At 40.5% G+C, this 238,185-nt stretch overlaps 3 protein-coding genes across 5 annotated transcripts; all 3 read left to right on the top strand.

Moving 5' to 3' along the window:
• The first annotated feature begins 53,987 nt into the window (after positions 1-53,987).
• LOC140735079 (carboxylesterase notum2-like) lies at positions 53,988-89,061 on the top strand. The gene is made up of 12 exons (XM_073059878.1): positions 53,988-54,039; positions 55,011-55,346; positions 55,535-55,587; positions 57,001-57,096; positions 57,664-57,724; positions 64,260-64,318; positions 64,403-64,505; positions 67,921-68,109; positions 69,996-70,093; positions 70,177-70,324; positions 76,767-76,814; positions 87,439-89,061. Exons 2-12 carry the CDS (start codon positions 55,024-55,026, stop codon positions 87,740-87,742), a joined length of 1,482 nt encoding a protein of 493 aa, XP_072915979.1. The 5' UTR covers positions 53,988-54,039; positions 55,011-55,023; the 3' UTR covers positions 87,743-89,061.
• A 13,091-nt stretch (positions 89,062-102,152) lies between these two features.
• On the top strand, positions 102,153-104,077 carry itpripl2 (ITPRIP like 2). The gene has a single exon (XM_073060541.1). The coding sequence runs from the start codon at positions 102,291-102,293 to the stop codon at positions 103,746-103,748; it is 1,458 nt and encodes a 485-aa protein (XP_072916642.1). The 5' UTR covers positions 102,153-102,290; the 3' UTR covers positions 103,749-104,077.
• A 7,735-nt stretch (positions 104,078-111,812) lies between these two features.
• syt17 (synaptotagmin XVII) lies at positions 111,813-227,632 on the top strand. Of its 3 annotated transcripts, XM_073060539.1 has the most exons (11): positions 111,813-112,039; positions 115,750-115,894; positions 130,110-130,198; positions 172,052-172,122; positions 172,834-172,851; positions 173,235-173,383; positions 177,832-177,977; positions 182,790-183,409; positions 188,889-189,009; positions 189,193-189,348; positions 226,170-227,632. In XM_073060539.1, exons 4-11 carry the CDS (start codon positions 172,108-172,110, stop codon positions 226,364-226,366), a joined length of 1,422 nt encoding a protein of 473 aa, XP_072916640.1. In that variant the 5' UTR covers positions 111,813-112,039; positions 115,750-115,894; positions 130,110-130,198; positions 172,052-172,107; the 3' UTR covers positions 226,367-227,632. The 3 variants fall into 3 exon arrangements, with proteins under 3 accessions (XP_072916640.1, XP_072916641.1, XP_072916639.1); XM_073060540.1 differs by lacking the exons at positions 111,813-112,039; positions 115,750-115,894; positions 130,110-130,198 and adding an exon at positions 170,878-170,895; XM_073060538.1 differs by lacking the exons at positions 111,813-112,039; positions 115,750-115,894; positions 130,110-130,198 and adding an exon at positions 171,401-171,809.
• Positions 227,633-238,185: the final 10,553 nt, after the last annotated feature.

Below are 238,185 nucleotides of genomic sequence, written 5' to 3'. Positions count from 1 at the left end.
GTAGAGGGCTAGGATCTTGGCTCAAAGTATTGACTTTTTATTCACTTCCATGGATGCTGCCTGATTTGCTGAGTTCCTAGTATTTTGTGTCTATTGCTCGACATTTTCAGCATCTGCAAAATCTCTTGTGTTTAAGAGAGAAATCTTATTCTCTTTACTAAATGTGAAACGTGTGTCTATAGTGTGATACATAGCTGTTAGTGCGATGCTATTACAGCTCGGGGCATTGGATTTCAGAGTTCATTTCCAACGCCGTCTATAAGGACTTTGTGTGTTCCAAGCCATGAACAAGTGGGTTTTCTCCAGGTGCTTTGGTTTCCTCCCACAGTCCGAAGACGTACCAGTTAGTAGGTTAATTAGTCATTGTAAATTGTCATTTGATTAGGCTGGGTTAAATGGGTGGGTTTCTGGGCTGGAAGGAACTGTTTCGTGCTGTATTTTCAAATTAAAAAATAACTTTTTAATTACAGGAAACTAAGGTGGCTGCTGTTTTTAAAACCTTGTTCTAACAGTGCTGCCAGTAATAAAATATATAAAACAGAGCTCACAAGTGAAGTCGCCAACTGTAATAATCACTGATAAACTCTTTAGCTTAAGGCAAAGACAATTTATCCAGAGCAAAGCTTTACTTTTTCATTGTCTGTAAAATATCCTGACAGAGAAGTTACAAGCACTAGTTCACCACTTTGGTGTACTGAATATCCTGGATGTAAGTAATTAAATGTCCTGCTTTGGAACGATGATTGTACACAGAACGTTAATCTGAGGGATCCAAACTAATATCTGGTTCAGTCAACGTTTTGGGCCGAGACCCTTCGTCAGGACTGAAGAAGGAGGGGGCAGGGGCCCTATAAGGAAGGTGGGGGGAGGGTGGAAGGTGACAGGTAAAAAAACCAATCAGAGGAAAGATCAAGGGGTGGGGGAGGGGAAGCAGGGAGAGGATAGGTAGGAGAGGTGAAGAAGGAATGTAAGGGGAATGCACTATGGATAGTAGAAGAAAGCAGAATCATGAGAGAGGTTGACTGCTCATTTCAACGGATGCTGCCCGACCTGCTGAGTTCATCCAGCTTGTTTGTACGTGTTGATCTGACCACAGCATCTGCACTGTACTTTCTGTTTAATATCTGGTGCCTTTTGCCTTACAGCAGTTGTTTTAATATTCTTTACTTTAAGGTGTTAAATAGACAAAGGATGGATTGCAAAATCTTGGGATATCGAATAAATGGAATTAACTTTGTTAGCCTTGAAAGAGTCACTGTAGATAAAGATTAGGTGTTAATTTGTATTATTGTCAGTACCTAAATGCCACAGGGGCCTGTCAAGGAATGGCAAACCCCTTGGACCCTTTTATAGAATATGCAATTATATTAAAACCTTATTCTTCGAACAAATAAATCTGAGTACATTTTTAAACCGTTCAATCTGCAATTACAAAAGCAACTTAATTTGAATGAGAATTCTATCTTTGCACAATTGATACAACTTCAAATCTGATAAAAGATCCCCCTAGCCTGCATTGCACGACAAGATGTCAAAAGTATTGTTACGTGTAAAGTCTCGGAACTCGTGAAAGGCTTTGTACAAATGAAAGCCTCGCTTCTTTCCCATTATGTCTACGTTCACGCGTGGTCTTTTTTTTTACAAGAATGGTTTGTGTCCTTTCTGAAATAATTACATATCTGTGGCTTTTTGATGAAGTCCCTTTGCATTCTCAATTGTGTTAAATGTAGCTGAGGACCTAAAACATCTGGAAATTTCAGTGCCACTTTAAACAAATGGCAGATGTAATATGTGAGAGAAACAGATAAAAGTGCAAAAATATTTGCTTCTTTCCACTTTTTGCATCTTCTTCAAGTAAACATCTGCTGGATTATCACTGAAACAACATCTGTTAGTAGTTTGGCAGAAGCAGAAGGTTGTTCGGGACACTGAAGGATTAAGTGTTCCCGTAATACTGTGACACATGGAGTTTAAAATGGGATAGCGTGAGGTCATTCACGTCTGACATTCACTTCTGAAGTAAGAAAGACACTTCAATTTTTTTTTCCAAACAGTGGGAAGGTAGTAATTCTGAAAGAGCAGATAAAGTTGGAAGCTTGAAACCAATTAAGAAAATATGTACAAAAGTGGAAAAGATTAAAAGGTGAAAGAGGGTTTTAGTTTTCATCTCAAGGGTACTGGACTGAGGGAGATGGAGGTTATGCTACAATTGTACATATGAAACTGGAGTTAGATACTCTCAAGAGTGCAGTGTTCCTGCATGTATTTAACTTGAAAATCTGTTGTGCTAATTCAGCATAACATTATTGGCTAATAAGGTTAAAATATCAGGAAAGAATGCTTAAGTTTTATTTGCTGAATATTGAAGGTGAGGGGGTTGTTTATGTTGAATCGATTATTTAGACAGAAGCCTATTCAGGATGTGCAGAATAAGAGCGGATAATCATAAAATGAGAGAAAGGACATCAGACAGCAGTCATTCACATGAAGATTTTCTGCAGACTTTGGCTGTCTCGCTTGCTTCTGTCTCTCCAGCTTATCCCAGGTAATCTCGATGATATTGAGATCAGGGCTCTGTGGAGGCCATTTCATCTATTGCAGAACTCCTTGCTCTATTTGCTGAAGATCGTTCTTTATGACCTTGGTCACGTGTTTGGCATCATTATCCTGCTGGAGAATGAAGCTGGGACCAATTGCGTGACGGATGCGAATCTGCCTGTACTTCTTAGCTCTGAGGATTCTATTAATTCTGACCAGATCACCAACTCCATTTGCAGAAACCTGCAGGGAATCTCTGCTGTGCTTCACTTTTGGCTGCAGACACTCATCCATGTAGCACTCTCCAGCTCTTATATGGATAAACTGCCTCCTGTTTGAGCCAAAATTCAAAGTTTTGACTTGCCAGTCCAGACTACTTTCTGTCATTGTTCAGCACCCTAGGCCTTGCATTTTTATGTATAGATGAGTCTCTTGGCTTTGTTTCCACTTTGAAGGAATTGCTTTTTGGCAGCAAATCTTCCATGAAGACCACTTTTGACAAGACTTCTCTGGACTGTACTTGGTGTTCAGTGGTTTCTGTGAGTTGACAGCTGATGGCAGTGCTGTACCTCTTCCAGTTTAGAAGGGATAACAGTTTGATGTATCTCTTGTCTATTGCACTCAGCTTCCATGGCTGATCACTGCGTTTTTGGTCCTCAACCTGGCCTGTTTCTTTGTGCTTCTTCAGAAGAGCTTGGAAAGCACATGTTGACATTCCTGTCCACAGTGAGCTTTCTGTTCGATGATGCAGGATGGCCACCTTGTGTCTTATTGCCATACTCACTCTTGCCATGGTGTAAGAATTAATGATTTGAAGGTTAACTGTTACATCTGCTACACCCTCACCTTCTAATTGGGTTGTCCTTCACCCAGTGTGATTCCTTCTACCCCCCTTTTCTGGTTCAGTTAATCAGGTTAGTTCACTCAATATGCCTTTGACAATTAGCATCCTGTTGTTATATTTGTTTAACTGTGCACTGGGCTATATACCTACAAATGAATCAAGCTTAATATGGTTCTTTAAATGAAATACAAAAATTATCTGTCAAATTTGGAAAATGAATGTTTGGACAACTAAAATTGCTCTTTTCTACTGACACACTAATGCAAAAGACAATAAAAACATCTAAAACAATATTTTTGTAGAAAATCTAAGGTGCTTAAGGCTTTTGCACAGTGTATAAAATCTGATTTTTTTTTTACATTTTTATATCTTTCACAAGAAAGCTTGAATCATGAATTGAGGCTTCTTGTTGGTTTACTGTACCAATGTTGCCTCCGTCATTTTAACAACAGAATGAAATAAGAAAGACAGACAGAAATTTGGCATCTTTTATTTTCACAAGAGACAGCTGCATAATTCTATGACCAATTGATCCTCGTTATGCACTTCACTGTCACCACTCTTGTCCTTCTTTTGAGGCAATCAAGGAGGATTTGCAAGAAAGGAGATTTTTTTACATGATTTCACTGGATGTAGACGTTGTGGGCAAGGGAAGCCTTTATTCTGAACATTGTTTGCTTTGAAGAAGTTGACAATGTAGCTTTAAATTCCTTGGCATTATCATATCACAAGATTTGTCTTGGGACCAGCACTTGGTTGTCATCACAAAGAAGGCATGGCAGCACCTCTGCTTACTTTGTATAGATTTGGCATGTTACCAAAAACTTTGATACAGTTCTACAGATGCACAGTGGAGAGGATCTTAACTGGTTGCATCTCGGCCTGGTATGGAAATATCAATGATCAGGAACGATAAAAGCTACAGAAAGATGTGTACTTAGCCTACTACTCTACTCTCTCTATGCTCATAACTGTGTGGCTGGGGAAAGCTCAAATGGCATCTATAAATTTGCTAATGATGCAACATTGTTAGCAGAATCTCAGATGGTGAAGAGGGGCATACAGGAATGAGGTAGACCAGCTAGTTGAGTGGTATCACACCAACAGCCTTAGAGCTGATTCTGAACTTCAGAAAGGGTAAGATGAGGGACCACAAACCAACCCTCAGAGGGATCAGAAGTGGAGAGAGTGAGGAATTTCAAGTTCCGGGGTGTCGACACCTTTGAGGATATAATCTGGTTGCAACATTTGATGCAGCTACATAGAAGGCAAAACAGCAGTTATATTTTATTAGGAGCTTGAGGACATTTGGTTTGTCAAATAAAACACTTAAAAACTTCTACTGATCTACTGATTGCATTACCATCTGGTATGGGCGGGGGTGCTATTGCACAAGATCGAAGTAATTCTGCGGAAAGTTGTAAAATCAGTCATCTCTATCATTGGTACTAGCCTCCATAATATCCAAGACATCTTCAGAGCAGTGTCTCAGAAAGGCAGTGTCCATCATTAAGGATCCCCACCACCAAGGACATGACATCAGGGAGGAAGCACAGGAGCCTGAAGGTACACACCCAATGATTCAGGCACAAGTTCTTCCCCTCTGCTATCCAGTTTCTAAATGTACATTGAACCCATAAACACTACATCACTACTTCTTTTTATTTCCGTTTATGCACTAATTATTTTAATTTAACTATTTTTTATATATACACATACTTATAGTAATTCAGGTTATTCCTATATCATGTATTACATTGTACTGCTACTACAAAATTAATAAATTTCATGACAAATATGGGTGATATTAAACCTAATTCTGATTCCGATTCATTTCACATTCCCTCTTAATTAGGCTTTCTAGCAGGAAATGAAATATACTTCCTAATCATTACTTCGTGCCCATAGTTTTCTATGTACATAAGACCATAAAACATTCAGTAGGAGCTGAATTAGGCCATTCAGCCCATCAAGTCTGCTCGGCCTTTCTATCATGGCTGATTTATTATCCCACTCAACCCCATTCTCCTGCCTTCTCCCTATAATCTTTGGCATCCTTACTAATCAAGAACCTATCAAACTCTTCTTTAAATATACCCTTTAATTTGGCCTCCATAGCTGTCTGTGGCAATGAATTCCAGAGAGTTAATACCTTCTGGCTCAAGAAATTTCTCCTCATCTGCATTCTAAATGGACATCTCTCTATTCTACGGCTGTGCCTTCTGGTCTTAGACTCCCCCACTATAGGAAACATCTTCTCCACATCCACTCTATCTAGGTGTTTCAATATTCACTAGGTTTCAATGAGATCCATTCTTCTGAACTCCAGAACCATTAAACTCCCCTCATACTTCAGTCCTTTCATTCCTGTGAACCTCCGCTGGACCATCTCCCATGGCAGCACTTTTTTTTAAGATAAGGGGCCTAAAACAGCTCACAGTACTCCGTGTGGTCTGACCAGTGATTTATAAAGCCTCAACATTACATCCTTGCTTTTATATTCAGTCTTCTCAAAATGAATGCTAACATTGCATTTGCATTCCTTACTTCTGACCCAACCTGCAAGTTAACCTTTAGGGAATCCTGCACGAGGACTCCCAAGTCCCTTTTGCACCTCTGATTTTTGTATTTTCTCTCCATTTAGAAAATAATCTATACCTTTATTCCTTCTACCAAAGTGCATGATCATGCACTTCCCTATATTATATTCCACCTGCTACCGTACTATCAGAGAAACGGGTAATGAGCTGCCCAGTTTCTAGTACGAGAGTAAATAATCTGACAAAACATGCTTACACTACATTTTCATTAAATTGTTCAACTGGAAATCTGTTTACATATTTTTTGCCGATGCATTTTATAGATTAAATCATAACTGATTTACCAAAGGAAAACAAAAAATATACAGTTTATTGTTTTTAGAAAAGTAATTAGAGCTGCAGGTCCAACATGACAATTTTACACATTTCCCTGTTGATAGAGAATTCTTAAAGCATTGACGTTACCTGTAAAAAAAAAGCTGAAATCAAAATATCTTGGAATTTAGATTACTGTACATGAGTTTATTATGAATGAGGTTAATGGAAATATGCATTTAGTTATTTGTTTTTTCAAGTTCAAAATGAAAGTGTGTGTAAATAATGCTTACATCTTCATTTACATTGCACTGATCTAATTTAAAATTCATTTGCCTTCAATGTTGTATCTATCTGTATTTCAGTATTTTATGGTGTTTACCCTAATCTAATCACTTGTTATTATTTAGTGGTGCTGGCTGATTTAAAAGACTCAAAATATTCTTCTTCCAAGTATAAAATCCTTTGGATTCCAAAGAATTTTAAAATGACCAGTTCAAATAGCCCTGTGCCATTAATCTTCTAATGGCTGCCAAGATGCTTGATTCATTTAGACAGTTTGCGCTGGCTCATTTTCAAGAGGCAAATAACACACCTGTGTCTTCTAGATCTGAGACAACACTAATAATTCTAACATTTTTAGCTAAAAGAATAGGTCATGACACATTCAGTTGGTTTTCTACACTAAATTCCAATTTTATGTTAGTTGTCAACAAATAATTTTATTTTGTCTTTTACCATTCCAAGAATTGATGGTCTGTTTCTAAAGCCTTTTTGTCAGGTAAGTTATTGATTCTGATAATAAAAGTTCAATGTTTTTAAAGTTATGAAGTGCATTGAATTTAATGTTTGTTGTTTAAATGTCACTCACGGTATGAGCTGTTTGAAGTTATAGTCTCATAATAAATCACATTATCTTGCATAACATTTTACTAATTTGGTTATAAAACATACAATTTTCAATGCAAAAATATTATATTCTGGTGATTTAATCAAAGCTGATCAACACACCCTCTCTCACATGGATATTTTGTCAAGAATTTCCAGTTACAAAATGAGGTATTCATACCATAAACTATTTTGCTCAATAAAAAACTTGAGTAAAATGAAAGTCAATGAAACTAATCTTCAATGGGGAATAGTGTAAAAGGAGCATTGAATCAGCAACAGAATCCAAAGTTTTACTGTTTTTATAGAAACAAACATCAGAAGAGATGTATAATGAGTAAATGAATCAATCATGTCCATTTTTACCACAATCACTCAAAGACAGTCATCCAGAAGTTCTAAACTGAAGTGCTGAGTATATATGTCAACTTAAAGCCTACAGATGCCCACAACTATCTTGATATTACATTCTCCAAACTTACATCATGGAACTAGGCTTCATTCCATTCTCCCAGTTCCTCGCTTTTCATCTCAATTGCTCCTATGATGAGACGATTGTGCAGGTTCCTCTGAAATGTCGTCTTCCTAAACCCTGCATTCCCTTCTTCCATTGTGGATAGAACATTTGACCCCACCTCATCTATTTACTGTACCTCTGCTCCCACCAGGTCTAGGCAAAAGAATTGTTTCTACAGCACTCTCCTTCCCCATTCAATAGATGATCCTTTGCAAACACTCATTTCTATTAAGATTCCACCATCAGACACAAATCTCTTTCCCCACATAGAAACACGGAAAACCTAGAGCACAAGACAGGCCCTTCGGCCCACAATGCTTTGATGAACATGCCCTTACCTTAGAAATTACCTAGGGTTACCCATAGCCCTCTATTTTTCTGAGCTCCATGTACCTGTCCAGGAGTCTCTTCAAAGACCCTATCATTTCCACCTCCACCACTGTCACCAGCAGACCATTCCACACATTCACCACTCTCTACATAAAAAACTTACCCCTGACATCTCCTCTGTACCTACTTCAAAGCACCTTAAAACTGTGCCCTCTTGTGCTAGCCATTTCAGCCCTGGAAAAAGCATCTGACTATCCACACGATCAATGACTCTCATCATCTTATACACCTCTATTAGGTCACCTCTCACCCTCTGTCGCTCCAAGGAGAAAAGGCCAAGTCCGCCCAACTTATTCTCATAAGACATGCTCCCCAAACCAGGCAACAGCCTTGTAAATCTCCTCTGCACCTTTTCTATGGTTTCCACATCCTTCCTGTAGTGAGGCAACCAGAACTGAGCACAGTACTCCAAGTGGGGTCTGACCAGGGTCCTATATAACTGCAACATTACCTCTTGGTTCTTAAACTCAATCCCATGATTGATGAAGGCCAATGCACTGTATGTCTTCTTAACCACAGAGTCAACCTGCGCAGCAGCTTTGAGTGTCCTATGGACTCGGATCCCAAGATCCCTCTGATCCTCCACACTGCCATGAGTCTTACCATTAATACTATATTCTGCCATCACATTTGACCTACCAAAATGAACCACCTCACACTTATCTGTGTTGAACTCCATCTGCCACTTCTCAGCCCAGTTTTGCATCCTATCAATGTCCCGCTGTAACCTCTGACAGCCCTCCACACTATCCACAACATCCCAACCTTTGTGTCATCAACAAATTTACTAATACATCCCTCCACTTCCTTATCCAAGTCATTTATAAAAATAACAAAGAGTACAGGTCCCAGAACAGATCCCTGAGGCACACCACTGGTCACCGACCTCCATGCAGAATATGACCCATCTACAACCACTCTTTGCCTTCTGTGGACAAGCCAGTTCTGGTTCCACAAAGCAATAAGCCTTTCATGGGGTAGCTTATCAAATGTCTTGCTCAAATCCATATACACTAATACACTATTCCTAATCATATTATGCCTCTCTAAATGTTCATAAATCCTGCCTCTCAGGATCTTCATCAACTTACCAACCACTGAAGTAAGACTCACTGGTCTATAATTTCCTGGGCTATCTCTACACCCTTTCTTGAATAAAGGAACAACATCTGCAACCCTCTAATCCTCTGGATCCTCTCCCATCTCCATTGATGATGCAAAGATCATCACCAGAGGCTCAGCAATCTCCTCCCTCACTTCCCACAGTAACCAGGGGTACATCTCATCCAGTCCTGGTGACTGATTCAACTTGATACTTTCCAAAAGCTCCAGCACATTCTCTTTTAATATCTACATGCTCAAACCTTTCAGTCCACTGTAAGGCATCCCTACAATCACCAAGATCCTTTTCCATAGTGAATACTGAATCAAAGTACTCATTAAGTACCTCTGTCATCTCCTCCAGTTCCATACACACTTTTCCACTGTCACACTTGATTGGTCCTATTCTCTCACATTTTATCCTCTTGATCTTCACATTCTTGTAGAATGCCTTGATGTTTTCCTTAATCCTGTCCACCAAGGCCTTCTCATGGCACCTTCTGGCTCTCCAAATTTCATTGCTAAGCTCCTTCCTGCTAGCCTTATAATCTTCTATATCATTACCTAGTGTCATAAGGGTACAGGAGGCTGGACCCAAGTGCAGGACACAGGCTCTGAAGTACTAGGGACAGGACAGGAACAACTAAACAATAGACAAGATGTGGTGACCATGGTGTGCATGAGGGACATGACATTCAAGGTGATTCTGGGGTTCCAGGAGAGTCTTAGAGTTCAGGCAAGGTCTAGAAGTTCACTGAGCAGGCCGCATAACTCCTGGGCAGGGTCCAGACCTCCCAGGCAGGAACACAGGGCCTGGGCAGGTCACAGGACACCTGGGTATGTAGCAGGGGCACAACCCATCAACAAGAGATAGGTAGGGGCAGAGACCTCTGGGCAGCTACATAACTCCTGGGCAGGGTCCAGACCTCCCAGGCAGGATCACAGGGGCCTGAGCAGATCACAGGACACCTGGGTAGGTAGCAGGGCACAACCCATCAGCAACAAGGGATGGAAAGGGGCAGAGTCCCCTACCAGGCAACACCAGTCCAGCCAGGCTTGCCCAACAGAGGCAAGGGATAGGAAGGGAACTAGGTCCAGGATGACTGCCAGACTTACTCAAAGAACTCATCTTTAACAAGGAAAACTCCAAACCACACCCACACCACTCAGTCCCAGAGCCCCCTATATACACCACCAGCCAATGGGCATCAAGTGCGCCTCCTTGAGCCCCAACAAACCACGATGATCCACAGGTGTGACTAATTGGGCTCAAGGGCAAAAGGAGGGACGACTACAAGACCCGGAGTCCAGAGTCCGTGGACCGGATCAAGACCCGGAATGCGGGCTACAGACCGGACCATAACACCTAGTTTTTTGAACCTTTCGTAAGCTCTTCTTTTTTCCTTGACAAGATTTCCAACAGCCTTTGTATACCATGATTCCTGTACCCTACCATCCTTCTTTCCCTGTCTCATTAGAACGTACCTATGCAGAACCTCACATAAATATCCCCTGAACATTTGACACAATTCTTCCGAACGTTTCCTTGAGAACATCTGTTTACAATTTATGCTTTCAAGTTCCTGCCTGATAGCCTCATATTTCCCCTTATTCCAATTAAACGCTTTTCTAACTTGTCCGTTCCTATCCCTCTCCAATGGTATGGTAAAGGAGGTAGACTTGTGATCACTATCTCCAAAATGCTCTCCCACTGAGAGAGCTGACACCTGACCAGGTTCATTTCCCAATACCAGGTCAAGTACAGCCTCTCCTCTTGTAGGCTTATCTACATATTGTGTCAAGAGACATTCCTGAACACACCTAACAAACTTCACCCCATCTAAACCCCTCTCTTTAGGGAGATGCCAATCGATATTTGGGGAAATTAAAATCTCCCACCACGACAACCCTGTATCTGTCTCCCTATCTGTTCCTCGATGTCCTTGTTACTATTGGGTGGTCTATAAAAAAACACTCAGAAGAGTTATTGACACCTTCCTCTTCCTAACTTCCACCCAGAGAGACTCCGTAGACAATCCTTCCATAAATTCCTCCTTTTTTGCAGCTGTGACACTATCTCTGATCAACAGTGCCATGCCCCCCCCCCCCCATCTTTTGCCTCCCTCTCTGTCCTTTCTAAAACATCTAAAGCCTGGCACTTTAAGTAACCATTCCTGCCCCTGAGCCATCTGAGTCTCTGTAATGGCCACAACATCATAGCTCCAAGTGCTGATCCACGCTCTAAGCTCATCCGCTTTGTTCATAATACTCCTTGCATTAAAATAGACACATTGCAAATCATCGGTCTAAGCGCATCCCTTCTCTATCATCTGCCTATCCTCCCTCACACACTGTCTCCAAGCTTTCTCTATTTGTGAGCCAACCACCCCTTCCTTCGTCATTTCAGTTCAGTTCCAACTTCTTTAAGTATTTCAAAGAGAGTACTTTCTTCATGGCTTGTTTGTCCACTCTTCTGTCCCTACGGAACACTTCCCATCCTATAGCACTTTTCCATATGACACCTTTTCCCTTCCCACCATCAAGGGACATAAATAGTATTTTGTATAAAATAATACTTTGCAGAGCATCTGTGCTTAGATCACAGGAAAGATACTGAGCTTCTGGTCATCTACCTCGTTAATTCCCCATACCGCTGTCTCTCTGATCTCTCTCTATGTTTCTGCGTTACTGCAATGAGGCACAACAGAAGAATGAAAAACAACTCTTCATCTTCCTACTGGTCATGTTGCAAACTTCCAGTCTCAATATCAAATTCTCCGATTTCAGATTTAGTTGTCTTCTTGTTTCTATCAGAACTGGGTCTATTTCTGCTAGTTATCCCCCTGTAATTTTGACTCAGATTTTCTCTTTCTACCAGTGTGACCTACTGGTCATGCCCATCGACTTACTATTGAAACCCCCTGGTTTCTTTGGCTGCGTAAGTCTAGGGAAGACAACCTCTGGCCCCACCCAACTCGTGAGATTGAGGCACTCTCCCGCCCCAAACCCCTGTCTGTGTGGATGCTGTGTAATTCGCTATCTTGTTTTGAATTAGTGCCACAAAATAGCAGACAGTACACCGCATATGATTATAAGATTATCTTAATAATTCTTAATTTGACTAAAGGATTAGTAAAGAAAAGAACAAAGAAAAGGGCCCAGTTTAATGAAGCAGTCTAATGTGCATAAGTTGGAGCTCACGGTTTCTCCATAGTCACCAATGCTCAATCGATCTCACCCTGGCTTCACCAAATCACAGTCCTGCTCCAGGTCGAATCCTACGACCTCTTCTCTCCTGCATCTTCCCTCTTCATCTCCTCTCGAACAAAAGCCCCAAGCCCAGCCTTAGTGTCCCTGACCGGAAAAACCTCCCCTTAATTCGACCATCCTGATTCGAGGGCACACAAATAACCCAAACAAGCTGCTCTCACAGAACTGCCAAAATGAAATACATACAGCATAACAGTAAAAATATGAACCAGGGAATTACACTATCAACAACATGTAAGATATATAACGAAGCCGAACCTGATTCTAATGCCACCTTCATTCATTTGGTCTTTTTATTTGATATTCCATTTTTTTCTCCCCATCCTCTTCTCACTTTTTCTGCTATCCTAAACTTGTTTTCTCTCTTTCCCAGTTCTGATGCAGGGTTTCAGACTTAAACATGACCTGTTTCCCTTTCCACAGATGTTGCTTGACCTGCTGAGTGTTTGCAGCATTTTCTGGTTTTATTTCAGACTTCGAGCGTTCACAGTTTCTTTTTTTTTTACTTTCATCTTTATTGTTCACTGGCTTATGTAGTTGTCATATCAACTAGCCATGGATGAATTGCTGGAAAGGTGTACTTTATAGTAGTAGGATTCATGGCGTAACAGTTGCAAAGTAAACAACCTACTCACGTTCAACACGCCAAAAGTTCCACCTATCTCAAACACTGCTGGAATATTGAGAAGAATAGGATAGAATTCCTCCCTGTGCCTTGCTGTTTCTTTAGCATTTTGGCAACCCAGCACAGATGGAAAGCATGCATGGAGCTGGCTGGATTTGAACCTGGGAACACTCGCCTCGAAGTTCTGCGCTGATGCCACTACACCATCACCCGGCAGCATATTGAAACCAATAATAAGAATTCCACCATTATAGGTAAATATGCAAAAAAAAACCATGATTTTTACTAAATAGAAATTAAGTAATTACTTAGCAAAATGCCAAGAAAATTCTCAAAAATTCAGATGACTTATCTGAAGTTTATATACTAAATAGTTCACAGCCTGCTAAATTATATGTCACAGATGGCTCTTCTGTTGCTCCAAGTGGCTCAGTCTCATATATTTGATGTGTAGAAAATAAAATACTGTATATTATTTACTTACAAGGTTGGTGACATGGTTAATTTGAAACTTTATCTTCTTTCCTTGATTTATTGTGTGGAATATATCTTTGCTTGTCAATGTTTATTAATGTCAGACATTACTGAAAAGAAATTTGCGATAATTGGTGATAAGACCACGAGAGATAAGAGCAGAATTAGGCCACTCATCCCATTGAATCTGCTCTGCCATTCGATCATGGTTGATTTATTGATTTTCATGGTTGATTTATTAATAAAGGACTGTTTTAAATATACCCAATGATTTGGTCTCCACAGCCATCTGTGGCAATGAATTCCTAGACTCTCCAGTATTGAAAGCATTCTCTTCATGTCCACTCCATCCAGGCCTTTCAATTTCCAGATTAATCATCCTCGATGAATCTGGGAAAGTCTGCAACAATGTATGTGAAATAATAAATTTGCAAAATAAATTTGGCCTACTGGGAAATTTATGCATAGGATTAGATTAAGTGAATTTATATGACTCATTCATAAGATCCCACTATTTTTCACATTGTATTAGAATGTCAAGCTGCATTATACATCCTGTTATCTATTCTATTCACTTATCACCCCTGTCCTTGATAACCCACATTGCTCTTAATTAATTAATACTTTAGTTTTAAACTTCTCCTCCTCATTTTTATATCCATCCTGTCCTATTTTTACAATCCCACAACCCTCCCCCAGTGCCCACCTAGATCTACATCCCTCTAAAATATTAATTTTGTGTCTGTCCTCTTTAACATGCTTTCCATGATTTCAATTGCTTAACCAGTGGCATGTAAATCCCTTCTGAAATCACCTTGCTTCTGTACCCCTTTCCTTAAAACCATCTTTGATGAAGCTTTTAATTATCTACACCAATATTTTGTCATGTAATTTGATGTAAAATTTTGTTAGATAAACCATATGGTGCTATTTGTAATTTTGCTAAATGAATCTAAGCTCTTTCTTTCAGTGTGTAATAACTCCATTGGTTTACTGTTAATCATCAATATAATTCAGAGACAACAGCATTTGCTGATTATGATCCTACATGAAATTATGGTAGCACATCAGCACATTAGATTCAGTTACATCATCTCATTGGAGAGATAGGTAGATACTTTATTGATCCCAGAGGAAATTATAGTGTCACAGTATCATTACAAGTTTTAATCTCCCTATTGAGATTGCTTCATAATTACAATTTGTTATTAATTGAACAATTATTCTTTTAAGCTTCGTGGCTATTCCTGTTTTTTAAAAGTGCAAGCAGAAAACTTTTTCTTTCCCTAAATTCAAAGATTTGTTTGGAGATGCATAATTTCTATTTTCAATGAACTGTCTATTTTTCATAGATTATTTGAAAATGTAAGTACAGGAAAGATTTTTATGCCAAACTTAACAGTTGTTCCAGTTACAGAACAAAAGTCTTGGTGAAATTTGAAGAAGTATACTGCAAGACTTTTCATAAAGTTTTCAGAGTTATAAAGAATCTGTGTTCTTACTTCAGTAATGAACTAGTAAGTTTGAGAGCAATGTGTCATGAAGACATAGCGATCATTTTCTGCATTAACACTTTTCAAAAGAAGCAACATGATACCACCAATTGATCTTTACACACTTTATATAAAAACGATCTGCTTTTTCCATTTGTGTTCTATTTTGTTTGCCAGACCAATGTGGTTAAAAAAAAATGATATTAATGAACGGGATTTTCCTAGGAGAGGTCAGCAATTTTACATAGAATTGTTTGTACTTCCTTCCACAATACTCATCAAGTTTAGGATTTCAGACCATGTGTGCATGAGCATGAAAATTAGAAGTTTTCTGACAACTTTTTTGACAAAGCAAGGAATTCGGGTCTATATTCACATCACTGGAAAGCAGCTGCAGTGATGGAGCAAGACAAGTATCAGATGACTTACGTTTTTTTAATATTTATCAATACTTTTTAAGTATTGTTAATTTTCATTTCATGCTTTTAATAATCAAATTATATTTTTAAATGTTGCAATTTAAGTTGTTTTTAAATTATTTTGCAGCTTCAAAGATATTTAGAAATTAATTTTAATGACAGACTTTATAACAGGCTGAACTGAGGCTGTGACATAACCAGAGGTTGACACTTTTCAGCCTTCCTTGTATGTACATTTTGGCTGCATCACCTGAAGGACATCCACCCAAAAGCTCGGGTGCAGAGCAATGGCACCTCAGTGCATTTTAGGAGAACTTTGTGAAGGTAGTTGCCACAGGAAAATTTGTACATGTTAAAGTCCTGTGCCAAGTTTGTCTCTGAGAAGGGAACCATAGAACGCCTAACCCACAGTTTGATCAAAGTCGGAAAGAGAGAAGGGGAGGGGCTCTGGGAAAGAATTTCAAGGGTTAAGGTTAAGGCAGTGGAAAATAAACAGCAGCAGTCTTACTTTTCCATATATTTTCAGTAGATTCTTGCAGTGGATTAGCTTTATTTGTCACATGTACATCGAAACATACAATGAAATGCATCAACCTCATCAATGACCAATTCAGCACGAAGATGTGCTGGAGGCTGTGTGCAAGTGTTGCCATTCTTTCGGTGCCAACATAGTATGCCCACAATTTACTAATCCTAATTCTAATCTCTGGAATATGGGAGGAAAGTGGAGCACGCGGGGGAAATCTACACAGTCCGGGAGAGAATGTACAACCTCCTATCAAACAGCAGGAACTGAATCCGGTCTGCTAGCACTTTAATAGCATTGTGCTAACTGTTATGCCACCTTGCTTCCCCATTTGGGATCAGAGAACCATAATGGCTCAGCATTCTCAGGAGAAGTTCTGGGATCTGTGTGACAAAAGAGTGGAATTGCATATCTTCTCATCAAATTAAGCTACTAAAATAGTAATGACCCATGCTGACTGAATCTGAACCAGGAAAAGTAATGTTTAATTTAATATTAAATCCAGTGCAGAAATTGGAATAATGAGATTGAAAGAAGAGCAAGATTAAGAGGTACAGTAAAGTTAGAATAAGTTAAAACTTTGATCTGAAGAAATAATATTCTGTTGTTATAAAGATTAATTTTCACTATCAGTGAGATAGCTTAGCATTTAGGAAGATAGCCCACTGTTGAAAGATTATTTCTATTGAATTAAATCATCCCTAACTGTATTTAGTGTATATGTTAGTTTTAAGTCCTTCAGTTTCATTCTGTTCCTTGCCTTTCAATGCTGAGTCTCTGAGTGAGATGTTATTATTACTACAATCACAGGAGGAGCTGGACACTTCAGACAGCAGCTTCCTGATTTCCAGGTTCATCTGCAGATGTGCAAATGCAGAATTACCAGCAAATTTACACACTGATAATCCTGAACTCTGAGAGCCTCACAATTACTTGTACTGTAAAATCCAGGGCATTGCTTTTTTAGAAGCCTTAGATTGATTGTTGATTTGTTCTGATGACTGCCATAGCTTTAGTCCTCTTGGGAGAAGGTCAAGCATGTGAAGTTTCCAATGATAAGTTACTGCAGAGCATTTCCAGGAATTTGTCATGTTGTAATGGAAGTTGAAATCAGGCACTCTGACATTGCTTTCTAGTTATCGCCTTTAGAGAACTCGTGTCACTGGTTTTATAATTTACAAATGCCTTGCAGTCTTAAGGGATGAAAACTTCCCCTGATATATATGTTGGTTTCCTTTTACCTAAGAGTGAGATAAAGCAGTGGGCCGTGAATGCTCATCAACTAACTGGCCTATGACTCTTACATTCCGATAGTTATTAATAAAATTACTTTGACGATAGGCTAGGAAGAGTTAGTATGGAATTATCTTGTTTATGAACAGCAACATCTCTGTGATACAATAATAATAATAGTAAATACTTTATTGATCCCAAGTGGGAATATAGAGTGAGGAGCACACTCCTAGGCAGTTAATAATAATTTGATGGCTCCCTTTAATATTCTTCTAAATTCTAATATCAAAGTTATATCAAATTTCCTACTTTTGTTTTGCATATAAAATAACAAGAAAAATAATACAACACAAATATCAGGATAATTTAATTTGATGAGTAAATATACTTAAAAGAAATGAATAAAGTGATGCAATTGTATGTCATTTATTTTACAATGTTATGTTTTAATAAAAGATTAATGGATTATTTGCTGCCTGGTGTTAAATTGTGTCTTGCTCGGATAAAGAAAAGAGCAAGCTTCTAAGCATATAATTATTAGGAAGCGCCACAAGTTAGCTCCTGTTTATCAAAGTTTAGCTGTCCATAAGCTTGACACTAAAGCTATAATTCAGAACTTCCTTTTATCTTTCCACACCTGCAAGGAGCTGAAAATATGCTGCATAACTCATCAATTTGACAATGCCAATTATTTAATTTTGCATTAGTTTAATATTATGATATCTTGACAGTTTCATTACATTTTATTAATCAATGGCATTTCAGAAAATATTAAAATACTAGAACTACATTATCATTTTGTAAAAATAGGTAGTCCACATCTGTTTATGTTCATATCTGTGCTTTATGACTACTGCAGGTCTATGGTGTGTGTAATTAGTCTGAGAGATAACCAAATTAGATAAGCACAAAAATAGGAAGTGAAGATGCTGTGAAGTTGTCATTGAACATCATATGATTTTTGACTGCAAATATATCCTGTCAGGAGAATTGTCAGCTGCTAACTGATTGATGTCTTCTTAATATCTGATACGGAGCTCAAGGCCAACATTGTGGAAATTTTTACCACCTGTTTTAACAACTGTGGAGCAGAAGTAGGCAGAAACCACGCAAGCTTGTTTGAAGACTCTTCAGGCATTCTTCATACTCTTACACTGAGCCAGCTCGGTCTGTCGGGATGTTTGTAGTTCTCCTCAAACATTGTCTCTGACGCATCATACGTTTCAGTTGCAGTCCCATTCATTACAAACAAATTTATGACAGGGTGACAGATTTCAGGTGGTACAACTAAAAGACAGCACAGACTACAAATAAATAATTCCCAGAGTTGACCTCTATTTTGAAGGGAGTCAGGGAAAAAAAATTAAATAAGAACACAAAGCAGCACTATTCATTACACAAGAGACAGCCTGAAGATGCTGGAAATCCAAAGCAAGACATACAAAATGCTGAAGGAACTCCGCAGATCAGGCAGTATCTATGGAAATGAACAAGCAGTTGACATTTCGGGCTGAGATGAACTCAGTCCTGATGAAGGGTCTTGGGCCAAAACATCACCTGTTCATTCATTTCCAAAGATGCTGCCTGACCTGCTGAGTTCCTATTCGTTACACATTCCCTGCAATTAAGGAAAGTTCCTTTAACTGAGCACACAGACCTTTATCCTCTGAGAGAGTTTTCTGTCATCATCCTGGTAGCGGACTTCAGACTAACGTCAGGCAGGCGCTGAAGGAGGTGAGCAATGTAAGCAGCAAGCACAAGTCAATGCACCCTGATGCCTATCACTGTGGGAGTTTTCAACCAGGCCAACTTGAAGAAGTCCCTAAACAACGACCAACTGAGGACCCAGAGGAGCCACCACACTTGACCATTGTTATACCACCATCAATCAAGAACACTCACTGTGCCATCCCGCACCCACACTTTGGGAAGTCCAGTCGCCTGGTTGTAATCCTTTCCCAGCTTGAAGACTGCAGCACCTTTGGTGAGTACCAAGAAGTTATGGTCAAGAGAGGCAGAGGAGCATTTACAGGAGGGCTTGAAATCGGCGGACTGCACAGCATTCAACAATTCATCTCTGAGTCTGAGTAAACACGCCACAGTTGTCACCAACTTCATCACGAGCTGTGTGGAGGAGTGTATGCCTTTGAGAACATATCAGAAATATCCAAACCAAAAGCCATGATTGAACTAGTCCACTGAGGGGCTAAGTGTACGGCATTCAAGTCTGGTGATCCAGAACTATACAAGAAGACCAGGTATGACCCATGGAAGGCTATTTTAAGGTGAAAAAAACAATTCCAATTGAGGTTAGAGATGGAATCAGATATATATCAGCTTTGGCAGGGTTTGCAAAAGGGTGACAATCATATCCGTGCCCAAGGGGAGCAGGGTGAGTTACCTAACTGACTATCACCCATTTGCACTTTCATCCACTGTGATGAAGTGCTTTGAAAGGCTGGTCATGGCCAGACTCAACCCCTGCTTAAGCAAGGACCTGGACTCGATTCAATTTCCCTATTGCTTCAATATGTCTACAGCAAGTACAATTTCACTGGCTTTCCACTTGGTCTAGGATCACCTGGATAATTGCAATACCTATGTCAGGCTGTTGTTTATTAATTGCAGCTCAGCGTTCAACACAAACATACTCTCCGTCCTAATCAACAAGCTGCAAAACCTGGGCCTCTGTACCTTGATCTGCAACTGAATCCTTGACTTCCTCACCGGGAGACCACAGTCTGTACGGATCGGAAAAAACATCTCCTCTCGCTGACAATCAACCCTGGTGCACCACAAGGATGTGTGCTTAGCCCACTGCTCTACTCTCTCTACACCCACAATTGTGTGGCTAGGCACAGCTCAAACGCCATCTATAAATTTGCTGATGACACAACTGTTGTTGGCAGAATTTCAGATGGTGACAAGGAGGCGTGCAGGAGTGAGATAGATCTGCTGGTTGAGTGGTGTCATAGCAACAACCTTGCGCTCAACGTCAGTAAGACCAGGGAATTGATTGTAAATCTCTGGAAGAGAAAGTCAAGGGAACACACACACTACCTGACTGATGGATCAGAAATGGAAAGGGTGAGCAGTTTCAAGTTCCTGGGCATCATCATCTCTGAGCATCTATTCTGAGCCCAACATATTGATGAAATTACTAAGGAGACATAACAGTGGCTTTATTACATTAGGAGTTTGAGAAGAATTGGTATGTTAGCAAAGTTCCTCACTAATTCCTATGGGTGTACATCAAAAAGGCAGCATTTATCATTAAGGACCTCCAACACCCAGGACATGCCCTCTTCTCATTGTTGCCATCGAGGAGGAGGTACAGGAGCCTGAAGCCATGCTCTCAACTTTTCAGGAACAGCTTCTTCCCTTCTGCCATCAGATTTCTGAATGGATAATAAACCCACGAACACTACTTCAGTATTTTTCCTGTCTTTTTGTACTACTTGTTTAATTTATTTTATATATCCTTCTTATTGCACTTTATAGTTTTTATTATTATGTATTTCAAAGTACTGAAGCCATGATGCAGGGTTCCCTGAGGTGGGGCACTCATGCCCCTGTGGATACCTCCCTTGCAACTTTCTATTATATGTGTCTTTGCACAAGGAGCTGCATCCTGCACACAGACACCTGTGCACGTCCTTCTGCCCTTTAGGTGGATTCTGCTATCAGTCCTTTCATTATCGCACAGACTCAATTCTTACCAATGCTTTCCATGAGTTAAACGAGCTCTGATCAATTGAGGTGTGACTCCTTTACAGTTACCTTCTGGAAGAAATGAGAGTTACCAATATGATAAATTAGACCCTTAGCACCCCAATGTTATTGAAACATGAGGGAGTCCATGAACGCTGCTTTGGGACTGGCACGAACAAAGGTTATGATTTCATAAAAAGATTTCTGGAACAACATTGTGGGATTTCTAATACCATCTTAACACTAGAAAAATCATGCAGATAAAGCTATTGCATGTTCCTACTGATCTTAGATTAAGTGGCATGCCTCAGTCAGAGAGGCTTGATTGAGCTTGTCTTTAGTCATACATGGTCAAGTAACAAAGCCTGCTGCTATCTATTCATAACTGATCTTACTGCCTGCTCAAAGTTACAACATCTTAAACTTTACATGTTATAAACATGCTCTTTCTTTCTCCTCTGCTGCTGTATTGTGAGATAATTTGTATATATTTATTATTTATTTATTATAGCTGAACAGCGATATTTATTATTATGGCTGAATCCAAATTAATCCATCTACCTACTCACTGAGTTAACTTAGTGAAATAATGTGTTATTAATCCCCTAATAATCATAACCATTGTGGAAGAAATTTCCTTCAAACTTATTCTGCTCCACCAGTGTAACCACAGTGAAATTTTTGCTGTAGCCTTATTTGTGGTTTGGTTATTTTTTCCCTTGAAGTTGGGGTTGAAGAGCTGGAGAATCCTTCAAGAGGTTAACCTCTAGATCTGGAGTAGAGGCACTGATATTTTTATTAAACCACAACTGCATGAAATAAAATGCACCCCAAGGTTCATAAAATGCACTTTGAGAAGAAAGTAAAAGGCTTTTTCTAACTGTTTTATATTATGTATTTTTAGCAATATCAATGCTATAAATACAGCAATAAAAATTGCTATAAACCTGTCTTCTCTCAATCACTCAATTAAATCATCTTGATACACTGTCTCAGAATAACAAAGCTTGTTCTGATTTGAGAACCTTGTTATAAGATTGCAAAGAACTTTAGGAATGTGTATAGAGAAAATTCTTAACAATATACAATAGTTAGGTATGAGTGCACTCCTTTTCTTGATGGGAATAATTAAATTCTGTATTGAGAAATTTTTGGAAGAATCTATGTATAACTTTAATTAATCAGAAGTCTACCTAGTGAAAGTATGTTGAAAGTTGTATGTGCTAAAACCTAAAAACAAATCAAGATATTTGTGTCAATTCAAAGGAAATACTGCAGAAATTTGTGATTGCAGTGAGGTGTTCTCTAAGCATAGAGACAATTTCCCTGCAGTTAAATTCACATCTATTTAACTCGTCCGCTATACTTGAACAGAGCAGCATAATAAGCAATTTAGCAGCTTTAAAAATTGTGGTTCTAGAAACTAAAGTGACACATGAGCCTAAGAAATATTCTTTTAGTAGAAGTGTGGGTTAAACTGAATAGAAATATTTTGAATTGAATGAGTTAGTGCTGATTGAATTATTTTGAATATAACTTAAACATATGTTACACTAAGTGAAGAAAATACAAGTCATTAGCTTTAGTGGACATCAGCAATAAAGAATTTCATGATAAAATTGGAAACGTATTTCTGGGTTTCTACAGTTTAACTATATAATTCTATTAATGCTGAAACAATTACTTACTGTAAATGCTGACATCTTTACTGATGTATCTAAAAATATTGTATCTCTGTGCAATTAAAATTTAGAAGTGTAATTCATCAATTAAGGGGGGATTCAGCTAAGAGGAATTATGCTGTTGCATTTTACTCGTTGAAGTGCCTTCTCTCATTGATTATGATGCAAAACAAGAGATGTCTCTGCAATCCTGCGGGGAGGTTAGCAACACTGCATTGTCAACACAAGTATTCTTTCAGATTGAACAAATAGCCTTGCATAAAATATTGGAAAACTTGTTTTGTTTCATTTTGTACTTAATACAATTTATTACATTTTGTAGTAGTTGTGCGATCACTCAAATTGAGTATCATGTTCTCCAAAGGGGTTGTCTGTTGGTAGGTCTACAGGTGGATGTAAAGACTGATCTGGGATCCATATATTCTGATGCAGTGTGGGCAAGAGTAACCACCCTTCTCCTCCTTCACTTGCCCTTCATAACTTAAAACCATGGATCCTGGGATTGTCCCAAAGAAGAAGTATTCTCAAGGCAAGATGGCGCAACTGTGCCTGACAAAGGAAGTCAAAGCCAACATAAAAGCAAAAGAGAGGGCATATAATAGAGCAGAAATTAACAGGATGTTAGAGGATTGGGAAGCTTTGAAAAACCAGCAGAAGGCAACTAATAAAACCGTAAGGGGGAAAAGATGAAATAGAAAGGTAAGCTAGCTAACAATATCAAAGAAGTTATTAAAAGCTTTTTCAGATATATAAAGAGTTAAAGAAGTAATAGTAGATATTGGACCACTGGAAAATGATGTGGGAGAGATGGTAATGGGAGACAAGGACAAACTGAATAAGTATCTTGCATCAGTCTTCACATGGAAGACACTAGCTGTATGAAGTTTGAGAGTGTCAGGGAGCAGAAGTGAGTGCAGCTGCTATTACTAGGGAGAAGGTGCTTAGGAAATTGAAAGGTTCGAAGGTAGATAAGTCACCTGGACCAAGTGGCATACGCCTGGAAGTCTGAAGAGATTGTGGAGGCATTACTAAAGATCTTTCAAGAATCACTAGATTTGGGAATGGTTCTGAAGGATTGGAAAATTCCAAATGTCACTCCACTCTTCAAGAAGGAAGGAAGGCAGAAGAAAGGAAATTATTAGCCAGTTAGCCTGACCTCAGTGGTTCGGAAGATGTTGGAGGTGATTGTTGAAAATGTGGTTTCGAGGTACTTGGAGGCACAATGACAAATAGGTCAAAGTAGGCAAAGTCCTTAATGGAAGATCTCGCCCGACAAATCTGTTGGAATTCTTTGAAGAAATAACAAGCAGGATAGACAAAGGAGAATCAGTGGATGTTGGGAACTTGGATTTTCAGAAGATCTTTGACAAGGTGCCGCACATGAGGCTACTTCACAAGATAGAGCCCATCGCGCTACAGGAAAGATACTGGTGTGGATAGATCAGTGTCTGATTGGCTGCTGGTGGAATAAAGGGAGCCTTTCTGACTGGCTGCCAGTGACTAACGGTGTTCCACAGGGGTCTGCGTCAGGAATGCTTCTTTTTATGTTTTATGTCAATGATTTGAATGATGGAATTGATGGGTTTATGGGCACATTTGTGGATGATGCGAAGATAGGTGGAGGGGCAGGTAGTGTTGAAAAAGCAGAGAGGCTGCAGAAGTCTTGGACAGATGAGGAGAATGAGCAAAGAACTGGCAAATAAAATGAAGTGTATGGTTATGCACCTTGACAGAAGGAATAAAAGCCTACATTATTTTCTAAATGGGGAGAAAATTCAAAAATCCAATGTGCAAAGGGACTTGGGAGTCTTTGTGCAGGATTCCCTAAAGGTTAATTTGCAGGTTGAGTCTGTAGTGAGGAAGGCAAATGAAATGTTAGCTTTATTTCAAGAGGACTAGAATATAAAAGCAAGGATGTAATGCTGAGGACTTATAAGGCACTAGCGAGGCTGCACTTGACATTTTGTGAGCAGCATATTTCAGCAAGGATGTGCTGACATTGGAGAGGGTTCAGAGGAGGTTCACAAGAATAATTCCAGGACTGAAAGGCTTATTGAGAAGTGGTTGTTGGCTTTGGGCCTTAACACACTAGACTTTAGAAGAATGAGAGGGGATCTCATTGAAATCTATCAAATGTTGAAAGGCCTACATGGAGTTGATGTGGAGATGGTGCTTCCTATAGTGGGGGAGTCCAGGACCAAAGGGACAGCCTCAGAATAGAGGGACATCAATTTAGAATGGAGATGAGGGGGAATTTCTTTAGTCAGAAGTTGGTGAATCAGTGGAATTCATTCATTACCACAGGTGGCTGTAGAGGCCAGGTCATCAGCTGTATTTAAGGTGGAGGTACTTAGGTTCTTAATTAGTTAGGGTGTGAAAAATAATGGGGAGAAGGCAGGAGAATACAGTTGAGAGGGTAAAGGATCAGCCATGATAAAATGGTGGAGCAGGCTTAATGGACTGAATGGCCTAATTCTACTCCTATGTCTTATGGCCTTATGGTCCAAACTTCACAGTCCTGCCCCCTTTGCCACTTGCTGATTGCCATAAAACTTAATCAGGGATGTTAGGGCGGATTCCCTGAATGGGGAATGGCTGTGCATGACTTTGTTTTATGTGGGAATGCTGATGCACGAGCAGCCTCCATGTAGTCCTTGATGGGTTGGGTTCAGGGACAAGTTGAATGGCATGCAAGAAGATTGGGGACCCTTCAGTGCTGTGGTCTTCCTCTGCCTTCATTGCATTTGTGACGTGTCATCATCTTCCCCCAGCTCCACCGTTGAGGTCTTGGTTGGATCATTGTTTGTCTGGAATCTGCCCCTTGATCTTATCACCATGAGTGACCGTACCAGGAGCAAAATGCCAGATGGCTATACTGCAGATGGAATTACTCTTGGGATCACTGAAACTCAGAAGCCTCTCCACCATGATCGGGTGACAATCCTCAGAGAAGAGGACTGGTGTTTAACATTTTGTACCACACTGCCATTGTTACATATTGTGCAGAGCAGAAACCACAATGGATTAGTGTGCTTAAACATTTTTATTGAGTCTTGTTAGTAACGGTGCACGCTGGTCAACTTACAGTGCGGGAGCGATGAACTGGGCCCGCTGAGACAAAAGTCATGTGCCTTCAAAAGCCTGTGCCTGAAAAAGAGAGTCCTCTGTGCGTAGGAGGCCAAGTTGATGCATCACATATTCAAATGGCTATAGGCATGCTCACCACATTCTCACAATTGATCGGATATGTTACCTTTCTCTTCCCTATAGATGGGAACCACAGAGGAAGGGAATAAATGAGGTTAACTGAGAGAAACAATGAAGAGTTTACCTACTTGGTAGCGGTAAACTCACTGTTGCGTGCTTGTGGACTGTCACTGGGTGGGGGGGGGGTGGATTTGCTTTTCTCTTTCTCTCTGTTCCTTTCTGGTTAGTTGGTGTTGAGGGCAGTGGACTGAGAATCTCTTCTTCTCTTGATGAAGCATCCATTAGTTCATCTGGGAGGATGCTGGCTTCATCAGCAGAGGACTCTTCTGTAGCTTCCCTGGCGTCAGTTCGCTAGTGTATAAAATCCAAAAGTTGCCTCACAATTTGTGCGTCTACCAGCTCAAGTTCCGCTACTTGACCATGACAATTCCAGATGACAGCTGGGAGCCAGTTTTCTTCCTGCAAGACGTACATGTAGACTTTGTGTCTGACGCCAAACATTTGCAGTCTGGTGTGCATATCGTAGTTTTGTTTCATGGCTACTTGCTTGGCACAAATTCACTCCTGGACGGCTGGCTGTATCATACCTGCTCTCTGCAGTCAGTGAAGTTCTTCCACTACCTTTGTGCCCACCGCATATAGCACTGGGCACTTATTGTAAAACTTTGGCTGGCAGTTTTCCTTAAACTTGAACTTAGCCACCGGATCACGGTTTCAGCTTGGAAAACCCTCTGGTGTTTTTCCAATGGGGAATTCAATGCCCAGTGCCCACCCCCAATACAGTTGATGCAGGACAGCACCAATGGCACCATTTTAATCTAATTTCTGCCCTATAAATTAGATCATTGACCTCCCCTGGCCACATGCATGGGTAAGTGAAGTAAGTCCCCAGTGAACCACTTCTGCTATAAAGACACCACAAAATTTACGCCATCTCCAGTGTAGCTGTGGAATGCTAACTTTGCCATTCATAATTTTGGAATTTGGCGTAAAGCCAATTCGCTAACCAAGGCAATGGGTGACCCCGTATCCAGCTCAGGTTTCATGGACTGGTTGTCCACTGTGAGTGTAACCAGATCAGAAAGCTGGTTTCAGTGGCTCGTGTCATGGGTCTGAAAAATAGTGCCCACTTTTTCACTCCTGCTGACCCCTTATGTGGAGCTGGGGATTGAGTTCTGCTGTTTTCTCCTAGCACTTTGCTTATGGAAGCCCACCTCCTTGAGGCTTCCTAGCTTCTGAGGGAACTGGCAGACTGTCTTTTGATGCTTTTGTTTGGGCATTTGGCATGACTTTCCCCACAATGGTGGCATCTCTGTGAAGGCTGCAGATGGCGGGTCGGTATCCGCGGCAAACATCGATGTTTTCAGGAGAGGGCTTAACTTGTTTAAGACGTCTCCTGACTGCTTCCCAGTGATGAACTGTGGAGCATGCTTTGTCCCAGGACAAACCATGCTTTTTGGACAGGAGGTTCTCCAGTGTCCTCCCATGTTGGACTCCACCAGTCAATGTTAGAACAAGCAATACTTCATTGAATTTCAAGAGGGCGCAATCTGCACTGTATAGGAGAGCGGTCCAGTTCTGTCCTTAACCTTTCCAAGTATCCACTTTTGATCTTCTCTGTGGTCCCTCACCAGGACTGCTTGTCCAGGAGTGAAACATCGAACCTCCTTGTTTGAGGAGCCCGCAATTTGTCTCTGCATATCCTGGGATTGGGTTTGAGGAGATCCAAGCATGAGCACAAGGGATGACCCAAGAACAGCATAGCTGCCGAGTTGTTGGTTATGGAGTGTGCTGCATTGCGATGTGTAGGGAGAAAATTGGCGAGCTTCTGATTCAGTGTAATGTGTTCTACTGATATTGTTCATTGTGTGTTCTTTAAACTCTGGACAAACCTTTCTGCCAAGACATTTGTAGCTGGGTGCATATGTAATTGGACTTATTCCATCTATTTTCATGAATGACTAAAACAGTTCCACAGCAAACTGTGGTACATTGTCACTGACTAAGTGTTCTGGAACACAAGGCCTTGAGAAGAGGCTTCTCAACACATCAACACTGTGCAAGGCTATTGAGAACACTTCTTGCCACTTTGTGGCTGTATCCGCTACTGCCAAGAAATTTGTGCCTATGAATGGTGTGGCAAAATCCACATGAATCCTCTGCCAGGTCAATGGAGGCCATTCCCAGGGATGGAGAGGCACTGCTCTTGGCAACTTCTGGATGTGTTGGCATCCGGAAAAGTGCATGACAAGCTGTTCGATCTGCTGATCTATCCCAGGCCACCAGACAAAACTTCAAGCCAATGCTTTCATTTCAACCATGCCTAGATGACTGGCATGTACTGTAACTCATCCAACACTTTAGCTCTCAGCTTGGATGGTACAATAACTCTTAATCCCCACATAAGGGAACCCCTGTCAAGGGCAAATTCATCCCAGCACTGGCAAAAATAGGGGAACTGAAATTTCTCCTGCGCATTCCAGCCATTTTGGGTTGCCATGTAGACCTGAGACAGTATGGGGTCTTTTCTGGTTTCCCTTTGGATCATCTCTGCTGTAATAGGGAGACTTTCTATTAGAGGGAACACTTCAAGAGGAGTGTCGTCCTTTGTAATTTTATCAGGTATTTTCTTTTGCAAGGGTAAACGGGACAACCCATCAGCATTTCCTCTTGAATTTGATCTTGTAATTGTGTCCTCCAAGCACCAGAGCCCATCTCTGCATTCATGTTACTGCTGTTAGTGGAACACCCCTCTGTGGACTGAAAATGGAGACCAGTGGTTGATGATCAGTAATGAGGGTAAACTCTCTCCCATACAAGTATTGGTTGAAACGTTTTACACTCCAAGCCAGATTCAAGGGCTCTCTGTCAAACTCTATGGGGCTATGGGGTGCCCACTTTCATTACTCATAACGTGAAATGACTGCATATTTACGATATAGTGAGGAAAGAGAGGCAAGCTTCACTGGAAGATAAGAATTCTAATGTGTGAATACAGTGTCTGACATCACCATTTCCTTTACCTTTTGGAAAGTCATCTCACACTGCTCTGTCCATATAACAATTACAGCATGGAAACAGGCCATCTTGGCCATTCTAGTCTGTGCTGAACGCTTACTCCCACCTATTCCGACCTACCTGCACTCAGCCCATAACCCTCCATTCCTTTCCTGTCCATATACCATTGCCATTTCTTCCCAATTTGTAGTAATGAGTCCAAGAGGCAGAGCACAGTAGCTAGGTTTGGCAGGAAGCTTTCATAATAATTGACATATCCTAAAAAAGGACTGCAACTATGACATGTCATTTGGGCTTGGGTTTGAATTTTCTCAGCAATATTGTGTAAAGCTTGTGCATTAATGGTGTGACCACAGTAAGTGATGCTTGGTTTAAGGAACTCATACTTTTTGTGTCATGCTCTGAGCTCACAGTCTTCTAATCTCTTTAACACTGTCTTGAGATTTTGGTGATGTTCTTTGTCATCCTCACTAATGACAATGATGCCATCCAGGTAACACTGAGTGCCTGGGCAGCCTTGCAGCACCCGGTCCATATCTTATTTCCAGAGTGCAGGTGTTGATGATACATGAAAATAAGCCTATTATAATGATAAAGCCCTTTGTAAATGTTTATGTGAAAAGCACTTCTGACTCTTCTTCCATCACCGTCTGTAGGTAGACCTCATCTAAGTCCACTTTGCTGAAGTGTTTCCCTCTAGAAAAGTTTGCAAAGATATAATCTATCCTAGGAAGATATTATTGATCAGCTTACAGTACTGGGTTCATGGTGACCTTAAACTCACCATAGTTCCTCACAGACCCAAACTTCTTGGCTACTGGGGGCATTGGTGTCACCCATGGGTTCCACTCAACCTTGGAAAAAATTCGTTCAGCCTCTATGTGATCTAACTCACTGGCTACTTAATCACAGATGGTATAAGGGATCAGATCGGCTTTGTAAAACTGGGGTATGGCATTTTCATTGAACACTATTTTAAACTTGGTATACTTGAGTTTTCCAATGCTATCCTTAAAAAACCTGTGGCATCGTCCAGTATCTTTCACTTTCAGTTGACTCTATTACAGTGGATGTGTCAAGCAAACGGGGATAGATCTCCAATCAATGTTGTAGCTGTAAAAAACTACAACTGCACAATACTGGCCCACCCGTTTTTTACCACATACAAGCCCGATGTGGCTTGTTGGTTGTTGTATTTCACTGTTAAAAATATCATTCCCACAGGATCTAACTTTTCTCCAGTTTAGTTCAGTATCGTTGAAATGCACTTCAAACTCATTTTGTGGAAAGACAAACAGCTGAGCCAGTGTCCAATTCCATTTTAATTAATTTGTCTTTAATTTCTGGTGTGAGCCGCATTGTTAGTTTTCACTTTGTAAATCTCAAGGCTACTCAGTCCCGTATCACGCTCATCATGATCAGATTTTTCATCAACAGCATGCAAATTGGTGCTCTTTTTAAAACTGAAACTTGACTTTTGATCTTTATTCCTTCCCTGGGCAGTCCATTTTTTTTTCTCTGCCCGCTATGCTCTTTGTACATGTCCTAGTTTGCTGCATTTTCTGCAAATTTCACCTTTAAACCTGCATTCATCTGGTGTATATGAGCCCCTGGCACAACAGTAACAGAATTTGTTTTGCCAGTCAATTTCTGTGTAGACCTTGTAAGTTTGTTTGCATTCACTCACTGACTGCAACTTAATTGCGTCTCTGGCTGCAATTTCCATTGATACAGCAATTTCAACTGTTTTTTAAAATGTAAGCTGTGCTTCAGTTCAAAGCCATTTTTGAATGCTTTCTTGTGAAATTCCACAAAGAAAACAATTTCTCAGTGCATGGTTAAGCCCATTACTGAACTGACAAAGCGCAGACCATTTTTTTCAATTTTGCCGCATAAGCTGGAATGGATTCCCATCCTTTTGATTCCACTTAAGAAACCTAAAGCATCCTGCAATCAACAATGTTTTCAATTCAAAATGTTCCTCCATTGGTTGGAGCAGTTAAACTTCTCAGCAAACTACGTTTTCCTCTCCTTTGCACCCAGCAACACTGACTATTTAATTTGCTTCAAAATACTGCTCAACTTGTTCAGTATACATCTGTTATCTGTTATGCAATCGATCATGTCGATTTTTCCATTGTAGCTTGCCGTTTCTGCTTTTATTAAATTTATTATTGTTATTATCACCCAGTATTCACTGTTTATGAACTGGTGGCCGTACTTGTTGCTTGTTAATTTTGTCTGTTTCTGCCTTCTTTTTAACTTGAACAGTTCTCTCTTCTGAAAAATCAACATGCTGTGCTTCAACAGGCAGGTAGTCATCTCTGGTTCATTTTAATACATCCCTGTCACCACTGTTATGCTGTTACATTTTGCAGCTCCAGAAACTAATTGAAAGAGAAACACAGGAGCTGAGGTGATTGTCTACTTAGTTTTTTCCCTTGTTTTTAGTGAGTCGCTCATATATGATGTGGTGGCATAATGACGTATGCCATTCATGTACTTCTTACCAAACTCATAATCGATTATGTAAACAAATAAAGAATGATTAATCAAACAATATATTTACAATTTTATTCAAATATTACTGCAATATTAAAAACATGACAAATATCTTTGTTCTTGCATTCCTGCATGGCGAGGGTCAGTCTTGTGATGAAATCATTTATGTTCTTACTGGGGGTCTGCCGTAGCTGTGAGAAGCTGAAGCATGCCATAAAGACATTGTCCTGTGTCCCCCACATGTTGTCCAAAACTTTAAATGTGTCTGTCAGTTCAGATTTGTTCTGTATTTGCAAAGCATGGAAGTGTAGGTTTTTGCAAATAAAATGGTGAAGGTGTTTTATGTTTCAGAAAAGCCTTAGCAACTCATTTACTGAACACCAAAAAACTGAACACAAAGCCAGCTAAAACACATAATTATGTCATCACATCAGAAGAGCCTCTTAAAGTAAAACTCCAACTCAATAACAGTGGTTGTGAATTATGCACACTTCCACCAAGTAAGTTACCCTACAAAAATATTGTATTTCCATCCAAGTTTCCCCAAGTGCATGCAGAGCAGCATGAGTTTCATTGCTTCCTCCAGTTTTGCCACTGGTCTTAAAAGTTTTAGGAGTTCAATGTAGCCCAGGAAGTTTTTCAGCCATTGCAGTCGGGTTCCAGAGGTCGGTTTTGCCATAGCTGTGGCCCAAAATGGACTGGGAGCTTGGAGCAGACCAGCCATTCTTCTTTTGATCCTCATTGCCAAAATGTTACGTATTGAACAGAGCAAGGACCATAACGGAGTAGCATGACAAAAGATTTTTACTGAGTCATGTTAGTAACGGTACACACTGGGCAACTTCTGATGTGGGAGCTATGAATTGTGCCCACCAAGACAACAGATATGTGCCCTCAAAACCCCATGCCCCTAAAAAGAGAGTCCTCTGTGCATATGAAGCCCAATCAATTCACCGCTCTATCAAACAGCCACACGTGCACTCACCACATTCTCACAACTGATGACGTGATATGGTATAGCCATGGCAGAGACTAACAGGAGTATTTTTGAGTTAGCATTACTCAACGTCGGAAATAAAGACGGTAGATGCTCTGAGGAGTCAATGGGATCTGATCTATTGTAGCCCTGGGCTTTAGATGGAAAACAGTGGAGAGCTGTAGGTGTGAAGGACACCTCCAATAGACAATTTATTTGTGTAAGTTAGAGTGGGGAGAAGGAATCAACCAAGAGGGTCTTCTGTTACACTTTAAAGCTGAATGTCTCCCAATTCACCATATTGCTTACTTTAAACTTGCATCCTTTAATAATCACTGGAGGGACATCCTAGTAATATTGTATGGGTGGTAGATACAAAGAGGAACTCTTGGGTGTTGGAAGGCTGTGATCCTACTTTTTCAATACTTTTGCAGCTCTTGCCTTAAGGTTTCTTGAGGTTGTTATAGGGGAGGTGGTGATGGGGATAAGCTCCCACTACCTATTAAATACTCACAATGGCGTGCACCTCAAATTGCCCTTTGACAACTAAATCCAGCTCCCGGCATTCACTTGTGACTTAGCTACTAAGACCGGCAGAATTGTTTCTGTTGATAGGAAAAGGGGCATAGGTGGGTTACTGGTGCATTAAAACCAGTTGCTTTGGGCAGATGGAGCTTGTCAACTGTAGTTGGCAGTTCATCTAGGAGAAGGGAAGCTCTGATCTCAAACCTCCGCTGCCTTGTGGCTATACCCACTCATGGGTAAGGATTCAGGAATAAATCCCGATGGAAAAATCCGGTGTGGGAGTCCCTAAGGCAGTCCTAAATTGAGTTCAATGATGACTGCCAACTCCTGTGTCACTGCTGGTACCAAACTGCATCGGTCTCTGTCGGTCCTTTGGATTCATCAGATGCATAGAGAAGAGGAGCTTGCTAAATGGGCAACAACTTGATCTTTGTATTGTACTGCCTCAGCTTGGGGCATTCACAGTATGTACAAGACACACAATAGAAACAATGAAAGACCACCCCCAACAGGATGGACAAACAATCAATGTGCAAAAGATAGCAGGCTGTGCAAATACAAAAAGAAAAAGACAAATAATACTACTACTAATAAATAAATAAGCAATAAATATCAAGAACATGAAATTAAGAGACCTTCAATGTGAGTCCATGGGCCAGTGAAGGGGCAAATGAAGTTGAGTGAAGTTATCCTTTCTGGATTAAGAGCCCAATGGCTGAGGAGTAATAGCTGTTCCTGAACCTGGTGGTGTGGGTCCTGAGGCTCCTATGCTTTCTTCCTGATGGCAGCAGAGAGAAGAAAGCATGACCTGGATGTCGGGGGTTCTTGATGGTAGATGTTGCTTTCCTGCAACAATGCTGTGTGGCAATGTGCTCAATGGTGGGGCGAGCTTTACCCATGATGGACTGCGTTGTATCCACTACTTTTTGTAGGCTTTGCATTCAAGGGCATTGGTGTCTCCATATCAGGCTGTGATGCAATCAATCAGTATAACTCCACCACACGTCTGTAGAAGTTTGTTAAAGTTTTTGATGACATGAAGATTATTTGCAAACTTCTAAGGAAGTAGAGGTGCTACCATGCTTTCTTTGTAATGGCACTTGCATGCTGGACCCGGGACTGATCCTTGGAAATGATAAGACCAAGGAACTTAAAGTTGCTGACCTTCTTCTCCTCTGATCCCCCAATGGGAACAGTCTCATTGACCTCTGGTTTCATCCTCCTGAAGTCAATAATCATCTCCTTGGTCTTGCTGACATTAAGTGAGAGCAATTGTTATTGTGGCACCACTCAGCTAGATTTTCAATCTTCCACCTATACACTAATTCATCACCATTTTTGATTCTACCAACGACAGTGGTGTCATCAGCCAAATTTAAATATGACATTGGAACTTCTTACCCTCACAATCATAAGTATTAAGAAAGTAGAGCAGGGGGCTGAGCACACAGCCTTGTGGTCCAATGTGCTGACGGAGATTGTGGAGGAGATGTTGTTGCAAATTCAGATTGAGTGGAGTCTGCAGGTGAGGAAATCGAGGATCCAGTTGCACAAGAACGTATTGAAGCCAAGTCTCAATACCTCCTTATTACACCCCATGCCAGAGTATTGTCTAAATGTTGATGTTTCATGGCATAGCTGGTTCATTATTGAGGAATTGTGAACGGAGCTGAAGATTGTGAAATCATCAATGAGCATCCTCACTTACACCCTTGTGAAGGAGAACTCCTGCAACAAGATCCTGAAACTAAGATAACTAATCCCAGTTCACAGCCCCATTTCTTTTCATCTACAGTACAAATCATCTATTGCCGAAGTCATAGTTCAAAGATGGTAGCCATATCTGCTCACTGGACACTGCAATACAACATCTGGCAGTTTGTTGTTGAACAGCAAAAATCCTCCTCCAAGTCTTACAGATTCAGGGGTTTCGTTCAAGTGGTGAGTGAATCAGTTATAGAAATTTAAATAATTTGCACAGTTTCCTTGCTCTTTTTACCATACCCTTTAATCACTTCACTATTCAAGTATTTATTCTAAATGAGTGTTTGTTTTATCCCAACTAGGTGTTGGAAATATCAAAGGAATCAAAGCCATAATGTATGCATGTCACAAATGAAATTCAAATTTTCCACAGGAAACTGCTTAAGACCTGCCAAAAATATTCAAAACTTCAGTGTTCAATTTAAGAATTCTTACCTTCTCCATTAATAAGTCTCTACACGTCCACTCCACCACCATTGCCAACTTCTTTCCCTTGTTTGGTTCTGCTTCAGGTGAAACTCTCATCTGCATCTTTGTTTCCTTCCCATTTTCATCTCTAGCCTTCTGCATGCTTCATACTCTTATTGACCCATTCTTTCAAATGGAATACCCCTATCTTCAGCTTTATTTTTGATGTCACATAACCTTCGTAATTTTCCCTAATTCTGTATCCCTGTCTGCATGTTATTTCTTTGATACTATTTGCTTTACTAATGGAGAAGTCACCGGGACCAGACGGGATGTACCCCAGACTACTGTGGGAAGCGAGGGAGGAGATTGCTGAGCCTCTGGCGATGATCTTTGCGTCGTCAATGGGGACGGGAGAGGTTCAGGAGGATTGGAAGGTTGCAGATGTTGTTCCCTTATTCAAGAAAGGGAGTAGGGATAGCCCAGGAAATTATATGCCAGTGAGTCTTACTTCAGTGGTTGGTAAGTTGATGGAGAAGATCCTGAGAGGCAGGATTTATGAACATTTGGAGAGGCATAATATGATTAGTAATAGTCAGCATGGCTTTGTTATAAGGTCGTGCCTTATGAGCCTGATTGAATTTTTTGAGGATGTGACTAAGTACATTGATGAAGGTAGAGCAGTACATGTATGTGTATATGGATTTCAGTAAGGCATTTGATAAGGTATCCCATGCAAGGCTTATTGAGAAAGTAAGCAGGCGTGGGATCCAAGGGGGCATTGCTTTGTGGATCCAGAACTGGGTTGCCCACAGAAGGCAAAGAGTGGTTGTAGACCGGTCATATTCTGCATGGAGGCTGGTGACCAGTGGTGAGTCTCAGGGATCTGTTCTGGGACCCCTATTCTTCATGACTTTTATAAATGACCTGAATGAGGAAGTGGAGGGATGGGTTAGTAAATTTGCTGATGACACAAAGGTTTGGGGTGTTGTGGACAGTGTGGAGGGCTGTCAGAGGTTACAATGGGACATTGATAGGATGCAAAACTGGGCTGACAAGTGGCAGATAGAGTTCAACCCAGATAAGTGTGAGGTGCTTCATTTTGGTAGATCAAATATGATGGCAAGTTATGGTATTAATGGTAAGTGTGGAGTGGAGTGCGGAGGATCAGAAGGTCCGAGTCAATAGGACACTCAAAGCCGCTACGCAGGTTGACTCTGTGGTTAAGAAGGCATATAGTGCATCGGCCTTTATCAATCGTGGGATTGAGTTTGAGAGCCGAGAGGTAATGTTGCAGCTATATAGGACACTGATCAGACCCACTTGGAGTAGTGTGCTCAATTCTGGTCACCTCACTATAGGAAGGATGTGGAGACCATAGAAGCAGAGGAGATTTACAAGGATGTTGCCTGGATTGGGGAGCATGCCTTATGAGAATAGGTTGAGTGAACTCGGCCTTTTCCCCTTGGAACGACGGAGAATGAGTGGTGAGTTGATAGAGGTGTACAAGATAATGAGAGGCATTTATCGTGTGGATAGTCAGAGGCTTTTCCCCAGAGCTGAAATGGTTAGCATGAGAGGGCATAGTTTTAAGGTGCTTGGAAGTAGGTACAGAGGAGAGTAGTGAGTGCGTGGAATGGGCTGCTGGCGATGGCGATGGAGGTGGAAACGATAGGGCCTCTTAGACTCCTGGATGGCTACATGGAGCTTAGAAGAATAGAGGGCTATGGGTAAAGCCTTGGTAGTTCTAAGGTAGGGGCATGTTCAGCACAGCTTTATGGGCCGAAGGGCCTGTATTGTGCTGTAGGTTTTCTATGTTTTTAATGTCTTCCTTTCATGGCACAATCAGCGGCAGAAACCTTATCATCCAGTACCCCCCTAAACCTCTCTGCTCCTCACTCTGTCTTTAGAAGCCTCCATCATAGGAACCTCTATTCTACGTAGACCATCAAAATGTAACTGCTCTATTGTAACAATGGTGAATTATCCAATAATCTACCTCAAAATGTACATAGAAATAGTGAACTAAACTCTACACTGAAATAAATGTTACCTTGAGTTAAAGATAAAATAAAGCATTTATTGCATCCTATTGTTTCAGAGACCGTATTCACATTTTGAAGTAGATTCATACTTAATGATTTCTTGATTTCAGTGTCAGTATTTCTTAGTCTTCTTTTATTGCTTTACTTCAGCCGCAAATCCGGTGAATGATTGGCAACATCTACATATGAAAAGTATCAAAAATGATTTACAATTCATTCATTTCTTAGGTATTTAAATCTTTGAAGCACGTTGCAAGGAGATGTTGGTAGAAGATGGGTGAGATGTTTGTGTGAAATCCGAATTCATAGCTAAGAGAAATGAAAACCTAATTTATTGCAATGCCAAAGTTAAAATATTTTGAGGGATCATAGCTCCACAATGATATATGCTTACCTGACTTCTTTTCTGGTTAGGTGGTTGGTTAGTTGCTTATTGAAACTTGTAAGCATCAAGTTGGAATTTGGCAGCACTTCAGAGATAATTCCAGAGATGCAGATCAAATACACTGTGGCTGTGTCAAATATGTCGTTCACACTAAACAATGTAGCAACCTGATTTATCTCCATATTTGGGTCATAAAAACCAGATTATTTGTTTCTATTGCTATAATACATACCTATTTTGAAATAAATTTTGTTATCATTGCAAACATTCAAGCTTACTTTGTGAAAGTAAATATATTGCATGTTTAATGAAATTGTTCCTTGTTACTTGCATTTAGTTCCATTACCTAAACAACTCGTTAAAACAACAGCATGACCCACACATGAGGCTGCATCGCAAGATAAAATCTTGTGGTGTTACAGGAAATATACTGGCATGGATAGTGGAATGGCTGACAAGCAGGGAATAAAGTGGGAATAAAGGGGCTGTTTCTGGTTGGCTGCCAGTGACTGGTGGTGTTCCTCAGTGGTCAATATTGGGACCGCTACTTTTCACATTGTTTGTCAATGATTTAGATAAATGAATTGATGGCTTTGAGGCAAAGTTTGCGGATGATACAAAGGTGGAGGGGTAGGTAGTGCTGAGGAAACAATGTGATTACAGCAGGACTTAGACCAATTGGAAGAATGGGCAAAAAAGTGGCAGATGGAATACGGTGTCGGGACATGTATGATAATGCATTTTAGTGAAAGGAACAATAGTGCAGACTATTATCTAAATGGGGAGAAGGTTCAAACATCAGAGGTGCAGACTTAGGAGACTCTGTGGAATGTTCTAACACGGACTGCGGTGGAGTCCAAATCCGTGGGTATATTTAAGGCAGAAATTGATCTTTCCTGATCGGTCAGTGCATCAAAGGATATGGGGTTTAGTGGGATCCAGAATCAGCCACGATGGAATGGCGGATCAGAATCGATGGGCTGAATGGCCTAATTCTGCTCCTATGTCTTACAGTCTTGTGGTCTTATGTTTGGCTTGTCAGTCCCAAATACAGTATTTTGTTTGTTAGTCCCAATTGTTTCCTTGTTCTGTAGGTCACACCACTGTTCTAAGTCCCTAAATCAGTTCAAACCAATGAGTCACCAAAACAATGCACTACCTAGGTGACACTTGAGATATAGTATAAAAGGATTGCTAATTTGGGTCTTCCATATTTTGCGAAGGGAGGTTAATGAAGGTTTGGGATGTCAGTTTACACTCATTCTGGGAGCTGCACTTTAGTATAAGTGTTTTGCAAGTGTGATGTAAAGAAATACGGCAGGCATCATGAGTTTAGATGCACACAAGTGGCAGATTGTGAGGACATACTTTGCAGTTTTATGTTTTTACTGTTTTACCTGTATCGGTCGTTTAAGTTTTGATTTGTGTGAGATTTGGTGTGGAGATTTTTCAGGGAGAGGTTTTACCCAGATGCATCTGTCAGGATGACACCTATTGAGGTCAGGCTATGCCAGGTCAAGATCCCTGATGATCCAAGCCAGCCTTTGACCTTGATTACGTCCATTCATAGGCCTTTCACCCCTGGGGAGAAACAGCATTTTTGTCAGAGTTGCCCTCACTTAAAGTCATGTGTGGGAACTCGGAATTCTGGAGCAAGCGTGAGGAAATGGTTGAAATTCACCTGATGCACACTAATGAAATACACATGTTGGAAAAAGCGACGTGCCTCATGAATAGGTGGGTCAGTATGGCCCAGGGGGTACAGGATGTACATGGGCAACTACCGGGAATGCCAGCAATGAAGAAAGATAACACTCTTTTAAAGGGGAAGTGGGACAGCGTCTGGGGGGTGGGAAGGAGGAGATTAAAGTGACTGGCGAATGATAATGGCAGTGATTCAAAAAGCTGATGCGATGATTATGCAGAACATAAAAATTGAGTGTATGAGGAGTATTTAGGGTTGGATAATCCAAGGAGTGATGCCCCAGTCTTCCTGGGAATGATAAAGGAAGGGCTGAGCTCAGCCCTCCAGGAAATTTTAGATTTAGTGATAGCAATGGGGTTGACCTTCTCTGAGATGGGCCAATGAGATAGATCAAGGAAAGTGCAAGAGTAATTGTAAAGTGGCTATAGTGGATGCAGCTGCTGTGACATCTCAGAGGGTTTGTTTTGTATGCCAGCAACCAGGGCACCTAGCAAAGGACTGTCAGACCAGTGATAAAACAGTAAAGGAGTTGATATGCTACAGCTGTGGCTTATCAGGATATGGTTGGAGGCAGTGTCCGAAAAAAGAGGAAAGAAAAGACTCCCAAATCCCTTTGCACCTCCGATGTTTGAATTCACTTTCTTTTTCAATCTTTTTACTGAATTTTTTGAAAATAGATACAAACAGTCATAATTGTACAAAGGAAGTGAGATTACATTGTTGGCAGTTAATATATGAGTAAAAACTATAGGTAACAGCATATAATAGAACCTCCCAAACCTTAAATATAAACAGGATACCAGAGAAAAAATAAAAAGATGGTAAAAAAAAGACCCCAAATTGAAAAAAAACAGAAACAAAATATACTAAACTAAACACAAGTAAACCTAAACTAAAAAAAAGCAAGCTGGGCTATTCTATTACACAAAAAAAAAACTATCAGTGTCATCAACTCCGCTCCTCTACTCAAATTAATGAGTAATATAAAGGAATCGGAAAAGGTCAAATTACATTCAGTGAAAGTATTGAATAAAAGTCCTCCAAATTTCTTCAAATTTAACCAAGGAATCAAAGGTACCACTTCTAAATTTTTCTAAATTTAAACAGGATATGGTTTGAGAAAACCATTGAGACGTTGTTGGAGGATTTATCTCTTTCCAATTCAATAAAATAGATCTTCTAGCGATTAAAGTAGCAAATGCAATCATCCGCTGAGCTGAAGAGGGCAGATCAATCATTGGTAAACCAAAAATTGCAGTAGCAGGGTGAGGTTGTACATCAATATGCAAAACTGTAGAGAATGTATCAAAAATATCTTTCCAAAGTTTTTCCAAAAGAGGGCAAGACCAAAACATATGAGTCAGAGAGGCTACCTCAGATTGACATCTATCACAAATCGGATTTATATGTGAGTAAAAATGAGCTAATTTATCTTTAGAAATATGAGTCCTATGTACCACTTTAAATTGAATTAACGTATGTCTAGCACACATAGAAGAAAAAATAACTAATTGAAAAATCCTAGGCTAAGTAAAAAATACTTGCAGAAATCCAAAAAACCGGTGGCCTGACACTGCCGAATTCAAGATTTTATTATTGGGCAATTAATATTTGATATTTAATATTTTGGAGACAAGATGTGGATATTAATGTCAGTCCACAATGGGTTAATCTTGAATATAATTCTGTACAAGGATTTTCACTGACTTCCATTTTAGGAACTTTGCTTCCCTTGGTTTTTTCTAAATTAAATAAACAAATGGTTAATCCAATAATTAAACATGAATTTTGGATATGGTTTTAGTTTTGTAAATTTTTTGGCTTGAATAAATTTATTTTATCAAGTCCTACTATACCTAATTTTTTCTTTCAACCCTCTCTCATGGATCAAGCCTTTTTGATTTGGAAAACAAAGGATATAATAATATGTTTTCGTGATTTATTTTTGGATAATTGTTTTATGTCTTTTGAACAATTATCTAATAAATATAATTTGCCCGTATCCCATTTTTTGGATACTTACAGATTAGAGATTTTTTAAATATGATGTTACTTACTTTTCCAATTTCATATCCAACTGATATCATGGAAGAAATTGTAGGTTTATACCCCTATCAAAAGGGTTCAATTGAAATCATCTATGATATGATTATGAATATACAGCCAGATATATCTGATAAAATTAAAAATGAATGGGAGAATGAACTTCAAATTTCTTTATCTTTAGAGAAATGGGAAAATTTTTTACAATTAGTTAATTTTTCTTCGATGTTTGAATTCTCTGCTCATTTAGATTAAAGTCTGCACTATTATTGCTTTTACCAAAATGCATTTCCCAACACTGTATTCCATCTGCCACTTTTTTACCCATTCTTCCTCCTGCAATCGTATTGCTTCCTCAGCACTACCTACCTACCCCTCCACCTACCTTCGTATCATCATAAGACGTGGGTTGATGTACTACCATGAATCCTGAAGTGATTGTGAAGAAGATGAAACCGTATGCTAGACCTCAGTCCCTGCGGATTATTGATGGGCCGAGCAATGTGACTCCTTTGTGGGATAAATACGGGTTGTGGTGAGTCTGGGACTTCCAGGGATAGAATGACTCAATACGTGAAAGACATTTGTAACCACTTAAAGTGTTCAAGGACCGAGCAAAACAACAGCAGTGACCAAGATGTGGTGAGGGTGCTGCCTGAAAGGGGCAGGGTTTGCTCCCAGATTGATAGGACCACAGTCGGTATTTTTAACAAGTGATACTTGTGTCTGTGAGATTCGGCGAGGCAGCCAGTGGACTCAGGTTAAACCGTATCACTCAACTTCTTCTTGCTCCCACAGACAGAGCGGGAGATCAAGTGTACCCAGTAACCATGTAACTACAGAGAACACCAGCTGGCCACACCGGACCTGACCACAGCCAATAGAAGCAGACCTCCAGCAAACACGAAGGCAGGACACAGCGAGAGCGCGACAGAAACCCGTGAATAGCGTGTTTCAGCGTAGTGGTAATGGTACTCTGTGATGAAGGCTGATTGCTGAATAATTGATTAATTGAATAGCATAGAACAGAAAGGATATTGGAAAATAGATGGGGAGGGATCTAAGTTAAAGCAGAGACATCACGCTCCACAACTTCGATGGCATGGCAGACTGAGATAGATTGCACACAGCAGCTAAAGGCAGTCACCCCCAGTCTGAATGGGGAGTGAATACAAACGAGCTGGGCCCTTTCAGGGGCTGGGCTAGCGGTCAACTGGACAGTTTAGAAGGGGGCACCAGTGGGGAGAGGTCCTTGCTGTTATTCAAATAGAGACCACCCACCCCAACACCTTCCTGGTGTCGTGGTTTCTCGTGCCCCACAAATGACCAGGAGACGCAGAAGATTCTTCAAGAAAGGTTAAACTTTAATTTGCAAATCAAAGCTGAGACAGTCATTGAGCTAGTCGCCGATTGCCCACCGATCCTTGTACATAGCATTTTTTATAGCAATCTCCTGGTTTAGTTGCATTAGCATATCCAATCGGTCTACAGTTGCGTATCACAAGTACATCCACCACTATTGTTTCTACCCATTGACTTAAACATGTTCTAATCTACATCTCTTAGCTACCTCGTATTAACACACCATTATAATCTACATCTCTTAGCTAGCCTCTCATTAACACACCATTATCTTCTACATTCTTAAGATTTCATTCTCCTACTAAATTGGATACATGCATAGCAAATAGCAAGCTCAAAGCTGACTACATAGTTTTGGTTACACAGCAAACAATGCAACTTTTATACTCCAATACTGTACTTCAAATAGAGGAACTATGAGCTTGATATATTTACCTTACCAGTGCCCCTGGAAAGGACAAGTTTAGCTACCAGAGAATGAAGCGGTGAAGACAAGGAAAGTGATTAAGCTGCAATTGGTCAGCGGGGCAAGAGCCAACAGGCATATGAATGAAGCTGCATCTCTAAAGACTGTTGTTCAAATTCCTGGAGCAAACTCTCTGCTTAGCACTTTGTCAGTAGTGATTAGAGATGGTACAGTAGACATAGATGCATTTCTGCTGTCCTGTTTGAGTAGATCCTCCTTAAGGTTGCCTTTTCCTGGTCCAAATTTATTTTGTCCAGAGGGTCAAGAGAAGGGCTAGTTTAGGGCGTTTTAGGGGTTAGTACACAAAGTGAATATTGACTTCAGTGACCAGCCTTCAGATCTGAATGTGCTTTGAAGATTAAATCTAAAATGCAACTCTGAACAATGGGTAGACAATGCTGATTTGACTCTGTTATTTGTTGGACGTCTGTTGTGTGGGTGTAAAAGGGGTGTGTATTTCAAAGGAAGCATTGTAAAGATAGATTCGTTTGAATTTGTCTTTGATCTGTTGCACATAAAATGATGTGTAGGGCTGGGCAAGCAGTCCTTTTTCAAGAAAGGCCTGCTGTTTTGTGTTTCGTCGAATAAAGAGGCTGCTTCATAACTATCAGTCATTTCATTCATGCAACAACAATCAGGACCCTCTCAATGGTGCTCCTGTAAAATTTGCTCTATCCACTTCAAAATCGTTTGTGTATATTACAAAGAGCATGGGTCGCAGCACCAGTCCTCTGGAACGGCATAGTAGTGTAGCCTTTTACCCGGTTCAATTCCGCTGCTGTGGTGTAAGAAGTCTGTAGGTTCTCCCCACCACTGCACAGGTTTCCTCCTTGTGCTCCGGTTTCCTTCCACATTACAAACACGTCCAGGTTAGTAGGTGAGTTGGTCACATGAGTGTAACTGAGCTACACAGGCTCATTAGGCTGGAAGGGCCCCTTACTGTGCTGTATCTCTAAAATAACAACATCTGGTCACAGACATCCAATCACAAACAGAACCCTCTACTGTTGCCCTCTGTCTCCTATTCCAAGCTAGTTTTGGATCCAATTTACCAAACTGTCCCGAAGCCCTTGGGTCCTAACCCTTTTGGCCAGTGTCACATATGGAATCTTGTCAAAGACCTTTGTCTTGCAACGGTGATCAAACCATTGAATTTCTTCACTAGTGCTGTCGACTTGAGGCTTCAGGTAATCCACTTTCTCTCAGACATCCAACTGACTCCCGCGGGCTACAGCTATTACGTATGTGCCATTTTCTGACTGCATGCCTGATTCACTTAACGAAGTTCAGTGAAAATAATTTATTCCCCAGCACTAGGCCTGTAGTAATTTTCACGGTCTCCATCCATTCGACAGCCCTGGATGCCCCCACCCTCTGACACACATCGCTCTTTGCCAATTGCAAACTCCTCTTATATTCCACACCCTCTGTTTGGTCTGCTCTTCCTCCTCAATAATGGTTAAACTCCTTTTGGGTCATCTTTGGAGCCATGTAAAAACAGAGATCAATGATCTTAAAAGTAGAATTTCAAAGGATTCAAAGTACATTCATTATCAAATCATGCAAACTTGAGATTCATCTGCGTACAAGCAGCCACAAAGCAAGAAACCTGGAAGAACCCAATTTAAAAAGAGACCAACACCCAATGCACAGAGAGAGAAAAAAATATACAAATCATGCCAACAACAAAAGAAAACAACAGTGCTGCGAACCAAATTGAGTCCACAGGCCCAGAGCCCCAATCAGCTAGAGAAGGCCTGTGGCCTCAGTCTCAGTTCATCACACAGTGGGGCAAACTGCTGTGAAACTCGCAGACACGAAGAGCAGGGCAGCCAAAGCAGTCTCACAGTCTCAGCGCTGCAGAGAGAGGCAGAGAGAAGAGAGAGCAGAGAAAGAGCAGGCGGAATCGGCCAGACCCTCACCTCATATTACGTTTGTAGTATCTTTACTAATACAGTTTCTTAAATACAAGGAAGTAATAAAAATGAGACTGTATTAATATTTTTCATGGTTTTACTGTTACTACAAGGTTTGTTACTAAGAATAAACAATGTAGATTGCAGTTCTTGGAATGAGATCTTTAAAGCTGATTGAGCAAAGTGTTAAATATGGATTTTAACGATAGGGCACAGAGAGGTAACTGTCAGAATGAGTCTTAAAGCAATCTGTTTGCTGTGGCTGTAGAACGTGGAATCTGTCATGTACACAGACTGATGGATGGTTGCTCACTGTTAGATTAAAAGTGTGACTCCTCATCCTTTAGTAACTGATAGAGAATTAAAGCCTTCTATTATTAATTGCAATTTCCGAAAGACCTTAAATGTATTAACATGATTTCTGTTTAATTGCTGATTCTATCAATGAAAATCTGTAATGCACGTCACCCAAACCCCATTTTCTGAGTGCTTAAAGAGATGCATGAGTGTGTATGCATATTGATTGAGTGAATTATGCTGACTGCCATAGTTGAGAGGGCAGTAACACAAAGTGAATGATGTGTAGAGCAGGCAGGTCATGATTTTCATGTTGATGTGATGCCAGCACCAGCATTTTGTAGCTAAAAACCTCTGCCAGCTGGACATATGCTCAAGCAGCAGAAATGATTGCTCCCCACCAAGCCTCCAACCTCATCCGCACAAGAAAGTGGTGATACGCTACACACAGATCAATTCCTGAATTCTGCCAACTGTTGCTATAAGTTGTGAAGTGCATTCAACACTTATTCAAAAACATTGAAGTATTGATGCACCATCAATAACTCTCGGAGACGTGAGGCGAGATATAGGCTTTTATTGGCTGGAAGAAAGAACAAGCAGCAAATGACCACCACACTACATCCTGGAGACTGACGCCGGGGCTGTGCCTCCAATCGCCTTTATACCGGGGTCTGTGGGAGGAGCCACGGGAGCAGTCAGCGGGGGGGGGGGGGGGCGTGTCCAGACAGGTATATGTAGTTCACCACAAGTATACAGACTTCAGAACTTCTGCATAAACCAATTGCTCTAGACAGCTGCTTTTGCGACTACAGACAGACAGACATACTTTATTGATCCTGAGGGAAATTGGGTTTCATTACAGCCTCACCAACCAAAAATAGTGTAGAAATAAAAACAAATAACCCAAGTTAGAAAAGTAAGAAAACTAGTCGGAGCGGCTGTAACAGGCTGCATGCATGGCCAGTGCACGCGCACTATGGCCTACAGTGGGTAAATAAGCACTTCTATAGCAGTTCAGGAATCAACAAGTTACTGGGTTGCTGAGGCAATTTCCCCAGGGAGTAAAACATAGCTCAGTACAGACCCTTTAGCCCACAATGTTGTACTAATCTTTCAGTTTACACTCCAAGATCAATCTATTGCTTCCTTCCCACAGGGTCGTTCATTTTTCTTTATCCCTGTGCCTCTCTTAATGAGTTTCTTAAATGCGCTCACTGTCTCAAAGTATTTTTTAGTGTTATGTCTTTCTGTGATTTCACACCATGGAGTTGAAGGGGATAGCGTGATAGTACTGGGTTTGCTGATCACAAAGTTTTAAACTCGAACGTGGACCTTAAACCCTTTTGGATATAAGTAGCCACGAGTACTCAATAAAGGGAGATTATACTGTAGCTACTCAATCTTCAAAGACTAGTTTACTTCCTTGTTATCCTCCACAGCGAGCTTAGCTGCCAATACCCATTATTTGAGAGGTCGGGCCCCCCCCCCTCCTACCAAGTAGAAGACACTTCCAACTAACAAAGTACTTTAAAAACACACAGTTCATTTATTTTCAGTGATACACATTTAAATCCAATCAACATACTTAAAGCGCATTAAAATCTCACAGAGGATTTCTAACTTAAGCATTTCCAAATTACAAACCATTTCTAATGCACAAAGCACAAAGGATTTCCAAAACACAGCTGCAGTTACTATTAATTAAAAAGATACACCACTGAAGCAGACAAACAAACCGTCCGCTGTAGAACCCGAAACCAGAGGAATGGATTCTAGTTCATCTCGTGTTTCTTTCATGTGTCTTGATGTTCTTTTACCCTATTCCTAATAAACCTGAACTGCTCTCTATAGTTCTGCTCTTTCTCTGCCATTTGGATGACTTCACATGTAAATAATATTCCTTAAGATACCCTTTTAATATAAAAAGTCCAGACGCATCAGAGAGACATAGTTCCACAATGAATGCTGTGAAGCTAACTTCTTTGAGTACGTAAAACTCCCACTATAGACACGTCAGTTTTTGATGCGCTGAATGACATTCGCCATCTGGTCTGCAAGCTTCCTTGAACTAAGCAACTTAATTAACTTGTCTGTTTTGAAACAATCAAGTTAAAGAGCCCATTGTCTTATATTGCACTCTTGAGCAGCAGTGAACCAGGTGTCGTGAGCTAGCATCTGCTTCTTACAGACAGAGCATCTTCTACACACAGCACTACTTTGTAAAGCTATTCTAAAGACAGTGTTTTTTTTAACTTCCAGCTGATTACTGCACTCTATTTACATTTTAAGAACTGAAGACGGATTCCCATTTACAGCCAGAAGTTAAACAACTTCTGAATTTCCAACTCAAAGAAGTTGGAAGTTTACCCTTAAAGTTTGTTTGTGATCTTTACAAGTGGCAGCTGCTGTGTTTAGAAAGTGAGTTTGGCAAACATGAAAGAGCTAGGAAGTGAATATCCATCACAATAATGAGCAAATCAGTACTATTCCTTGCAGCTCATTCATCAAGAACCTGTTATCCTCTAGACCATATATGTCAAACTCAAGCCCGCGGGCCAAATCCAGCCCGCGGTGGAATTATCTTTGGCCCGCGAGATAATATCTAATTACTATTAAAGCTGGCCCCAGTAATCGAAGCGCCTATGGCGTATGATATGGCTAATGCTGAGTTTATTCAGGTACCAGGTTTTCAGGGTTTTTAGTGTTTATTCGGCAGTCTTCTTCATAAGAAATGGAATTTGTAAAGTGAAACACTTTGTAGTTATAGCAGAGACTGAGACACATGAGAGCAGGCTGAAAAAACGGAGGCAACGAAAGCTGCGTTTGCATGCGTCCGACTGATCCGGCCCGCATGAAGCTGCATTTTGCTCAATCCGGCCCGTGACCTAAAATGAGTTTGACACCCCTGCTCTAGACACTACATTCTTTTACAATACAACGTAACTAGATAAATATGCACAAACAGACATGTAGCTTGAGGAGGGAGGAGAGGCCGGGGCACATAGGAATACGTCATAGGCCCCTAGGTTTTTCAAGGATAATTCTCTAACATAAACCACAGTGGAAGCAATATATGAGACATTTACACTTCAACACAGATTGCTAACCTGCCACTTGATGCAGCCATGCAGAACAGGACAAGGCTGCATGGCTCCTGCCATGAAGCTTTCAAGCTCTTGGCTTCTTCCAGGGTGGGGGTACAGCTTGCTCTTTGCCATACACTCTTATGTAGGGAAACTGATCATCTTTCACTGTCTCCCACAGGTGGTTGGTTGTTTTCCATTGAATATATGTCTAACATTTGTAGGTACTGTATCCCTGGTTATTTCTGTCTATAAGCCACTTATATAAAGTTCAAATGATACATGAACAATGGGCAGTTAATTCTCCCCCACTTGCTCATATTGTCACATTCTTTAATGTGTAAATATCCAACTAATCTTGAAAGAAGATTTTCGTTTCCTCACTAAAAAGTTAACATCAAACCATACCGCAGGTACAAATTGATAACAAAATTAAATTAATCTATATGTTTCTTTACCTCTACAAAACATCTTATGATAAGGCAATTGAGCTGAAAGCACTGGTGACACTGATGATTGCTAAGGCTGATATACCAATGAAATACCTCTTCTTGTTCAAGTCTTTTATTTTTATACTGTCTTATTATCAACTTATACGATGTGTCTGGTCATTGGATGCAGGAATGAAAATTCATTCTCTTTGAATTGAATGTTTTGTCATTAATCCAAAGCTTTTATATAATCAGAATGTAATTAAAGGGAGACTAGTTTTCCTTTATTATTTGCATTATTACAAAGCCAATGATATTTTCCCGTGTTTTTTGAGGGTGGGAGTCCCCTTATCCCAAGTATTTCCCCCACAGCAGACTATCAATAGTCAGCAGTGTTCATAATGATACCTTTACTCTTTTGCTACTCTGTCCAGATGTACTGGGCTGTACACCAACAGCTGTGAAAGACAATGGATAACTCACATAAATAAAGTGCCTAAGTTCGCTGCTGAAAACAAGTCATCCCAACTCATCTAGTGCTGAAATCTTTGATTATTCCTTCACTTCTTCCATACTTGATAATACCAACTCACCAATATCCAGCAAACACGAGGAAATCTGCAGATGCTGGAAATTCAAGCAACACACACAAAATGTTGGTGGAACACAGCAGGCCAGGCAGCATCTATAGGGAGAAGCACTGTCGACGTTTCAGGCTGAGACCCTTTGTCAGGACTAACTGAAAGGAAAGATAGTAAGAGATTTGAAAGTAGGAGGGGGAGGGGAAAATGCGAAATGATAGGAAAAGACCAGAGGGGGTGGGGTGAAACTGAGAGCCGGAAAGGTGATTGGCAAAAGGGATACAGAGCTGGAGAAGGGAAAGATCATGGGACAGGAGGCCTAGGGAGAAAGAAAGGGGGAGGGAAGCACCAGAGGGAGATGGAGAACAGGCAGAGTGATGGGCAGAAAGAGAGGAAAAAAAGGAGGGGGGAAAAACTAAATATATCAGGGATGGGGTAAGAAGGGGAGGAGGGGCATGAATTTTACTATGCATATTAACAATTTTATTTAAATACTGTACAAATTGTTGGTATTGTTGGCAAGGGAGTGGAATGTAGAAGAACAGAAGGATGGTGGCACAACTCCTGAGGAGTCAGGGCCTGACATAATATCAGGAATAAAGGATATGCTAGCACAAAAGAACAAATATCTATGACTTCCTTTTGCCATAATTCTTGGTAAAATAATAAAGCTTATTATTTATGAGTTATCTCATAGAAATTTGAATACTTCCTAGTATGTAGCTTCCAGGGAGTAGAGAAGCACTAATACGAAGAGGTATAGTTTCATGTTCATGTTTCAGTGTAGTGAAGTAAGAAGGCATTTTCTTATAAAGGATCATAAAGAAAATATCAGGTGCACTGCTATGTAGAAGCAGCAATGCTGATCATAATGACATCTTATAAAGGAGATAAACTGCGCCTCTCCATATGAACGTGTTAGATCCTCGAGCACTGAACTGTCTAAAACAATATTGCTGATGTATGCCTTCCTGTGGTTAAGCTGGATGGTACTGTTTAAAAACTACTGTCAGTGGGTGATGTAATATCTTAATACTCGGCTAATGTTCCTCTTTACATTACTTTCTTCCCTTTCTTATTGCAGAATAAATAACCTAAATGTTTTCAAACCATCCAATCATACGTCAGGGTATATTTCATTTCAATCCACATTCTAGGTGTAAAGGGTAAATTTATTTGTGTAAAGTATCTTACGATTTAAGATGCTTGAAAGTTCAGTATTCTTGAGGCAACTGCATTTGAGGTCTGAGAATGTCCACTTTGAGCAGAAACTGTGCTCAAATTTGCCCTATTCCAAGAATTATTGTTTCCACACAAGCTCTGCAACTTCCTGAAGAAAAATCTTCCGCAAACTAGTACAATTGTTTTAGAGCATAAATATAAAAGACATCTATTTTTTACTGTAAAGCACAATCTCATCAGTACAGATGAAAATGGATTTAACAGAGAAAATAAATATTTATAATCAGGTCATCTAGTTTACCATGAAGGAAAGCTGATTTTAGATAACAGAAAATGACTGTAATGTGTTGGGGAGTATTCTGGAGTTAAGTGAATATAGAAGATATTAATTCAAACAAGAACCAGGCTTCAGTTCTTAATGAAAATGTAAATAAATTCAGGAAACTAGCAATTAGCTTTCGGCTTTTTTTGTAAATTGCAAGCAGTAAATTGAAGTTAAAAGCATAGGCTGTGCCACAGACGAAGAGATTGCATATGCAAGAGCCAAAAGCTAAAACAATGAGATTGTGTTAATTGGTTTACATCAGACCAGGCAACACAGACTAAGCTATTTGAACCATAGTGTTTGAGTTCAAACTGGCAGACCAGACAGATGTTGTCACTTAGCATACCAAACATGGCCACAGGTACAGGCAATCGATAGTTTTTACGTACTCGGAGGCAGCCTTGACAACATTAAGTTTTGGGTGTCTGGGATTTCTGCCCCCAGCAGCTTTTAGACTATTTTGTGTGAATTACTTTGTGACAAAGGTGTTTGAGCATTCAGAGGTGTCTGTCACTGTGGAAATGTAATTCAGATGAAGCTTTGTCAACCCCAAGTATTGAAAGAAACAATGTCATTGTAACTATTGAAATTTATTGTATCAGCTGTTACTGTTATCTTTGATTTCTATAAAAATGAGATGTACCTTTGGGTTTGTGAACCTCTACCTTGAGTGTCTCTAGAATGATGCCCCGCTTGATGTAATGAATAAAGACTTGTATATCACCAGTTTCAATGTCTCTCCAGTGACTTAGTTCACAGACAAAACATAACGTAACAATAATGCAGGACTTTTTATTATATACAGTGCTGTGGAATACTCAGTATCCTCATAAATTATTTTTTAAAATAAAATGTTCATAAGGAGCCATTTAATATCTCGGTGCCAAATAAAAGTAACTTGACTTTAAGATGCTCTTTGAACAAGTACAAATATGTATGTAATCAAGAAACTTTTTATGGTGAGAAGACACACTGGCATGCCTGATTTCTACGTGCAGTGTTTTTAAAACCAGTAGAAATTATAATGAAATCGTGATCTACAGCTGAATGTACACAGTCTTCCAGTCTGGCTTTGGAGATTTCATGCTGGTTGTGCTGAAAGACAAGGACTTTAAAATATTATAAATGAAACCAAATGCCCAACTGTTTCCCCCTATTTGCTCTAAGAACATCGTCCGAAATGTTTGGGATTGATTTTCAACTTCTGCTTAGACACAAAAATGGTAATGAAGACTTGCTGCCCAAATTTGAATTAGTCAGCAGTGTTTCATCACCAGTCCCTTCAATGGTAAATGTTTTGGTGGCTTCTGCAATTGCTGGCTGGCTTGCAAAGTTTAAATATGTTCCATACCACCAGTCTCTATGCCTTAAAACCAAAATTTTAATAGCAAAATTGCAACACAGCTTTGAAACAATCTAAAGCTGAATACACTAAATACAAGGTTATGCTTAAGCAATGCCAATATTAGGCATACAGTATAAATATCTATCTTTAACATAAACACAAGAAATTCAGTGGATGCTGGAAATCCAAAGCAACACCCACAACATGTTGAAGGAACTCAGCAGGCCAGGCGCATCCATGGAAATGAATAAACAGTCAACATTTTGGGCCTGACCTGATTAGCATTTTGTGTTTCTTTAAAATATAATAGATGACGCCAAACCATATGGTACTGAAAATGGGAAGTAAGAAGGTCACAAGAAAGCCTTCATGGTCTCTAGAAATGTATTTTATTAGCACACAATATTTTAATCAACACTTTATTCATAAAATATATGGTTTCACAATCTGAGACCTTGTTTTGCCTTCAGTCACTATCAAACTTCTATGTGTTCACAATTTTAACTTGTTAACATAGCATCAATTTTTCATTCTCAAACAAGAGTGAGTTTTAGAGATTAGTACACAGGGCTTGGTCCACATCCTCCAGTGGAGTTCCCCCACAGAGCCTTCACAGCGGCTATACCAAGCTTCAGTACACCCTTTAGCACATATTCCTGCACTGCCCACAGCACTAATTAGTACAGATAATCCAATTAAAGTTTCACTAAAACTTACAACTATGAATTAACATCTCCTCCCTTGGTGTTTGAAGCTTCTGATTGTGTTGGTGATATTTTCCAGTGATTCATCAAATGATCCATTTAAGGTAAATTATTAAACACAGGTTAAACAAAGATAACCTGATTCAAGAATGAAACTGAAAGAAAATAACATGTTATTTTGCAATTGGATGTATAAGAACAGATCAGATCATAACCTGTGGATTAACTATGCTATGATAATGATAAACTTTTGATGTCCAGATTTATTACACTTGTGGATAAGCAATCCACTAGAGTGGACTACATTAGCATCTGTTCATTGAGAACAAATATGTGCATATGTTCAGTGACATAGTAGCTAATGTTGCCTCATCTAATCAGTTATTGCATCAGCCTCAATTTTTTAAGTATTAATATAGCATTACAGTTCCTAACTCTCAGAAATCTAGTTCAAACATCTTGCTGTTTGAAGGATACACACAATGGATGATGGAATTGCAACTTCCTATTAAATTTTCTGAGTGAACTATTCACAGCTGTCCACAGTTACCAGGGAACTCAACGTACAAAGCTCAGGGGCACGGTACAAAGGATACTCAATAATGATTCAAAATCTGAAGGGTTGATTTTACACATCTTTATCAACAAATAAGTTTTCAAGCTTTTGATTATGACATTTGTTGCAAGGCTCTCTCCTACTATTGACCCTGGGATCTCTGTAACTTTAAACATATGCAAATTTCAAGGTCTTTAGTGACTATTTAACACCAATGAGAAATTGTTCTATATCTTGGCATCACAAAACAGTCTGTCAACTTTGAATGATTGCTTGAAAGAAATGGGAGTCTGGTATGCAGTTACCACCCATAATCACCTAAAAGACTCTGCTTTCTTTCAATGACAGGCCCCGTCAATCTTTGATGTAACAAGGGACTGTTTCTAATGATGGATCTTAGCATGAGCTCAATTAGTATGGTTGATGAATGCGGATGTCCAGCATTTCATTGATGAGTGTTTAGTAGTTAGAGCACAGCACTCGTGATCCCCTTTAATGATCAAGACGTCACCCTCCAGCTATCTGAAAGATACGCAGGGCAGGTTCAAATAGCCAGTCTTTTCTTTCAAAGTGTTCAATTGGAACTTGGTGATGACTATTTACTTAGGCCTCTCTGGACAGACAAACTACAACTGAATCCAAAGGTAAAGTCATGAAGTCTGTTAAGCCTATACATAGTATATCCAAACAATCGCAGGTCCTTATTACTGTTCTACAACTTTTATGTAAAGTTCTTTATTTATTGTTAATCAATATTATATGACTATGCCTAGTTACATAGAGTATATTCTCATTGCAAATATTTTGACATGCATTTTTCATTCGATTCAGAAAATGAATACATTGAAATCTTCTAGCTTGAAATGAGTTGTATTCTTTTCAAAGAATTTTTATGAATTACTGTGAACAATTATATTTTATATTTAGTTTATGTCATGTGTATGTGATTAAATGAAGATTGTTTTAAATAGTTGCCTTAATAAGTATTGAACATTTATAAAAGTAATGCAATCAAAGAGAAGCAGCTGGCTGAAGAAATTTACAAAGTAGATTTATAGAGAAAAATATATAGGAACTTTAATGTTACAAAATAGTTCTACTATAGTGTTTCTTTTTGTTAATTAGTTTTTGTTGATTTTGATTCCTTACAAGAATGCATTTTAGCCAAAACAGCAGTACCTGTAGAAAAGTGAAGACATGAAGTTTATAACTATTGATACTGTTTGGTGCCAGTTCAAAGCCAAGATTTACATTTTTCCCAGTAGTGTGTCAGTAATGTGTTATCTCCCCAGTCCAATCAATGCCATCTTCACTCCTTGGCACCTTCTCAAAGCAAAGTTATTTATGATAGAGGAATTCAATTCATGTGCCAACAATATAAGATCAAAATTCACACCCAAGATCCAAGTAGATCTAATATTTCATTGCAGTAGGCTGGCTTCAAGACCTACTGAATCTTTACAGAGCACTGACAGTGTTGAAATCAAAACGCTTCTGGATCTAGCCTATGATCACCACTGAAACTTCCTCCAATACAGAGGTTTGCATCATTTGAAACTTCTATTCTCAAATAGTCACTGTAGATTGTTTAACAATTTGTATTCATTTTTTGCAGATCCTATTTTGTCATGAAGCTCTTCAGCATTATTTTCTGCACCTTGTTAGGAGCAGCCATGCCCCAAAACAAGCCAACTTCAGAGGTAGCATCTCAGAATCCTAGTTCAAATAGGACAACTGAACCCTCCAGTGTGGAATCAGCTCGACTGATCATTCATGAAGAACCAAATCATGGTAATCTCACTGCTTCAGGTGACAATGACAATCTGGTGTCCCATGTCAGGACTTTGGCTCAAACCCTGTATCAATGTTCAAAAGCAACTGGGACGGATGAGATGAAACTCAACTTCTTGAGAAGTGCCACGGTGACATGCAATGATGGGACTCCAGCCGGGTATAAAACACCTTTTTAAATTTATTAAACAGTAAAAAAAACACAGAGGTTAACTTTTTGTGTCCTCTCAAAGATTAAAAAGATTTTATGAGCTTTCATATAGAATACAATCAAGTGAACATGTGACGCACCAGTTGTTAAGTACCTTTTATTGATTTTTGTTTCCTTTTTGGCTTGTTAATTTGCAGATATTACCTTAGGGAGTCAAAAGGAAGCAGGCGATGGTTAATATTTCTAGAAGGTAAGTGAAATATAGTAAAAAAAAATGGAGAGACATTTCAAATGCAAATTGTTTTATAACACATTAGACTGAAATATTTTGATTATTGAAGATGTTTAAAAACCAACCTCATTAAACAGAAAAAATGTTTCATTTTCTGTCCATAGATGATGTCTACATTGGAATTCATGACTTTTTTATACATTTAATTACTGCAGAAGTATTTGAATGAATAACTAAGATAACTTCAATATGAGTAGAATTATAATTTCTGATTAGCAAATTGCTTGCGATGGTCCTGTGCATATTATTAAAGCCTGAAAATGAGTAGGAATGAAGCACATTAAGTTTTTATGTAATGTTTACAAGTCAGTTGTTTAATGTCATCTTCTATGTGACTGTTATGGTGGAGTCTGAGGTAGTTAGTTCTGATTTGATCACAACTTTGTTACGACCCCTTCAGCTGACTAATTTCAGAGTAGACTTGCAAGGGACATCAACACAGATGATTTTGAAACAGAAAAAAGAAAAAGACTATTGTGTTCCCTCAGTAATTGCAGCTACTATTATAAGTGTCATGGGAAAGTTCCTGGAATAATGTCAGGCAGGACAGTTCATGACAAGATGACAGGTTTCAGCCGTTGCTCAGTGGGTTAGTGCCTCGCCTCTGGGTCAGGAGGTCATGTGGTTCCATCCCACTTCAGTGTCAAGAGCACATAATCTATTCTGACACTTCAATGTTTCTTTGAAACTACATTGTCAGAGGTGCCATCTTTTGGATGAGTTGTTAAAGCAAGGTCTTGTGTTTAGCTTTCGGTTGATAAAAAAGATCTCCTGAGACAATCGAGAGAAGAGTAGGAGAGCACTGACTGGTGTCGTGCCCAATATTTATTCCTCAACCATGATAATTAAAAGAAGATTAAATGGCCATTATTCCCATGCATCTGGACTGTCACATTCCAAGTTTACAACAATGATCTCACATTAATTCCAAAGCATTAAGGGAATTTATGTGTTTTTGTTTCCCTGCACACAGAGCAAAATTATTACAGAGCAAATCAAAAAAAATGTTGAGTTAAATCTGAAGTTAAATAAATGATTGTATCAGTTTTGCCTTCTAGTATTCCTTAAGAATTAAAAGTAGTATTCATGTTGAAGTTAGTGATAGAAAATGTTTGCTATCAGAAAGATAGTTGTACTTTAATCTGGTTTTATATAATTTTAATCATAGAATAAAATAAGTGCTGAAACAATTCAGTCATTAAATAAGTAATAGAAAAATGTATTAAGTTAGTACTTTTAATAATTGTTAATAATAAAATTGAAACTCTAATTCAATTTAATTTCATGAACTGACAATTGTATTATTATGATGCTTCAGTAGAATAAAAAACCAAGTGTCATTAATCTTATTTTTTTTCTGAATGAATGAAGGTGGGTGGTGTTGTTATAACAAAGAAAGCTGTGATGCAAGATACAGATCGATTCCACGGCTTATGAGTTCCTCTGACTGGCCACTCATTCAGAGAGGTAATTATAACACAAGAGATTCTGCAGTTGCTGGAAATCGAAAGTAACACACACAAAATGCTGGAGGAACTCACAGGTCAGGCAGCATCAGGGTTGATGAAGGTTCTCAGTCCGAAACGCCGACTGTTTATCCCTCTCCATAAATGCTGCCAGACCTGCTGAGCTCCTCCAGCATTTCAGGTAGTAATGATAATGTATTGGGTCAGAGCTGGTAGACAGCAAGTGAGTGTTTTCCATTATTTCTAATAAAACTGAAAATACCTGGAAATACTCAGCAATGTCAGGCAGTATCTGTGGGAGTGAAGTAGAGCAAATATTCCCAGTTCAGTGACTGGAGCCTCCTTCTGAAACTTCCCGTACAATTTCTGCATGGTCTTTAATGAGAATAACTTATTTAAACTGACGACTTTTGTCTCATTTTCTCACTAGCAGTTGCTTCATCCAAAGCAATGGAACTCTCTTATATGTAGTTTACTTTTGCAGTTAATAAAGAATCATTACAGTCAAAAATGGAAATAATAATTCTGAAAAACTTTTCTCACCTGCATCGTTTATTTGACGTTTCAGGCTCTGGAATTCTATCGTCGGAACCTGAAGAAAATCCCCAATGGTGGAATGCAAACATTGTGTAAGTTCCACTCTAATATCGATGCTTCAAGAAAATAGTTCACATCAAGATGCACGAGGCAGAATATGTAGTAATCACTAAGATATATTTCACCAATTGCACGAAGAAAAAGGGGCATTTTTTTCTATTTAATATCTTTATGAGAAAATTTCCTTGTCCTTCCTGTGTTTAATCATGCTATCATTCATTTTAACATTCCCCACCTCCTTCTATCTCTGCCACTCTCCCGGCATGCAGAATTCCCATATTGAAAGTGAATGGACAATGCATTTCTGTATTACTTAAGCTAACAGTTGGGAGTTCACATCAACTAGACTCTGACCTGCTCTCCCTGATTCTCACCATTCACTGTGTGGAGACTCAAGGAGCTTTGGCTCAGTTAAGCTGGAATTAGCAGCACAACATTAAGGCACATTTCCACCTGCCGCCTGCCCCCTCCTTCAACACAACGCTATTGGGAATAGAGGCAGAACAGCACCATGAGTGTCTCTCTCTCCCCTCCCCCTCTCCCCCTGTCTTGCCTATTCCTAGAAACCAGGAATACAGGAGAGATCCAGTACATCTGGCAGGAAAAATTCTGACACAGGGGACTGCACAAAGAGAATGGGGATTAAAAAGAACAGCAATAAAACATAATTAGTGTGTTACATAAACTGAATGAGGGATGCATGTATCTGAACAATCTTGCTGCAAGTGTAGTAACCTTTGTTCTTACATTGAGCAAAGTGCCACATATTAATAATAACAGTAGATTAATTTACCTTAATTATATATTGAACTCAAAATTGAGAGGTATACATTAGGAAAATCAAAATATTAACCCTGGAAAACAGAATACAAATAGAAGTAATTACAAGCATGAATAAAAACATTGCTCAGAATAAATAAATCTATCAATTTGCAGATTTTTAGACAACAGTATTTTCTTTAGAGGATCAGTTAAATTATTCTTTTATAAACAAGAGATTCTGCAGATGCAGGGGAATACAAAGTGCTGGAGGAATTCATCAGGTCAGGCAGCATCTATGGAGAGGAATAAACAGTTGACATTTCAGGCCAAGACCTTTCATCAGGACTGGAAAGGAAAGGGGAACAAGCCAGAATAAGAAGGATGGGGGGAGGGGAAGTACAAGCTGGAAGATGATAGGTGAAGCCAGGTGAGGGGGATGTTGGGTGGGTGGTGAAGGAGGGGATGAAGTAAGAAGCTGGAAGGTGATAGGTGGAAGAAGCTAAGGGATGAATAAGAAGGAATCTGATAGGAGAGTATCGTGAATCATAAGAGAAAGGAAAAGTGGAAGGGCACCACAGGGAGGTCATTGGCAGGTGAGGGGAGGGGAAGGGAAGGGGTAAGAGTGGAACTAGAATGAGGAATGTGGGAAAAAAAAGAGAAGAGGGAGGAAGAAATCAATGGTCATGACATCAGTTTGGAGGCTACCCAGAGAGAATATGAGGTGTTGCTCCTCATCATGGAAGTAGAGGCCATGGACTGGCACATCAAAATGAATGAAAAATTTGTTGTTTAAAGAGACTGCATTCACTATCAACACATAACATCTAAATCATAGTACAAGAAGTACAAATGTTTCACCAGATAACGCTAATGGTTATAAATCTTCTTGCTGTGCATACATTCAAGCGCAAATTGTGTTTGCAAATTATGTTTCCAGATTCCTTTTACTTTCTTGTTAAAACATAAGTCACTAAATAATCATTCGTATTCTCTCTATTTTTCATTAGAACATCAATGAAAAGTGACTATCAGAATTTTATTTGATTAAGTAAGCTGAAAATAGGGGAAAAGGGCAATGGTGGGAATGATGCTGGAAAATCAGATTGGGAATGGGAAGGCAAATCGAAGTGGGTAGCCACTGAGAGATCTTGCCTTTCATAGTGGACAGAGCGAAGGAGCTCAAAAAGCGGTCCCTCGATTTGTGTCAAAAAGACTGCACTGGGAGAACTAGATGTCAGATCTCTTGATGGTTACTCATTTCAATTGGGCTTCCCATTCACATTCCAACATGTCTGTCCATGGCTTCCTCTACTGCCACAAAGAGCCCACACTCAGGTTGGAAGAGCAATGCCTCATAATCCGTCTGGGTAGCTTCCAAACTTCTGGTGTGATCATCAGGTTCTCGAACTTGTGTTAATTCCTCACCCCTCCCCTTTCTCTCTTTCTCTATTCCCCATTCTGGTTCCCCTTTTTTTACATTCTCTTCTCCCCACCTGCCCATCACCTCTCTCCAGTTCCGCTCCTCCTTCCCTTTCTTCAACAGTCTGCTGTCTTCTTCATCTTCACCCCTTTACGTCTTCCATCTATCTCCTCTGAGCTTCTTACTTCATCTCCCCTCACCCACCCACCCACAATCCACCTCACCTGGTTTCGCCTATCACCTGCCAGCTTGTACTCTGTCCCCTCCCTCCACCTTCTTATTCTGGACTTTTCTCCCTTTCTTTCCAGTTCTGCTTAAGGGTCACGATGTGAAACGTTGACTAGATAGATAGATAGATACTTTATTCATCCCCATGGGGAAGTTCAACTTTTTTTCCAATGTCCCATACACTTATTGTAGCAAAACTAATTACATACAATACTTAACTCAGTAAAAAAAAATATGATATGCATCTAAATCAATATCTCAAAAAGCATTAATAATAGCTTTTAAAAAGTTCTTAAGTCCTGGCGGTTGAATTGTAAAGCCTAATGGCATTGGGGAGTATTGACCTCTTCATCCTGTCTGAGGAGCATTGCATCGATAGTAACCTGTTGCTGAAACTGCTTCTCTGTCTCTGGATGGTGCTATGTAGAGGATGTTCAGAGTTTTCCATAATTGACCGTAGCCTACTCAGCGCCCTTCGCTCAGCTACCGATGTTAAACTCTCCAGTACTTTGCCCAGGACAGAGCCCGCCTTCCTTACCAGCTTATTAAGACGTGAGGCGTCCCTCTTCTTAATGCTTCCTCCCCAACACGCCACCACAAAGAAGAGGGCGCTCTCCACAACTGACCTATAGAACATCTTCAGCATCTCACTACAGACATTGAATGACGCCAACCTTCTAAGGAAGTACAGTCGACTCTGTGCCTTCCTGCACAAGGCATCTGTGTTGGCAGTCCAGTCTAGCTTCTCGTCTAACTGTACTCCCAGATACTTGTAGGTCTTAACCTGCTCCACACATTCTCCATTAATGATCACTGGCTCCATATGAGGCCTAGATCTCCTAAAGTCCACCACCATCTCCTTGGTCTTGGTGATATTGAGACGCAGGTAGTTTGAGTCGCACCATATCACAAGGTCCTGTATCAGTTTCCTATACTCCTCCTCCTGTCCATTCCTGACACACCCCACTATGGTCGTGTCATCAGCGAACTTCTGCACATGGCAGGACTCCGAGTTATATTTATTCATCTCTATAGATGCTGCATGATTTGCCAAATTACTGTATCATATGTACTCTGCTTAAAATAATTACCTATTATTCATCCATCCTATATTGGATAGTTCTGTTTGTTTTATAAGGCAAATTCATTAAATAACCTCTTACAGCTTCCATATTTAGTTGCCTATTTGCAAATGCAAATGTAGTCATGTATTTTACATCATTAAATACTTATATCAAAACTTCTGAAGAGGACATTTTTGAACCAAATGCATATTGAAAAGCCAGAGCATTATGAATGAGATAACTTTGAAGAATATATTCAAAATTAGCTCAAGTAATAGTTAGATGTTTTGATGCACTTTCTTTTTGTAATGGGGGAGGGCTAATGTGTGAGGAGTGTTTGATGGCTCCAGCCCTGTAATCACCGGAGTTTAGAAGAATGAGGGAGGATCTCATAGCAACCTATCGACTATTGAAAGACTGAGAGAGAATGGACATAGAGAGGATGTTTTCTACAGTGGGGGAGTCTAGGACCAGAGGGAAAATAACCACAGAATACAAGGATGTCCCTTTAGAACTGAGATGAGGAAGAATTTCTTTAGCCAGAGGGTGGTGAATCTGTGGAATTCATTCTCACAGTTGGGCTGTGGAGCCAAGTCATTGACTACACTTAAAGTGGAGGATGATAGATTCTTAATTAGTAAGGGTGTCAAATGTTACTGGGAGAAGGCAGGAGAATGGGGTTGAGAAGGATAATAAATCAGCCATGATGGAATGACGGAGCAGACGCGATAGGCCGAATGGCCTAAATCTGCTCCTACATTTTATGGTCTTATGGTCTTAATCATTTGATACTAAGAAGGAAATAAAAGTCAATATATATAAGAACTTAAAATTAAAATTCTGTTAATCATAAGATTTTCATATGCAGAGAGGAGCTCAATTTCTGTCTGTCCAACTTTTGTCTGAGATTCAAATGCAAATTGAATAATGATTGATAGGTATTTTTGTGACTGAGCTGTTACTGCTGGTACTCAGTCCTTTGTCGTTGTATGTGTATGTGGTTTACACTTAAATATAAAGGGTACAATAATGTTGATATAAATATTCGATGTATGATTGAGGAAGAAAGTCGGGCAGAAAAATGGTAAATAGAACTTAATCCTGAGAAGAGTGAAGTACCGGTAATATATTTAGGGAGAACAACAAAGGAAGAGAACATACAATAAATGGAAGAAATGGGCAGATACTGGGTGGTGCAGACAGTCTGTAAGTGTCTAGACAGATCATTAAAAACAGTGTAGATCCATAAGGTTGTTAAAAAGGCATGCAGTTACTTATCCTCTGTTAGTTGAGGTTAGAATGTATGACCAGAGAAGATTAACTGGAACTGTATAAAACAGTTTATTCCTTGGTATTAATGTATATAATTTGAATAATGCATATCATATTCCAGGAAAGGAAAGACCGCAGAGTACAGAACAAGCTGCAAAGTTTTGTTTGGAATAGAGGGGACTTAAATGAGTTGTATAAAATTGTAATGAATTCAGAGTAAATAGGAAGCAAATATTTATCTTAGCAAGACAGTAAAAACCAGAGCACACAGACTTAAAGTGGTTACTGGAAGGATTAAAGAGCACATGTTTATTGAGTCTGGATCTTCCTGAAACCTTCATTACATTTAAACATTATTTGAATGCATAGTTGGAGAGCTGTGGGCCCACAGACCAAAAATTGGAAGGTGTGGTTAGATTGGGATATGTAAAACTGAAGAGCGCCATTCGTGGTGTTAATTTTTTTAATTCTACGATTCTAATGGTTTTCCTTATCATGAATGTATCCACTGCCCCTCAAATGTGGAATATGAAATTAGCCACCAGAAGAAGAGGTTGTGACAGATACAGTAAAGACTTTTAAAATACAGTTGAGCAGATACATGGATTGGAACAGTTGAGAAGGTATATGGATTAGGTTACAGACCATATGCTGGTAAATGGGACATCTTGGTCTATATGAAGCACTTGGGTCGAAGGTCCTGTTTCCTTGTTCTATAACTTTACATCTGGTCTTGAGCTCCTCCTATTTCTCCTCCACTTGCACCCCCCCCACCCCCCCCCCCGGACAACTCAACTAAAGGCACACCACACACTGTGTGTATACTGATAATCTCCAGTTCTACCAACCAATTTTGTTTGTCCCACCCACATTATCAGGCAATTCCAATGAAGTTCTAACATTCTTCTCTTGTCCTATCCAAAAATAAACATGAAGCCATTCAAAATGCCACAAGTGTCTTAAATTATACTGAGTTTCATTTTCATTCACTGTCTTAGTGTTTGATGACCTACAGGAGCTCTTGATTAAGAAATTGTTCTACCTTAAGGTTCTGCTTCTTTTCAACTCTCTTCAAGTACTCTCTCCTCCCTGTACCTATAACATTCTCCTTAATAAACTTGGGTGCACTCAGGCAATGTTGTATTCATTTCTACCTGAACTTCATCTCATCAACATGTGATGATGCTTCAGTTGCCAAGGCTCTAAGCTCTATAATTCCCTCACTAAACCCCTCTTCCTTCACTCTCTTCGTCCTTTAAGATTCTCCTCAAAATTTACCTCTATGCTAATTGATTTTATTTTTCTGTCCTTGGTTTTAGTGTCAGATTATGTTTGGTGACACCCTCTAGTGCTTTGTGATTATTTAGCTGCTATATAAATGCAATTTATTGCAAATCTGATTTGTTTGCCTTCTGTGAAATTTGAGATAGGTCCTAACATTAGTTGTTAATAGACGTTCAGGAGCCCTATAGATGATTCCCTATTGGTGTTCAAAGTTCAAAAGAAATTTATTATCAAAGTACATATGTGTCACCATATACAACTCTGAGATTCATTTTCTTGCAGGCATACTCAATAAATCCGTAATAGAATAATAAACATAATAGAATCAGTAAAGGACTGCACCAGCTTAGGCATTCAACCAGTCAGCAAAAGACAACAAACTCTGCAAATACAAAAAAGAAAGAAATAATAATAAATAAATAAGCAATAAATATCAAGAACATCTTGTGTGTGTACACATTTTGTATTTGTCATGGAAAGTATGATTCTAAATTACATTTACTAAATTGTTCACTTATTTATATGTTTTAAAAATAGCTTTGTGCCTTACTGTTCAAGCGATGTGTGGAGTGGTACTGCACCAAAATCCCGCCAAGGTAAATCTCTATGCCCATCTGCTACACATTGTAAAGGAAGACAAATGCAATTAATGTGCATTAATTTGAGCATTTTCCTTCCAGCTGACTATGCATTTATGGGTGCGTTGATCCTCAGGGAGGTGATTAAAGACTTGGTCCCCAAGGGCATTAAGTTGGCAAAGATAGTCATGCTTGCTGGAACAAGGCAAGTAGAATAAATTTATCTTTTTATAAGCCATTTTTAAAAATGTGAATTAAAGGAGATTAATTCATCTTCCTTCCTGCAGGTGGCGTTGTTTATTTAGCTTCAACCGAATCAGAATCAGGTTTATCACTGGCAAATGTGGTGAAATTTGCTGTTTTGCGGCAGCAGTACAGAATATGTAGTATAGATTATAATAAGGATTAAATTGAAAATAAATAAGCAGTGCAAGAAGAGATCAAAAAATAGTGAGGTAGTGTTCATGAGTTCATTATCCATTCAGAAATCTAACGGTGGGGGAAGGAAGAAGCTGTCCTAAAGCAATGAGTGTGTGTCTTCAGGCTCCTGACCTCTTGTCTGATGATAGTAATGAGAAGATGACATGTCCTGTGTGGTGAAGGTCCTTAATGGTGGACACCACCTTTTTAGAGGAATTTCCTTTTGAAGATGTCCTCAGTTGTGGGGAGGCTAGTGCCCACTACAGCTTTTTCTGATGCTATATACCAGATGGTGGTGCCAACAGCTGGAATTCTCTCCAGAAATTTTTCAACAAGTTGATTTTCACCACTCCTCTTGAATCACATGAAGTGGAAGCTGCAATTAATGTGTTAAAGAGTTTTATTTATATATTTTAATTTATTTATACTTGTTGCCAGTCCTGGGTTCTCAGTGTCCCAAACATCTGCTCAACCTCGACTGGCAAGAGGCAAAGTTTGTCCATGTGGTTTAAGGGGTTCATTTTGCATTTGCAATTCTGATTGGGGGCGTACTCCAGCCAATATGTTGTTTCATAAAGTGAGGAGAAAGGAAAATATTATTGGAAGGAGACATCATCTCACAGGCTGCAGATACTCTGCTGTGGCCAACACAATGGAGCATGCTGGGGCCAGCAGCAGCTCTCTAAGACAGATCTTGCCTTTTAATGCAATCAAAAACCAGGAGAGTTTGAAATTTCATATCTAAATCTAGCACTTTTTAGCTTATTGATCAAATCTTCTAATTTCATTAAAGCTAGACATTCAGTATACATTTACTCTAATTTTCCTTTTTAGTTCTGATATAATCTTTAACATTGTTCTAAAATCATTGACTCAAAACCTATGGGTAGGAAATGAGTGTGTTTCTCTGTGGCTAGGAGACTCGTAATCCCAGGGAGATGGAATATCTGCCAAATATATTTGATTTGCATTTTTTTCACTCTGTATCCCAGTTATCATTCAGCCAGATGGGAGACCAGCCATTTGCTGGGTTGAAAGACCGCACTACAAGGTAACAGCCAGGAACAGCTGAAGAAGGAATTGTAATGAGGTGGTAGGGAGTGAAAGGAATATAGTGGGGGGGGGGGGGGAGTGTTGATTGATTATGGCCATGAGACACAAGAGAGCAGGATTGATTGATTACAAAAGTAGAAAGATCTTGGGCAGTATGTGAATATACCCAAAAGAATGTTCAACTGAGGAATTGAGAAAGAACACTGTGGAGGGGTCTAACCCAAAGGATTTAATAGGTCCTAGTTCACTGTACTAATTGAGTTTTGGATCCAGGGAAGAACAGACCTGCCAATCCAAACATCCCAAACACATCGTGGTCAAATCTTTAGCAGATACACTTATGGTGACCTCAGTGTAGAATTTTAACATATTTAGCAACTTAAACCCACCTGACTGTTTATGTCTACTGTGGGATATTGAAAAGGTCTATTGGTGTCCTTATTATGAATCTAAAAATGTTTTGAAAGATCTTTGTAAGAAGAGTCCATTTTACATCTTTGCGATAATCAGTGATGGCCCCATTAGTAAGCATAATCAATTTGGAATCTTTTCATTGTGGTGCATCAAATATAAAAAAGCAGTGTTTCATTATAATGGCCAAGTGATGTTAAGCAATATATATATATGTGTATGCTAAGAGATTATACTGCAACAGTTTTCTAATATTTACAATACTCTGCTATATTTCTCTTTCTGAGCCATTTAGAAAAAGCCACATCTCCTGAGAAACCTCTGTCAATGCTGCTTTATAATGGTTCAGTGCAAATGAGCCATGCAAGAGTGACAAGGTTCTGATTTCCCTTCCCACCCTGAAAGCAGTCTTTATCTTTGCTACACCCCAGGTCAGTACTGTTGAATCAGAAGCACACCATGTAGAAATTCAAATCAGTCTGTGTCCCACCACTTTGCAGTCCAGTGGTTGGAATTCTAATGTGTCGCCACGTCCTCAGATAACTGAGATAAAAGGATTTTGTTTCCAGCATGCTGTGCTACCTAATCCCTTGCATACCTCGTTTCAGTCTAGTTACAAAGTTCCACGCAGTGATCTGAAAAATGTTGCAAGGAATATATAATGAAAAATACATCACATTCATAGGCACGTTAATTGTTAGACTATTGCACATTTCAGATATTCTCAATGCAACTCTGCAGTCACTAAATTGTGCAATCCAGGGATTTGTGCCTCGCCACATACTTAATTTTATACAGAATTACAATAATTTAACCCTTTTGGGGCCTGGACCTTGGGGAAATAAATTAACTTTGGCTGAGTATAAAGCAGACCGTAGAAAATCAATTGTCTGTTATAAGGATAATGGAAAGTCAAGTCAAGTTTATTGTCATTTAATTATATATCATCACATGAGACAACATTTCTCTGAATCAGGGTGTAAAGCACATAAAACACATCTAACACACAATAACTTAGGAAAGTAAGGATAAAATCTACAGATGAATTGTACATAAATAAAGTGCATAAATTAAATATTGTCAGGTACAGAAGAAATTAGCCTAGGCTGACTAACTCATTCCAAGCACAACTGAAGTTAAATTCATGTTCTCTGTTCTGCATGTTCTTTGTATGTTCCCCTTTAACGACTCTTCAAATTGTTTTGATTACTATCTTAGTAAGGTTTATTGAATCGAAAAGTGCCCAAGCTGTTTTAATTTGTAATAAAATACAAGCTTATTGTATTGTGAAATATTTGGAAGAAGTGTTGTTGTTTTATGTCTATTTTAAATTTCCTTCTTGAAAACTGAGGAAAATACTAATAATCCAACTCTTCAGATCCATTTTTGAATTGGTTAATTAATTTTATTTTATCCATATTACCTACTATTTCAGACAACCTCTGAGTAAAACAAAATATATTTTTAATGCCATTCAAACTTCAAGCTTTAGTTCTCTACTGCCAATATGAGGCCACTCTCAGGTAGGAGGGGAGCATAATGTCCAATTTTTTCACAGGATGAAGTTACTAACTGAGGGGCTGTTGAGCAGTTTTAACAGAAAGAATACTCGCATAAATAAAGTTCTCGACCTGACAACTAAGAATAATGTTAGTAGGGATGAACCCATTAGAAGAGATATAAAATGCTCTTTAAGATCTGCCTGCTATAAACTACGGTATGTCATCTCATTACAGTGCTGGTGGAACAGGAGTGTTGCTGAACATTGAGCGGATTGCTAATCTTCTAGCCCAACTGGGTGCTGATGTTCAGGTCCGGGGCTTGGTAGACTCTGGTTGGTTCCTGGACAATAAACAACCACAACAGAACGAATGCACGGATGTAACCTCCTGTAGTCCAAACTACGTAATTAAAAAGGGACTCAGGTAAACCAACAAAACGCAACAATATTAATTGCCTTTCAGGATTCATTGTTGTTATTAGTTGATTCTGGCACTGGGATAAAGAGATTAATTGTTAGTCATATTGCTAAAGTGAGTTTTTTAAATGTTATAATAAAGCATACACAAATAATAATAATATTTCCTGGAAGTTCACAAATAATCAAATGTGATCCACGAAATGCATTCTGGCACAAAAAAGGAGAACTATGAGTTCAAGTCCAGTTCTGTGCGTTAAGGGAAGACAGTTGAAGATCAAGGTGCCACCAAAATTCCATCTCATATATGAGGCATATTTATATGCCTGGAGGAAGGCATATCCCTTGCAAAGATCTATGCTCCTTGTTGGCTGCTCCTATTCATTCCTGTCCCACTGCCACAGACCAGCCCAATGAGAATCAAAGAAACTCAGAAGGGAAGAAATAGCAAAAAGTAAAAGAAAGGGTGCAAGCGAAAGAGAACGAGAGAAGTGAGCAGATAATTAAGTATATGAAAAAAATCTGCCCCAGCAGAAAGAGAAAACAGTGTTTGGATGTTGATATATCCAATTACAAGTGTTCATAGACATCCCAAAATGAGATGTTATTCACACAAATTCAATAGGATGGCTCCATTTTAAAGTTTTAGAGGCCAGGAAATTAGTTTATGCCCATGCTCAAGGTTGAAATATGGAATGGTCCTATCTATCATAGAGGCATGTAGCAGAGACTGTCTCTTATCCTCTCCAGTTATAAAGAAGGATCTCTTGAGATTTCTTACCAAAATTGACTTGGGAGTTTATGCAGTAGGATATGGTGCTTAAGGAGATTTGTCCCTTTAAGCAAATTGGCACTGCAAATAGACTGATAAGCTTTAATTTGCTTACTTATCTTATGGGCTGTGAGGAACTGGAGTACTTCCTCAAGTTCAATGTTAAATACAGAATGCTCTTAGATATTGCCCGCACACCTTCAAATATTCTTGAAACTCACTTTATGACATTGGTTTATGACTTTATGACTTGAGCAATCTTGGTGACTGGGGAATGGCTTCTGGAACTATGAGTAATGCTTGTTGGTATTGAACACATGGGCCCAACAGAACAACTACCAGGTTCTGATATTTGCCCCCTTTAGTGCCACACACAGATCAAACACTGATTCCAGTGCAAGCCAAAGTTTAAGCCAGGCTGCTGATTTGAATTTTCCCAGAGTACAAGAATGGTTCAAATGATGCAATAAAGGCAGCTTGGTGGTGAGTTCAGTGACATTGCTTGCAATGGATTTTCATGAAAACAATAAGCCTACATATACAGTAATATTCGAGCAGCCCACATCACTATTGCATACTATCTATGGGAAATACACGATGCATGTATTAAGGCAAGATTGGATCTAACTTCTGTTTTATACCCACAGTGGTACCTTCAAGCTAAAGCTGTGTTTATGTTGAAAGACTGCACACCAATCCTTGATCTTTATGGTATAGATGCTCCCTCCCCTAGGGAGCAGATTTTTCCCCCCTAAGGTTGTTGAATTTGTTTGGATACTTATACTGCAACCTATTGAAATGGGCCCGCACCACACTTTTGCCATTATTATAGTGAGGGAGAACTAGAAACTCTATGGGCAATATCACACAATTATTTTTATGCTTTACTGGTCCTGAGATTTCAACTTCAGAAATGTTGAAGGATTCTAATTTAATGTCAAAAATTTATAAGCCAAATTTATAAGCTAAATTATGGCTGTTTGTGATGAGGAAAGTATTATTTTAATGAGGTTAAAATTTGTTAAATTTAAATTTAAACAAAAAACATAGCATACAATGTAGCATCAATCTGAAGTATCTTAAGTGAATTTACAAAGAACTAATAAGAGATTTCTTTGCAGATTGTGGAATAGTGTTATTCCTGAAAGATGCAGACAACAATTCAGACGAGAAGAATGGCAGTGTTTCTTTGGCCACAGGATATATTCATCCTTAAGATGTAAATAGAACTTTGAACAGAATATATTTATGGATTCCCATATGGTTAAAGGTGCCACTATAACTTGTGGAGTTCCTTTCCAGCCCCCGTGTTTGTGGTACAATGGCTGTTTGACGAGGAGCAGCTAAAAATGGAGAACATTCAACTGGGCAGTCAGTCCCTTACAGAAAATCAGTGGAACTACATCCAGAACCTAGGCAGAGACCTCAGAAATTCTCTGCGAAGTGTATCGTAAGTGAATTAAGATTTCAAAACGCTGCCTCGGAAATCACGGAAATAAATGGTGCAGATAACGTCTTAATCTCTTTCACTTAAGCGATTCAAGTTTCTTTTCATGAGCTGCTACTTAAACTTCTACTCCCCTCTACAGTACAATGTTTATATCCTAAATGGGAATTGTGCTCAGTGGAGAGCTTTAAGGTCTTCTTGATAGGGACTATAAGTGTATAGACATCAAGTGGACATCAATTCCCTGGCCCTGATTGTTTCATTTTCGCCATGGATGTCCAGACCCTATACACTGCTACTCCCCCCCCCCCACCCCACCCCATCAGGAAGGCCTTTAAGCTCCATTTTTTCTCTCAACAACAAACTCGACTAGTTACTCTCAATCATCACCCTTCTCCATCTAGCAAAACTGGTCCTCCCCTTCAACAATTTCTCTTTCAGCTCCTACAACTTTCTCCAGACTCAAGGTGTAGCCATGAGCACCCACATGGGCCACAGCTATGCTGCCTTTTCATTGGCTACGTGAGACAGTCCATGTTCCAAGCCTTCCCTGGTAACAATCCCCAAATCTTTCTGTGCTGCATTGATGATTGCATTGTTGCTTTTTCATGCGCCCATGCTGAGCTTGTCAATTTCGTCAACTTTCCCTCCAACTTCACCCCTGCCCTTAAATTTATTTGGTCCATTTCTGACACCTCTTCCCCCTTTCACAATCTCTCTGTCTCCATCTCTGGAGACAAATGGTCTACCAATATCTTTTATGAATTTACTGATTCCCATGGTTATCTTGACTACCTCTTCCCACCCTGCCTCCTGTAAAAATGCTATTCCTTTTTCTCAGTTCCTTCATCTATGCTTTATCTGTTCTCAGGATGAGGCTTTCCTTTCCAGGAATCAGAGATGTCCTCCTTCTTCAAAGAATGGTGTTTCCCTTACTCTATCAATGATGCTGCCCTCACCCGCATCTCGTCCATTTCCTAGACATCCGCGCTCACACCATCTTCCTAACCCCTTACCAGGGTAAAGTTCCTTTTGTCCTTGCCTACCACTCTGCACCCAATACATCATTCTCCTTAACATCTGCTATCTTCAACAGAACCCTAACACTAAGCACATCGTCATCCCCCTCCCCACCTCCATTCTCTGTTTTCCATAGGACTCGCTCTCTCCGTGATGTCCTTGTCCATTCACCCTCCCCACTAATCTCCCTCTCGGCCCTTATAACTGCAAGCGGCAGCACTGCTATACCTGCTCGTTCACCTCCTCCCTCAGTTCCATTCAGAGACGAGATTTCACCTGCAGAACTGTTGGGGTCCTCTACTTGGAGCTCCTGATGCAACCTCCAGTCCATAGCTGAGACCCAAAGCAAACTGGGAAATCGCTTTGTTGAGCATCTCCGCCACATCTGCAAGAAGCAAAATTTCCTGGTGGCCAACCATTTTAATTCCTATGTCCATTCCCATCCTGACATATCGTTCCATGGCCTCCTCTTCATAAGAACATAAGAACTTAAGAGATAGGAGCAGGAGTAGGCCAATCGGCCCCTCAAGCCTGCTCCGCCATTCAACAAGATCATGGCTGATCCAATCTTAACTCTAGTTTTCACCGAATCCCACAAGGCAACAGTGCCAACCAACAGGGCACCATGCCACCCATTTTATTTGATTATTCATCCCGCCCAAACCCATGTGATCACCCGGGGGAAAAAAAACCGAGTTGCCAATTGAGGAGAAAAAATCTGGAAAATTCCTCTCCGACCCATCCAGGCTATCGAAAACTGGTCCAGGAGATCACATGGCTGATCTAAACCTAGCCTCATGTCCACTTACTTGCTCGCTCACCGTATCCCCTAATGCCATTTTTATCCAGGAAAATGTCTATCTCCGTTTTGAATTTATTGAGTGTAGTAGCTTCCACAGCTCTCTGGGGCAGTAAATTCCACAGCCCCACTACCCTCTGAGTGAAGAAATTTCTCCGCATCTCAGTCCTGGAACGCCATCCCCTTATTTTAAGATTATGCCCCCTAATCCTAGTTTCACCCATCATTGGGAACATTCTCCCCGCATCCACCCGATCAAGCCCCTTCACAATCTTATATGTTTCAATAAGATCGCCTCTCATTCTTCAGAACTCCAATGAGTAGAGTCCCAATCTAAACCTCTCATCATACATCAACCCACCCATCCCCGGAATTAACCTAGTGAACCTTCTCGGCACTACCTCTAGAGCCAGTATGTCCTTTCTTAAATATGGACACCAGAACTGCACGCAGTTCTCCAGGTGTGGTCTCACCAATACCTGGTACAACTGCAGTAAGACCTCCCTGTTCTTATACTCCATCCCCCTAGCAATAAAAGCCAGCATTCCATTGGCCTTCTTGACCACCTGCTGCACTTGCATACTAACCTTTTGTGTTTCCTGCACCAGGACCCCCAGATCCCTTTGCACAGAAGCACTTTCCAGTTTCTCTCCATTTAGATAATAACTTGCTCTATTATTTTTCCTGCCAACGTGCAAGACCTCACACTTGTCAGTATTATATTTCATCTGCCAAATGTCTGCCCAAACACTCAGCCCATCTATGTCCCCCTGCAGGGTTTCAATGTCCTCCGCACTCATTACACTCCCTCCCATCTTTGTGTCATCAGCAAACTTCGATACGTTGCACTTAGTCCCTTTCTCCAAATCATTAATATAGATTGTAAAGAGTTGAATCCCAACACCGACCCCTGCGAAACGCCACTAGTCACCAACTGCCAGTCTGAGAATAAACCATTTATCCCAACTCTCTGTTTTCTGTTAGAAAGCCAATCCTCCACCCATGCCAGAATATTATCCCCAATCCCATGATTTTTTACTTTAAGTAATAATCTTTGGTGTGGCACCTTGTCAAGTGCCTTTTGGAGGTCCAAATACACCACATCCACTGATTCCCCTTTATCTACCCTATATGTTATGTCCTCAAAGAACTCCAACAAATTTGTCAAACATGACTTCCCTTTTGTAAAGCCATGCTGACTTTGTCCTATTAAGCTATGTTTATCCAAATGCCCTGTTACTGTTTCCTTAATTATCGATTCCAACATTTTGCCAACCACAGATGTTAGGCTAACTGGCCTATAATTCCCAGCCTTCTGTCTATTGCCCTTTTTAAATAAAGGAGTTACATTAGCATTTTTCCAATCTGCCGGGACCATTGCCGAGTCCAGCGAGTTTTGAAAAATTATCACTTATGCATCCACAATCCCGACCGCCACTTCCCTTAAGACCCTAGGATGCAAGCCATCCGGTCCAGGGGATTTATCCACCTTCAGTCCCATTAATTTATCAAGTACCATTTCCTTGGTGATTTGAATCGTAGTTAGCTTCTCTCCCCCTAGAGCCCCCTGTTTATCCAGTGTTGGGATATTTTGAGTGTCCTCTACTGTAAAAACTGATACAAAATATTTGTTCAGCATTTCCGCCATCTCCATGTCCCCTACCATTAATTTCCCGGTCTCATCTTCTAGGGGACCAACATTTACTTTAGCCACCCTTTTTCTTTTTATGTAACTATAAAAACTCTTACTATCTGCTTTTATGTTTTTCGCCAATTTACTTTCATAATCTATCTTCCCCTTCTTAATCAATCGTTTTGTTATTTGCTGCTGATCTTTAAAAGCTTCTGGATCTTCAATCTTCCCACTAGATTTAGCTACCTTATATAACTTTCTTTTTAGTCGTATACTTTGCTTTATTTCTTTACTTAGTCACAGATAACTATTTTTTCTAAATATACACCACTGATCAAGTACCGATCTACCCTTTAATCTATTTTCCCAATCCATCTTAAGCAATTCCGCTCTCATACCATCATAGTCTCCTTTATTTAAGCTCAGTACGCTTGTTTGAGATCCAACCCTCTCATCCTCTAATTGAATATGGAATTCGACCATGTTATGGTCACTCATTCCAAGGGGATCCTTTACTAGGACATTTTTTATTAGTCCTGCCAAGATGAGCCACTCCCAGGTTGGAAAAGCAACTCCTCATATTCAGTCTAGGTTGCTTCCAACCTGATGAGATGAACTTCAATTTCTGTAACATTTTGTACTTTCTCCCCTTCTCCCTTACCTTTCTTCCATTCCCCATTCTGGCTCCCCTCTTTTCTCTTTTCCTCGCCTGCCAATCACCTCCTCTGATGACCTCCTCCTTTGTTTTCTCCCAATATCCACTCTCCTCTCCTATCAGATTCCTTCTTCTCCAGCCCTTTGCCTTTTCCACCTATCACCTCCCAATTTCTTACTTCACTCCTCCTCCCTTACCCATCTGGCTTCATCTATCACCTTCTAGCTTGTTCTCCCCTTCCCCTCTACCAACCTTCTTATTCTGGTACATTTCCCCTTCCTTTCCATTTCTGATGAAGGGCCCTAGCCTGAGACGTCAACTGTTTAGTCATTTTTATAGCTGCTGAGTTCTTTCAGCATTTTGTGTGTGTTGCTCTGTATTTCCAGCATCTGCAGAATCTCTTGTGCTTAGACAACCTTATGATTTTAGCAGCATTGGATTAACTGTTGAGCATTGATAGAAACAGCTTTATAGAAGTTCCTCGTATTCCTTCTTTTTGGAAAATTAATATTGCTAAATTTAACTTGAAACAATGGCCTGGATTTTTTTGGTAGTCTATTATTCAGAAGGATAGAATTTAATTCTATGCAAACATGAACTCAATGATCCCTAGAATATATAAAAACATTTATATAGCACCACATGCTGAGTGACTGATGGTTCAATCAGCGAACTGAAAACCCGAACAAGCATGAATGCAGATGACACGTTGTGACAATTCTTGTCGTGAGAATATCCATGTACCACAAAAGGCATTTCTCTGGAAATGTGCAACCAAAATCCTCTTTGAGAAAGTATTGTGGAATTAAGTAATAGGTATTCAAATCTCTAAAAAGTAAAATCTAAAGTATTGGAATAAAAGCTAGAAAATGATTCAACTGCTTGAAATAGTGGTACTATTGACATTGGCAATCTCAGTGTAAGCACCTTTTTCATTTAGATTTGGAAGTTATATAAATGAATATTATTTTATCAGAAAAAGAATCCTATCATAACTATAGACTAAACGTCATTTTTCTTGCACATTAAATAAAGACAATATTTTGAAGTTGGACAGAAAATCTACAATGATCTGCTATAGAATGTGTTTCAGAGTTCTAAAATGCATCTATTATGACTGTTCAATCTAACCAATAAATATTCATTTGAGAGTCAATGGTATACTCAATATCTTTTTCAACATATATTATTATAAATGTATTACATTTTATAAATAAATAAATATATATTGCAGTATATTTATATTATATATGTTCACTAGCTTGTTATATCAAGATAATTTTAATGTTTAATTGCTTTCCTAGTTTATTTTGACATTTACTTATTTAAAACAAAACCAATAAAGAACAGGGAAATGTTGTAAGAATGTAATAAACTGGTAATGGTGAAATATAGATTTACATAGACTGCATATAAAATTAAAGGCTAATACATTTTAACCTGAGAACTTGCATCCAAATTGATCTGTTATATTTATATGTGAGCCAAAATACTTTGCATTGAAGCAGAAGAGAAATTTGAAAATCATTTTTACCATCAATATCTAAAATACCCATTGTAGACTTCTCAAACTCTAGAAGTACATAGCATTCAGTGAATTCACACTCCCACAATGACTGAAATCCAAGCTTCAATAGATATTGCATTTACATTTCCATTGTAGCTTTCATGGTGTGAATTTTCAAAGCATTTCATATACCAAAATGCATTGTGAATTGCAATCATTGATGTTATTTTGGTATTCACTGGCAGTCATTGTACAGCAGCAGTGATATACAAATTATCAACCAGTCCATTTTATGTGAAGGTTTCCTTTTTAAATGAGAGAAATGTTATCCAATAAACTTGAAAGATTTCCTGACCTTTCGTATAGTGCCGTGGGACTTGTTATATCCACTTAAACCAAGAGAATAAGAAGATCAGGACAGTTTAACATTCTCATCTCAAGAATGCCTCCTTTAACAATGGGACTCTAGAGCTATTATAAATTGTCAGCCTGGGTTATATGCTCAAAGCCTGATGGAGATCTTGTTGCAACTCAGTTAAAAAGGAATGAAAGAGTACACAGTATTCAATAGAACATTTAGCAAACACTTTTTCAAAAGTTATTTGCTGCTGCCAGAATATGAAAATAATTGTTCTTGGTACAGAAAATTGGAAAAGGCTAAGTTAACACATTTTAAAAATGTATATAAACTGTTCAAGCTAGGCACAATACACTTACATCATTTCATTCCTAATAATTTAAGATAACTCAGAAATCAGTTTTAGTGCTTAGTAAATATATGTTTTTTTTTGCCTAACAATTTGTTGATAATTCAAATTGTTTCTATTTTAGAGCTGTATTTGCCCCAGCGTGTCTATCACACACTTTGATCTCTAAGAGGTAAGGTATTATTATGTTAAACAAGTTGATAGCTCTTATATACAATATTATTGTGTTTGTACTCTTCTATTGAGAATTAGCTTATTAAACTATTTATAAGATTCTTAAAGATTTTCTCTGATGAATACTTCATCAGTCTTACGCTTAAAGAAGCTGCTAGACAAAGGGAAGTAGTGCTGCAGAGCTATTTTTAAACTCTTTGGAAAAAGGGTAAAATTTTAATTACTATACTAATGATTGTCTCATCAAAATTGGGTAAAATGATGTCATGAATCATAAGCTAATCTAAATTATGTAAAACTACATTTACTTCATAATCCTTTTGCAGAGAAAATTCCAAGAGTCAGATATGTACTTCTGCTTTTATTGCTTTCAATCCTTAAAACTTATAGGTTTGAATACACTGTCAGCTTGACAGATTTTTAAACTGGCGTACAGTATTAAATATTTTTTAATACAGAAAATGCATTTTAGGAAATTAATTCTGTGAAACATAATGGGTGGAATCACTCTGACAGCTGATTGCTGGGTTCTGAGAAAATTAATTTGTACTCATGGCCAGCTGGTGGTACCTCTGTAATGCATCACACTAATGATTAGAAATAAAGAAAGACATATTATCTTTACTCGTCACGTGTATGTTGAAACATACACTGAAATGCTTTGTCTGGTTCAAATCAAATCAGCGGGATTGTGTTGTGCTGCCTGCAAGTGTTACCACACTTCTGGTGCCGACATAGCAAGCCTGCAACGTTAGCTGGTGATTCTGAGAGAATTTGACCACATTGACAGCTGTAGTGAACTAGACCATGTGGTGATCTTGCTGGTGGCTCTGTAAAGAACTGGATCATTCCAATGATTAGCTGGTGATTCTGCGAGAGCCCTGTCAGACTGACAGCTCACTGGTGGAGCTGTAGTGAACTAGGTGGTGCTGACAGCTAGCTGGTAGTTCTGTAGAGAATTAGATCCCACTAATAGCTAGTGGCTGGTTCTGTACAGAACTGCCTGCTAAAATCAGAACGCACTGCAGCACAGAAGTATGGAATGTACTCAAGGTCAGACGTGGGCCATCTGCCATCTTATTCCACCCCAAACTCACTAACCTACTGAGTTGAGGGGCCGGATATACTTTCAATGTTCATTTTAAAGTCTGGCTATCTTATTTGTTAGGTCAAACACGAGGAAATCTGCAGATGCTGGAAATTCAAACAGCAACACACACAAAATGCTGGTAGAACACAGCAGGCTAGGCAGCATCTATAGGGAGAAGCGATGTCGACGTTTCGGGTCTAGCCTGCTGTGTTCTACCAGCATTTTGTGTGTGTTCTTATTTGTTAGGTTCCTTTTTTCACAATTATATTAATTAACAATAATTTAATGTATTTTGAAATATATTTTTAATCTATTATTTAACTTCCAATTATTTAATTTACCTGTTTCAAATGACTGATTACCAGAGATGTTTAAGAGAGCGAAACAGGCATTTGACAGCACTAGTTATCAAAGACTGCCCAGCTAGTGGAATCTCCTTGGTTACCACTGGTGAGCTCCTCCTCCCAGGGGACAGTTACAGAAGTGAAAAGTAAGACCGTAAGATATCTGAGCACAATTAGACCATTTGACCTGATTCATCTTTCTATCATGGCTGATATATTATCCCATTCCATCTATCATTCCCATTCTCCTACCTTCTCCCTATAACCTTTGACGCCCTTACTAATCAAGAACTATCAACCTCCACTTCAACTATACCGAATGACTTGTTCTCTGCAGCTGACTGTGGCAGTGACTTCCACAATGAATTCACCACTCTCTGGCTAAAGAACATTCAAGGTTGTGGGGAACAATGCAGCCTTTAGGGTTGTAGAATGAGACTGAAGGGTGATCACAGATCACAGATCAAATAGAGCCTAGTTCTTGCATACTTTATATGTTGTCTTGACAGATTTTTACATCAACACATTAGGCATTCTTTAATACGTAAAATGTATTTTGCATAGAGAGTCGAAGCTTCCAACATTTTGGAAATGGTGATGATTGAACAGGGGCAAAAATGAGATAAGAGTAGATCAGAAAAATGTTAAAGGTTTGTTTGTTATCGGGATGAGAGGAGTAAAGGAACAAGTACTTAAGTACAAGTTGCAGAGCTCACAATTTGTGACCAGTGAAGAAGTTTAACAACTAGATGTGAAGTGGGATTGAAGGGCCAGTGATTCTGTGCAGGATTGGAAGGCTGGAGAACAGTACCAATACAAAAGGGAAGGACAATGATATTGTAACTGCAGGGATCTCAATGATTATGGTTACAGGCTGATCCTTGCACTGTTCTAATCACAGACATACTTTATGTTGGATCCTGATTCTTTGTGATCCCGAGATTTTTCGGAAGCCAAGAACGAGGTATAAAGCTTATTGCTAGCAATTTTATTGAGTGCTGTGTGAACAAAGAGAAAACAAAGGGAAAAGTAGTCATGGTTGTCTCGTACTCAGACTAGATATCATCAAAAATTTCAGTGAGAGCAATTAGCCCATTAAATAGCCAGATTCAAGTGAAATGACACCTGCTACTGAAAACCAAGAAGTTTCTAGACAAATACAGAAGTAACCTTATTCCTTTGTGCCTTTCCTTGCTTTGCATTGGTATTGTTCGCCAGCGTTCTAATCCTGCACAAAATCCTTCAATCCTAGTTCACACCCAATAGTTAACTCCTTCATACTGTACTCATAATACTGGAAAATTCACTGAACAATTACATGCATATAAGTGATTGTATAAAATTCCAAGCAAGCACAGGAAAGTGAAACTACAATAAAAATGCCAATTTTACACCCAAATCCAACACAGTATCACAGAATCGTGGAAACGTGCAGCAGGGAAACAGACCCATTGTCCCACTGACTCTGTGGTGATATTCAACTAATTGTTTACATTAATCCTACATTAATCTCATCAACTCCTCCCAAAGTCTACAACTCGCCTATGCACTAGGGGAAATGAGCAACATACAATGGCCAATTAATCTAGGAGGAAACTGGAGCACCAGTTCTATCCATTGGTACAGGAGAATGTGCACCATAGATACAGTACCGGCAGTCAAAATTGAACCTGTCCATTGAACCTCAATGTCCAGCATTGAGATGTAGTGGTCCTACTACTGTCCCTCTATTTCAGTTTCAAACTAACTGCCCTCAAGCAAAATTACTCCCAAAGGACAAGGCACAGTTTATGCAGGGTTCAGATGACAACAGAAAGCTCACTTTGGGAATCATAAGATGAGTTAGTGAAAATAACAGCTTGGGCCACAGTGGGAGATGATAGAAATACAGCAATATTTTGCAGTACAGAAAAGGCAATCTGATATGGAAAAGGATAACCCTCTGAGGTTAAATAGGTCAGAAGAATTAGTGGAGTCTGCGGTTGTTTGAAGTACCACTTTAATAAAAAATATTCACCTTATTAAATATTTGTGTTTCTCCATGAAAGACCAAAAACTAACACTAAGAACATTTGGTTCATTTTACATTCTGTTTTAAATATATTTGAACAAGGACTTCTATTAAATAATATTGATTTTAGCCAAAATTGAGGTTAATATTCAGCAAACATTTAGCCCTTTGTTTTTTTATTGTTTAATTAACTTCTTAAGGCATACATAGGTACAAATACCAAACAGTCATTTAATACTGTTTCTTCTCTCATTTGATGTCATAAAAATTTGGAGTTTAGCTGTCAGTAATTTTACAATACCCGGTAATTAATGATCTGCACAATTGGTATTAGACTTCAGAACCTTGTTATGCAGTAAGTGTTACCTAAAATGATTGATTTCAACTTTACGCACTAATTATTGCCAAGGGTGATGACAAGGCCACTGGCTCTATTCTAACGCAATTTTATAGTGTTAGGCTTCTAGATTTAGAAACATGTAACATTCAAATGAATTTATTCTTAGCCTAACTCTGCCCAGCATGCTCAAGCCTCTCCTTGGCCAATTGGGCCTTCTTGGCTGAGGAAAGGCTGGCAGATTCTTGATGTTTACATTTTTGGACAGCAGTGAAATGAAAATCACTGGTGATATCTGCTTGCTCATTAAAGCCTTCTGTAAAATATGACAAATATGATGCAAAATAATTTCAGAGGCACATCAATGCGACATTTGTGGAACAAACTGAGAGCCTGATTTATGCAAATGCAGTGTGCTCTATGATGTAAATGTGATGTTGTGAAGGCGGATTTTGGAAAACCCACAGAAAGTTCTGTATTTCCCCAGGCCACTTAATTGGCTTCATCCAAATCATAGTTAAGGTTAAATAAAATGTTTACTCCCTACATCCGTCCCAACATCTAATCTCCTGATATAAAATAAATAAGTGCAAAGCTCCACACGCAAAATGCAGTTGGCCCTCCTTATCCGCGGTTTCCGCATGCGTGGATTCAACCAACCGCGGATTAGGAAAACCCAGAAGTTCTCTCTCCCGCACTCGTTGTTTGAGCATGTACAGACTATTTTCTTGTCATTATTCCCTAAACCATACAGTATAACAACTATTTACATAGAATTTACATTGTATTAGATATTATAAATAATCTAGAGATTATTTAAAAGTACAGGCAGTCCCCGGATTATGAACGAGTTCTGTTCCTGAGTCCGTCTTTAAGTCGGATTTGAAGTCGGAGCAGGTACATCCGGTATTATTTAGCATCAGTTAGTCAAACGTTTTTCTTGGTATATAGTACATATTTGACCTTTCTATTCATATAAAACACTTAAGAAACATACGTATTTCAATAATTAAACCACTGCGTTGCTTAGTAATAATTGTAGCTTTCATCAGGGCAGGGCCTTTCACATGCTCCATTAAAATTGTTCTGATCGTTGACCGACTGTAGCCTAATGCTTTTTCAATGACCAATGGCGTTTCACCTCTTTCTGATCGCTTTATTACTTCCACCTTATTTTCAATCGCGATCGTGATTACTTTTGTGAACAGAAACATTGCGGATTCAGAGCTGCGCCAGGTTCTAATGTCCACCGCACTGAGACAGGTTAAATATGGGACTTGAGCATTTGCAATTTTTTGTATCCGCGGGGGGTCCCGGAACCAATCCCCTGCGGATAAGGATGGCCGACTGTAATGGAGGTCAGGCAGCATCTATGGAAATGAATAAACAGTCAATGTTTGGGGCTGAGATCCTTCTTCAGGACTGGAAAGTGAAAAGCAGAACTGATCATCAATTCAAGCATCCCTAAAAAGAGCTGTCAGTTGGCTTGAACAAAGAAGTTAGCACCAGATTTAATCCCAGATAGTAACTGCACCTTGCTGGTTCTGATTTCCAATCAACCAATCTGCTGCTCATATCAAAGATACCAGCCCTTTACCTTTCCCACCCAGCTGGCTTCACCTATCACATTCCAGCTAGCCTACTCCTCTCCCCACCACCATTTCATTCTGGCGTCTTTGCCCTTCCTTCTCAATGCTGAAGCAGGGTCTCAGCCCAAAACGCTGACTGTATTTCTCATTTCCATTGTTGATGCTGCCTGACCTACTGAGTTCCTCCAGCATCTTGTGTGTGTTTGGTTGAATAAGAAAACATTGTAGCTTGTCTGTAAAAATGATTGTGTCGTCCCTTAATTTGCATAGCATTGGAAGTCATAAATATCACTAGTTTCACAGTGGATAAGGCATTGCTCAAAAATGGTACGTTCCTTTAACAGTCTCATTCCCAATCGGTTTACAGATCACACACTGCTGACATTAGCTGGAAACCTATTGATATCCTTGTTTTAATATTTATTATCAAGTGCAGATCAATGGGGAATGCCTGCTCAAGTGCCAGCACTTTCTGACCTTTTTTTTGTTTCAGGTTAGCAATTGAGCCTCCTTGACCCAGTAGCATCTAAGAAACCATTGATTTTTATCTCTTCTGACAGGTGTGAAATGGACATCACCACTTACTCATTAAAACCTGCTTTTTCATATGACAGGCCTGTGAGCCGCAATCCTGCTGGGCAGGTGCCAGGAATTACCATAGGTCCACTTCAACAGTGATGCTGATAGCGTTTGCACTAGAGAGCACTTCATCAGCAAGTAGAGATTCATAGGTATAGAAAACATCAAGGTGCTCACTACCTTTATGTAGCTAAAAAGACAGCCAAGCACTTGACGTACAGTGGACAGGGAGATGACAGTAGCTGAAAGTCAAGGGTTGGACCTTGCCCTTTTTAGTTCCTGCTCAAAAACACAAGAACTTGATTTATACAGTGATGTTAATGTACAAAAAGGTGCATGTTGAAGGAAAGAACTGGACACTGGATGATTTAAAGAGCAGAGTTCTTAGAATGCTGGGATTCTGACCAGATTCCAGAAATGAAGCTACCTGAATCTAGAAGGCCAGGCTGCCTTTGCAGGTAATGCTTGCTCCAAGCCATCACTGACTTGTTCACTGAAGCAGGAGGATGGTCTTGCCACTCAATATCCACTTGACAAACTACTTGTCATGTACGTGGCACTGCAGGGAGTAGTACGAACAGCCCAGTGCATCTGTGAATGTGAACTTCCCTCCACTGAGGACGTTTACAGCAGCAGGTGCAGAAAGAAGGCCTGGAAGATCATCAGGGACACCAGTCACCCCAACCATAAACTGTTCTAGCTGCTTCCGTCTGGCAAACAGCACCCCAGCATAAAAACCAGGACAAATGGGCTACGGGACAGCTCCTTTCTACAGGCCTTTAGACTTGTAAATTCACATGTCTGTACATTCTGACAGAGTCATAGCTCAAAGATTTTTACTCCCTCACGTTGCGGGATGGATGTAAGATTTCAATAAATTCAATACTTCTATCTAGGTGTCCATGATGCACTGTGCACCCTCCAGCAATATAGTTTTGTGGCAAGCACTGGAAACACGGATTTATGTCTTGGGAATCATTGCTTGGTAAGGTCAGACATCAGCTAATGAAATTAATCACTGCCTTCAAGATTTTAGTCAATTGAGGAAAAGGCTATTTGAAGATCAAGACCAGGACTGGCATAAAACTTACACACAGAAGCAATTCATATCTTCTTGTAACCTTCCAAGATATGGGCCACCTAGAGCAGGCACTAGAAAGATACCACCAAGTTGGTATTCAAACAAAATCCTCCAAATTTACTGGAAGGGTGAGTTGTAAGTATCCTCTCCCAGGGCAACATTATCAACACTGAGACACAGGTAAGCATGCTGGACAAATTGGACTGACTCCGGATTCCCAAAACAGGCACACGTTCTCATGCTCCGTCATGGGAAGAGATTACCAGCTGAATAGGGAGAAAGGATGTGCTCAACCCATCTTCAAGGAATTGCATCATTTCCACTGAGTCCGAGGAATCCCTGACCCATGACTGTTCAAGGTGGAGAAGGACGATTCCAGATAGCATTTGTTAGATGCACACAGAATCCCAATTTTAAAAAAAGAGTAGGAAGACTGCCCTACCTCATGGTATCTTTCCACAGCATCACTCCCCCCCCCCCCCGCACACCCCTTTGTACCATTTCTGGTTTTCACATTGGCCCAGCAACAACCTCAGAATGCCCAACAACAAAGTACAAGCAAGCTATTCTTGTTCTCTCGGAACTACCCAGGAAGATGAATAGGTGGGTGAAAACGAGACATATTTAGGAGATGAATTCTAGAACCTGAGCCAATTTAACAGACAATTTAGCCGATGGTTTTGTCTCCCTGGAATCTGCATCACAGACAGATTTGGCTGCTCGATCAAAGGTGCAGTCAACCGAGAAGAGAGTGGTGGACTCTGAGAGAGTCAAAGGAAACGGGGACAGGGTTGAATGCAGATTTCGGTGGCATTCATGGACTCGGAGCCTCAAGCTGCGAGATTACTTGTTTACAGCTGCCAGGAGAGAGAGGTCGGAGCTGGTGCACTCCGTTGGGGGCTGTGTGGCGTGGTATCGAGGCAGGAGTCGGCCCTGCCCCTCCTCCAAGGTTCATTAGGTAGAAGACAAGCTATACTCTGGTCAACTGCAGAATTTCTGCGGCATTCATGGATTCAGGGTCTGGACTTTTTTTTGCGTGGCTGTATTTTACTGTTATCTTACACGTGCTTGCTATCTTGTACGTGTTATGTGTGCTTTGTGCTGTGTGTCTCTGTTGGTACTGTGTTTTGCACTTTGGTCCCGGAGTAATGCTGTCTCATTTGGCTGTATGGTTAAATGACAATTAAGCTTGAACTGATTTGAAGTGACTGGATGTACAAATTCCGACAATGATCGTACCGTGTAGTGGTGCAGTATTGTTGGGTTGTATATCGTACTCCTCCCCTGCCTTCCTTTATGGGGCAAAGGACCACATTCAGAAATTTTTGGGATGTAATTGCAGGAGATAATTGTGATTCTAAGTTAGTGATGGTGAGGCTTAAAATTCAAACGGAAAGATGTAATTTGGAAATGTGGAGCTTGAGGGGTGGGGACGTAAGTCAGTGAGCACAGCATGGACAAGTCAGTGAACAGGAAATGAATGAGTAGGTGAATGAATAGAAAATGATTGGAATATCAGCATGTTGGATTGACTGAAGTTTACAGAACATTGAAATTATGAAACTGGCTGGGAGTGAGATGTCCCTTACTATCTTTCCTTTCAGTTAGTCCTGACGAAGGGTCTCGGCCCGAAACGTCCACAGTGCTTCTCCCTATAGATGCTGCCTGGCTTGCTATGTTCCACCTGCATTTTGTGTGTGTTGTTTGAATTTACAGCATCTGCAGATTTCCTCCTGGGAGTGAGATGTGATAGTGACAGAGACGTGGACTGGGATGACAACAGAAGACAGGCTGTGCAGGGTCAGATGTGAATGATATTATGGGGATAAAAGTTAAGACTTTTGTGCTCGACATTAAATAGAATGAAGACCTCATGAAAGATCTGTTGCATTTTTGAAAAGTTATATGACTCAGGTGTTGCCCTCATTCATCCTGCTCAGTTTCTGGAGTCTGACTTTAATGATCCTGTATTAAAGGAAGGAATTACATTTATACAAGTACCTCTGTCCTAAAGCACTGTTCAGCCAAAAATATACTTCTTGAAATGTAGTTAGTGTTAGGAAACACTGCAAACAATTTGTACAGAGTAAGCTCTCATTATAAATTGCAAAATAATCATTACTAGAAAATCTGGTTCAAAAATATTACCACTGAGTAGGACAACAGGAAAAACTCCACAATACCATAGGACCTTTTAATATTCACCTAAGAATATAGATAGGACCTAATTTTAACACTTCACCTGAATAACAACATCTTCAATAGCATAACACTGCCTCACTACTGTAGTTCCATATCTGCTCAAATTGTGTGCCTGATTCTACTTCTGACTCAGGGAAGTATTGACCCACTCAATTTAGTTGACACTGGGGGTTAATGAAAGCTCAGATTTAATCATTCGAATTGGAAACTCCAGAAATGATGAACATTTCACATCTGCTTATGTCCTGACAGTTACCATGAGAAACCAGAATAGTCCCCGGGAAGTTCAGATCCAAATAACCTTGCTGCTATTTTTTGACTTCTAATTCAAGCTAGGCCTTAACTTTAACTGTATGAAATATTCCCCTTTTATATTTTTGCAATGGATTCCAGCTACATGATTGAGAAAAAAATTATATGTTACTGAATTACTGAGCAAACTTGTTTTCTTGGGGTTAAACTGAAAAAAACTGATTCTGTGCTATTCTCTGGATGCAAATTGTTTTACAGGATAAATTGTAATGTTCTATCTTATGGAAGCTGCCATATTATTCTGAAGATTATGCTAAATCTTTATGCTCATAAATAACTGTAGCTACTGCAAATGAGTTGTTTTTCTGTCAATTTAGATTGTTTTTTGTTGGCCATGTTCTTTGCTCATCTTCGGTGGTCTTGTGATAGAGAAGGCCAGTTAATTTCTGGAGTAGTAATAAAACTGCCTGTCAAGTTTCTGATTTGCTGAACAGTAATTTTTGTTGGAAGGTATTAGATTTGGATTATTTGAACCTTTGACTCTTATATTTAAATAGTCAAACAAAAATTACCTTGACACCATTTAGTTCTGCTATCAGAAATGACCAAAAATGGTTCCAAATATCAAGGGTTAAATGGGTAACACATTAAGAAAATCATGTTTCATTGTGTTGACTTTTTTTTTGCTGTATAAAAACCATGATGATCAAGCTTTTTATTAAACAAAGGTGAGTACTTGATAGAATAGAAAGGAGGTACCTAATAAAGTGGCCACTGAGTGTAAGTTTGAAAACCAATGCAGACCTTTAGATCAAGAATTGTAGAACCATAGATGATACAACAGTGATTTGTAATGGTATATTTTCTGCTTGAATCAAATAACGTGAAGTGACACAATTTGATTCACACAAAACCTGAAAGCAAAGAAGAAAAGAGATCATGAACCAATTCTTCACAGCTGGTTTGTCAAGACTGCAGAACCATGGGTGCTTTGATGTTGACAGTTTATTAGAAGCTTTCGGATTAGTTTTATTTTTCCAAATTAATGAAACTGTTAAACTGGAAAGACAAACAGGTCTGTGTGTCAACTTAACACAACTTTTCCACTCATTAACGGTTCCTCATATTTCATTGTAGCAACTGGCTGGATTTTCATGTGAGGGGGGTTTCCTTGAACAGGGCGCTCCAGTGCTGGGACCGAAATCTTCAGGAAAACAAGAGTTCAAGACCCTCCGCCAGAAACTGTTCCTTCCACTTAATCGATCAGTGTCGTCTGCCACACTGCAACCCCACTTGCCCAGCACTTCGTGATCAGGTCACAGGTCAGGAAGTGAGCATGATTCAGCTTCTGATGAACATGGGCTTTGATGTTCAGAGAATAGCACAGCAGCTTGGAATGGAACCCAGCCAACTCCTGGGGATGCTTAGCAATGGAGGTTAGATTTCTAAAGTGAGTTTTAGCACTCCAGAATTCCCTATTTTCTTCTGTGTGATAATATTTACAGTGAAAATAATGGATTTTGGTCATAGTATTGCTTAGTTAACCAAGATGGAATTTTGAACTAGCATGCCTATTATTGAAAAGGTGTTCCATCTTAACAGCAGATTGCCAAAAGCATGGTTCAAATCCTTTACCGTCAGCCCCGGATTTTGGGAAAAATGGTGAGTTTTATTTGTATATTACTACATTTTCACAAAACATCCTTGTTGTTCTGGTTGATTTTGTGTTCATCGGATATTCATCTTAGATAATTTCAAATCCAGAATGCTAATAAAGCAATGGATAGGCTTGCTGGGTAACGAATATGAAGCAAAGCCACAACTACTTTACTAACACTTTAAACAAATCTGCTTGTCATCAGCAGTTGAGGAATTAAACAACAGATCCATTGTTTCCAACTTCTTAATGCTGCTGTTTATATTTAGATTTGAGGAAAAGGACAATTACAATTGTATGAACTGCCTTTATGTGCTGAAACAAGCCATGCATTCCCAAAGTTCAGCATTAAAGTTGCACCATTCCCTCCCCACCCTTGAAAATCACCGCTTTTTGTTTCCCATGTTTAAACATACCTAATTTGCTGGAAAAGTTACTATATCACTGTGCAACACCTAAAAGGAATGCAAATTATAAATGTGTTGGATTATTAATTGGAATAACATTAAATAGTCCAGAACATCTGCCAATCTGGCACTACCAAAATCCTGAGCATGCTGGAGTTAAATTAACTGAATATTTAAATAGAACAATCAGAATATCAGTCATATAAAGCCTTAGCCCGTTTTCCAAAATAAGACAGAGCATTATCTTTCCTGAGTTAATGATTTCAACTCACCATTTTAAAAAAATGTTAGCTTATAGATATTCAGTAGTATTCTCAGTTTACATACTATTTGTGGCTGCTCTTTCATCTACTCTTGGTCATGGCATACTGGGTGATGGCTTTGAATAATGAAATCTTAGTTGGTGAATTATAGAGGCATCTGAAAATTATCAAACGAGTTATGAAAAATATGTGCTAATTATTCTTGTACTAATAACTTATATTTTTCATTAACTTGCAAAATGTATGTGACGTATGTTATTATCAATAAGTTATGTTACTTACAGACATCTACTTGTATGTATGTGATTCAGTAACTTTTTTGGCTTGTTCAGAACGTAATCAAATGATGGTATATGTAACAAGATTTTATTCACTTAACTCATTGTGATTATCTGAACTGTTCCTTATAATTCCAAATAAAATTGCAACAGCTGGGAATACAATGTGGAGCAATGACTTTGAGCCTAGGCAGAATCATGGTGATATTTGGCAGCCACTCAACCCTTGGCCCCAGATTTACAAGGGACATCATTTCAACCTTTGTGCTAATCCTAGTCTTGTAGTCTCAAGAGGTCCATAGCACCACATCTTAGTGTGCTTTGTATTTCGATTTCTACAAAACAGAATTGATAATAGGATTTTAAGTGGATTACAAACTCCATTATTATTCTTCTTAGGTTCTCTATGCACTATTGTATTAAGGAACCAAGATCTGCACTGGAGTATTTATCAGTGTGCAATGTGCAATTGGCTCCATGTGTGTCGCTTTCAATGACATATTTGGCCTGCACCATCCTCAGAATACAAAGTGCATGGGAAAACTCACACCCAGGTCACTCTATGCATCAATAACAGTACTATAAGCAAGTGTGCTGGATTTATCATGCATAACTATCAATGTGCGATCAATTTCTCACCTAGCGCAAAGTTATTGAAAGCCAATGAAGAATGTTCCAGGGGTTTCAGTTCAGAGTAAGATTGTTAAGAGCAATGGCTTTAATTGTGGGAGGAACCATCTTCATAATCTGTTCTGACAAAAAATCCTCGAATAATAGTGGTGAGTAAAATTTTTGGACTGGACTTTAATCATTTGGGGGTGGTGCGTGGTTCAGGAGGTGGGTGCGGGATGGGACAGGACAGACAGAATGGGGTTCCAACAGCAGGTGGAAAATCTACAGCTAAGTGTGTCTGTCAGTCATGTTCGAGGCTTCCTGGTGTGATTAAATGAGTACCTCTCATCTCCAAACAGTTTTCATTTAGGTATGAAGAGATGAAGGTGAGGTGGGGGGGGGGGGGGGGGTGATGAACTTCCTCAGAGTAAAAGCCTAGAAACATCTTGCATGCCTCCATAAAGATCTTTTATTGGCTGCATTGGAAGCTCGTAAGGATGTTGAATATTTCGTTAATTCACACCGGCCTCATCATTGATAAAATTTGTCCATGACAAAAAAATTGATCAGCATCATTTGTCTTTTCTATTTGAGCTGGCTGACTTTGCAAAAATGTTTCAGGCAAAGCATTACAAGGAACCATTGATAATGATAGGGTTACAGCAGGGTTTACCAACCAATTCTGAAGCAATTCCACGCACTTGGTAGCAGTTCCTTTGTTAACAAGTTCCCAATACCTGCAGTCACCTGCATTGTCCCTGTTCGGATCCTGGTGTTCAGACACATCTAGGAAGCTTCTCCTTTGCCTGTATTTCTAATATGCCTGATTATGGTCACTGAAAGTTGCAGCCCTCTCCTGGCCCCTTATTTCCTAGGAAACTGCATGTCCGTGGGGCATAGGTTGAGCTGTTGTTGTTCTTTGCCCATTTTCTTTACCCATTTTCTAATCTGTCCTTCTGTAGCCTCTCTACTTCCTCAGAACTACCTACCCCTCCACCTATCTTCATATGGTCTGCAAACTTTTCAACAAAGCCATCAATTCCATCATCCAAATCGTTGACATATAACGTAAAAGGAATCGTTCCCAACACAGACCCCTGTGGAACACCACTAGTCACCAGCAGCCAGTCAGAAAAGGCTCCTTTTATTCCCACTCACTGCTTCCTGCCAATCAGCCACTGCTTTATCCATGCTAGAATCTTTCCTGTAATACTATGGACTCGTAGCTTGTTAAACAGCCTTATGTGTGGCACCTTGTCAAAGGCCTTCTGAAAATCCAAATACACAACATCTCCTTACTCTATACTGCTTGTTACTTCTTCAAAGAATTCCAACAGATTTGTCAGGCAAAATTTTCCTTTGAGAAAACCATGCTGACTACAGGCTATTTTATCACATGCCTCCAGGTACCCTGAGACCTCATCCTTATCATTCAACTCCAACATCTTCCCAACCACTGAGGTCAGACTAACTGGCCTACAGTTTCCTGTCTTCTGCTTCTCTCCTTTCTTGAAGATCGGAGTGACATTTGCAATTTTCCAGTCTTCTGGAAGTATTCTAGAAATCTAGTGATTCTTGAAAGATCATTACTAATGCCTGCACAATCTCTTCAGCCACCTCTTTCACAACTCTGGAGTGTACATCATGCTGGTCCAGGTATATATATATATATATATATATATATATATATATATATATATATATATATATATACATATATATATATTGTGTGTGTGGTATATATTTTTTACAGTAATTCACAGTTTTTCACTCTATTATTAGTATTGCATAACATGCCAGTGATTTTAAACCTGATTCTGATTCCTGCCACCCATAACTCAGAACATAGCTTATGCAAACAATTTAATACAATTTAAAAATAAACGTGCAGATGCTGAAAGTTTGTACTGAGAATATTCGTCATCTATGAAGAAAACAAAAGAGTTAATGCTTCATCAGAATGGAGTGTATCAGACTGGATAACATTTCATCAACTTGAACCATTGTTTGTTATATTCACAGAAAAGACATCGAGACACTTGTTAAGGTGCATAAAGAATAGCAAAGATAAAGGAAAAATTAATAGCTTGAAATATTGAAAGCACTGAAAATATGAGTGTTCTCTCCACAAATGATTGTGGATGAAACATTATGAAATAGGTTTCTGGGGTAAAAATAGAGGAAATGTGGGCTACACATGATAGCTTCAGAAAACGGCATATGACTGCCCATACATAATTGACTTATTGATTGCACTGGAAGAAGCATGACAGCTTAATTATAATGATTGCAATATCACTTCAGCAATAATCACAATGTTTAATCCAGATATATCAATTGGAGTCTAATATTGTGATTGCCCACTGTCAGTTAAGGCAATCCTGATTAAAGATACCTCGTATTTCTTAAAGATTGGGTGCATTGTAATTGCAGCAGGCACAAATAGGTTCTACAAATGAAGACAGACAGAATGTTTCTACCTGGAAGAGAGAATGTTTCAAGATTCCTAGGTGCTGCACTGGATGCATTGGTGAAGGGTGAAAGTAAAAGGGGCACCCTGTACGTAAAGGGACTAAGATTTTTACTCATTTTTAAATTTAATTTATTTAGAGATATAACGTGGAATAGGCCCTCTGACCCTTTGAGCCGCACCACCTGCAATGCAGATTTAACCCTAGCCTAATCACGGGACAATTTACAATGACCAATTAACCTCCTGCCCGGTATATCTTTGGACTTCGGAAGGAAACCAGAGCACATGGGGGAAACCCTTGTCTTCTGTGGGGACGATATACAAACTCCATACCAAAGACACTGGGTTTGAGCTCAGATGCCCTGAGCTATAATAGCTACTGTGGCTCTCTCTCTTTTTTCTCTCTCTGTCCCTCTCACAATCACTCCTTGCCTGCTTTCCATCTCCCTCTGGTGCTCCCCTCCCCCTTTCTTTCTCCCTAGGCCTCTCGTCCCATGATCCTCCCCCTTCTTCAGCTGTGTATACCTTTTGCCAATCAACTCTTAGCTTCATCCCTCCCCCTCCTGTCTTCTCCTATCATCTCGGATCTCCCCCACCCCCCTCCCACTTTCAAATCTCTTACTATCTCTTCTTTCAGTTAGTCCTAATGAAGGGTCTCGGCCTGAAACATCAACACTACTTCTCCCTATAGATGCTGCCTGGCCTGCTGCGTTCCACCAGCATTTTGTGTGTGTTGCACATTTAGAAAGCAGACTCCTGTGGAAAGGCACAGTTTTTTTGATTTTGTTTTACTATGCACAAAACCTTTGGAGGGACATGCTAATGCAGGCTGCCAACCTGAAATTCTGACCATCCCTCTGCCTCCAAAGTTTCTGCCTGACTTGCTAAGCTGCTCTAGCAGTTTGATTTTTAGCTGTAGATTCAAGCATCTGAATCTTACAGCATGAAAACAGGCCCCTGGGCCCAGCTGGTCCCGGCTGCCCGTGGAGCTGGTCCCATTTGTCTGTCCAAGTATACTCAAAAACTTCTACAGATGTACCGTGGAAAGCATTTGACAGGATGCAATCACTGTCTGGTATGGAGGGGCTACTGCACAGGACCGGAAGAAGCTGCAGTGTAAATTTAGTCAGCTCCAACTTGGGTACTAGCCTACAAAGTGCCCAGGACATCTTCAAAGAGCGGTGTCCCAGAAAGGCAGTGTCCATTATTAAGGACCTCCAGCACCCAGGGCATGCCCTTTTCTCACTGTTACCATCAGGTAGGAGGTACCGAAGCCTGAAGGCACACACTCAGTGATTCAGGAACAGCTTCTTCCCCTCTGCCATCTGATTCCTAAATGGACATTGAGTGGGTGAACACTACCTCACTTTTTTAATATATATTATTTCTGGTTTTTGCATGAGTTTTAATCTATTCAATATACGTATACTGTAATTGATTTACTTATTTCATTTATTGTAATTCTTCTTCTTCTTCTTCCACATTATGTATTGTATTGAACTGCTGCTGCTCAGTTAACAAATGTCACGACACATGTTGGTGATAATAAATCTGATTCTGAATCTAAATATTATAATTGTACTTGTCTCTAGCACCTCACTCCATATACCCTCTGTGAAAAAATTGTCCCAGAAGTTCTTTTTAAATTCTTCCACTCTTGGCGCAAATCTATGCCATTTTGTTTTAGATGCCACAATCAATGGAGAAAAACTGTGACCATCCACCTTGTCCACACCCCTCATGATTTTAATATATCTTTATAAGATTATTCTGTGGAAAATAAAGTCCCAGCCTATCCAGTCTCGTATAATGAAAAGTGCTCCAATCCTGGTAACAGAATCCTGAACGATTTCAGCACAATTTCCAGCTTAATGGGTGACTGGAACTGCATACAACACCCCAAAGTGTAGTTCCACCAATGACTTGTATAGTTATAACATCTGCAGTCTCTTTTGTCTCCATCTTTGAAGAGGAACCAGAGTTATCCTTAAAATAAGCCTGATGACACAGTAGATGGATGACAGAGAATAGGTTTAAAAAAGGAACTCACACTAGTGGTATGTGACATCCAGTAGTGCCAGTTATTTGAACAACATGTATTAATAACTTCAAAAGAAGAATCTTTTCAAACATGCAGAATTGGGAGACATAGAAAGTTGATTTGAGGGGGGCAAAAATTTGAAAGAGAAAATATTTTGCAGTTTTTTTTCATAAGGTGCATTATTGAAATAGAATTTGATATTAAATGAGACAAGCAAATATCAGAATAGATTAATATATGCTCCTTACACCCTAACTCTTTGACCAAGCTTCCAAGAATAGAGCGAGATCGAAACGCAAAGAGATTCCAGGATTCTGGAGTTTCGATTCCCAGCAGCCACTATCTGAGGAAGGAATAACAATGGAGATGTGCAAGGAGCCAGATCTGGAGCAATATAGGACTAGGAGCTGTGGTGAAAGAAAATAAATTGGATGTGCAGGAGAACAACACACTTCAAGTGGAAGTAATGGAATACTGACCATTACGTTAAAGGAAGTAATCAGACTTTGGTTGTACAGAGCCATGTTTTGACTATATCTGGAACACAAAATAGAGGTTTATTTTGGCAGGGAGCACATGTGAAACCTTAGAGAGGGTTTAGTGTAGACTTATGAGAATTATACCACAGTTCGAAATTCCAAAAAAAAATGCTGTATGCAGGAAATCAGAAATAAAAACAGAAAATGCTGGAAAAAGATTAGGTAGCAAATGTGGAAGTGAAGCAGTTAATGGTTCAGGTCTGGGAAAGAGAGAAATGAGTTATTTTAGGTGGCTAAAACAGAGGAAAATTTCCCAGTTAATAAAACTATACTGAGGGTATTGAATCAATTCTTTCAAGACTTGGGAGGGTAACATTTGATGAAAGACATATGAATCAAAGATAATTAATGAATCCAAAGCATGATTATGCCATTACCAGATCAAATTTCTAATTTCTAATTACAGCCAACAAATATCCCCATTCAACTGGTCATTCTCTGTAACATCTGCCTCATCTTTCTTCAGGAGCAAAATTGTCTACTTGTAAAGTTAAGTTCAGTTATCTGCATCCCTGCTGGGGGTATGGAGAGTACTTCTGGATATTCCATTCAGATTCCTACCTTCCTCCATTTTATGACTGGAGGAACTAAGAACCCTTAGTGATAAATGATCCTCCTGGTTCTTCAAATAACTTGTTTAGGATTTCCTGTCTCCTATTGTAATTTAAAGGAGTAAACTATCGTGTGTGAATTTTCTTGGGAACTAAACAGTTAAACAAAAAAGGGGAACTAATAAATTTATTAAAAATAGGTAAAGTTGACAGTATTAGAAAATATTTCCATTTTAGCTTCATGGATAAAACAGACCGACTAGTTCTCCACCTCTAAGCTCTCACATTGCAATCTGAATCTGAAGTGATCCCACAAGTGCAACACCTCACTCATGTAGTACAGATGCATTCAAACCAGGCACATAGACTTTTGAATTAAGTCTCTTTGAGCTTCCAATTGTATCCTTGCCTGACAGTCCTTATGTGTGAAAATGGCATCGAAGTTGAACGTACTGAAGCTTGACGGAGTTCTTCTCCTCGACATGTGGCCCTTGAGATTAACTTTAATTATTAAAGCAAAGGAACATGAAAGAGGAAGCGTTCAATGAAACAGTAAGGAAGTAAAAGATATTCTTTACTCAAATCTGCGTGCATTTCATTCCATCCAGTGTAACATTAGGAATGTTGAAAGTAACATTAGGAACCCAGAGGGACTGCTGATTTAGTATGTACTCCTCTCACACCAAGGCTCAAGCTAACTTTTTCCCATGACCTGAACTCAGCCTGCCCCAGAGAAAGAGAATCACTGGGTCAAAATTTCAGTATTAGCCAATTGTGAGTAGTGATCACTTTCTCAGAGTGAAATTCCTTTGAGAGATTTGAAGCTCCTTTGAAGCGTTCCAAAAGTAAAAATATTTACTTAAATCAGTTAATTTTGGACTGTTAGTGAGATAGACCACAGTTTTCTCATCTGTTTAAAACTTAACTGTCCTTAAAAGTGAGATAGATACTTGGAATCCACACGCCATCATCCTCTGTTGATTAAAGAGCACTACAATTATGTTAATAATTGTAAACTGAAATTAGATTGCATCGATATTTAATGCATTTTATACAAAATTGTTTATAAAGTGCAATCTTTCTGCATTTCACTAATTTATACAAACACATTATAAAAAATCAATAAATATTCTATTTTCCTTTCAAAATAAATTTATTATCAAAATACAGATATGTTATCATACATTACCTTGACATTCATTTTATGGCAGGCAATTACAAGAAATAAAAGAAATACAATAGAAATTACAAAAAAAATGTACATAAACGAAGACTGACAAACAACCAATGTGCGAAACAATTCAAACTGCAAATAAAAAGTAATATTGAGAACATGAGTTGTAAAGAGGCCTTGAAAGTTAGTCTGTAAGTCATAGAAACAGTTTAGAGTAGTGGTGATAGAAGCTATCAATGCTGTTTCATGAGCCAGGCTATATTGTAATAACTTCCTGAACACAGGTGTGCGGAACCTATGCTCCTGTATCTCCTACCCAATGGTAGAAATAAGAAAGGGGAACGGCCTAGATGAAGACTGTATATTACTGCATTTCCTTATCCAGAAAACACTGGAACCCTTGTGCTGCCCATTGATCCTGGAAGGCTCCTAATGTACCCATGGAAACTGCATGCTCCTTCCCTAGGTAGGGACACTGAGACACAGACGTTGCCCCAGAAGATGGACAGGCAATCAACCTGGGCTCTGGGCTGCCTTGGTCAGGCCCAGAAGCAAACTAATCAGGCAATCCCTACATCATCCCACTGAAGATCAGGAGAATGAAGTGTAGCCAAAACCTAAGGAGTAGCTCCTTCAGATATAAGACCATAAGACATAGGAGCAGAAGTAGGCCCATTGAGTCCGCTCCGCCATTTCACTGTGGCTGATCCTGGCTCTCCATACACCTGCCCTCTCACCATATTCCTTGATTCCAATCAGGAATCTATCAACTTCTGCTTTAAATATTTCCACAGACTTGGCCTCAACCACAGTCTGTGGCAGAGCATTCCACAGATTCACCACTCTCTGTCTAAGAAAAATTCTTCCTTACTTCTGTCCTAAAAGGTTGCACCTCAGTTTTGAGGATGTGCCCTCTAGTTCTGCATACCCCCCCAGAGGAAACGTCCTCTCCACATCCACTTATCTAGTTCTCTCAACATTCGGTAGGTTTCAATGAGACCCCCCCCCCCCAATTCTTCTAAATTCCCGTGAGTACAGCCCAAAGCTGCCAAATGGTCCTCATATGTTAACCCCTTCATTCTCAGAATCATTCTCACGAATCTCCTCTGGACTCTCTCCAATGATAATCTCCTTGCTTAGATAAGGGGCCCAAAACTGTTGACAATACTCCAAGCGAGGCCTGACTGGGGTCTTATAAAGCTTCTGCATTATCTCCTTGTTTTTATATTCTATTCCCCTTGAAATAAATGTCAACATTGCAGTTGTCTTCTTTACCACAGGCTCAACCTGTGAATTAACCTTATGGAAGTCTTGCTCGAGGACTCTTAAGTCCCCCTGCACCTCTGATGTTTGAATTTTCTCCCCATCTAGATAATAGTCTGCACTATTGTTCCTTTAACCAAAATGCATTATCATTCGTTATCCAACAATGTATTCCATATTCAGCTACAGGCTACAACCTCTCACTCTGCATACATACGTTACACAGCGATTCCTCGCAGCTGCAGAAATTGCAAGAAGCTGGGAAATCCATAAACTGACTTAGAAATCTGATGTACAGTACTGCTCTGTGCAACACCCTCCAGCCCAAGGCTCATAGCACCAGTAATAAGTCAAAACAGCAATCAGGGTGTGATTTCAGAATCCACTTTCAGAAGCCTAGTCCACACTTGCAGATTCACTCTGCCCTTTGGGACATCTGAATCAGCAGGCCCTCAAATGGGCTGCAAGAATAGAACAGCACAGTAAATGAGTATAATCACAGACTGAGTTAAGAACAATGTGCCCCATTGTTTATTCAATTCTGAAACAATTGTAAATTCTTCTGTTACACATTACTTCAGAAAAAAAGTATCAATACAGAATATAGGAACAATAACTGGTTTCTGGATTTAAATATAAATAAGATGCAATTAGGTAAGGATTTTGCAAAATATTTTGGGAAGACCCAGTGCACACACACAGTAAAAATTGTCGGGTATAGTGACGGAACTTCAGGTTTGTGCCTTTAAGAAATTGTTAAAAATCCCAGGAGTGGGTCCCTTGATTGGCAAGTGTGTTCCACTCACATGCACGCTGGAAACAGTTAGAACCACAAGAAATTGATCAAGGGAATATTGAGGAAGTTGGGGAATACTGGCAAGCCCACTGGATTAGTTTATGTACTTAATCACTTGATTGCTGTGTTGTTGGGGATTATAATTATAAATGTAGGAACAGTTCCCAGAGCAGAAAAACCAGCCCTGATCTTCAGAAAGTAAGCCATTGTGTATATTAGTCAGAAGCGTGCATATGTAGAATGAGTTTTAGAAATAAAGGAAATAGTTTAACCGCAATTGCTCACCTCTTCCTGACAATTATGCATTGTAGGATGATAATAAACAGTATAGATTAATCTGCATGCTTTCCTCTCTGCAATACAGAAAGCAAATGAATTTGGTATGATCTTCACTCTTGTTAAAACATAGCAACTGTTTTAATAACATGGAATGGTAATTCACATTCTGAACATTGAATTCTAATCTTCAATCTGAAAAACAGCAATATATAGAGTTGTGTACCTTTCACTAGGTCTTACAACAATGAGCCAAAACATAAAACAGAGCGGATCTCTTCAAAGACATGTTAATTGGTATATTGCTGGCATAAGACCATAAGATACAGGAGCAGAAGTAGGCCATTTGGCCCATCGAGTCTGCTCCACCATTCAATCATGGGCTGATCCAATTCTTTCAGTCATTCCCATTCCCCTGCCTTCTCCCCATACTCTTTGATGCCCTGGCTAATCAAGAACCTATCGATCTGTGCCTTAAATACACCCAATGACTTGGCCTCCACAGCCACTTGTGGCAACAGATTCCACAGATTTACCACCCTCTGACTAAAGTAATTTCTTCGCATCTTTGTTCTAAATGGATGTCCTTCAATCCTGAAGTCGTGCCCTCTTGTCCTAGAATCCCCTAGCATGGGAAATAGATTTGCCATATCTAATCTCTTCAGGCCTTTTAACATCCAGAATGTTTCTGTGAGATCCCCCCTCATTCTCCTGAACTCCAGAGAATACAGCCCAAGAGCTGCCAGACGTTCCTCATACGGTAACCCTTTCATTCCTGGAATTATTCTCATGAATCTTCTCTGAACCCTCTCCAATGTCAGCATATCCTTTCTAAACAAGGAGCCCAAAACTGCACACAGTACTCCGTGTGGTCTCACGAGTGCCTTATAGAGCCTCAACATCACATCCCTGCTCCTATATTCTATACCTCTAGAAATGAATGCCAACATCGCATTTGCCTTCTTCACCGATTCAGCCTGGAGGTTAACCTTTAGAGTATCCTACACAAAGGCTCCCAAGTCCCTTTGCATCTCTGCATTTTGAATTCTCTCTCCATCTAAGTAATAGTCTGTCCGTTTATTTCTTCCACCAAAATGCATGACCATGCACTTTCCGACATTGTATTTCATTTGCCACTTCTTTGCCCATTGCCCTAAACTATCTAAGTCTCTCTGCAGGCTCTCTGTTTGAGCAATGAGAAACACCTCTACTCCTCATGGGTGGAGGCTGCTTCTGATTTATAGCTCACAAAGTTTGTTTTTCACACAAGTTTTCAGGCTATGTTTTGACTGTTATCTGTTCTGGAGGTCAGCTCCTCATACAGCAGCAGTTCTCCAGGCCAGCAGTATATCAACCTCCCCTGAGTTACACAATGACCATGCCTCCTGACACATACACACTTAGCTTAAAGAAAAGCACTTTGGAATTATACAGGTTCCAGTTCATTACATTGTCGGCCAGTAGTGTAGTTGTCTGGGGTTCGATTCTGGCTGGCTCCATCATCTGTGCTGGCTTGAGTGTCAAGTTAGTCTCGTAAAAAAAAAGTAGGCAAATGCTAAGGAAATGGGGAAAAATATGCTGCCCAATGCACCACATGGTGCAGAAAGGAACAACACTTTCGTTACAAGATTAAATACATAAAAAGTCTCCAAGTTGCGAATAACAGCATGTGCAAAAGTTAGCGACATTCTATGTTTCAATTCTTAACCCCTCCCCATCACCAAGAAGTAAATTTACCAGTAGTACAATAGTTCTGGAGTATGCTTCACTTCTTAATGGAAAATTAGGAATGGATGATAAAACTTGACTTTGCGTACAGCCACATCCATGAATAATTCAATTCCTATACACATTTACTGATGTGATATTGAGGCGTTTTTAACTGTTCAGAGTGAGGTGATGCATTTTGGGGCTCTAATAAGGACAGAAGATATACCATGAATGGTAGGGTCTTACAAGTACCGAGAAACAAAGGGACATTGGTGTAAATGATCCTGAAGGTAGCACTGCAGATAGGGTGGTGAAGGCATACACTAAAAGAGCTGGGGATCTTGCTACAACTTCATAAAACATACAGGCCATGGCTGGAATATGTTAGACAGTTATGGTCACCGCGCTACAGGAAGCACATCATAAAACAGGAGAGGTGCAGATGAGTTTCATCTGGATGTTGCCTGGGAAGTTGCGTTTCCATTTTGAGGAGACCTTTTAGACTGGGTTTGGTTCCCTTGCAGCATTGGAGGTTGGGGGGGGGGGGGGGGAGAACTTGTTGGACGTGTACAAAATTATAGGAAGCGTGGATAAGGTAGTTGGTAGGAAACCTTTTCCTTCGGTTGAAATGCTTAAGACCAGAGTGGATAAGTTTAAGGTAACAAGTAAGGTTTAGAGGGATCTGAGAAAGATTTTATTTTTTTTGCCAGAGGGTGGCTGCGATCTGTAACAGACTGCTCAGCATTTAAGTGGCATCTGGATGAGAACTTGGATAACCAAGGCACAGCAAACAACCAGTTGCTGGTGAATGGGATGGTCAGTGTGAACATGGTGGGCCAAAGGCATTAACTGCTGAATTAACTCCATGAGCTCTGACCCACCATCATCCTAGCGAGCTGAGACTTCTACTGGACCAACTTTCTTGTTTTTAACCAACATCCAAGTTAAGATCTGCACTGCACCCTTGGCCCCAGTGCCAAGTACGTGATCTCCTATCAACACACGGAACTCAGCCGGCCAGGCAGCATCTATTTAAAAGAGACAACCGTCGACGTTTTGGGCCGAGAACCTTCATCAGGACTGGGAATGTTTTTATTTTGCCTCCAGCATTTTCTGTCTTTTGCTTGGATTTCCAGCATCTGCAGATTTTCTCTGCTGGAAGCAACAACTGTTTAATTCTTTTCCATAGATGCTGCCTGACCCGCTGAGTCCCTCCGGCAGTTTGTGTGTGCTGCCTGGATTTCCAGCATCTGCAGACTTTCTCATGGTTGACATTATCTCCTATTTTGGGTCCGTGAATAATGAAAAGTGTTTCTTTTCAAGGTAGTGATGTGGTATGCAAATGAAAATTCGCACAATTTAGGTAGAATAGAAATACTTGTTTTCCTGTTCTAGTGAACTAAACTTTTCGGGGTGGGGGGGGGGCGGGGAATACCCTTTGTCTGAAATGAATTTAAACATCAAATTGCCGCCTATACGTGGTGCACCGAAACACAGGCGGGGGAGAAACCCGCCGGGCAGTTTGCAAATTCGTTCCTTTGCAACTTCGAGCTGGGCTCCATTAGTTCAAACGGGTAGTTCGTGCTTTTTCTTTTCTCCGAATGCAGGGTCTGAACTAAACCTAGCGAAAGAGAGGCGATGTATAGAGGCGCGCAAGTAGTTAAAAATGTACTGGAGCCCCGCGCACAACGGATTATAGTTTAAAACTAGAATTCCGCGATGTAAAGGATGGCATTTCCTCTTCGCTCATAGAAAATGTGACGCAAATCTATTTCCCTCGGAAGAGGAAGTTTCAAACTAAGTAACGGTTTGCTGTGTTGGGTTGAGAATGAGAGTCCCGGACCGGTCGGTACTGTGGCGGAGTGGGAGCGCACGGCGAGTTTTACAGGGTGTTTCCACGTGGCTGCGGAGCCGGTAGGAATGGGCTGATCACCACCCCGCACCAGACCATGCCAGTCCACCCTCCAAGCGGGCGAGTGTTTGGGCTTCTGGCGACCTGCCTGTGCACCGCTTTCTTGTGCTTCCACCAGGTCTTGAGCGGGGGACAACAGACGGAGCCGAGCGGTCCCCCGGACACAGAGGAAGCCGGTGACTCCCCGCTGTACAGGTACTCCCTGGTGTTCCTGATATGCTACTGCCTCCTCAAGTACTGCCTTTGGCTAGTGCCTCGGCAACCCTCGCCTCTCCGGGGAACAACATCAGCTCGCGTCAGGAAGATAGTTCTGGAGCATTACTACGAGCAGCAGCTGAAATTGTCTCCCCACGTCCTAGGACACAGCAAGTCACATGTGACCAAGATAGTCAGCGAGCTTGTGAAAGTTGGGAAAACCGAGCACCAGGATTTCACGCTGACGTTTCGAGGGGACTTCGTCCAGATTGGCAGTGCCTATGAACAGCATAAGATTAACAGCCCGGACTGCTTTGATGTTCTTATACCAATAAAAGTGCCCCAGCTTCTGAAGCTAGAGCCCGCCTTTGATATAGGGAGGAACGAGCTACCCTTCAGTCTGAGGGGAACCGCTGTTTGCAGATTAATACCCTCCTGCAGCTCTGAGTGGGCAAAGTACAGGAAAGTTTTTGCTGATTGTTTCTGTGTCCACTTTCAGAAGAAGTCAGCTCTGTCATCCACCCAGGTGCTGAGGTGGTTTTACAGCAAGATGCACAGATGCCTGAATGTCATCAGATACCAGTGTGAGGAGCGATGCTCCCTCACTCTCTCTGTGGTCAATGACCAACTCATACTGAAACTGTTGCCGAAGTCCGATTACGTGTGCTGTCACATTTCTATGTCGGTGAGACTGATTCCAGCTGTGCATGTGGGTGACTCAGTGTTTCTGGTAGCCCAGCCCTGGACCAGCCCAGAGCCAGCTCTCCGGCCTTTGAAACCAGAGGCCTTTTGGCACGTCTATCTCTCAAAGCATGAGCAGAAGCTTCTGAACTGGCTGAAGGTTCAAACACCAGTCAACTCATGCCACTTGAAATGCCTACAGATTCTGAAAGCTCTTCGAGACCTGGGCTGCAAAGATTTTGACCAGGAATTTTCGATTCAGTGGAACGCAATCCTTTGCTCCTACAACATGAAGACGGCCCTTTTTCATCTGCTGTTGAAAGGCCCCCTGGATGCGTGGGATGAAAAATTCCTGATGGAACGATTAGAGGACTTAATTAAGTTCTGGAGGGAACGGTTGCAGAAACAGGAACTGATGCACTTTTTCCTGGGGAATAAAAATATCCCAGACTTCTTGACAGTGCCAAGGAAAATCAAGGATGTCTTGCCAGTGAACCTCCTGGCTGGGTTTGATGCTGGTCTTTTGGATATGGTTTCCTTTCAACTCTTGAATACATGGAACCGAGCACACTTAATAATGAGGTTAAATAATCATAAATACTGGCCCAGGAATTATTAATATGGCAAGGTGGTGATGCCTGAATCTGTCTCCATATTAACTTAATAACATTGTCAATCTTTTTCTGCTTTTCGTATCTGTTAAATTGTAGATTGGGCATTTTAATTTATTGCGTCTCATTCCCAGTGACACTATCTTTGGAAATTATTGTTATTATCCCCATTTGGCCAGAAGGCAGTGTCACAGTAATATTTAGTTGCTCTCATTCCAGCAAACAGCATTCTAAGGTGCACTTAATATTGAAAGTCAGCTTTTACTCAGATGTGTAAATTTTTAAAGCATTTATGTCTAGGTAATTTATTATTTTGTTAATAAATGCTTATTTGAATAATTTTTCTTTTGCTTTTTTAATTATGTAAAGAATTTTTTAATGGTGTGACCTTCCCTCTGCTTATTGTATGGAGTCACTGACTTTGCATCACCTATCAATATTCAGTGGATTACTTGCACTTTTTTTTATCGTCACCAGCTGTGTAAAAGAAGTCTCAGTGGGAGATATTAGCCTAAAATGTACAAAATGAAGGATTGCAGAAGGCACTCTCATAACTTAATGTCAACTGTTGAATTCCCAAAATTATGGAAATACATTGGAGTGTTTAGGTTACAGAAAATGAGATCAGCCTAATTGGAACTCTCAGTTAGTCCCACTTCCCAGTTCTAAGTCTGTGGCTTTGTAGGTTATAACTCTCCAGGTGTACAGTTGGTTACTTTTTAAATGTATTGAGTTTCTGCCTCTTTCATTTGTCTAGGCAGTGAGTTCTGTATCATTGGTTTAAAATGAAAAATGTTTTCTCTACGGTCAGTGGCCACTTTATTAGGTACCTCCTGTTTATTTGTGGTCGTCTGCTGCTGTAGCCCATCTGCGTCATGATTGTTCATGTTGTACATTCGGAGACGCTCTTCACCGCTGCAATTCATGGTTTTTTGAGTTACTGTCACTTTCCTGCCAATATGAACCAGTCTGGCCAATCTCCTCTGGCATTCGCGCCCACAGAACTGCTACTCACTGCATTTTTTTTTGTTTTTCCCCACATTGTCTGTAAACTCTAGTCTCGTGTGCAAAAACCCCAAGAAATGAGCAGTTTCTCAGATACTGAAACCACCTCGTCTGGCATCAACAAACATTCCGCGGTCAATGTCACATACATAATTTTTCTTCCCCATTCTGATGTTTGGTCAGAACAACTGAACCACCTGACTATGTCTGCATGCTTTTCTGCATTGAGTTGGTGCCACATGAGTAGCTGATTAGATATTTGTATTAATGAACAGGTGTAATACAGGTGTACTGAATAAAGTGAACACAGAGTGTAATCTGCAGTTAATCCTTCTACCAATTAGTTTATATCTCTGCCACCCACCCCTACCCTTTTGGTATCCTCTAGAACATTTCACAGAAAAAAACGGTCTTAAGCATTCTTTGTGTTACTGGTTTATAGTTATTTTAAAAGTGGCAAATAAGGCAATCCGTTTATTCCACTGATTTTGTATCTAAATGGCCATGCCTTTGACAAAGAAGTACCCTGGTGAGAAAAAGACAGGCTCTCGAATAACAGGCCTCTAACAGTTATTAGGTAAAAGTAGTGGGTGAGGGCTCTCAAATAGCTGATGGGCATTTTTGTAAGCCAATGACTCCCATTAGCCAATTTCGGTAGTTGTGTTTATAGTGTAATGCCAGGCTTTTCAAGGCACCTTGTAGACCATGTGACCAATTTGCATCATCTTGATGACATCAGTCTCAGATAAATCCAAAAAGTTTTGAATTATGTTAATCCAAGAATTGATTGTCAGCTGCTTTGTTTATCAATTACACTGGACAACAAACTTTTTCAGAAGTGTTGCTTCCTCAGAAATATTATTTGTGATAGACCACTTGAAGCTCAACACAAATATAATTTCAGCCTACTTGTATCACATAGGAATTTGGAGAAACAATAAATGCTTATTGAATATAATGCATTTAAAAGCATAATGGTGCAGATGCTTTGCAATAGTTTAACTAAGCTAAAAATGTTACGTTGACGATTTTCATTTGTACTCAGTGTCTGAGGCTTCTCGCTTAAGTGATACTATTTCTCCATGATCGAAATGTCCTAGTGAAATCTTTCACCATGCCTGTCACTGACAGTGCCAAGATTTGCAGGGAAGAGGTCTAAATGGAAATGCAGAAAATTAATCTTTAGTGACATGTTGCATTTCATGGTTTTGTTGCTTGAAGCATTTTGTCAATGCAGTTTGGTGCTCTGTAGTTGCCATGAAAATTTTTAACAACATCTTTGGATGCTGTATATGCGATTTTCTCCGTTCCCACTAGAAGTTCTTGAAATTGCTCGTCATCGATGACCTATTTGATTTGTAGACCAACAAAAATACCTTAATCTTGGAATCAGTTATTCTGATTTGAATTATGAATTGAAATAACAAATATAGACAATTTCAAAATATGGTGTGTGATAAGGAAATTTCATGGTGATTTTCATGATCAGCAGCCAAAAATCCACAAGGTACACCCTAAAGTATACAGGAAGCAAAATCTTTGTTGTTGACAGTGGCAGCGACAAAAGTGTTGGCAGTAAATTGAAAATAGAATGATAAATTCCTAAAATTTATTTGCAGCATGCAGCATACTTTCCCATAATCAAGGATTCACTATCTGCCCTATGATCGATGTAAAACATCAAAAAGATTTGAAACGTACTTCCCTTACCAGAAATCCAATCTCTTGTATCTCTTGGAGCACTGAATTTCACATGATATACTGGACCTCTGGTCTCCCATCCTGTAGTCCCTGTGTGTCGACAAGGGCTAGAGGAGCTGGGGTTAATGGCTGTGGGTTAGGTTTCGGAGAACACAAACCAGCATTTCAGTGGAGAAGTCAGCGTGGAAGATCAGGTGTCCGACAATCGGTGTCCTGTGATTAGAGCCTCACCATTTCAGTGTCCAGACAGGTCTATTCTGGAGTGCTGAGTTATCCTGGACGTGAGTGCTGGCTGCTGCTGGAAGCTGAGGAGATGGAACTGGGGAAATGAACGAAGCTGGCTGAGCACAAAATACTGACACACAGGACTGAATACTTACATTGAGCTCAGTCAATCATGTCTAAAACAGTACATTTCATTTGCTATTTAGTAGTTTGATTGATCCGAATACAAGACTTTTAAGTGTTATTTCTTAACTTGACTGCTTATTAGTACTGTGTATAAGCTGACCACATTTTACATTATTTTTACAATCATTTATGTTTGTTAGCAAAATTACAATGTTTGATTTAATCTCATTTTCATCCCTTAACTATAAGCCAGAAAATGGCTGATTGTTCTGATGCAAGGTCTCAGCCTGAAATGTCGACTGTTTATTCCCTCCATGGATGCTGCCTAACCTGCTGAGTTACTCCAGTATTTTGTGTGCGTTGCACCAGATTCCCAGCATCTGCTGAATCCCTTGTGTTTAAAACATTTCATGTGCTTCACTCAGTTAAGTCAATTAGGAAATGGCAATAAATGCTAGTTTACTGGACACATCCACACTGTATGAACAAATAAAAGTTAAAATAGATTACAAGCAAGAGACTATGATGGAAACAATTGATGTTTCATGTAAGTAGATAATTTTTTTAAATCACTCGGAATTGCTGCATGCAGAAATTTTACAGCAGCTTAAACATTATCTAACAAGTTTTACTGCATTTGATAGAATAATTTAATTGAAATAAATAAGGAATCAAATGTTATGCTTCCTGGGAATTATTGGTGTAGAAGTTGTGTAAACCAGTTTAATTTAATCTTTGCTTGTAACAAGAGAGCTATGGATGGTGGTGAACCCAAATCCAGAGTGATGTCCGGAATACACTCAGACTCAGACTCGAAATAAACAAAATGACCGACTAAATCAAAAGGCGAAACCACAAACAGTAATACTAGAAATGGAACTCCTACAATTGAGCACAGAGAAATACTGGCCCAGGAATTATTAATATGGCAAGGTGGTGATGCCTGAATCTGTCTCCATATTAACTTAATAACATTGTCAATCTTTTTCTGCTCTTCATGTCTGTTAAATTGTAGATTGGGCATTTTAATTTATTGCATCTCATTCCCAGTGACACTTATCTTTGGAAATTATTGTTATATCCCCATTTGGCTAGAAGGCAGTGTCCAATTTCCTCTCACAGCACAAAGATATATGGGTAAGCAGTTAATTGGTCACATGTACAATTGGCTGTGTGATCTCCTTGGGCCAGAAGGGCCTGTTAGCATGCTGGTTCTCTAAATTCTGTATATAACACCACATAATCAAATTTTATTTTCTTTTTATTTAGCAATACAGCATGAAATAGGCCCTTCTGGCACTTTGAGCTATTCTGGCCCAACAACCCCGTACAGTACAGGATGTAGCTAATAAAGTAACCGTGGAGTGTATATCTCTGGGTTCATGAAATACACCTAGGCCTCATATGGAGCCAGTGATCATTAATGGAGAATGTGTGGAGCAGGTTAAGACCTACAAGTATCTGGGAGTACAGTTAGACGAGAAGCTAGACTGGACTGCCAACACAGATGCCTTGTGCAGGAAGGCACAGAGTCGACTGTACTTCCTTAGAAGGTTGGCGTCATTCAATGTCTGTAGTGAGATGCTGAAGATGTTCTATAGGTCAGTTGTGGAGAGCGCCCTCTTCTTTGTGGTGGCGTGTTGGGGAGGAAGCATTAAGAAGAGGGACGCCTCACGTCTTAATAAGCTGGTAAGGAAGGCGGGCTCTGTCCTGGGCAAAGTACTGGAGAGTTTAACATCGGTAGCTGAGCGAAGGGCGCTGAGTAGGCTACGGTCAATTATGGAAAACTCTGAACATCCTCTACATAGCACCATCCAGAGACAGAGAAGCAGTTTCAGCGACAGGTTACTATCGATGCAATGCTCCTCAGACAGGATGAAGAGGTCAATACTCCCCAATGCCATTAGGCTTTACAATTCAACCGCCAGGACTTAAGAACTTTTTAAAAGCTATTATTAATGCTTTTTGAGATAGTGATTTAGATGCATATCATATTTTTTACTGAGTTAAGTATTGTATGTAATTAGTTTTGCTACAACAAGTGTATGGGACATTGGAAAAAAAGTTGAATTTCCCCATGGGGATGAATAAAGTATCTATCTATCTATCTATCTATCTTTAAACATAAAAGGCCTTTACTTGGCTTTTGTCAGTATAATTGGATAAGAGTGGCTGGCCTTGATTTTGTATTTTCCGACATGTGGACCTTTGCATCTTCAAGCTGAAAGAGTCGTGTAATGTGAAACCAAAATGGAGATGAATCTGAAATCCCTTTAACAGTATCCCAAAACAATTCTTTATGATAAAGATAGATCCTGACTAATCATGGAAGAGATTTAGGGGAAAACAGTTCATGCTGTAAATGCTTTTAGGAAAAATACAATACAGCAGTGAGGAAGAAGTCCTTTGTCCAAGAATATGGGACCATACTCTTCACACGAGAGATTCTATCCAGATTCTAGAGATTCCATCTACACACTAGAGATTCTGCAGATGCTGGAAATCCAGAGTAACACACACAAAATGCTGGAGGTACTCCACAGGTCAGTCAGCATCAATGGCAGAGAATAAAGAATCGACATCATGGGCCAAGACCCTTCAGGAAGAGTTCTTGAAGGGAGGGGAAACAGTAGAACCTAGAAGGTGATAGGTGAAGCCAGGTGGGTGTGGGAGGGAGGATGAAGTGAGAAACTGGGAGGTGTTATGTAGAAAAGGTAAAGGGCTGAAGAAGAAGGAATCTAATAGGAGAGGAGAGTGGACCATGGGAGAGAGGGAAGGAGGAGGGACACCGGAGGAGATGATTAAGCAGGTGAGGAGAAGAGGTAAGGGGGAGCCAGAATGGAGAATGGAAGAAAAGAGAAGGGGGGGGGGGAGAAATTGCTGGAAGTTAAAGAAATCGATATTCATCCCATCAGATTGGAGGCTACCAGGATGGAAAATGAGTGTGGCCTCAGCATGTCAGTAGAGGAGGCCGTGGATTGACATGTCTCAATGGGACCGAGGATTGGAATTAAAATGGTTGACCACTGGGAAATCTTGCTTGTAATGGGTGGAGAGAGGTGCTTAACAAAGTGGTTCCCCTCAATCTATAAAGGGTCTCACTGATGTAGAGGAGGCTGCACCAGGTGCACTGGATACAGTAGATGGCCCTGACAGACTCGCAGATGAAGTATTGCCTCCTCTGCAAAGACTCTTTGGGGCCCTGATGGAGGAAGTGTAACACTTAGTCTAGTTGCAGGTATAAGTGCCAGGAGACAGATTAGTGAGGAGGGATCAATGGACAAGGGAATCACAGAGAGAGCAACCCCGCCGAAAGCAAAGAGTGGGAGGGGAGGTAAAGATATGTCTGAGGGTAGGATCCCATTGAAGATGGCAAAGTTGTGGAGAAAGATGTCCTGGATGTGGAGGCTCATCAGGAGGTAGGTTAGGACAAGAGGAACTCCATCCCTGTTAAGGTGGCTGGAAGATGGGGTGAGGGAGAATGTCAGGGAAATGGGGGAGATGCAGGTGAAGACAGCATTAGTGGTGTAAAGGGAGATCCCATTAGTTGAAGAAGGAGGAAAGCCTCATCCTGGGATCAGCTGCAGCGTAGATGGAGTCCTGATGATCGGTCTCAGTTTGGAATGTTGATTTTTAAAAAATTCTTTCCATAGATGCTGCCTGACCTGCTGAGTTCCTACAGCATTGTGTGAAGGACAATTAGCTGGAGACTTCCTCAGGGTCGGATCCTATCAGGGATAAATCCTGATCAGAGATGGTTATGCAGTGGCAGTCAGGTGTAGAGGGCTTTAGACATGAGGAGAGCCAACGCTGAAGAAAGAGTTGAACATCAAAGTGGTGATTTTAAATCCTGCAAACAATAAAAGAGAGGACAATGGACAGCAAGAACTAAAAGTAATGTACAATTTCATTTATTGAGGATGAAACACAGAATCTTGATTCTCAGGAGAAAGAGATGCAGTTGAGATGGTAGAAGCAATGAAATAAGACAGAGGTGGTGCCTAGCAATGTTGTAATTTTGACATTAATAGTTTACGTTGTTTGAAGCTGAACTTAAGCTAAGTTAAGAAAGGAAGGGAGACCTTTATTTATATAGTACCTTTCATCACCATAGAATATCCTGAAGCACTTTGCAGCCAGTAAAGTCCTTGGATGTCTTCCCTGCATTTTTTCCATCTCTTTGCATTTTAGATCCATATAGAGAGTTGATGAGTCCCAGTTCAAATCTCATCCAATAACAGATTTTGAGGTGACCAGTACTTGATTCAGTCAGATACGGAAAGCTTTTGGTAATCTGTGGCAGGATCTTGAACAAATAGGATAATGGTGGTGATAAAGTTGAGGATAGCAGTGAAGACATAGACTGCCAGGAGCACAAATAGAAGCTGACCCTCTGATTGTGAACACTTTTGCTGAAAGGCATTGTATAGATAATTATTGTGGGTGGCCAAGAAAGGAATTATGGACTCCTATATAAATCTATCAACAACTTCAAGGGAGTCTGTTAATTTAAGAGAACTCTCGAAAGCTAAAAACCATTAAAGAGAGAAGTAGGGGTTTATCTTTCAACTGCAAAACACAGGAAATCCTTTCTCAGTATTATGCTTGAGCCACCGTCTCTCAAAGCCTGGTGATACTAAAATATACCAAAAAAAAAGCATCATTGAAATTATTCCAACTGCATTAACTGTGTACAATTTAAGACTCCCTTCTACAAAGGGAAACATATGCACCCTGCTAGGATAATGGTTATTTACTTCATAAGTAGATGATATATAATGTAAATTAGAAGCCACCACTTGTGTTCTCAGTGTGTGGTTTCATATTAGTTCCCTTTTTTTCCTAAAAGAATTGCGCAGGAGGAACAGATCTATGACACATTATCTGAGGCATTTCTGGCTTGCTGAAATATGCCAAATGTACTCACAGTACAGCCAACACATTTTCTTGAAGCAAACACATTTTCTCCTCAATATTTCTACAAAATCTTCATATTTTGCAAGAGATTGGACAGTGCAGCCTTCATTGAGAAGTTATCACACATGGGTAAAATGGATCAGTCTCAAAAGTAACCTATTTTTTAAAAAAATGAATGCTTATTTGTCTGGTTGAAAACTACAAAGTCATGATGTGAGCCGACAAAAATACAGCAGATTACATGTTGGACATGAAAAGAGCGGCTTTTTCCAGCTGGACCAGACTTCATATCATCTGAGATGCACAGTGAGACTTGTGTTTGTGTGTAAGTAGAGATTCTGTATTTGAAAATTTAAGGTTTCCAGTGTTTAACTGATTTTCATTTGCATTTCAATTGTCTCTGGTGGAGACACTCACAGTGACTGGATCTTGTCATTACATTTTGTAACACTATTTTCAGCATTTGTCCACCAGTCAATGTTGATGCGTTTTGCTCATGGCTTCGCAATCTTGATATCGCATTACTCAAAATCAATTCCCTTTATGTCCAGAATTGCAATCATTCTTCGTATGGACATTTCATTCTCCATCCTGTTTCCCCGATATTCCAGGGTCGTGTTGTTCAAACGCTGCATGGTCACCTTGATTAATTTTGAAATAACTGTGAAGCTTCTTCTTAGTCACACCGCTTCTGAAACGCAGTACATTGGCCACAGATATAGTCATAATCGGGATTAGTTTTTGCAGTGTGAACATTATAAACAATGGGGTGGATCGTATGCAGCACGGTGGCGTAGTAATTAGCACAACACTTTACAGTGCCAGTGATTAGGGCTCATTCCCTGCTTCTGTAAGAGGTTTGTATGTTTTCCATGTGAGAGCATAGGTTTCTTCCAGGTACTCTGGTTTCTGAAAACGTATATATTAGGGTTAGTAAGTTATGGGAGTACTATGTTGACACCAGAAGCCGCCAGCACATCTTCAGTGTTGGTTGTTGACACAGACTACCAACTTCACTGTATGTTTTGATGTTTCTTGGTACACATGACAAATAATGCTAATTGTTAAAGTTCATCATTGTCTTAAAATCAGACTGTTTACATTGATTTTCCTGGTCTAAGTATTTATTTGGACAGAGGCTTACAATTCATGAGCACATGCCTGATATTAGCCTTCTGCTCCTGTTAGCTATCATCCATCTTAGAGCTTAACAGGGCACCACAAACTTCCTCAGATTTCCCAGCTCACAGATGCATGAGACCCTCAACACCTACAAGCTGCTTTCTCCAACCATCCTGATTAAAATATAGGTTTGTTACTGTTATTGAGTGCCATCAAGTTGTCGTCAACCGATGGTGACTCTATGGATAGTGCAGTTGTCCATAGGGTTTTCGTCACAAGATACAGAAGTACATTGTCATGCGTGTCTTTCACACAGATACTACTGCTGCCCAGGTTGGGCAACAACAAAAGGGCCAATATATATTCATAAAGGTAATTCATTACTAACTTTCCAGGGGTAGTTAGGGAAAATCAACATGATTTTGGCAACATTGCCCATATTATGAAAAAAAAGAATATATTTTAACAAATCTGCCAGATAATTCTGTGCTGGTTAACCTTTCACAAGTATAGTGGTCTATTGAAATAAACAGGAGCAGGTTAAGACCTACAAATATCTGGGAGTACAGTTAGACGAGAAGCTAGATTGGACTGCCAACACAGATGCCTTGTGCAGGAAGGCACAGAGTCGACTGTACTTCCTTAGAAGGTTGGCGTCATTCAATGTCTGTAGTGAGATGCTGAAGATGTTCTATAGGTCAGTTGTGGAGAGAGCCCTCTTCTTTGTGGTGGCGTGTTGGGGAGGAAGCATTAAGAAGAGGGACGCCTCACGTCTTAATAAGCTGGTAAGGAAGGCGGGCTCTGTCCTGGGCAAAGTACTGGAGAGTTTAACATCGGTAGCTGAGCGAAGGGCGCTGAGTAGGCTACGGTCAATTATGGAAAACTCTGAACATCCTCTACATAGCACCATCCAGAGACAGAGAAGCAGTTTCAGCGACAGGTTACTATCGATGCAATGCTCCTCAGACAGGATGAAGAGGTCAATACTCCCCAATGCCATTAGGCTTTACAATTCTACCGCCAGGACTTAAGAACTTTTTAAAAGCTATTATTAATGCTTTTTGAGATAGTGATTTAGATGCATATCATATTTTTTTACTGAGTTAAGTATTGTATGTAATTAGTTTTGCTACAACAAGTGTATGGGACATTGGAAAAAAAGTTGAATTTCCCCATGGGGATGAATAAAGTATCTATCTATCAGAAAGGAACAGCTGCTGTGATAGTGGTGGATAGACCTATTTTGATCAAGAGACTGCAGAAGCTGGAATCTAGAACAGCAAACAAAGTGCCGGAAGAACTCGACTGGTAGGGCAGCATCTGTGGAGGAAAATGGCCATTCAACCTATTGGTGAAGATTCTTCTTCTGGACTGAAGGATAAGTGGAAGCAGCCAGAACCAAAGGTGGAAGGAAGGGGCGGAGCAAGAGGTAGCGGGTGATAGGAGGATCCAGATGAGGAGAGGTGATAGGCAGATGGAGGAGGAAATGAAACCGACTCTGAATAATGTTTCAAGTCTTGAGATCCTTCATCAGAACATATTTGAGACTCTTTATTTTGACAATGGGTCTCAACTTGAAGCTTTAACTTTGTTTCCCGTTTTACAGATATTGCCTGACCTGCTGAGTGTTTCCAACACTTTCTGTTTTTATTTCAGATTTCCTGCTCTTACATGTTCTTTTTAATTTCCCCATAATAATGAAATGTTTATTTTGGAATTGTATTCATAAATCTCAAATAAATATGAAGTGGAATTCACCAATGAACATTTTTGTAAAGTCAATTGTGAACATTAATGAGGTCTGCTTAGAAGAGGAGCTATAAAAAGTGAGATAAGTAATCAGATGAGGAGGAAACGAAGATTGTGGACAGGAAAACAGTGATAGGTATGAGGAAGCAATCAACCAACAAAAAGCTATTGAAAAGTTATTGAGAATAACCACAAAATAAAGAAATAATAAACATTTGAAAAATATAATCCTCATAGCAGGGAATATTAAATGAATGATACAGCTGCAGATTAATGCATTGGAATCTTCACAAGCATATCATTTCTTATCTTAATCATTGTGGTCATCTTGCCTCATCCGTTGAGTTGTGCTGCATTTCATTTGACATCTCGTTGTTTTAAAGGAGTATGCTAAGCAGGAAAGGTTTATTGTAACCATATGCCACAATTGGTTTTTCTTAATGCTGACTATTCTCCCAGTTCAACTTCATCAGTTAAGTATAGTATATTTTACAGCCCCCGTGATCACGTGTGTGTGTTTGCTGCCTAATATCAAATTAAACAATGCAGTGGCTCCATAAATCCTAAACGGAAACCTTTGCCTTGCAGATTACTGCTAGAAAGTGCCTTGATGGATTATAAATTAGTTTTATTTCTATTAAAATGCATGAATGGTGTATTTCTTTCACAGAGAGAACTGCATTTTCCTGCACTTAGTTTCCAAAAACCAATGGGCCAGATTGTATTTAGGTTTATCTGGTGCTCTGTAAAGAACCACAAGCTATATTGTCCCTGACTTCACTCACAGTGCAAAGAAATGCACAATTTGGAAACAAATTGGAAGTCAGATGCTAGTGCAGCTGCAGTAAAGTGAGAAACCAGATGTGAAGTGCTTCAGCTTTAGGTAAGTAATTAGCATTTAGTGAAGCATTTACCTGAATAATCACACTTTACTTATTTTACTTAATTCTAGTTAATGTCCAGAACTTGAATCTGTTCTCATTCTTTTTTTTTTGCTTTTAATACTTCTTCCTTTCTAAGCTATTTTTCTCTATATGAATGGTTTACATGAAAGGATGCTCTGACTATCAGAGGTCTTTTGAAGCAGTTCGTTGACCTATGACAGGCAACATGGGGCAAAGGGAATGGAGAGGATGCCGCCTGACTCCTAGTTTTCTCTTGCAGCCTTCTCCACTTTGAGGGATGATTCTCGGGTGTGGAGGGTTACACTTGGCTGGTCCTCTCTGTCCATAAGAAGGAAGTAAGGGCAGGCAGGCAACAAGGGCGGTGAATTCAGGCAGCAGGCCGCATCCAAGATGATCGGGGTATTGTAAGTACAACTTACCACTCTATAAAATCAGCTTCTGTGACAAAAATGACCAACTTTAGCCAGCCACTTAAACTAAAATGGATGATCCTTAAAATGCAGACATCTGTTTCCTGTTGGTTGCCAAACCATAGACTGTGACAGTAACTGGGATTGTGAGATGGTGCCAGGACTTTAGTTCTTTTGAAATAGATATGTGGAGTCTCTGACCAGTGATCCGTCAATGACTAAGGGCTCAGTCTGGGGCCTTTAGTTAGAATTACTGGCAGCTAACTCAAATTGTGATTTAATTAATTTGGAATGACTATTCATTAATATTAAATGAAAACATATTTTCTTTGATGGCCCAAAATGCTTGACAACAAATTTGTGGCTCTCATTGGGATACGTAATCAAACCTGCATGACCATGCCTTAGTAACATAATGCAGTAACTAATGATCTGGAATTAAATTGCTGTGAATTAAATCGAAAGCACAACAGCACCTCTAATTTCTTAGGAGTGTGCGGAGATTCAGCATTACATCTAAAACTTTGACAAACTTCTATAGACGTGTTTTGGAGGGTGTACTGACTGGATGCATCACAACTTGGTATGGAAACATGAATGCTCTTGAACGGAAAATCCTACAAAAAGTATGGACGTGGCCCAATCCATCACAGATAAAACCATTGAGCACACCTACTTGAAACGCTATTACAGGACAGCTGCGTTCATTATCAGGGATCCCCACCACTCAGGATGTGTTCTCTTTACACTGCTTTATCAGGGAAAAAGTACAAGAGCCTCAGGACTCACACCAGCAGGTTCAGGAGCAGTTGCTACCAATCAGTCATCAGACTCCTGAACCAAAGGGGATAACTTCACTTGTCCCATCATTGAAATGTTCCCACAACCAATGGACTCACTTTCAAGGATTCTTCATCTCATGTTCTCGACATTTATTGCTTATTTATTACTATTGTTTCTTCTTTTGCATTTTGTTTGGTGGCTTCTGCATGCTGGTGGAACACCCCACATGTGTGGTCTTACATTGATTCTGTTATAGTTATCGTTCTACAGATTTGTTAAGTAGGGCCACAAGAAAATGAATCTCTGGGGTTGTATATGATTTTATATATATATATATATATATATGTACTTTGATAAGAAAAGTTACTTTGAACTTTGATTGTCAGTGCCAGTTTGAAAAGTCTTGACTAAGGTGCATTGCTGATGTTAGTAAAACAGAATTATTCTGTGCTAGAAATTCTTGAGCTAATTAAATTGCCATTATAAATCAGAATCTTACCTGCATCGTGTGGGGCCTGGAAAAAATGACCTGGCACCTTTGCACGATGTGTGATGCATATTATGCATGCTAATTTTCATTTATAGATTAGATTTATGCAAAACATTTCAGGTGTTGCCTCACCAGGGTACTATATAATTTCAATATTTACACTGGCAACATTCAGTGGCACTAACACTGCCAAGCTCCACTCCATTAATATACTGGGAGTTGCTATGAAGCAGAAACTCAACTTTACCATCCACATAAATTCTGTTGTCATGAGAGGAAGGGTATCCTTTAGAGTGTGACTCACCTCATGACACCCAAGTCCTTTCCACTATCTATAAGGAAACAAGGCAGGTGTATGTTGGATTACTATCAGTTGTCTGAGTGAACGCAGCACCAACATCTCTTGAGAAGCTCCAGAAAATAGCAGTTTACTTGCTAGGTACCCCATTAATAGCCCTAAACATTCAGTTTTTCATGATTGGTATGCATTAACTGCAAAGTACCTCATCTGTAATATACACTACAGGAGATTGGCCACAGTAGCTGCCAAACCCAGTCGATCTACCATCAGGAAAGGCAAGAGAGACTGAGACCTGAGAACACCACAAGCTGCAGGTTTTCCTTGATATTGCACAACATCCTGACTCGGAAATATTTCACAGGCCCTTAGTTATCAGTGGGTCTAAATCATGGAATTCTCTACCCAGCAGCAATGTGAGATTCAACATGCAGAATATTTGCCCTAGGGTTGTCAATGTGATTTTGCTGATTTTGCAAGTAGGAATTTCTAGAAGAAATTAATCCGTTTTAACAAGTAAATAAAAGGAAAGTTTGCTTTTCAATAGTTCAATAATGCAGTATCCAATTGTTCAGAGATACAATTGTTTTGGTTGCTGGCTTACTGGGTGTGGGTTCTTGTATTCCATTAACTCACTTGGACCTTGGATCCGATGCTGCCTTTAAGACATCTGAGTCCCAGCCGCTGCTCCCCCTTCAAACTCATCAAAGTGTCCTTTCTCTCACTCCCTTTAATCAAGCAAATCTCAACGTTGTATAATTCATGCATTCTTTGATAATAAATGAATCTTGAATCTTGAACCTTGCTAAAAATTGTGAATTAAAAGTATCTTGGTGTATAAATGTTTGAATAACATCTAATAATCTTGAAAATCTGCCTGTCCAGCACCACCAAGGTCCTGAGCAAGTCAGATTAATAGGTTTTATAGTATATAGCACATTCATGTGCCCAAGACATCGCAGAATGCTTTGTAACCAACTAATACATTTTCATGCGTAGTCACCATAGTAATGCAGGAAACTAATTTTCCCTAATAACAGGAACACAATAATTTCCAGATTGTTTGTTTTTAGCTATGTTGATTGAGGCATAATTATTGTGCAGGATACAAAGATAACTTATTTGTACTTTCTTATACCATACCATGAGATCTTTTGTATATCTAAAAGAGCAGTTGAAATGTTTACTTAATATCTCATTCAAAAAGCATTACTCACACAATAAACTAATAGATGGTTAATATTATTTACTCTTTATTGTATTCAATCAAGTATTTATTTGTGCTACCATTCTCTTCTAGTGAATTTAGTCTAACCATTCAGATATTTTTTGAATGTAAGTAGCTCCTAAGGTCAGGGAAAGCAGTCAAATCTCAGACCAGATGATGAAGTATTTACCATTAAACGCTGCATTGTGATTATGTCTACATGTGTGATAATGGGATTATCCACCACTTCCATGCTCAAACTTTGGGCTCTAGGTTCTGTGCAAATACCTGAGGCCGTTTTGTGTTTTGTTTCGTAACTTCAAAACATAAAACTAGTCGAAAGAAAAACATGGAGCTGGGAATAATGTGTGTTCTCTAGTTTTAGTTTTACTTTAGTGAGGCGCACACATATAACATGATGACATAATGATGTATGCCATTCACATACTTTTATATATAACCTGTAATGAATTATGTCAACAACAAAGAAGACTTAAAGAAACAATACAGTTATAATATTACTCAACTATTACTGAAGTATTAAGTAATGTAAATATACAATATACTATATAATGCAACTACAATACAAACATCCACAGCATAGTAAATTTTAAATTGTCCCATTCAGGCGTAAAGATTTAATCTCTGTGGACAATTTCTTACTCTGTGGGATGGCATTGTTCCTGACTGGGGGAGGGGAGTGGCAGGGGTCACTCTGATTGACAGGTGAGACTGTGGTTGTTGAACAATCTCAGGTTCTGCTGCCTCCTCTGGTGGTTGTAGGAGTTGACTCTGTGACAGCAGGAAGGAGTTCTGACAGCTCTGGACATCTCTCTTCTCTAATAATTGACTCTGCTCTCCTCAGCTGATCGATATGTTGCCTCCAGATGATGTCAGATGCAGTCTGAAAGGAGAGCCTCCAGTTCCATCCTTAATCTTTACAAGTACCCACTTTTCATCGCCTCAGTAGTCCCTTGCCAGGACTGCCTGGCCAGGAGTGAAACATCAAACCTCCTTGTTTGAGGAGCCCTCAATTTGTCGCAGCTGTCTGCCCTGCAAACTCTGTCTGAGATTGGGTTTGGGCAGGTCCAAGCATGGCATAATGGATGACCCAGGAAGAGCATAGCTGGAGGGTTGTTGGTTGTGGAGTGTGCTGCATTGTGATATGCAAGGAGGAAATTGGTGATCTTCTGATTCAATGCCAGTATAGTGCATTCTGCTAACATTGCTCACAGTGTGTTCTTTTCACTCTGGACAAACCTTTCCACCAAGCCACTTGTAGCCGGATGGTGCAGTGCAGATGTAATATGTCTTATTCTATTCATTTTCAGGAATGACTGAAACTGTTCCCCAACAAACTGTGGTCCATTGTCGCTGACTAGAAGTTCCGGAGCTCTTGAGAAGAGGCTTCTCAACACATCTACATAGTGCGAGGCTGCAGTGGAGGCTATTGGGAACGCTTCTGGCTACTTTGTAGCTGCATCCACTGCTACTAAGAAAGTTGTGCCCATGAATAGTCCAATAAAATCCACATGGATCCTCTGCCAGGGTAATGCAAGACTTTCCTGGGATGGAGAGGCGCTGCTATTGTTATCCTCGGGACGTGTTAGCATCCCAGTCAATGCATGGCAAGCTGCTCAGTCTGCTGATCTATCCCAGACTTTTTATTTTGAACAGGCCTAGATGACTGGCATGTTGCTCCTCCAACATTTTAGCTCTCATCTTGGGTGGTAAAGCAACACTTAATCCCCACATAAGGCAATCTCCATCAAGGGCAAGTTCACTGGTAAAAATGAGGGGACTGGAATTTCTGCTGCACACTTCAGCCATTTTGTTCAGCCATGTAGTTCTGAAATAACGTGGCATCTTTTCTGGTTTCCCTTTGGATTATCTCTGCTGTAATAGGGAGACTTTCGATTTGCATTAAGGAGAATACCAAGATAAATGCCCTCTTTTGTAAATTTTTCAGTGACTTTCTTTTCCAAGAGTAATTGGAGCAATCTATCAGCATTTCATGAATAGATCATTAATTTGATCTTGCTATTGTGTCCTCCAAGAAATAGAGCCCATCTCTAATTCATGCTGCTGTTGTTAGAGGAAAACCATAATGTGGATAGAAAATGAACACCGATGGTTGATAACACACAAAATGCTGAACCCTTCAATAAGACTGCCTTATCTATTCATCAGCAGTCCCGATGAAGGGTTTTGGGTTGAAATGTCAACCCAAATGTCAACTCTTTTCCACAGATACTGCCTGGCCTACTGAGTTCCTCCAGCATTTTGTGTGTATTACCTTCATTTCCAGTATCTGCAGATTTTCTCTTGTTTGTGACCAGTGAATGATGATCAGTAATGAGGGCAAGCTTCTCTTCCATACAGTTACTGGATGAAGCGTTTTACACCACAAACCAGATTCAAGGCCTCTCTGTCTATCTGTGCATAATTTTTCTCTGCAACGGTAAGGGAACATGATGCAGGAGCTATGGGATGTTCACTTCCATCACTCGTAACATGTGACGTGACTGCACTTATACAATAAGGCAGCCTGAGTGCAGGGGCAAAGTGATAAAGCCCTTTGTGAGACTTTATGGTGAGAAACACTTTGGACTCTTCTTCCATCTGTAGGTAGGCCTTAGTTAAGTCCATTTTGCTGAAGCGTTTCCCTCCAGAAAGGTTTGCAAACATATCCTCCATCCTGGACAGATGGTATTGATCTACTTTCAATACTGGGTTGATGGTGACCTTCAAATCACCAGATATCCTGACAGATCCGTTCTTCTTGACTACTGGGACCACTGGCATTGCCCATGGGCTCCACTCAATCTAGAAAGAATTCCTTCAGCCTCCATGCAGTTTAACTCACTGGCTACATTATCATGGATGGTATAAGGAATCAGATGGCTTTAGTAAAGCTTGTGTGTGGCATTTTCACTTAACACTATTCTACCCTTGATAGCTTTAGTTTTCCAATGCCATCCTTGAACATTGCTGTGGCATCATCCAGTACCTTTTTTAGTTCTTTTTCATGCGGGAGTGTGACATGCAAGTGGTGGATGGATCTCCAATTAAGTTGTGGTTTATCAGTCAACCATGTCCCTAGAATGCCAGCCCAATGTGGCTTGATGGTAGTTGTATTTCACTGTCACAAATGTCATTCCCACAGGGTTATCTTTTTTCCAGTGTAAGTTCTTAGCTGGATATCTGCAGGCATCAGTTCAGTATTTTTGAAATGTCCTTCAAATGCATTTTGTGGAATGACTAAAACAGCCGAATCAGTGTCCAATTCCATTTAATTAATTTGCCATTCACTTCTGGTGTAAGCCATATTGCTTGTCTATTGTTAGCTTTCACATTGTAAATCTCAAGACTATCCAGTTCTGAACTAATTAAACTACTAATTTAAACCTGACTAAGTTCATTTCCTCTGCTCATACAACGTCTACATTCCTGCATTCCCTATTCATTCATATGCCTAGCTCAGAGCCTCTTCAACACCTTTATTGTATCTGCTTCCACTATCATCACTAGCAGTGCATCCTAGCTACCACCACTCTCTGTGTTAACAAATTTCCCCTCAGATCTCCTTTGAACTTACTCTCTCTCACTCTAAATGCATGCCCTCTCGTATTAAGACATGTTGAACCTGGGAGGAAAATATTGGCTGTCTATCATACTCTTCCATACTCTTATAAACTTCTGTCACATCTCCTTTAGCCTCTGCCACTCCAGAGAAAACAACGCAGTTTTGTACAACCTTTTCTTATAGCGCATGCCTTCTTATCCAAGCAACATCCTGACAAACCTCCTCTGCAAACTCTCCAAAGTCTCCACATCCTTCTCATAATGGGGCAAGCAGAACTGAATGCAGTACTCCAGGTGCAGCATAATTATAGCTTCATAAACCTGTAATATAACTTCCTGACTCTGGAATTCAATTCCTTGACTAGTAAAGAAAGCGCGCCCAATGACTTCTTTACCACCTATCAACTATTAATAGAGTGTAGGTTTGATCTCACAAGGTGGAACACCTCAAATTTGACAGATTAAGCACTAGCTGCCATTTCTCCACCTCTATCTGCAAATGTTCTAGATTCCACTATATCCTTGGGTAATCTTGTACACCATCTACACCACCACCAACCTCTATAGTGTCTGATTACTTACTAACCCATCCATCTACATTTTCATCCATAGTATTTACCTATATCACAAACAGCAGTGGTCCTAGTATAGAGCACTACTAGTCATGGTTCTCCAGCTAAACTAATTCCCATCGACCATTACCCCCATCTTCTCTGGCAAGTCAGTTCTGAATCTAAGGTATGGATCCCACCCACCTTAATCTTCTGGATGAGCCTACTGTGTGAGGGACCTTGTTAAATGCTGTTTTTATCATCCTTATCTTGTAAGAAAAAAACACGGACATCACAAAATCAAAAACACTGTTGATGCTGGAATCCTGAAATAAGGACAGAAAATATTGGAACCACATCCTGCAGGTCAGGTAGCACCTGTGCAATATGAGCCAGAGTGACCATTTCAGTTGATGACCTCTCACCACAAAAATAAACTTTCCCGCTCACCCTGTCTCTCACATGTAAGCTAGAAGGATGAGAAGAATAAAGAGGTAGTGTAATTGGAGGAGAATATTTCACCATTGTAATGTTTCATACCTCTGACTGGCCAGTCTTCAATAATAGTAGCCCTAGTGTTGGAAAGGCCTATCTTCTCCATGGTGGAAAGTTGAATCAAATGTGCTGGAGATCTGGCACTTACGCCAGCACATTTGCTTCTTCTCATCCTGATGGTCACCTTGCCTTGAAAGTGAGAGGCAATGTTGCATGATGCATCTGTTACATTGATGTGTTTTTTATGACTGAATGGCTGGAATTTGTAAAATCAGTGAGGAATGAGTCTGAGGATCACAGTACATGAGGGTGCAGTGGAGGACATGGATGTTTGATATAAATCCTGACTCATAGGCATTGCTGATAGGTGAGTGATGGGTAGTGTGTATGTTAGACGTGCTGTTAACGAGATATGGCAGTTCAAGTGCATTCAGTGACTTTGACCGTTAGTCTTCCTCCAGCTCTGTACCCAAGACCCTGGAGCTTGGCTTCCAAAAACTGTGTGTGTGTGTGTGTGTGTGTGTGTGTGTGTGTGTGTGTGTGTGTGTGTGTGTGTGTGTGTGTGTGTGTGTGTGTGTGTGTGTGTGTGTGTGTGTGTGTGTGTGTGTGTGTGTGTGTGTGTGTGTGTGTGTGTGTGTGTGTGAGAGAGACACCTCCCAATCCCTGCACAGATGGTACTCTTTTACCTTTTACCTGTGTCTCAAACCCACGCTGATCTGTGCAGTACTATTCTTCATTGTTTCACAAATCGGAATGAATGTCAGAATGTTTGCCATCGCTTGTTATAGCTGAATGAACACCTCTTCTTTAGGAAGTGTAAATTGGTTTGAAGACACAATAGCCATTCAGGATATTGCATTCTAGTGTGCAGTATGGTTATAATTAGCTACGGGCAGCAATCAATAGGAAAGCAACACAAAATTCATATGCTGACTGCACAGAAGTATTGAGTGTGGTTTGATTACAGATCACAGTCCCTGCTTTTGTTATCTACCTAATACAAATAACACTTTGTTCAAAAGAGTCCATTTGCTGTGCCTTAGTAGGAGTGCTGCTTACTGGATGTTCTTTTGTTTTTTTACACTATTCTCTGTAAACTTTAGAGAAAGTCGTGCATGAAAATCACAGGAGATCAGCTGTTTCTGAGATACTGAACACCCCCCCCCCCCCCCCCCACATTTGGCTGATTAGGTATTTGCCTTGTGTGTGTATGCGTTGTAACAATACAAGTGATACTCTCTTAGTAGTTGTACTAAGCTCTGGTTTAAGATGGTGCTACTGAACATGGGTGACTGTTGGTTCTCAAAGCAAGAAATTCAACTAACCGCTCTGTTACTAACAGTTTTTATATGGAAAATTGTGGTAACTGATCACCGCAAGCAAAGAAGGGGTGAACGAAGGTGAGGCAGATCGGAGGGTCCAGGTGTGCGGGTGCGAGACAGAGCTGGACTGAGGTCAAGGCATGTTCCAGGAGAAGACGGGGTTGGAACTGGAGATGCAGTTGGAGAGAAGCAGGAGTGGAGCTGTTTCGGAGCCTATCCGCCGAAACCAGAGGCAAGGTTTGATCCGACTAAGCACCGCACCGATTTGGAGAGATCAAGTACGGACTGGAAGCGGCCCGGAGCATATCGTAGTGATGGGGCCTGGGCCTGGGCCTGATTTCAGGGAACGAGCTGGTGCTGACAATTCAAACACAAGGCCAGATGGACCGAAAAGGCAAAGTGCTGGGACTGGAGGTAAGAATTGAGCCGATTCTATTCCTGGATGTTTTACACTGCACTCTTTGGCGATGAAGGCCGAGGCTGTGTCATGCCTGTGAGCTTCGCAACAATTTGCCTCTGTGTGAGGAACTGAGCCTACTCTGGCTGCTCCCGGTTTCGGGTTTATGGACTCAGTTTCATTCTGAATGCTGATGCTTGCTTTATTGTTCTTTATTCTCTCTGCTCATCGGGTGTTGGTCCTTTTTTAAAAATTGGGTTCTATTGGGCTTCTTGTTTGGTGGCTGTCTGTAAGCAGACACATTTCAAGGTTGTATAATTTATACATAGTTTGGTAATAAATGTACCTTGAACTCTTGACTAGTAATAATAATGATGATAATAATAATGATATTAACAACAGGACAATCCATAACCATCCAGATATAATATTTCCAGATAAGCAAGCAAGAACAACTTATTTAATAGACCTATACATTCCACACATAACTTACAGAAATCAATAAGTGAACAACACCGGCAACATGCTGAATTAAAAGAGGAAATTGAAAGACTATGGAAGATTGTCCTGATAGTAATACCTAGAAGTGGTATTATCCCAAAGTCACTACACAAAAGCATTAAGCAATTATGCTTAAAGCTCTAGAACATCATGATACTAAACACCACTAAAATAATAAAAAAGTTTCTAGCAACTGAAAAATACACGTGTTTGGCTATGTCCTTACCTCAGGTTTTAACAGCTTGAGTTGAGAAAAATTAAAAACACAATAATAATAATAATATCATTAAACTGGAAAGGGTGCAGAAAAGTCATGAGGATTCATGACTCTCACAGTTATCTTGACTACATCTCTTCCCACCCTGTAACTTGTAAAAATACTATTCCCTTATCTCAGTTCTTCCATCTCCACTGAATCTGTTCTCTAGATGAGGCTTTTCACTCTAGAACATCTGAGATAGCCTCTTTTTTCCAAGAACAGGATTTCCCATCCACCACCATCGCTGCTGCCCTCACTTGTATTTCCTCCATGTCCCACACAACTCCATAGTGGAGATCGGCTTCCCTTTGTCCTTATGTGCCACCTCATGAGCCTCCGTATCCAGCACATCATTCTCTGCAACTTCCACTGTCAACGTCCCACACCCCACCTCTGCAGGGATTGCTCCCTACATGACTCGCTTGTCCATTCATTCCTCCCCACTGATCTCCCACGTGGCACTTATCCCTGCTAGCATGACAAACGCTGCACATCCTCCCTTAACGCTACTCAGGGCCCAATACTGTCCTTACAGGTGTGGCGATACTTCACCTCTGCGTCTGTCCGGGTTACCTGTTGTGATCGTGTCGCTCCTGCAACACCTCATATTCTGTCTGAGTAGCCTCACCCTAATGGCACGAAGGTTGATTTCTCCAACTTCCAGTAATACCTGCTGCCTCTCTCCTCTCTTTTTCTGTTGCCCTCTCATTCCTTATCTTCTCCTTAACTGCACATCTCCTTCCTCTGGCTTCCCTCCTCCTTCCCTTTCTTCCATGGTCCACTGTCCTCTCCTACCAGATTCCTTCTTCAACCCTTTATCTCTTCAACCTATCTGATGGATGACCATACAGAGGTATAGATAATCATGAAAGACACAGGGAAGGTGCATGGTCATAACTTCTCACTGCAGGAATAGTGGGGTCTATATCCAAAGGACAGAGATTTAAGGTGAGATGGGAAAGATTTAAAAGGGACCAGGGAGGAAACTTTTCCATAAAGAGGGTGGTGGCCATTTGGAAAGAGCTGCTGGCAGAAGCTGCACTGGTGAGGACAATTACAATGTTTAAGAGACATTTACATACAGTAGATAGAAAAGCTTTACAGCAGGGGCTCTCAACCTGGGGTCCGTGGTGTAAAAAAGGTTGGGAACGCCTGGTTCAGGGGGATATGGATATTTTGGTCAGCATAGATAAGTTACACTTGGTTCTATATGATACCTATTTATAACTTTAAAACAGTAAAAAATAATGGTTTAATATGAACATAAAACATGGAACAGTACAGCACAGAAACAGGGCCTTTATATCATGATGTCTGCACTGACCATTATGTCAATTTAAGCTAATTGCATCTGCCAACACGTGGTCCATATGCTTCTAATCGCTGCCTATTCACGTGCCTGTTCATCTAAATTCAAGGCCGCTATTAAGTAATTTAAAGAGGTTCTTTTTAGAATAAACATATTCACATGGATAGATTTTAAGGTTGGTGAAAGGAACAGCAAAGATTCAACTGACTACCTACATGATTTAATTTCAGCAACTGGCTCTGAAACGGAAAGATTTTAAAGAGGAGGATGACTTAGACCAGCAGGCAAGCAGATTGTATTTGCCATTGATGACTCACGAACAAACATATTCCCACAGCTCTGCTGCTGCAGACAGACAGTATCAGAATGACTTATTGTAGATTCATGAAAATCTAATCTCTGTAGTAAATGTAGTGTTGCATGTGGTAATCATGGAACTGTCGTTCTGCTGTATGTTCTAATACTTTCTCAAAGTCAGATTTAGGTTTTGTATCCTTGACTTATACGATGTGAAATTTGTTGTTTTGTGGCAGCAGTACAGCGCAAAGACATAAAATTACTATAAATTACAAAATAAATAAATATTGCAATAAAGGGAGTAACAAAGTAGAGTTCCTGGACCGTTCAGAAATCTGATGTCAGAGAGGAAGAATCTGGTTTTGAATCATCGAGAGTGGGTCTCCAGGCTCCTGTATCTCCTCCTTGATGATTAGTGATGAGAAGATCCTGGGTGGTGAGGGTGCCTAGTGATAAATGTTGCTTTCTTGTGCTCCTTCTTGAAGCTGTCTCTGATGGTGGGAAGGTTTGTGCCAGTGATTGAGCTGGCTGCATCTTTGACCCTCTGCAGTCTCTTGTGATTTTGTGCATTGGAGATTCCATACGAGGCTGTGGTGCCAGCGGTCAGAATGCTCTCCACTATACATCTATAAAAATTTGCAAGAGTCTTCAGTATTATGCCAAATCTCCTCTAGCAACCGGCCCCGTGACTGAAAGATTTTAAAGTGGAGGATGACTTAGACCAGCGGGCAAGCAGATTGTATTTGCCAATGACGACTCATGAAGCAGAGTCACTGGCAAGCCTTCTTCATGACTGCACCTATATGTTGGGTCCAGGATAGATCCTCCAATGTGTTGATACCTGGGAACTTAAAGTTGTTCACCCTCAATGAGGACTGGTGCGTGTTCTCCCTCCTTCCCCTTCCTTAAGTCCACAATTCCTTGGTTTGGCTGATGCTGAGTGCAAGGTTGTTGTGGCCACACCATTCACACAGCTGATCCATCTCGTTCCCGTATGCCTTTTCATCACCAGCTGGACTTCCACCAACGACAGTGACTAACATTGCTTGTTTTATGTTGGGAAGGTGCACCTTACCAGACAATTCCCAATAAGATAAAACAACAAGCAAGGATGTTTTATTCATGGTGGGGGTTTTTTTGCTTAGCCACTTATGGAATGTGGGTGTTGATGACAAGGCTAATAATTAATGTCCTATTGACCTTTGAAAGAGTAGTGATGATCAGTCATCTCGAATTGCAGCAGCCTGCTGGTTATGCAACTTACACACTGCTGAACTTCCAGCAGTATATTCATTGAAACACCGATACATTTCTAGCAAATTATGTTTACGTTCTCTTCCACACTATTGAACTTGGACTATGCTGATCACGCTTTCCAGGTAGTAAACAGATGTGAAGCGGTCCTATAAAGAGAGCTAGCCACTGTATCAGATTAGCATCATATCAAGTCAGTGTGCAGAGACACTTGAACATGTTAACAAATGGCCTGCCTCGCTCTGTCTAGTATTCTCGGGACAAGTGTAAACCGACCAACAGTCCTTAAAGGGATTATTGAGAATTTCCACCAAAATATTAAGTATAAAAAACACTTCCAAGAATGTGGTAAAAAATAAAAAGTCTACAGATGATGCATTACTAAAGCAAAAGGAGAAAACTCACCAGGTCAGGCAGCATCTGTGGAGAGAGAAAGAGAGTTAATGAGAACCTTGGTTCCTGTGTTCACCTCTGACATCTGAAGTAATGCCACTCTTAACTCACACTACAGTCCCTATCAGCCATACTGATCTACAGTCCTTTCACACTACAGAGAACTATTCTGCAGGGAGAAGCCAAAAACAATCTCTACCCACAAGAAGAGTAAAATAAGTCTTTGAAAGCCAGATAAGTTTTGCCCCCTGATTTGGTGGAAATCATCAAAGATCAGTGCCTAAGAACTGGATCGCGTGTCACCACACTTGAATATGATACTCAATTTGATTTCAATGAAAAATACACATTAAAGGAAAATTGGATCTTACAGCAAACTGCAAACGTTTCCGAGATTTTCCTTCTAGGTTTTACCTGCCCAACATTTTCATTGATGAGGAATTAAAGTCACTACTAGTCCTCATGTTGTAAATTGATCTTGGCAATTAAAATACCTTGATTATTAAATGCCCACTGGGTAAATAAATATTCCAAGAATTTTCTTTATTCAGTTGCAAGATAAAGAACTTACTGGCAAGCAACACTTGTTGTTGCCCACCTTAAATGCACCTGAGAAGGTGTTGATAAGCCATCTATCAAATTACTGATGTGTTTACCCCAATTATGATGCTAGCTAGAAGTTTTCAGCTAACACAATGTTTTTTGCCAAATCTTCCCCACCTTCACGTGTGTCTTTGTTGTTGGTTAATGATGACTTTTGCTGCAATTCCATATCATCCAAAGACAATTTCTTGTTTAGCCTCATGCTGAAGACAGCTGCTAACTTAATGTCTACTACCCTGTCTCTGCCTTACTGCAGAAAGCTACCAGGCAAATAAAGAAATCATTAATGCTGTGTTCACGTAATGTTCCTAGTGATCTCATGGTCTTAACTCTCCTCCAGCTGTTCCAGCATCTAAAATTTTTTTAAAATCTGTCCTGTCTATTAAACTAACATGGTTTGCTAGTTAGACAAATGAGGAAGTATCTATCCACCAACTCTGAATTGTTTTGATATTTCTCTAACAGATCTAACTGGTCCACATGACTGCAAGTGGTTGCTCTATAGATGGTCCCTCCCTGATGACGTTCAGCTTTTGAGAATGTGGTCTATCGAGGTTAGTCACTTGATGAGGTGTTTGTTCGCCACGTTACAACATGACTGAGATCCCCATGACACAAAGTCATTACTTATCTGCATTTATCAGAATAACATGCTTAGCTTCTTCTTCTTCTTCTTAGTGGTTCAGGATTGAGAATGACTTGCTTCTATTTTGATGTATGTTTTCTGAAATGGCCAAATGAGGCAAACGTGGACACTACAGACCTTCCTGCATAGGTGGCACAGGGGAGACTTGACAGACGAAGCAGGTGGATAGCTTAACAAGTGGTATTCTCCTTCTGCCATTTATGCAGTACGCCTGTGTGCACACCATGGTTGAGACTCGTGATTTTGAATGTTCTGCAAATTCCCTCTCCAGTTTAAGCTTTCATAGGTTAAAAGTCAGTTACAATGTGTTTATTATTTCAAAGCAGCATGAAGAATACCCAGAAATCTTTTCCTCTGTCTGCTAATCCCTTCCCATGACAGATTTGGAACAAAGAGTCTGCTTTGGGAATCTGGTCAATTCATGCAAATGCCATGGTCCTCCTTATAGAGCTGACTGAGTGAGATTGGGATCTCAATACTGAGGGTGTTGACCTAGGAGAGGAGGTTGAAATTACAAATAAACTCTACTCAGGCTTCCAGCTGGTTACCAAATCTCAATTTTAACCGACATTTCAAAGTTAAACTCTGCCGTTTTCATATGCAAAGATGCCTAGGCATGTCTCGTCTGGTGATGTATATATATGCCCGATATCCATCCCCTCAACTGGTTAGTCCTCATCCAATCAGGATTCCGCTGTCCCACCTTAGTTGTAGTCGAATTCCAGTTCCTACATAGAGCGAGACTTTCTTCTTAAAGTTCTTTTTCTCTAGTTTTATTTCAATGGCTTCCTTCACCAGATGGTTGGGGAAGACTTTGTTGCAGCACAGTAGTTTTGTGCCGTCAAGATCAATCCTTTGGCCATTGCAAATACAGTGTTCTGCTACCACCAGTTTCTCTGGGTAACCCAAATGGATACACCGCCAGTGCTTCTTGATGCGGGTTTCCTGACCAATGGATGTTGCTCTGCATTCACATGGAAGGATCACCAGGGTCCTGAAGAAATACCAGGTTAATGCCATCCACAAACCCTTAAGGAAGCTCAAATCCCAGTTTATGCAGGTGAAAGATGACTGGGCCATGGGATGGCTGGCGTTTACAGGATTCCCTGTGAATGTGGAGCAATGTATATTGCCAGACACAGTAGGAATCCACATCAAGTTGCACAGGAGGTGTATCTGTTTGGATTAACCAGGGAAGAATTTATTCGTCATGAACATTGGGAAAGCACTAGATCCCTTCTCGAGGTTGATATTAGTTCTAAGTTTCTTGAGGTGTTTGGTGTAGATGGTCCAGGACTCATAAGCTTACAGGAGGGTGGCAAACGCCAACTACCTGTTAGATGATAGGTTTTGTGCCAGATCTGTCTTGATTTTCAAACACTGATGACTGCCTTCACAAGTGTGGCTTCCAAGATATGGGAAACGGCCCACATTTTCCTGGGACTGTCTATGAATCTTTATTGATAGAGGCAGTTCTGTGCAAAAAGGATAGGTTGGTAGAGAACTTTTGTTTAATGGTTGTTGCATGTGATGTCCACCCTCCATTACCCCTCAGAGAATGAATTGAGGATTCCTTGCATCTTATTCTCTGAGTTCATACAATATCATTGGCATACTGCAACTCAATTGTTGAGACTGGGCTGACCAAAGTTCTGATATGTTGTTTCCAAAGGCTGGATGGTTTATTTCATTTATTTTTAGTTTTGCTCAGAGATACAGCCTGGAATAAGCCCTTCCAGCCCTATGAGCTGTGCCACCTGCAACCTACCAACTTAACCCAAATCTAATCACAGGACAATTTACAATGACCAATTAACTTTGACCTTTGGACCGTGGGAAGAAAGCAGAGCACCCAGCAGAAACCCACCCATTCTCTGGGAAGGATGTACAAACTCCTTACAGAGGATGCCAGCCATGATTGAACTCTGAACTCCGATGCCCCAAGCTGTAAAGGCATCATGTGAACTGCTACACTACCATGGTGTTTTCCCATTCTCCAATTAAATGAGTAAGGTGATTAAGAACTCACTGTGGAAAAGGAAGGCAAATGTGTTTCTCAAATACAAGAGAATCTTCAGATGCTGGAAGTCCAGAGTAGCACACACAAAATGTTGGTGGAACTCTGCAGGTCAGGCACCATCTATGCAAAGGAATAAAGAGCTGACATTTTGGACCAAGACCCTTCATCGGGGCTGGAGAGGAAGTTTCAGTCTTTATCTTTTCCACCTATCATCTCCTAGCTTCTCTCTTCATCCCTTCTGCTACCCACCTACCTTCCCCCTCACATGGCTTCATCTATCATCTTCCAGCTTGTACTCCTTCCCCTCCTCCTACCTTCTTATTCTGGCTTCTTCCCCCTTCCTTTCCAGTCCTGATGAAGGATCTCATCCCAAAACATCGACTGTTCATTCCTTTCCACAGATGCTGCCTAACCTGCTGAGTTTCTCCAGCAATATATGTGTTTCTGTTTTTGCGCATTCAATTGCCTCATTTGTATCAGACGCATAGTATTAAAGTTGAGGAAATATTGAAAAAGAGATCATTTCCAAAGCAGGCTTGTTCTGGATAGCCTTGTCTTTTGATAATGTTCCAATCTGAACTGGAGTAACACGACAGGTCAAGGAGCTAGTGTGGGACAAAAGGAATTATTGAGGTTTTTGGTCAAAATCATGCATGAGGTCACTTGCTGCTACTTATTCAAGCATCTGAGTCTCTTGTGACTCCATTACTTTTCTGCATAATCTCCTGAGAGACCGAAAGAAACAGATCATTAAAAAAAACGTCTTTTAAGAGTAAAAAAACATTTTGGCCATTTCCTCTGTTGAAGGCAGACAGCTCAGCCTAAATAGACAGCATTACATGATATCAGAGATTATAGCCAATTTTCAGAAAACAGAGATATCTCCTCTTATCAGGAACATGTAATTCCCTTTTAAAGAGCTGTTGTCAATCTGTATTTAGGGACCAGCCCAGAATTCCAGAGTTCAATGATACTCAATAAAAATAAATGCTTCCTGGAAGTTTACCATGGTTTAGCTGAATTATATTTGGTGTTCTTATGCTCTTATTACATTTGTTCATTCACGTTCTCTGATTCTCATATTTTTCAGATCTCTCTCCCTAATTTTCATTACCAGCTTTCTTTGCTGGGATTTCATTACTTTCCGCAGCTTTTGTTATTAAATGGATTATTTTATAGAATTAATCTGAATACAGATCACTGTGATGACAAAAGCTCATACTTCTTTTCCAAAGTAATGCTATAAACCAGAATTCTCAGCATTTTCAAAAGTTAGTTTTTATTTGCTGAGAGATGCAAAAAGGATCTTATTGCTGAAATGTTGGCCCAGAGATATCAAATTACTAATTTTTTTCACATTTTCATTCTTCCTTTTATACTTTCAAACTGTCCCTTATAGATACTGTGATATTTTGATAGTCATTGATAAAATAAGCTACTTTCCAAAAGTAAATTCCATGAAGGAAATGTAGCACTTCTCTAAGTAGTTAATATTGCATAGGAGTAAATCAATTTACAATTAAGAGAGTATTTTTTCAGCCCTTCAGTATCTGTGTTGCAAATCTTAAATGGGAAGGAACAGCCAAAACCTACTCAGTGTCCCTGATACCATATTTGGCATCAAAAAGACTTCACACAGAAATGTTAAGCACATTCATTCATATTCCAAAGCATATACAGTATATGGGGAATATTTTCTTATCACACAGTGAAGATTTTAAATCTGTATTTAATGATAAAGTCAATTTGCACTAGTGCCTAGCAGTAGCACCATAATATTCTCAAATTCGGAACATCTTCACATTCTGTGGACTACTTTTTTTTAAACTGTAGGAAAATAATTTACTTTGTTGTTGTAATTTGCTCTGATATATGATATATGCTCTGACTAAACTGAAAATAAGACAGGTTCTCTATTAAAAGCTAATCCATCCATTTGTTGGAATCCTGGAGGATCTTCTAATTCTTAACATTTTTATTTAACTTTTGAGGTCTATCTCTCAACCACCCTATCCAAAATGAAGTCAGATTAGATATTATAATTTGAAGAATCTTAAACTTTGAGGACTTTATCTTCAAGTTGTCTACGTTTATTCTGAAAGGCATGCTAGGAATTTGAAGGAATTACAGCTCATTGCCCCAGGAGTCATATGGTACAATGATTTAGATGATGGAATTGATGGCTTTGTTGCAAAGTTTGCAGACAATATGACGATAGGTGGAGGGGCAGGTAGTTTTGAGAGGCTACAGAAGGACTTAGATTAGGAGCATGGGCAAAGGAAAGGCAGATGGAATACAATATCGGGAAATGCACTTTGGTAGAAGAAATGAAAGGGTTGACTATTTTCTAAATGGAGAGAAAATTCAAAAAAACTGAGGCACGAAGGGACTTGGGAATCCTTGTGCAGGATTCCCTAAAGGTTAATTTGCAGGTTGAGTCTGTGATGAGGAAGGCAATTGCAATGTTAGCATTCATTTCAAGAGCACTAGAATATAAAGACTAGTATGTTACGTTGAGCCTTTATAAAGCACTGGTGAGGTCTCACTTGGCCTACTGTGAGTAGTTTTGGGCCCCTTAGCTTATAAAGGATGTACTGAAACTGAAGAGGGTTCAGAAGAGGTTCATCAAAATGATTCCTGGATTGAATGGCTTGTCATATGAAAAGCATTTGACAACTGTGGGCTTATATTCACTAGAATTCAGAAGAATGAGGGGTGACCTCATTGAAACCTAACAAATGGTGAATGGCCTTGATATAGTGGATGTGGAAAGGATATTTCCTATGGTGAGAGAATCAAAGACCAGAGGACACAGAATAGAGGGGCATCCTTTTAGAATGAAGGTGAGGAGGAATTACTTTAGCCAGGCAGTGATGAATCTGTGGAATTCTGTGCCACAGGTATCTGTGGAGTTGCCAGATTCTTGATTGGTCAGGACATGAAGGGATACAGGGAGAAGGCAGGAGATTGGAGCTGAAAGGAAAATTGGATCAGCCGTGATGAAATGGTGGAACAGAATGGGCCAAATGGCCTAATTCAGCTCCTATATCTTATGGTCTTTTAGGTGGAAATATTTCAGTAAAGTATTTGCCCCAACATGTTTGCCTGGACTTCCCAGGTAAGAGCTGGAAGAGGTTGAGTGCTTTCTCAGCTATGCTTGTGATCAGGGTTGTGGTGGTGGTAGAAGTGTGCTTTCCCCCAGTTCCTAAAGAAACTATTGGGGACAAACCTCTACAGTGTCTACAGTTGTAACTCAATGCCATGATCATCTATCCTCCATTCCGGCACTTATCACCTGCTGACTTACCTCCAATCATCTTTGCATTCCAAGCTACGCCAGCATCAGGCACACTTGCACCTGATCTTCATTCCTCCAGACCATTTCGTTATAGGATAGGATCTGTTCTGAAAAGGAAGTGTTCAACCAACAGGTGAAAAACCTTTCGAAAAAAATGGCTGCTGTGTATTTAATAATTATTAACCTTTGAGTAATCTTGTATATATCATGAATATTCTTATATAATCTTGAATATTTGAGTAATCTTGGTTGAGTAAGCATTCTTGTTCATTTAAATAATTTATCACCAGTTATATGTATAAGTACATGAATTGCATAGAACTTCATGCCTCACTTAAAGTAAACATGAATTACACCTGTGTTCCTGGTCTCCCATGTCATCCTTTAAATTAGTTTCATGTTTTGAAGTTACAAAATATGATGAAGGCGACCAGATGGTTTTAAAATGAACGTGAGACAACTACCAACCCACTGAAGCGCAGTGAGACGTTCCAGTTACACAGTGAGGAGCAGCAAGTAAAAAAACGCTGTCCAGCAAACTGTTGATTTTAAAAAAAGCAGCAGGAAGTGGAAGAATTTATGGGTTCAAAAAGAGTGAGTACTAGTTGATAATAATCATGAAAAAAATCGGAAATGGCTGGCTACATTGGAAAAATTGATGAGTTTGATCACACAACAGGAAAATGGCTCATGTATACTGAGCTAATTCAACAGTATTTTGAAGCAAATGAAATAGCCAATGAGAAACAAGTACCAATTTTGCTGAGTTCATTGGGCTTAAAGGCATATAGTTTGCTTCAAAGTTCAACTGCTCCAACTGGCCAACAGAAATGAACTTTGTTAATATAATCAAAGTAATGCAGGAACTTTTAGAACCATAACCATTGTCCATGTGGAAGGGGTGTCCACTTCAGCATATGTGGCTGAAATGATGCGATTGTCTGAGCATTGTCAGTACAGTAATGATACTCGAATCAGAGATTGTTTATTTTGTAGAATCTTACAAGAAAGCATTCAAAAATGACTCCCAACTGAAGCACAGATTACATTTAAAAGAACAGTTGAAATTGCTGTTTCAATGGAAGCTGCAGACAGATGAAATTGAGTTGCGGTCAGGAATGAAAGCAAACGCGAACAAAATTGCATTGTCTAAACAGAAACCAGACTGGCCAAACAAATCGTGTTACTGTTGTGACAGGGGCTCACATTCTCTGAACAAATGCAGATTTAAAAGTGAAACTTGCAGAAAATGCTGAAGAGTAAGATACATACAAAAAGCATGCTGGGCAGACAAAAATAAATGGACCGCACAGGGAAGATAAAAAGCTAAAAGGTCAAGTTGCAGTTTCAAAGGGGACACTAACCTACATGCTGTTGATGAAAAACAGGATAATGATGAGAGTGACACAGGACTGTGTAGTCTTGAGGTTTACAGTGTGAAAATTAACAATAGACAAGCAATATGGCTTACATTAGAAATGAACGGCAAATTAATTAAAATGGAATTGGACACCGGTTCAGCTGGTTCAGTGATTCCACAAAATGAGTTTAAGAGGCATTTTAAGATACTAAACTGAACCTTGCAGATATCCAACTAAAAACTTATGTTAGATAAAAGAGAACTCCCGTAGGAATGACATCCATAACAGTGAAATACAACAACCAACAAGTCACATTGAGCTTGTATGTGGTGTAAACTGGGAGACCAGCATTGAGAGGATGTGAGTGCCTGAGACAACTATAACTTGATTGGAGATCTGTTCACCATCTGCATGCCACACCCTCTGCAATGAAAGCAAATTAAGAATGGTACTGGTTGATGCCACAACTCTCTCCATGTTGTACACCATGAATTGTTGCCCAACAGGGGGATAATTAGGTGTTGGTTCCAACCTTTGTGCTCTGTTGGAAAGCACATTGGACCAAGGAAGGACCATGCTGCTTAGTGGAAGCGTGAAAGTGACAGAAGTTCCAGGTCGACTACAGCAACATAGCTGAGAAAGCTTCTGATATGCTAATCAGGCAGTTACTTGCAAAACGTAGCTTGGTTTTAAGCTGGAAGAAAGTTCAAGGAGCTCTTAGGAAAGTTGCAAGCATTTGGCTTTTGTGAGCATTAAGAACCAGAATGTACTCTGCGTGCATTAAGGTTGTTGCATAAACTTCAAGTAGGAGACAAAAAGCTGTTTGTAAAAGTAGGTGAAAGATTGAAGCTCAGCTGGATGAATGGAAGGTCAAAAATAAAGGAGTCAATAGAGATATAAAAATGGAGGATTTGTCAGATGACATTGTGGATGAAGAAACCAAGAAGAGATATCAGATTGTAAAGGGGGCAATAGAAGGATTAAAAAGAGAATTCTCCAGTGAACTAAAACCACCTTCCCAAGATCAGGATACACAATCAGATGAAAAAGGAAGCTCTCCAGAGTTGTCAGAGCCACTTCTCAGAATCAACTCCTGAGGAGGCCCGAGAACTTGAGACTGCTTTATGTCTCGCCTGCTAAGTAAAACACATATTAGATTCAATTCAGAATCACCGCACCTGATTGTACGGATGCTATTGGTTATTCTCATGATCAGTATTAACCAAGCGAAAGCACACATGCAATATTCCATAATTATGCCATGTACAGAGTAAACTCGTGGCGCAATGATAACTTAACAGTGATAAACAATAAACCTACTTTCTTTAAAATACATCTAATAAATGTTTCCCAATATTAAGAAAGCTTAAGACTCACAGATATTGTTGTTTCAAGGGCAAATAAAGAGAGGATGGAAATGGATGCATCTCTCGAGGCCAGAACAGAGAGCATGTTTGTTGGCGTTCAGTGTGCCAAAATTGATCTGTTTACATGGAAAATAAGCGCAGGAAATATTTATTTTGTTTATTTATTGAGATACAGCATAGAATAGGCTCCTTGAATCATGCCGCCCAAGCAATCTCCCAATTTAATCCTAGCTCAATCATGGGACAATTTATAATGACCAATTAACATACCAACCTGTAAGTCTTTGGACTGTGGGAGGAAACCAGAACACTAGGAAGAAACCCACGCTGTCATGGAGAGAACGTACAAACTCCTTAGAGGCAGCAGTGGGAATTGAACTCGGTCGCCTGTACTCTAAAGCGTTGCCACTGTGCCACCCCACTGTCAATCAGATTGGATCAAATTATGTCCGAAACCGAAGCTGAATTGCTCTTAATGTACCATCACGGCTCATGATCACAGAGTGTGGAGACAACACACTAGATGCAATATTAAGCCCTGCAAAGTACCGGAAGTGAAGTTCACATCCCAGAATGTATGAGGACCAAATAAGCCACGCTCCTGGTCAGTAGCTACAGCTGTTAATCTATGTTTTGACTTTTGTTTGCTTGCCTCTGCCCTTTGGTCTCCATAGAAACCTCTGGTTCTTGACCCCATTCTGCTCACTGATACTTTCCCATACTCTGAGTGTCCTGAATACACAATGCACAGCTACCTAGTCTTACCCAAATAGGCAGATCATTATTATCCAACACATTTGCTTAATTTCAGTATCAGGAAAGTGGAGGATGGTTCAACTGATTAGTGGTGTAGTTCAAATTACATTAAAGATTAATTATTGAAGCAGACTGTTCTTTGATGGGGCTTTTAAATCAGCATAGAGATTTGATTTGTGTGAATTATTATGATTGCTAATTCAGTATGATAAAATATATTACTAGTTAGCATAATAGTTAATATAATATATTGTTCCATTATTGGTTAGTGTTACCAGTATTTGCTGCTAACTGCATTAATGGCTAATATCCTGTAACTAAACACTAACAGAAACAAACGAATAGCCTTGATTTTAAGAAACAATTTTAAAAAAAAATTTTGGAAAATATAAGCATTTGATTTATTCATTATTAAAATCTTGCGGCTGGGTTTCAGACACACTTCTTTACAAGAGAAGTATTCTATAGTAGATTTGCGTGCAATATGTTCTATAGGGAGGTGCCGGTAATCATACGCAAAAATGTAGACAGATCAGACTTTGAGCAAACCCAACGGGAAATGGCTAGAACACACAAAATGATGGAGGAAATCAGCAAGCATCAATGGACAGGAATAAGAAGTTGGTGTTTCGGGCTGACACCCTTCATCAGAACAGGAAAGGAGGGGGTGCTGCCTTTGAATAGTGTGTATGCCAGCCTGTGTATTTTACTGCCACAATTCTGTTTGTGTCCTACAGTCTAATGTGACAAGAGTTTATTATCCCAGTTCAGTTAAGAAGACAAAGCAGTCTTTTTACCCGTACTACAACTGTATAAAAATAAAATGAAAAAGTGGAGGTCCTGATGAAGTGTTTTGGCCCAAAACGTCAGCTGTCTTACTTTTCTTTTTCAATCTTTTTATTGATTTAAAAAAATAAGGATAAATACAAATCAGAGGAGAGGTTAGCTCAAATACATATTTCAATAATAGTGCAAACAAAGAAAGGAATATACACTGTCAAAATCATATATAGTATTAAGCTAACATGAAGAAAAAAAACCACATCTCCTCTTAACAGTTCATAGAAAAAAAGACTCAAAATTTCTGTTATTGAGAAAAAAAACCCACTAAACTAACCTAAAACAAAGAAAGGGGGACTGGGCAGTCCATTTTGAGGATACAGTTAAAAAAAAAGGGAAAAAAACCCTTCTGGTCAAATCTAAAACTTCACGGAGAAGAAAAAAAATTAACTGAAAAAGTAAAAAGAATTAGATCATATGAAAATATTGAATAAAAGGTCACCAAGATGGCTCAAATTTAAAAGATGTATCAAACATCCGACTCCTAATTTTCTCCAAACTTAAACATGACATAATGGAGGACAGCCAAAATAAAACAGTGGGTGGATTGGGATCCTTCCAGTACAATAGAATAGCTCTCCTAGCCAATAATGTTGAGAAAGCAATCATGCATTGAGCGGAAGCAGGAACATTTCCTGCTTCCGTTGGAATAATCCCAAAGATTGCCATAAATGAATTAGGTTGTAGGTCCAAACCTATGACTTTTGATAACGTTCTAAAAATATCTCTCCAAAAATTACTTAACTTTATGCAAGACTAAAACATATGAGTTAAGGTAGCCACCTCAGTGTTGCATCTATCACAGGTAGGATTTACAGGTAGTCCCCGAGTTATGAACATCTGACCTACAGACAACTTGTACTTACAAACCGAGGAAGGTGAACACAGTCCGCCATTTTAAGTCGGATCGCGACGCCGTCCGCCATTTTAAGTCATTGCCATTGACACTGTGTTGAGTGTGTAACTTTGTATTTGGCTTAAATTTTTCTTAGCAAGGTTCACCCTGACCCCACCCCCCCCCCCCCCCCCCCCCGTTCCGGTCGGCTGGTGGCGCAGTAAGATCAGCGCCAGGCTCAAGAATGGAGGTTCCCGAGTTCAATCCAGTGACAGACTGCTCCCGTGCCGGGTTGATGTCGATCCAGTGACTCCTGTACCATCCGTGCCAGGTTGATGTTGAGCTCGCAACTTGACCTCATAAAAAAAAACACTGCCACCTCCAGTTTAAATTCCCACGCGCGGAATATTGTGGAGGATCAAATACCCAAACCCAGCACAGCCCTCACTTGTCCCATTTAGCCTGTCTCAGTGCGGTGGACTTTAGGTCCCAGCGGACCTCGGGAGCTGGCACAGCTCTGGACCTGCCGCCCGCAGTGTTTCTGTTCCATTGACAGGAAGCAATCGCGATTGAAAATAAAGTGGAAATAATAAAGTGTTTGGAAAGAGGTGAAATGCCATCGATCATTGGAAAAGTGTTAGGCTACAGTTGGTCAGCGATCGGAACAATTTTAAAGGATAAAGGATAAAGTGAGAATAATGGAGCATGTGAAAGGCCCTGCCCTGGTGAAAGCTACAATTATTACTAAGCAATGCTGTGGTTTAATTATTGGAATACATATGTTTCTTAAGTGTTTTATATGCATAGAAAGGTAAAATATATACTATATACTAAGACAAATGTTTGACTAACTGACGCTAAATAATATCGGATGTACTTATTCTGACTTGCGTACAAATCTGACTTAAAGATGGACTCAGGAACATAACTTGTTCGTAACCCGGGGACTGCCTGTATATTAGAAAAAATGTGCGCTAGTTTATCTTTTGACATATGTGCCCTATGCACTACCTTGAACTGAATCAAGGAGTAACAGATGCAGATAGATGAATTGTTAACTAAATGACAAATTTTATTCCACTGATTATCTGAAAATGACTCTTGAAGTTCCAATTCATAAGCACGTTTAACCTTATCATTAGACATCATTTGTAAATTCAATAGCTGTTTATATATAATGGCTATCAATCCTTTTTGAAATGGATTAAGCTGAAAGATAACATCTATCATATTTGGTAAATGAGCAAATGGGTAATTCGGTAACAAATCGCGTAAAAAATTCCTGACTTGTAAATATCTTAAAAATTGTGCATTAGATAAATCATATTTGTCCACTAGCTGTGAAAAAGACATTAAACAATCCTCTAAAAACAAACCTAAAAAAGTTTTTATTCCCTTTGTTTTCCATGTTAAAAAGGCCTTATCTAAAATTCATGGTTTAAAAAAAGTTAAGATAGATATTACTAGAAAGAACAAAATTACTTAAGTCAAAAAATCTGCGAAACTGAAACCAAATCTTTAATAGATAGATAGATAGATAGATAGATAGATAGATAGATACTTTATTCATCCCCATGGGGAAATTCAACTTTTTTCCAATGTCCCATACACTTGTTGTAGCAAAACTAATTACATACAATACTTAACTCAGTAAAAAAATATGATATGCATCTAAATCACTATCTCAAAAAGCATTAATAATAGCTTTTAAAAAGTTCTTAAGTCCTGGCGGTAGAATTGTAAAGCCTAATGGCATTGGGGAGTATTGACCTCTTCATCCTGTCTGAGGAGCATTGCATCGATAGTAACCTGTCGCTGAAACTGCTTCTCTGTCTCTGGATGGTGCTATGTAGAGGATGTTCAGAGTTATCCATAATTGACCGTAGCCTACCGATGTTAAACTCTCCAGTACTTTGCCCACGACAGAGCCCGCCTTCCTTACCAGCTTATTAAGACATGAGGCGTCCCTCTTCTTAATGCTTCCTCCCCAACACGCCACCACAAAGAAGAGGGCGCTCTCCACAACTGACCTATAGAACATCTTCAGCATCTCACTACAGACATTGAATGACGCCAACCTTCTTAGGAAGTACAGTCGACTCTGTGCCTTCCTGCACAAGGCATCTGTGTTGGCAGTCCAGTCTAGCTTCTCATCTAACTGTACTTCCAGATACTTGTAGGTCTTAACCTGCTCCACACATTCTCCATTAATGATCACTGGCTCCATATGAGGCCTAGATCTCCTAAAGTCCACCACCATCTCCTTGGTCTTGGTGATATTGAGACGCAGGTAGTTTGAGTTGCACCATATCACAAAGTCCTGTATCAGTTTCCTATACTCCTCCTCCTGTCCATTCCTGACACACCCCACTATGGCCGTGTCATCAGCGAACTTCTGCACATGGCAGGACTCCAAGTTATATTGGAAGTCTGATGTGCACAGGGTGAACAGGACCGGAGAGAGTACGGTTCCCTGCGGCGCCCCTGTGCTGCTGACCACCGTGTCAGACCTACAGTCTCCCAACCGCACATACTGAGGTCTATCTGTCAAGTAGTCCACTATCCAATCCACCATGTGAGAGTCTACTCCCATCTCCGTTAGTTTGTGCCTTAAGATCTTGGGCTGGATGGTGTTAAAGGCACTAGAGAAGTCAAGGAATGTAATCCTCACAGCACAACTGACCCCATCTAGGTGAGAGAGTGATTTGTGCAGCAAATACGTAATAGCATCCTCCACTCCCACCTTCTCCTTATACGCAAACTGAAGAGGATCCTGGGTGTGCCTGGTTTGTGGCCTCAGATACTGTATTATCAGCCGCTCCATGGTCTTCATCACGTGCGACGTCAAGGCAACAGGTCTGAAGTCATTCAACTCCTTTGGTTGTGGTTTCTTCGGTACCGGGACAATACAGGATGTTTTCCACTGTCTGGGTACTCTTCTCTGCTCCAGGCTCATGTTGAAGATGCGCTGTAGTGGTTCTCCCAGCTCAGTCGCACAGGCCCTCAGTAATCGTGGGGAAACTCCATCCGGTCCAGCCGCCTTGCTGGTACAGATCTTCCTCGGTTGACCTTCCACCTGTGCAGCCGTAATCCTGGGCGTGGGCAAGGTCTCCTGTGAGTGGCTATTTTCCTGTGAGGGAAGTAAGCCTGGTGTGGATTAACAATGGGACTAAGATTTTGTCTACCAGTCCTAGAAAAGTCAGCTGTCTACTCACCCTCCATAGATGCTGCCTGAACTGCTGAGATCCCCCGTCATATTTTGTGTTGCTTTAGTTTGCAATAGGTACATTTAATGTCTGAGAAATGTATACAATATACATCCTGAAATTCTTTTTCATTGTAAACATCCACAAAAACAGAGAAGTACCTCAAGGAATGAATGACAATTAAATGTTAGAACCCCAAATCCCCCCTGCTTCCCCCTCCCACGCATAAGCACATAAGTATCAGCAAAGCGACGACCCCCCACCAGCAAAAAAAAAAGCATTGGTGCCCCCCACTGAGCACTCAAGCGTGCAGCAAAGCATCAATAAAGACACAGACTTGCAGTACCCCAAAGACCACTGGTTTACCCGGTGTTCGACATACCACAGACTCTCTCTCTCCCCAATAAGAGAAAAAGAGGAGTTCCTGTTTCACAGTGAGGGGAGACGTTTCAAAACAACTCACTGATTTATGGTGTTAAAAGTCTGTTGCGTCATTTTTTCCGAGCTCTGTGCCGAAAGAAGATGGGTCTTCAGACACACAGCCAGCAGCCAGCTCGCTTCTTTTGATCTTCCATGTACTCCCACAACACATCAGGTGGCGGCACCGACTTCGAATCCACCCGCCCCCAGAGCCACGAAAATCCGGCACCCCTGAAGGCGCACTAGTCTTCCAGGCCACGCCTTCGAGATTTTGAAAAGCGGCCCGTCGTGAGGCACCGAGAGCGGGTCCCAATTCCGCAAAGAACCAAGGTCAGCCTGTAACTCCAGGTCAGGGTCTTCAAAAGAACCCTGAATAGGGAAAAAAAAGAGATATTAAAGATAAAAATAGAGCTGTTTCCGAAGATGCAAGCAAAGGAGTTGCCGTTAGGTGCCAACATCCTAAGCTCCTCCCTTCAACATTTGTAGAGTATCTTGTGTTTATAAAAAAGTGAAGCCGGCAAAGTGAAGGGCAATCATTCAGCCCTTCAAATCTGCCCTTGTGGTCTAAGGATGAGACAACATTTCCAGAAGCCACTAAAAATTCAAAGAGGAAGGTGTGCCTGAATGTTAAGAGAAAAGAATTAAGTAGGCAAAGAGGTGAGGAGGAGGGGTGGTGAACTGAGGGTCTCCAGGTGAGATAAAGGAAATCAGGTGTACTGAAGGTTTTAGATGGGATACACAGAAAACCAGGTTGCAGCATTTGTTATATTTACTTATTGGGGCAGTTCCTCACCCAGACACTGGCCTAATAGAGAAGCTTCACCCTAATCTAGTAGGGAGCACCCTGGAGCTGGTTTCCAGAGCAAGCAGGTCTTTTCCACCAGTTACATCATTCAATTCCGACCACTATGAAGGCAGGAAAACACTCCTCTATAAAAGGTCTAAAATAATACTGTAATGAAGTAATACTGAAAGTGTTGTGCAGTATACGGAATAAGGCAGATGAACTTGCAGCACAGTTGCAGATTGGCAGGTATGATGTTGCAGGCATCACTGAATCGTGGCTGAAAGAAGGTTACAGCTGGGAGCGTCATGTCCAAGAATATATGTTGTATTGAAAGGAAGGTGGGGGGGGGGGGGGGGAGAGGCATTGCTCTGTTGGTAAAAATGAAGTCAATTCATTAGGTGTTGAATCATTGTGGCTAGAGCTAAGGAACTGCAAGGATAAAACGACCCTGATGGGAGTTGTATACAAACCCCAAACAGTAGTAAGGATGTGGCTTACAAATTACAACAGGAGATGGAAAACGCATGCTAAAAGGGCAACTTTACAATTGTCATATGCAGGCAGATTTGGAAAATCAGGTTGGTGCTGGATTCCAAGAGGGGAATTTCTAGAGTACCTATAAGATGTCTTTTTAGAGTGGCTTATGTTAAGCCCACTAGAGGATCAGCTATTCTGGGTTGGGTGTTGTGCAATGGACCAGAATTGATTAGAGAGCTTAAGATACAAGTACCCTGAGGGGAAAGTGATCATAATATGATCAAATTCACCCTGAAATTTGAAAAGGAGAAGCTAAAGTCAGATGTATCAGTATTACAGTGGAGTAAAGGGACTTAGAGGCATGAGAGAGGAGCTGGCCAGAATTGATTGGAAAAGAACACTGGCAGTGATGATGGCAGAGCAGCAATGGCTGAAATTTCTGGAACCAATTGGAAGGCACAGAATATATACATCCCAAAGAGGAAGAATTATTCTAAAGGAAAGATGACACAACAGTGGCTAACAAGAGAAGTCAAAGTGAATATAAAAGCCAAAGGGAGAGCATATAATAGAACAAAAATTAGTGGGAAGTTAGAGGACTGGGAAGCTTTTATAAACCAACAGAAGGCAACTAAAAGAGTCATTATGAATGTAAAGATGGAATAGGAAAGCAAGCCAAAAGTTTCTTCAGATACCAAAAGTGTAAAAGAGAGGCAAGAGTAGATATTGGACTGCAGGAAAACTGATGCTGGAGAGGTAGTAATGGGGGACAACAAAATGGCAGACAAATCGAATAAGTATTTTGCATCCATCTTCACGGTGGAAGACTCTAGCAGTATGGTGGAACTTCCAGGTGATGGGGTCATGAAGTGTGTGAAATTGCCTTAACTAGAGAGAAGGTTCTTGTGAACTGGAAAGGTCTGAAGGTAGATAAGTCAATTGGACCAGGTGGTGTACACCCCAGAGTTGTGAAAGAGGTGGCTGAAGAGATCGTGGAGGCATTAGTAATGATCTTTCAAGAATCACTAGATTCTGGAATGGTTGTAAAAGGACTGCTGATTGCAAACATCACTCCACCATTTAAGAAGGGAGATAGACAGAAGAAAGGAAACTGTAGGCCAGTTAGTCTGACCTCAGTGGTTGGGAAGATGTTGGAGTTGAATGATAAGGATGAGGTCTCAGGGTACTTGGAGGCACGTGATAAAATAGCCTGTAGTCAGCATGGTTTTCTCAAGGGAAAATCTTGCCTGACAAATCTGCTGGAATTCTTTGAAGTAGTAACAAGCAGTATAGAGTAAGGAGATGTTGTGTACTTGGATTTTCAGAAGGCCTTTGACAAGATGCCACACATGAGGCTGCTTAACAAGCTATGAGCCAATGGTATTACATGAAAGATTCCAGCATGGATAAAGCAGTGGATGATTTGCAGGAGACAAAGAGTGGGAATACAGGGAGCCTTGTCTGCCAGTGACTAGTGGTGTTCAGGGGTCTGTGTTGAGACCAACTTTTTTTGTTATATATCAATGATTTGGATGATGGAATTGATGGCATTGTTACAAAGTTTCCAGACGTTATGAAGATAGGTGGAAGAGCAGGTAGTTTTGAGAGGCTACAGAGGAATTAGACAGATTAGGAGAATGGGCAATGAAATGGTAGATGGAATACAGTGTCGGGAAGCATATGGTCATGCTCTTTGATAGAAGGAATGAAAGGTTGACAATTTTGTAAATGGAGAGAAAAACTGAGGTGCAAAGGGACTTGGGAGTCCTTGAGTAGAATTTTCTAAAGGTTAGTGTACAGATTGAGTCTGTGGTGAGAAAGGCAAATGCAATGTTAGCATCCATTTCAAGTGGACTAGAATATAAAAGCAAGGATTTAATGTTGGGACTTTATGAAGTACTAGTGAGGCCTCACTTGGAGTATTGCGAGCAGTTCTGGGCCCCTAATCTCAGAAAAAAATTGCTGAAACTGGGGATGGTTCAAAGGAGGTTCTTTAAAATGATTCCTGGATTGAATGTCTTATCATATGAGGAGTGTTTGATGGTTCTGGGCCTATATTCGCTGGAATTCAGAAAATGAGGACAGACCTCATTGAAACTTATTGAATGGTGAAAGGCCTTAATAGAGTGGATATGGAGAGGGTATTTCCTATGGTGGGTGAGTCTAAGACCAGAGGACATAGCCTCAGAATAGAGGGCTATCCTTTTAGAACGGAGATGAGGAGGAATTTCTTTAGCCAGAGAGTGGTGAATCTCTGGAATTTTTTGCCACAGGCAGCTGTGGAGGCCAAGTCTTTGTGTATAGTTAAGGCAGAGATTGATAGATTCTTGAATGGTCAGGGCATGAAGGGATATGGTGAGAAGGCAAATAATTGGGGCTCAGAGGAAATTGGATCAGCCCTGATGAAAGGGCAGTGTAGACTCAATGGGCCAAATGGCCTAATTCTGCTCCTATATCTTATAGTTGTATGGTCATGGTCTAAAGGCATTAATTTCTCCTTGAAACTGTTTTTGCATCCCTTCACTTGCCACACTTCCATACGCTGGGAAGAACCATCTAACATTATAAAACCTATACTGCTGGTTATATCAGAACTTATCAGACTCAGTAAAATGTTTAAATTGTCAAACCGATCTGCTTCCAAACAAAATCCTGGAAAGTGATTGGGTACCTATCTCTTGTCCTCTCTCAGGTTAATCTGAAGGTTGAGAGGTTGGAGATGGCTTGATATCAGCTTTCACTTTTGTTTTTGGAATTTTCAGTGCGACGACTCCAATTTGCAGAAGTCACTTCTGAATGTATATTTCTGCCTCGGGGCATTTTCACCGAGTTGCTCTGATAACCTGTGAGGAAGATACCAGAGCTGCCTTTAAATCAGCCCTTTCTCACACCCCTGTGAAAGGGCAGTGAACTCTCTGGCTGTACATGGACCAACCACTCTGAGTTCCTCTTTGGCTTGACATGCCTTTCTCTCTCCCCTTCAGCTCTGCCAAAGACAAACATCCAATTAAAGTACCTTAATGTTTCCTAATACCTATGGTTTTTGATTATTTACACTTGCATCTGCTGAGTTTGTCTCTGCCCTTAGCTCTTTCATCTCCCTTATTCTCTTCCAGAAATCTGAAATCAAAATGGAGCAAGTTGAAAATATTAGGTTAGGTAGAATCCATAGAAACAGCATACTTCTCCAAACAACAACACACACAAAACGCTGGTGGAACGCAGCAGGCCAGGCAGCATCTATAGGAAGAAGCGCTGGGCCGAGACCCTTTGTCAGGACTAACCAAAAGGAAAGATAGTAAGAGATTTGAAAGTAGTGGGGGGAGGGGGAAATGCGAAATGATAGGAGAAGACCAGAGGGGGTGGGATGAAGCTAAGAGCTGGAAAGGTGATTGGCGAAAGTGATACAGAGCTGGAGAAGGGAAAGGATCATGGGACGGGAGGCCTCAGGAGAAAGAAAGGGGGGGGGGGGAAGCACCAGAGGGAGATGGAGAACAGGCAAACAACTAAATATGTCAGGGATGGGGTAAGAAGGGGAGGAGGGGCATTAACGGAAGTTAGAGAAGTCAATGTTCATGCCATCAGGTTGGAGGCTACCTAGCCGGTATATAAGGTGTTGTTCCTCCAACCTGAGTTTGGATTCATCTTGACAGTAGAGGAGGCCATGGATAGACATATCAGAATGGGAATGGGACGTGGAATTAAAATGTGTGGCCACTGGGAGATCCTGCTTTCTCTGGCGGACCGAGCGTAGGTGTTCAGTGAAACGGTTTCCTAGTCTGCGTTGAGTCTCACCAATATATAAAAGGCCACACCGGGAGCACCGGACGCAGTATACCACACCAGCCGACTCACAGGTGAAGTGTCGCCTCACCTGGAAGGACTGTCTGGGGCCCTGAATGGTGGTGAGGGAGGAAGTGTAAGGGCAGGTGTAGCACTTGTTCCGTTTACAAGGATAAGTGCCAGGAGGGAGATCGGTGGGAAGGGATGGGGGGACGAGTAGAGAAGGGAGTCACGTAGGGAGCGATCCCTGCGAAAAGCAGAAAGAGCAGGGGAGGGAAAAATCTGTTTGGTAGTGGGATCCCATTGGAGGTGGCGGAAGATACGGAGAATTATACGTTGGACCTGGAGGCTGGTGGGGTGGTAGGTAAGGACAAGGGGAACCCTATCCCAAGTGGGGTGGTGGGTGGATGGGGTGAGGGCAGATGTGCGGGAAATGGGAGAGATGCGTTTGACAGCAGAGTTGATGGTGGACGAAGGAAAGCCCCTTTGTTTAAAAAAGGAAGACATCTCCTTTGTCCTGGAATGAAAAGCCTCATCCTGAGAGCAGATGCGGCGGAGACGGAGGAATTGTGAGAAGGGGATAGCATTTTTGCAAGAGACGGGGTGGGAAGAGGAATAGTCCAGGTAGCTGTGAGAGTCTGTAGGCTTATAGTAGATATCAGTAGATAGGCCGTCTCCAGAGATGGAGACAGAAAGATCAAGAAAGGGGAGGGAGGTGTCGGAAATGGACCAGGTAAATTTGAGCACAGGGTGAAAGTTGGAGGCAAAGCTAATGAAGTCGACGAGCTCAGTATGCGTGCAGGAGGCAGCGCCAATGCAGTCGTCGATGTAGCGAAGGAAAAGAGGGGGATGGATACCGGTATAGATTTGAAACATGGACTGTTCCACAAAGCCAACAAAAAGGCAGGCATAACTGGGACCCATGCGGGTGCCCATGGCTACACCCTTGGTTTGGAGGAAGTGGGAGGAGCCAAAGGAGAAATTATTGAGAGTAAGAACTAATTCCGCTAGACGGAGGAGAGTGGTGGTAGAGGGGAATTGGTTAGGTCTGGAATCCAAAAAAAAGCGAAGAGCTTCGAGACCATCTCGGTGGGGGATGGAGGTATATAGGGACTGGACGTCCATGGTGAAAATAAGACGGCGGGGGCCAGGGAACTTAAAATCATTGAAAAAATTCAAAGCATGAGAAGTGTCACGAACATAGGTGGGAAGAGATTGAACAAGGGGGGATAAGACAGTGTCAAGGTATGCAGAAATGAGTTCAGTGGGGCAGGAGCAAGCTGAGACAATAGGTCTACCTGGACAGGCAGGTTTGTGGATCTTGGGTAGGAGGTAGAAACGGGAAGTGCGGGGTGTGGGAACTATGAGGTTGGTGGCAGTGGATGGGAGATCCCCAGAGCTGATAAGGTTGGTGATGGTATAGGAGACAATGGCCTGGTGCTCCTTAGTGGGGTCATGATCAAGGGGTAAATAAGAGGAGGTATCAGAGAGTTGTCGCTGTGCCTCGGCCAGGTAGAGGTCGGTACGCCAGACAACAACAGCTCCCCCCTTATCAGCAGGTTTTATAGTGAGGTTGGGATTTCTCCAACTTCTTTTTCATTGACCAAAATGCAAATTCTGTTTCCCTCTGCACAGAGACTGCCTGGCTTGCTGAATAGTTCCAACATTCTCTGTTAATCCTTACTTATGGAGTTCACAAGGAATTAGCTTATTTTTGACTGAATTGACAGAACTAGCCTTCAAATCATTTGAATGGATTATCACTTATGACAATTTTCAGATTTTTTCATGGTTTTAAATAATCAGATTTTGCTGCCAGCTATCACAGCTGCCTTTGCCAGGAAACCAAATTGGCAGGAGGCAGAAATTCACAAGCAGTAAGCAGTAAGATAGTCTTCTATGGAATTTCATTTTGATCTTCTAAACGTTTTGTCAAAGGCTTGTGAAAAACAATGGGTAACTAAGTCTGTGATCTCAAGATATTGGGGACAATATCCCAATTTTTTTATTCAATGTATATGCTGTTGGCAATAGCCTGGTTTGGCTGATATTTGATTGGTATTTGAGTTGATTGATAGCTCTAGCCTCTTGAAGTTGATCTTTATAAGTTGTCCACATATTTCAGCGAACCTAGACATTAACGGGTAGAGTAGGATTATCCTTTAATAACCCACTGAAAATTTGATAAGATAAAGGTCTAGAAGTGGGCAGCAGAGGGTGAGGTTTGCTACTTTCCCTCTTAGCTTTGATCACCTTCCACCTCTTTTATCTACTCAGTGATTGATGATGGAGAAGCTCTTGAAGTAATGCACAATGCCTGCCTCTTGTTCTTTCTATCTCCATCAGATGAGGAGCTGCACTAGCTCCTCAGCCGTGGCAGTGAGTCCCCAAAGAACATCCTGTTCAGGGTACTGGACGAAAGTTTAGGAGAGATATCAGAGGCTTTTTTTTTTACCACAGTGAGTGCAGCGTACCCGGAACACACTTTCGGGGCTGGTGGTAGAGAATGATACATTAGGAGCATTTAAGAGACTGTTGGATGTCAGAAAGATGGCGGGTTATGGGCTGTGTACAAGGGAAGTGTGATATTGATTGTGAAATAGGCTCATATAGATCAGCACAAGGAAGACATGGGAGCAGAATTAGACCGCTCAGATCATCGTGCACGCTCTGCCTTACTTTCACGGCCGATTTTATTTTCCCCTCACAACCCCACTCTCCTCCATTTCCCCTGTAACCTTTAATGCTGTTACTATTCAAACACTGATCAACCTCTGCTTTAAATATACCCACTGACCTGGCCTCCATAGCCGTGTATGGCAACGAATACCATGGATTCACCACTGTCTAGATAAACAAGTGCCTCCTCATTTCTCCACTAAAGGAATGTCCTTCTATTCTGAGTATGTGCCCTCTGGTCCTAGACTCCCTTAGACTATTTGAAAAATCCTCTGCACATCTGCCCTATTTAAGCCTTTTAATATTTGCTAAATTTCAATAAGGTCCCTCTCATTCTTCTAAACTACAGTGAGTACAGACCCAGAACTCAATAAGTATACTGCTTTGGATATTGTTCTGTGTGGGGGGCTTGGGGGGGGGGGGGGAGAAATGACCTACCAGGGGAAAGCCACATTGACCAGGTCTCTGGCACTGAGGCTCAGAATGGCAAAGAGGGAAGAAGAGGAGTGTGCAGTAGTGATAGGGGAATTTATAGTTAGAGGAGCAGACAGGAAACACTGTGGATGTGAAAGAGACACCGGATGGTATGTTCCCTCTCAGGTGCCAGGGTCCAGGATGACTCAGTGGTCTTTTTTGCAATGGTCACCAAGCACTAGCCTTATTAGATTTTGGTTCCATTTTGGATTTTAAAGGACAATATTTCTATCAGGGCTATTCTCTCCTATTTATCTGGAAAACTATTTCTTCTGGTGTTATGGCAGTGTGAGTGCTTTGTTGATACTAACTTCCCCTTGGTGACAGGATTCTGACTAGGAGCTTGCTCCTTATTATAAAACTACCTTGACCCAGGAGAATAGCTAAGGACTGAGCTGGAAACCCAGATGCCCTGTCCCCTCAGGAGCTGTAAGAGCAAGGAGATTCCGCACTCATGGAAAACTTTTCCTATCAGACATGGTATGTAAAGTTTGATAAGACATTGCTGCATTGAAGAACTTCATTAATTCCAAAGCATCATCCACAGTACTAATAAAAATAGCACACACAGATTGAGTCTGCCTCAGGCAGAAAAGCATCATCTCCATCAACATATGTTGGTATAATCAACCCACCACCATGACTATTCAAACAATGTTTAACACCAGTGAAGGCAAGCTACTGTTTTATACTTGGATCTATGCAACATGGAGGGGGTGTTGAACCTTCAACCTGCACTCAAAATGAGGAGCAAAGTAGTCAGGGCAAGTCATTAATCCTTTGCAAGTTCACTAAAGTTTGATAGGGAATCTGAAAAACTGGAATTTGGGCAGCTCATCCTTTGACAAGAAGGGGTTTACATCAGTTCCTGCTTGCCAGTAACTTTCACAAAAGGCAAGATGTTGAAGGTGAAGTGAAGCAAGCACTGGCAGACATATAATGCCCAGTCTTGGCGACACCCTGATGCACAGTCACTTACTGATTGGCTTTAATGCAGTAAACAGGGAAGAGCTAAATGCTTACCACCAGCAGATAGTACATACCAAGAAGCATGTAGATATTAATTGCTTAGATCCTGGTACCAAGAAATAGTGTTTGATAAGGTTCAATGTCCTGGCCCAGGTTCCATAACTAAGTCTGTTATGAACAGTCTTATGGCCACATTCAGTACAATCTTAAAATACTTTATTATAATAGTATCCATGAAAAACACAGGGGCTCCCCAGGGCTGTGTGCTCAGTCCATTGCTGTTCACTCTGCTGACCCACGACTGTAATGCAACACACAGCTCGAACCATATCATTAAGTTTGCCGATGACACGACCGTGGTGTGTCTCATCAGCAAGAATGATGAGTCAGCTTACAGAGAGGAGGTGCAGCTGCTAACGGACTGGTGCAGAGCCAACAACCTGTCTCTGAATGTGAACAAAACAAAAGAGATGGTTGTTGACTTCAGGAGGGCACAGAGCGACCACTCCCCACTGAACATCGATGGCTCCTATTGGAGTATAGAAGTTGCATTGTTTGCTATGTAACCAAAGCTATGTAGTCAGCTTTGAGTTTGCTATTTGCTATGCATGTATCCAATTTAGTAGGAGAATGAATTCTTAAGAATGTAGAAGATAATGGGGAGGTGTAGATTATAATGGTGTGTTAATGAGAGGTAGCTAAGAGATGTAGATTAGAACATGATTAAGTCAATGGGTAGAAACAATAGTGGCGGATGTACTTGTGATACGCAACTGTAGACCGATTGGATATGCTAATGCAACTAAACCAGGAGATTGCTATAAAAAATGCTATGTCCAAGGATCGGTGGGCAATCGGCGACTAGCTCAATGACTGTCTCAACTTTGATTTGCAAATTAAAGTTTAATACTTCTTGAAGAATCTTCTGCGTCTCCTGGTCGTTTGTGGGGCACGAGAAACCATGACACTCCTCAGTAGAGATTGTAAAGAGCACCAAATTTCTTGGTGTTCACCTGACAGAGAATCTCACCTGGTCCCTCAACACCAGCTCCATAGCAAAGAAAGCCCAGCCCCATCTCTACTTTCTGCGAAGGCTGAGGAAAGTCCATCTCCCACCCCCCCATCCTCATCACATTCTACAGGGGTTGTATTGAGAGCATCCTGAGCAACTGCATCACTGCCTGGTTTGGAAATTGCACCATCTCGGATTGCAAGACCCTGCAGCGGATAATGCAGTCAGCTGAGATCATCATCAGGGTCTCTTCCTGCCATCATGGACATTTACACTACACGTTGCATCCCCAAAGGAAACAGCATTATGAAGGACTCCATGCACCCCTCATACAATCTCTTCTCCCTCCTGCTGTCTGGGAAAAGGCTCTGAAGCATTTGGGCTCACAACCAGACCATGCAACAGTTTCTTCCCCCAAGCTATCAGACTCCTCAATACCCAAAGCCTGGACTGACTCCTTGTCCTACTGTCCTGTTTATTATTTATTGTAATGCCTGCGCTGTTTTTGTGCACATTATGCAGTCCAGTGTAGGTCTGTAGTTTAGTGTAGCTTTCTCTGTGTTGTAATTTTTAAAAAAAAAACATAGTTCAGTCTAGTTTTTGTACTGTCTCATGTAACACCATGGTCCTGAAAAACATTGTCTCATTTTTACTATGTACTGTACCAGCAGTTATGGTCAAAATGACAATAAAAGTGACTTGACTCACCTACTGCAAATCTCTCCCATCCAATCATTGCAATAATCATCAATGTCCCTCCTATCTTCATTGCTTTTTTTGCTATTACGCACTATTAAGGCACACTAACAATGGAGAAGTTCATGAAAATGTACCATTACTGATTTATACTGGGAAGCAAAAATCTAGAAATTGTCATCCCTCGCTCCCCCCCCCCCCCACCCCACAACATTTGTCTGAAGACCTAATCAGTCATCACTGGCTGGTGCATGGAGTAGGTATTTAGAAACTAGGATAGGAGAGGTCAGTCTAGCGAGCTGAAGCTCACAGGCTAACCCTGATTTTCAGTATAAAAATAAAAACTTATAAAAGTCTAGTTTTCAAAAAGACAGTTATCTACAAGCCAGTGAAATACTTGGAAGAGATGCCTTACTAGGGCATGTAGTGAAGTTAGAATATACTGTAGAACATAGAAAGCCTAGAGCACAATACAGGCCCTTTGACCCACAATGCTGTGCTGAACATGTACTTACTTTAGAAATTGCCTAGAATTACCCATAGACCTCTATTTTTCTAAGGTTCTTCCAACCAATGTATGGAATGGAATCACAGCATCAGGTATACTAATAACTTAGCAGTTTATAATTGAATTAATTCAACAATTCTCTGGCAGCTTTGTATTAGCACCCTGAAGTTGCCTGACCCTGCATTCTCATCACTCACAATATACAAAGAGATCAGGGCATCTCTATAGATTTCTCTATAGACTCAATCAGCACAGTAACTTTCCATTCCCTGGTCCTGACTGCCTCATTTTCACCATGGATGTCCAGTCCCTATGCACTTCTATACCCCATCAAGAAGGCCTCAAAGCTCTCCACTTCTTTCTCAATAAATGAACCAACCCATTCCCCTCCACCATTACCTTGTTGCAAGGGGTGACTGAGGAGAACCCAAGTGCAGGACACAGGCACATCAACTGAGTTGGGAGGCTGGCATAGACCTGAACATAGAACAGGAAACTGGAGGAATCTTGACAAGGAGACAGGATTTACAGGGACTATCTAGAAACTAGAGCAGAACTTAGAACTAACAGTTCTAATCAGACTAGGGAACAAACTATCACACAAGAATTGACCAACAAACTAGCAGCCTGTGATAGAGTTGCCATTGTATTTATTTCCCAGTCTCTGATAAAAACCAGGTGTACGGTAATTGGGTAACTAGCAGCAAATGACTGAAATTGGGGCATAATCAGGGAGAAAGAAGTGTTAAAGGGGAATGGCCAACCGGAACCATGACATTACCCTTTTCAGTTTGGTGAAAAACTGGTCCTCACCCTCAACAATTTTTCCTTCGGTTCCTCCCAGTTTCACTAGACGTCGCGTAGCCATGGGGACCCACATGGGCCGCAGCTATGCCTGCCTCTTCAGTGGCTATGTAGAACAGTCCATATTCCAGGCCTTCCCTGGTAATGCTCCCCAATTCTTCCTCCATCACATTGACAACTCCATTGCTGCTGCATCATGCACCCGTGTTGAGCTTGTTAATTTAATCAACTTCGCCTCTAACTTCCACCCTGTCCTTAAATTCACTTGGTCCATTTCTGACACCTTCCTTCCCTTTCTCAATCTCTCAGTCTCCATCTCTGGAAATAAACATCTTTTATAATCCTACCCACTTCTATGGTTATCTTGAACATACCTCATCCCTCCCTGTCTCCACTGCATCAGTTCCCAGGATACAACTGTCCTTTCCAGGACATCAGAGATGTCCTCCTTCTTCAAAGCATGGGGCTTCCCTTCCTGCACCATTGATGCAGCCCTCATACGCATCTCCTCCATTTCCCAGATATCTACACTCTCCCCATCTTCCTTTACCTTAAGCTTTCTTAATCAATTCCATTTTGTTGCATAACACACAATCCAGAATAGCTGATCCCTTAGTGGGCTCCACCAAGAGCTGCTCTAAAAGCCACCTCGTAGGCATTCTGCAAATTCTTTCTCTTAAGATCCAGCACAAACCTAGTTTTCCCAATATAGCTGCCAATATAATTGAAATCCCCATGAGTATTGTAACATTGCCCTTTTGTTACGCATTTTCTAGTTGTAGTTAATGAACCATATATTTGCTATTGTTTGGAGATCTGTATCTAACTCCCATCAGGGTCTTTTAACTTTGCAGTTTCTTAGCTTGATGCACAATGATTCTACACATTCCAGTCCTCTGCTCATTATTTTTTCAACAGAGCCACCCCATCCCCTTTGCCTACCTGCCTGTTTTTTTTGATCCAGTGTGAATCCTTGGCTGTTCAACTCCCAGCTATAATCCTCTCTCAGCCATGATTCAGTGCTGCCCACAACATCATACCTGCCAATCTGTAGCTGTGCTACAAGTTCATCTACCTTTTTCATATACTGCATGCTTTTAAATATAACACCTTCAGTCCTGAATTCATCAAACTTTTTGATCTTGTCTCCCTTTTATATTGCAATTCACCCCATTGACTCCAATTTTGCCCTATCATCAACCTGACTTTGCTAGCAGTCTCACATTCCATTCCCCTACCAAATTAGCTTAAATCCTCCTGAACAACTCTAGCAAACCTGTCCACAAGGATATTGGTTCCCCTTGGAAGAGGGCCCGACTAATCCAGAAATCTGAACCCCTGTCCCTTGCACCAGTTGGTCAACCACACATTCATCTGCTAAATTATCCTATTTTTACCCTCAGTGGTGTGTGGCACAGGCAGCAATCCAAAGATTACTACCCTGGAGTTCCGCTTCTTTCAGCTTTTTACCTAGCTCCTTAAAATCTCTCTTCAGGACCTCCTCACCTTTCCTACCTACGTCACTGGTGTCAATATGTACCAAGGCCTCTAGCTGCTCAACCTCCCCCTTTAGAACGCTGTGGACCCAATCCAAGTCATCCCTGACCCAGGCATCTGAGATGCAACATACCATCCGGGTGTCTCTCTCGCACCCTCAGAGTCTTGTCTCTGTTCCTCTGACTATAGGATCTCCTATCACTACTGCAGACCTCCTCACCTCTCTTCTCTTCTGAGTCACAGCAACAGACTCAGAGCCAGAGATCTGATCACTGCGGCTTCCTGCCCCCTCCCCCTCCTTCTGTTATTTCCTCCCCTTCAACAGTTTCCGAAGTTGAGTATTTATTATAGAGGTAAACATATCTTTACCTCCCCCCCCCACCCTACCCCACTTTCTGCAAGAATTGCTCCCTCTGTGATTCTCTTGTCCATTTATCCATCCCCACTAATCTCCCTCCTGGCGCCTATCCCTACAAGTGGCCAAAGTGCGACACCTGCCCATTCACTCCTCCCTCACCCTCATTCAAGGCCCCAAACAATCTTTCCAGGTGAGGCAACACTCCATCTGCTAATCTACTGGGGTCATCTATTTTGTCTGGTGCTCCTGATGCGGCCTCCTCTACATTGGTGAGACCCATCGTAAATTGGAGGACCCCTTTGTCGAGCGCCTCTGCTCCATCTGCCAAAAGCAGAACGTCCCGGTGGCCAAATATTTTAATTTGGATTCCCATTCCCATTTCTATACATCAGTCCATGGCCTCCTGTTGTACCAAGATGAGGTCACCCTCAGTGGAGGAGCAATATTCCGTCTCGGTGGCCTCCAACCTGATGGCATAAATATTGATTTATCCTTTTGTTTTCCCTCCCCCTCCCCTCTTCTTCTATTCTCTATTCTGGCCTCTTACTTCTTCTTACCTGCCTATCTCCTCCTTCTGGGCCCCCTCCTTCTTCCCTTTTTCCTCTGGTCCACTCTTATCTCCTATCAGATTCCTTTTTCTCCAGCCCTTTACCTTTTCCACACATTGGCTTCACCTATCACCTTCTAGCTATTCTCTGTCCCCTCCCCCACCTTTATATTCTGGAGTCTTCTCCCTTGAAGAGGGGTCTTGGTTCAGACCACTGACTGTTTATTCTTCTCCACAGATGCTGCCTGACCTACTGGGATCCTCTAGCATTTTGTGTGTGTTGTTCTGTAGGCTTCTTTCCAGTGTGGTGGGTCCACGTCTGCTGTCCTCTTATCAGTGTCTCAGAATGCCTGCTCCATCCCCCAGCCCTATGAAAGTTCCGTTGCTGAGCAAATTTAGTGAGTATCATTCTCTGTCCTTGGGCTTTCTCTGGCCCAGGCATTGCAAGGTTTACTTGCCAAGATAGTCTGAGGTACCTTACCTGGGAGGGGTCGAGCAAACTTCTTCATCTCAGCTCAGCGCCCATGATCAGCAACTAGTACTGGGAATTTATGCCATGAACTAGAGCACAGATTACTTGCAAAAGAACTTCCAAGATTGGTGACTATTAATTCACTTTGAGTATAGGCTAAAGACAAAAAGAAAACTAAATGTGAGTTATGGGCATATTTCAGGCAGAATAAATTGCAGAGGTACAGGGAAGTAGTAAAGAGAAAATAGAACTGACGGGATTGTTCCTCTGGGAGCTAGCATGAATCTGATGGTCTGAATGATCTCCTGTATCATTTTAAGACCCATAGGAAAGACTTTCCTGCCTCATCTCTATGTGTAAGACTCTGAACTCGATCTCCTCTTCCTTTTTCAGATATAAGTTCAATATCATCAGTAGACCTGTTGAAGGCAGGGAGAAGTTTGCCAGCAGCCCGGAGTTAAAATCCTTTCATGAGTCAACAGAATCAATTACTGTCAGTTACTGCGGCTTAAAGTATATCAGTTTACCAACAGTCAAATAAACTATGTAATGATTTATTTATACCAGTCGTTGATCACTTTTGATATCATGGTCTGTTTCGTTCGTAACTCATGCGATTGACATAGAATTGGTCAAGAGTTAACAAAGCTATTTAAAAGAATTCTTGAGCTACTTTCTTGAACAGCTGCAGAGCTTTTTGGTGAAGGTAATGGATAGAAGTTCTAGGACTTAGACCTAGCAATGATGAAATCCTGCTGATGCATTTGTACTTCAGGATGGGGTATAACTTGGGAAGGAGTGTGCGGGTGACGGTGTGTCTGTGCAGCAGTAGGCATTGTCCTTCCTTCCTGGTGAAAGCAGTTAAGGATTTGAGAGAGGCTGTCAAAGTTAATGAGGTGGCTGACCACACTGTCTTTTGTAAATAAAACACAATGCAGCTTCTGTGTTCCTGCACTGGAAGGAAGGGATGCCTAGGATGGTGGACAGGATGCTAATCAAGCGTGTAGCTTGGACATAGATAGTGACAAACTCTGTAAAAGTTTTTAGGAGTTGCATTTATTCCGGCAAGTGAACAGCATTCATCATGCTCTTGACTTGTATATTTGTAGATTGTGGAAAGGCCTTGGGATGTCAGAAAGTGGATTTCTTGCTGCGTTTTACCCAGACTTTGCCTGCTCTGTTAGTTACTTTTGAACTTGTGGTCAATGTGACATCACGAAGTTAATGATGGGGGAATGAGCATAATCATATCATAGAATGTCAAAGGTAGGCTGTTAGTATCACCTTTGTTGAAGCTGCTCATTCCCTGGTATGTTGTGACACCTCTGTTAATTTTAGGCCATGGTTAAATGCAGTCCTGGTCTTGCACATACAGGTATGAGCTGCATCATGTGTGCACTGTTTGGATTAGCAACAACATCTCCACAACCACCATCAGTACGGATGCACCACAAGGCTGTGTACTTAGCCCCCTTCTCTGCTTGCTTTATACTAATGATAGTGAGGTGAACTACTACCCCAATGCTATATTTAGGTTTGCTAATGACCCCACTGCTGTTGGCCAAACCAAGGTGTTGACAAATCAGCAAATAGGAGAGAGATTGAAAACTTGTCTGAATGGTGCCACTCATTCAACATCAGCAAAACCGAAGATCTGATCATTGACTACAGAAGGAAGAAACTGGAGGTCCATGAGCCAGGCATCATCAAGGGATCAGAGCTGGAGGTGGTCAGTAGCTTTAAAAACATCAGTGTTATTGAGAGAATCTGTCATGGATCCATTACAAAGAAGGCACAGAAGTGCCACTGCTTTCTTAGAAGTTTGTGAAGATTCGGCATGTCATCTAAAACTTTGACAAACTTCTATAGCTGCACGGTACATACTGACTGGTTGCATCAGGACCAGGTATTGAAACACCAATGCCCTTGAACTTAGATGCAGCCCAGTTCATCACAGGTAAAGCCCTCCCCACCATTGAACCCATCTACAAGGAGCGCTGTTACAGGAATTAGCAACTATCGCCAGGAACCCCCACCATCCAGGCCATGTTCTCTTCTCACTGTTGCTATCAGGAAGGAGATACAGGAGCGATATGTCCCACACCACCAGGTTCAGGAACAGTTATCACCTCTCAACCATCAGGCTCCTGAACCAGAATGGGAAATGTCATTCACTCCAACACTGAAGTGATTCCATAATGTATGGACTCATTTTCAAGGACTTTACAACTCAGGTTCTATTTATTTATGTATTTTTGTAAGTACTGTATTAATTAATTTATTTTACCTTTTTCTTTTTTTGTATTTGTGCAATTTGTTGTATTTTGCACAGGGGTTGTTTGCCTGTCTTTGTTTGTGGGTGGTTTTTCATTGATTCTTTTGTGTTTCTTTGTAGTTATTGTGAATGCCCACAAGAAAGTAAATCTCAGGCATATATGTTGAGATACATGTGCTTTGATAATAAATTTACTTTGAACTTCGGCTACGAACTTTGATATTACCATTGAGATTGAATAATATGCAATCATTTCATCACTTCTAACCTTATTATAGAAAGAAGATCCATGGATGGATCAGCTGAAGATAATTTGTCCTTGGACATTGTCATGAGGAACTCTTCAGTGATATCCAAGTGTTGTGATGATTACCCTTCAACAAATTCAACCATTTTAACTCCTGGATTGTTTTTCCTTTGATGCCTCTTGACTTCAGTGTCAAGGGCAGTCACTCTCACCTCAGCGCTATGGACCAAGATAATGTCTGGTGTACAACAGACCAGAGTAGTCTTGTAGAAATCTGAGCTTGATACTGTTGAGTGCCATCCTGATAATTTAGAGGAGGTTGTTGGGTAGTAACTGGATTTGCCTTGCTTTCTGTGAAGTGGACATTCTGCACAGTTTTCCACATTATTATCCAGTTTTCATTTCCAAATACAGACAGGCAGAACCCCTAAATAAAGGCTGCATTCAAAACAGAAATGTAGATGCTACGTGAACATGAATGAGCAAAAGAGAGTTTGGAGATCAGAATCCAACGTCCAGTGCTTTGGTCTTAGTTTATGTTCCAAATTTCAGTTTCTCTTAGCATCTCTTAACAGGACTTTCTTGTTTCAAGTAAAATTTCTTGGCTGAAACTGGGTAATTTTAGTCCAGTGTTATAATAGGTAGTGGGCAATTTTACTTAAACAGTTTGTCATAAGCTGTATAGTATTTTTGGTTTCATTGAAGTTGCCTAGAATTGTAAGTAGTCTGAAGGAGCTTAAGCAGTTATTCTCCAAGCACCATAGTCATTGAAGGAAAAGACTTTCAATAATGTTTATTTGTTAGTTCAGGAGGTTACCATGTGCTTTTCATTCAATAAAATAGTTCTTGAAGTGTGGTTACTTCTGTGATCTAAACGGCCATCAATATAAAGAAAATCAAGAATCATATATTTTGCTTTTGTGCTGTTCCTTTTGTTGTAATCATTAGTCAGGGTAACAGAAAAATCCATCAATGCTCTGGAATTCTTTCCTCCAACTGACAACAACCCAAGGCCCAGTTTGACAGCTAATTCAACAGGCAGTATGTCTAAAAGTGCAGTATACCTTCAGTACTGTGCTGAAGTGTTATTCTGGTTATCAAAAGTGCAGAGCGGGACTTTATCCTACATGTCAGAGGACAGTATTACTGTTGAGCCAGGGTGGACAATAATAACTGCAGCAGTCATATGCATTGACATAATACCTTCCTCTTGGAAAAACTTCCTGAGGAGCCTTACGGAAATCTGTGAAATCTGAAGTTGTTCAGCCACTATGGAAACCGGAACGTATTTCTAAAACTTGAAGCCAAGGAGATGAATCTTACAGAGAGATGAAATGCTCAAGGTACCAGAACTGGATCAAAAGGAATGGAGGATGGACTAGAAACCATACTTCTAGGGGGATTGTAAGATCATAAAAGGTTTCAGATTGAGGAAAAGGGAGGATGTCAAAAGGGAATTAGTATTTTAATTGTGAACATTGGATAACTGGTGATCAAAGTTGACCAGGAGATGATTAGAAGAGTAAGTGGAGTGCTACTGATATAGACGGTTGAGTTCCAGATGTAAAGGTTCTGTAAGGTGAACACCTGCTGGGAGAGAATAACAGCGATTCACATCTGAATATGGCAAATATTTATTGGAGATCTTGAGTAGTAGATATGCTGAGCCAACAGTAGGTAATGTTCAATGCAGTTGTGATTCAAATCTACCCTTTAATTTGGAAAATTGCTCACATTCTGTCCACATAAACCTGGGTAATTTCAATCTGAGCATGTACCACTTCCTCAGCTTACATTTCATCACTCGCACAGCAATGGAAAAAGTCCACAGCAGCCCTTTTAGGTAACTTGCATGGTAATTTACAGCTTAGCTTCTGCTGGAATCAGTTGACTCCTACCTACATTTCAGCTTCAGTCCAAATGTATCCCAAGAGCACAGATTGGTTCATTTAGAGATTAGCTTTATTGGTCACAAATACACCAAAACATATGTGAAATGTGTCATTTGCATCAAGTCAAATCAGTGAGGACTGTGCTGGGCAGCCTGCAAGTGTCACCATACTTCTGGGGTCAACATAGCATGCCCACAACTGAGGTTAAATGTACATATTTGGAATTCTGGAGGAAACTGGAGCACCTGGAGGAAGCCCATATGGTCACATTGAGAACTTACAAACTCCTAATTGACAATGGTGAGAATCGAACCCCAATCCTACAACCGGGGTTGTAAAGCGTTATGCTAACCAACATACTACCATGCTGCCCTAGATGATTTAGATGATGTTAAACTAAGTGTGGCATCAAGGAATTCTTGTGAAACAAAAGATAATTGATACTAGGCAATCATTCTCCAACAGCTGGAATTCTAACTCACACAAAAGTAAATAGTAATTGAAGGCAATTCATCTCAGGATACTGCTCCAATAGTTCCTCGGTGTTGTCTTTAAGCTCAGTCATTGCTTCATCAATAACCTTCTGCTTAACATGTCAAAATTGGCCCCACTAGATGATGATTCCACAATTCTTAACTCTATGTTTACTTCTTCAGATAATGAGGTAAACTGCATAGCTTGTTTAATGCTGAGATTTGAATCGATAGGTAGCATCAAATATCAGTATAATTTTCAACTAGCCACTTGCAACATAGACTGTGTATCTCTCCCTAGATCAGGGGTTCCCAACCTTTTTTATGCCATGGGCCAATACCAGAACACCAGGTTGGGAACCCTTTCCCTGGATGTTCAATATCAGCAACATTTATGTATCTCCAATATCAATTTGCACCTTTCCCCAAAGATTCAGTTAACTATGTTATTAATGTTAATGCAGTTTATTCATAATACCATAAGACATAAGAGCAGAAAGAGGCCATTTAGCCCATAAAGTCTGCTCTGCCAGTCTATCATAACTGATTTATTACCCTTCTCACCCCTATTCTCCTACTTTCTCCCTGTAACCTTTGACACCCATACAAATCAAGAAACTATCAACCTCCACTTTAAATATACACAATAACTTGGCCTCCACAGCATCTGTGGCAATGAATTCCACAGATTTACTACCCTCTATCTAATGAATTTCCTCTTCATCTCTGTTCTATTCTGAGGCTGTGTCCTCTGGCCCGAGATTCCCCTATTAAGGACGTATCTTCTCCATGGCCACTCTACCGGGGCCTTTCAGTATTCAATAGATTTTAATGAGCTCCCTCCAGATTCTAAACTCTGGCGAGTACTGTCCCAGAGTCATCAAACGCTCCTCATATGTTAACCCTTTCATTCTCGGGATCTTCCTCTCGGCCCTTGCCGATGACAAAACATCCTTTCTTAGACAAGGGGCCCAAAACTGCTCACAATATTCCAAGTGAGGTCTAACCAATGCCTTGTGAAGTCTCAGCATTACATCCTTGCTTTTATATTCGAGTCCTCTGGAAATGAATGTTACCATTGCATTTGTCTTCCTTACCACCAACTCAACCTGCAAACAACCTTCAGGGAATCCCACACTAGGACTGACAAGTCCCTTTGCACGTCTGATTTCTGAATTTTCTCCCCATTTAGATAACAGTCTGTGCCTTTATTCTTCCTACAAAAGTACATGACTGTCCACTTTCCCAGACTGTACTCCAGCTGCTACTTCTTTTCCCATTTTCCTAATCTGTGTATATTGTGTGTATGCTGGCTCCACAATGACTATCTGCCAAATCCATGACACGAAAATTAATGAAGGACCATAATCCACTTGAGGGACTATCACAATGTTTAAGAGATCAAACACTTTCCAAGATAATGTCATTCATTTGACTGGTAACTGATCTTTAGGCCAAAATGTCAGCAGAGCGCTAAATGTGGCGAATCTGTTGTCCACTTGGAAGCCATGCAGTAACTCATCAACAGTTCTTTGTCGGTGCCTTGCAAACCTGTAACCCCCACAAGCTAAGAGGACCTAATCAGTAGAAGATGCAAAGGACATCAGGACATTTACATTCAACTCTAATCACGTACCGTTTGATCTCTTGACCTTTATTGGTGTTCCTCAATTGCTGTTGAATGAAAGCCTGGAATTTCTGGTATTACTGCATTTAGGAGCATATTCACCACATAAACCGCTGCAACTCAGTAAGTTGGTCTATGTCATAATCACTGGAGGCCTTGCTGGAGAAATTTACCTCTTGACGATTAATATTGTTTTACATTTGTAATGGAAGAGGGTAGTTGTTATGACAATAAACACAAGAAATGCTGCAGATTCTGGAAGTCCGGAGCAACACACACAAAATTTGGGAGGAACTCAGCAGGTCAGGCAACATCTAAAAGAGAAATAAACAGTTGATGCTTCTGGTCGAGACCCTTTATCAGTTCTTGTGATCTTGAGGTTATAAGGTTAGAACTTGGCATTGAGTTCAAATATAAATCATGGTAAACCATTTTGTCCAATCTAAGCATATAGCAGAATTTATTTGCTGATAGGGACATGATATTTCTGGTAGGTCAGAACAATATCACTTTAGTCCTCTCAGATTTTGACTAGAGAAAAATATGGTGCAAATTGGATGTAGAACAATCAGTCAGATGACACAGAGGCCATGGAGAGTTCTTTCAAGGTAAACCTGTGTGCCATCTGTACACATGTGAACATGTCTTTGGACGTATCAACAGGCGCAAGAGTAGCCGATGAAAAGAAAGGACGTGAGGATCATGGTCTTATGGATTCTGGTGAAATGAAGAGGAATGGAACTGAAGCAGAAAGTAAAACAAACCATTGCTAAAGATGCTTTAACTGTATTTACATTGATAAAAATCAGGAAGACTCTCATCAACTACAGACAGTGCAAAAAGTTCTGTAGTAGGCCTTAGTCAAGGGAAGAGAGACTGTTGCATCCTGTTTATATGCAGGAAAATGAGATTTGTGATTTTGATTACAATAGATTCAGATTCAGATTTATTTATATATCACATGTACATAGAACCATACAGTGAAATCCATTGTTTACATGGACAACCAACAGAACCTAAGAATACATTGGGGCAGTCCACAAGTGTAAAATACTGTAATATATTTAAAGTGTAAAAGTACTCCATCCCTTGACTCATTACTACAGATCAGCAGGAAATCGCAATGGAGAAATAGTGTGACGTGGCTTTCCAAAAGAGATAATACCAGACACTGTCTTCACGCATTATGATCAGTACCGTCCAGTGAAGTTTTTCTGTGGAGGCTCATCTTATGGTATAGGTGCAGTCATGTCACATGTTACTAGTGATGGAAGTGAATGTCCCATAGGCTTTTCATCACGTTCCCTTACCGCTATAGAGAAAAATGCACAGATTGAGAGAGGCCTTGAGTGGTTTAGGATATAAAATATTTCAATCAGTACTTGCAATGCAGCATACGCCACAACTAACAACTCACCAGCCATACTGTTCCTCGGTCATCCTCAAACCCAATCTCAGAGGGAGTGTGTAGCACAAACAGCTGAGACAAATCGAGGGCTCTTCAACCAAAGAGCTTCAGTGTTCATCCCAGGGCAAGCAGTTCTGACTATGGAGATGATCTAGAGGGTACTTGGAAAGATTAAGGTCAGAACTGGACCATTCTCCTACACAATGGAAATTGCATCTGGTGCCATCTCGAGATGACACGTCAATCAGTTGAGGAATGTACAGTCAATTGTAAGAAAAGGGAAGTGTGCAGAGCTGTCAGAACCACTTCCTGTAGTCCCAAAGTCAACTCCTACAACCACAGAGGAGGTCCTAGAACCTGAGATCGTTTCAGTTGCAAGTCTCACCTGCCAAGCAGAGTTCCCCCCTCCCCGCGTCCTGAAAGACCTTATCCCACAAGAGTAAGAAAGCCTCCACAGCGATTAAATCTTTCGGCCGGAATGGAGCAATTTAACATTTACTATGGTGTAGAGATAGTAGTTGTATTTTATGGTGTACCGTGTATGTATGTATTTGAAATGCATTTTATAGTGAGCTGGACTTTATAGCTAAGCAGGGAGGTGTGTATTTAATATTTCAGTAATATTTGAATATCATTAAACAATCGTGTTTAAATCATTCATTACCGGCTGTATGTAAAGGTACGTGAGGCATACGTCATTCCGCCAGCGCGTCATATGTGCGCGCCTGGCTTGAAGTAAAAACGAAGTTAGACAGTTTATGTTTTGGAGCTACTAAACATAACATACAGTACTTACTGTAGATTCTGCTGACTTCAAAGTTTTCTTTCCAGTTTCCAGATACAGAACTTACTAAGTCTCCTTTCCTGATACATCTAATAATAGTTTGTTCCAAAGGATAACAACTTTTCAGTCCATTTATATTTTGCAGATTGTTTAGATACAGCGGTTATTTGATTTCAGTTTATATTTATTTACTTATCAAACGAAAGCACATTTTGTTTAAGCCATGAAGTCTTTGGGAACCTGTAATCTGGTGTATTAAAGAAACAACCATGGGAACATTCCGGGGAGTAGTGGGGGGGGGGGGGGTTAACTTTGCTTGTTTCTTTTTAGTAAAGGAACTAAAACCTAAAAACAATTAACTTCGAAATCAAACTTAGCTGACCCACAATAAAGGACTGCTGCGTGCAAATATTATCTATAGCTTCCAAGAGCCTCAGAAGGTTTTGAATGTTTGCGTTCATAATTCGTTCTTGAAAATAATCAGCCAAAAAGCCAAATATTCCCTATTCAAAACTTAACATTAACACCCTAACCCTAACCTCAGTGTTTTTTTTAAAATCTTCATAGCGTCGACTCCTGTGTAACTTTTGGAGACTTATTTCGGCAAAACACGTCAATAGCATGTGGCGAAGCTGGCTGGAATGGGGAATGCCTGCACGCCTTGCACTTGCAGTCAGAATGCAGCTCTGATGGCATTGTGTGCGAAGTGTTACTGTTGACATTTTGCTGGACAAGCCCCTGATGCATTAGCTTGTTTCGTGCGGTTGGGGTCACTGTACCACAGTTCCTCTCGGTTTGTTACAAATTTGCTATCGCTCCGCTCTAAACCTTATGATGCTTTGACATAACAGTATCTCGAATAATCATCCAAGAACGTGCCCATGAACACTGATAAGAGAATTATTTATTGTTTATTCTGTGTGAAATAATGCTGATTTTTTTTCGAGGCTTTCGAAAACTTCATTTTAAGTAACGCTATATTATTGCCTGCTCCTCTATAAAAGAGTAACACGATTATTAGATTATCGTCCCAATTAAATAACACTTTACAATTTCAATTGGAAAATTTCAGCTTAAAAATTGCAACCCCTCCATAAACAAAAAAAGTGCCGTTTCCGATCAGTACATATTTCAAATACTGTTAAATTGTCAATGATAAACTGATACTGGGTCTTACATGATGGGTTTTGTGTGATGACTTGACACTGTGTAGCAGTACAAATAAATTAACTTCCATCGCCTGCCTTGCTGTGGCATTTCTAATTATTATTGCTACCATAGTTCCTCTTATAGGTTCTCTCGGTTACCTCTCAGCGTTCAACACAATCATACCCTCAGTTCTAATCAAGAAGTTCCCAAACCTGGGCCTTAGTGCCTCCCTTTGCAACTGGATCCTTGACTCCCTCATCGGAAGACCATAGTCTGTGCGAATTGGAAATAACATCTCCTCCACGCTGACAATCAACACTGACCTATCTTAACTACGGGTGCTTAGCCCGCTACTCCACTCCCTGTACACTCACGATTATGTGGCCAGCCGCAGGTGAAATGCCGACGGCACAACTATTGTTGGCAGAATTTCTGATGGTGACCAGGGGACGTACAAAAGCAAGACCAGATCCGCTGGTTGGGTGGCGTTGCAGCAACGGCTTTGCACTGAACGTCAGTAACTCCATCTGATTGTGGACTTCTGGAAGGGTAAGTGGGGGGGGGGGGGGGACGGGGGACACACCACTCCTCAGCGAGGGATCAGAAGTGGAAAGGGTGAGCAGTTTCAAGTTCCTGGGTGTCAACATTTCTAAGGATCTAGCATGGGCCCAAGATCTTGATATAAATTCAAATAAGTAAGGACAGCAGCTATATTTCATTAGGAGTCTGAGGAGACTTGATATGTCTTCAAAGTGACGCGCAAATTTCTACAGATGTGCCGTGGAGAGCGTCCTAACGGATAGCATCAGCATCCAGCTTGGAGGGACGATTGCACAGGATCGGGAAAAGCTGCAGAGACTTGCAAATTCGGCCAACGCCATCACAGAATTAGCCTCCCCAGCATCGAGGGCATCTTAAAAAGGAGATGCCTCAAAAAGACGGCGTCCGTCATTAATGACCCCTTTCACCTAGGACACGCCCTCTCCTCATTGCTACCATCGAGGAGGAGGTACAGGAGCCTGGAGACAAACACTCAACATTTCAGGAACAGCTTCTTCCCCCCTCCGCCATCAGATTTCTGAGAGGACAATGAACCCGTGATCACTGCCTCACTATTTCCCCTCTCTTTTTGCACTTAATTAACTTAATTTCTTTATATATATATATACTTACTGTAATTTACAATTTTTTTAATTTTTTTTTTGAATTGCAGCGTACTGCTGCCGCAAAATAACAAATTTCACGACATTTGCCAGTGATATTAAACCTGATTCTGATGTTAAATCACAGGTTAAGCTGGTAAAATATTCAAAACAGCGGCACCAATGAGATTTGCATTCACGTTTGTTGGTATTTCCTAGTGGAATTTCTAGGCGTTTAGACCTGTGTTTACGGCCGTAGACGCCGAGCCAATCACTGCTAAACAAACCTGTCGCAGCATTCCATCCACATTGTGCGTGACTTCTTTAACAGAAACATTATAACATCGGGGTTTAAACCAAATTGCTCAGTATTTCCAAATCGCACCTTTTAAACTATTTCGTAAATCAATTTGCATTTCAGGAAGTACCAGCCGCCTCCCAGGTAAACAGGTATAATCATAAATACACCGCAACCCTCCAGCACTCACAGTAAACCTTTTTTTTTCGCGTCCCGCTGCGCCAGGTTGTGATTTTTGCACGTTTCAGTGGGTTCTGCAAGTTTTGAACTTTATACCGTTTCAAAGCACGGAGAATGCCTGTCCTGACTCACCTCGACAGTCGTGAAAGTTTTTTTTGTTAGTGCTCGAGATTTTGGATTTCGTCTGCTTCCAACTGTTGGATCTGTGAGACCCAACGAATGGGTAACCCCGTCACTCGCATCCCACCCTGGCACTTTGTTTCACGATTATTTATCTAAAAACTCATGAGGAACATGTAAATGTTGTCATTTAAACCCTTCTTATGCGCTTGCGGCAGCACAGACCAGGCGAATTCACTGTGGACATTAATTTTGGCCGGGAATATATAATTGGGTGTGAGAGATGGGGAGGCAGCTTCGTTCTAGTTTTATACTAGAACTCAGTATGACTACTGATATAAACAGATATTGGAAGCTGAGACTTCTATAATAGTGCCACGTTCTTATCGTTGCCCGTCTCTACTTTCTGACCGTCCATCTTAAGAGCCGATGGGAATCCCAATCTAAACGATGTGATTTTTAATTGTGCCATGTAACACATTCAATCAGCGCGAAGCCGGGCACACTTTGCAGAGCTCGACGTATACACTATGGAAGCTTGTTGGCGCGGCAAACATAACAGTGTCGCTTCCCCGCACAAGAGTTAGTTCTTCCTCTACCTTCATGGCTTGACTTGGACAGTGGAGGATGCGGACACACGGTTGCGCCAGTTGGAACCAGTTGTCCGCGGCTGGTGCGCTGTTGGAGTGACGACGCCCGGGGATTCCTTCCCCTTCTGTGTCTCACTGAACGACAGATGCCGGCGGGGAAAACGACAGGTCTGAAAGTGCGGCATTTCTACTTTTGCACTGCCCGTGTAAACAAGAGGAGCGGTTACTGTGGGTGGGAATTTACGGGGCGGGGAAGTGCGGGTCGACTGCGCAAAGGGATTGCAACTCAAGGTGGTTTAACTGGGTGAAGAGGGAGAGGTGGCGGCGGTGGCGGCTTGTCGAAGAATCTAAAAGTAAAATCGGAATGGCCAGTACTATCACTCATACAAGTCACGTCTGTTTGAGAGCAGAGAGGGGAGACGCCATGCGCAGGACGAGGCATGAAGTAGTGAGACACTGAGCGAAGATGGCGTATATACAGGTAGGGTTGGAAACACCTAAAGGTAAATTTGCAGAGCAGGAGGAACCGTTTTAAAATGTACTGGGGGATTTGAATGGAAGGGTGGCATAACAACCAGAAATGTTTGTTCTCCTTTATCAAAGCAACATAAAAGTGCTTATAATAAACATGTTCAGGTAATGAATTCACACTGCAAATTGTCTTTTTGTATAATTGTCAGCTAATTGTTATTGTTTTCGGTGCCCCTTTGGCTTCCCTGAGGTGTCTCATTGAAAACTGACATATTCCGCAACAAATTTATTTTAACATCCTAGTTTTGAATGCATCGCGCTCATTTTGTTAAAACGCCTTTCTTTCCGCGAAAGCAACAGTTGCTGTCTGCACAGAAATGCTTTGAAAAATGACACAATTCTCTCGGTTTGCACCTTCAATATCTTTTTTAACAGAGGTACCGATCGGGCGATGCGTCAGAGTGCTGGCCGCAGTTTCCATGGTGACAACCACAGCTAATTGGGAAGGAAATATACCAGCCCTAAAGCCCACGGCTACATCTGTGGTCGAAAGATCATTGACACCTAGCAGTTTTGCCCCGTCAGTACTAGCACCAGATATAACAAATGTCAAATGGCATATTTTTACTATATAGCTGGGAAACTGTCTGCATTTAGAACGCTAAACTGATTTAATTTTCTTTCCTCCTTCCCCTCTTGACACGGATCTCTAAAAGGACAGTTGGAACCTATAAGCCAGGTGAGTCTTTTACTCTCTGAACATGACACAATACCGCACTTTTAGTAACAGCTGCTCAGATCAGATCCAACAGTTCCTTATTTATTGAATTCTGAAAGCAATTGGTTTACACAAACATCGGGGAACCCCTTCCTCTCCACCCCTCCCCCACCCCACACACTTTCTTTTGCAAGTGCGATTGATGCTTGAATTGCTCCTGTCGGCAACCGCGATGGCGAATAACGATCAAAATCCCGCAGAAAACGGGTAATGGTCGAAGATTAACAACAGATGTCCCTTCGCATCACCGACTGAAAAGCCCACGGCAAAGGGAGACAGGCATTAGGGCCAGCCGCACGCGGAACAACGCGTACTAATTCCATTTCGTTCTCTTCGTTAAACAGGGGTTTTTGACCAGAATATCAGATTTTATTCTGTGCAGATGGACTTGCAGGAAGTGTTGTCAAAAGTGCTATGACTGCAGCTGCTGTCAGTCCAGTGAGGACGAAGTGGAAATTTTGGGACCGTTCCCCGCACAGACTCCGCCGTGGCTGTAAGTCTGTTTTTTTAAAAAAAAAATTGTACGCATCTTTGAGCGCTGAAGCTTGGATTGTTCAACAAGTGGCCGCGCTAGAACTTGTACGGTGGCAAAATTACATTGGATGCGAGGGGTTATTGTGATGTTGTCAGTTCTCCGCTTCTAGATGTCTGCCATGGTGCCTATGTCATGATGTCGCGCCGAGCCCGTAAAACCATGGCGGGGAAATGCGTTTGGCTGACAAAACCGTGCGTTCACTATGGCCGCGGGGTGTAATGATAAAACACCACAATTCACGATATAGTATCTGAAGATTCGTTACCTGAAGCGATCGTGAATGATTGTGGTACCATAGATGCCAAGGTGATAACATTATAAATGATGAGACTTTATAAGAAGGAAGCGCTTTGGCAGGAGAGAGAATCAAAATTAGCTGGAGTTATTTTATTTCAGTGTGGAATGCAGAAGCAAATTTTAAAATCTATCAGATCTATCTCAAATTTATGATATCCAAATACAAAGGTGATGTAAAAATGACGCATCAACATTATAACGCCATACAAAAAATATGCTTATGTGTGTATAATTTTTCATACAACAATTGGAAGTAAGAGTCTCCCAGTATTAGGTGTGGCCTACTCTCAGTTATTCCTGCCTTTAACTCAGAAAGTTGGAAGCACATAAAGCTCTTGGACAGCTCTGGTATTTTAATGAGATGGTGCCATTCTGATAGAACTCTTACGTCAACCCCCCCCCCCCATTTCTTTTCTCAGACAGGTATAGTAAGAAGACTGAGAAGCAGTTTGAAAGAAGAGGAGAATTATTCCGCGATAATTGACTGAATCAAGCTGCTGTGGCCAGCAGTTCAGAAGTATTCAGCCACTTGCAGAGAGCTAAAGTCCATCATTCTCTTCTGTCTCAGGACTCCATATGAAGTCCCATGGCAGAGCTCAGATGTGATGGGGTTCCCTGACATTATGTTGGGGAATCTACCTCTCCTGTATTAAGACCAGGATCCTGATCCACTTGAATAGAAATTCTCAGTTTTGTGGAATAAATGGAAAATTGGCAGGAAGTTAACATCTTTAAAATTATTTTATTATTTTTACTGTTTTAAAATTTTCTTCAAATGTTTCCTTTAATATTTGAAATATTTTAATAACTTTAGCAATAGAAATGGCTGTACTTCAAACAATTTTAAATGGTTTTAAGGTCTCTGAATATCAGATTGTAATAGAAGAATGGAAAGGGAAATTACAGAAGTGATTCCTTGGTCTCTTGCACAAATATTTGCATGTACATTAGCTATGGGTGTTTTTCTGTCTGGAAGTCTGTAACAAGTAGTATATCACAGTAACACACACAAAATGCTGAAGGAACTCAGCAGGCCAGGCAGAATCTATGGAAAAGAGTAAACTCTCGACGTTTCAGGCAGAGACCCTTCTTAGGGACAGTTTTCAGCATCTGCAGTTGTTATTGTGTTTGTGTATCACAGTATCTCCTGCTTGAAGTACTTCCTTTTGAAGGTAGCCTCGAAGGTGGGGAGGTTAGTGCCCAGGATGGTGCTGTGATATTTGTTGTTTGTTAAATATACATTATTTTTATGTAGTCTGATTACTAGGTTTGCAATAAACATGAACATTGGTGGAGTCAATAGATAGTGAAACTTGGCCAAAGATATAGATCAGCCAGAAAGCTGTATGGAGCTGTAGGTGGAATTTAATATCAAACTTTAAGAAATATTTCATTGAATCCAGACGAGTATGGAGTGATATACTTCAGGAAGTCAACTTTTGGGTGGACATGTGAGGATCTCGGGTGTGCTGATGTGCAGAGTGTCCTTGGGGAACAAGACAATACTCACTGAAAGCGAAAGCACAGGTGGATGGGTAGTGCATTAAAAAAAATTTAGTATATTTGCTGGAGTATTCATTGTAAGAACTGAGATTTATGTTGTAGTTGTACAAGACATCAGTTAAATTGCTTTTGTCCACAGGAAGGATGCAGTAGCAGTGGAAAGAGTATAGAAGCCTAAAGATATTTACCAGGATGTTGCCTGAACTTGAGTGCTGAAGTTATAAGGAAAAATTCGAAGGGTGGAGTTTCTTCTCACCAGAGTGAAGAAGCTGAAGGAGTGACCATATGTAGGTTTATAAAATCTGATGGGCATATATAGGACAGATAGTCAGAGTTTTTCTTTTTGCAGGGCAGGGGAGTCTAGAATTAGAAGTCACAGGTTTAAAGTGAAAAGGGAGAAATTTGAATGTCAATATTCTGGTACTCAATTGTTCAGAGATCCTGATAGTTCAGTATCTTGCTCATTCATTAAGTCTGGAGTGTGAGCAGGCTGGGTATGGATAAGGTCTGGTTTTGGTGTGCAATCAAGGCAGGAAGCAACACCATTGGACTGTTGTGTGCTGAAGTATAGTTGGGGTTCTGGAACACCAGGGCTTAGGAACATGGACAGGTTTGCAGCTGGAGCCATGGTTGGAATGCTTGCATATTGCTCACTCCTTTTAAACTCACTGGGTTCCTGGGAAAATGTTATATTACTGTGGAATAAATAGAATAAAAGTAAATCTAGAAGTTAATAAGAGTAACATCCAAGAATCAGGAAAATATGCTCATTGAGCACTACCAAAGTTTTACTGTATATTGTTTAAAGAAGGTCACAGTTTTGTATATTCAGGGAAATCAGAATAAGACCACACAGAGTTATCATACTGTGCAAAGTCTTAGGCACCCTAGATTTTTTATATAAATTTTGTTTTAGATGCTTTTTTGTCTTCTGCATTAGTGTGTCAGTAGAAAAGAGAAAATTTTAGAGTTCCAAACTTTCATTTTCCCAAAAAAATTAAATATCGCAGAGATTTTTTTGTATTTCATTCAAGAAAGTAACATATTAAGTAATACCATTACTGTTCAAATGAAAGCTTGATTACTTTGTAGTCCAGTGCATGATTAAACAAATATAACACCAAGCATGTTAATGATCAATGACATAATGAGTTGAATGAACTAACCTGATTACTTGAAACAGAAATGGGTGAAGAAGGAGTTAAACTGGCGAAGAACAACCAAACTAAAAGGTGAGGATCTGGCAGATGTGGCAGTTTAACTTTCAAATCATCAATTTTTACACCATGGCAAGAGAGAGCACTGCAACAAGACACAAGATGGCCATTCTGCATCAACAAGGCCTCTCACAAGCAGAAATTTCTAGTGGAGTTTCAAGATGTGCTTTCCAAGCTCTTCTGAAGAAGCACTAAGAAATGGGCAAAGTTAAGGAACAGAAATGCAGAGGTTAGCCTTGGAAAGTTAGTGCAGCAGGCCAGAGATACATCAAACTGTTATCCCTTCTAAAACAGAAGTCGTCCAGCACTGCAATCATCTGTGAACTCACAGAAACCACTGGAACACAAGTATGCCCTCTACAGTCTAGAGAAGTCTTGTCAGAATAGTCTTCATGGAAGAGTTGCTGCCAAAAATCCATTTCTCTAAAGTGGAAACAAAGCCAAGAGACTCATCCACACACAAAAAATGCAAGGACTGAGGTGCCGAACAAATGCTCTGTACTGACAAGTCAATATTTGAAGCTTTCCCTCAAACAGGAGGCAACTTGTCCATAGAAGAGGTGGAGAGCGCTACATGGATGAGTGTCCGCAGCTAACAGTGAAGCACAGTGTAGGTTCCCTGCAGGCTTGGGGCTGCATTTCTGCAAACTGAGTTGGTAATCTGGTCAGAATGAATGGCATCCTCAATGCTGAGATGTACAAGCAGATTCTCATCCATCAGGGCAGCATCCATTCAGTCCTAACTTCATTCTGCAGCAAGACAATGACCCTAATAACATGGCCAAGGTCATAAGGAAGTATCTTCAGTAAAAAGTAGAAGCAGGAGTTCTGCAGCAGATGGTATGTCCTTCTCGGAGCCCTGATCTCAACACCGTCAAGACTGTCTGGGACTACCTAGAGAGACAGAAGCAAGTGAGATGGCCAAAGTCTGCAGAACTGTGGCAAATTCTCCAAGATGCTTGGAGCAACCAGCCAGCTGATTTTCTTATAAAACTGCATTACAGTACAGTGTACCTAAGAGAGTTGTTGCAGTTTTTAAAGCAAAGGGTGGTCACAGCAAATATTGATTTGAGTTAGCTTTTTACTGTTTATTGCTCTTTATAAATTTTTTTGATATTTATTTCATTTCATTTTTTTTAACAGCATCTTCACTTTACAGAATGTTTTTACATGTGCCTAAGACTTTTACACTGTATGTTTCAGTATCTTTGTGAATCATTTGCCGTGATTATAACAATGTTGCATTGGGTCAGCATGAGTCTGAGACAAAGAAAGTGTTTTCAAACGAAATAAATATGAGAGAAAATGTTAAGAAGAGGTGTTTTGTAGCATTGTTCAGAAAAGCTGAAATGATCAGGAACCTAAAATTGTGCCTTTTTAATGAAACAGAATAAATAACCGTAGCAATGATCGAGAAACAGATGTCGAGAACACCAAAGGTGATCCTCCACCAACGCCTCAAGGGATCTCACCCGACAGAAAGAGTTCCTCGGCCACATCACGATCCACATACAGCCTCACAAGACGGATTTCAAGTAAGGCTGAGGAATATTATGTACATAACAGTTTACATGCTTTATTCAACAGAGTAAGAGATAATCAGTCAGCCTCCTTAACCTGCCATTCACTTCCATCATAATTGTTACAAAAATGAAAATTTTTTATCCTCTTGGGTCCATATTTCTTAATAATTGGTATCAGTACGGGTTTATTATTGTCACATGTGCCTAGTCAACAATGATAAGCTTAACTTGCATACTGTTTATAGGGATCAAATCGTTACACAATGCATTGAGTTAGAATTAGGTAGAACAATAACAATGTAGAATACAGTGTAAAATCCACCAAAATAGCACAGTGCCAGAAAACGACAAAGTGCAAGCTCATAACAAGGTAGCTTGTGAGACTAAGAGCCCATCTTATTGTACAAGAGGCCTTTTGAACAGTGGGATAGAAGCAGTCCTTGAGCATGGTGGTATGAGCGTTCAAACTTCTGCATCTTCTGCCCAGTGGGAGAGAGGGAAAAAGAGTGTGTCTAGGGTTGGTGAGACCTTTGATTTAATACTCTCACTTAGTAAACTTTATTGAACTTTGTTATGGAATTCTTAATTGACCTCAGCTGTCCTTTTAGAAGAGAGTTAAAGTTTTCTACTTCTTTTGTTCAGATGTGCCTGACATCATGTCACAACAGCTAAGCTCTAATTTTATGCCTCTCTGTCCTAAATTCCCCTACCAACAGATAGATTCTTTTCATCTATATTGGGAAACTGTTTAATCATCTTAATTATTTCCATTAGATCACTCTTTTGATCTCATACAATAAGGGGAACACTAATCTAGCCAATCAACCCTGTACTCTGAATTAATTGCTTTCATATGTAATATTTTAGATGCAGTCAAGATTAATAGTTGCCACATTATCCCAAAGAGCAGAAGGTGAAGGCTGAAATATAATGTATAGTTCTGATTAAGGAATTATGTAACATATTGTTATTCATGTTTTAGTGACATCTGCACGGTTCTGTGATGTTTGCAGTTTTTTGTTTCCTAATTTTTCGTTTTGACTTTCTATGAATGCATTGGGAATAATAAATATGTGATTGTATAGAAAATTGTTTAAGTCACTAGGTATTGAGTAACACCATTCAAAATTCCTAGAGAGAAAGTAATAAGTATCTTAAAGCAAACAGACAAAGGATAAAAGTAATGAGAATATTTGTATAAAATAGTAGATAACACAGATTAACAGGATGGGCAATTTGAAAACGAAATGATTAAAAGCAGTAAGAAAAGCAGATGGCATCATAACCTCTGAGACTTGTGTGGTGTGCAGTTAGCCTAGAGTAAAGATAAGAATTTGTAATTACAGTGTTACATGTGCTGCAAGCTACTGTGCATTGCAATTGAAGACAGAAACATTGCAATGTAATGCCTTGATGTGGCTGGAAGTGCTGAGTGCTCCCTCACTGATTCCTATCTGTAGGCCAAACTTGGAGGATGGCAGTGCCTTGTCTATAAAATTGACATTCATGGTTTTGCGAAGTGGACAAATTTTCTTTTTCCCTTCTTCCTGCCTTTACTTCCTGAATCTTGCTGTGACCTCTGCCAAACTCACGTAGTAAACAATTCCAGCGTAGGACCTGTGGTCATTTTGGAAGCAGGTGGAATCAGTTATTGTTTTGTGTCAGGCTAAATGTTATCACTTGGTCTTGTTGTACCGCTGAAGATTCAAGGAAGAAGATGCATGATGATTTGCAATGCAGTTCAGGACAATGCCCTACAGAGAGGTAAGGCCTCAGAAATATCCCATAATATACAGCTACTTGATCTCATCTTCTTCCTGTTATTATTGCATTGCATAAGAAAGAATTTGAGGTCAGTGATTTAAAGAATGTAAGGTTTGGATGGTGACGGTTACTATGATCAATGCAATTGTGCCCACCGTCTTCTTGTGTAAAATCATGTTATGTAAATGGATTGTTGTGGAGGTGGAGAAAATGTTCCCAAAAGTGGGAGAGTCTAGGACTTAAAGTGCACAGCCTCAAAATAGAAGGATATCCCTTTAGAACAGAGAGAGAGTGAATCTGAAATACATGGCCACAGAAGGCTGTAGAGGTCAAGTCAGTGGGTATATTTAAAGCGGAGATTGATAGATTCTTGAGTAGATAGAGATAGATAGATAGATAGATACTTTATTCATCCCCATGGGGAAATTCAACTTTTTTTCCAATGTCCCATACACTTGTTGTAGCAAAACTAATTACATACAATACTTAACTCAGTAAAAAATATGATATGCATCTAAATCACTATCTCAAAAAGCATTAATAATAGCTTTTAAAAAGTTCTTAAGTCCTGGTGGTAGAATTGTAAAGCCTAATGGCATTGGGGAGTATTGACCTCTTCATCCTGTCTGAGGAGCATTGCATCGATAGTAACCTGTCGCTGAAACTGCTTCTCTGTCTCTGGATGGTGCTATGTAGAGGATGTTCAGAGTTTTCCATAATTGACCGTAGCCTACTCAGCGCCCTTCGCTCAGCTACCGATGTTAAACTCTCCAGTACTTTGCCCACGACAGAGCCCGCCTTCCTTACCAGCTTATTAAGACGTGAGGCGTCCCTCTTCTTAATGCTTCCTCCCCAACACGCCACCACAAAGAAGAGGGCGCTCTCCACAACTGACCTATAGAACATCTTCAGCATCTCACTACAGACATTGAATGACGCCAACCTTCTAAGGAAGTACAGTCGACTCTGTGCCTTCCTGCACAAGGCATCTGTGTTGGCAGTCCAGTCTAGCTTATGGGCAGAACACAGGAGAATGGGGTTGAGAAACAAAATAAATCAGCCATGTAATGAATGGTAGAATAGGCTGAATGGGCTGAATGCCCTAATTTTGCTTTTATATCTTACTTACAGTCTTATGTTATTACAGTTCCAAAGATTATTAGGGGTTACTGATGTAGGCAGCAATTAGGTTACAATAAGATCAGCTATTATGTTATTTAATGATGTTATCAGGGGACTGAATCCCTCCTCTTGCTTCCACTTTGTATGTTTGCATGCTTGTATAAGTTATGTTATCCCATTCAAAACTTCATGTTTCATCCAGATACAGATTTTCAAGCCCCTGAATATTAATCACTGGAAAGAATTCTGTCTTTATATTGGAGATAATATATCATATCCCTTTCTTCTCCCTTCTCACTGAGTTCAGATCACATTTTTAAGAGTTGCATCAAACTTCCCAATGCTTCAAAGTTAAGAATACTGAAGCTATTGCTTCTTGTAAATGCCCAAGATTTGAGATCATTTTAATCATGTCTGAAACCCTCGTTCGCTACTTTAATCATAATAAACCAGGTGTATGCATCCGTATGCTTCAGAGCTGAGTTCCATATCTTGCATATTATAACTCAATGAGGCTAACTTCCTGTTCAGTTAACATTGCTTACTCAGTGTTTGACATTCTCTATTTCTCAAAACTCTATTTCTCAGAAAACCCTTTTTGATAACTTTGTCACAGCTAGGCTCGATTTCCCCCTTTCTTTCCCAACCTCCTGGTCACCAAACTGCACAAAACTTTATAAGATAGAACCATAACAATGTTCCCATTTTAGTGCTGCCTATGTACGTGGTCCAAGCTCTTCATTTGCTAATCACACAGATAATCCTTCAACCATCAACTCTACGCCCTGCCACTCACCTGCTTCACTTCCTCAAACAATTTTAAATTCTTCTTCCCCATCTGGAGACATTGTAGCTCTGCACCAGTGAGATTTTGCAAACCCATCAACTGATTTTATCCTTCTGTGTGTCTTTCCTTCCTCTAATTATACTCTGCTGATGGAACTTTCAGTTATCTCAGCCCTAATTTTTAGTGTATTGAATGGTGGACCTTCTGTATATTACCAGAGTCTTCGTATACTTTCTAATCCATACTGTTGCTTTGCACCAAAATTTCCAGCTTTCTCTCCAAGAATGGTTTTAATAAATTGGATTTGAAATTGGAGTTGGCTTATTATTATCACATGTATCAAGATATAGTAAAAAAGCCTGTCTTGTATGTTGTTCATACAGATCAAATCATTACACAGTGCATTAAGGTAGAACAAGGTAAAAAATAAGTAACAGATTGCAGAATTAAATGTAACATTTACAGAGAAAGCGCAATGCAGGTAAACAAGATCATAATAAGGTAGATTGTGAGGTCAGAAAGTCATACTTAGCAAACCATTTAGTAGTCTTTGACAGTGACGTAGAAACTTTGAGCCTGATGGTACACACTTTCAGGCTTTTAGATCTTCTGCTTGATGGAAGAGAGGAGAAGAGAGCATGTTCTGGGTGGATGAGGTCCTTGATAATGCTGGCTATGTTACTGAGGCAGTGAGAAGTAATGACAGAGTCCATAGAAGAAAGGCTGGTTTCTGTGATATCCTGAGCTGTATCCGCAACTCTCTGCAGTTTCTTGCGGTTATATGCAGAATAGTTGCCATAGCAAGCCGTGATGGATCCCTATTATTGCTTATTATAATGGAAGAGAATGCATACCTTCTTGGTGCTTTCAATAAGGGGTAATAATGAAGTGGCATAAAAGTTTCCACAATGGTCATGGTCAAATAGGTTATATTCTGTAAAATTACGCCAAAAAACAATGTCTGAAGAATTTATGGTGTTCTGCAAGTGCCACACTTGTGTGCTAAAATCAAACGATTCATTATAATGATTCACTCTTCAGCCCATTCTGGGACAATGTAAATCCCAGGAATTTGAATGTTTTCTTAGTTCTAATGGTTTGCTTCCCTCTCACACTATTTGTTTTGCTTGTTTGGATTTCCAATTTTGCAGATCTCGAGTCCATTAGGCGACCAAGCTCCCCTCTGGTTGATATCAAGCCTATTGAGTTTTGGGCAATAGGATCCAAGAAGGAAATAGTGCAGCCGAAGGTTTTCCGAAAGCCCATGTCGGAGGACTATTTTCAAAAATTTGAGCCTAGGCTCTACTCTGTTGATTCAAGCAGCGATGATGTAGACTCTTTGACTGATGAAGAAATTCTCTCCAAATATCAGCTTGGCATGCTTCATTTCAGTACTCAGTATGATCTCCTACACAACCACTTGATAGTGAGAGTGATTGAAGCCAGAGATCTCCCTCCCCCGATCTCATATGATGGTTCAAAACAAGATATGGCTCATTCAAATCCTTATGTTAAGATGTGCCTCTTACCAGATCAAAAGAATTCAAGACAAACAGGTGTTAAACGCAAAACACAGAACCCAGTTTTTGAGGAGCGATATACATTTGAAATCCCATTTTTAGAAGCTCAGAGGAGGACTCTCCTTTTAACGGTTGTGGACTTTGATAAGTTTTCACGTCATTGTGTCATTGGAAAAATTACAATGCCATTAAATGAAGTGGACCTTGTGAAAGGTGGACATTGGTGGAAAGCACTAATTCCAAGCTCTCAGGTAACATATGATTTATTTTCTATGTTTTAGATTTCTACATAAATGCCTTTTGTATCATTCTGCATCAGGGCCATTTCTATGTTTTTGATAAGCGAAAAAAATGTGCACTCAGTGGCTACTTTTTAGGTACATCTGCTTGTTAATGCAAATATCTAATCAGCCAATCTTATGGAAGCAACTCAATGTATGGTCAAAATGTTCAGTTTTTGTTCAGGCCAAACTTCAGCATGGGGAAAGAATGTGATTGAAGTGATACTGACCATGGAATGATTGTTGGTTCCAGGTACGAGGTTTGAGTATCTCAGAAACTGTGATCTTCTGGGATTTTTACACACAATATATCAAGAGTTTTCAGAGAATGGTGCGGAAAGCAAAAAAAAAAAAAATCCAGTGAGTGGCAGTTCTGTGGATGAAAATACCTTGTTAATGAGAGAGCTCAGGGGAGAATGGCCAGAATGGTTCAAGCTGACAGGAAGCTAACTGTATCTCAAATAACCATGCATTACAACAATGGAGTGCAGAGGAGTATCTCTGAATGCAGAGCACTTCAAGCCTTGAAGTGAATGGGCAACAGCAGCCGAAAACCATGAACATGCACTCAGTGACCACTTTACTGGATACAGGAGGTACCTACTAAAGTGGACCCTGAGTGTAGATGCTGATAATTTGAAATAAATGCAACAAGATGCTGGAAACAATCAACAGCTCAGGCAGCACTGGTGAAAATAAGACAGCTCTGAAACCCTTCATCAGAGATTATCTCAGTGGACTTGTCTGCAAATGTCTGGTGTAAAAGCAAATCCTGGCAAAATCCTGGCAAATCCTGGCAACCCATCACACTGAAAACTGGCTGAACAGACTGGTCAGTTTGCAAAAAATGTCCTCTAAGGAGTGGAAACATTCCTTAACTCGTTTTGTGAGGCCATGTTTAATGAATGTGAAAAAGCAGTACTTTTATGATGAATTAAAGTTGTTATTTTGATAGGTAAAATTTGTGACCTGTCTTCAGGTATATTTTGATTACACAAAAGAGCACAATAATACAATCATTACTAGGAACATGATACTCAAGAAATTACTTTGGACCTTCCAATTAGCTATAACTGGACATACCCACAAAGCTATAGTATTAGACTTGCAATTCAATATAAAGAACTAAGATTATAGTTTGAAAATGTGAATGCGTTTTCATTGAATGCAGTATTGTCAAATGTATCCTAAAGTTCAAAGTTCAAAGTGGATTTATTAGCAAAGTACATATATTTCACCATTTACAACCCTAAGAATTATTCTCTTGCAGGCATATTCAATAAATCCATAACGGAATAATAACCATAATAGAGTCAATGAAAGACTGTGCCAAGTGGGTGTTTAACCAATGTATAAACTACAACAGGCTGTGCAAGTACAAAAGAAAGAAATAATAATAAAAATAAATAAATAAATAAGCAATAACAATCAAGAACACGAAATGAAATAGTCCTTGAAAGTGAGTCCATAGGTTGTGGAAACATTTCAGTTATGAGGCAAGTGAATTTGAGTGAAGTTATACCCTTTGGTTCAAGAGCCTGATGGTTGAGGGGTAATAACTGTTCCTGAATCTGGTGGAAGGAGTCCTGAGTCCTGAGCATGGTCTGGATGCTGGGAGTCCCTGATAATGGATGCTGCTTTCCTGCGACAAAGCTCTTTGTAGATGTGCTCAGTGGTGGGGAGGATTCTACCTGAGATGGACTGAGCCACGCCCACTACTTCTTGTACAATTTTCCATTCAGTGGCATTGGTGTTTCCATCCCAGGCTCAGATGCAGCCAGTCAGTATACTCTCCACCTGTAGAAGTTTGCCAGAGTTTTAAATGTCATGCTAAATCTTGGCAAAGTCCAAAGGAAGAAGAGGCGCTGCCTTGCTTTCTTTGTAATTGCACCTAAGGCTGGGCCCAGGACATGTCCTCTGAAATGACAACACCGAAAAATTTTAAACTGCTGACCTTCTCCGTTTCTGATCCTCTGATGAGGACCGGCTCATGAACCTCTGGCTTCCACTTCCTGAAGTCAACAATCAGCTCCTTAAACATGGTTCTAGGAATATATTGAAAAATAAATAATGTAATATTATAAAGTATCCAAGACAGGAAAATATGGAAGTGATTATTCTTTCCTCGGGTAGCCTACTGGTTACTTTCATCCCACACTATTTCTTCTTTGTAAATCTAAGGCTGTATCATAGATCTATTTAAAGTGGAACATAGATAAATAGAAGTGGGAGAAATGTGTCTGTGGGACATAAATACCAGCATAGACCAGATAAGCCAAATGGTGTAAATAAAACTATCTTGATTCCTCCCTCTTTCCTTATAATCTTTCATTCTATTTCCAACATTCCTTATCAAAGTCCTTAAACATGTTTTTTGTGCATGCTATATATATTTATAATCAATTGTAAATGTCAGGTATGATTAATACGGTTGCAGATGACATGAAAGTCAATAGTGTTCTTGTTAGAAAGGAGGGTACTCTCCTCTTACAGAACAAAATTGATGATTTGGTTAGATGTGCAGAGAAATGGCAGATGAAATTTAATATTGGAAACTGTGAGGTAATGTGCATTGGGAAGATTATTAAGACTAGGATGTGCATAATGATTGGTCGATCACTAAGAAATACTTCGGAACAATTACCATTCTAAGGATACCTAAAAGCAGTAGCATGTGAGATAAGGTAGCCAAAAACAACATACAGACAATTCCCACATTATATTGCTTTGGGTGTTGAAAAGTTGTTTTTATAGGATTCACAAATCATACTCAAACTTTTGAGATACAGCATAAAGTTCTCTTTCTTTGAATTTATACAAAAAAAGTAAATAAACATTTTTCTTTCAACTCACATTTCTTGTCACATGCACAGATGAAAACAGCTTTGCATTATGGAAAGTTGTGATAGGAACCATTTTCTAGGAAAGCAACACCCTGTAATGCAGAGATTGCATACTGTATATAGGATATTTGCCTTCATTGGTTGTGTTAGAATGCAAAGCCAGAGAAATTATAGTATGATGCTATCAATCATTTATTAGGTCACAGGAGAAGTACTCTGTGCAAGTTTAGTCACGCGTAGTATGTAGGATGGAGGACATTGGAAACGGGGCAGAGGAGATTCACCAGGATGTTGCCTACGATGCAATATTTCATTATGAGGAGAGACTGGGGAGGCTGGGTTTGTTTTGCTTTGAGTAGGGGAGCTTGAAAGGGAACTTGATTCAAATTGATGAAGGGCGTAAGTAGAAGGGATAGTAGGAAACCTTTCCCCTTAGTAATTGTGCCTATAACCGGAGGACACAAGTTTAAGGTAAGAATGACTTCGAAGGGAACTGAGGAAGAAATCTTTCACCCAAAAGGGTTTTTGAAATCTGGAACACACTGCTGTCAGTGGAGGGTGGTACTCTCTCAACACTTAGGAATAAGCTATTTCAGGATTTGAAATACTATGGCCTAGGAGGCTATAGGACACATTCTGGGAAATGGGACTAGGAAACAATGGATACTCGATGGCCTGTATTGTCATGACGGGCTGAAAGTGCTGTTTCTGTGCTGTACAATTTGTTGAACAATCCAGTTTTAATGGTTCCACAACGAATAACCACAACTTTATCTATCTGGACTTCCCTTCCTAAGAATACTGCTTCTTTGGACTGCTTCTTCAATCCTTTTGGTTAAATATCTGTTAACCTGACTTTACCATGAGAGCCAGTTGCTACTTGTAGTGTCCCAGGATTGTATAGCTGTATAAAAGGTGCAAGACAAGTTTTGTTGCTCAAGACAATCATTCTAATAATATATGAAAACTGTCATTGAGGAAAAATAACACCACCACCAGTCTCCCAGTGAAATCATGAATAATAAATTCAGTGTTAATACAATTGTCTTCCATATTCTAATTACAAAGCAAATTGCAGCAGATGGGATTTTCATCAACATAAAGGGATAGAGTAAATCCTCGTTGCACTTCTAGAATGCAGCTCTTTAAATAACAGTGAAAGGAGATGGATAATGTATTCCAATGCATGGTTATGTGGTCTGTGGCTTCAAGGGCAACCAGTACTTGCGGAAAGGTGTCTGTTCATGAACAGCAGGTCATTTATGTGAGATTGTGAGTACGAAGAATAACCTCATCGACGGAACTCAAAACAGGTCAAAATAGTCAAATGCTTAAAATATCCTTGTATAAAATATTACTTTAAAAGGGAATTCAACTCGTTCAAAAATGTTAGATGTTTTCTAGCCTGGCTGCTTTGTTGCATTCTAAATTCATTATGTTGATCTCATTGAGATTTTCAAGAGATAAATATGTGTACAAAAATTATAAACACAAGAGGTTCCACAGATGCTGGAAATCCAGAGTAACATGCACAAAATTCTGGAGGATCTCAGCAGGTCAGGCAGCACCTATGAAAAGGAATAAAGAGTTGATGTTTTGGGCCAAGTCCCCTTATCAGGTTAATAGGAGTGGGAGAATCTTTATCTTCATATTATCACACAGAATGTTGTAAAGGTGGTTCTAATTCCAATGAGTTCTCCCTTGTGATTATAGAAATTGACTGACAATAAAAATATTCCAGCTGTTTCAAGTCATAAGTATATAATCTAGTTATCAGCTGTGATTGATTTGGTAAAATTCGTGCCTTTTGGTAGATTAGGGGTTTATGTCTACCTCAAGATTCAGCATACAAAAATATGAGCTGAGGTACTGAGGAAATGTGGGGATGCAAACTTTTGCATGTTGTGTTAAAATGCTTTTGGGTACTGTCTGAGTCCGACATCTCTTCTTTTGAAGATGAGTAGGAGAATTACCTAAACAAAACACACAAAATGCTGGAGAAACTCAGCAGACCAGAATCAGAATCAGAATCAGACTTTAATCGCCAAGTACCTATGCGATTACCAGGCGGCCTTTTTGGAAAAGAGTAAACAGTCAACGATTCGGGCTGTTTCCCAAAGTGGTGTTCCCAAAGTTTTGGGAATTTATTATTCAGGGTTTCATTGGGATACTGGTCGTGTTATTTTTGCATTCGCATATTACTACAATGATTGCATCAGGACTGATGAAGCATCTCTGCCTGGAATGTCGATTGTTTACACTTTTTACATAAATGTGAGCCGGCCTGCTGAGTTCCTCCAGCATTTTGTGTGTGTTGCTGTGGATTTCCAGCATCTGCAGATTTTCTGGTGTCCAGGAGGATTACCTGCAATGCCCTAGCCAAACTATATGCCAAATCAACTTTCATAATAGTTATTTCTGGGTGTTTATTGTGCATTCATTGGTTACACCATTTCCTTTTGTGTATTGTAACTTGCTTGGCTATGTAATATTTTGAACAGGAAAAATGCTAGGAAACATGTCTTTTTCCCTAATTGTGAGTGTACATTTATTAAATTCTTTGATACAAATCTTCTGTATTCTAATTGAGTGCTTTTCTTTTCTAGAATGAAGTTGAACTAGGGGAACTATTGATCTCTCTTAATTATTTGCCAAGTGCAGGAAGACTAAATGTGGATATTATTAGAGCAAAACAACTCCTTCAGACAGATATGAGCCAAAGATCAGGTAAAGAAGAGTTTTGTTAATACCTAATAGTGATTGTTAGGTAAAAATCTAGTAAGGCATTTATTTTCAAACATATTTTATGCTAGTCTGTATGCAAAATACAAGTTAAGTAGAGATAATTCTATTGATAATGAGAGTCATTATGACTGCTTTCAACTTGTTTTACATTTAATCTTCTGATAGATCCATTTGTTAAAGTTCAGCTGGTGCATGGATTGAAACTTGTAAAAACAAAAAGAACATCTTGCATGAAGGGCACCATAGATCCATTCTACAATGAATCTTTCAGTTTTAAAGTTCAAGTAGAAGAATTAGAGGATATCAGCTTAGTTTTTACAGGTAGGTACACACATTATTTATCATTTGATTCTGAGCTAACTGAGTTAAAAAGACATTTGTCAGTGACTTCAAACAGAAACTGTTTTTTTGTTATGTATAATGCAAATACCAATTTCCCATTCCTGTCTTGAAAATTATCTTCTAACTTTATACATTTCTAGAGATAGCATTAGGCTCCAGACATTTTGTACCAAGTGAAAGAACTTAGTAGTTAGCTGTGGCAGACTATTCCAGACTCGATGAACCGAATGGCCAAAATCTGCTCCTATTTTTATAGTTTCATGGTCTTATTATTCGTAGTGGCCAGTTGTTATGCAGCTGAGATTATTTAACACAACACAGCAGGAACATTTTACAAAATAATTATGAAAGGTAATATAATAATCTCCTTCTTTAAGTCAATTAATAGATAAATGAAATGCATCATTTCAGCTGGTAAATCTCGGGCCATCACGCCAGAAGCGGGGGCTGCAAATTTCTCAGGCTTCAGTCCTTAATTCTGCCATATAATGGAAACCTGTGAAAAATGAATTAACAACTTTACTGGAGGTTATTTGCCTGGCGCCAGGCCTCTTGGACTGCAACTAGTGTTGGTGGTCATACAAAACATCTGTTGCCCTCGGTACAGCTGGGACATCATGGAGCTCTTCGGACAAGTCTCGCTGACTTGTAAATAGTATTAATTGCAGCCCTGGTGAAGTGGTACTATAGGGAATAATCATAATCGATAGAGGACTAATAGAATATATCACAATCTAAAGGGCCTGGATGAAGTAGGCTGCTTAACTTGGAGATCTATTTTTCCCCAGAGTGTGTTCTACCATACTTTTAGCCAGTGTCTTGCAGGTATTGGAAAACCTTTGAGGAGTCACAGACTGCAGATGGCCTAGACCAGGACCTGGTCTTGTAGCCTCAATATTTCTGTAGCTGGTCCAGTTGAGTTTCTGGTTAATTAGGACTTTAGGTTGTTGATACTGGTAAATGAAATAAAAACTGCAGACACTGGAAATCTGGAATGATAACAGAAACACTCAGCTGGCCGGGCAAAATCTGTGACTCCACCACCCTCCTTGCAACTTAATAGCAACTGGTTTCTCTTATCGCCAAATCTGACAAAGGGTATTTAGCCACTTGAATTGTTAACTCCATCTCGCCATTGATGCTACCTCCTCTACTGATTATTTCCAGAATTCTCTTTCATTCGTGGGAATGTTGTTGATGAAGCTAATCTCATATTTGCTGGAGATGCATAATGCTTGATACCACCCTAGAACAAAAGGTTCCAGCCACTTATCTGCTGAAGCCCGAACTGTGGCTTGGCTTTTCTGCAAGTGGTTTAGGACAGCTTATTTACCTGAGCTGCCACAAAATGAAAAACCACTTTTAATCTTCTGATTGGAGGAATAATCAATGATAAAATAACTAAAAATGTTCAGAACTCCTCCAATTGAGATCGAGGCACGACTGCGCAAGCGCATGGACGTCAGCGAGTTAAACCGGCGGGAAGGCTTTAACAAGAAGATAGCTTTATAGAGTGGGCGCCAGAGGAATGGGCAACAGAGTAGAGAGAGTCAGAGTAGGAGGGTTTTCAGCGATAACTGGTCGAGATGAGGTAAGTTACTTGTGCAGAATAGAAACAGGAAGTATGTCTGTGAGGCCGGTGTTCTGTTCTGGGTTTCTGATGTGGGATGTCCAGGAGACTCCCAGCCTCCTGGATGGCCACATCTGCGCCAGGTGCGTCAAGTTGCAGCTCCTTAGGGACCAGGTTAGGGTACTGGAGATGCAGCTCGATTACCTTTGTCTGGTCAGGGAAAGTGAGGAGGTGATAGAGAGGAGCTATAGGCAAGTAGTCACACTTAGGCCTCTGGAGACAGATAAGTAGGTAACAGTTAGGAGAGGGAAGGGCAAGAGTCAGATACTAGATAGTACCCCTGTGGCTGTCCCCGTTAACACTAAGTACTCCTGTTTGAGTAGTGTTGGGGGAATGACCTACCTGTGGTTCAGAAGGGCAGGGAAAGGAAGAGGATGGCAGCAGTGATAGGGGACTCTATTGTTGGGGGACAGACAGGCGACTCTGTGGAGGTAGGAAAGAAGCACAGATGGAAGTTTGCCTCCCAGGTGCCAGAGTCAGGGATGTTTCTGATCGTGTCCAAGATATCCTGAGGTGGAAAGGTGAACAGCCAGAGGTCATGGTACATATTGGTACCAACGACATAGGCAGGAAAAGGGAGGAGGTCCCGAAAACAGACTACAGGGAGTTAGGAAAGAAGCTGAGAAGCAGGACCTCAACGGTAGTAATCTCGGGATTACCGCCTGTGCCATGTGACAGTGACAGTGACAGGAATAGGGTGAGGTGGAGGATAAGTGCGTGGCTGAGGGATTGGACAAGGGGGCAGGGATTCAGATTTCTGGATCATAGGGACCTCTTTTGGGGCAGGTGTGACCTGTACAAAAAGGATGGGTTGCACTTGAATCTGAAGGAGACCAATATCCTGGCAGGGAGGTTTGCTAAGGCTAATGGAGAGAGTTTAAACTAGAATGGCTGGAGTGTAGGAACCGAATTGAAGAGACAGAAGAAGGGACGGTTGGCTCACAAATAGAGAAAGCCTGTAGGCCAGTGGTTCCCAACCTTTTCTATGCCCCACACCCCTAGGAAATGTTTGATTCATGTTTGCACCCCCTACAAAAGTAATATCACATTTGAAGATGAAGAAGTCTAATTTCTAATTTTTGAACCACAAATTGATTGTCGACTGTACTTCCTAAGAAGGTTGGCGTCATTCAATGTCTGTAGTGAGATGCTGAACATGTTCTATAGGTCAGTTGTGGAGAACGCCCTCTTCTTTGTGGTGGCGTGTTGGGGAGGAAGCATTAAGAAGAGGGATGCCTCACGTCTTAATAAGCTGGTAAGGAAGGCGGGCTCTGTCGTGGGCAAAGTACTGGAGAGTTTAACATCGGTAGCTGAGCGAAGGGCGCTGAGTAGGCTACGGTCAATTATGGATAACTCTGAACATCCTCTACATAGCACCATCCAGAGACAGAGAAGCAGCTTCAGCGACAGGTTACTATCGATGCAATGCTCCTCAGACAGGATGAAGAGGTCAATACTCCCCAATGCCATTAGGCTTTACAATTCTACCGCCAGAACTTAAGAACTTTTTAAAAGCTATTATTAATGCTTTTTGAGATAGTGATTTAGATGCATATCATATTTTTTACTGAGTTAAGTATTGTATGTAATTAGTTTTGCTACAACAAGTGTATGGGACATTGAAAAAAAAAGTTGAATTTCCCCATGGGGATGAATAAAGTATCTATCTATCTATCTATCTATCTATCTAACCACATACAATACTGCGGGTGAACAAATTGAACTTTAAAAAAAAAAGCTTTTAACTCAGTGCATAACATGCAATTATAAATTGAGCAATTAGATTCTAATTTATTTAGAAAAAATTGTAAACAGTAAAATCAATCCCAATTGTGAACATAAAATTCAATGACTTCTTTGCTCCTGCTTCTCATTCATGATTTTGTCAAAACGTGGAACTTTCTTGCTGACTGCGATCCGCAGGTCTGCCTGTGGATTCAGGCGATTCCTAGATTTTGTCTTGATTGACAAAACAGAACTGAATCCAGATTCACACAAGTATGTTGTTGCAAATGGAATGAGGACACAGAGTGCTTTTCCACCAAGTCTTGGGAACATATCCAGTGCTGCACACCAAAACTCCTCCGAAGTCTTGCTTTCAAATTGTATTTCAAGAGCTCGATTTGCCCGCAAATCAATAAGATCTTCCTTCAGCTCTTCATCATCTGACATTTTCTCCAAATTGTAGGAATATGGATTCATGATCCATTCTTCTGAAATCTTCAGGTTTCCAGCAGCAAGATATCCACTCAAACGATTCTGACAGCATTTCCAAATGAGCCACAATTTCTTCACGCACAGTAGGAATTATGGATCCAGCATCATCAACCATCTCTTCTAGTGAAGGAAAATTTGAGAGACTGCCTCTATCCATCCTTCGACGCCAAAGATGTAACTTTTCTTTGAAGGCATTCAACTTTTCACAAGCCTTCAAGATGTTTATCCCTTTTCCTTGAAGAGAAACACTCAGGTCATTCATACAAGTGAAAATGTCAGCTAAGTAAGCCAGCATTTGGGTGAATTCCTGTGATTCCATTGCCCCAACCAGATCACGTTCACGCTCCTCCAGAAAAACTTTGATTTCTTCCCATGGGTCAAAGAAGCGGGTTAAAGCTTGTCCTCGTGACAACCAACAGACTTCTGTATGGAAAAGCAAAACTGAATGCTCACTTCCCAGATCCTCACAAAATGATTTAAAGATGCAATGGCTCAAAACACGCCCCCTGATCCAGTTGATGATCTTCACACAAGTATCAAGGACTTTCTTCAAATTTGGAGGCAATGTTTTTGATGCCAAAGCATGCCGATGAAGAAAACAATGGATAACTTGCAAGTCTGGAATCTCCTTTTTCATCAATGCAGAAAAGCCGGATTTATTTCCAAGCATTGCAGGTGCCCCGTCAGTGCACACAGAACCAATGACTTTGATATCTAAATCATGTTTGGCAAAGAAGTCTTTCACCAGCTGCATCACATTCTTTGCAGTTGTGTTTGTTTTCAGATCTTTACAAAACAGGAAATCTTCCTTCACAGCACCATTATTGACATACCTCACTAATGTGATGAGTTGACTATAACTGGAGACATGAGTTGACTCATCCAACTGAATAGAGATTTTAAGAGGACTAGCTCTGACATCTGAGAGGACTTGGTCCAAAATATCTTCATTCAAATCACTGATTCGGTTGTGAATGACAATATTTGATAGGGGCACCTTTTCAAATTTTTTTCTTGCTTCTTTGCCCAGGATAATTGTTGCCATTTCCAGTGCACATGGCTTGATGAGCTCTTCCGCAATTGTATGGGGCTTCTTGGATTTGGCCACTTTATATGCCACTTGGCATGAAGCAAGAAGTAGTGGTTTTTCAACAGAAACGAAACCTAATTTTGGAAGAGTTCCTTGTGAATCAAAACAAGCTCTTTTGATTTTCAATGACCCAACATCATGTCCTTCAACATCAGTTCCGCCATGCTTTTTCTTGAAGTGCTCTTGAAGCTTGGATGGCTTCAGATTTGAGTTGGAAAACATAATGCTACAAAGAATGCACTGGGGTTTTTGCAAGCCATCATTTCCTGTTGTACAAGTGAAACCAAAGCACACATAGTCATCATCCCATTTCCTTCTTTTTGACATGATGAAGGGTTAAGGGTAAACAGAAAAATATGAGCTAATATGAGAAAAACTATCCGACTAAGTCAGGGATGACCGCTTTACTCAACCAGCCATGCCTATAGCAAAGTATCACGAGAAATATGCTTTTGAATATTATATTACGATATTATCTGCGGTTACGCCAAGATAGATCATCAGGTGGAAATGCTACAGGGATGCGACGCGACTTATTAGGCTACTGTCTACTGAATTTACGATTTCTGATGATTACCGGAGATATGAACTCCCATCACATGATTCAAAGTCCTTGGTGCTAACCGTGATACCTCCTCAACTAACACAATTCAAAATTATCAACGATTCAAGGGAAAAAACCTTTTAAGAGAAAAAAACCTTTGAAATTCAAAAACTTCTTTAATGCATTGAGACAAATACGAATGAATGACTTCAGCTGCTTTTTATCAAAATGCAGCATTTTAAAATTTTATAATTGAATAATTTACCTACTGTCTGCAGGTTTGATTTCAACATGAAGTCATTCCTCGATGGTTGATTCGGAATGTATAAAGATTTTGGCGTTATGAGATGATTTTTAACTCTGAGATGTAACTTTCTAGCTAACATTGATGAGACTCCTCAACTCTGAGGTGTAATTCCCAAGTATCACTGACGAGAATCCTCAATGCTGACTCGGGCAGCGGGAGACTGGAGTGAGTTTACATCTCTCTCCACTCGGGCAGCGGGAGACTGGAGTGTGCTTGGGACAAATGTTACTACCACTTCTCAAGGCACGCTGGCAGCTGGCTGAGTGATGACTCATAACTTGTCACTCAAGGACACAAGCCAGTCTTTGTCGCACCCCCTGAAATTCCATCTCGCACCCCCTGGGGGTGCGGACACCCCAGGTTGGGAACCCCTGCTGTAGGCAGTGTGAGAGGGCGGATAGGCAGTTGATAGAGAAGGGATGCACTCAGACTGATGGTTTGAGATGTGTCTATTTTAATGCAAGAAGCATCATGAACAAAGTGGATGAGCTTAGAGCGTGGATCAGTACTTGGGGCTATGATGTTGTGGCCATTACAGAGACTTGGATGGCTCAGGGGCAGGAATGGCTACTTAGAGTGAAAGGCTTTAAATGTTTCAGAAAGGACAGGGAGGGAGGTAAAAGAGGTGGGGCATGGCACTGTTGATCAAAGATAGTGTCACGGCTGCAGAAAAGGAGGAAATCATGGAGGATTGTCTACAGAGTCTCTGTAGACAAAGGGAACAGGAAGGGGTCAATAACTCTACTGGGTGTTTTTTATAGACATCGAGGAGCAGATAGGGAGACAGATTCTGGAACAGTGCTGTAATAACAGGATTGCCGTGATGGAGGATTTTAATTTCCCCGATATTGATTGGCATCTCCCTAGAGCGAGGGGTTTAGATGGGATGGAGTTTGTTAGGTGTGTTCAGGAAGCTTCCTGAAACAGAATGTAGATAAGCCTACAAGAGGAGAGGCTGTACTTGATCCGGTAGTGGGAAATGAACCTGTTCAGGTGTCAGGTCTTATAGTGGGAGAGCATTTTGGAGATAGTGAACATAATTCTATCTCCTTTAGCATAGCATTGAAGAGGGATAGGAACAGATGGGTTAGGAATGCATTTATTTGAAGTAAGGGGAATTATGAAGCTATCAGGCAGGAATTTGGAAGCATAAATTGGGAACAGATGTTCTCAGGAAAATGTATGGCAGCAATGTGGCAAATGTTCAGGGGATATTTGCAGAGGTACATTCCAATGAGACAGGGAAAGGATGGTAGGGTATAGGAACCATGGTGTACAAAGGCAGTTGAAAATCTAGTCAAGAAGGAAAGAAAAGCTTACGAAAGATTCAAAAACTAGGTAATGATAGAGATCTAGAAAATTAAAAGGCTAGCAGGAAGGAGCTTAATTAGGAGAGCCAGAAGGGGCCACGAGAAGGCCTTGGCGGACAGAATTAAGGAAAACCCCAAGGCATTCTACAAGTATGTGAAGAGCACGAGGATAAGATGTGAGAGAATAGGACCAATCAAGTGTGACAGTGGGAAAGTGTGTGTGGAACCGAAGGAGGTAGCAGAGGTACTTAATGAATACTTTGCTTCAGTATTCACTACGGAAAAGGACAATGGCAATTGTAGGGATGACTTACAGTGGACTGAAAAACTTCAGCATTTAGAGATTAAGAAAGAGGATGTGCTGGAGATTTTGGATAGCATCAAGTTGGATAAGTCACCGGGATTGGATGAGATCTACCCCAGGCTAATGTGGGAAGCGAGGGAGGAGATTGCTGAGCCTCTGGCAATGATCTTTGCATCATCAATGGGGATGGGAGAGGTACCAGAGGATTGGAGGGTTGCGGATGTTGTTCCCTTATTCAAGAAAGGGAGTAGAGGTAGCCCAGGAAATTATAGGCCATTGAGTCTTACTACAGTGGTTGGTAAGTTGGAGAAGATCCTGAGAGGCAGGATTTATGAACATTTGAAGAGGCATAATTTTGATCAGGAATAGTCAGTATGGCTTTGTCAAGTGCCTTACAAACTTGATTGAATTTTTTGAGGAGGTGACTAAACACATTGATGAAGGTAGATGTAGTGTATACGGATTTCAGCAAGGCATTTGATAAGGTGCCCCATGCAAGGCTTATTGAAAAAGTAGGGAGACATGGGATCTAAAGGGACATTGCTCTGTGGATCCAGAACTGGCTTGTACACAGAAGGCAAAGAGTGGTTGCTGACGGGTCATATTCTGCATGGAGGTTGATGACCAGTGGTCTGTCTCAGGGATCTGTTCTGGGACCCCTTCTCTTTGTGATTTTTATAAATGACCTGGATGAGGAAGTGGAGGGATAGGTTAGTAAATTTGCTGATGACACAACTGTTGGGTGTATTGTGGATAGTGTGGAGGACTGTCAGAGGTTACAGCGGGACATCGATAGGATGCAAAATTGGGTTGAGAAGTGGCAGATGGAGTTCAACCCAGAGAAGTGTGAGGTGGTTTATTTTGGTAGGTCAAATATGATGACAGAGTACATTATTAATGGTAAGACTCTTGGCAGTGTGGAGGATGAGAGGGATCTTGGTGTCCAACTCTATAGCACACTCACAGCTGCTGTGCAGGTTGACTCTGTGGTTAAGAAGGCATACGGTGTATTGGCTTTCATCAACCATGGGATTGAGTTCAAGAGCCGAGAGGTAATGTTATAGCTGTATAGGACGCTGGTCAGACCCCATTTGGAGTATTGTGCTCAGTTCTGGTCACCTCACTAAAGGGAGGATGTGGAAACTATAGAAAGGGTGCAGAGGAGATTTACAAGGATACTGCCTGGATTGGCGATCATGCCTTATGAGGATAGGTTGAGTGAACTTGGCCTTTTCTCCTTGGAGTAACGTTGGATGAGAGGTGACCTGATAGAGGTGTATAAGGTGATGAGAGGCATTGGATCATGTGGATAGTCAGAGGCTTTTTCCCAGGGCTGAAATGGCTAAGACGAGAGGACACAGTTTTAAGGTGCTTGGAAGTAGATACAGAGGAGATGTCAGGGGTAAGTTTTTTATGCATAGAGTGGTGAGTGCATGGAATGGGCTACCAGTGACAGTGGTGGAGGTGGAAACGATAGGGTCTTTTAGAGACCCCTGGATAGGTAAATGGAGCTTAGAAAAATAGAGGGCTACGGGTAACCCAAGGTAATTTCTGAGGTAAGTACATGTTGGGAACAGCATTGTGGGCCGAAGGGCCTGTATTGTGCTTTAGATTTTCTATGTTTCTATGCCTCGAAGCTGGGAAGATAGTCTTCTGACAACCAGAAGCATTTTGCTTGGAGCTAAGCATGAGTTCAGTTCTGCTAACACGTCAAGGACAGTCACTCTTAGCACATTGCTAAAATCTAACTGTCTTATTCATGTTTTGACCCGTTCATAGAGATACCGTGGGGAGAAAAAACAAATTAATGGTATATTTTTTTCAATGAAACCCCTCATCATGGTCTCATTTTCTGATTAGCTTCTACCTTTCAAACTCATCTGACCAAAGGTTCGTTTAGGTAAGGTCAGTAGACAGCCAAGTGTGTATATATCACCACCCAATTCTATAATCCTGTTGAAAACACAATGCTTCATTACAAGTACTCAATCCAGTCTATTCCCAGCTTTACTAGTGCGCAGTTATGATCTATAACACAGGTTCCCAACTGTTTTTATGTCATGGACCAATACCATTAAGCAAGATGTCTGTGGACCCCAGGTTTGGAACCCCTGACGTATAGCCTTAAGAGGTTACTGGTATGACTCACTGAAGGCTAGTACTATACAAATATTTGTGGTATATACTGTATATATATTTATAGCTAGATTGCATAGGTCCTCTGCAATCTATGCATAGATTGCATAGGAGTATGGGACAGGTAACAGAGAAGGCATGCTGGGGTGAGATGTGACACGGGTGGAAACACACCCGTCCCTGAGACGCCAGGCAAAGTCACTTGATTCCAAACCATTGGTTATTGATCATTACAGAATGTCTCTTTGGTGCTTTCTGCTCTGTCCCCATCCACCTTCCATTCTCAGTCATTAGGGACCCATATCAGAATCAAGTTTATCATCACTCACGTATGTCATGAATTTTATTTTTGTGGCAGCAGTACAGTACAATACATAGAATTACTACAGTACTGTGCAAAAGTCTGAGGCACCCTAGCTATATATACAGTACATGCCTAAGTACTGCTCGCCCAGTAACTATTGTGAAGGGAAATGGATACAAAAGTTGGTACATTATACTTCAGTCATATTTGGTACTGGTGATACCATATTTGAATTATTTATCACCTTATTCAAGGAAGGATGGATGCATGAGATTCTGAGTAGTCTTGAAAGAGTGGGATTGAAAATGATGTTTCCTTCTGCAGAGGAAATTAGAACTGGAGGTCACTGTTTAAGATAAAGAGTTGTCAGTTTAAGACAATGGTGTGATTTTTTTCTCGAAAGGTTATGAGTCTCTTCCTCAAAGACTCTGGAAGCAGAGTCTGAATACATTTTAAGCAGAGGTACATTATTTAAATTGGAGTTATAAGGAATGGATAGGACAAAAGGAATATATTTGGTAGGATAATGCTATAGATTTATCTTGACTGAATAAATCAGTCAGGATAGATCCATGGCTTTATCATACCAAATATATTCCCTTTGTCCTACCTATTCCTTATTCTTTTTTTTTGTCCTATCTGCTCAGATAGATATCTTATTGAATCTGTCAATCAGGATTGTACAGGTTCCAATGAAAGTGGAAATAAGCCAGTCTGTGAATTTGCAGATCAGAACTGTTACTGAAATCTGAAATCAAAAGGAAAGCACTGGGAATGCCCAGCAGATCAGGCAGTGATTGTGGCAAGAGAAAAACGGAGTTAAATGACAGGTGGATAATCTTACAGCAGAGCTGGGGAACGATGTGTTGTTCCTCAAGCTTAAGCGTGATTTTGTTGCAACAAAGCAGGAAATCACAAGCAAATGGGTCTGAATTGAATTGGAATGCAGAGTACAGTGACAGACTCAGGAGCCCAGTGTCTCCCTTCCTCCACCCTGTAATTTAAAATGAACTTGTTTTCTCACTTTCCTGGTCCTCATTAGGGTTCCCTGAGCTGAGGTAGTAGTAATCCTGTTTCTCTTTGCACAGATACAGTGTAAATTTGCTGAGAATGTCCAGCAAGCTTTTTATTTTGTTACCTATAAATATACAGTGTGGTGCTCCTTTGGCGAATATCATTATTCCCAGTGGTTTTTCCAATGAAATGAGAAAACAATATTTTCCTAATAAAATAAACTTACTTAAATAACTTTAATGTGCAAATTAAATTTGTTAACAAAAATCCTGAGTTTTCTTATCAATTTCTACTTCCGGTAAAGAAAATTCCCTCTTCTCCTCTTTTCTTCTATTTCTCACTCTGGCCTCTTCATTTCCTCACCTGCCTATCCTCTTCCACTGGGTACCCTCCTCCTTCCCTTTCTCCTACGTTCCACTCTCCTCTCATATCAGATTCCTTTCTCTCCAGCCCTTTACCTTTCCCACCCACCTGGCTTCACCTACCACCCTCCAGCTACCCCACTTCCCCTCCCTCCATCTTTTTCTTCTGGTGTGCCCCCCTTCCTTCCCAGTCCCGAAGAAGGACCTCGGCAGGAAATGTCGACAGTTTATTCATTTCCATGGATCCTGTCTGACCTGCTGAGTTCCTCCACCATTTTGTGTGTGTTGCTTTTCTTACTGAAGGCAATTTCAAAATTATAGCTTAAGAGTTTGTCAAAATTATGTACAAAATATAAAAACAATTAGCCCTTTAGGCCTTCAGTCAGAGTACAATCTCATTCTTCTTTGAGAATGACTTTGAAATTCAGCAAATCTATTTATTCCAAAGTAATTAAAACATATATTTAAATACATTATCAGTTCTATTATAGTCAACCATAATTTCTTCTAAAGTAAATAAGACTGTCTCCCATTAATTAGACATGCTAGAGCGTGTTTAGATTTTTACTTGATTTTCTGTCGTAAGTTAAACAAGGTATCTGTTCTTGCCTTAAGATATTAAACTAACTGTGCATGTATAAAAGAAAGTGCATTTTACTTCACTATAAATTTTGGCAGATCATTTTTAAAATTGAAGGATCGATAGCAGCATGGATAGAAATTGTTTTAATTAAAGGCATAATTTTCAGAATGGTGGCAAATATTTGTTTTACACTTGGAGGGTGATAAACAGCAATATTCCTTGAGGATTAGTACTGGGAATATATCAAACACTGCTCTGCCTGATGTACTGTATATTAAAGCATGGGAGTGTGGTGAACAGTGAAAACTATGGTAGATATAGATAGCTGAATAATGCACCGACAAGCAGCAGATGAAATTTAATGCATAGAAGCGTTGCATGATGCTTCTGGCCCTCTTAAGCAGTCCCTCAAAATCAGAAGATGGTGCAGCTGTTTGCTGCTTAGAACACATTCCATATACCACCACCCTGAATCCTCCTTTTCCACTTTGATTGATAGTGGGTAAGAGATGTGCAAAAATGACTGGAGTTGCATTCAGAAGCCTTAAGCACAGCCTTCAATCTTTTCCCCTGACCACCTAGTAATCTCTTTCCATTTTAGAGATTGGAATAGAATATTTCTTTCAGGTGTCTGATGATGTACTTTAGCAGAAAGAGTAAGCAGAGACAATTTAGACTCAATTGCACAGTTGTGAAGAATGCACATAAACAAGGCTAACTCTGTATACATGTTTATAAATCCTTAAAAACGCATTGAGAGGTTGGTAAAGGTGTGGGATTTTGAGATTCAAAACTGAGATCTAGAGAAGGAAAGCAGCACAGCTACAAACATGAGAAAATTGGCAGATGATGGAAATCCAAAGCAGCACACACAAAACAGTGGAGGAACTCAGGAGGCCAGGCAGCCTCTATGGCAGGGGGTGGCCAACCTTTTACATTCCATGCATCAAGTTTTTCACAGACGAGTTCAGATGTGCTGTACGATTCTTGTACCCCCACTCAATTCTTGTAAAAATATGTTAATATAGACATATTTAGCATTTTACATGATATATTGATTTAATATAAAAACAAGATAAACATTACTTACCTTAATGAGACTTTGAACAAATATATTTTGTCTTCTTTTAATTTCTTCCTTTGTCTTAAACACACTTTCTGTAACTCAGACCCAAGCACTAGCTTCAGTTTCCTTCTATTTCAGTCTGATGTTGTGTTTTATAGTGTCTATTCAGATCATGTCTTCTATTATGTAAGAAAGTGTTATCACAAACAATGCACAACAGTTTTCCTGACGGACCCACTATAAATAAGAACTCATTTTGCCACTGTTCATTGAATTCACGCTTACTATCACTTTCTGCTTTCCTTTTGCTCATTTTCTTTTGCACTGTGATGGGTAACTGAATGTAAAAACAAGGCTTAGTTTTCAAAAAAGTACAAAACTGCAAATGTTCACAAAGGATGAACAAAGCACAACTCCATAGCGCACGGGTGTCAATTGTAAACTGACTGGCAAAAACCTGCGACGCACCGCTGGTGCAGACGCCTGGCATCTCAGGATCAAACAAGTATCAAACGTGTATTGAACAGTTATGGAACGACTGCAGAACAGAAGTCCTTCTTTCCTAGTTTGACTCATTGAACATTTTTAAAAATTGAAAACAGATTAATGTGAAAGAAGATAGCATTCGCCAAAAGATGTGCACGAAATAATAAAATCGCTAAAAATAATTGCTAAGTTTTAGATTTATTCTCAGTAAAACCCATTTCTAGCTCTAAGCTACTCGAATTCCTGTTATAGATTTTTTTTCTACAGATCGGTTTTTGGTAATACTCTGCATGAGTAGGCTTACTTTTTTACTATTATCATTGAGGTGCAATACATCACTTCTAATCATCCAATGCGCCATAGGTTGGCCATCCCTGCTCTATGGAAAGGAGTAAACAGTTGACGTTTCAGGCCGGGAGCCTTCATCGGGACTGAAAAGAAAGAGGAGGAATCAAAGTAGGAATGTTGATGGTGGGAAGGAAGAAGTACAAGGTGGTAAGTGGTAGGTGAAACCGGGAGGGGGGGAGGGGTGAAGTAAAGAGCTAGGAAGTTAATTGGTGAAAGAGCTAAAGGGTCGGAGAAGGGGGAATTTGATTGAAGAGGACAGAAGACTGTGGGATAAAGAGAAGGGGGAGGTGTACCAGAGTGAGGTGATGGGCAGGTAAGGAGAGAAGAGAGGGAAATGAAATGGGGAATAGTAAAGGAGAGGAGTGGGCAATTACCGGAAGTTTGAGAAATTGCTGTTCATGCCATCAGGTTGAAGGCTACCCAGATGGAATATAAGGTGTTGCTAGTGTGGCCACATTGCAGCAGTAGAGGAGGTCATGGACTCTCGTGTCGGAATGGGAATGGGAAGCAGAATTGAAATGGGTGGCCACCAGGAGATCCTGCTTTTACTGGTGAACAGAGTGAAGGTGTTCAGCGAAACGGTGGTGAACAGAGTGAAGGTGTTCAGCGAAACGGTCTCCCAATCTATGTCGCTCTCAGGTAGAGAGACCACATCGGGAACACTGGATACAGTAGATGACCCCAACAGACTCACAGCTGAAGTGTTGCCTCACCTGGAAGGACTGTTTGGGTTAACTTGAGTTATGTTGAACCTGTCCAAACACAGGTTAAGCCAAACTGATGTCCATGGATCATATAGACAAACATCACAGTCAATATGGATGAAGTAAGTTGAAGCAACCCGTTTCTGCTCTGTACATTTTGATGATTCTAAACTACAACTGAAATATTGTGTTCATTTCTCATTACCAAACTTAAGCAAATTTGTGATGGTTCTGTCAAGTGTGTGGAATAGTCCCGTGGTTAGATATTAAGTTGGCTGGAATCAATAAATCAAAGGTACCTGAGAGGAGATTTCATTGAGGTTTATAAAATCAATACTGGTTTTGGTTAGATTAGGAAGTCCTCTCACTAATGGTTGGTTCAAGAACAAAGTTTGAGAATTTTCGACAAGTTGGAAGGGAGTTTTCCTCAGAATATTATTAGTATCTGTGATTCACTGCCTGTACAGATGGTGCGTGCAGAATCAACCGGTGCCTTCCAAAAGGAGTTGGATCAGTAGTTTAGAATAATTTTAACACTAAGGGGAAGTACTAGGGAAGAGGTAGGATTGCTCAACTAGGAGTTGGCATAGACTTGATGGGCTGAGTGGTCTTCATCTGTGGCATAATAATTCTGTGACTCAGTGGCCTACTAAACACTGGAAGGCTTCCAATGCCACACATAGTGGCAGCAAGCTATTTCATGGGTAGTGAGAGGTAGCAAGTGGGTATAAGAGCCCAGACCAAGGCAGGCAAACTTGATTTCATTCTGCAGCTGATAAGCACACACACAAACATTTTGCAGCAGTTATCACTAGATTGTACCAGCAATAAAATCCTGAACTGATTTTCTTCTTCCGGGCCCAGAAGCATTAAGCTGATTTGGAGTAGCCCAGCTGGTGCCATGGCTGAGATCAATTAATTCAGTCCAGCTGGGTCTGTTTTCAATAAGAAAACAATTCGTACTGCACTGTATAAAATGTTGGTGCTTTGGAAATGGACATCAATAGCCAGCACACAACTGGACCATGTCTAAATGATCAGCTTACTGGGCTTGGTAACATTTACTGATTTGTTCACAAGATCTGGGCTTTTTGATCAGACCGGCATATATACAGTATTATACATTTTCAACTGTACTTTCCACAAAGTGCTTTGTTCAGAGAACAGTTCAGATTCAACCACGTTGCTGTTACAGATAGGCCAAGCTGCACAGTGACACAAATATGGCCTGGGTCAAAAATAGGCCAAACTGGGTAAAGACAGGAGAATTCTTCCAGATTTTTTAAAAATGATAATCCAGTAGTTTCAGTGTTAATGACAGTAAGCTAATTTGTATGTTCCAGATTTATTTAACAATAAATTTAAATTCTACAGCTGCCACAGAGAGATTTAAATTTATGTCTGTCGAGTTTTTTTTATATCAATCCAGTAACTTAACCAATTCTGCCACTGAACACTACAATAAATTAGGTTACTTGAAATAGTCTTTTATTCTGCAATAAAAGTTTGAGATGAAAAGGAAGTGGTTTATTTTCCTGTGTGATAATCAATTGCTGGGTATGTTCTCATTATTTGGTTATGTGTGGCATATATATCAATGTATAGTCTCCTTAAATTTGACAGGAGGGGTGTATTTCGTGGCTTGCATGCTATTATAAAGCAAATTTAAAATCAGATTTCTCCCCTCCTCTCTTTTTTGATGCCCCTTTCTGACTCCACTTTTATTCCACTTCTCACCTGCCTATCACACCCCCCACTTGCCGTTCTCCCATGGTCCATGGGACATGGTGGTACATTTTCCACCTATCACCTCCCAGTTTTTCACTTCTCCCCACTTTCCCCACCCATCTACCTTCCCCCCCATTGCACCTATCACCTTCTAGCTTGTATTCTTTCCCCTGCACCACTGTCTTATTCTGCTATCTTTCCCCTTCCTTACCAGTCCTGATGAAAGGTCTCACCCCAAATGTATGTTCTTTATTCCTCTCCATAGATGCTGCCTGAGTCCCTCCAGTATTTTGTGTGTGTTACTCTGGTTTTTCAGCATCTGCAGAATCTCTTGTGTTTATAACATTTTCACTGATTTACAACATATTTGTTTTTTGATAGTATTCAAGCCATGAACCTAATCAATGGGTCTGCAAAAGAGACAATTTTAGATGTCAAACAAGGGTGTATCATTTCTTCAACACTGCTGTCTCTAATCAATTCCCCCGTAGAATGGAGTTGAACTTCGTACTTTATGGGAGCTTGTTCAAGCTATGATGCAAGATTACACAAACCTTAGAAGTTGCTGTATAGAATTCAGATAGCGTGTGTATTTGTGTTTACTCAAAGACCACGGTCAAAGCCATTGTTGACTCATTCACTAAAGCATACACCAGTAAGGCAAAGGGCCTCTGCCAACCTCCCTATGCTATAGCACACTGTCTTTTAACAATAAAGTTGATTGCAGGATTTGGAAAATGTAGACCATTTGAATCCATCTCTCAACAAAGACAGACATCGATACTGAAACTCAACATCACCTTTAGACAAGTGAGGAAAAGGATATTCAAAGAGCCTCAGATCTATCTCATTTTCTTCTGAAATCTTGATTACAAACAATAGTCCTTGCAAAGATAAATCCAGCAGAACGGTTTAAATTCTGTCTAAGAATGGTTGTCAGTGTACTGTATTGGTATCAGGGCCCTAGTTATACTTAGCAGAATATATTGGGGAGATGGCCTAACACTAGACTTGTGAAATAGGACCTGTATTCCAAATGCTATTATAGGAAGAGACTACAAGGTGAAGGGAGAAAAGTACTCAAGAAAGCTCCTCAAAAATTTGGAACTTGCTCCCGACTCTCCAGAATTTCTGGTCATGATAACTTCAGTAGAGATCTGGAACTAGGCATAGAATTGCTTTGCGTGATGAAGTGCTTTGAGAGGTTGGTTATGATTAGACTGAACTCCTGCCTCAACAAGGACCTGGACCCATTGCAATTTGCCTATCGCCACAATAAGTCAACGGCAGATGCAATCTCAATGGCTCTCCACACGGCTTTAGACCACCTGGACAACACAAACACATATCAGGATGTTGTTCATCGACTGTAGCTCAGCATTTAATACCATCATTCCCACAATCCTGATGAGAAGTTGCAGAACCTGGGCCTCTGTACCTTCCTCTGTAACTGGATCCTCAACTTCCTAACCGGAAGACTACAGTCTGTGTGGATTGGTGATAACATATCCTCCTCGCTGACGATCAACACTGGTGCACCTCAGGGGTGTGTGCTTAGCCCATTGCTCTACTCTCTGTATACACATGACTGTGTGACTAGGCATAGCTCAAGTACCATCTACAAATTTGCTGACAATACAACCATTGTTGGTAGAATCTTAGGTGATGATGAGAGGGAGTACAGGAGTGAGATATGCCAACTAGTGGAGTGGTGCCGCAGCAACAACCTGGCACTCAATGTCAGTAAGACAAGAGAGCTGATTGTGGACCTCAGGAAGGGTAAGACGAAGGAACACATACCAGTCCTCATAGAGTCCTCACAGAAGTAGAGAGAGTGAGCAGCTTCAAGTTCCTGGGCATCAAGATCTCTGAGGATCTAACCTGGTCCCAACATATTGATCTAGTCATAAAGAAGGCAAGACAGCGGCTATACTTTATTAGGAGTTGGAAGAGATTTGGCATGTCAACAAATACTCTCAAAAACTTCTATAGTCGAACCGTGGAGAGCTTTCTGACAGGCTGCATCACTGTCTAGTATGGAAGGGCTATTGCACAGGACCGTAAGAAGCTGCAGAAGGTTGTAAATCTAGTCTGCACCATCTCAGGCACTAGCCTACAAATGACCTAGGTCATCTTTAGGGAGTGGTCTCTCAGAAAGGCAGTGTCCATTATTCAGGATCTCCAGCACCCAGGGCATGCCCTTTTCTCACTGTTACCATCAGGTAGGAGATACAGAAGCCTGACGGCACACAGTCAGCGATTCAGGAACAGCTTCTTCCCCTCTGCCATCTGATTCCTAAATGGACATTGAAGCTTTGGACACTACCTCACTTTTTTAAATATACAGTATTTCAGTTATTGCACATTTAAAAAAAATCTATTCAATATATGTAATTGATTTGCTTCTTTATTATGTTTGATTTTATTTATCATTATTTTTTTCTCTCTCTACTAGACTATGTATTGCATTGAACTGCTGCTGCTAAGTTAACAAATTTCACGTCACATGCTGGTGATAATAAACCTGATTCTGATTCTGATTCTGAGAATAAAGAACCTGAAGTCCATGTCTCAGGAGCAACACAACCCTGTGGAAGTGACAGAAGGAGTGCACTGCCTCGCAAGTTTCCACCGGCCTAACTGATTAGGGACCTCTATCCCTTCTGTGTATCCAAAATTACCTCATCCGACACCTCTTTCTCACAAAATTGGAGTAGAAGCAAGTCATTCACAATCCTAAACAATGCCTAAGAAGAAGATATGATTATGTCATAAATACGTCATCTGTAATGTGGCAGATGGAATACCATGTTGGGAAGTGTATGGTCATGCACTTTGGTAGAAGAAATAAATGCATAGATTATTTTCTAAATGGAGAGAAAATTCCAAAATCCAAGGTGCAGAGGGAATTTTGAGTCCTCATGCAGGATTCCCTAAAGGTTAATTTGCAGGTTGAGTTGGTGGTGAGGAGGTGTGATGTTAGCATTCATTTCGAGAGGACTAGAATGTAAAAGCAAGTACCGGTACATAATGTTGAGACTTTATTAAGCACTGGTGAGGCCGTGCTTGGAGTATTGTGAGCAGTTTTAGGCCCCTTATCTAAGAAGGGTGTGTTGACTTTGGAGAGAGTTCAAAGGAGATACATGAAAATTATTCTGGGGTTGAAAGGCTCATTATATGAGGAGTGTTTCATGGCTCTGGACCTCAGCTCGCTGGAATTCAGAAGAATAAGGGTGACCTCATTGAAACCAACTGAATATTGAAAGGTCTCAATAGAGGGGATGTGAAGAGGATGTTTCCTATGATGAGGGAGTCTAAGACCAGAGGATACAGCCTCAGAATAGAGGGACGTCCTTTTAGATTGATGAGGAGGTATTTCTGTAGCCAGAGAGTGGTGAATGTATGAAATTTGTTGCCAATGGCGGCTGTGGAGGCCAAGTCATTGGGTATATTTGAGGCAGAAGTTGATAGATTCTTGATTGGTCAGGGCATGAAGGGATACGGGGAGAAGGCAGGAGATAGGGGCCGAGAAGGAAAATGGATCAGCTGTAATGAAATGGCAGAGCGGACTTCAAGGGCCAAATGGCCTAATTCTGCTTTTATACCTTATGGTCTTATGGTGTCCTCTACTGGAACACTGTTAAAATGGATTGCTTGGGGAATAGACAGTTTTGAATTTACATTGAATAGGATTTGTAAATTTTATCTTCTGTATTACCTAAGTGACAAACACATTTATTTAATTATATTTGACATTTTACATCTTCCATACCTCAGTGCAAATGGAGGAATTGGCTTGGCAACCTGTGATTGATTATATTTTGTCTTTCTGAGATGCTAAATGAAATTATTGCTGTTGCTTCAAAGAACTAACTGCATTATGAAAATTGAATTAGCTTAAACATAATGATACAGAAACCAATTTTTAGTGCCTTAATTATTTCGGTCATAGTTAGTTTCACCATGGCCCAATTTCAAATTTGTTTTTAAAATACATGCTGTGCATTATTTAATAAGACAGTATCAATAGTTTTTGTTCACACATGTGTGACTATAGTTTCAATGTGGCTGTAAATTTAGTGTGTTAAAGGCAATGGCCTAGAAGCAGAATTGTTGTTGTGACTGTTTCACAGATACAAAGGAATCCAGTTTGGAATTTTTTTCCTTTATCCAGATCTCAACTGATTCAGTATTGGTTGTGGGGTAACCCCTTCCCCACCTATTGTATGAAAACTAAACCTACTGCTGATGTTTTGGTTTGTACCTGGCTTAAAGTCAGTTTGTTTATGCTAAATGCAGCAGCTATCAGGTTTCCAAATCGATATCCCTAAAAGGAATGTGCAGGAAAGCTAAAAAGCCACAAACATTAGCAATATTTTATGTCTGTACTACATCACTTCTGTGGTGCCTATTTTTAAAAAAATCATTCATGAGAAGTGGGTACCGTCTGCCGGGCCAGAACTTATTGCTTGTCCCTCATCACTTTTCAACTGAACAGCACGCTAACTTTTTTTTCAAAAGGACGGAAAGATTGAGCCACATTGACAGTGGTCTGGTATTACCGAAAGGCCAGTTGGTTCGGCAGATTTCCTCCCCCAAGTAAACCACATGGGATTTTACAACAATCTGGTCACTGGTGTTTTTTTTCTCTGATCTAATTGATTAACTGAAATTAAATTCCTCAGCTACATTGTGGTGGGAGTTTAATTCTGGTCGTTGGATGATTATTAATCCAAACCAAGGCAATGATTTAACCATAATGTTGCCATTGTACAGGTGATTTTCTAGGTGTTCAAATTGCTGTTGGACACGTGTTTAAGAATCTCCTTCTGAGTACTGGGCAGCAGTGAGTAGACAACTGTGTGATGTTTATTCTTTTGCATTGTTTGATGTGGTGCCAGAATGGACATAGATTCCCTGGTGGCATTAGTACTCTCCAATGGAGGAGAGTAAAGCAACAGGCTCCCTCTGGAGGTGACTGAAGAATGCTGCAGTTATTCAATGAAAACGCCAGACCCAATTTCAAGTCCATCTCGGTCTTTCAACTTCTCATGTGCTCTTTCTGCATTTTACAACTCAATGGTGGCCTAAACTAACTTATATAAACAAAGTTTAAACATAACTATTTATAATACAGTTCTTCCAGCAGTTTTGTGCATTTATTTTTTAGTCTAACTGCTGTGAACACTGGAAATACTATTGAAAGTCCAACAACAAATAACCAGCATTTGTTGCATTAACTCTCCTTAACCTTCTTAAAATCTCTGCTGTCGCCACTACTCTCAATTTTCTCTTTGATTCTGTCAGCACCATAGTCTAAATTCAGCATTTGTAAGCCACAGTTTTTGGCAAGTAAATCTTGCAAAAATTGAATTAGCCATCAGCTTCATCTCAGCGTGCTTTTCCTCCTCATCCCAGTCTTAAATTAAATCAGACTGTTCCCAACATTTGTTAATTTTTATAACACACATTGAGTTTCCATCCCTGGTATCCTGATTCATACAGTACATACGCATTCTTCTTTATAGGCAAACATAATCTCACATATTCTGTTGTGAAACAGGAGACCATTTGGCCCACTGGGTCTATTCCATCTCACAGTGAAAACACATGTATTTCCCCTACATGTGGGGGTGGGGGGGTTGAATATTACTTGCTTGAACTGCAGTTCTGTGAGTTCTGGAGTGACTGAAAAACCATCTGAAAACAGTGCCACATCTTCAGGGTGGGTGAATGACTTGAACTACAGTACACAACTTCTGCTGCCTAAACCTCATCTCCATGGGCTTCCAGCAGATAGACCTGGAGTGTTAAGATGCATCCTGAAAACTCCTCCACCACTTGTGTTCAAATTTCAAGGCCCAAAGTACCGACATACGTATATGTCACTATATGCCACCTTAAGATTCATTTCCTTGCAGGCATTCACAGTGGAACAAAGAAATACAATGAAAATCTACACACAAAGACAGACAACCAACGTGCAAAAAAAAGGCAAACTGTGTAAATAAAAAAACTAAGATAGATAGATAAATAGATATACTGAAAATATCAGTTGTAGAGTCCTTGAAAGCGAGTCCATAGCTCACCCAGTTCCACTACCACAGCCATGTATCTTTTCTGTGAACATGAGTCTGCCACCAGTTTTTACCACACGGTTTCGAGATTTGTTTCCAGGCTTCTCGATCCCCAGGTACTCACATTCAATTGACTGCTTCTCCCACCGTGTTCTATGCGCCACGCTTTCCTCCATGAGGAGGTACCTGGCATCCCTATCCCAGTCACTTCCACAACTCCAGGATTCTCTCTCCATCACCTGTAATGAACTTGTGTGCTTCTTTATCCTCCGCCGGACCCACGCTTTCAATCGCCGGATCTTTGACTTTCTCGCGCCCTGCAAGGATCGGAAGATCGCCCGTCTACAGACCACAGAATCTGCTGTCCCTGACATCGGCAGACCCGGACGCCTCCAGAAAAATGATCCAGAGCAGATTCAAAACCTGGATTCCACCGTCATCAATGTGGGTTCCAGCAACCTCAGAGATCTCCAAAGTGCCGATCGTTCAACCTCCAGCTCTGACTCCAGCCTGGGTCTTCACGCACTGCCATTGGATCCCCCATCTCCCTTTTGCCCACCACCACTCCGCGATCCAGTCCTGCCGAAGGGTCTTGTCCCGAAACTTCAACTGTACCCTTTTCCATAGATACTGTCTAGCCTGCTGAGTTCCTCCAGTGTTTAATGTGTGTTGCTATAGGTTGTAGAATCAGTTCAGAGTTATTATTCTGCCACTTCAGGAGCATGATGCTATAGGATACTAACTTCCTGAATCTGTTGGTGTAGGACCGAAGGCTCCTGTACCTACTTCCCGATGGCAGCAGCAAGAAGAGAGCATCGCCTGGATGGTGGAAGTCCTTGTTGATGGATGCTGCTTTCCTGTGTAGTCTTGGACAATGAATTCCAATGGCACAGTGACGATAGAGCAAATTTTCAGAGATTTTGAGGACACCTTTGTGTTCTTATAGAAACTGTTCTCCTCAATGGAGCTCAGTGTAGGGAGCATGTGTTGGGAATTGTAATGTGCTTGTTGACTAACCTTGTCACTAAATCCATCAGCAGTCATCATTTGGCCGAGGTGGTACAAGGTTTTAAAAGAGCTCAGGACCTTTCAGGATTTTTTAGTGGGCTGCAATCATAACGATCTCTTAGGCGCTCATCAAGGGCCAATAAAATGAAGTGAAGTGTAAGCGTAGTGGCCACTGTGTGAGTGGACAGTGTTAGAGTTGTCAGGATTTAGCTCAACAGTCTTAAGCAAGAACAGGCAGAGTGAGTTTCTAGAAAGTTTTCTTTTTCTTTTTGTCTATTAGTACGTAGCTAGTCCAGTGAGAAGCAGCCCAGATTTAGTGGTGTGTTCTTTGTGTGAGATGTGGCAATACCAGAGGTCCCAGATGTGGAAACTCTGAGACCTTCAGTCTCCCTGAAACATCTGCCGAAAGTGCATCGAGCTGCTGCTCCTTAGAGACCATGTTAAGGAACTGGAACTGCAGCTGAATGACCTTTGGGTCATACAGGAGAACGTGGAGGTGATTGACAGCAGCTACAGAGGGGTAGTCACCCCCTAAGTTGCCAGAGGCAGGTACCTGGGTGACTGTCAGGAAAGCAAAAGGGAATAGGCTGTCAGTGCACAGTACCCCTGTATCTATTCCCCTCAATAATAAGTGTACCACATTGGGTGCTGTCTGGGTGGACGACCGAGCATTTGGAAGCTTCGGTGACCTGGTCTCTGGCACCTAGTCTGGCTCTGTGGCTCAGAAGGGTAAGGGGGTGAGAAGAAGAGTGCAGTAGTAGTAGGAGCAGACAGGGTATTCTGTGGCTGTGGAAGAGACACTCAGATGGTATATTTCCTCCCACGTGTCAGGTCAGGATGTCTCAGATCAGGTCCACAGCATTCTACAGGGAGGAGGATAAGCAGCCTGAAGTCATGGTACTAATTGGTACCAATGATGTAGGTAGGAAAGGGGAGGAGGTTCTGAAGAGAGAATATAGGCTATTAGGTTGAAAGTTGAAAAGGAGGACCTCCAGGGCAGTAACCTCTGGATTGCTGCCTATGTCACATGTCCTTGAGGGTGAGAATAGGATGATTTGGCAAATGAACGTGTGACTGAGGAATTAGTGCAGGGGGCTGGGATTCAGTTTTCTGGATCATTGATATCTTCTGGGGAAGGTATGACCTGTACGAAAAGGACAGGTTACAGCTGAACCTGAGGGAGACTAATATCCTTGTGCACAGGTTTGGTAGAGTTGTTGGGGAGGGTTTAAACTAATTTGGCAGGAGGATGGGAGGTGAAGTGATAGGGCTGAGGTTGGTATACAAGCAAAGGCAGTGCGTAGCAAGACTGGGAGGAACAACAGGCAGATGTCCTGAGCTCTTTCCAGTCAGTGGGATGAGATGAAATGTAACATGGAGGAAAAATAGAAAAGGGTGATGAATACAGGACTAAAGGTGCTATATTTGAATGCACACACATATGGAATATGGTAGATGATCTTGTAGCCCAGATAGAGCAGGTATGACGTTGTGGGCATCACTGAGTCGTACTGAAAGGACAGGGGTAGGTAGAGAGAGTGGGTGGTTCTGTTGGTAAAAATTGAAATCAAATCTTTAGAAAGAGGCAACAATCGGAAGATGTAGAATATTTTTGGGTAGAGTTAAGAAACTGCAAGGGTAAAAAGACCCTTATGGGAATTATATACAGGCCTCAAAACAGTAGCCAAGATGTGAACTAAAATTACAAAGGGAGATAGAAAATGTGTGTCAAAAGGGTAATGTTACGATAGTCATAGGAGATTTCAATATACAAGATTCAAGGTTCAAGTGCAAGAATGTATAAATTATACAACCTTGGAATTTGCTTGCTCACAGGGAGCCACAAAGCAAGAAACCCAAAAGAGTCCAATTTAAATAAAAAAAATAAAAGACCAACACTCGATGTGCAAGAGAAAAAAAAACACAAATCATGCAAACGATTGAAGTGAACAACAGCATCCCAAACCAAAACTGAGTCTTCAGATCTGAATCTCGAAGCAGCTCGGAGTAGGCCCAAAGCCTTACTTATCAGTTCATCATATCAGCGGGCATGGAGCACAGCAGCCGGGGCAGTCTTCATAGCCTCAGCGCCATGGAGATGACCACCGCAGAGAATGATTGAAATCAGTTTTCATCCTGACCGACACCCTGTCTTTTCAGTCTATCTGGGCTGGCATTTAAATTGACCAAACAACGGAACAGTAAAAGTCTCTGCACCCCGGAGAGAGGAGTGAACATCGCAGAGAACGAGTGAAATCGTCTCTCGCCTCTGATCTGAGCCAATGCTTAAATTGTCTATACGATGAATTGTGCCTTGCACGAGGACCCTGGGCACCGGACTTAGACCACACCGCCCAGCAACTCACTCTGGGCCCAGGTTTTGCCATGCAGCTTGAAGCTGCTCTCAAGCTCTTCAAATCTGCTCAGGGCCCAGAGCAATCGAACCTCACTCCCAGGCCAGTTGAATGAGCAAAGGAACTTCTTCACCCAGGGCCCGACCTCTTTTGGCACCCAGAGCAATCGAACCTCACTCCCAGGCCAGTTGAATGAGCAAAGGAACTTCTTCACCCAGGGCCCGACCTCTTCTGGCACCCAGAGCAATCCAACCTCTCTCCCAGGCCGGCTGCACGAGCATTGGAACTCCAACTGCATCGATTCTGCAACAAACCACCTTGGCTCATCCTCCGAACTCGCCTCGCCATCACTCGCCCCTTCACTGTTTGTGGAGATAAGTTAACATAGTTAATATCCCAGTAGATTGGAAGTATCAGGTTGGTACTAGATCCAAAGAAGGGAACTTGAAAAATGCCTGCAAGTTGACTTTTTCAAGCAGCTTGTGGTTGAGCCCACCAGTGGAAAGGCAATTCTGGATCGGGTGTTGTGCATTGAACCTGATTTGATTTGGGAGCTTAAGGTAAAGGAGCCCTTCAGAGACAATGATCATAATATGATAGAATTCACACTGCAGTTTGAGAAGGAGAAGCTAAAGACAGATGTATCAGTATTACAATGCAGTAAATGGAATTACAGAGGCATGAGAGAGGAGGTGGCCAAAGTTGATTGGAAGATAACACTGGCAGGGTTGACAGCAGAAAAGTAATAGCTGGAGTCTCTGGGAGCAATTCGGAACGCATTGGATCGATTTATCCCAAAGAAGAAATATTCTAAAGGGAGAATGACACAACTGTCAATAACAAGGGAAGTCAAAAACAGCATAAAAGCCAAAGACAAACAACACACACACACAAAATGCTGGTGGAACGCAGCAGGCCAGGCAGCATCTATAGGAAGTACAGTCGATGTTTTGGGCCGAGACCCTTCGTCCATCCTGATGAATGGTCTCGGCCCGAAACATCTGTACTTCTCCCTATAGATGCTGCCTGGCCTACTGCGTTCCACCAGCATTTTGAGTGTGTTGCCTGAATTTCCAGCATCTGCAGTTTTCCTTGTGTTTGCGTTTTTAAAAGCCAAAGAGACTGTTTTTTGGATTTTGCACATTAGTTGTTTGTTCGTCCTTTTGAGTGCAGTCTGTCATTGATTCTACCATGTTTCATTGATTTACTGAATGTGCCAGCACGAAAATAAATCTCAGTATTATATATGGCGACATATATGTACTTTGATAATAAGTTTGCTTTGAACTTTGATACCATATATCAAAAATTAGTATGAAGGTTTTAACAACCAGCAGAAGGCAACAACAAAGGCATAATAAATAACAATAAAAGTGACTTGACTTGATAAGATGAAAAACGACGATAAGCTAGTAAGTAATATAAAAGAGGACACTAATGTTTTTTTCACATATATAAAGAGTAAAAGAGAGGCAAGAGTAGAATTCTGACCACTGGAATATGATACTAGAGAGGTAGTAATGAGGAACAAGGAAATGTCAGATGAACTTAATAAGTATTTTCTATCAGTCTTCACTGTGGAAGACCCTATCAGTATGCCAGAAATTGGAGATGTCAGGGGGAAGAAATGAATGTAGTTGCTATTACTAAGGAGAAGGTGCTTGGAGAGCTGAAAGATCTGAAGGTAGATAAGCCACTTGGACCAGATGGACTACACCCCAGGGTTCTGAAAGTGGAGGCATTAGTAATGATCTTTGAAGAATCACTAGATTCTGGAATGGTTCTGGAGGACTAGAAAATTGCAAATGTTACTGCACTCTTTAAGAAGGGAGAGGGCCAGAAGAAAGGAAATGATAGGTCTGTTAGCCTCACTTCAGTGGTTGAGAAGATGTTGGAATCCATTATTAAAAATATTGTTTTGGAGTGCTTATAATCACATAATAAAATAGGCCAATGACAACATAGTTTCCTTGAGTGGAAATCTTGCCTGACAAATCTGATAGAATTCTTTGAGGGAATGACAAGCATGATAGACAAAGGAGAATCTTCTGATCTTTTCAATGACTTTAAGTTCCCTGGCCCAAATTGTCTTATTTTCATTATGGATGTCCAGTCCCTATGCACCCCCATCTCCAAACAGGAAGGCTTTACAGCTCTTTGCTTCTTTCTCGACAATAGACCCAACCAGTTCCCCACCACCACCACTCTCCTCTGTCTGGTGGATCTGGTCCTCACTCTCAATAATTTCTCCTTTGGCTCCTCACACTTCCTTCAAATCAAAGGCACTCACATGTGTCCCAGCTATGCCTGTCTTTTTGTCAGCTATGTGGAACAGTCTATGTTCCAAGCCTACACTGGTACCACTCCCCAACTCTTCCTACACTACATCAATGACTGCATTGGTCCTGCTTCCTGTACCTATACTAAGATCATCGACTTCATCAACTTTGCCTCCATCTACCATTCTGCCCTCAAATTTACTTGGTCCATTTCTGACATCTCCCTCCCCTTTCTCGATCTCACTGTCTCTAACTCTGGAGACAGTCTATCCACAGATATATTTTTCTCACAGCTACATGGACTATACCTCTTCCCAACCTGGCACTTTAAAAATGCCATCCACTTCTCTTAGTTCCTCTGTCTCTGCTGCATCTGCTCTCAGGATGAGGCTTTTCATTCCAGAACAAAGAAATGTCCTCCTTCAAGGAAGAGACTTCCCTTCCTCCACTATCAACGCTGCCCTCACCCGCATTACAGGAAAGATACTAGCATGGATAGAAGTCTGGCTGATTGGCAGGAGGCAAAGTTTGGGATTAAATGGGACCTTTTTTGGTTGGCTGCTGGTGTCTAGCCAGTGTTCCACAGGGGCTGTTGTTGGGACTGCTTCTTTTCATGTTAGATGTCAATGATTTGGATAATGGAATTGATGGCTCTGTGGCCAAGATTGCAGACAATATAAAGATACTGGAGGGTCAGGTAGTGCCGGGGAAGCAGGGAATCTGCAGAAGGACTTGGACAGATTGGGAGAATGGGCAAAGTGAAGATGGAATATAATGTATGGAAGTGTATGGTCATGCATTATGGTACAAGGTATAAAGGGAAAGGCTGTTTTCTAAGTGGGGGAAAATAATTCAAAAATTAGAGGTGCAAAGGGACTCGGGAGTCCTCATACAGAATTCCCTAAAGGTTAACTTGCAGGTTGCATAATTGGTAAGGAAGACAAATGCAATGTAAGGATGTTAAGCTGAGGCTTTATAAGGCATTGGTCAGACCACATGGAGTATTGTGAGAAGTTTTGGGTCTCTTATTTAAGAAATAATGTCTTGGCATTAGAGAAGGTCCAGAAAAGGTTCATGAGAATTATTCTGGGAATGGAAGGAATGCCTGATGGCTCTGCATCTGTACTGACTACAGTTTAGAGGAATGGGGGGGGGGGGGGTCTTATTGAAACCTATCAAATATAGAAAGGCCTAGATAGAGTGAATGTAGAGAGGATAATTTCTATAACAGAGTAGTCTTGGACCAGAGGCCACTGCCTCAGAATAAAGGGACGTCTATTGAGAACAGAGATGAGGAGGAATTTATTTTATCATAGGGTATAGAATCTGTGGAATTCATTGCCACAGACGGCTGTGGAGGCTAAGTCATGGGTATATTTAAAGTGGAGATTGATAGGTTTTTGATTAGTCAGGGCATCAAAGGCAGGAAAATGGAATTGAGAGGGATAATAAATCAGGCATGATAGAATGGTAGATCAGACTCAGTGGGTCAAGTGGACTAATTCTGCTTCTATGTCTCATGCTCTATTATGTCAAATTTAAAAATTGGATCCTGATGCTGAAATCACTAATTAAGACTATACCTAAAATTCACAATGAATAATGCTTTAGTCGCCCATCTTGCAAACAGAGCCCATGCTCTTTTCTTGCTGCTGCCATCATGAAGGAGGTACAGGAGCCTTAGGTCCCACACTATCAAGTTCAGGAACAGCTATTACCCTTCAACCATCAGGCTCCTGAGCCATCATAGACAAGTTTACTCACCTCAACAATGAACTAATTCAGTTTCAAGGATTCTACAACTTAAGTTCTCAGTATTATTTATTATTTTATACATTATTTGTTTTTTTTTTTGTCTTTGTACAATTTGTTGTTGTCAACACATTGGTTGTCTGACTTTTTGTGTAGTTTTACCGATTCTATTGTATTTCTTTGCTCTACTGGGAATGCCTGCAAGAAAATGAATCATGGGGCAGTATATGGTGACATGTACATACTTTGATAATTAATTTAATTTGAACTTTAATTCTTTAGCTTGTTATTAATTTCTGATTATGTCCCTGCTGCAGTGTGCCATGATATGTTTTATCGTGTTAATAATACTAACTAAATGTAAGAGATTGTTGATAGTTAAAAGGAGGACACTAATCTTTTAAATGAAACAGTTGTTTCATGGAGGGTTCTCTAGGGAACATTGGAGATATGAGTTGATGACTCAGTCACCTTCTTCGTACAGCTTACTGAGAAACTATTGCTTGTTTCTTTCTTCAGAAGGGTATTTGGATAGTGATGCTGAGGAAAGGCATGGTATCAAATGATTCACAAAGTATTTTGGAGGATATTTCTGTGCCTCACTCTGGCAGAAGGTGAATCAGATTGTTTGCAACTTTAATTAACCCAAGATGATATTTGAATCTTGTATCAATACCAATGCTTAAAGCTGCCTGCTTCTTACTCCATAGCATGACCTAACTCCCCTGCTGTAGCTCATGTGCTGCGGAAACCATTACTTACTTACTGCCCATTACACCTGCTGGCATTTAGGGTAGCAATGAAGCCCCTTCACCTTTGTCTGTCCCTTCATTGCTATTTCCATAACAGTTTTGTTTGACCAGTCAGGGTTGCTAGCCCTGAGTTGAACCCCCCAGACCTGGAGGACTGGTGGATCACTCTTAGTATGACCGGTCGAGGTTGGCCAGATTGGCATGGGTAACCCTACCAAGAGCCAAAGCATAAAGCCCTGATTCTAGCTAGCATAGATTTTTGGGTAATTAATGAATGTAATCCTCCAAACTGTGACAGGATTGTAGTCTTCTTGGAGGGCTGAAACCATTAGAGTGCATTCCAGGCTGGTTTCATATTCTACTTGCTGTATCTCAGCCACTGAATTTGAACATCAGATCCTAGTTACCTCTCACTGCTAGGTTTTCTGATGTATATTGGCTCCAGTTTACATGAAGCTATAACAAAAAAAATTCTTAATCCTTTTTTCAAATCCCTCGATGGGTCTCCCCCCCCCCCCATATCTCACTACAACCTCCACTTTTTCTCTGTATCTTCTTTCGCCCTGTAACCCTCCAACGTCTCTGCACTGTTCTAATTCAGTCTCCTAAATCAAGTTGTATGCTGCCTTTTATTATAAGGCATCTGAGTACAGAAATAAGAAAGTTATATTGAAGTTGTATAGTACCTAAATGAGATAGCACTTCAGAAATGTTTTAGTCACTCCACGAGTATTTGTTTGCCCTAGTGATGGAGATTTTCTGGACTGGTTCAAGGATTGGCAGGACTTCTGTAAGAGAGTGGTTGCATCTTGGTCTAGTATGGGAACACCAATATCCTTAAAGAAGAAAAAACTACAAAAAAGGGGTGGATATAGTGCAGTCCATCACAGGTGAAGCCCTCTCCACCATTGAGCAAGATCTTATGTCTTAAAGACTTATGAACAAGGAGTGCTGTTGCAGGAAAGCAGCATCCATTTTCAAGGGCCCCACCATCTAGTCCATGCTTTCTTCTCATTGCTGCTATCTAGAAGGAGGTACAGGAGCCTCAAGTCCTACGCCACCAGGTTCAGGAACAGTTATGAAACCCCAACGATCAGGTTCTTAAACCAGAGGAGATAACTTCACTCACGCCAACATTGAACTGATTCCACAACCTATGAACTCACTTCTAAGGACTCAACAACTCAGGTTCTCAATATTTATTGCTTGCTTGCTTATTTATTTATATACTTGTTTGTTTTTTTGTATTTGCACAGTTTGTCGTCTTTTGCACATTGGTTGTTTGCCCATCTCTGTTGTGTGCAATTTTTCATCATTCTTTTGTGTTTCTTTCTATTTACTACAAATGCACACAAGAAAATGAATCTCATGGTGACATATATCTACTTTGATAATGAAATTACTTTGAACTTTTGAACTTTGAAGGACTGAAAGGATTGGAGTTATGTTCTCAGAAGTTGAATCGAAGAGATCTCATCGAAGCTTACCGATTCTTGGGCAGCATTCAGGCAGGATTGCACGTTTGAGGAGCCCAGTGCTAGGAGGCATATATTGAGAATAAGGGGTCGGCCTTACATGGCTGAAGTGAGGTGAAATGTCTTTATACAGAAGGCAGTGAATTTGGAATTATTTGCTCCAGAGGACTCGTGTTTCTTCTTAATAAAGATAGACAGATTACTGAATTAAGGGAAATGTGTGCTGAATAATAGCACTGAGGTAAATGATCAGCCATGATCTTATTCGATGGTAAAGCAAGCTAGAAGACATAAATAGTCTACTTCACCCCTGCTTTTAGTGTTTCTGTGTTAATTGGAGGCAGGAAGGAAGGTAACACGGGTAATCAGACGAAGTTTGCCTGCTCTTTGAGAACGCTTCAATTTGACGGATATTACGCATCTGCAAACACGCTTGTTCTATGTGAGCACCTTGATTGTTAGAGGGATTTAGTACTCATGACCCTGACATGCATTGCAAAAGACAAGGCCAACCTCTGCATTCTGTCTTCTCTCAGGAGAGCAATTGATGCCAAGCCTCCTGTAAATTGTGAGAGGGATAACTCCCTCCAAAGATGCAGAGAGCAGTTGGCTCCGTGCTACCAGACAGATGCTGTTAGGCAGGGCTCACTTCATGATACTCACTGTCCTGTCCAGCTTGAACAACCAAACTGCTCCAGTGATCTTGTCATTCAGATCTTACTATGGAGGAGCACTGAAATAGGTTATAGACTGGTATGAATAGCCATTTTCCCTGGAAAATGGTACTGTACATCAGGAGCATGTTTGCATTTTGCAGTTATTTATTGGAGAAAGACTGCACATTTTCCTATAGATTTGTTTACTCAGGTAATGATTACTCACATATTTGCAGAACATGGAACATTACAGCACAGTACAGGCCCTGTGGCCCACATGTTGTGCTGACCTTTTAACCTACTCTATCTCACCTTTCTCTCCCACATAGAACTCCATTTTGTTTTCATCCATGCGAAAGAGTCTCTTAAATGTCCCTATTGTAATTGCATCTACCACCACCCCTGGCAGCATATACCAACCACTCACCATCTTCTGTGTAAAAAACACTTACATTTCCTCCAAATTCCTTAAAATTATGCCCCCCTTGTATAGGCCATTTCCACCCTGGGGAAAAGTCTCTGGATTATCTACCGGATCTGTGCCTCATTTGTTGAAAATCACAGAGGAGAATGAAACTATCTTGTGGCAGGAGAGCTATCTCTTATTGTTCATTTACAAGTGAGGAGAAGGTAAGGTTGTAAGTTAAACAGAGGAAACCTTTCCTGAGACAACTTGTCTTCTGATATACTTCTAGTAAACAGAATAACACCCTCAAGAAACAATTGTAACGCAGAGTCTAATGACCCCTTGCTACCCTGGCCATGAAACCCACAGTGATAGAATTATGAAGTGTCCTGCAAGCCACTATTATCCACAACATCCAATTTGTAATATCCTTAACTGACCTGTTCAGTTTTTATCATCACTTATTAGAAAGTTGCCTGTACTGTTCAAGCTGCTTTGAGTGCCGTCAATGCTCAAGAGAGCAGGAATTAGATTTTGCCAGCCAAAAACCATCCACTAATTTGATTGGTGATGGCTTCAGGGCAGTCTGTGGAATTGAGTAGAATTATTTGGTGCTGCTTCATGAGGGAATGCAATATCTTTCTATTTGTGTAGTTGAGTTCTGTCCTTTCGGCACTCCTACGCTAGTGGATGACGTTAACTATTATAATAAGTCAACTGAGTCTCTTTTTCTGGCTTTCTGAAATTTCAGGGGTTAAGTATCAAGCTTCTCTTGTGCAAAGAACAATCCTATGTTACTTGAATAGTTTCTGGATAATCTTAGATGTCCCAGAAATGCCAGAAATGAACTTCTACTATAGAGTGATGATGGAGACTCTTGCAAGGGGAGATAATGAGTGAGAGATTATTATACTGAAAATTATTATACTGAATTCCATGAAAGTGATTTATTAAAAGAAATTATTAGGGGATGTATATTCTACACAGAGAGAAAATTTTAACATTGCTTTTCAATTACATGTGAACCATTCCTCCCCCTGGAAAGAGCAGTTGATTTCATGTTTGTGTTATTTTCATTTTATCTACAGCTTTGTTTTTATCTGTATTCAAAACAAATTTGAATGATTGCTTTGATTAATTGATGAGTTCATTATGTCACATGTACATTTAAAAACTTGTCTTGCATACTATCGATACAGATCAATTCATTACTACTGTTTATTGAACTCGTACAAGGAAAAACAGTAACAGTGTGCAGAATAAAGTGTTATAGTTCAAAGAAAGTACAGGGCATGTGGAGTAAGGAGTACATCACGAAAAGGTAGATTGTGAGGTCGTGATGGAATTCATAATAATAATTTTCCTTTTGTCAGTGTCTTCAGCAACGTTCCATACTTCATTACAAAACAGGGGGAGCATGGCCTCTAGTTTATCTCGCTTCATATGAAGGAGACAGTTTGATTCCTTTAAATATCTCAACAGATGCATGGCCTGGCAATTCATGATGTAAGGAAATGTGTGTGAAAACACAAGAAAGCCACAGCACAGCTGCATCAGCAATCACTAGTCATTTCATGTTTAAGTAATGTACACCAGAATTAAATCAGCTGTTGTAAGGGGAGCTTGCCATTTGATAGAACCTTAAAAATAGCTTGAAATGGAGAGAAAACCATATTGAGACAAGATACTGAAACTAGTTCATGATTCGCATGGTTACAGGAGCGTCATTTAAATATCCTAAGGAGATTGTTTCTATTTTTTGAAGCTGGTTTCTTATTGCTTTTCAGAAAGAATTATTTGAAAGGAAATAAGGTGAATTAGAGTTGAATCATGGATAGAAAGAACAATAAAGTGAGGGTAAAACAAAATAAAGAACTGCAACATTCAAAAAGAGATAAACAGACTGTACCCATTGTTTTCCTCGGCTCAGGGACATGAACTGTTACTATGGATATTAAATCACTCGCTGCCCTAACTTTCCACAAGAGTTAAATGTGTAATTAAAACACAAATGTAGCAATTTCATGAAACTCATGGGGGTTTGATGGCAAGCTATTGATTTCTTGATGCTAACGGTGAAAATTGGCAGCAGTTTGTCGTGGCTTGCCAGTTATCCTGTATCTATCTATTCTTTGGCAAAATGATTGTACACTATTATCAGAGTGTGTATTAAGCTTACCATTGTTTGGTCAGTAAATTGTGGGTGAATTATCTTAATGGACCAGTGTGTAATACACGTGTTATATGGGATTCATGCCACTAAAGATCCAATAAAATATTGCAAATGGTTCTGCTTCTTGCTGACAGAATGAATTAAATGCCATTTCAAATAGACTGTAGGCTTAGTTATAAAGTTACCCTCTTAGGAAGTCAAATCAACAAAACTGTGTAAGTCAGAGAATGGTGTACTGGTGCAGCTCACCTACCTCGACTCTCAGATGAAGCATGGTCCATGTCAGAAAAAAAGGCTATTAAAAAAAATTGTCCTTGTTCATGTTTGCTTAACGAGTGATAGCACTCTGCATTTCTTATTGCTCTCTATATGTCTGAGTCGAGCCATTTTCCAATATAATTTCAGTGACTTCAGAAATAAGTTTATTGGTCATGTTGCAATTTGGAATATTGGATGCAAAATACAAAGTTAAATGTGTTCCATTCAGGTTGTTGTTCTGAACAGCTGCATCCTACTTTTTCTCTTGAAGTTATTGGGACTAATTTATCTCTACTGAGTAATATTTTTTCACTGAATATTGCCTACACTAGGCTTGTTTCATTCTTCTAATTAGTTGATGTTTGCTCTATATCCTTATTTTAGTAGAACATTTCTATCTAAATATGAAATTAATCTTGCAATCAACTTTCTAAATGCTGCACTTCACTGCAGAACCTGTTGAGGGCAGCAGAGGTTTTAATGGGGATGTTATTTGTTTCATTTATCTATAACTATAATCTTTTACCAACTTTAATCTATTACTAAACTTCTATTTTGGGCTACCATTTGGTTCGTAGATAATTACCTTTATTTTTCATTTTGTTTTAATGAGTTATTCATACACAATATTGAGTTTGAATGGCAGTTACTTTTTTAAAAAATGTGGTTTCTACATATTGGAGAATACTGATTAATAAAAGGCAAACATTTTCAAAGTTCAATTGAAAATATTTCACTTTTAATTTTTAATATACATTTGAAAGTTATATTTTAACTTTTTATTTTCTTTTGATTGAACAGATTATTTGCTTGCCTAAATTTGCGGTGAATAATCTGAACCAAGGTGACTGAAATGTCACCTCCAGCTGGTGGATAGGTTTGATAAGAATATCATACATTACTTTTACTATTGGGAAATGCAATCCTGTGTGCAAAACTATTAAGTGTATTTGCTTTTGCTGAACACAGATTTCATTAATCTGCTAAAGCCTTTTTTGTTACATTTAAAATATATTGATAGATTAAATTAAATAATGATCTTAAAATTTAAATATAGAAATATTTTGCTTGATATTCTTGTGTACAATTGACACTTGGTAAATACATTACAGCTCAATCTTGCTGTGGCTTGCTGTCCAATTTGTTTTCAATAACATTTGGAACTGAAATTTCAGCGTGCTTCACAGCTGAAACCGTGTAGCATGATACCTTTGAAGATCTTTGCTAATGAGTTTTGATAACAAAATAATTATGTTAGCAAAACATTCAAATATTTTAATTTGGAATAATTACAAATACTACAATCAATATGGACAATTGATGAGATCACCGAGATGAATCAGTTTTTACCATTGGTGGTTCTGGGCTTTTCCAGTTGGAGCACTGTTTGGAGTTTGGCTTTGAATGCAATTGATCATAGTTTAAGCTTATTATTTTACATTTTAAAGTTCTAATTGTGTTATTTCATCCTTTTTAGTCTATGGTCACAACATGAAAAGCAGCAATGATTTTGTCGGTCGGATTGTCATTGGGCAGTACTCTACGGGTGCGCCCGAGTCCAATCACTGGCGTCGGCTTCTGAACCTACACCGGACCTCATCTGAGCAATGGCACAGCCTGCGTTCACGTGCTGAGTGTGACCGCGTCTCCTCAGCGTCACTGGAAGTAACGTGATGGAGTCATCTCACCCACTCCCACCAGGGTGAAGCTTGCTGGTGTTACTACCAGATGGATAAAGAAAAGGCAGTATCAGGTCACACAGCTTGACAAAGAGAAATAAAAGCTTCTATGCGGCATTAAACAGATGTATTAGTAAATTAATTTTGAAGTGCTAACAAAATGATTTGTAATGGCCCATATTGTTAACATGCTGTCATAAGCCAGTAGTGCAAGAAATAACTTTAAGGTGAACGTGGCTGTCCCTATTGTACATTTAAAAAGATCAGTATGAGCTTACTTAGTGTAAGTAGTGAACTAGCTTAGATTTGAATTTTCTTGATGAGGGCTCATATTTGTGGAAGCCATTAATATCTGAAGGATTACTGTTGTGTGGATATGACTATATTATCTCTAGTGCTGTATTACTTTCCACCATGCTTATCAATAATCAGAAGCTGCTATTGATAGATTATTGATATATTAGATAGATATTTGAGCACATTATTGTTGTAATGATGAGCTGAGATTCATAGAACTGTTGCATAAATTGTGCAGAGCAGCTGTGAGCACTTGTATTCCTAATGTCAGGACTTCCTGCTATTAATATTTTGGTAGAATAATATATTGAGGCAATGTATTTACAGAGTCTTGTGTGTTGGGTATATGGTATTTGAGTCTTTAATTGAAAGATGTATGGATATAATTCTATTTATGCAGTCAGAAGGTTGCTAGTAATAAACTATTGACTTCTCTGTTTTAATAGATGCTTCATCGCAAAATTTAGAGCATATTGTTTTGGTTCAGGGTGTATATTCCCAATAAAGCAAATGTGGAAGTGTAATGCATTCATCTTGGTGTACATTTCTGATGATCAAGTTTGTTGATATTGACCCAAGTTATAAATAACATGATGATGCAGAAGTCAATGATACATGCATCTGTTATGTTTAAAGGAAGAAATGGTTTGTTTATACATGGATATCACAGATACTTGTTCTCTGTTTTGTTATAAATGTACTGTACTTACATTTGATGGGCTGAGACTGAGGATTAATCACAAAATCTTTCTATTTACAATATATTGTTTGTTGATCACTTGAATGTATTTATCTGAAGTCAAACTGTAGAGAGTACTTTAAAAGTGAATGAATCCAAAAGTAGTTTTAACTAATATATTTTGAAATGAAAAGATGTTGCCCATCTTTTAATGTGTGTATGTGTTTATGCATATGTATGTGATGTGACAAATATATTAATTAAATTAAATTCAACCCATGTTAAGTTAACAGAGAAAGAGATGTCATTTAAAATTGACAAATTTGCTGAAGTTGCTGATTCTGAGAAGGGTAGTCTGACTGCAGAGTGATCTCAGTGATGTGGGAAAAGCATCATATATGACATGTTGGAGGAACACAGCAGGTCAGGCAGCATCTATGGAGATGAATAAAGAGCTGGTGTTTCAGGCTAAGTACTCTGGATTTCCAGCACCTGCAGAATCTCTTGTGTCTATGACAGGCAGATGAAATGCAATGTGAAGTGATGCATTTTAGGAGGACTAATCAGGATAGGATATGCCCATTGAATGATAGGACTGCATATAGTATTGAGGGCCAAGAAGTTGGCAGTATAGATAAAAATGGTGATTAAAAAGGCAAATGACTTGATTAACTGGGGCACAGAATTCAAGCAGGGAGATTATGGGACAACTTAATGAAAATTAATTAGAGCTGTGAAGACCAGCGAGTTATTCGAAGGTGGACTGGAGAAGGTGCATATGTTACCTGGGATGGGGTATTTCAACTTAATAGACTGGGTTTGTCCTCCTAGTAGTGGAGACAGAGGGGGGCCTACCTAATATGTCAAAGTTACAAGGGGCACAGGCATGCTAGATCATGAGAAACTTTACATATAGAACAGATGACTAAAACCAGAGGGAAGAGGTTCCTGATGAGGATTGGGTGTTTTGCACAAGTTTTGAAGAACAGTTCTCTAGGTGGGTAAGCTCTGGGATCTCTATGGCAGCCGACCTTGTATCAGCAGTGGGGTGGGGAGTGGGGAGGAAGTAGGGACGGGGGTGATGCATGAGCAAGGGAATTTAAATAACCTACTAATTAATAGTGGCAGAGTTTTGCACATCTATCTGACATTTAATGCTTTTAATAGAGATATAAACCAGAAAGACACTTTTGGTAGTCCTGGTCAGTCATTCATTTTCAAATTTGGCATGCTAAAAATCTACTCTACTTGGTCAAAGTGAGGATATGGAGCATTTAAAGTCCTTAGATCCCTGAATTTTAGATTCTAAAAAACAGAGGTGGCAAATTTAATTGCTTTATTTAAAGTAATAGAAAAAAAATTTACAGTTGAAAGACAAGCGATATAAGCAAAAATCTTACAGCAGGTACAAATAGATCACGTGGAGACCAAGATTGTGCACTGCCAAGAGTAAGGTACAGCCATAATCATTCACAGTAACTGGTAGCATTCAACAATTATTTGAATTGTAGCTTCACGAGAGCTTTATCAAATAAAATTTCAAATCAGTCCTCATAAGAAGAGGTCAAAGAAGTGGGTGTTATGGAGTATCTACAGGGCCAAAAAGTTTCAGGCACTGTACAGACAGGCACTTCCCAGTCTCTATTCAGCTAACAGGAGTCACCTGCCACTTGTTTCCAACTCATCACCTGCAGCCTATTTAAACCCAGCTCTCATCAACAATCCTGATTTACCCATTGAACCAGTCAGCTCTTCCTAGCCTCATTGTGTTAAGTGCCATTCTCTATGGTTTTGTGGCCCCGTGTGGCTTGTTATTTTGTGACTTATTAATAAGGTGGATGCTCACTGCTAAACCATTCTTGCTGCTTTGCATTAGGGTCAAGCCTCCTCTACATTTCCTGACAGAAAAGGAGGCAGAACAGCGGAAAAGTTTTGACCCTGGGTCCCTAAAGGCTGAAGCCACAGTCTTGCAGTTTATCCCTATAATTCAACATTGTTCAAAACTGCTGTGCCAAACTGGAAAGTATTCTACCTGGTTTTATCTGGCAATCATGTTGTGACTTTATCTACTCTTTTTTAAAACTCCTTTGTTGATGTCAGTGAAGACAAAAAAAAAGCAGGGAAGAAGAATAGTGGAGTACAGAGACCAAATGCCTGATAATACTGAGGGAAGACATTGTTAACTCCCATTGGGTAGGCACTCATATTCTTCCTGGACTCATGAAAATCTATTTATGGTCTTCTTTTCAGCTGGAATGTCTGTCTCCAGCTTTGTCTTCTATCGTCTTCCGAATGGATGCATTCTTTGCCCAGCTGAACCCTATGGTAACAAGCTGAGTTTCATTTGCTGCCTTACCACCCCCATCCCCCACCCCCACCTTCCCTCAGTTCCTCCAACATCTTTTTTGTGTTTTTTTGGATTTCCAGCATCTGCAGAATCTCTTGCTTTCATAAAAAGTGGTTCTGACAGCCTGGTTCAGATCTGTCTTAGACTGATGGAATGGGTCTCTTCCATCTTTTGGGTGGGATAGGAGGAGATACTGTTTGGCATGAATTTCACTTTAAAGCTAAGGGATATCTGGAATGAGAAATACAAAAATGTCATATTGGTGCCATAAAGGTTATTGAAAAGGTTTCAATAAACCAAAGATTATCGTTGGGGTAGGCTATAGAGAACTTCTCTCTGCATCTGGTATAATATTCAACCTGAATATCTAGATTGAGTTTTTGGGAATGGAATGAGAAACAGGTAACTGTAAACTACCTGCTCTGTCAAGTTAGCGCATCAGTGGTGAAGACAGAAATTTACTGTTGCGAATTTTAAATAGAAAAGGTTCCATTCTTCAGTACTAATAAGCACATGATAAAAAGGTTAATTAAAAGTCAAAGAACTCACAGTTTGGTGAGATGGGAATGAGGACTCAAACTGGTAATGGTTACATCTGAGTAATTATTTGAATGTTAGCCCCGGCAGTTCTACAACCTGCATTTGCACATATGAACTGTGAGTCTGGGATATATTGACAGATCCATTTGTGGGGGTTGGGGGTGTAAACCTATCAGTTTGCACTGTTACTAGTCTAGCAGCACTCAGTAGAATGCTGGGAATTGCCACTCAGATCCTGCACTTTAAATAACCTATTTTTTCCCAATTTACTTCAACTTTACTTGCTTTTAATTATAGTGGTTCCAACCACACCGATAGAGCTAAAGGTGAGGAAGGTAAAGAGTTGTTTTCCAAGTCTGAGCAATTTAATAGGTGGTTACAGCTTACAGATGACTTTTCTCAGTAGATCAGTGTCAATGTAAATAGTGCCTAAAGCAATACGTCTGTGCAGTAGCTTCGTGTAAAACTATTACAGAGCGAGAGACCCAGGTTCAGTTCCACCGCGGTCTGTAAGGAGTTTGTACCTTCTTCCTGAAACCATGTGGGTTTCCTCAGGGGGCTCTGGTTTCTTCCACATTCCAAGGACATATGGGTTAGTCGGCTAACTGGTCACATTGGTGTAATTAGGCTCTGCGAGCTGATTGGGCCTGTTATGCTGCTGTGTCTCAAAATAAAAATAACTAAATAAAAATCTAGTTATTAATGCTTTGACTCTAGAAAATCCCACTGGTGCTCCTCATCCCACAATCCAACGTCACGCTCTGAGTGACAATGGGCAGTGCACTTCGGAGGTTGCATTCCTAACACATGCCTGGCAGCCACGAAGAGGAGGGCAGTTGGGGTGTGGATCTTTACTGGCCATAAACCTGTAATTGATTTAAACATCTTTTACGCGTCTCTGACAACCAGAAGCACTTACAGACAAGGTAATTTTTCTTTCAAAATCATTAATTGATAAAATGTCTAAAAATGTTGACAAACATTTAAAAACATTAATGCAACAGTAAAATAATTTTTTAAAAGTTAAGCCTCTATCTTTCTGCCGCCCACTCTTTGACCTATGACCTTAAATAAGATGAATGTTGTATCCTGCACCAGATTTAACATGGGATCTGGGAAGCAATTCCCAAGTGTAATGCTGGGCAATCCAACAAAACTGGGCTTTGTTGCTGAAGTAATGTGGACGGGAAAGCCAGCAGGCTCTGTCATAGTTCACAGCCAAGGCTGAAGGCAGAATTCCACCACACTTTCCACTGGCAAGTTGTGGAAAGACTTTGGATGTGCATCATCCCACAGAATTCCCAGCCTCTGATATATGGATTTCATATCCTGGATTCTTCCATTTCTACAATCTGGCATTATCCGTACAGAACCAAAACTGTCCGGAAATAAATGCCTTTCTGCTGATCATACTGCACAGTTCATATATCAACATTAGAATATCAATTAAATTGTTTTGAAATGTAATCAGAAGAACTGCATAAATTTGAAATGAATTTGTGATAAAGATGTCTTGAAGCGGTGTCTGGCATTGTGGAAAAAATCCGAAACTAGGCGAGTGCAGATTAAATACCCACTTTTGGCAGCTATGATTCAGCATGTTTTATCTGCATGTGTTTTACTGGATCACACTACCTCATGGTAAGGAAGAAACCTTTTATAAGGCGCATTATGAAACAAAAGAAATAAAGACCACTGTAAAAAAAAAGCACCAACCATGTTGCCAATTCCCTCCAAGCACATCACATAGAAAAAAGTACAAGTGAAAGAGGAAGGGGAAGGAGTCATGACAAAAAGCAGTACTGCCTGGGACGTGGATTCTACCCAGTATTGGTACACCAAAACATAGCAGAGTTTACTGCTAATCAAGCCTCTTGCCAAAATTATTTTATTTACTGCTCGTTGTGCTGCTGGGACTCGGGGCAGTTTTGAATGTCTCCATCTCCCGTGATGTTCAGGACTTCCTTCATTGAGTCAGTAGCTTCCTCTCGGTTTTCACTACTGTCAGTCAAGCAAGTCCCAGATGGAGACTCAGGAATACCGTCACACTCAGATGTAGAAGGCTTCTTCACTGCTGTTTCCATAAAAATTTTACCATTCAGGGTTGTTAGCTCTGAGATGAATCACTGAACCTGGAGGACTGTTGGACCACTTAGTCAGTCCTCTACCCTTTGTCCTCTACCCTGTTTGGCAAGGGTGACCCTGCCAAGAGCCAAATCATGGAGCTCTGACTCCAGCCAACATAGGTCTTCGGGTCACTGAGGCACGCAAGCCTCCAAACCACAAGGTTGTGGTCCTCTTGGAGATTGCAAAAATTATGAAATGGGTAAAGTAAAAATCCAATGTGAAACAGTATCAGAGAGGTTTATATACATTGAACCAAGCACTTAAATAGAAACTGCAAGATTCCTAATGGGACCTTACCGTATTTTATGTAAATTATTCAGCCCTAACAACACAGAAGTAGGCTATTTTGTCCACGTTAGTGAACTGGATGAAGGACCAGCTGGCATTATAGCAAAGCTGCAAATAATACAAAGGTAGGTGGAGGCAGTGAGTTTGCGGAAGGACTTAGACAGATGAAGAGCGTGGGCAAAGAAATGTCAGATAGAATATGATGTAGGGGTAGTGCACAAAGTGCACAAAGTGTTGTGCACTTTGGTAGAAAAAATAAAGTGTACAAACTACTATCATAAGTGGAGAGAGAATGTAAAAATTGGAGGTGCAAAGGAACATGTCAGTCTTGGTTCAGGATTCCCTTAAGACTAACTTATAGGTTGCGTAGATAGCAAGGAACATAAATATAATGAGAACATTAATATCAAAGAACTAGAATATAAAAGCAAGGGTGGAATACTAAGGCTTAATAAAGCATTCATCGGGCTGCATTTGGAATATTGTGAGCAATTTTAGGACCCACATTTAAGGAAAGATGTGCAGTCCCTGGATAGGATCCAGAGGAGGTTCACAACAACAATTACAGAAATAGAAAGCTTAATGAACAAGTAGAGTTTGATGTTTCTGGGCCTGTACCTGGAGTTCAGTAGGATGAGGGAGGAATCACATTGAAACCTACTACAGTACTGTGCAAAGGTCATAGGCACACATATATAGCTATAAGACTTATAACACATATAATACCTTTCTATAATACTGTATTTGTCACATGGAGTGGAGAGCTAGTTTGTATATCTGGCAGGCGTAAAGGATGTTGGGAATGGCAAGGGTGTGGGACAGGTGGCAGAGAAGGAGTGCCAGAGGTAGGGGTTGGTGCAGGTCCAGACATAACCAACCCTGAGACACCAGGTAAGGTCATTTGATTTGAAACAATTGGTTTATTGATCACTACAGAATGTCCCACACCCTCCCCTCTTCCTTCCTCTTTTCCCAATATTGTCACAGACTTCATTAAAGGAGCCGTGGATGAGCGTGCCCCCATAAAATCATTCAGGGTTTCCCCCAATCAGAAGCCCTGGAAGAACAATGAAATCTGGAATCTGCTGAGAGCCAGATCAGAGGCATTCAAGCCTGGAGATCAAGAATGCTACAAGACATACAGCTATGAACTCCAGAAAGCCATCTTACAGGCGAGGTGCAGATTCCAGACCAGACTGGAATCAATGAGGGACAGTTGTGGCAGGGTTTGAATGCCATAACCTCCTACAAAGTTAAATTTTGTGACATATGGGACAGCAGAGCTTTGTTTCTAGATGAGCTCAATACCTTCTTTGATCACCAGAACAGGGAGGAATCATCACACGTCTCCATGTCTCCCAATGATCCTTTGGTCTCAGTATCTGAAGATGACGTGCCTTCAAGAGAGTGAATCCAAGGATAGCAGAGTACCTGGCTGAGTACTGAAGGCCTGTGCTGACCAGCTGGCTGGTGTTTCCATGGGTATCTTCAACCTCTCGCTCTAACACTGTGTGGTACCCTCCTGCTTTAAGCAGGCTTCAGTCATACTGGTGCCGAAGAAGAGCATGGGAACTTGTCAAAATAACTATCGCCCAGTGGCAGTCACATCCACAGTGATGAAGTGTTTTGAGAGGCTGGTGTTGAAGCATATCAGCTTCTGTCTGAGTGGCAACTTGGATCCACTCCAATTCACCTACCAAAGCAACAGGTCTACTGCAGATGCTGTCTTATTGACACGTAACCCTGGAACATCTGGACAGCAAAGGTGCATACATCAGGATGCTCTTTATCGATTACAGCTCAGCATTTAGCACCATCAACCCCTCAAAACTAATCAGTAAACTCAAGTCCTGGCCCCAATACCCCCTTGTGCAATTGGATCCTGGATTTCCTCACTGACCCCAGTCAGTTCGGTTTGGCAAAAACATCTCCTCCACAATCTCCATCAGCACAGGAGTACCACAGGGATATGTACTTAGCCCCCTGCCCTACTGGCTTTACACCGATGACTATGTGGCTACGTACACCTCCAACACCATATACAAGTTTGCTGATGACACCACTGTTGTGGGCTGTATCAAAGATGGTGATGAATCAGCATACAGGAGGGAGATTTGAAAATTTGACTGAGCCATGTAATAACAACAACCTCTCGCTCAATGTCAATAAGACCAAGGAACCGATTGTAGTCTTTGGAGAGGGGGACCAGAGGTCCATGAGCCAGTAATCATTGGAGGATCAGAGGTGGAGAGGGTCAGCAACTTCAAATTCCTGGGTGTCACTATCTCAGAAAGCCTGTCCTGGACCCCTCATATAAACATTATTGCAAAGAAAGCACAACAGCACCTCTACTTCTCAGGACTCTGCGGAGATTCGGCATGTCATCAAGAACCTTGGCAAACTTCTATAGATGTGTGGTGGAAAGTGTATTGACTGGCTGCTATACAGCCTGGTATGGGAACACCAACGCCTTGAGCAGAAAATCCTACAAAAGGTAGTGGATTTGGCCCAGAACATCACAGGTAATAAAACCACTGCTGTAGAAAAGCAGCATCCATCATCAAAGATCCTCACCACCCAGGCCATGCTCCTTTCTTGCTGCTGTACAAGTGACTCAGGACTCAGGACTCAGTAAGAAGGTACAAGTGACTCAGGACTCAGGACTCAGTAAGAAGGTACAAGTGATTCAGGACTTGCATCAACAGGTTCAAGAACAGGTACTACCACTCAATCATCAGGCTCTTGAACAAAAGCGGACAGCTATGCTCATTTAAGGATTCTTTTATCTTCTTATTTCATGCTCGTTATTTATTGCTATTTATTTACATCTTGCATATGCATAGTTTGTTGCCCATTGATCCTGTTTACAGATACTGTTCAATAGATTTGCTAAGTATGCCCGAATCTCAGGGTTGTATGTGATAACGTATATACCCTGATAAAAAATTTTACTTTGAACTTTGAACATTGATGCCCCTCTCCTTGCCCCTTCCCACTCTCAATCCACAACAGAGACACAACAGCGGAATTAAGTTTATCATCACTCACATATGTCATGAAATTTGTTTTTTTGCGGCAGTAGTACAGTGCAATATGTGTGTGTGTGTGTGTGTGTGTGTGTGTGTGTGTGTGTGTGTGTGTGTGTGTGTGTGTGTGTGTGTGTGTGTGTGTGTGTGTGTGTGTGTGTGTGTGTGTAAAACTATCTTCTTTAAAAATGGAGGCAAATACTATCCAGTCGTGTTTAGGGGTGACATGAGGGGGAACTTCTTTACTCAGAGAGTGGCAGCTGTGTGGAACAAGCTTCCAGTAGAAGTGGTAGAGGCAGGTTCGATATTGTCATAAAAAAAATTGGATAGGTATATGGACAGGAAAGGAATGGTGGGTTATGGGCTGAGTGCGGGTCAGTGGGACTAGGTGAGAGGAAGCGTTCAGCACGGACTAGAAGGGCCGAGATGGCCTGTTTCCGTGCTGTAATTGTTATATGGTTATAAACAGGTCACATGCATGCCAGATATAACAAAGGCATTAGCTCCCTATGTTTGATAAATATCCCCAAGTAATAAAGGATGCTGTTAGCTTTCTTAATTACATACTGTGCTTGTATTCTAACCTTTAAAAAGTCATACACCAAATCCAGAACCCTCTGCACCTCAAAGGTGTTGCCAAATTTATTCTTCAACCAAATGGTGTTCTATGTAATGTGCTTGCTGGATGAAGTGTTGAATCTTGGAACAGATTGCTAATTGCTAAGGTCCCAGGATAATTCATTAACGTAACCATGACAGAAAGTCTTTGAGTGTCTGTGTGAGATGGTGTGAAGACATGGGTGCATCTAAGTATGGAGGAAAAAAACAGGAGAGTCTTGTTCCTGGGGGACTATTAAGAAGATATCTGAGGATACTAAAGTAGGTATGAATTTCTGTACAAATGTGTGTTTGGACAGAAGATTGTGCCTGTGAATGCCCATGCCCACGTGTGTGTGAACAAATGGTTGAATGAGGGACAGCGTGTGCGAATACATGACCAATTGTTAGTGTGTGGACATGTATCTTGAACAGGACATCTAAATAATTAGGTGTGCTAGAATGTAAATGATGGTACACATATATTTCTTCTTGTGTGTGCAAATGTGTGTTTGCACGTGTGAGTGTTTTTTTAAATATATGAGGAAGAGATAGAGACACAAACTCAAAATAGAAGGGTACATATGTATGCATGAGATTGACAAGTATGTGTTTGATAAAACTGAACGTTGCTGTCATAACACTGGCAATGAATATGTTTATTGTAATTAATTGCTACAGCCTGGCGTATCCTGAAAGAGTGGTTGTATAAAGGTTTTCTTTAGCATTCTGATTATGCAATGATAAATCATATTGGAACTTATTTACTAATACTTGTAAGCAATATACCGTATATCCGCAATCTCTGCCAAATCAAAATAATGAATTTGTGATGATAAACTCCCTCAGACGTTCTCTTGCTGTGATTTCTTTCTACATTTTTGCATCGCAGATTACTTTGCCTTGTTCTTTTATTGTAGAATCAAGCTTTGTCTGCCCTTTTCTGATTTTTTTAACTTTCTTTCACATTTCTAGTGTTACGAACCCCATAACTGGGTCACTTACCAGCAAAGGTGGAGACGTCTGTTGAAGTCTGATGATACTATTTTTAACAGTATTTATTAGTAAAAATACACAAAAATAATATCAATGCAAATATACAGATAATATATAGATAGATAGATAGATAGATACTTTATTCATCCCCATGGGGAAATTCAACTTTTTTTCCAATGTCCCATACACTTGTTGTATATATATGTCATCAATACTAAATACTAAATCTAAAAGTGCAGGTATAATAATAATCAATAAGAAATAAGCTCTATCATTGTCTAGGGGATAATGTATTGTCCGATGGAAATATAAAGTTCACTCAGTTCATGCAGGCTGCAGCCATTGGGGGCCACTGTGTTGCAATGGTTGGAGAGAGAGAGAGATTTGGAGAAAAACTTGCTGGCTTTTCTTTTATGATTTTGATCCGTCAGGAGTCCCATTGGTGTGGCCGTTCACTTGTGGCCTCTCCTTTAGCTAAACCGTTCTTCCGTGATGAGCCCGCCACCCTGGTAAGGGAGGACGCACACGAGCCCCCACTGGCTGTTGCTATTAAACGCTGTCACGGGATCTCTAGCGTTTCTCCTGGTGTGTCTAAAGGGGTTGTTCCCCAGACCCCTCTTTTATCCTTACTCACGGGGTCTCAGATGTCAATCAGGTTGGGATGATGCAATCCCTCAACCAGCCCATTCTGGTCATTCTCTGAGGGCTTCAATGAATAGTACAGTAGTCAATACACAATTCCGTCTCCAAGAGACAATGGCCATTATCAGTGGCTCCGTTCCGCTGAGGCCAGGACACATTCCAAACCTTGTGTATTCCGTGTGTCTCTCTCTCATGTCCTGGGTCCCAGACCCGAATTAATAGTGATCTTGTGATTCTCAAAAAGGAGGTGGCGACTTTGCACCCTTCGGCCCCTC

Source organism: Hemitrygon akajei, chromosome 11 (assembly GCF_048418815.1).
Source record: "Hemitrygon akajei chromosome 11, sHemAka1.3, whole genome shotgun sequence".
Classification (NCBI taxonomy): domain Eukaryota; kingdom Metazoa; phylum Chordata; class Chondrichthyes; order Myliobatiformes; family Dasyatidae; genus Hemitrygon; species Hemitrygon akajei.
Note: the sequence above shows the minus strand (reverse complement) of the source record. Positions and strands in the feature narration are given on the sequence as shown.

Bases quoted from the DNA above. Each gene is read 5' to 3' on its own strand.
- syt17 (XM_073060539.1), top strand. The intron at 173,384-177,831 runs GTAAGTCTGTTT...TTAATGAAACAG, and splicing joins GCACAGACTCCGCCGTGGCT to AATAAATAACCGTAGCAATG. The intron at 189,010-189,192 runs GTAAAGAAGAGT...ATCTTCTGATAG, and splicing joins AGATATGAGCCAAAGATCAG to ATCCATTTGTTAAAGTTCAG.
- LOC140735079 (XM_073059878.1), top strand. From the start codon at position 55,024: ATGAAGCTCTTCAGCATTATTTTCTGCACCTTGTTAGGAGCAGCCATG. The intron at 57,097-57,663 runs GTAATTATAACA...TTGACGTTTCAG, and splicing joins CTGGCCACTCATTCAGAGAG to GCTCTGGAATTCTATCGTCG. The intron at 64,319-64,402 runs GTAAATCTCTAT...TTTTCCTTCCAG, and splicing joins TGCACCAAAATCCCGCCAAG to CTGACTATGCATTTATGGGT.
- itpripl2 (XM_073060541.1), top strand. From the start codon at position 102,291: ATGCCAGTCCACCCTCCAAGCGGGCGAGTGTTTGGGCTTCTGGCGACC.